Source organism: Anolis sagrei, chromosome 1 (genome assembly GCF_037176765.1).
Source record: "Anolis sagrei isolate rAnoSag1 chromosome 1, rAnoSag1.mat, whole genome shotgun sequence".
Lineage (NCBI taxonomy): Eukaryota > Metazoa > Chordata > Lepidosauria > Squamata > Dactyloidae > Anolis > Anolis sagrei.
This window is the reverse complement of record NC_090021.1, coordinates 180,817,007-181,105,364: the sequence shown is the minus strand read 5'-3', so window position 1 is coordinate 181,105,364 and position 288,358 is coordinate 180,817,007.

The window sequence follows — 288,358 nt, the reverse complement described above, 5'->3', positions numbered from 1 at the left end:
CCAGGAGCTGAACATACTCGAAGTATGTCTTTGAGTGTAACTCTAATGACCAAGTTTTGATAACAAGAGTTTATGAAAGACAGCAAGAACAGTGTCACCAATTAATGAGCTTTCAGAAAGTGAGATATTCCCTGCTGGTTTAGCTTTTCATGTGTGGCACCTTGCAATGATAAAAACAGACAGTTGTATTGGAAAAAGTGCTATCTTAATTATTGCTATTCATTTGTATTGCTGCAAAACACTGGGGCCCCAAGGAAATGTGTTTAGAATTACACTCTAAAATTCTTTTGCTTTGCTGATTTTTTTCCAAGATGAAACCTTTTGAAATAAACAAAGAAAGGAAGAAAACCAAATGAATTTTTGAATCCCAACATGAGGAAGGCAAATCTGTTTCAAATGGGAAGCTGCTATGAATTGTAGAGATATTCTCAAGGTAAGTGGATATGCGTTTGAACTAATTTTGATTCTTAATTAAATCTGTCAGTCCATTCCAAATTAGTTTTAAAATGACATAACATTGTCAGAACCAGTAAATGGTTTATGGAGATATGAAAACCTATAGATACTAGGGCTGGGCGGTTTCATTTCGTTAATTCGTAATTCGTTAATAATTCGTTATTTTTTTCAATTACAAAACGATAACGAACCATTCTGGAGCAATTTTTTTAAAAAACGAATTTTTAAACGCGTTTTGTAAATGCTTCGTATTTCGTTATTGTATTCGTTTTGTTATTGTTCTGAGGTCGTTTCGTTATTATTTCCGCATGTCTGGGGCAAGTTTTTTGTTTAATTAGTGAAAAAAAAATATAATATCACACCAACAGTCAACAACAGAGGGAGAGGGAAGCTTCAGAAGTTTTTGGAGGTTTTTTAGCGTATTTCGCGGTCGCGTCCACCATTAACGAATTGATTCGTTATTGTTTCGGAAATTGATTCGTTAATGTTTTGAAATTTTTTTCACATTTACGAAATTTCGAAAATACCGAACTTTTTTAAGGGAAAATTTTGTAATTATTTTAAATATCGAAACAAAAAAAAAACCCCAAATACAAATCGATTTTAGAAACAAATTTTTCCGTTGTTACCCAGGCCTAATAGATACATAAAGCTGCAACATATATTCCTCATCATAGAAAGAATGAAAATAAATTGGGGTAAAGCATCCATCAGTTTCCTTCGTGTAAGTGCCTTCAAGCTGCCTATTGACTTCTGGTAATCCTATGAATTTTATAGGGTTATCTTAGGCAAGTAATACTCAGAGATTGTCTTTACTTATCAATATATATAAAAATGCTCTGTGCATAATGAGTACCTTAAAAACAAAAGAACCAATGAACGAAATTTGGCAACAAAACATCTCACAACACAAGGAGTGACCTTCACTCAAAATTATGATTTTGTCATTTGGGAGTTGTAGTTGCTGGGATTTATAGTTCTCCCACAATCAAAGAGCATTCTGAACTCCATCGATGATAGAATTGACCAAACATGGCACACAGAACTCAAACAACCAACAGAAAATATTGGAAAGGTTTGGTGGGCATTGACCTTGAGTTTGGGAGTTGTAGTTCACCTATATTCAGAGTGCACTGTGGATTCAAACAATGATGGATTTGGACCAAACTTGGCACAAGCACTCAATATGCCCAAACATGAACACAGATGGAGTTTGGGGAAAATAGACCTTGACATTTGGGAGTTGTAGTCACTGGGATTCACAGTTTCATCTACAATCAAAGAGCATTCTGAACCCCATGAACGACAGAATCAGGGCAAACTTCCCACACAGGACCCCCATGACCATCAGAAAATACTTAAGACCATCCAATCCAACTCCCTTCATCAGGGCAAGAAAACATAATCAAAGTCCTCCTGACAAAGAGCCATCCAGCCATAAATAGCTATAGATAGATAGATACATAGATAGATTGGGAGTTGTAGTTGCTGGGATTTATAGTTCACCTACAATCAAATAGCATGATAGAATTGAACCAACCGGGGCATACAGGACTCTCATGACCAACAGAAAACACTAGAAGGGTTTGGTGAGCATTGACCTTGAGTTTGGGAGTTGTAGTTCACCTACATCCATTGTATGAACTCAAACAATGATGGATCTGGACCAAACTTGGCACGAATATTCCATATGCCCAAATATGAACACAGATGGAGTTTGGGGGAAATATACCTTGATGTTTTGGAAGTTGTAGTTACTGGGATTTATAGTTCACCTACAATCAAAGAGTGTTCAGAACCCATCAACGACAGAATTGGGCCAAACTTCCCACACAGAACCCCCACAACCAACAGAAAATACTCAAGGCCATCCAATCCAACTGCCTTCACCAGGGCAAAAAAACTTAGTCAAAGTCCTCCTGACAAAGAGCCATCCGGCCATAGATATAGATAGATATGATTAACACACACACAGCTATAGTATCATAGATTTGAAAGGGACCCCTGAAAAAGGACAATTATATGTTGCATGTTCCAGAGTAGGCAAACCAGACAATCTCCATATCAACACTGACAAAGTAACAGCAAGAAATACTGTTTACCCACAAGCATAAAGAAATTACATATATTAAAAACTTTCTCATTACTTTATTTTCAAGATCAACAGACTGGGCGGGCCACAGCAATGCGTGGCAGGGGACAGCTAGTTTATAATAATAATAGATTTACTTGTTATTACCTGAATGCTTGTATTATTGCCAGAAAACAATGGTTTGTGTCCTATCATACTCCCTACTGCTATACAGCCATTGGTAGAGTATATGTTTACACATATATAAATCACATCAATTCAGTAGATTTACTTTTGTTGGAAATAATAATAGAATAATTGAATTCACATTTATAAAGCTTTATGTAGAACTAGTATTTTTTTTCAGAGAGGGCAGCACTCTATAAACCCCACTAAGCATATTTATTTCTGTCTAGATTAGCAGTAATACTCTAATAAGCAATCATTTCATTTTTAAAAGTAACCAATTCATTCAAGAGGCAGATAAATCCTCGTTTCTACTGATTGTTAATCAAGAAGCTTGAAACAAGTAGCAATCTGTGTTGCAGAGTGCTGAAACGTGTTTTTCTGCTTCTGATGTAAGCAACAAAAAGGCAGAGGCATGACCTCATCCGTGACAAGTGACATACACTAGCAATATTCAGCTACTTCATAAAGCAAAACAGGGCCAGGGGGACTGTGTCAAGATACATTTTTATTAAACTCAGATACTCCATATTTCCTATACATTCTGAAGAGGCAAGATGAATTGTTAGTGCATTGAAGACAAAAAACTCACCTACAGCAGGAAACCCAATGTAAATCTGGCTTTGGAGCAGTCCCTGATAATTATGAACCCAGGGCAGTTGTCTAGACAGTTTGGGACTGCAAGGGCCTTGCTAGGGTGTCATTTCTGTGTCACCACTAATCCCAGTTTGGTCTCTGACCAGATCTTAGCACCTGGCTGTTATGATCATGTCTAATGAAATGGGTGCCCACTAGGGCTGGGCGGTTTCGTTCGTTAATTTCGTAATTCATTATTAATTCGTTATTTTTTTATAACGAAGCGATATTGAACCATTCAGGAGCAACTAAAAAACAAAACGAATTTTTCCAATTTGTTTCGAAATTGTTTCGAAATTGTTTCGAAATTGTTTCGTTATTATTTCATTATTATTTCCATATGTCTGGTGCAAGTTTTATAGTCGTTGTTTGTTTTATCAGTGATAAAAAAAATTATCACACCAACAGTCAACAACAGAGGGAGAGGGAAGCTTCAGAAGTTCCCCCTGTCCCATTTGGAGGGTTTTTTAGTGTATTGCGCAATCGTGTCCGCCATTAACGAATCGATTCGTTATTGTTTCAAAATTGTTTCATAATTTCCGAAATTTTGTAAATATCGAACTTTTTAAAAGAAAAATTTCGGAATTCTTTTAAATAATGAAACGCAAAACCCCCCCTAAAAATGAATCGAGTTTAGAAACAAATTTTTCCGTGGTTGGACAGCCCTAGTGCCCACACAACCTGCAAGAGTGAGGGAATAAAAAGGGTGATGGAGGAAGTGTCAATCTGTTTAGGGAATCAGGTCAAATTGGACTAAAGGTAGCTCTCCAAACTGCCCTGCAGTCCCTCAGTACTCTCTGACTTTGCCTAAAGCAGAAAGGGGGGGGGGGGTTAAAGCAAAAAAACAAACAAACCTTCGAAAGCCATTGTGTATTACAAAGAGAACCACCATTGCATTTGTAGTGACTACAGAATTTTTTTTAGCCTGTGTGAACATGTTCAAAGTAGTCAATAATCACAGTTGGTGACATTGTGAACATCATTTGTAGTCTTGAAACACCTTTAAAACTTCAGCCTTCATCTTCCATTTCCTAGCTTTGTGGCAAAAATGTTAAAGATATTTGCAGATTCACTCATCGGCGCTCCATTCAGTCATGCTGGCCACATGACCTTGGAGGTGTCTATGGACAACACCGGCTCTTCAGTTTAGAAATGGAGATGAGCACCACACCCCAGAGTTGGACATGACTGGACAATGTCAGGGAAAAACCTTTACCTTGTACCTCATCTGCAAAGACACACAACAAACCAAGACACCCTTTCCTTCCTCCCTCCCTCCCTCCAAAATGTCAGTTAAGATATTATGTCCCTACATGAGGGCAAAAGGACTAGAGCTCTCCTTTAACATTATCAACATAAACTGCTCAAAATCCTTTTTTGTTGAAAAAAAATAGTTTTGCCCAAAATACGTTATTTTAGCAAAAGAAGAAAGAAAGACATTTTATGCACCCTTCTTTCTCTTGAGATAAATGAAATTGCTATTCCTAACTATAGCAGCCCCAGTGAATCAATGAATCTGGCATATATGCATACCTTCTAACTATTATTTCTTTATTTGAATCATTCAGAGCAATTCTGTTATCTTACTTTGTCAGATGAGTTTTCAGTGTCTCAGTTTCTCTTTCTGCCTCCCACTTTTCTCCTTTGCTCTCACCTTACTTTTATTTCTGTGAACTGTGTTCAAGGAGAAAAAAATATTTTCTCTCATTTGCTCAGAGCCCTTCCTCAATGTTTGGGTTGTCCAAATATAATTAGTCACAGTAGAACTCCTGGCAGTGGAACCAGAAGGGAGCTCCATGACCATCACAATTTTGGGAGTTTTGTTGTTGAGTGACTACTTGTTCAATATTGTTGGAATCTGGCTGGGAAAGAGATGGGTGTTGATGGCCTTTGTCAGCCAATGGAAGTATTGATAAAGGATCAAGGAACATCCCCTTTTTTGTTTTGTTTTGTTGTGCCTTTGACATGTGCTAGAACAGTGGTTCTCAACCTTGCTAATGCATGACCCCTTAATGCAGTTCCATATGTTGTGGTGACCCCCAACCATAATATTGTTTTCGTTGCTACTTGATACCTGTCATTTTAGTACTGTTATAAATCGTAATGTAAATATCCGATATGCAGGATATATTTTCATTCACTGGACTAAATTGAGCACAAATACCCAATATGCCCAAATGTGAATGCTAGTGGGGTTGGGGGGGGGGGGTTGATTTTGTAATTTGGGAGTTGTAGTTGCTAGGATTTATAGTTCACCTATAATCAAAAAGCATTTTGAACTCCACCAGTGATGGTTTTAAACCGAACTTGGCACAAAGAACCCCATGACCAACAGAAAACATTGTAAGGGTTTTGTGGGCATTGACCTTGAGTTTGGGAGTTGTAGTTCACCTATATCCAGAGGAGCACTGTGGATTCATGCAATGATGGATCTGGACCAAACTTGGCACGAATACTCAGTATGCGCAAATGTGAACACTGGTAGAGTCTGGGGAAAATAGACTTTGACATTTGGGAGTTGTAGTTGTTGGGATTTATAGTTCACCTACAATCAAAGAGCATTCTGAACTCGACCAACAATAGAATTGGGTCAAACTTCCCACACAGATTCCCAATGACCACCAGAAAATACTATGTTTTCTTATGGTCTTTGGCAACCCCTTTGACACCCCCTCACAACCCTTTCAGGGGTCCTGACCCCCAGGTTGAGAAACACTGTGCTCGAAGTTAGCTTCCAATTCCATTATTCTTTCCTCATTTTGGTGCCCTCCCTTTCAACCACACTTTGGATTGGGACCCGATCACATTAAACAATAGTCTGTTTCTGAGCTTGTTTGCATACAAATCGCAATGGGTCCTATCAAATAATGTTTGTCCACTATCATTATCAACCCAGTTGAAACCATGTGTAAAAGGTGACACAAATGGAGTATTTGGACACGGGTTTCACATTGCGTATTTAAAATAAAAATTGCATGAAATGTGATGCTTTTATGTGTGTTCAGCGAAGCAGTAAGCATTCTGTCCCTGTACTGTGAGGTCTTCTCTCATCATGTAGCTAGAGACAAAGGGAGATGGCTTCATGACAAATCCTGGGTCCACAGGGACTGCCCACAGACACACCCCATCACCATTTGTTTCTAGCTACATAACGAGAGAAGATCTCTATAATAGTTACATTGAAGACTTTTTGAAAATGTGTTATCAAAAGAATTTGACAGGAAATACCTCAGAATATCTTTGTACAGCCCCTTAGTAATTACTATTTGCTAGGTCTCACCAAATGACAGTGATAGTGGCTCTCTTCTGCACAGATGCAATATCTACATGATTTGTAACGTATGCCGAAATTATAATGAATTGGGAGGAGCAAAGCTTCCGTGGTGTGTTGAGTCAAACCAGATTACATTAAACAGTAAGAAATTCATGTGATGGGTGGTGTATGAATTCTGTCAGGATCTTGTATGTATCCAGTTGTAAAGAAATGTGGGATGCATACTGATTAAATGTTTTAAAGTTTAAAAGTGGTGAGGTCCTAGATCTTTGATAGAACTCTAAGTTGCCTTGCATTTCTTAATGTTTGGATGCATGAAGACCTGTACCTTGTGGTGGCTGGACATAGTTAAGTCCCAGGCATTATTCTTACTAGGTCATGTGTAGTCTAGTGTCTTGTATAAACTTTGTTGCTCTTTCTGCCACCATACTGTTTATGGCTTTGTATAGATCCCATTATTTTTTTCATTTTGGGGTCTTGTTGTGCCAGCAGTCCCATTGCCTATATGGCAAATAAAAATAAATGCTATTTGTCTTATAGTTGGTTGATTTGGAGAGTCATGTTCTCTCTAGGGCAACTGAGAGTGCATCTAAACTATAGGATTAATGCAGTCTGATCCCATTTTAACTGCCATGGCTCAATGCTATGGAATCATGATAAGGTCTTTAGCTTTCACTGTCAAAGAGTGCTAATGTCTCACCAAACTGCAACTCCCATGATTCCTTAGAATTGAAGCATGGACGTTGAAGTCATGTAAAACTGATTAATGCCACAGTGTAGATTGCTATGTGAGATAATTGAATCCAGAGCAATTATATATCTTCCAGAGCAGTTGAAACTGAACAATTGGCTATTGTTTCTCCAAAACAAAGCTTGGTACTAATAATAACAATGATAATAATAATAATAATAATCATCATCATCATCATCTTTTTTCATATCCTGCCACCATGTCCCCAAAAGGGACTCGGGGAGGCTAACATGAGGCTAAGCCCAAATACAGCAAAGTAAAATACAAACAAGCAAATAATAACATCAAAATAAAATACATGAAATAACAGAATATTATTTTATGATGATGGCAAATAGAGAGAAGTTGATAGATTTTTTTTTTAAAAAAAAATAAAGCTTCTATAGGGTCTTTTAAAAACCAGAATGTGCTGAATATATGCAAAAAGGTAGGAAACTAGAGTGGAACTAACACATTATAGGAGACTTTCAAGGCAAATGAGAAATTATTAATGCTAAGTGATGTCCATTAAAAATAATTTGGATGGAATACAAGTTGAGAAACAATTCGTTAATTGGCTTTTTAGAATTACTGAAATTGTTGTTTTTTTCTTCTTCATCAAAATGCCATTGGAGCCAAATGTTCAAGCTGTGATTATATTTCTCTTAGTACTAGTAGAAATCAAAGTTTGCATGGGATCCCACCAAGAGAGACATGCACTTCCTGGGGATCCCATGATCTTGACCTCTGTGTTAGAGTCTACAAAACAAACAAGCCTGCATTATAGTTTACTAACTCTCCCTCCTCCCAAAGCCTGCCATGTCTTCTCCCAAAAGGATCTTAACTTCACTTTATAGTTATCAGGTCCTTAGGATAGTTTAACTTTAAAGTATTTCATAGGAGGTAGAATTTTACAGGACCATTCCCCCTTTTTATTTGTTGTTTTCCAAGGTTCACCAGCATTCTGTACATAGAAACATCTCTGCTGTTTTCAGCCTGAAATCTCAATTGATATTTATATATTCACAACCTCTGAGGATGCCTGACATAGATGTAGGCAAAACATCAGGAAAGAATGCTTCTGAAACATGACCATACAGCCCAGAAAACTCACAGAGATTTACATATTTAGGTAAGTTCTTTGGGAAGTTTGTCTCAAACATACTTCTTTTTTGAGAGGGTGGGGAGGAGGAAACAGTATTCCTTGGGGTGGAAAAAGAATCCTTGCATTTCTAGACTAAGGTGCTCACTCAAACTAAGTATACAATTGGAAGAAAAGAAGAGGTGATGAATATGTCAAGCAGAACACAAAATGCGCCAATCTGGTATGGCTGAACAGTGATAGTAGCAGCGAGGGACCCTCTGCTGATGAACAGAAAGGTCACAAATCTCCACAGAATGTCTTGAAAATTGGGAAAATGCAGACAGCAAAGATATAAAAGTGCTTTGGAGATGGGAAGCCAATTCATTGTGTATCTTTTAAATTACTGGTGGCTTATATACTGGTATACTTTAAAAGAAAGAATCACAGAACTACTTTCTGTTTGTTTGTTTCATTCTCATATACCCTAAGTAGTTACCATTTCTTCATTTTCGTGTATTTGTCTTATTACCTAGTCAGGAGAAACATGCCTTGGTTTCCTTGTGTATTTCCCAGACCAGCCTTAATCACTATGTCACATCAGTTCTTTTCCTATTAATTGTTTTATGACATATTGGATGATTTAATCTAAAGCAATGGTTCCCAACTGGTGGGCTGCAGCCCACTGGTGTGCTGCTGTACCTAAAATAAGGTCTATGGGAGAGCAGATGGCAACTAATGGATGGCATATGTTCTATATCAGAAACTATAGCTGATGTGGTCAATCAGCTCTGAATCAGCAATCCAAATTTTCTGAATCAGCAACCCAAATAAGTAAACCTAATCTAAAGTTAACCAAAAACTGATTCGTAACCCTTTTTGGTACTAATGTTGGAGAGTGGTCCCTGGTCAAGTGGTCACTGGTCAAAGTAGTTCCAGGTCAAAATAAAAGGTTGGAAACCACTGATTTAAATAAACCAAAAACATTCACCTTGATCCAGTGAGAAAGAACTACACTACCTTAACTCTCTGTGTAACTCCAAATACAGGTTGAATATCAATTACTCAGAAAACCAGACTGTTCCCAAATTGTTCACATGGGTGACTGAGGGCTCTTCTACACAGACCATATAATGCAGTTCAAAGCCAGTTCCTTGGCGGAGTGCCCACAAAACGTACACCTCCGATGTGTGCTGCATCACACTTCAAAACAGAAACAGTGTGTTTTTAAAAAACTCATCAGAATATGTGGAATAAGCCAGATAATGTTCTGAAGCTGACTATAGTATATCTCCATGCATGGCTCAAAAGTGTGAATACAGAGAGCTTGTCAGGGAACTGTTAATGCTGAATCACTTTGAACAACACCAAAAGACAGATGGCTAGAATGTAAATGCCCTTGGGTAAGGACATAGTGGTAGTGAATGACTCTCCTGGGAGATAAAAACCATATCATTCCCATGGGAACTCATATTTTCCTTTCTCCTCATTTCCTTTCTCTACCATGATGCAGCACTGTTTCTGAATGGGCATAAATACGAGTGTCAGCATATGTCAGAGGACTGTCTTGTTGTGGATAATCAGTTACAACACCTACACAAACACCCCAGGAACTGTTTCAGGGCTAGGATTGTAGCCACAGTATTTGCTGATTACAAATTGAACTAAACCCAGGGACCACAGTATCCATAGCTGGTCAGTTGCTGGAAAGACTTGCTGTCCACTGTCCACAGCACAACCAGTTTATTTTAATTCCCTTCCAAACTGGATTATAATGTCTGTGTAGAAGCGTTCTGAAACAGTTTTTCATGCACAAAGCAATTGAACATATTTCATATCAACTTGCCTTTAGGGTATATGTATAAGGTGTATATGAAACATAAGTGAATTTCATGCTAAATTTGGTCCCCTTTCCAAGATATCTCATTATGCATCTGTACATTTTCAACATCTAGGGGGAGGGGGGGAAGCCCAGAGACCAAAAAATTTTTTTGGTCTCAAACATTTTGGATAAAAGGAAACAGATTTGTCAATGATGGTGGGAGATACCCACCCCTATGGTGAGTTATGGTGCATTGTCAGCTAAAACTGGGCCAAGGCTGGTATCTAGCCTGTTTAGGAACACATATCTTAGAACCAATAAAGGGCATCTCCTTTAGAGAAATAGCTCCCTGCAGTAATGTCCTCTGTTTGGTTTGAAGATGCCCATTCAGATAAGTATAGGAGTTTATGCTACACGAGGCAAGATGTCATCATGGCAGGGTACTAAGAAAGTGTAGGAAGTATGGGGGAAGTTACACAGCAAACACAACTCTGTTCTTTTGACACCTGGCTGCTGATCCCAGCTGCCTATGAGCAGAGGAAGCTCCTTCACTCAGTCTAACAGTAGAACTTGTAATAGATTTATGGCTAACATAAATGCCCTACTCAGGCCCGTAGCCAGGATTTCGATTTGGGGGGGGGGGGGTGAGTTTTTTCAGGGGAGGTTTCAGGGGGGCTGAGTTTCTGGGGGGGGGGGGCTGAGTCTGAGTGAAAAAGGGTCTACCCTAAGCAAACCTTTTGTATCATTCCCCCAATACCCCCATGCATATAGGATATATTGAGTAGGGTGATTAGATCATGATATAAATAAACATAACCGTTTAAATAATGCACCAGTAAGGCCTTTTCACGAACCACCATGAAAATTTCGGGGGGGGGGGGCTGAAGCCCCTCAAGCCCCCCCCCCCCCCCCCCCCAGCTACATGCCTGGCCCTACTGTTATTGGTGTTTGTGCTGCAGATTACAGGGGAGGATATGTAAACCTCTTTCCTTATGCTGGTCTATGACTGTAATAAAGATTTGTTTGTTTGATTACAGGAGAAGATATGCATTATCTTATGATTTTCTATATGAATAAAAAAAGCATATCCCAGCCATAGCTGTGTTCAAAGCTTCAAAAACGTTATTTTTTAAATGACACTTCCCATAAATATACAGCCAGCATGGCTGGCTGGGGGTTTCCAATAGCAACTTTTCCAAGAGCTGGACTTCTTGTATGCAGATGTTAATATTGAGTTATCTTTAATGCTGAACACTGATAATAGTTTAAGAAGCACTAGCTAGGAAGGAGCCTGAAACTTTGCAGTGAAGGTTGATTTTTTTTTGTTGATTTATTGGTTCATTGACCAGAGATTTTATATCTCAGCATATTCTTGAGTAAGCTTTGGTTTTGAGTTACAGCCCCTGACTAAGGGCCATGCAGGGTGAAGCTAACCAGAACTGCAGGCCAAAGCATGTGGAAGCCCCAATGCTCTCAGCTCCTGATCTGGATCACAGTAAGCAGTTCAATTGCTTATGTAACCTGAGGCACTTTCTACATTTCTATTCATGCATACAAGTCTCAGAGGTTCTGATCAGACATTCATATACAAAGAAATAAAGATGGATGTTGGATACAACTATTTCAATATCCCAATACTTGAGTGGCTGGAGTTACATGGGACTGAACCTACAGCCTTCCATATCAACAAGCACACAGAGATGTTAATTATCATGTGGGGTTCAGCAAATGGTAACAAACAGAAAACGAAGAGCAACAAATGACTTCTACTTTCTTGTGTATTATAATGCAGCTCATTTTACATTGGTTAGAAACCTGTAGATTTCCAGATCTGAATTATTTGATTTCTAATGTTTGTCGGGGCTGGAACATTGGATAAATATCCTTAATCCACGCTGATACTTGTAAAATTCTATGCATCTAATTATCTTCAATCACCACTCAGTACCTCTAATCATCCTCTCAGTAAAGGTCTGAATGCCTCCCACCTAGGTTGTGTTAAGCTCTAGGGATTTCATTTCATGATTCAAAAAAATCCCCAGGAAGCCTTTAACTTGCATTCAGCATGCCCATACATAGCTGCATTGCTATTCCGTTCATTTCAGCCCCACTGGCTGAAAAAAGAACATCTCATTTCGTTTCTTTTCCTTTTTAATTTTTAGTCTACAAGTTTTGACAGATGACAAGTAATCTTATCTACTTGCTTTCTGTTATTTCCATTTCTGTGAGTCTCCAAATCCTCAGGGTCTGATTCCATATCAGCTTGACATACAACTCTACCATTAAAATCTTCTACTGGCTGATAAAACGTTATGGGCTAATGATTTCTTTCAGTTTACAATGCACCCATCTGCATACAAGGCAGGACATTGAATACAATGTCACCTCATCTGGGAATAATGCATTTATTTATGTTTTTCCCCAGGCAAATATCTGATGTGTGTATGTGTATATGTGCTTTCAAGTTGCCTGTTGACTCATAAGGAATTCTCAGAGGTGGGTTCAGAGGTGTTCTGAAATATAACCTACAGCACCTGGTATGCAAAAGTGGTCTCCCATCCAGATAATCATAGAATCATAGAATCAAAGAGTTGGAAGAGATCTCATGGGCCATCCAGTCCAACCCCCTGCCAAGAAGCAGGAATATTGCATTCAAATCACACCTGACAGATGGCCATCCAGCCCCTGTTTAAAAGCTTCCAAAGAAGGAGCCTCCACCACACTCCAGGGCATAGAGTTCCACTGCTGAACGGCTCTCACGGTCAGGAAGTTCTTCCTCATGTTCAGATGGAATCTCCTCTCTTGTAGTTTGAAGCCATTGTTCCGCATCCTAGTCTCCAGGGCAGCAGAAAACAAGCTTGCTCTCTCCTCCCTGTGGCTTCCTCTCACATATTTATACATGGCTATCATATCTCCTCTCAGCCTTCTCTTCTTCAGGCTAAACATGCCCAGCTCCTTAAGCCGCTCCTCATTGGGCTTGTTCTCCAGGCTCTTGATCATTTTAGTTGCCTTCCTCTGACCAGAGTTGACCCTGCTTAGCATCCAAGATCAGACAAGATCAGATGTCTATAAGGTATTTGTATTCAAATAAATTCCCACTTCTGAATGCTTGTATTAATGGGTTCCATTTCCAAAAAGCTGTTACTATCCCAACGGTGTAGCACAGGATTTGAGCCTCTATCATAATAATAATAATAATAATAATAATAATAATAATAATAATAATAAACATTGCATGCAGAGAAAAACTATGAAAGATCAATTGTAGCAAAAACAGCTGCCACTGAGGTATGGCACAATGACGCTATAGTAACCAAATGTCATATTGCCTTAGTGGCTGTTGTGGTGTTTTTACAGGTATTGATGAGCTATCCTGGCCTCCTGTCATATGGTCACTACTCTCTGCAAAGCTTTTAAGCCAGATCTTGTTTGCAGCTATTTGAACACCCAGACTTCACCTATCATTCTAACTACATACCACCTTGGCTTTCACATGTTACTATGATGTTCCTGCATTATGCTAATATGATGTAAAGATGTAACGGATCACAGTGTGTGGTTTTGATTCATATGAAATGACAAATGTGATATATTAAGATTCATTTCCCCATCCCTGGCAGTAGTGAACCCTGCTTTTTGTTTTGGTGTTACGTACATTACCCTGAGCTGGCAATTACAGCCTTCAAGAACGTTCCCTGCATTGGCAAATTATCTTAAAGATGGTGATGGATGACAAAGGGAGTAGGGAAAAATGGAAATGTCATACTTCCCCCCATCATTTTCAATGTAACTGCAAATCTGTCATGAGTGATCACAAGAGAAACAGATCAGACTTGCTGTATCAGTAGAAGGCATAGCTAACAGGCCCAGGTGCCATAAATAAAACCAGCTATGACAATGAGCTTTCACCTCTGACAACTGGCACTAAACTTTAAGTGGGACTATAATGAGGCATTCTGTTGGAGGATTTAGAAAGGGAAAGGAAGTGACAGACACAGAGGACTTGTCACTTGCATGGAGTAAGCTACCCAGATAAAAAGAAACGGCACTGTTTGGTTTCCTATAATGCAACATCATTCAGATAATGAAGCACAATACAAAACAAATTAATTTTACAAAATAGTACAAATCAATTTAAAATATCCTCCTTTTTTCTAATGAATTCAGACAAGTCAAGAGAAGGTAGAGCAATCCTTTTGCAAGAGCAGAATACTCCAAAATGACTGCATGTCTTTAACCCTGCCAGGGATCTTCTCTGAACAAAAGTTAAAGAAGAATGATGTCCTTCCCTCTTTTCGTCTTGTTTTCTCCCTCCCCCTTGTTGTTTCATTTAGAAGATGATGAGCATTATCCTCTGTTCTTGTTAAATGTTGGAGGACTAAAAGGCCCCCTCCTCCCAAGTAGATTGTACACAATCTTTCATTACATATCCATGTCATACATGTAGGGTGCATCTATATCAGTGATTTTCAACCTGTGGGTCCCCAGATGTTTTGGCTTACAATTCCCAGAAATCCTAGCCAGTTTACCAGCTGTTAGGATTTCTGGGAGTTGAAGGCCAAAACATTGGGGACCCACAGGTTGAGAATCACTGATCTATATGGACCCCAAAGAGGTTAAGAATTGGCTCACAGGCATCTCACTCCCAGCACTAGGAACAGCCACTTATTGCAGCTCACTTATTGCAGCTCTGTCCAATAGGCTTGGTTGATTAAAAAAAAAAGGTTCAAAACTCATTTTGAATGTAGGAGGCACTGGTGGTTTGATTCAGAATTCAATTCTAAATTTTTCAAAAAAAAAATCGGAACTTACCGAAATTTCAAAAAATTCCAAACTGTTTTGTTAATGGGGGATGCGATTGCACAATATGCAAAAAACAGCATAGGCATGAAAGTATGGGATATCTAGTGTCTTCTTGGGCAACTCATAGCAAAGAAACAAAGAAAATAAAGAACCAGCCCTGAGAGGTTTATAGGGCTTTTGAGCATATTTACCCAGTTAGGGAAGTATAGGCAGCACTAGTCAGGAAAAAACCTATGAAATTTCTAGTGTTTTCTTAGGCAACTCACAGCAAAGAAACAAAGAAAAAAGAAGGCAGGCAGCCAAGCACGGCTGGCAACAGCCCTTCTCCCAGCCCTTCTCCTTTTCTTTTCTTTTCTTTTCTTTTCTTTTCTTTTCTTTTCTTTTCTTTTCCTCTCCTCTCCTCTCCTCTCCTCTCCTCTCCTCTCCTCTCCTCTCCTCTCCTCCCTCCCTTCTTCCTTTCTGCTTGCTTGCTTGCCCACTGTGCTCTTCTTCCAACCTCTCTTCCCTTGGTCTTTTTTTTTTCTTTCTCTTTCCCTTCCCCCCTCCTCCCTTCTCCCTTCTCCCTTCCCGGCTGCAAATGACCCTTTGAGCCATGTGCTCCACTTTATATACAGCCATGGCTGCCAGTGCTGAAACCTCTTCCCTCCCCTCCCCAAAACGTCTCCCCTGATTGGCTGTGAGTGGAGGCAAGGAGCCTCCCAGCCTCTCAGCAGGCTAGAGGGCTGAAAATTCTGACTCACTTCCTGAGTCGGAACAAAAATGGCGGAGAAATCTTCGGATGGGCAAAGGGACTTCTTGGTTTTTTAAATTCTGCAAAATCACTTCAAAAAGGTAACTTTAACGAAATTATTACAAGTAACGAGTAATCCGACGTGGCTCTATCCATGCCTACTGTTCATTGTGTGTGCATGGGCGACACACCTTCTGCCAGCAGATAAAGATGACACATACACCGGAATGGGATATAAACTGGCCACAACTTATTTATTTATTACAGGAACAAGGTTTGGCTGCCATGCATGTGTTCTGAATCAAAGATCAGTCAGCTCACTGCTGGCCAATACCATTTTCCATGCAAGGCTGCTGCTGGCACAATACTGGGCAAATGCTTACATAGCACCTCTAGTATGACCGGACACTCTCATTTTCCAATGGGGGGGGGGGATAAGCAAGCCAGATCCAGAGACCATGCCACCCGCCAATTTGAGAGTTGTGACAAAAATCAAAACATGACAAACTTACAAACAGAAAATTAAACAACACAATATTGCTGAGATCACCAAAACAGTCACAGTGCCTGCACCAGATTGAGGCAGCCTTAAAAGTGCTGCCAGGACAAGATGGCAGCCGGCCCTGGCCAATGAGAAGGTGGGGTGGGGCCTTCCACTGATTGGCCAGCTGGCCTAATGGCAGGAAGCTCTCCTGCCATGCAGGGGCTTCTGGGAAGAAGAAGTCCTTATGGATGCCATGGCCTGGTGGAGAGTGCTCACCGCCGCAATGGCCCTGCCCCGTAAGTAGGGCAGTGCATATAGGGAAAATTCAGGAATGCTACAGAACTTTCCTGAAGCTCCGGAACAGTATGAACAGCTTGGCTGGTTCTGATTTAGAACCAGCCATGCTTTTTACATGGGACAGTCTCATCATCCCTCATTCCCTGTACTCCATGGTGCAGGGAAATTGTGGTGCAATATACCTGTGTTGTTTTTCATCTCTGAAGTACCAGCCGTAGAGCTTCAGAGGATCACCTCATTCTTCCCCCCCCCCTCCTTTCCAAGACATTCAAGTGCCTCTGTTTACATTGGCAAAGGCACAGAGCCAACACCATGAACTTTCTGAAGCTCTATAACTGCTGCTATGACATCTAGATGTTACCTGCTTTTTGTAAATTTACAAGAAGAAATGTGTTAGCCCCCACCTCCTTCCGAAAAAAATCTTTACCACTTTTCTTCTCTAGAAAGTACCTTTAGGAAGAGGATAAGACCCTTACCCATTGGTTATAAATACCAAAGTATTTCTGGTCCAAGGCATTTTGGAGAATGGATATTCAACCTGTATACCTGCTTTAGGAGTTGTGATATATGTATTCTTACATTCATTCATTCTCTCTCTCTCTCTCTCTCTCTCTCTCTCTCTCTCTCTCTATATATATATATATATATATATATGATCTCTCTTGGACCTGGGTGTGTTAAAATGGGTCATCTTTTTTGACTTTCCTTATTGCAGTTCTGAAACAGAATCTCCAATCATCAAGAGCGTTCTCATGGCAGCTAGTTTTTTTAAAAAAAATATTTGCCACACAAATGTCCTTACCACAGGGTTGTTCAGCCACTGCACTCTACACTGCCTCCAAACAGCTTATTGTAGTGGTGTGTTTGTGGTAGCGTGTGGACAGGAAGGATTTGTGAAGTAGACCAATTTTGCATATGGAGATGCTGTTGGGCTGTGTTGGGCTGAATGGCCACTACACCGCAGTTTGCTCCCTACTTGTATATGCTGAATCTCAAAAACTCTGTTGAAAAATCATTAGGCATGCCAGTGCTTGTCTTAACTGCTTACACTTGCAATAGCTTGTTTGTTTCACATTGCCATTTTAAATGTAAACTATCAATTCAACGCAATATTTTTCCCCTCTTTCTCAAGACCTTATCTGTTACAGATCATACCTTTTTGCATATACAATGTACTACAAAGCCAGGGCATGCTTCAACAGTTATTAAGCTGTGCATTTTGATCAGTATAGAAACACCTTTTCAACACCTATTAAAAGCTCTTTATGAGGCAGTTAATGTATTGTTCTAGTAAAGACAAGTATAATTGTGTTATCATTTACAATAATAATAGACTTTAAAATGATGGGCAACTGGGAAAATCCCTTTTCATAACTCCAGTGGTATTTTGCTGCTTTTATAGCCCCTGCTGCTGATATTAAGTTATTATGATGCTGCCAAGTTCATTTTGCAGAGTGATTATGATGAAAATTGATTTTTTTTTACAAAGAAAAGCTCAGCCAATGGGTTTTCTTCCAATCAACTCCTTTACTCATGAAATTCATGCCATCTTTCTGATTAGAAAAGTTATCATGCAATAAAAAAAATACATAATGCTACCTAATACTTGAAACAGCTATGCTTTCTTTCATTTAGGAAAAAAAAGTGATCTGGGACATTACAAAGATTGAAGTCAGATGCTGATTTATGTAAATATACTGTAGGAATGGCCCAATGTCATAATTGTGATTCCATATATAATGGTAATAGTTGGATTAGACCTATATTCTATAGTTGGGTATACCTCTACCAGCCTGCACATTTTTGGCCAAAAAGTCAAGTAAACTGAGGGTTTTTTCCATTTCTGATGCACCCAATGAGGATTATGGGCTGGAAGGGAAGCAGGTGATATAACAGACCAAAATAAATTAAAACTTGTGCACCAACTGCTTCCATTTCTTGAGAAGCCGGATCTGGCCACATTGGTGCATGCCTTAGTTATATCCTGTCTGGATTAGTGTAATGTGCGCTACATGGGGCTGCCTTTGAAGAGTGCTCAGAAACCTCAGCTGATCCAAAGAACTGCAACCAGGTTGCTCACTGGGGCTGGCTATAGAGACCGCACAACCCACTGTTGCAGCAGCTCCACTGGCTGCCATTTGGTTTCTGGATACACTTCAAAGTGCTGGTTATAACCATTCAAGCCCTAGATAGCTCAGGTCGAGGCTGTTTTGATGACCACATCACCTTGTATTTATTTATTTATTTATTATTTAAACTTATATGCCGCCACTCCCCTGGGGCTCGGAGCGGCTTACAAGAATAGCTAAAATCTAACAAAGTTTAAAAGCAATTTAAAACAATTTAAAAACAACAGTATCAAACATTAAAAGCCTGTCGGAACAGGTATGTCTTACATGCCCTGCGGAAAGCTGGTAAGTCCCGCAGGGCACGAACTTCAGGTGGCAGAGCATTCCAGACTGATGGCGCCACTGCTGTGAAGGCTCTGCGTCTGGTTGCCGTTAGATGCAAGGTCTTGACACTGGGGACTTCCAATAGATCTTGGTCCTCAGAGCGGAGGGATCTCTGGGGTTGGTAGGGGGTGAGACGATCCCTTAGATACATTGGCCCCAGACCATGCAAGGCCTTAAAGGTGAGTACCATCACTTTGAAAGTGATCCGGTGCTCAATTGGTAACCAATGCAGCTGTAGTAAGATTGGTGTTATGTGGCATCTCATCGGAATTCCCGCAAGAAGCCGAGCAGCTACGTTTTGTACCAACTTGAGCTTCCGAATCACCGACAGAGGGAGGCCAATGTAGAGGGCGTTACAGTAGTCCAGCCTTGAGATGACCGTGGCCTGGATCACCGTAGCTAGGTCGTCCCTGGACAGGTAGGGGGCCAGCTGTCTAGCCTGCCGCAGGTGAAAGAAGGCAGTTTTGCTCATGGCAGAGACCTGGGCCTCCATTGTCAGCAGAGGGTCCAAAAGGACTCCCAGACTCTTTACCAATGATGACGGGCGTAACGCCTCGCTGGGCGCACGGTACACCAGCAGAAAGGCTATGCTCTCACAGGAATCCCACACCAGGCCAACACTTTCAATGCCAGAGATGCTCAGCACAGGAACTGCCCTAAGAGAAAAGCTTTCTCGGGCGAGCATAGCCACCCCACCCCCCCCCCCCGCCTCCCAGTCCGCATCTGGTGAGTGATTGCATAATCTGGAGGTGTTATTTCCTGGAGTAGGATCTCATCCCCCTCTTGGATCCAAGTTTCTGTAATACACACTAGGTCAGCTCCCTGATCATTAAGAAAGTCCCTGATGGTAGCAGTTTTGTTCCTTATGGACCTAGCATTCACTAACACCAGAGTAGGAGAGGAGGAAACTGGTTGCCTGTCACAGATGTACCTGGGGATAGGCCGCAGGTTAGAGGGGGGCCGAGTCTCCCGCCGACTCAACCTCCCTCTAGTATTCGGCCTGCGCCTACCGTCGTACCTCCCCCTCCCAGAGATCGTAGGAATCCCCATGCATAGACCTACTTCTCTTGGAGGCTCTGCAGCACAGATTAGGTGCCCAGTGTTTGACTGGCCATCTGAAAAGGGGATGGAGCATGGCCAATTAACAAGTGGTCATAGGTGGGGCCCTCAGAGTGGTGAGGAGCAGGTGTAAAGGCCAAAGCACCCGGCCAGCATTGTGGGTGGGGGGATAATCTAGAAGATGTCGGATCCAGATTCCCTTGAGAGTGCTGGAATGGGTTCTTAACTCCCGTAGACTGGGAAGACACTCTCTCTTTTATGCCCACAGTTCTTATATTTGAGTCCCAGGCTCTGGTTTCTTGGGGGTGTACTCTTTCCTCCATATTTACAGATCTGGAGCCACGTGGGGGAGCGTGCGCCAATTTGTGGGAGGGGGCAGTAGCTGTAGATCTTGTCCGGTTGCCAAATCCCACTCCCCAGAAGATTCTGGTTTTAAATTTCTTTTGATGACAGCCACGTCTCTGGGACCTACGTTTCAGAGGTCTGCCAGTTCCTATCGCTGTACATCTGTCCATGTCTGGGGCTTCCGGCCCTCCAGAGGCCACCGTCAGTCTGTCCTGGCCTCAGTCAATCCAACACTCTGCAAAGCGCCAGAAGCTCCCTCCGCCAGCAAAATAGTTTGCTCTGGCCTTTCATCAGAGATCCGGTGCATATCATGGTGGCGTTTCCATCTCTGATCAAGATAACCCGCGTGCCTGCACCGGAACTTCTTGGGAGTTGGAGAGGAAGATAGAAGCTCACCAACAGTGGCCCCAAGATCAGTCGCCATCTTCGAAGCTTGCCTCTTTGATAGAGAGAGGCAGCGACGTCGCGTCTAAGGATCTCTGTCACATCCAATGCCTCCACTTCAGGCCGAGAGGGCCAATCCTTTTCCTGATTGGTGGTCCCCGGAGCTCCCCGCCCAGACCAAGGGCATGGGTAGGACAGTCCGAGATCGAGAGGGCAAAAACCATCGAACAAGCAGCCATGAGAAGCAGACTCCAGAATCTCCCCCTTTGGCATCGAGGACGCATCCTGGCTCATCTTGGGACTCTCAAATGGCTCTCCATTTATCAGGGAAGCTCTTTGCAGGGTTAAGGGAGACTCCTTGGGATGGTCCCGGTTTTGATCCCAAGCTAGGTCTCTGGCATTTTCAGGGTCAAGGTCCAAAGACTTGCAGGTGGTCCTCCCTTGTGTGTAATCTAGGGGCTGAGCTAATGGATGATTCAGTCGGCAAAGCAGCCTCCCAAACTGATTAAGCCGATCAGCTAGGTGGTTGTATTCTGCAAACAGCAGGCTCACCAGTCTTGGGTCCAGTCTTGCACCCTCTTGGCCAGGTCCCTGATCGTCCAAACAATTTAAGCAGTCTGGCCCCTTCGGATTTTCTTCCTGGGGTTTGGATGAAGCTGCCTGGCCACTGAGATCTTCAGGAGAGGCCTATCTCTTGGTCCCACCTCCATGTCAAGCACGATTGGTGGGAACAAGAGAGTGGGCCTTTTCAGTTGCTGCCCTTCCACTCTGAAACTCCTGTCTTCCCAGGGAGGCCAGAATGGCCCCCTCCCTGCTGTCCTTCCATGGCAGGCTAAAACCTTTTTATTCAGGTAGGCTTTTAAAGAAGAGGGTTTTAAAGATCATGTCAGGGACTGCTTTGGCTGCTTATGTTTTTATGGATCTAATCTGATTTTTTTTTTTAATACTGATTATGTTTAATTCTGTTTTAATATTTGTATATTTGTATGTATTAAATTGTATTGTAATGCTTTCAATGTTAGCCACTTTGAGTCTACTTATGAAGAGGAAAGGTGGTATATAAATAAACTCAATAAATAATAATAGTAATAATAATAATAATGAATTGGAGACTGTAAACTTAGAGGAAGCGACATGAGAAAGGGAAGAACCTACTGTAACTGACTGAATAAGATTTTAAAGAATGAAACACTTGCAAGAGTCAAGAAAGTCCTTAAAATACACGAGGCAGGCTTCTCAACTATGAAAAAAGGCACACAGTTTTACACATTTTTAATCTTTTGCATCTGTTTTTCATCCTTGAATAAAAATTTCTTTAACATTTTTTACAACTTCTTAAGCTCATTATTACATTACAAAAATTATTATTTCTGTTTGTATATATTTAACTTATTGTTTTAACATTATTTTTAAGCCACCCCTGAAATTTTTTGATCCAAGGTGGAGTATACATATTTCAAAGAAATAAATACATTTGGAAACTGGAGTGTAAGCATTTTCCCAGGTCGTACATTATTTCTATTTGCTATGTCCAATTTTATTATTTTTTTTAGAATGTTCTTTTTTATCAAATACATAAGGCTGTATCACATAAGCATTATGACTCTTAAAAGAGAGGAGTAGGAGCATTCAGCATTCAATTTAATTATTTTACCTTCATTATGCAAGTACTATCCACAGGATAAAAGGAACTATAACAGGCAAATGAAGATCAGCAGAAAACTTCCATGGCAAAGATTTAGGAAGGCATTTCAAAGTCAGGTTACAATGGCTGAGAAGGCCACCTCCCACTTCTTCACACAATATATTGACTATGCTGATAGGACAAAGAGGGAGATCCCTCCAATAGGCTTCAACCCTTCAGAAAGCACATACATGAAAGATTCTAAGCCATTTGGGACTTTAAATGCTTAAAGACAGATTAGAGGTGTATCAACAGGCAGTTCAAGCCTTTTAGAAATGGCATTATGCTATGCCTGTATGGTATTCCAGGCAAAAATCAAGTCAAAGGATTTTGCATAACGTGCATCTTCAAGGACTATTCCACATAGTTTCTTCTTGTTGTGTGCCTTCAAGTTATTTCCAACCTTAAGGCAAACCCATCACTGTATTTTCTTGATGATCATAGAATCATAGAACTCTTCCAACTCTTTGATTCTATGATTCTATGATTCTATGAATCATAGAATCAAAGAGTTGGAAGAGACCTCATGGGCCATCCAGTCCAACCCCCTGCCAAGAAGCAGGAATATTGCATTCAAACTTTGTTTTTACTTATTTACGGCATTTTTGCACCAAAAACTATTGTTAAATGGGGGGGGGGGGATGACGATTTTAAGTTGGTAAGACTGGGTTGTGGCGCAGGTAATTAGTAGCCAGCTGCATTAAATCACTACTGACTGAGAGGTCATGTGTTCAAAACCAGCCCTGATAAGAGTAAGCTCCTGACATTAATAATCTAGCTTGCTGTCAAAAATGCAGCCTGAAAGACATTTGCCTCTGTCAAGTAGGAAATTTAGGTACCGATTTATGCCGGGAGGCTAATTTAACTAATTTACAACACCATAAAACCTTCCAGCAGTGTGCATAAGAATGCAACATCACCAGGAAACCTCTGCCATGGAGCTGCTTTCTGGCAGTGATGCAAAGTGGTGTCCCACCAGGTGGCTCTGTGAATAGCCACAGAATTCTGGGGATGCTCCAGGACTGCATCTTAGCAGCTACAGAGGTCTTTAACTTGGCTTATTTGGGTGAGGGCATACATTGCCTTAGTTGCTTTTCAGTCAAACAAGTGGTTTTAGAGTGCTTGCCTGTTCATTCAGGCCGCAGTTGCCAAAAAGGTGCAGCTATTAAGGGTCACACATTCAGTGGCCGCATTATTGGGATAATATGGATGTGGAATTATGGTGGTTAGCTGTAGCTTCCTGCTACCTTGGAGCTATACAGTTGTCTATAGTAGAATGGGCGATTACTGCGGAGGGGGCACTTTGAAGGTCTCTTCTGTAGCTAGTATTTAATTATATTAACTGTTGTTGATGTTGTGTTGTTGTTGTTGTTTTTACAACCTTATACAAAACTAAAAAGTTTTCACCAGCCTACCACCTCACCCGCCTCATAGAAAACCTGCTACAAAACAGGAGCTTTTTTGTTGAGCTCCAGGGCCAGAGAAGCAGATGGCGGAAACAGAAGAACGGCCTGCCTCAGGGGAGCGTGCTTCAACATTTACACAAATGACCAGCCACTGCCAGAAGGGACAGAGAGTTTATCTATGCAGATGATCATGCCATTACTGCTCAAGCAGGGAGCTTTGAGATGGTTGAACAGAAGCTCTCCGAAGCTCTAGGTGCTCTTATTGCCTATTACAGGGAAAACCAGCTGATCCCTAACCCATCTAAAACACAGACATGTGCTTTTCACCTCAAGAACAGACAAGCATCCTGAACTCTGACTTAAATCAAGAAATAGTTTTCTAAGATCTACAGAGACACTCGCTGGAACATCCCAGCAAGCGAGAGTCCAAAAGTGGCAGGCTCAAACCCAGAACCTCAATCAGTGGCTGAGACCGGATGAGAGACTCCCTCCTGGGCACACAGAAACTGGACAACTTGGAAGGAGCTGAACAGACTGTGCTCTGGCACCACGAGATGCAGAGCAAACCTTAAGGAATGGGGCTACAAAATGGAATCCATGACATGCGAGTGTGGAGAAGAGCAAACTACAGTCTACCTGCTGCAATGCAACCTGAGCACAATGGAGGACCTTCTTGCGGCAACACCAGAGGCACTCCAAGTGGTCAGCTACTGGTCAAAGGACATTTAATCAACTACCAAGCCTGCAAACTTTGTGTTTTGTTTGTTTGTTTGTTTGTTTAAAAAATGCAATGCAACTGTTTGGTCTGCCTCTGACACGATAAATAAACCAGCCTACAAACGACAGCAAGGAGAGTGCCGTTATAACTTCTCCAGAGTATAGGAGCAGCCAGGAGATACAGGTTTTATATATGTATTGTGGGATATGCAAATGTTGATGTACACCAGGCTTATGAAAATTGCCTAAGACACAGAAAGATGCTATCAAAGGGCTACAAAGAATTGGTATCTAGCTGTTTGAATATGAATGCAAATGCGGCCTCCCAAATGCTGCCCTCTAATCAATTGTGGGAATGGCCTCCGTCTTCTGTTGGCTCTATTTATCTGTTTCATTTGTAAGCTTCTTTTGTTGGGGCTGCTTGGTCCTATCTTATGGCATGATATATATTGATTTACTTTTAAAGCTGAATAGCCTTTTCTATTGTGAATAGTACCCAGAGGCAAACAGAAAATATCCCTTGACTGGTTAGGACAGACATGTAATGAGATTTGGGAGAAAAAAATAAAAATCATATATATTGCTTTTGATTCTTTAAAAAATGCTAATCCATATCCCTTTCTTTTTAAAACTTGAATCCAGCCATTTATTGATATAGCTGGTCATTGATCATAATGATAAAGATTGACTAACAGAGCCATATACTGGATTCTTTCCATTGCCCCATTTGTCTTTCCACCCACATTCTTAAATTCATTTACATCATATTCATTTATAAGTTCATATATAATTTTAGATTGCTGCTATTTTTGTTACTATTACAAATTCAATGGAACTAGTTTTCACTGGTAAACCTGAGTTCATAGCGTGTATCTAAAGCAGGCATGGGTAAACTTCAGACCTCCATAGGTTTTGGACTTCAACTCCCACAATTCCTAGCAGTCAGTAAACTGGCTGGGATTTCTGTGAGTTGAAGTCCAAAACACCTGGAGGGTTGAAGTTTGCCCACACCTAATCTACAGTGTGGAACTATGTGGTTTGACATCACTTTAACAGCCATGACTCGATGCAGAGGAACCATGGAATGGCGAGGCACCAACACTCTTTGGAAGAGAATGGCCAAAGACCTTGTAAAACTACAACTCCCATAATTCCATAGACATGAACCATGACAATTAAAGTGGAGTGAAACTGTGTTAATTCTACAGTATAGATGCACATTAAGTTTCTGCACAAAGGTAGCAAAGAATGATTCCAGCAAGTTTCTTCCCACTCAAAGGCTTTCAGAACCACACTGTATTAATTGTAGGCTGTAGATCACAGCTCTTGACCCCAAATGGGATCCCCTTAGTTCAACATTAGGGCCTTGAAAGATTTTTCTGAATGCCACCTAGTGTCTGTTTTAGGCATTTACATTAACCTGTTATGCTGTGTTTACAGAAAGTAAAGACTTTCTGTATATATTTCAGATTTCAATATTAATGTCAAAAATACGTAGTATGATTTTACATAGGATTTGTGCTACATTAGAGCAGTCAAGACAAATATCACTTAAGTAAAATAAACATTAAATATTAAATAACTGTAAAAATAAAAGAAGGTGTAAACACTAAACTAATCTGGGCATTTACAGGTTAATGTAAATGCATAAAACAGACACTAGGTGGCATTCAGAAAATGTTTCAGTTGTACTTCATAGAAAGGAAAATCAGCCTGCTTAGCAATATGTACAAATGCTGCTTTGTTATCAGTAAATGTCTGATTTTTAAAGACATGTTATATATATCTACCTATATACCTGGGGTAATGAAAAAAAATCTTGGGCAAAAAGTGTCCTGAGTGGAAAAAAAAGATTAAGGCCCCTTCTATACTGTCACTGGGATCTGATCCCTGATTATCCCCTTTAAACTGGATTATATGAGTCCCCACTACCAGAAAATCTGGGATAAGCAGATAATCTAGGATCAGATCCTTGGATATAGGGATAGAGTTGAAGGGGCATAGGTAACCCTGCTATAGATGACACTGCCTGTTCAGATTGCAAGCACAGTTCACAGGTCTGAACACCATTTTCGAAGAAGAATTTCTGCAAGAAATTCCAGGGATTTTTCTCTGTGTTGATTCATCATTGAGCAGTTGATTCAATCAATATACAGCTGGCTGTTCTTATCTATGGATTCTGCTATACACACATCCATCCATCCATAGTTTAAAAATAGTTTTAAAATGTTCCCCCAAAAACTGAAAAGCAAACCTGAATTTTGCCATTTCATGTATGGGATTTTACATTAAAAATTACATACAACTTCACACCATTTTACAATGCCATGGTAGATAATGTGAAAAGAGCGCCCACAGATTTGGTATCTACATATGAGTGGTCCTCATTGTACTCCACTTAGAATTACAGAGTTGGAAGAGACTCCAAAGACCATTCAGTCCAGCCCTTGCCATGTGGGAACATACAACCAAAGCTCTCCCAATAGCTGGTTATTCAGCCTCTGTGTCAAAATCTCCAGAGAAGGATACTCCACCTGGGCAGCATATTCTATTGTTAAACAGGTTACTGTTAGGAAGTTCATAATGTTTCACTGGAATTATCTTGGGGACAAAATACTAAGATTCAGATCTTCTTGTTACATATATTTGGGTCCTGTATAGGATGAAAGTTAGGCAATGAATCAAACAAAACTAGATCAACAACATTCCACTGCAAGCTAATCTGAAACCATAATCTATCTACATGAAAACATGTGATAAAGTTAAAAAAGAAATCATTATTTTAGAAACCACCAGCACAAGCCTGCTTGCCTTTTTATTCTCCTCTGGTGGAGGAATAGTATATGACTTTTCAGATTTTTTTTAATGTGCAATTGCATTGTAGAGCTTTGCAAAGGTTGAATAGCTCAGAAGCACGGGTTTCCCTTTCAAGCAATAAGGAATTCAATACTTTCAAAAGGAAGCTCAGCTGTAACTGGAACGAGCCATTGTGTTTTTCCTTTCCATCATTTTTATGGAAAAATGTATTTTCTACACAATGGGCAATTTATAGATTCAGTGAGCCCATTCGGGATTGTGAGTCTCAAGTCTGTTAAACTCAAAAAAGGACACAAGCAGAAGAGATGCTATAAAAGTGTTGGGGAGAAATGTAAGCCTATGGGATATTTATATGGATTTGAGTGGAAACAAGCATGGGGAACAAACTGGCCTTGAAAGAATAGAAGGAAGAGTATATATAATCTGATGGGCAACACAATGTGGGTAGAAGTCGCAGTATTTTTTTTTAAAAAAAATCTGATATTTTATTTTATTGAGTCAACTTCCATTTTAAGTATACTATTGAGATCTAAATACTTCCTGGAAATACTTCTTTGGATTTTTTTTCATATATCTATGTTAACGTCTTTGTGTGTTTGTGAATGTCTGTATCTGTCTGTGCACATGCACATACAAAGACACATAAATATGTGCACATAAACACGTATTTTTGTTGAAAAAGTAACTAACAGCAATGGTTTTATGATATCACAGATGTATCTCTCCCACACACATATACAACATACACATACACAATTACCTCAAGTGGAGAGCAGGCACACTGCTTTTTCTTAATTTCTGAAGATATGGCTGATATTACAGCAAAACTAGAGAGGGGGGACCCTAATTTGGGGATATATTTATAAGCTATGCTTTGGCAATTGAAACCAAGTTGTCAGTAGTTTGAAATTTCCATCAAATATGCTAATAGTGTTTTCTTCCTCACTTCCAGTAAGGGCATTCAAACCACCTTCACCAAACTGATTCAACGAATCATAGAATCATAGAATCAAAGAGTTGGAAGAGACCTCATGGGGCATCCAGTCCAACCCCCTGCCAAGAAGCAGGAATATTGCATTCAAATCACCCCTGACAGATGGCCATCCAGCCTCTGTTTAAAAGCTTCCAAAGAAGGAGCCTCCACCACACTCCGGGGCAGAGAGTTCCACTGCTGAACAGCTCTCACAGTCAGGAAGTTCTTCCTCGTGTTCAGATGGAATCTCCTATCTTGTAGTTTGAAGCCATTGTTCCATTGCGTCCTAGTCTCCAAGGAAGCAGAAAACAAGCTTGCTCCCTCCTCCCTGTGGCTTCCTCTCACATATTTATACATGGCTATCATATCTCCTCTCAGCCTTCTCTTCTTCAGGCTAAACATGCCCAGCTCCTTAAGCCGCTCCTCATAGGGCTTGTTCTCCAGACCCTTGATCATTTTAGTCGCCCTCCTCTGGACACAGTCCAGCTTGTCAATATCTCTCTTCAGTTGTGGTGCCCAGAATTGGACACAATATTCCAGGTGTTGTCTAACCAAAGTGGAATAGAGGGGTAGCATTACTTCCCTGGATCTAGACACTATGCTCCTGTTGATGCAGGCCAAAATCCCATTGGCTTTTTTTGCTGCCACATCACATTGTTGGCTCATGTTTAACTTGCTGTCCACAAGGACTCCAAGATCTTTTTCACACATAGTGCTCTTGAGCCAGGCATTGTCCTCCATTCATAATATATTTAGTCAGAACTGGCAGCTACAGTTAACAGGAGTCCAAGAAACTAGCACTGGCTAGTTGAAACTATGGTTTGCTAGTTGAGATTTAATAGGGAATGATAATGGTGACTATAAAGCCCAGTAGGTAAGCGGAGAATGAGTGATTTAAGGACATAGTTCTGAATCTTTGGTTTGGCATTCCATTTGAATTGATCCTCTGCAGGCTTTCATGCCACCATTAAATAGCCCTAAAAGAACATAGAGTATGACCTGCCTTCTTTCTCATGGGATATATTCCCAGCCCTCCAGTGGGTACCTGAAACCTCATCACAGACCCTGTACTGCAGGCATGGGTAAACTTTGGCCCTTCAGGTGTTTTGGACTTCAACGGCCACAATTCCTAACAATCGGTAAACTTGCTGGGATTTCTGGGAGTTGAAGTCCAAAACACCTGGAGAATCAGAGAGCGATATATTTGAAAGCCAATGGAAATGCACATGATGCAAGCTTTTGAAGTTCTTGCTTCCCGAGAATGTTCACTAAGATATCATGTGAATGGCATGGCTGGGGAAATTGTCAGTTGAAAGACATGTTTACGTATAAGACCTTATGAGACAGTCAGGGGTAAAGCAGGGAACAGCGGGCAAAATTGTGGGGTAGTGAAGGAGCTCTGTTCTGTCGGGGTCCATGGTCTTTCTTCCCATGTAGTTTCCCCATCTGTCCCTGCTCCCTCTTGGCCTCCTTTTCACTTCTTTAAACACCCAACTCCTCTGGGCTCCACTGCTGCAATGAATACAGAGCCCCATGGGTTCCTACCAGAATGGGCTCTGTGGGACTCCATTTCAGCAGCAGAGAGAAGTAAGGGAAAGATGCTCCTCTCCCTGCATCTGATATGGTCCATAAATAAATCCAACTGACTCTGTAGATCAATTCTTGTTTGAATTAAGAATACGTCTAGTTCACAATTCTTCCCTTTCCTCAGGGATTATCCAGCTACCATTATGCATAGTGGAATGGCCATTGCAGGAAGAAGAGTTTGAATGACATTAAAAAAGGAGAAAGTCAAATAATTATTTAATTGATTCTTAATGCATTTTTATTGCTGGAACATGGAGATGAAGTTTCTGATTGTTGCATATGCAAGCTGCAATACATCTGTGTGGAAATTTCTCCAGATAATTCACAATGATTATATCCAGTTGTTTGCAGTGGAATTGGAGTGACATATGGAGAGCTGTGTACATGTGCTAGTACATGGAAGTACTTAGTGCACAATGGGAATGCACATTGCTTCTGTACATGGTCCATTGCATTTCCTCCATGAGCTGTCAGCAATGTGCACAGAGCATTTCTCTGCCTACATTGTGTTATATTGGTATTCCATTTAGAGGCTACATAATTGCAGAGTATTACACCAACTCAAAGACATAGTGTGGTGTAATGGTTTAAGCAGTGGATTAAGATTCTGGAGGCTAGGGTTCTAATTCCCGCATGATCATGGGAACTCACTAGATGGCCTTGGGCAAGTAATGTCATCTCAACCTCAGAGAAGGCTGGTCAAAACCCTCTTTGTTCAAAATTTGCCAAGAATAAAAACTGATATACTCACCTTAGGGTTGCCATAAGTCAGAAATGATTTGGAGGCACACAGAAATAACACTGTTACTATGCAAATGGATATTTATGAAAGGCTGAAATAGTGCAAGTTCTCAATCAGAGAAATGTGCATACTTTCTGACTCATGTTCCAAAATAATTTAGCTGGTTCTACCTATTTTGTCTTTGGCTTTACCTTTGGCTGCTGTTCCTCTGAAGCTAAGAGAATGTTGTGAGTCCATTGAGTCCTTCCCTGCAATCCCAATTTTATTCCATGAATGTGCATAAGGAAAGAAAATGTATCCTCTACTCAGTTGGGAAAAAAAAATAAGACCATTAATGTCTCATGACTTTCTGTACTTTATTTCCAACTAATGGGCAAGGCTTACGGCTGACACTGTGCATCCCTTCCCCAAATTGAGATTTTTCCTTTTGGGTAAGGGAGAGGAGTTTGGATAAGGGAGAGGAGGGGCAGGCCCGTAGCCAGGATTTCATTTCGGGGGGGGGGGGCTGAATTTTTTTCCAGGGGGGGTTTCGGGGGGGGGGGGGTTGAGTCTGAGTAAAAGAGGGTCTAGCCTAGCAAACCTTTTGTATCATTACCCCAATACCCCCATGCATATGGGATATATTGAGTATGGTGATCAGATCATGATATGAATAAACATAACAGTTTAAATAATTCACCAGTAAGGCCTTTTCGCGAACCACCATGAGAATTTCGGGGGGGGGGGGGCTGAAGCCCCCCAAGCCACCCCCCCCCCTGGCTACATGCCTGAGGAGGGGGGAGGGTTTGGGGGGGGAGAGATTATGATAGCTGTAAGGGATCTGGGAATTATAATCATAGATATAATCCAAAAGATACTGCAAGTGAATTCATATTGTAGTACTGGAAGAACAAATACAAGAATTTAAGCAGTGATAATGGGGGCAGTGATAATGGTGGTAGTGATTGTTAGTGAAGAGGAATAAAATCAATGGAGTTGTATTAAGAGATTGTGGAAGTTGTAAATTTTCTAGGACTAGTTAAGGATAATGGTATTTAGTCTTCGAGGTTTACATAAAACATTTTATACATATTATTAACTCTTTATTTTTTCTTCTACATTATCTAAAGACACATTTAAGCAAAGCAATAAAATATTGTAAAATAAATCCTTTAATGATAGATGACTAAATACAGTTTTCAAATCAAATAACAATTTCCTCAATTCTTCTGTAGATTGAAATGGCTAAAGTATTCCCCATATCTTCCTTTTCTTGTCCATTTAAAGCAAAATGTCTGTATAATTAGTTATCAAACTGCTTAGAAATGGATTAATTTTTGTACCTAAGTGCCACTCTCAGTTGGAAATGTATCTCTTTCCCCCTAAGGCAATTCTACAATAATAACAAAAGTCTGATTGTTAAAAAGGCTTAAAAAACTTCATGAGATAAAAGCAAATGGAGAAAGTATTCTAAGCAAATTGGGGTTTTTTCTTTCAAGACAAAAGGTGGCCAGTGCATGTAAAATTGTAGCCATTAAATTAGCTCATGGTGGGTTATGAAATACATGTAAAATCCACTTTATAGCATTCAATTATTTGCAAATTACACAGACACAACCTGATAATTTATCAGACATCTTGAAAACACCAATAAAATTGGCTGGGAATAGTTTCTGATTCATCCAAGCAACTTACTGAATAGCTGCTCATGCTTACTATGTTAAATTATTGTTTGGCAAATGGTTGTCTGTATTCATAAAACACAGGAAAGGAGGATGTCACCTTCTTAACCTCTCTTGCATCTAGGTATTAATGTTAAGACCTTTAATTGTTCTATGGACTCTAGTACCCAACAAAAAAAGTTTGCTAGCAATTTTAAATAGAAAATCAGCTGAAGAGTAGAGTTAAACACAATGCTTTCTCCCATAATTTCTTTGATAAAATCTGTGTACTAAAGTCAACCCACTCTGTGTCATTTTATATTTTGGCATAAAGCATCCAGGATGATCAGATGATTCCTATCTGGAAAATAACCAGACTACACAAGGGGGGAGGTGAAAATGGGCTGCGTAATGAAATTTATCCTATTTCCTGGTTCCCTCTTGAGAGCTGAAAAAGGGGGAAGCAACTTTGTGGGGGAGCAGCTGAGGTAAGTAATCTATACCCAAATATTATTCACTGCTTTCTCTGGGCAAAATATGTAAGCCACTAGGATAACCAAAAGTTGTCTCTTTAGATCTTGCAAGAAACTTGCCAGAGAGATTAAAAACAATAAAATGGGGGGGGGGGGGTTGGTTATATCAATAGAAAAAGGAAGAAAAGGGAAAAGGAAATGGTAGGGCCCCTACATGGAGAACATGGTGAAATGCTAACAGAGAATAGGGAAAAGGCAAAGCTACTCGACACCTTTTTTGCCTCAGTCTTCTCCCAAAAGGAGATTGATATTCAACCTGAGCAATATGGGGCTGGTGAGGTAATAGGGTAAATGCAACTCAAATTAGGTAAAAAGGTAATCCAGGAATACCTGGCTGTTCTAAATGAATTCTAGTACTTAGGGCCAGATGAACTACATCTAAGAGTATTGAAGGAACTAGAAGAAGTCATTTCAGAACCGCTGGCAGTAATATTTGAGAATTCTTGGAGAACAGAAGTCCCAGCAAACTGGAGGAGGGCAAACGTTGTCCCTATCTTCAAGAAGGGAAAAAAGAGGAGCCAAACAATTACCATCTACTCGGTCTGACATCAATACCAGGAAAGAAACAGCAGATCTTAAAGGAGGCAGTGTGCAATCATTTAGAAAGGAATGCTGCAATTACTAAAAGTCAACATGGATTTCTCAAAAATAAGTCACACCAAACTAATTTTATCTTTTTTTCATTAGAGTTATGCATTTATAGAAGGCAAATTTTCTTTATGACCATCATTGTGCCAAAAGCTGGAAAAAATCCTTTCTATGACTAAAATTCCCAGAATTCCCCAGTTAGCTAGGCCAGTAGCTGCTAGTGGTATTCTGGGGACATTGGTCTACCTATGCTGTTTTCTGCACAATGATTATACCGAGTGCAAAAATGGTAATAGTGTTTCACTTCACAAGAGTCACATTGGGCCTCGGAAAAGTTTCTAGCTGGAGCTAAATAAAGCAGGTGTGCACTTTGTTTGCCTTATGTGTTTTTGTTTACTGTACCCTGCTATCTGGTATTTTCAAAGGGCTAATACAATCAGAGATCAAGAATTCACAATATTAGTAGGAGATCAGCCTTGCTACATTCCATTTCCCTCAGTGGACTTGACAGCTTACACCGATATTCTGTGATAGCCTATCTTTAATAAGAAAACTATATTGACACTGCACATATGAAAGAATAAAATACATTTGTAGGACTCAGATGCTCTAAATGCATCCCATGACTCTGGGCATTTGGTTTTCTGGAAGTCTAATAATGGAACTATGGTATCAGCATAAAGTCTATTGCTTTTTGTCTCCTAAGAGTGACCAAAACTGTGCTGTCACAACCCCTGGGAAGTCAGCTGGAAAGGTAAGACAGAAAAACTATGCCTGTCTGTTTCTCAAGACACAGGCCAACATCCTGTTAGTTATTTACACATGCACACATGCAGCTTAGGCATGTGTAAATATTTTTGTGGATAGAGTGTACACTACGATCCTTACATCCATGTGATATATGTTTCCAAATAGGCCTATTACCTATATGACTAAATGCCTTTATTTATTTATTATTTGAACTTATATGCCACCACTCCCCTGGGGCTCGGAACGGCTTACAAGAATGGCTAAAATCTAAGACAATTTTAAAACAATTTAAAACAATTTAAAAACAGCAGTATTAAAAATCAAAGGCCTGTCGAAACAGGTATGTCTTACATGCCCTGCAGAAATCTGATAAGTCCCGCAAGGCACGGACTTCAGGTGGCAGAGTATTCCAGAGTGATGGTGCCACTGCTGTAAAGGCTCTGCGTCTGGTTGCTGTTAGACGCAAGGTCTTGACACTGGGAATTACCAATAGATCTTGGTCCTGACTTTGGATCTCAGACAACCACTGAATTGCATTGAAGAACATAAAGATCCCTAGAGATATATCCTCTCTAGGAAATTACTAGGTCCTACAGCATGATTCTGTAGTAACTTCTGGGGGAAGAATTGCCTGGAGCAGGAATTCTCAAACAGTGCTCCGCAGAGTCCTTGAGGCTCTGTGAGTGATAGTGAGGAGCTCCATGGCACCATGCTGCTTACCACCTCCTCCTTTCTCCTCCTCCTGAGAAATGCAGAGAAATTAAAGGTTTAAGCTACCAGAAACAGCAGCAGCAGCATCTTCCCGGGGTGTAGACCCTTTCTCTTGTTGCCCAGACCCTCCCCACTTGCTTTGCTTCCCAAACCCTATTTCCTTCCTACCATTTAGGGTGTGCTTTGATTACATTTTTCCTCATATCAGAAGGTGGTTGGATTGGTTGGCCCTGGGAGTCTTCCATTGAAATACTGTTAAGTTTATGGTGGTGAAAATTGTTCTTCATTTTAAATATTGCATTGCTTTTCTTTCTTTCCTTTTTTTGCACTGTGTAAATTAGTTCACACAAATACTCTGCATTCATTTGCCACTGGCCTGGCCTATGCCCAGGCTCTGTGGCTGAAAAAGTGTAAGAACCCCTGCTCTAGAGTACGTAACAAATTCCTAGAGAGGTTATTTCTTCCTGGACACAGAAAAGTGATACTATGGATATGGGTTCCGTGATTGCAGGTGCAGGTAGAGCTTATTCAAACAATGAAAATCAAATTGATCTGGGCTCCTAGAAGGGGAAAATGCGTGGACTCCATTTGAGAGTACACCTTCATTTCTCCAGTTCTCTCACAGCCAAAACAAGGCAGGTTGCTTGGCCATTGTGTGAGCTGAGAACTATTTTGGTAAACACACAAAGGAGAGGAAGAACCCTGGAGGCCTGGGGAGGTTAATGGTGCAGATATTAGAGAGCATTTGTGCAATGCATACAAATCTACTACATTTTCTGTAAGCGAAGTTTAGAGAATGTTGTGCCTTATGATCATGCTAAATAAATATAGTCATTGTTTTATGAAGAATTGAAAAGTGGGTAGGGATATAAGAGTTCTGGAGGGACTTACAAGCTAAGTCCCACAAAAGTTAGCTGTGAAAAGAATATTTTTCATATGTTCTCCACTGTATTTGTTTACAGATGGGTGAGAAACATCCATTTATTTAGAACTTTTCAAAATTTGCACATTTATTTATAAATCTGATAGAAAGAAATTGAGATTCTTAAAAAAACAAATAATGTGGGAGAGAGAAAGGGAATTGCCCATCCAGCTTGAAGATAGCACAGACCTTTTTCTTGAATATTATCAGTAGCTGATTCAAAACTGCTCCACCCATGAAAATGTCTTTCCACAGAAAGGATGCCACCCTGTGGAATACATAATATTTTCAAAAACATACCCAGCTATGTGCACCTGCCCTTCCTTTGGCCCAGCCTATTCACTTGCAGCTAAGAAAGAGACCTGCCTGCGCATTAGCTCTATCTCAGTGCTTGTCAGCACTCTCCAAGTTTGAGGGCAGAAACACAAGGCAGCTGCCAAGGTTTCCCCTTCCTCTCTTCCAGTCATCTGCAGCTGGCTCGGATGTTGCCGTTCTTCTGCACTGAGAAGAGCAGATGGAATGAATTACATATTTCAACAGTCCTTGACATAGTATCAAACACCTTGGCTTTTAGCTCAAAAAGAGACCACTCCTGGGACACCGGGGTATTCCACTGCCCTGCTCACATTTCCATTTTAGCTTCCGCTTCCAAATAAAAGTCATATGCCATTATTTCCCTTCTTTATAGGCCAATATAGCAGAGCCATATGCTTAGATTTGCAAGTCCTGCATAACAAAGAAGTGCAACAGCAGGAAAGGGAAAGAAGGTAACACATTAGCCTTTCAGTTCATCGTAGTGCATTGTGCTCTCTAGGTTATAAACGTGGCTTAGTTGCATTTCTTTCTATTTCTATTTATTTCTCTTTTTCTTTCCTTCTGTCAAATATTAGGTGCTTTCATACCAGTAGGGCTCTAATTTCGACACTATTAATAAGTAGGCTAAGTAAACAGTTCACTTTTGATTCCCCAGCATGTCCTTGAATTTAATTCATTTTTATTTTTAATGGGGGAAAAGGAAAAGGTTGCAGGGAGGTGGCAGGGGGGAACATCAACAGATGCATTGTACCTTGAAGCAAACAGTTCATGCTGGTTAAGATTTCCCCACCTCTGCTACCCAGCCTGTGGCCTTTGCATCCCATTGCCTGATTTCATTTTCTTTCTTTTTTTTGTTTTGTGGCCTTTTCAGGATGCACAGAAATTATAAAAATATAATTACGGATATTACTCAGTGCCTCAAAATCAAATATTCTCCTGACACCCTAGAGCTGAAAGACAAAGGGCTTTTCATAAAAGATTCTCTCAGCTCTTCCTGCCAGCTGCTCATTTCTTCTGTATCCCAAAGGTCTGGAAGAAGGAAGGGTCCTAATGCATCACTAGAGAACCATGGGGAAATCTTGCAGAGTAACAGGAATGGAGGAACAAAGGTTTTCTACCAAAGCAGATCATTTTTTCATCAAATGAGAGCCATCCCTGCATCAGGCAGAGTACAGCAACCACAACCATGTTATAACCCACCCTGATCTGCAAGAAAAAGTGGGTAATAAAATTATTATTATTATTATTATTATTATTATTATTATTACTATTATTACTTCATTCCACCTAGAATCATGGAGTTAGATGAGACCACAAGAAACCCCTCTCCCCCCAGTTCATGCAATGCAATAAAGCACTTCCAACATCTAGCCTCTGGAAAAGGAGACTCCATTACATTTTGAGGCAGGATATTCCACTGTTGAATAACTATTGGGAAATTCTCTAGGTGGAATCTCTTTTCCTGTAGGTTGAATCCATTGCTTTATGTCCTAGGGTGGATCCAGACAGGCCTTTATCCCAGGATAATACACATTTTAAAAATGTGGGGTGGGTGTCCAGTAGGGCTGGGCGATTTCGTTCGTTAATTTTGTAATTTGTTATTAATTCGTTATTTTTTTTATTATAACGAAGCGATATTGAACCATTCAGGAGCAACTAAAAAACAAAATAAATTTTTTCAATTCGTTTCATAATTGTTTCGTAATTGTCTCGAAATCGATTCGTAATTGATTTGAAATCGTTTCGTTATTATTTCCGCATGTCTGGTCCAAGTTTTAGGGTTGCTGTTTGTTTTCTCAGTGAAAAAAAAATAAATTATCACACCAACAGTCAACAACAGAGGGAGAGGGAAGCTTCCTGTCCCATTTGGAGGTTTTTTTAACGTATTGCGCGATCGCGCCCGCCATTAACGAATCGATTCGTAATTGTTTTGAAATCGATTTGTAATTGATTCGTAATTTACGAAATTTTGTAAATAATGAAATTTTTTAAAGGAAAATTTCAGAATTCTTTTAAAAATCGAAACGCATAAACCCCCTAAAAACGAATCGAGTTTAGAAACAAATTTTTCCGTGGTTGCCCAGCCCTAGTGTCCAGACGTTCTCCCAGGAGAGTTTAGATGGTACCTTTCTGCCTGGAAGAAGGGGGTCAATCTAGATGTCCCTTGATGGTCCACCAATTTAAGAAAATTTCTGCTACAAAAGGTTTCTGGAGTAGAATAACTACTTTCAAAGTAAAGAAGACACCACAAAGCAGGAAATAACACTTTCAACCCAGGAACAGATTTTCTTTATTATTAAAAAATATTAAAAATTGAAAATTTGCCAAAAATTCATAGATAAGACAAATGTTATGAAATTTGGTGAGCTAACAGTGGTAAATGTGTTCTACTGCTGTAAAATGTTTCAACAGGATAGCCCAAAAAATTAGGGAGAAAGAAATCCCTGATGTTTCCCCATTGATAAAGATGTTTTCCTTAATGCACATGTGCAATCTCCATTAACAAAATTTTTTTAGCCACCTAAAGCAGGGAAAATATGACCTGATAATGCTACAGGAGACACACATATCGGATAGACACACCAAACATTTAATTGATGACAAATTGGGTAAAATGTTCCAAGCATCCTACAATAAAAAAGAAAGAGGAGTGGCAACTTATGCAAAGGAATGGTTAAATCCTACGCAAATATTTAAGGATACACAGGGAAGATACCTAGGTATACAAGTAGAAATAAAAAATAAAAAAATTCTTATGTGTAATATTTATTGCCCTAATGGTCCGAAATTACAATTTATAAAAGAACTAGTAAAAGAGATAGACAGAGCAGACTATGATGACCTAATTCTCATGGGCGATTTCAATGGGGTGGTAGATGGCACCCTGGACAAATATCAAAGCAAAGGGAAAGCAAGAAATAGCAATAACAAATCTGGTGTACTCCCCAAAATTTTTTTAGCACAACTGGAAAAATTACACTTAAAAGACGCTTGGAGGCATCATAATAATACAAAAAAAGATTATACATATTATTCCGGGAGACACGCATTGTGGTCCCGGATTGACATGACATGGGCAACTAACTCGATAAATTTAAAAATAAAGAAAATTGAGATAAGACCCAGAGTGTTTTCAGACCACTGTGCCCAAGAAATAGTAATAGAAGGGGATGACACTCCATATCGATGGAAACTAAACGAAAGCCTACTAAAGAAGGAGGTGGACATTGAAAGAAATAAAAAGCTCTTAATAGAATATCTAAACTTAAATAAAGGGGGGGAGACCTCAAAAATAACCCAGTGGGAAGCGATGAAGGTCGTTATGAGGGGCTATTTGATACAACAAGAGGCTATTAAAAGAAAGATGAGGAAAAAAGAATTGGAAGATATAAGGGAAAAATTAAATAAAAATGAAGATTTATTAAAGAAAAAACCAAAGGATAAGAAGCTAATTTATACTTCCAAAGTACTTAGAAAGCAAATAGAATTAATGCAAACGGAACATATTGAGAAACAAATGAAATTCACTAGAGTGAACTACTTTCAAAACGCCAACAAAATAGGAAAATGGCTTGCCAACAAAATTAAAAAGCGTAAACAAAAGCAAATAATTACAAAAATAAAAACGAAAGAGAAATTGTATACTGAAGGTCAGGATATAGCAAACCAATTTCTTCAATTTTACAAGGAGCTATACAAGAAAACAGACATCCCTCCAGAAAAGATTTTAAACTATTTAGAAAACCTAAAAATACCTCAGCTAACAGAGGAGCAAAGGGGAACCCTGAATGGCCCAATTACAGCATGTGAAATTGATGGGGCTATCAACAAATTAAAACCGAACAAATCACCGGGACCAGATGGCTACACTGCCATCTTCTATAAAGTGTTCAAAGAGGAACTAGGCCAACTTTTAAAAGATATTTTAAATATTGCTCTGGAGGAAAAATCAATACCAAAGTCATGGGAAAAAACGAACATAGTCTTAATACAGAAAGAAGGATCAGACCCAATAGAAGTCAAAAATTATAGACCTATCTCACTGCTGAACACTGATTATAAAATATTTGCAATAATCATAGCCGAAAGACTCAAAAAATTTCTAAAAAATTGGATTTCCACGGACCAGGTAGGTTTTCTTCCAAACAGACAAATAAAAGACAATATTAGAATTATCATTGACACAATAGAATACTATGAAAAACATAATGAAAAACAATTGGCTCTTATATTTATTGATGCGGAAAAGGCCTTCGACCGAATTAATTGGAACTACCTAAAAATGTTAATAAAGGAACTGGACATGGGATATCATTTTATAAATGCGGTGGAGGCCATATATTCAAATCAGGAGGCTACCTTGATAATAAACGGGGAAGAAACAAAAGAAACTATAAACATTACCCAAGGTACCCGGCAAGGATGCCCCCTATCCCCTTTATTATTTATCTTGACAATGGAGACATTGATAAGGTCTATAAACGAAGACCAAACATTAAAGGGGATGAAAATCGGAAAGCACCAATTTAAATTAAGAGTCTATGCGGATGACGTGGTGTGTATAACGGAGGACCCAATTAACAATATTAAAAATTGGCTACAGAAGATTGAAAATTTCGGCAATGTGGCAGGATTCAAATTAAATAAACAGAAAACAAAATTACTGGTTAAAAATATGGACCAAGAGGCAAAATCTAAATTGCAAGATATTTCAGAAATAAAAATTGAAAATAAAGTCAGATACCTGGGGATAAATATCACAAATAGTAATATTCATCTAGTAAAACATAATTATGAATTACTATGGGACAAAATACGAAAAGACCTAAATAGATGGAAACATATGAACCTTTCACTGTTAGGCAGAATTGCGACAATTAAAATGACGGTACTCCCCCAACTACTATTTTTATTTCAAACCTTGCCGATATTGAGAAACAATTATTTATTCAAAAAATGGAACACCGATATAATCAAATTCATATGGAAGGACCGTAAACCAAGAATAAGTTTAAAAATTCTAACGGACGAAAAAAAAAGGGGAGGCCTAGGGCTACCAGACTTTAGGGCCTACTATGACGCATGTAATATAGTGGCATTGAAGGAATGGGTCACCCTAGAGAACAAACCATTATTAGCGCTGGAGGGACATGAGCTCAGGGCCGGGTGGCACGGATACCTGTGGTATCAAAAGAGAAAGGTAGAAAAAGCCTTCAGCAATCATTATATAAGAGCGGCCCTAATAAAAACGTGGGAAAAATATAAACCCAGAATATACACCAAAACACCATTTTGGGTCTCCCCAACGGAAGCCAAACACAAAAGAGAACTGGAAGAACAGAACTGGCTAACGTATAAGCAATTACTAAAAAAGGATGAAAGGAATGGGAACCTTGTACTAAAACCAATAGAGGAGATTAAACAAATAAACAAGAAAATCACATGGCTAAATTATCACCAAATTCACCAAGAGTATAAGGAAGACATGAAGCGAGGATTTCACCAAGAACAGGGATTATGGGACTTAGTAATGGAAAAGAAAAAAAAATTAATCAAAATGGTCTATCAGCAAATATTAACTTGGGCCACCGAAGAAGAACAGATCAAAAACTGTCAGGTAATGTGGGCAAAAGATTTAGGGCATAATATTCTAATGAAACAATGGGAAGAGATTTGGAGAATAAAAATAAAATACACAGAAGCCAGCGATCTTAGGGAGAACTGGTATAAAATGTTCTTCCGCTGGTACTTTACACCAGAAAAAATTTCTAAATTTAACAAGCACGGTTCAAACCGTTGCTGGAAGTGTGGAAAGGAAATAGGGACATTTTTCCATCAATGGTGGTCCTGTAAGTTAGTCAAAAAATACTGGAAGGAGATACACAAGGCAACACAAAAAATAATAAAATCTAGCTTCCCTAAGACACCAGAAACATACCTATTAGGAATCACAAACATAAAATTAGATAAGAACCAAGAAAAAATGCTCTTTCTGTTAAGCACAGCAGCAAGAATGCTCCTAGCTAAAGTCTGGAAACAAAAAACAATCCCGAATTTGGAAGAATGGTATTTGAAGGTATTAGATATTATACAAATGGATACTCTTTCTCAGAGACTACAAGGAACAAATAAATGTACAAATTGGTCAGGATTTAAAGATTACATAAAAACCAAAGAGCTCCCTTTACACATAGATCTGTCAAAGATTTGAAGAAGAAGATCAAAAATCTCTATTCGGCGGGGAAACATTGAATCGACACGAGATGAAGATTCCCAAATGACTGACGGGAAGTTATTGTGAATCTACACTCCCTTATCCTAACCCTAACCCCCCCTTTTTTTTTCTACCTCTCACACCTGCACCCCCTCTCCCTACCCCCTCCCCATCCCATCCTACGTCACCCGTAATTGTGTGTATCATAAGCATAATCTCAATAAAAAATATTAAAAAAAAAACAAAAACAAAATAATTATAAAATTTCATAAGTTTTGTTCCAAAATTTTCACCACCAAAACTTTAGACACAGTTTATAAATGAAGCACCAGACCCCCTCAGTTTTGTAAGTACTTTTGAACATTTTTTTTATGGATCACACATACTTGCTGAATACCATGATGGACTGCAAGTTACTACTAACTTCCTAGTACCATTCTTTCTGGGTGAATACTGCTTCATCATACCCAGGTCCTCCCAAATGTCTGTTCTTGCATATTTTTGAAAGAGTGGGCTCTGATTCCAGGCTAAGGCCTCTCCTTCTTCCCTGGGAGCATGAGAAGAAAGCAGACTATAGTAAGCCTTTGCTGATCTGATGGCTTAAAACAAAGGTGAGGAAGCTTTTTTCTGCCAAAGCTTTTGTATACTTATAATATCATTCATGGGCCATACAATATTAGAGGGAGAGAAAGACAAATGGAGGAGAGGGGGGGGCTTAGCCATTGTGAGTGTGAGGGGGGGGACTGCACTGGTAGAGGGGAGCATTCAGGTAGGCCTGGCCCATGATTGCAGTCTTGGAAGCCCCAACAACTACTTTGGTAGTGTTGCAACTCAGACAGAGGGGTGGAAGGGAATGGCCGGCAGGTGATGGGGCATTTGATGGGATGGATAGCCTGTCCAGGCTGCAAGTCTTCCTCCAGAAAGGTTGGGTCACCTCCTTCTGGCCCTATTCCAAGAGGAGCAAGGCAATGGGCAACAAAAAGAGGGAGGAAAAAGAAGGAGGGAGGTAGTCAGCCCTCTTCTCCCAGGGCAGATCATGGCCTAAACCAACCACAGAGGGAGAGAGGGAGGTGAGAGAGAGAGACAGAGCACTTGTGAGAGAGATCCATAGACACTAGACATGAGCGATTTCACTCGGAAATCTCGGATATCAGACACTACTAAGTTAGACCAAATGACTTCATAGGTCTTATACGGCCTACAGGCTAGACATCCCCCACCCCTGGGTTACGGACTGGACCACTGTCAAAACGCAATTTGGTTGAAGAGGAACCCAGGATTTTTAGTTGCAAATGAAAGACTAAACACTAGATGATGCCACGTCAATTCGCAGTTTTAAAAAAAACCAACATGCCAAAAAAGGCAACCGTCATTTCATGCTTGAAATAGTGATTTAGGGTTGAAATGCAGGACTGTTAAAAAGTGAAATGTTCAAAACTGAGAAACCTAAAAGCGGGCGGTGTTCTTGTGAGCAGTCTGTCTCCTGTGTGATTCCCCTCACACAGAGCGTTCAACAGGAGACAGACCCTCTTCCACAATTTCAATAAAAAATATGCATGGAAGCCTAGTAGGACATTCCTGCATATGTTACTAACATGTTTTAGATATCATTTGGCAAAGCTCATTTTTATGTTTCATCTGGGAGGTACGTGTCAGTTAAGTCATCAAGACCAGCAAAAACTGAGACACTTAACTCAGATTCAGGAATGTTTAATGGGCAACAATGAGTGTGTGTTGCCCCCCTGATAAGTCAAGTGAGGATATCAACTCTGTCAGATTTGCCATTGATCAGCAAAGAGTCTTCAGCTGTTTGCACAGCATGCCATTAACCTTGAGAGTGCTATTTATTTTATTTCAAAACCCAAACAGAATGCAAAGAATTCATTTATTTATTTAAAGCACTAATGCTAACAATGACTATGTGCCTTTGTGATTAGCACCCCTGGAACTTGCTGAGAGTTCAGTGTGCATTCATTATGCACACGGTTCTCCTGTTCCTGTTGGGAGTCAAGGAGAAATGTTGTCTGCCTAATGACTGAAAGATCAAGCTCTGTGAGTAAAGTGGAGCTTAGCACTAAAATCCTGCTAAATGCTGAAACAAACAATATGTGACTTTGACTTCACTCCTGGTAAGTTTCATAGCTGTGGCCCAGAGGGCAAAAAAGGCTGGAACTAGCAATGCTCCACTGAAATGAATGGAGCTATCCCAACTGTTGAAAGAGAAATCCCAGACAACAAGGTATTTATATGAGAGGCTACCTTATGGAATGACGGTCTCCTTCTCTCAAATGAAATAATCAGTCTTCCACATCCACTGAAGTTAGGTGAAGAGGACCTCCACAAAAGTGACAAAATGTGAAAAATGTTTTTTTTTAACCAAAGAGAACACCTATCTAGGAGGCTCTAGATTTTCTGCCAAAGGTTAGCCATGACATGGCAGTACAAGTCAAGAAGATGTGTTTGTTTCTAGTAATGAATGTCTAGGACATCCATCATGACTCTGTAATAGGACTGCAATTGATGAAAAAATGTTCAAAACTCATTGCAAAATTAGGGGGCGCCAGTGTTTTATTTCTAAATTGTTTCAAAAGTATTGTTAGTAAACGTTTCATTTATGTAATTAAGAGTATTGAAATTTTGTTGCTTTTTCATTATAGTAATTGCACAACACATCATGCAGAACACATCATGCTATGTGCAGGGCTTGACGAATGCAAGGCTGGGGTGAAAATTGCTGGAAGAAACATTAATAACCTTATATATGCAGATAACACCACTTTGATGGCCAAAAGTGAGGAGGAGCTGAGGAACCTTCTAATCAAGGTGAAAGAAGAAAGCGCAAAAGCTGGGTTGTAGTTAAACATCAAAAAAACCAAGATTATGGCAACAAGAATGATAGACAACTGGGAAATAGAGGGAGAAAATGTGGAGGCAGTGACAAACTTTGTATTTCTAGGTGCAAAGATTACTGCAGACGCAGACTGCAGCCAGGAAATCAGGAGACACTTACTACTTGGAAGGAGAGCAATGTCCAATCTTGATAAAATAGTGAAGAATAGAGACATCAGACTGGCAACAAAGATCCGCATAGTTAAAGCAATGGTATTCCCCATAGTCACCTATGGATGTGAGAGCTGGACCATAAGGGAGGCTGAACGAAGGAAGATAGATGCTTTTGAACTGTGTTGTTGGAGGAAAGTTCTGAAAGTGCCTTGGATTGCCAGAAGATCCAACCAGTCCATACTTCAGGAAATAAAGCCCGACTGCTCATTGGAGGGAAGGATATTAGAGGCAAAGATGAAGTACTTTGGCCATATCATAAAAAGACAGGAAAGCTTAGAGAAGACAATGATGCTGGGAGAAATGGAAGGAAAAAAGGAAGAGGGGCCGGCCAAGGGCAAAATGGATGGATGGGATCCTTGAAGTGACTGAATTGACCTTGAAAGAGCTGGGGATGGTGACGGCCGACAGGGAGCTCTGGTGTGCGCTGGTCCATGAGGTTATGAAGAGTCGGAAATGACTGAACAAATTAACAACAACAACAATTGCACAAGTAGGGAAACACATGAGGAAATGATGCACCAGGAGACAGGGGAGGGAGGAAATTCCCTCCCCCCCCCCTCCAATCTCTGGATGTGTCATTTCCTTGTGCCAGGATAGCATGAGGAGGAAGATATTGGTGCTAGGTAAGTTTTTTAAAAACTTTTTGGGGTTAGTTTGGGTTTTTGGGGGAGGAGGTAGGTGCCATCTCTGTTTTTCAGGCTCATGGAGCCTGACAAACCAAGATGGCTGTGTGGATTGTGCCCAGGTATCACGTGGCATGGTCCATACAGGGCCCACACCTGGTAAGGCCTAGATCCTGCCTAAGATCTGGGTCTTACCAGATACCTAATTAATTTGGAACAAAGCAGGGAAACTTACTGTCTGGCCTGTCTGGATGGGCCCCCAGTGTCACCTTACCAAAACATTGAGCTACCTTATATGAGTATATACTGACCATATATTGTAGTTTCAAACTCCATTGATTGGCAGTGTAGATGGAACCAGAATCTTTTCTCAGTTGAAAGGCCTGAATGAATGGGCCCCCAGTGCCATTGAGCTACATTATATCCAGGGGCGGCTCAACCCATTACGCAAAGTAAGCATTTGCAGTATAGTTGATTTTGCCCAGGGGCGCTCTTGGGGGAAAATAGACCTTGACATATGCGAGTTGTAGTTACTGGGATGTATAGTTCACCTACAATCAAAGAGCATTCTGAACTCCACCAATGATGGAATTGAACCAAATATGGCACACAGAACTCCCATGATGAACAGAAAATATATATCATTGATTGGTTGGGGGGGGGGCACCAAAATAGTTTGCGTACCGTTGAAAATTACCTAGGGCCGCCTCTGATTATACCAGTATACACTGGCCGTATAATGTTGTTTCAAACCGCATTGTATGGCAGTGTAGATGGAACCAGGATCCTTTCAAGCAAATAATATGCTTGTTCCTTGTTCTTTCTAAATATTCCAAGAATAAGAAACCACCTAGAAGCAGGTTTGTCATATGCTTCTGGTGTATGTATGTACCAACCATTTGCATCTAAATTTGACATGAAGATTTTTACATTTGTCACACTGCATGAAAATATTGCATAATCCAAATCAACTGAAACTTGTGGATTTTTGACAGTGCTTGGAAAAGTTTTCAACTAAACTTCCACTATCCTCTGGAGTTGTGCAAAAAAGTAACTTTTTAAAGCTCAGATTTTTGAAAGTAGAGCTCAAAGCTCAGCTGAGGAAAACAAGTGTTGTTTAAAGCAGGTTCCTCAAACAATCACTAAGATCTTGGGGGGTTAATGCTGGGGAAAGCCTCCATCTGACACTTTGGAGAGTTAGCGCCCTTCACAGAAGATCAGGTGCCGGACTACTGGGGCCTGAGGGCTGATTCCATATAAAGCAGCTTCATATGTTCATATTTAGTTGTTACACAGTACTGACACAGAACAGCTGGAAGCTGTTAACTGTCAAACAAGCTAATTGGCGATAAGCATCAAATGATTGAAAAAAGCTGTTTAACAATACCTGTCAGGGTTGCTCACAATCACAATTGCAGCCACAGTTTTCCAGAATGCAAGCTTCCTCCTCATCTAGAAATGTGAAGGCCACAGAAAAAAATAGGGAAAATATAGAATTTTGTTATTTTATTTACTTTTCCCTCTATGGACTTTAATGCACAAGACAAGCAAACTAGCATTGAAATTGCAGCTCCTTCTACACTGCCAAATAATCCAGATTATCAAAGGAGAAAATCTACATTATCTGAATTGAACTGGATTATCTTAGTCTACGCTGCCATACAATCCAGTTCAAAGCAGATAATGTAGAGTTTATATGGCAGTGTAGTAGGGGTCTGGGATGTCAGCTTGAAGTGACCCTCTAAGCATCCCACTTCTGATCTGCCTCCCTCCCCCAAATTAACCAGTCTCCCACTATTGAAGAGCAAAACCCAACAATAACCAATAATCCCATAACATTCCTGTCAGCTACCTTATGTCATGGGTCCATTCTGCATGCCAGTATTACAGTGCTATCAGGTGTTGGGATTTTCCTCCTCCCTTCACTATTCCCAAGCTGTATATTTTGTGTATATTTAATTTTTTTTAGTTCTGAATGCCTTTTTTTAGCTTAACCATTGCTGAAACAGCAAAATTTCTGGGGGGAAAATAAAGAAATGTGAAGCAGCAAAAGTATATGGAGATTGTGTTGTGTGAGTATATACATAGATATGACCGCAAGACTACAGACTGACAAACCAACACAATGCATGAATGAAGAGAGGTGTGTTAACAAACGTGCTCATCTTGGTATGTATCCACTATCTATGATAGCAGACTGTCATGGGATAACAGCTTTATTTATTTATTTATTTATGTAAAAGTTTTGTATACTGACCTTCTCACCTCTCTTGAGGGACTCAGACCGGTTTCCAACCATAAAATCACATACAGTCAATAAAACATCATAATTCATATTACAATAAAACATTAAAACAGCAATTACATTCAATAACTACAATAGTCAGTCGTCCTACTAAAAGCATTGTTCATCATTCTCCATCCATATCTCAGGGTGTTGGCTCACTCATTGAATGCCTGTCTCCATAACCACGTCTTCACCTGTTTCCTGAATGTCAGGATAGAAGGGGTGGTTCTGATCTCCAGTGGGAGAGAGTTCCAGAGTCATGGGGCCACCACCGAGAAGGCCCTGTCCCTCGTCCCCACATGCGAGGCCGGTGGGACCGAGAGCAGGGCCTCTCCAGACGATCTTAATAATCTTGATGGTTCCTAGGGGAGAATAGGTTCGGAGAGGTAAACAGGGCCAGAGTCCTTTAGGGCTTTATAGGTTAACACCTATAACAAATAAGAAAAAAATCAATTAACATTAACATTACAAATAAAATTACTTTTCTCTTTTAGTTATCCATAGGGTCAAGCAGTATAATAGTGAAAAGTACAGCTTTGTGTGATAAGTTCTAGACATCAAGGGAACCACTGATCGCATAGGGAAGCTGATGAGGAAACACAACATACAAACAATCTACAAACCCACCAAGAAAATCCAACAAATGCTACGTTCAGCAAAGGACAAGAGGGATCCTCTCACCTCTGCAGGAGTCTACCGTATACCATGCAGCTGTGGACAAGTCTACATAGGGACCACCAAACGCAGCGCCCAGACACGCATCAAGGAACATGAAAGGCACTGCAGACTACTTCAACCAGAGAAGTCAGCCATAGCAGAGCACCTGATGAACCAGCCTGGACACAGCATATTATTTGAGAACACAGAAATGCTGGACCACACCAACAACCACCATGTCAGACTACACAGAGAAGCCATTGAAATCCACAAGCATGTGGACAATTTCAACAGAAAGGAAGAGACCATGAAAATGAACAAAATCTGGCTACCAGTATTAAAAAACTCTAAAATTATAACAGCTAAACAACAGAGAGGAAAAAACCAGGCACAGATTAACACCTCCCAGCAACAGATTTTCCCAGGCTCAGGCAGGCCTTCAAATGCTAATGAAGGTGATCAGCTAAACATTCACACCTAACTGCAGCAGGGAAGAGCTCCTTGCCCCACCCCAGCCATTCCACAGATATATAAACCCATTTTTCCTACTTCCAACAGACCTTCTCCACCTCTGAGGATGCTTGCCATAGATGCAGGTGAAACGTCAGGAGAAATGCCTCTAGAACATGGCTCTATAGCCCGAAAAACCCCGCAAGAACCTAGTTCTAGACCCTCTTCCCCAGAAAAAATGGAAAATTGGAGGGGTGGGAATAAATGATTTTGTTACATTTATTTTTAGTGTGATTAATACCAAGGTTTGACAAGGCACTCACATGCTCTTCCAAAATTATATACAATATAATACATAGCTTTATTATGGTCACTGACCAGCACAAAGTGGGGAACCAAAATTATTTATAAAAACTTGATTGCAGGCTGAATTTTATATAAAACAAACTAATCACTGGCCATGAAAGCCTTCGACAATACAATCTAATCATTACAGTTCCAGCTCTTGGTGTACTTTTCACTATTATACTTTTGGTCTGCTTGACCCTATGGATAACTAAAAGAGAAAAGTAATTTTATTTGTAATGTTAATGTTAATTGATTTTTTTCTTATTTGTTTTGCCTACAAAATTTAGTGGCAAAATCAAGGAGATTCCTTATGTTTCAAGATCTTGTAACTATATTTGTGACAAAAAATACAATACAAAATAATCTATATAAATAAAAATGTAATGTTAGTTTGTGGGATTAACAGAACTAAAAAACCAGTGGGAAAATTGATATCAGATTTGGACAGCATACACCTAACAACCCAGTGTATGTCCTTCACTCATTTTTTTTTTATTTTGTCATTTGGGAGTTGTAGTTCTTGGGATTTATAGTTCAGCTACAATCAAAAAGAGGGTTAAATTCCTTAGCTGAAGCTACTTTTGAAGACATGAAGAAATATATTTGGGTATCATCAGCATACTGATAACGCCCTGTTCCATATCTCCAAAAGATCTCTCCTAGCTGTTTCATGTAACCCTTGATTCAACACTGACAGATTCCACAAAGAGGGATTTGATCCATACTCTTAAGTGCAATTCACTCAAAGTTCCAGCTACAAATCTATTGGCTTCTCTCATATTTGAATAATTTAAATTGCAAATTCTTTCAACTTCTTGCATATGATGATATTTACAAATGTTTACTAGGTTCATATTGGACATATAGAGAAACAAAAAGAGCTCCTCAATGGTGTGAACATCTCCCACTCTGGTTTTTGCTGAATTCCTTGAACTTGATCTGCATTTTCAACTCATCCTTGCTGCAGCCAAGTTGCAAAGCTGAGAGCTTTTTTCTCACTCAAAAAGTTCACATGTCCATATATATTTTTAAATGTGTGCATATATTTGTGGCATCCCCTATTGTCCTATGTATGGTGCTCTATTGGGCACAATTTAGCCACACAGAGTTCAAGTATATGCAAAGTGTGTGTATTTTATGTCTTAGAGACATAGTATATATCATGCAAATGTGAGAATGCCAAGGGAGAGGTGCTCATTTTTTCATAGCCTGAAAAGTTGTGAAAATGCTTCTTTAATTGAGACTGTTGAGTTTACCAGAAAGCCTTGTCATTCCTAATTCTCACCCACAACATATGGAGGGTGACTTGCAGAAGCACAGTGTGGAACTCTCATTTCCAAGATCCAACATTTTTAGTTCCAAATTGCCTGCCATTTCTTCTAAAGAAGAAACTATGCATTAGGGGTCCTCTGAGGTTGGTTTTCTTTCAATTATTTCCCAGTTCTGCAGAGAGAGCACTGTGCAGTTTCCGTTCTTTCATGGCACTTGCTCTTTTCTCCCTTGCTCCATTAAATGTGGATCATTTCTCTCTTTTTTTTTAAACGCCACACAGCAATAAATAAATAAATAAATCAGCATGTTTGTATAAAGTTTCTTGTATAAAGGACTTTGTACAGAAAAAGGAAAAAGAAACCTGATGGTGAGACTGAGACTTGTGGATCAATATTTTTTTTTCTGGACTGTGTCGGTTTTGTGGTCATTATCAACACTGTTGCTCCCTCATCAGTTCATAGCCTGTTTAGATAAAAGGAGCGAATTGTTGTCTATGTTCCATCCACAATTCAGAGTAGCTCAATATATTTCTTACACCCAGCAGAAGATCACAGAATGGTGTACAAGCATTTGAAAACAGGCATTACAAAACAATGTTGTAAAGTACCGGGGGGGGGGGGGGATTGGGAGGAGAAAAAGTTTCACCATAATTTTTTTGGATAAACAAGCCTCTAACGTTTGCCTATCTTCTTGTTTCTTGAAATATAAAATCCATTTATTAATCAGGTTCATCTGCAAACTTAGTTGAAATATGCAGAATCCTTTGGAGGCAAGGCATACAAGTAAAGAAAAACATAGCAATGTTTGTATCAGCAAAGCTGGTAGTGAATTTTGTTTAAGGGGGGGGGAAGTAAGGAGAAGTCAAACTAGAGAGTGTTGCCTAGTGGTTAGGACAAAAACATCTTCAAATATCAAAGCCCCAACTTCTGAGTATAGATCTTTATCTTTTTAATGTGTAGAAACCAGCTTCTTAATAATTTAGATTACATATTTTCCAGCAAGTTATCTCAATTAATATTATGACTTTGCCTTATACATCTAGTGCAAATCTATGAATGTGAATATATCTGTAATGAACACCCCTCTTCACTGAATGCATTTGCTTTCTATACTCCACATGCCAATGACATTGGTGTCATGAACAAGTACTCCATGGGGAAGTACTCCATCTGTGGAGCATATGGGTTCAGCTCAAACAGTAATTGCATAATGTATTGTCGAAGGCTTTCATGGCCAGAATCACTGGGTTATTGTAGGTTTTTTTGGGCTATATGGCCATGGTCTAGAGGCATTCTCTCTTGACGTTTTGCCTGCATCTATGGCAAGCATCCTCAGAGGTAGTGAGATCTGTTGGAACTAGGAAAAAGAGTTTATATATCTGTGGAAAGACCAGGGTGGGACAAAGGGTTCTTGTCTGCTGGAGATACTGGTGAATGTTTCAACTGACCACCTTGATTAGCATTTGATGGTCTGGCAGTGCCTGGGGCAATCTTTTGTTGAGAGGTAATTAGATGTTTCCTCTCTGTTGTTTTGCTGCTATAATTTTAGAGTTTTTAATACTGGTAGCCAGATTTTGTTCATTTTCATGGTTTCCTCCTTTCTGTTGAAATTGTCCACATGCTTGTGGATTTCAATGGCTTCTCTGTGTATTCTGACATGGTGGTTGTTAGAGTGGTCCAGCATTTCTGTGTTTTCAAATAATATGCTGTGTCCAGGTTGGTTCATCAGGTGCTCTGCTATGTCTGACTTCTCAGGTTGAAATAGTCTGCAGTGCCTTTCATGTTCCTTGATTCGTGTTTTGGCAATGCTGCGGTGTAGACTTGTTGACAGCTGCATGGTATACGGTAGACTCCTGCAGAAGTGAGAGGATCCCTCTTGTCCTTTGCTGAACGTAGCATTTGTTGGATTTTCTTAGTGGGTCTGTAGATACATATAAAAGATTTCTCCAGTCACTGCCAGGCCATCAAATGCTAATCAAGGTGGTCAGTTGAAACATTCACACCTAGCTCCAGCAGACAAGAGTCCTTTGTCCCACCCTGATCAATCCACACATATATAAACCCTTTTTCCTAGTTCCAACAGACCTCACTACCTCTGAGGATGCTTGTCATAGATGCAGGCGAAACGTCAGGAGAGAATGCCTCTAGAACATAGCCATATAGCCTGAAAAAACCTAATCTACCCAGTAATTGCATATTTACTAATGGCTCAGGCAGTAGTGAAATGTAGGGTGTAGAGTTGTTTCTCTCCCCTCTCTCATTCAACTGTACATTTTGTTCTGTGAGCATTCTTTATTGGTAAAATTCTTTTCTCATTCAGGAAAGTGGCAAAGTGGGATCAGGCAAAGTTTGTATGGAGATATACAATCTGTGCTCCACATTTCAGCTGGATTTGCTAAGCTGTTAAGCCACTTTGGTGTAAAATCCTATGATTAAACTTCAAAGAGCACAGACCCACAAGTTCCATATATTTTATTCCTATAGATTTCAATGTGGGAGCTCAACAGTTATTTAATCCCACACCATTGAAATAAATAAGAGACACTTCCTTCACAAACAGATTCTACTGAGTTCCATTAGACACACTTATGAGGATGTTTGTTTATGATTGCACATTTAAATGGGATGAAGATGTCATGTTCATGTTCCACATTTTGTGTTAGTTAAATCTTTTATCTTTGATTTTAATTCAGCTGTGTGATTTCATTATGCCACAGGATGAACTGTGCTTCATAAACAGATTATAATCAATGTTTACATGTGAGAACAGTACCTGTATTTGTGAAATGTCTTTTTCTGGAAGCCTTTTTAAAATAGGTCACCAACCCAGTTTAACATCAAAACTATTCATTGCACCCTACATCTTCATTCACAAATACTTGGAATATTTTTACTTTAAAAGTAGCCTTCCAGACACATCAAAGTAGGTCAGACCTGATTTAAGAATACATTTAAATGGGGCTGAGAGCACCATATGTATGGAAAATAGGGTCTACAGTAAAAAAAAAACCAAAACAACAACAACAATAACAACACACACACACATACATGTGCTGTTGTTCATTCGTTCAGTCGTCTCCGACTCTTCATGACCTCATGGACCAGCCCACGCCAGAGCTCCCTGTCGGCCGTCACCACCCCCAGCTCCTTCAAGGTCAGTCCAGTCACTTCAAGGATGCCATCCATCCATCTTGCCCTAGGTCGGCCCCTCTTCCTTTTACCTTCCACTTTCCCCAGCATAATTGTCTTCTCTAGGCTTTTTACACATACATGTAACAAAGCCTAAATAAAGTAGGGTTCAGAGAGCCTAAGTATTATATATATATAGGCCTGTTTGATCAAGAAAAAATTTGTTTCTAAAATCGATTTGTAATTGGGGTGTTTTTTTGTTTCGATATTTAAAATAATTACAAAATTTTCCAAAAAAAAAGTTCGGTATTTACGAAATTTTGTAAATATTAACGAATTTTTAGAATATTTTTTGTATTTTTTAAGAATAATATTAAAATAATATTAAAAAAATATTTTAAAATGGAAATGCCCTCTGGAAATGCTCCCAAGCCTGCTGCCGCTGAGGGCGAGGAGGAGGCTACTGGCGAAGGGGGCCTCAGCGGCGGCAGCTTCCCCCTCACCCCTTTGCTCCTCCGTCCTCCTTCTTCCCCAAGCTGGGCGCCAGGCTTGGGAGCCCAGCCCGGGGAGGAAGGAAACTTTTAGCCACGGAGCAGCAGAAGGGCGAGGGGGAAGCTGCCGCCGCTGAGGCCCTCTTCGCCAGCAGCCTCCTCCTCGCCCTTCTGCTGCTCCGTGGCTAAAAATTCCCTTCCTTCCCGGGGCTGGGCTCCCAAGCCTGGCGCCCAGCCTGGGGAAGAAGGAGCACGGAGCACCAAAGGGGCGAGGGGGAAGCTGCTGCCGCTGAGGGGGAAGCTCCTGCCAAAGAGGGCCTCAGCCTACGGGCGAGTGCGCGCGGGCCATCCAATCGGGAGCCGCGCTCGCGCCCAACAGGCAGGCGCGGGGCTTGGCTCACTGGGTGCGCGCTCGCGCCGCCCCTTCGCCCCTGCCCGCCCCATTTACGAAACGAGCGAAAGCTCGTTAAAACTGTGGGGGTTGCCGTTTCGATATTTAAAAACCCTTCCGGGTTTGGAAATATGTTTTGTTATTGTTTCGTATATGCAAAAATTAACGAATGTTTAACGAATTAACGAATTAACGAACGAAACCGCACAGGCCTAATATATATATCCTACATACTTCATATTATGTCTCTTACATATTGAATGTGTAGCACATGGGTGATACTGGACATATCATTCTGAAACTTGTTGACATGTGTCAACTTAAAACTGTGGAGAAAATGTAGGTGAAGACAACAATTGAGAAATCATTGAAGTTGAGCTCTATTTATTCAGAGTTGGAATTGTAAACTCTGCATGCATGTATTCTTTTCACTCATCTAAAATGTATAGTTTCTAAAGTTTGATTGGATTGGCCCTGCTTGGATCTTCCCAATTCACCTTGAGAATCATCTCCTGCCTTTCCCTTTAGTCCTGATAAGCAGCTTTGGAAGTTTAGCATCTAGGGAGACAATGTAGACCTTCCAACAGCTGTTGAGTGAAAAAAAATACTGCCACATCTTTGACATTTTCATTATTATGGTTGCCGCAGCCAAGGGTTACTATAAATTGATGATTTAGCGGGATTAGTTGCTAATATGCATCTTGATATATATTATTCATGAGAGTGAGTCATGGACCTAATTAGAAACATGACATGAAAAGCTTTGCAGCCCACAATCTGGATTCTCCTCAACATGAAAGATTTGACATGGCAAATAAATTCTCACTTACTGTGAATGACCTTTTACATCCAGTTTCTGGAGTGCTAGGTTAGACATCACATCACTGTGTCTTTCTGAAGGCTGGGTGAAGGAATATTTTAGAAGCTCTAAATTGATGCAACCCAAATAGACGTCCTTCAGAACCATAAAGCCTTTCTCCCCCAAAACACTCTATTAATGCCAGTTCCTGACGACTGAAAGGAAGGGGGTTGAAGGATCTGTCTGAGTCTGAGTGCATGTTCATCACCTTTCCAGCTCTAAAAATATATTAAGTTTCAGTAAGAAGGCATCTGGGATCAGTCAATTGAACTTGCTCTCAAGTGTCTGGTGGATGACCTTGCTCCCAGCAGATGTGAGTGACACCATAATATTATGGGCTTGTAAGAAAAGTGACAGTTGGAACTATTCCTTAGTGGCCAGAACCAATTTAGTCATTATAAGATTAGGAAAGTGGATGAATTATTTAGTGATGTGTATTTACGAACTGGCATGAACACTCTCACACACAAGCAAGAGCAAAACAATCCTCTTCCTATAAGCAAAGGAGCCATATTTTCCTTTCAGTTCTGTAAAGTTTAAATTTGTCCTTGTTCAGTCTGTTTCATATATACAGCCTAGCGGATGCTCTTAATTTTCTCATCTTAATTGATGATTAAACTAATCTTAGTGCCCCATTAGTTAACAGTCATCCAGAAGTACTGTATTAACAGAATGGGTAACACTGAGTTCAAATAGCAGCAGAAGGGAAACACCATTCAATTAATGATAATGGCAAAATAATAGTACTGGTCAATATATTTAACGGTGAAGACATTAGCAAAGTCTCATGTAAGGGGAATGCTTGGTGCAGTAGGTTAATGCATAAGACATTTATTTCTAGGGGAATGGGTTCAAAAGGCAACATAATATGATGTGGTGGGAAAGAGTTAAGAAGGATGGACTGGATATTTGACTACATTTTTAATAATAATCTGCACAGGGAAATGAGGGAAAAACAATAAGAGATCATTTTCTTGACTCGAGTGAGAGAAAAATATAGTTGAATCAGCTCCTCTGAAGTTTTTTGTAGAAGTATGGCAAGTTTAGTGCCAAGCTCATGTTCTTCACAAAAGATGACTGCAAGCTCATTTCAAGTTAGTCCATGTTAGAATAATTATAGTGATAGATCTACCACAAACCCCAAACATTTGGTTATTACATTTTTTAAAAAAATTAAAGCTCTTAGCACATGTGCTAGGAAGAGATCAACCATAGCGTAGAGCAGTGGTTCTCAACCTGTGGGTGTTTTGGCCTCCAATTCCCAGATATCTCAGCCAGATTCCCAACTGTTAGGATTCCTGGAAGTTGAAGGCCACAGGTTGAGAACTACTGGCGTAGAGACTATTGGGTTGCCAAGCAAGTAGAAAAGTCTAATTACAAACTAGAATTCATAAAAACAAAACAAAATGAAACTAAACAAACAGAAACAGAAACAAAAAGTATCAAGTTCCAATCAGCCTTCTCTTTTGTTTGGTTGTCCTCATAACCCTGACAAGAAGAATCCTGAAATGATGAGAATCTTCACAGTTTGAGACTTACTCTATACTACTTGTTTCAAGTAAAATAGAGTAAGTTTTCTGCAGAATACAGTATTTTCTGTGCAGAAAATAATATTCCTGCATGGCAGAATTATTTTATTCACAGAAAATATTGGAAGATTTATGTTGCTCCTTTGGAACCAGGCCTATGAATACAGTCAAATATTGTGACCATGATTACCTTTCTATAGGTTAAAGAAATGCAGTTGACCAGGTTTCTCCTCCTCCTTTGTAACTTATTTATACTTTGTCAATTTGTACCTCGTCTTTCTCCCAATAATGGGCCTCAAGGCAGGTAACAACATATGGTTCTTTTGTTGTTCTTTTCTCATTGATTTTATTTTAATGAATGGCAATTTGGTGTTATTTACAGGTTCAATAATAAATGCTTTAGATACTTACCTTATTAATTTAAAAAACAGTGTCACTCACTTGAATAAAAAGAATGATAGTATCCAGCTTCTCTGCCTTTTTGTCTATTTATTTATTTATTTATGTATTATTTAGAGCTTTTATAACCCGGTCTTCTCGACCTCCGAAGAGGGACTCAGGCCGGCTAACAGCAGAAAATTCATACACACATAGAATAAACATAATAGCATCACAATACATTAATAAAATACATTAAAATACAGATAATACAATTACAAAAGCCAGGTCATCAGAGTAAAATCACAAATTCATCACCATCCGCCAGTGTGGTCACCCGTCATTGACTCAATCAACATTCTGCAAAAACTATATTCCAAAGCCAGGTTTTTACCAGCTTTCTGAAAGTCAGGAGGGAAGGGGCAGACCTAATCTCCAACAGGAGAGAGTTCCAGAGCCAAGGGGCCACCAAGAAGGCCCTGTCCCTCATCCCCACCAGACGTGATTGCGAAGGAGGTGGGACCGAGAGCAGGGCCCCTCCAGAAGATCTTTACAACCTTGATGGTTCATAGGGGAGAATCCGTTCGGACATGTAAACTGGGCCGGAGTCATTTAGGGATTTATAGGTCAACACCAGCACTTTGAATTGTGCTCGGAAGCTAGTTGGCAGCCAGTGGAGTTGACGCAGCAGAGTAGTATGCTCCCTGTACCCCGCTCCTGTTAGTAATCTGGCTGCCGCTTGTTGGACTAGTTGAAGCTTCCGGGCTGTCTTCAGAGGCAATCCCACGTAGAGAGCGTTGCAGTAGTCTATGCGGGATGTAACCAGAGCATGGACCACCATGGCCAATTTAGACTTCCCAAGGTAAGGGTGCAGCTGGTGCACAAGTTTTTATTGTGCAAAAGCTCTCCTGACCACTGCCAAGACCTGGGGTTCCAGGCTCAGCGATGAGTCCAGGATCACTCCCAAGCTACGAACCTGCACCTTCAGGGGGAGTCTAACCCTGTCAAGCACAGGGCTGTAACCCTATGCCCTGTTTGGCCTTTTGACTGTGCATTCTATCATCTAGGCATACAATGTCCGCAATCCAATGCCATTTCATCGTAAAGTAAATATCCTCATGGAGGCCTCTGTTAAACTGAGCCATATATCCTCCCACAACTCAATTTAGAGAACAGGTAGGATCAGAAAAGTGACTTGCTATTTCCCTGTGATTATGGCCTCTTTGACACCTATAGAGGACCCCCTACAGATCTTGTTGTTGATATTATTATTTGGTGCCTGGCTAAATTGTTTATCTGCTGCTTCCTGCTCACCATGAAGCACAGAATAGCAACTGGAGCATTATAATAAACAAGAGGGTCTTTGGCCAGTATGGAGGGAGAAAGAGAACACCAACCCACACAGCACCCCAAAACAGGACACCCTTGTGCATAGGATCAGGGCTCCTTGGCTACAGCCCTGCATAATAGACATTACATACGCACATTCTGTAAGGTGTTTTCCATTTTTATCATATAATTTCATTTTTAAAAGCATTTTTCTCTAAGCACAAAAACATCCCCTTTTAGTATACCCTCATTGCATCTTCTCAACACTTGCTAGCATTCTTAAAAGAATTATAGCAGGATACTATATATTTTCCAAGCATTTATGTGAAGAAATATAAAGAAGGCATCTCAAGAAAGAACAAAAGGTGCCACTGAAGTAATTTGAAAGGAAGAAATGGATATGGCCTCCCACACAGTGAAAACAATGATAAACAGCATACTTTATTCTGTTTACAAAAAGCACAGCCGTGATGTACAGCAAAAGCTGCTAAGCTGGAAAAAGCACTGCATTTTTTTCAGAGCATAAAAAAGGAAATGGGTGAGTGAAGGCTTTACAGACAAGAGTGACAGAAATGTTGTGATTCTGTACAAATGATGTTGAGGTTATTATAGCAAAACACACCATGATACATTCAAGAATAGGGAACAATGCAGAACAATTGGGGGTTGAAATGTCTACAATGTCATGTTATGCACAGTGAGGAATGCAACTCAAGTCTGAATCAAATTAACCATACATCCATTAACAATATACAATATAATAAATGTCGAACATTCCAAAATCCCTCATAGATACAGAGCTTCCAAGACATTAAATAAATATTTAAATACCTGTATCTGTAAATATGTTTCTATGCATTTGTTACTAATAGATCTACACAGAAAATAGAGAGAGAGAGATCTGGGGGAAACCGAAGTTATGAAGTTAACACTAGGGAAAGGATTAAATGGAACATAAATCCAACACTCCCTGCTAGCCTGATGAGTCCACGCAAGCCTATTAGTCACAGAATGCTCAGAGTTTAAGGACCTCATCACACTAGAGCATCTATCCACTTTCAATCCAGTTGTTGCCTCCTGCAGAATTCTGGAGTTTGAAGTTCTGGGCCTTGTAGGGTCCTTTGATCTCTTCAGCAAGAGAGGTCCTGGGCCTCACTAAACTACAAATTCCAGAATTCTGTTTCCATGGTTGCTTCTCCATTTAAAACACAAGCCATTCCCCACTCCTACATAGGAAATAGATGATCGATAGATTGATAAAATTCTAATTATGCTGGTGATTTTTCTCCCGAAAGAAGCTTGACAAAAGCAAAAGAGCTGTTGTTTCTCGACATGTGGCATACTATAATCAAGATGATCATAGGCTCTTTTCTTTTATGGCAGGAGGTCTGAAACTAGCAAATTGAACCTCTCCAAGAAAACAATTGCTCAAGACGACTAAGACAAAACTGAAGGCAAACTGTTATTCTCACTGTTGATGATGAGTCTCTTTCTCATCTTGAGCAGGATCAGCAGCTTGAAAGGAATTATAGAACAAGGGTTGCATAGTGTGAACCCCTCACCGGGGGGGAGGGGGGGGGCTGAAGAATCAAGAATTGTGTCCAAATAGGTGTTTTCTCATGGATATTCAAGCATAACTTGCTATGATCCAACACCTCCCCAAATGGAAAATGTATTGAATAAACAGGATATTATCTTTTCTCCTAACACAATAAAATAGACATACTGGGTGCTTCTAAATCAGGCAAATATTCTTCACTGAAATTATATTATGATTGTTTATTCCTGTATGGCCTGGATGGCTCTTGTGGGCTCTTCCAACTCGATGATTCTATGATTTGTCAAATCTCAAAAATCCAGGTGTTGAGAATGATTTCCAAATATAGAATATTAGTCATGGTCTCAGAAGAAGAGGAAAAAAAACACTACTATATGGGCAATGATCATGTCTTGCAAACTTGAGTCTGTGAGTGCTTCTACATTGGTACTATAATGCACTTTGGAGATGGATTAAAATAAACCAATTTTGCTAACAAATTCCCCAGGACCCAATTCAAGGAGGCCACAGTATCTAATGAATGCCTATTAGAACCGAACCCAGAAATTGTTGTATCAGGGCCTAGACTGCCCTTGGAAAATGCAGGTATTTTCCCTTAACCACTGAAATGCACTGATGCATGTATCCATGTCCATTTGGGATCAGCACTGGACCATAGCAGTGCAAAGGCAATGAGAACAAAGGGGCAGAAAGCAATCATTTCTATGGGCATGTTGAGGTTTCCTCATCCAGGGGGAGTATAACGACGCTGCAAGTAGTAGAGAAGATTTTAAATTAAATTTATATACGAGGAAATATATATATATAATAATCCCAACGCTGCTCAGCCAAATTATAACAATAACACCACCACTACAGACTACCTCACCAAAATATAGAGGGAGTATGGTTGCTGAACCAACTGTATATTTAAAAGTTAGGAACTTGGAACCACTGGAACTGAGAGACTTAAGCACTGTTTCTGGCTTGATCCACTCTATAGCATGCATCGGGGGTGCACGTTTTGTGGCCATCTACTCTTGAGTGGTCTTCAAACAGCATTATAGTGTCTGCATAGAAGGACCCTGAGGTTTCCTCAATTGCACCAATGCATCTGTAGTGTGGTTTCCCATTTTTCCTATTGCCTTTCACTATACTGAGCTCTATAATCTATTCCAATGAATCACATAGTCTCACAATGTGTCCAAAGTAGAGCATCTTCAGTTTAGTCATCTTCATTTCTAGAGAGAGTTCGTGTTTGATTTGCTCTACTACACACATGCACAAACACATAAACGTCAATCTTTCATCTTATCTATTTTTTATCCCAAAGAATTTGGACCATGTCTGATTCTTTATTCTTTTATTCTCACAGCATTGCTGAAAAAGTTCGAGTTCACCAATCAGCAAGGGTTTTGAGTTGCCCTTTCCAATTATAGGCTAATGTCAGGGTGGATAATCTTCAACTGTCCTAGACAATAGTGGGGGATCATAGGAGTCATAGCTCAATAGTATTTACAGAGTATACATAATAACCCCTACACTTCACCTCTTTCTGCATAGATTTTAATTAGTGAGTTTCACTTCAAAATTCAGAATGTGTTTATGAAAGAATAACTATGTATCATTTCATGTATTATTCGGGAGGTATGAATTAGTTAAGTGCTCATCAAAAAAGAAACATAATGTATCTCCCATTCATACTTAAAAGTATAGGTATTTTATTATATGAATTGTCTTTCCTGTTTTTAAACCACTGCCCTAATCCAATTAGATGCCAATTAGAATAGTCTGCTGAACCATGACTTGATATATAACAGTTATATCCTTGATTCAGTGAAATAACCTTTGAATTTATATCAACTCCAAATATTCAGCATGGCAGTTCAAAATGCATAATCTTGAGTTATGCACTCTCAACCGTTACATATGTGGTAGTACATAAGGTTCACGAAAGTCCCCAAATCTCCACTTACTGTATAGCAGTTGCTGCAATCAATGGGACTCTGTTCCTCTGTCACTTATGAAGCAGGTGATTGATGGCCCAATCAATCTCCTTATATGAGTGATTTCTAGCAAAAGAGGGAATTATAATCGGGGTCATGTTTCTATCTATTGCATCAAAGAACACCCATGAGAGCAAGTCTAAAGAGCAGTCAGCTGATTTTTCAATGATAGGGAACATTACAGAGGCTGCTGGCCAGAAAATGGGGTTGGTTGGCTCATGCCAGGACTCATTGCTATCACCATAACTATGGTGCTTATGCATATTTAAATCCCACACTGATATGGCCATTGTTTCTATGCTTTCCTTTAATCAACTTTCCAGGCCAAATTGTAAATTAGCCAATGAAAACCAGTTGTTATCTCTGGTCAAACTTTTCACATTTGCCTACCACATGAGATTGTTCTGAGGATAAATGGAACACACTGAGTTCCTTGGGGGTTCTCTTCTTTTTCCTCCCCGTTTTCATTATGTTGTCTACAGTTACAGATCTCATCAGCCCTCTCTGCCAGATATATAGTTCACTCTTGTCTTCACGAGAGACAGGCTTTGGCTGAGGATTCCAGAAGCCACTTTCCATGTAGATAAATGAAGGATGGTACACATACATGATTAGTAGGTAATTGCTATACACTTCAAAGTACCATCATGTTTTACATAAAATGTGCATTATACTTCCTTGAACTAATATTACAGTGATGCATTCATTAATATTTTCAGTAATGTTTTAAAATGAAATTCAGCACTTGAGGGCCTTAGCGCCTTTTAACAGCAAAGAGAATGGAAAGCTATTTAAATATAAATGAAGTTATGGTATAGTCCATTTTGGCAATATTTAGAATGCATGGCCTTACCATGAAATAATATCAAACATAGTTGAAAGTAAATTGTTTAAACAAGGAAGAGAATACTTATTTTGTCATGCGACCCTTGTGACATATTCACAGGAAAATTCTGTCCATGTCTACTGGGAAAAAAACTCTTGTTGAATTCAAATAGGCCTACAAATAGGTAGGTGTGTGTGTAAGAATGAACCCTCAGCAATACATATGTAGAATCAAGCTGCAGCACTATATATCCATCCATTCATGCATACATTGAAAATATTTCCCACTCTTCTTTCAAAATGAAATTCAAGTGGTTAATCTTTATAAATAGAAATGTAATGTTCATTTGTAGGATTAACATAACTCAAAAACCACTGGGCGGATTGACAACAAATTTGAATACAAGACACCTACTAATCCAAGGAATGACCATCACTCAAAATAATTGATTTTGCAATTTTGGAGTTATAATTGCTGGGATTTATAGTTAACCTACAATCAAAGAGCATTCCGAACCCCACCAAGGAGGGAATTGAACCAAACTTAGCACACAGGACTTCCATGACCAACAGAAAACACTAGAAGGGTTTGGTGGGCATTGACCCTGAGTTTGGAAGTTGTCATTCACCTATATCCAGAGAGCACTGTGGACTCAAACAATGATGGATCTGGACCAAACTTGATACGAATATTCCATATGCCCAAATATGAACACAGATGGAGTTTGAGGGAAATAGACCTTGACCTTTGGGAGTTGTAGTTACTGGGATTTATAGTTCACCTACAATCAAAGAGCATTCTTTTTTAATATAATTATTTTTATTTTATTTAAGTGAACATACATTTGCAAGTGTTTGTTGCATAAAGTGCAATACTTTCTATCTATTAATGTTCTATAATCATTTATCTAATAATATATTTCTATTAAGGGGTCACAGTCTACTATCTAAATAATACATAAAAAGATAACATAGATTCTTACTTTACATCCACTTCTTCCTTGTCTACAGTTTTATAGGATCCTCTATATACATTTTTAATTTAACTTTACATTAAGGTGTTAAATCATTGGCTGCCATTCATTAACGAAGTTGTCTAATATTACTCCTCATAATAATACAGTTATTTTGTCCATTATCAACATATCTATAATATAATCAAAGAACATTCTGAACCCCACCAACAACAAAATTGGGGCAAACTTGGCACACAGAACCCCCATGACTAACAGAAAATAATTAAGGCCATCCAGTCCAACTCCCTTCACCAGGACAAGAAAACATAATCAAAGCTCTTCTGTCAAAGAGCCATCCAGTCATAGATATAGATAGATAGATATGATTCACACATGCAGAGATATAGTATCATAGATTTTGAAGGGGCCCCTAAAAAGGACAATGGTATGTTGCACGTTCCAGAGTAGGCAAACTAAACAATCTCTACATAAACACTAACAAAGAAACAGTAAGAAATACTGTTTACCCACAAGCAGAAAGACTGGGCCACAGCAATGCATGGCAGGGGATGGCTAGTCCTCTATAAATTCCATAATCAAACACTATGCTGGCTAGGCTGATGGTATTCACTGGACCAAAACATCTGGAAAGTTTTAGGATGTATCTCTAACTAAATTATAACTGCCATGACTCAATAATTCTGCAATTTGAAGTTTGTTGAGGTATCAGCACTCTTTGGCACAGAAAACTAAAGACTGTAAAATTACAGCTTCTGTTATTCCATAGTATTAATTCATGAAGGTTAAACTAGTGTCAAACTGCCTTTAAACTATACTGTAGACGTGCCCCCCAGTTGCCCATAACTAGCAAATGCTGTTGCCTTGTGATAAACTTCATGGTAGTTCTAATCACATGCTTCTATGTTGTGCCGTTGATCTTTTTTATGCCCCAGTTATCATGGAGTTCCTCTTTTCTCAACTATTTGAGGTTAGACTCTAAAGAGATCTAATGACAAAGAGCCTATCAGAAATTCTAGCTTAAGAGTTGTGACTCCCGTATTGTTTTTTGAACAGTTGATAAAATAGGCTGCGGTAGTATGTTTGAGAGAGAAGATGGGTCCCACTTTTCTTATTAGAGGCGATAAAAGGTTACAGTTGACTGAGCTGTGCAAATCTAGACACTGATTGTTTTCACAGCTGACAGGCACTTCCTAACGATTAGCTGAATTAGTACTGAGAACTGTATTGATCATTGCTCGGCAGCCCTGGAAGAAGCAGACAGAAAAAGCTTCCAGTATGAAGAATGAACATCCATCAGCGTTACTCTTGGCCATTCCAAGGAAGAGGGGAGGAAAATAAAGGGATGTGCAATCTGAAGAGATTTGGCTATTTTTAAAGGTTAAAATGGGTGATTTTTGCTTTAGTTTTGTGCACTGCCTTCCCTCCTGCCAAATCATGTCTTCATTTTTTTGTGTGCGAATGAAACTGAATGACACCAGATAATTAAAATGAACAGTGAACTGAATGGCATTTGACATTACAACAGGCACCGATGAAGACAAAGTATCTCCACGGTCTCTCTTTTGGAATATTTCTGGTGAATTAGGAATATCACGCTTCACTTATTTGTTCACTCTAAGAAGAAATGAACATTTCAAAGATTTTCATCTTACTGGATGAGATTATGATAATTTTTCTACATTTTTGAATGGTTTCTTATTTTAATGTGGGACTTCGGAGAACAAATAAAGACAAAAATGTGTGAAAACCATAACAGTTATGCAAAGCAAAGTGTGTGTGTGGGTTGTGTGTGTGCAAAATACAGTGTTTTTGTACAAGACATTGAGTTTTTCCTATAAAAAATGGCCCAATTCTTACTTTCTCAGATTTTACTACAGTTCTGGAGCTCTGTTGTAACAGTAATATGGATGTTAACAGTTTTTTGTGGTGGCCAATTAGAATGCAGCTAATGATGGCTGGAATTCACAAATGCATAGTTTGCAACATTTGTGAATGGTTCAAGTTTACAATCCCTTTATGTTCACTATTTTAAGGAAATATCAGGACCATGAAAGTCCTCTAATTCTCTGGGAAGCAGCATTGTAATAGGTGGGGCCATGGTGACTTGTCACCATGTGTTATGTTTTTATTGTATTGTGTTTTGAGGCTTCGGCCCATGTAAGCCGCATCGAGTCCTTCGGGAGATGCTAGCGGGGTACAAATAAAGTTAATAATAATAATAATAATCAGGAAGCAGCTAACTGGTGTTCTCATCCACTCCCCCTTCGCATACATGTGATCTACAGTGCAAGGAGAAATTGGAAAAAAGGAAGTAAAATCTTGTGTACGCTAGTAACAAAAGAGGGGGGGACTCACCACAAATGCACAATTGCCTGTCGCCATGGACTTCATCACATGCAATAAAATCAGTGTTTCTAAACATTTAAGAAATGGCTACCAAGAGGGCCCATCACATGACACAAGCTCGTACAGTGGGTTCCAGATATTTTACCATTTCTAAAGTATATTTTTCCTTACAGTCCCTAATTTATTGAGCTATTGCTTTCTTTTTGAATTTTCCGTGTACAGAAATGTAAAATTGCCCAATTTACTGTGTGATGTGAACTTCATCTTACCCGCTTGTAAACATAATGGTGACATCATCATGGAGGGAGGAGCTGAGATGGGCAGTATTGATTCCTTTCTTTCACCATTATCATTTTCAGACTGAGGAGGAAGGCATTGTAGTTTGTATCTCTTTTTAAATGTAAAATAAATATATGTACCTTTTGAAAAGATAGCTATCTGTACTTACAAATAAAAAGAAAATGGAGGATACAACAGTTGGGAGGAAAACCATGATGAGAGGTCAAATGGATAATTAGAAAAGAAAGCAAAAAGAGGAGGAAAACCATGTGATGGAGGTAGGAAAATCATCAATGTAATTTCAAAATGGGACTTTGCGAAGCTTAAGGGAAAAACAATAACCCTAGATGCCTTGCTTTTCCTGTGGGATGAAGTCCTAAAATGCACAGAAACTTCTAGTAATTATCACATTTTTTTAAGTTCAATCTGACTTTGCCCCTGATTTAGGCAGGAATACTTTGGATCTCGCTGGACTGGCATATCCTGGAGCTTCAAGGCAGTGTGGACAGCTGAACCAGTTCTGTTTCAGACCAACACAATGTCTAAATGGAGAGTGCTGCCATTTCCATGACACCTGAACTGATCATCATAGTTATAGGAGATACCTCATCCCTGTGTGACTACCTCTGTCACTTTGCACCATTCATGGAGCTCCATGTGAGGTCCTGACTGACACTTGTCACATCTATGATCTCTGAATGGGCCACATTCATGGCCAGCAGGAAGGTAGGAAGATCACCCCTTTCCTTTTTGCTGGTTGTGCAGATGCCCTGATATGACATCAGCAGATGTGAACACAATGGCCAGGTAGTCACACAAAGCTCTGTGGTCATCAGGGAGTTGCAGTGGTAACACAGAGGATGAGGTGATATATATGTGCTGGATTCTGGCCTGCTTTAGGCTAAATTTACACCAGAGTGACATGCCCAGTTGATATCCAACCTAAGTGAGGGTTGAGGGACCAGACTTAGTGACAATTCATAGGTATGTAAGTAAGGTGACTATGCATTCATAACTAAGTCAGTTATCCCAACGAGCATTTGATGTGTTTTCCCAGTTGTGAATAGTAATTGTGGGAGGACTCTGAGAAATCTTTAAGTTCTCAGATCAGATAGAGCATTGAAGACATTTCCCATCACCAAAACCTGCACCATCCCAGAAGTCCTTCAATTGGGTCATTAGTTGTTTTTGTAGTCACATTTGCCCATTAAGAACCATAAAAATGAATCCCAAAATCTACAAGAAGCTGTGTTTGGGTTACAACTAGTAACAACTAAACATATTACTAGCACACAAAAAAAATGTGAGAAATCTAATGACAGTAGACCATTTTCTGGCAGGAGGTCTCATAGTATCAGGAAATGCTTTCTCACAGGAGATAAGAAAACTTGTCTTAAAGGATAAGACATTTTTCTCTACATCTCTATGAAGAAGCCAATCCACAGAGAAATGTATTTAAATCTTGATACAGCCCCATCAGATAAATCTCCCACAGACATGTCAAACTATAGTAGCTTTTGGACAGAAATTAAGGAAAGAATTATATGGTTCTTGACAAATCATTAATAGTAGGCCCTGTGTGCATGTCTTGGCAGGCCATATTCCCAGTGCCAGTGAGAGGGGGAAACAATTTGCTATAAGCAAAATGTATAATCCTCCAAAATTGGAAACCTGAGAACAACAGTATGTTGGAATCAACATATTATATTATTAACAACACACAAAAATACTACTGGTACTAAATTAGACAAAAAGAGTCTCGTTTTCAAACAATTTGGCACATGTAGAAATTACATATAGAAAAATGACGTGTAATCACAATATGCCAGCATTACATTATGCAAGTCAATGATTAACTATTTTACTTTTCTTTCTCTCCCTTCATCTTCATCTATTTCTTCATGTTTATCTCCCCTCTCTACTAATCTACTCTTCTCCTTTCCTTTTCATCAAAATTGATTTGTAATATACAATTTGCATTAATTAAAAGCATACAGCTGTAACATATGAACTTTGGACATGATGGATGGTAAGGTGTAATTGTATTTGAAAATTAAATACTTCGTAAATCAATAGTAAATACAAATGATGCAATGATCAGTTGTATAACTGATGTTGTGTAGATGAACTTCATCTGCTAGATTTGTTCAAAGATATGTTCCTATTGAGCAGAAGTAGAAGGAAGAGAGACAAGTATCCATTTTGTTTTGTTTTGGGTGTCCACATGCCCAGGAGGGAAAAAAACCCCCAGCAGAATGGAATTGCAGCAAGAGAAGAATAAGACATAACTTTTCAACCCATATTTGGCATCCTGAATGATGCAAGTCTACCTTTCACCACTTATTTATTTGTCGTGTCAGAGCAGCCAGTCCATTATATTACATTTCTAACAGAACAAAGCAAACAAGCCGGTATTGCACCACCTGACATCCGCCGGGAAGTAGCAGTCAATAGTGAAAGGACCAAGGCAGAAACATCTCCAGCTCATCCCCTGTTTGGGTATCAGCCAGCACGCCAACGACTTAAATCTAGACATAGTTTTCTAAGATCTACAGAGACACTCGCTGGAACACCTCAGCAAGCGAGAGTCCAAAAGTGGCAGACTCAAACCCAGCACCTCAACCAATGGCTGATACCAAATGAGAGACTCCCTCCTGGGCACACAGACGACTGGGCAACTTGGAAGGCATTGAACAGACTGCTCTCTGGCACCACGAGATGCAGAGCCAACCTTCAGAAATGGGCCTACAAAGTAGAATCCTCAACATGCGAGTGTGGCGAAGAGCAAACCACTGACCACCTGCTGCAATGCAACCTGAGCCCTGTCACATGCACAATGGAGGACCTTCTTGCAGCAACACCTTTCACCACTGAAATTACCTTTTTGACTATAGTATCTTCAAAGTGACTTTCAACTTGTGAATTTCATAGGTTTTTCTTAGGCAAGGAATACTCAGAGGAGGTGTTGCCCATCCAAGTACTAACCAGAGTAGAACTTGCTTAGCTTCCAAGATCAAACAGTGTGAAAGAAGCACGGGGGAGACGTGGCGTCAAGGCAGCCAACTGCAGCTCAGGAGACTTTATTAGGGGACTAAAGGGGGGACACAATGGATCAGAAGCTAGAGGCTTGCCTCAAGAAGAAGGCAGTCAGGATGTGGATTTCATACAGACAGAGTATGGATTTCATGCAGTTAGGGTTTGAAGTTGAAACTGAGAAAGTGTTGAACTGACACAGAGCAAGTTTTGGATCTGGGAAAGAAGAGTGAACTACCTATGGTTTCAAGGGAGCTTACCAAATAGAATAATAGAGTATAATATATTTTTCTACTGTGATCAATAAATCTTTTCTTCCTGTTGTTTTAAACCTGTCTCTAGCTATCTATCAAGATTAAATCATGGCATGGCCTAAGCGAGTCAAAAACACAGTCCAAAGTCTGTATTTATAGAGGTTAGCATTTGGTCTAGAAACATTATCCAGTAAGGCAATAACTGGGGAAAGAAGAACAGGGTGAGTGGTAGAATTCCTAGGGGTTGCAGTTTGAGCAGCTGGATAAAAGGATCTATCACATATCTAGTGTTATTTTTCATCTTTTTGGTCACTGAGGAGGTGGGAATTCTGCATGGCTGGTGAAATGACAGGAGAGAAAAGGTTGGTTTGGAGGGCCACTATCTTAGCTCATAAATGTTGCAATGTGCTTCTGCCAAGTGGAGAATTGTGGTTGCCAGGTAGTAAGGATGTGTAATTTGGCAAAAACCCATGCTGTTTTTGATGCCCAGTTTTGTTTTTAGGGAACTTGCTGAATTTCATTGTGGTTTCTGTTTTCATGCTGGAAAGATTTGACCCATTGCTACTACTGGGGAAACTTTAGAGGTTCATTACTTCATCTGTTTTAGGCCAATCAGCTTGAAATTCACCTCATTTGTAGGCCACATTTACTTCTTCAATCCTGCCAAGTTTCAGAAAATTTTACCAATCCACTATTTTTAAAAGATTTTTTTAAATTACCATAACATTTTATAAAGAAAAACACACACACAAGAGGGGGTTCTTGAAACTGAAGTTCCAATCACATGCCACAAGACGGGAGGAGAATGGAAATGGTCAACCAGGCCCCTGGTTGGCTGAGAAAAACCTCAACTCCCATCATGCCCCAGGAGGGAATACAAGTCTCCTTCAGTGCAGCAAAAAGTGCTGCTGGGAAACAAGTTCCCATTTGTCTCAAGCGAGAGTGTGGGGATGGGGAGCTCTTCGGGAAGGGATGGAGGAGGTTGCTGTGGAAGAAAGCAAATGAGGAGGGGCAGCTTTCCTGATTTGCGAGGCTGCCCTGCCCACGCGTCACTACCTCAGTCTCAGATAGAACGCTGCTCAGCCCCATTAGCCCCCATTAGCTGAACAGATATGGCTACTGTGATCTGTACCAGCTAAGGTTTCGGTGCCTTATGCCAGGCTCATTTTCACTTATTTGGCAACCAAATCCACTGAACTATCCAAATCCCGGTACACAAAAACAAAATTGTGCACATCCCTATCAGATAGTTTGCTTTTATCCCAACTCTTTTGTCCCTTGTTTAAACTGTTACATTCTGTCACCCTTGGATATGTTTTCTTTGAGTTTTGTCCAGAATTTTGGAATAAGTACAACTCTTTTTAAGACACATAGCAAAGGATGATCCAGCTCAAAATATGCTCTGCCCCCTCTCTCTATATATATCAAATCACTCGCAGATATTACTTCAGACCTCAAATACTTTGGGATGATTTGAAGACCTGATATGACTGAAATAAAAAATTGTGCTACATGTATAGGCAAACATGTTCCCAATTGCATGGTGGACCCTTGCAATTTTAGTACCAGTAAAGCATTTCAATGATGTACATTGTTTATACTCTCACATCACAATCTCTAGCCGTTACACTCTCACCATTGACACCAGCATAATTTTAACACCCACAAATAGAACATAAAGAGGCATGTGACAAGTGAACATGAGCGTCAATACTTAAATCATGTGACATTACTCTGGCACTGAGTGGTAAGTTTACTTTAATGATAAATGACTTGAGGCTAAATCACCTAAAGTTGCCAGATCCTGGCTGATCTTGGAAAGTAAGCAGGGTCAGTTAGTACTTGGATGGGAAAATGCCAATGAACACCAGGTGCTGTAAGCTATATTTCAGAGGAAGGAAGTGGAAAAATCACCTTAGAGTGTTGCTTGCCTAAGAAAACTCTATAAAATTCATGAGGTCTCAATAAGTCAACAGGCAACTAGAAGGTACATACACAATGATAAATGAAGCTAAAACAGTTACATCACAAAAGAAGTAACATTATCCTTCCTTATATTTCCATAAGCTGAAGAAGTCTAGTCTCTTTTCCATCCCCAAAAGAAAGGAAGAAAATAATGTTTTAGTCTATTCTAATCTGAAGACTCTAGTCTTCTGGGAAGCATCCATTTTCTTTGAATGTCCAACCATATTTCAGTTCATATGGAATGTTACAATTGTCTTAATTTTATGTTGCCATTAGTCTCCCTGATCAGTACTATATATTTATATCCCATATTCTCAGGGAAAATGATCCTGGCAGGAATTTCTGGTAAAGTCATGCAGCTCCCAGCCATCTGTTACTCAAATGGCAGTAGGTAAAAAAAATAAAATAACAGATCATGGGCCAATAGCTAGCAGATTGCCTATTCCTAGCATTTGGAAGAGAGAGAGACAGGCATTCAGGAACAATAAAATTCCATTGTCCCCTCCTTCTTACAAATAAACATGGTTGGTTTTAGGGTTTTCCCCTAAACACCGATAGCAGTGTGGTCCTCAGAGGAATGGCAAAAAATAGGGTATGAAAATAAAACAAAAATCAGATCAGGAAAGTGAGTGGGTAGAAGGAACCGCTTTACAGAATATTTCACCAACATCCTACTGGGGTGAAATTCACATAAACATGCAATCACAGAATCCGACTTGAAAAAGAATAGTCTTAGGTCCTCATCAGATGGAGGGCCTCAAGACAGGGGGAAATGGGGGCATCCATGGGGCAGCGGGGCAAATCAGGCAATCAGTGGAGAAAACTGTCACTCTGTGCCTCACATTGTCCACATCGCCCCCTTCCCCATCCTATGGGGGGAAGCATCACCACCTGGCTACCTCCCGTACTTTCCCTGGTTTGTCCTATGAGAACATGGGAAGCCTCCCGTGTTCTCAGATCTCCGTAGTAGGACGCTGGGAGGACAGAGCCCTACTGGAAGTAGCTGTGTGTTGTCTGATGGGCTCCAGCAGGCTCTGTCCTCCCAGCATTCTGGGAGCAGCCTTGAACTTTGAAAAAGTTTATTGTGATGAGATCCTTAGTTCTACAGTGAGTCCAGACTAGAATGTCTATTTTAATTAGAACCCTCCAATGGGATTCAGGACAATATATACTGTAGTCACCCAAATGAACAAATCAAAAATATCTTAGAGAAGATTCACTCTACACAGTTATAATACTATAAGTCCACTTTAATTTCATGACTTAAAGCTGTCTCAAGTCCCTATATCAGGAGAAAGGTGGGATAAAAACATGCAAATAAATAAATAATGACCACATGCTGTGGATTCCTCAGATTTGTAGTTTGGTCAGAGGCACCAGAGGAGCTCCCTGGTTGAGGAGTCTAAGGGCCCTTTAATCAATTGCCATGCCAGCTAAAGGGGTAGTGTAGTACTATAACTGTATAGTATGAAAATACCTCTAAAAGCACAGAAGGATCTCTTAAGCATAGAAGTAGGAAATGCTAACACATAGAAGAACTGGACTCTTACTTCTCTGCCAGTTGAGCAGTGAAAGTCCATGATGGAAGATGTCTATGGAGCTTGAAGATATAGTATCAACACATTTTCTACTCTATTGCTAATGTCATGGTGAAACAGCTTTCTTTCACCTTTTCACTCATACCATGAACCTTACCTGAACTTATCTGCTCAGTGCTGGCAAAAACAGAATGAATAGAAGAGAATATAGACAGATATACGATATTGCAGAGGGGGGGGGGGGGAGAGGGAGGGAGGGGGGGAGAGAGAGATGATCTGCAATAATTGAAGTCCAACAGAAAATCTAGCTAAACTCCCAATGCAATGAAATGGCTTCTCTCCTCTCCATTGTATGGTGACTTTCATCTTGTGAAGTCAGGTTGAGAGAGTCACCTGTTTATACTTCAACAGATACTAGAATTAAGATTTCCCAGGCTGGCACCACATTGTAGAATTATTGCAGTTTGATGCCATTTATATTGCAATGGCTCTGTGCTATGGAATCCCAGATTTGTAGTTTGGTAAGGCAACAGAATTATTTGGCAGAGAAGACTAAATACCTTGTAAAGCTGAATTTCTCAAGATTTTATAACACCGAACCTTGACAATTAAAGTGGTATCGAACTGCATTGATTCTACAGCGTAGTTGCCCCCCCCCCCCAATTCAACACTCTTGCATGTTAGATGGGACAGTCCAATTCAGCAGGCACCATTAATGGAGGTCAGAAAGGTTATTCCTTCTCATTTGAGAATTGTTCCTCACATTAAGTGGTATGGCTTCATAGTAAAGTAGAGAAGCAAAGGGTTACAGAATTATAACTATGCTCAGCAGCATAAAAACATCTGTTATGGTTCGTACTGTAAACCTATAGTTTAATGTGAGATGAGAATATATTTGAAGTAATTTCTAAGTTCATGGTGTGATTTGTTAAAGTATTTTTAAACAGCAGGATGGAACTTTAACTAAGTACATTATACAATGCATTTCAACTCTTTTTACTTGCTATGTTTTAAATGAAGGATTTCCCCCCATTCAAAACAACATTTAGTGGGTGGTTAATTCCTTGATTTAGTTTCCATTCTTGCTCTCTAATACCAACTGCTGTTATGCTTCCTGTTCCATCTTTAGTAATTATATGGTAACTTGAACTAACTGTGCCATGCTACAGTTTGATAGCTATGCGGATATGATCTGCAGAGAACCTTATATCTAGCAATGTATAGTCAGTCAGGGCAGCTCTTGTTAAATGAAAACAATCATACACACATTTGTGTCTTTTCCTCTTTCCTATTCTTGCTACCATCCCCTGAAGAGCACATGACCCAAGTAGAAGGAAACTAATCATTATTTTCTTCTCTTGTAGATGAACCATTTGAGTCATGTCGCCTTTTAAATTACATCTAGTGAAACCTGTTTTGTTTCTGTTTTCATTAAAATGGTAATGGATACAATGTCAGATTTATGATTAAAAGACTGTGCATTGATACAATTATGTTCACAATTGAAATTATTAATGGTTCAATGTTTCCCAAGCTGATGTCCTATATGCAATATACCTCTTCAAGGTCAGGGAATGAGATTCTCTATATTGAAGGAAATATCATCTTTCGTCCTACCTGCTTATTCCCACAGAAACATGAACGATTCCTATCCATGGTGATGAAGCTCTGTTAACAGAGAAGGAGGAAGTGGAGGAGCTCAAAAGCATGGCGCAAGTAGATCAAGAAAAACATTGGATCCAATGGATCCAAAGTCTTCTCATCTTCCAGTCTCATGGAAATTTGATGACAGGAAAACAATGCAAGGTTTTGTTGTTTTCCAGGAACTATGCTAAACAAAGCTCTTCCATCATTTCCTTCTGGTTATATTCAGCCCTTAATGTTAAAGCTAACATTGCCCTGCCAATGCACCACAATGACATGAAATATGAGCATCCTGACCTATTGGGAATTGTGGGTCATTGTCGACTATTGACTGAGTCTGCAGCTGCTGGCTTCTGTTAACTCCTTTCTGGAACCTGATCACGATGAAAATATTATATTCTTAGGCATGGGAAGAATTATGTTCTCTCTATCTCCCAATGGAGATGTTGATATCTCTTCCCCATCTGAGTAATTTTCAGGGCTGTGTGGAGTCCAGGAGTGATGACAGTGTACTTTTTAGCCATTTATATTGATCTCATCTTTAAGTTACATTTTCCTGTAATTAAATCTCATTTTCTATACGTCCTTGTGGCATTGCTACAGGCCCTTTATGATCCCAGTTGGGTTCCAATCAAGTATCCAAATCTAAGTAGAAGTTGTTATGGTAAAGGATCTGGGCAGTAGTAATATACACCTGATATAGTCATAGGCCACAATTGAGAAAGTGTGCACTGATGAGTAGCACACTTTGTGATGTGGGTGCTGTTAAGAGTTATCCAGCAGAAAAAAGTAAAAAGGACACAAAACATATCTCCAACATTTCTTGTGGTGACTGGGAATTTTTAATTCGTAGTTAAACTCTGAAAAATTGCCCAGTCTTTGGAGTTGCTCCAGAGTTCTGGCCAAATTCCAGAGTACTCTCTGACTTTCCTTAGCAAGGGACTAAACTAATTTAACATAACTTAGTTCACGATGGGGATCAGAAGTTCCCGGACATATAGACACAAGGAATGACTTCTTGGTCAGTGCAGGCTATTGAGTTGGTGTAAACAAGACCAAAAAAGAAAGAAAGAAAAACAAGTTGCATCCTTCCTGATAAATCACTATAGGTAATATTAAAAATCCTACAAAGTTTAGATAGTCCAGATTTTGTATGCCCCTATAACAATACTGCCTGATATTTAAGATCTTTGCAGAATGGTCTTCTCCACCACCATCACAGACATATTTGGTAAGGAAATGCAAGTAAGCCTTTTCAATGCCTGCTTTCAGACAGTGGAACTCACTTCTTCTGAAGATTTGGTTGGCCTTTTCTATGTTCTTTTTTCAATGACCTTTATAGATATGCAAGGTTTTAGTACTTCAAAAATGAAGCAGGAGAATGTTTTGAATATGATGTGCTGTGCTGTACTTTTATTTCTTAATTGCATTTAAAATTGATTTTAAACAGTTTAACGATGAAATTTTAATAGAACTGGCTGTTCAATTGTGTTTTTTTATCTTTTGAAGTCATTTTAGCTAGACATTGTTTTATTTATTTATTTATTTATTTATTTATTTATTATTGTAAGCCAGGAAAAAGGAAGAGTATTAAATAAATAAACAAAACAATTTATCTCACACTATCAAGAAGAAATCTCTTTTTTCCCTCACAAAACTTTGTCATGGTCGTATTTGTTTCTCAGTTTCAGGGTCATCCCAAGACACTTTGCTGCCTAAGACACAGCAGCAAATAATGATATGCTCTTGCAAATCCCAGGGTACAGCTATACTGTAGAATTAATTCAGTTTGATACCACTTTAAATGCTAGGCCACATTGTTAAGGCATTATGTGAGTTGTAGTTTTATAATATCTTTAGCGTTCTCTGCCAAAGAAGTACAGTTGCCTCATCAAACTTCAACTCTCAAGATTCTATGGTATTGATCCATGGCAGTTAATATAGTGCCAAACTGCATTAATTCTATAGCATAGATTCAACCTTAGTCAAGATGAGATCGAAAATCCTACAAGAACCTCACTCTTACTTTATGACAGTAAAAATACCAGAAGTATTTCTGTCTCCTATGCTTTTTAACATCTACATGAAACCGCTGGGAGAGGTCATCCGGAGTTTTGGAGTTAGGTGCCACCTCTATGCAGATGACACACAACTCTATTACTCATTTCCACCCAATTCCAAGGAGGCCTCTCGGGTGCTGGACAAGTGCCTGGCCGCTGTGTCTATCTGGATGAGGAGGAACAAGCTGAAGATCAATCCCAACAAGACAGAGGTCCTCCTGGTCGATCGTAAACCTGACCGGGGTATAGGGTGGCAACCTGTGTTGGACGGGGTTACACTCCCCCTAAAGCCACAGGTCCGCAGTTTGGGAGTCCTCTTGGATTCATCGCTTACGCTTGAGGCTCAGGCGTCGGCGGTGTCTGGGAGGGCTTTCGCACAACTGAGACTTGTGCGCCAACTGCGACCGTACCTCACGAAGGCTGATCTTGCCGGGGTGGTCCATGCCTTGGTCACCTCCAGATTGCACTACTGCAATGCGCTCTACGTGGGGCTGCATTAATTCTATAGTATAGATTCAACCTTAGTCAAGATGCTTAGTCCCCAAAGCCAGCCAAGATGAGATAGAAAATCCTACAAGCACCTCTCTTTTACTGTATGACAGTAAAAATATCAGAAGTATTGTGGCTGGAATCTTGTATCAGCTAAGTTCTCCTGGCCCATTCCATCAAGCACTGGGTGTTCTACACTATTTGTTTCTAAAATACAAAATTTCAACACTGTCCTCAAATTACACAACTGTGGAAAATAGAGCTTGAGAGTTAATTTGAATTCTAAAAAACAATGTTCTCATTACTTGTTATAGTTTTAAAAGCATTATTCTGTCTACTCATTACAGTGCTGGAGAACATAATTTGTGGAACTAGTTGCAATATTCAGTATGTATTCATCGAAAGATTCAATAGATCCAACTCTTTGCCATCCAAGAATATATAACCAAATAATTCCCCAAAACCATTTCCCAAAAATGGGCATCCAACCACTGCTTAAAAACCTCCACAGACAGTGAGTCTATCATCCTTTGAGCAGTGCAAACAGCTTTTACAATCAATAATCCCTTCCTTATCTTCCGGTGAAACATGTTTTCTTGTCCTTTTGAATCCATTGATTTGGTCCTTGTTTCTGAAACAGCAGGAAGCAAGATTGCTCCATCTTCTATACAAGATCCCTTCAGATGTTTAAAAAAATGGATATCACCTCACTGCTCCTGTCCTTTGGATTTTTTTCCAGACCTTTGATAGTTTCAGTTGTTCTTTGCTCACATCCTCATTTTTAAAATATCTTTCTTGAATTGTGGTAACAAGAACTAGGCACACTATTCCAGGTAAAATCTGACCAAATCACAATAGAAGGGCATTGTGTCCCTTGAACATGATACCATAGGAAATTATAATCCTATCATTATACTATTGTTATACTTGCTTCCCTCATTCCCACTGCACTTTTATCGCTATACCTGCTTCTCTCATCCAATAGGATACATTAATGTCTATCATGTCATTTTTTAGTCTTCTTTAAGCTAAACATACCTAGCTTCCTACATTATTATTCTTATGACATTTTCTCCACACTTTTAGTTGTATATGTTTATATTTAGGTTTGATAAGAAAGTTACATTCAACTTCAAAATAAATCCCACCAAAATGCCTGAAAATTCCTTTGAAAACCATAAGCAAAATACTCTGGAATTACAGATAATGCCAGAAGAGAAAAAGGAAGGTTAGGTCTACTTGGTTCAATAGTGGGAATCACATATATGTGGTTTTACTGTAACTCCCAGATGCCATAGACATTTCTGACTTTATCTATTTTTGTTGCATTTTTACAGTGCAATTCATACAAATAAATGAATGAATAACTAGCAAGTGCTGCTGGGAATTGCACTCCTTTAGCATCAGAATGCCACATAATTTCTGCCATTGATTTTTATGGTAAGCTGAGCTCACCAGAGAGAAACAATGTCCTTCACACAAAATGGAGCCACATATATTATTATAGTAAGAATTAATAACAATGATTTCATTGTCTAGTGGCGTGTCAGGTACATTAATAATAATGAAAGCAGAGAAAACATTACCACATGTGCTGATTTTGTCTGCAACGTCTTCCACTCTTGAATATATAGATATAGGTACTGTAGAGCTAGGCAAACATACAGCAGAAAATACATTTGTGATAAATTATTTTGGGAACTATACTCAGACTGCTGGAGATATTTTTCATGGAGCAATTTGGTTAGAGAATACTCAGTGAGTCCAGTTCTACAGTTCTCCCTCTTCAAACGGAGTGGAGAATTTCAAGCACCAAAGTGCATTCCAAGGAAACCATGGACTTAGAAGGTACTGACCATGGTACTGGCATTTCAGTAGTGATGGAATTGTGCCCTCCTTTTTTGGTGGAGCCAGACTAAATATGCTACTGGGCAACAGCAGTAATAGGGTTGACACTGGTGGAAAATCTCTCAGAGGCAACAGTAACAGTGTCATAACTAACACTTGTTAGTACTGTGCAGAAGAAGGCAGTATTAAACAATTTCTGAAGCCTTACACTTCAAAAACCCAATAAGGAGACAATCCAAAATGAAAAGAAAGAAATTTCTAGGCTGAATGGCACTCACTGAACTATTGGTAACAACTGTGACTTGCAACATGATTAATAATGCAACTGGACTTAAGCAGAAAGGATGTCCAGTTGTTGACATGCACAGCGATCAAAGAAAAGCCCAAAGTTATGCCATACATATTATAGGAACATTGAATGTGAGGAGTATGAATTGGGTGATACTAGATTTTGTAAAAGAAGGAATAGGATGTATAAACATGTGATATTTGTCAAGACTTGGGTTGTTGATATGACTTGGAGGTCCCTTATGGAAACATGATGCTGGTTAACAAGAGCACAACAGGAATTAAGTTTTAGTCCCACACAGTTAAGACCAAACAGAAGACAAAGCATACTAGTCATGACAAAAATGCCTGTGATTTTTGTGTTCTCAGACATACAGCAATGATAGCAGATCTGTCATATTCCTAAACCACCATATAAGACTGGTACGCTGTGTTGAACTGGATGAGTCACAAACTGAGTATATTTGCCTAGTGTTTTATGTAACTTGGCTAAAACACACATGCAGTTAATTTAATCTTGGCCATCAGTTCATGAGCATACCTCTTCCTCTAAGACAGTGGTTGTCAACCTGTGGGTCCTCAGGTGCTTTGTCCTAAAAGTCCCAGAAATCCCAGTCAGTTTACCAGCTGTTAGGATTTCTGGGAGTTGAAGGTCAAAACATCTGGTTAAGAACCACTACTCTAAGGATAAAGGGAATGACAGGATTCCATTTCTTTTCTTTCCACTTCTCCATAAACTATAAGTCTTTTCATATTCAAAATATGAATAACGAGAGTGCTATAGAGGAACATCTGTGGTGAAAAATACTTATAGTAAGTATTCAATGTATGAAAAGTGACCAAGGAATGTGCAAAAAGCTTTCTGGTCTTTCACTGCAGGAGTGAAAACTTTGGAAACTATTCATTCATGCTTGGAAGGACAAACATTCTGGCTGTCCTAAAGTATTTTTCCAGCATGAAAATCAGTTCTTTTAAGAGTATTTATTTCTAGAGAATGGCAAATATGTCTATTTTACATTTAATCATGTCCAAATTTTTCACTTTCTTAAAGTTCTTGGAATCTGGAAGGACACGGTTTGAATGGCAAAAAATAGGTGCACCGATGTACGTAGAATGACTAGCATCCTATTAATGAGTTAGGACAGCCTAATACATACTATTGTCATCCTCTTTTTTTGGCCATTAGGAAGATTCACTTTTTTACCAGTTAAGCAACAGCCAGCTCATTCCGTTTACACTTCCTTACAGCTAAGAAGCACACTCCTGCTTTCTGTTTATCCAATAAGCTAAGAAACAAACTTCTTCCTTTTTCTCTCTTTGTACCCTTGAAACTCATGATTCGTCGCAAATATCAACAAAACTGAGTAATTTGAATCCACTTGCCAGATGAATATTGCAGTCTTTGCTCTTTTTTTGATCTAGGACGTGTCTCAAATATATTACAGGGATAGTTGATTTTGGCACCCTGTGATAAAACAGAAGGTATATTCATTGTTTGGTCACACTATTGAGCTTTCTATCTCAGCCTTTATGAACAGGTATGAATTTTGTTGTATAGCCATTTTTAGTTTTATTAACCACAGTCTGCAGTTAGAATCTGGCCTCAGAAAGCACAGTTACTGAATCCATCACCTAAAATATGCAGCCTGTATGCATTTTTTGTACGTTCTATATAGTGTTTCATGGTGTCCTTGCCGTCAATACCTCTTCTTCAGCAGCTATAACCGTTTTGGATACAAGCTGGTTTAAAACCACTGTGGCAGGAAAAATAGGACATGTTTACTCACCCAATTTCATATGGAGAGCATCATCTGCATCTAACTGTCAGAAGATGAATGAAAACTTGGGAGACTGGGTTGTACACAAAGCAGAATGCGGTTGTAGAAGGTGTTGGCCCATATGTCATTAGGCACTGCTTCTTGGATAATTATTTCTGGGAAGAAAGAATTGTAACTAATAGGCACAAATATACTTAAATAGGCAGTCCCTCATTGTTCGAGTATGATGGCCTTTTAAGTGCAGGGTCTTGGTGGTGGATTGTAGAGCCCTATTCTTGACCCACATGTTCTTTCACAGTGAGGACATCAATTTCCAGGTGGAAGGTGGTTCTGGTCAAGGTTGGCTTGACGTGCCTTCCTCTTGGGATGCTTCTCCCTCCATTTGTGTCTCTTCAAATTACACAGCACTGCTGGTCACAGCTGACCTTCAGCTAGAGTACTCGAGGGCCAGGGCTTCCCAATTCTCGGTGTCTATGCCACAGTTTTTAAGGTTAGCTTTAAGCCCATCTTTAAATCTCTTTTCCTGTCCTCCAACATTCTGTTTTCCATTCTTGAGTTGGGCATTGAGTAACTGTTTTGGGAGATGATGATTGGGCATACGGACAACGTGGCCAGTCCACTGGAGTTGATGGCATAGGAGCATCACTTTAGTGGTAGTGGTCTTTGCTTCTTCCAGCACATTGACATTTGTCCACCTACCTTCCCAAGAGATTTGCAGGATTTTCTGGAGGCAATGCCGACATAATTATTCCAGGAGTTGAGTGTGATGTTAGTAGGCAGTTCATGTTTTGCAAGCATATAACAGGATTGAGAGGACAATAGCTTGATAAACAAGCACCTTGGTATCCCTACACAAATACAGTTTCTAGATAATTGGAAAACAAATGTCACATTGAATGATCTGGAGTTTCCTTGATAAGTTCTCTCTTGAAATCACTAGGTCCACCAGAGTGACCTTGTGCCCAGCTTTCAGCTATTTGGAGGACATAAACATTCTTAGTAAGAAAATATTAATCAAATCCTCAAATAATCAAATTTGCAAACAACAAATCCATGCATGGGAAGAGCCCACTGTAATTTGGTTATGCTAATGACTTATAAATAACTATGTATTTATAAAGTAATATCTACCCAAGATCTGGACAGTACACCAAATTCTATCTAATACGTAATATAAAAGGAGCACATGGAGATAGGTGTGCAAAAATACTTATCTGTCATGCTATAGACATTACTGTATATTAATTGTTCATCAGAAAGCATTCACCACTCTTGTTTCTAACAAACAACATTCGGTGCATGCTGTTCCATTGAAAGGCGTGAAGGTGGTTGTTCTTTTTGACAGAAAATCTGAGCGAAATGCATGTTTGTGTGGGTGGCAGGGAGAGAGAAAGCAAAACAAAGCTACGTTTCATGACTGCAAATAAACACGCTGAATTAGCATTTGAATTTGCTACATTTAGGAAAGTGTAACTAAATATTGAAGTCTAATTGACTTTTTGCAAGTCAGTGCAGGCAGGATTTTGCCTTGACAGTCATCGATGTAACATGGTTGAATAGTTTATTGAGTCTGGAGAAAGTAAGTCACTCACATTTTGGGCAGAGATTACATTTTTACGTACTAAGAAACTGCTAAAAAAGGAGAAAAATCCATCAAATGATGCCTGGCAGGGAACAGATTTATATGCATGCCACTATTGTACTCAATGTATTTCTGTTGCTAAAAGAAGACTGTGAAATGGCATGATTAACATGATCGTGATTATTACACATATTATTATTCCCACACATTTATTTTTCCCACTCATCTAGGTATTTTTTAATGATTAATCAATATAGGAACACAAATACAGGGAGCCTTTGGTATCCCCTGGGGTTTGGTTGCAAGACACACAAGGGATACCAGAATGCCTAGTAAAATGGTGCCCTTTATATAAAAGGACAAAATCAACATTTTCTATTTGATTTATTTTAAATATTTTCAAGTTGTTGATAGCTGAATACAGGGGGTTGAGAAGGGTGGGGTAAAAATACCCAAAATAAATAAATATAAATAAATGTGTGTACCAGATTCAGATCTTTTAATTTCCTATCACAATGGGAACAAGGACAAAGGAACAAAGGGCTAAAACCTTTAACATTATGTTTGCACACACAGTGAAACAATTAGATGCATGGCAGTAACTTGATACTTCCTATATAAAGGATCATGGGCAGACCCCAGCTACGAGAAAACCCAGGGTTCCAGGTACTCTAAGAGGTTCCAGGAATGCTGACAGGAACACCGAATAGAAACCATAAAATACCATCTATAAAGGAATTGCACTGACTGTCAATATATGGGCAATCTCCAAGTTTCAAACAAAATACATTCATTAGGTTTGTTCTTAAGCTTAATGTTTTTGGAAGTTGGAACAAATGCATGTTTAATGTGTAACTTCATGTGTGTGTGTGTGTGTGTGTGTGTGTGTAGATAGATAGATAGATAGATAGATAGATAGATAGAGGTGTGATCCATTAAAACTTGGAGGGGTATGTGCTGGCATTTCATTTCTAAAGTGTTTCAAAAGTATGGATAGTGAAAATTTCATTACTATAATGGGAGTGATGACATTTCTTTACTATTTCGTTAGAGTAATTGGACATAATTAATTACTATAATTGGGAAAACTTCAGGGGCTCCTTTCTGCCTCATTTTCACAGCTATTGGGGTGAAACTCATTACAATGCTAGAACACATTTACCACTGTTAGCCCACCAAATTTCAGAATGTTTCACTTATCCATGAATATTTGGGGAATTTCCAAAGTTTTTATAAACAACATTTTTAATAATAAAGTTTGAAAGTATTATTTCCTGTTTAATTATGAAGTCCTTATTTTGAAAACAGTGGTTCTACACTGGGAACTTTGTTTTTGCACCAAAACCTTTGTTAAATGGGTATTTGTTGATGTTAAATTGGTGGACTGGATAGAAAAATGTTCTATAACACAATGTCCCTCACACAAAGATAATGTTTTAGCAGTTTAATAATATTTTGCCATGTTCTTATGATTGAAACAATTAGGAAATGAGATTTATAACCCAGAACCAAAATCATAATTTATTGGAACTCTTGCTGGCTACAGAGGGGTAAATCTCTCTGATGCTGAGCAGTGCACTGCATTCTGGGAAATGTAGTTTAGGGTAGGGCTTTCTGAATTCTCTCGCATAGGGCTTCTCCCTTCCCAAACTACATTTTCTAGAGTTCTGTGCTGTTCCCAGAAAACACTGCTCCCTTTTTTCCTGCTCCTAATGGTAAGAGGCCATTAATTTACAGAGGAAAGGCAAGGTAGGTACTAAGACAGCCCTTTTGACTCTGCTTTTTCAGCTTTGCTTCCTTGCACTGATTATGAAACTGACTTTGGGAGTGTTCCGAGATTTATAAAACTAAAACAAAAAGGTATGGGGTAAGTTTCAATTCTCAAATTGTTGGCGCAGGCCATACCCATGTATTGGATATTGCCTTCTCAGTATGAATTTTATGAATTTGACCCAAATTATGAGAACTAACAAAAATGCACACAATATTAGGGCTGGGCGGTTTCGTTTCGTTAATTCGTAATTCGTTAATTTTTTCAATTACAAAACAATAACGAACCATTCTGGAGCAATTATTAAAAAAAAGAATTTTCAAAAACGTTTTGTAAATGCTTTGTATTTCGATATTGTATTCATTTCATTATTGTTTTGAGGTCGTTTCGTTATTATTTCCGCATGTCTGGGCCAGTTTTATGGTTTAATTGGTGAAAAAAAATTATAATATCACACCAACAGTCAACAACAGAGGGAGAGGGAAGCTTCAGAAGGTTTTGGAGGTTTTTTAGCGTATTTCGCGGTCGCGTCCGCCATTAACGAATCAATTCGTTATTGTTTCGGAAATCGATTCGTTAATTTTTTACCATTTACGAAATTTCGTAAATATCGAACTTTTTAAAAGGAAAATTTTGTAATTATTTTCAATATCGAAACAAAAAAAAACCCCAAATACAAATCGATTTTAGAAACAAATTTTTCCGTTGTTACCCAGGCCTAATATATATATATATATATATATATATATATATATATATATATAATAGGCTTGGTTGATCATGAAAAAATGGTTCTAAACTCGTTTTGTATATAGGGGGCGCTGGCTTTTCGATTTTAAAATTATTTCTCAAATTTTCTTGAAAAAAGTTCGGAAATAGAAAAAATCTGAATAGCTTCGTTTACTTCGTTAATTGAAGGTGCCCCTCCCCCCATTAATTTAAAATCTCGCAGTTTCCCTGGCCTCCCTGGTGACAAGCGGAGATGCGGTTTCCCCCAGTGGCCGTCAAGAAGAGCTGGGCATAACCACACCCACCTCATTCCCCTGTCATCCATCGCCATTCAGTCACCCAGGGAAGTCAAACTGCGAAATTAGTTTTAAAATCTCGCAGTTTGCCTTCCCTGGGTGACTGAATGGCGATGGATGACAGGGGAATGAGGTGGGTGTGGCTACGCCCAGTGTAAGGAAATTCAAAGAATATCTGAGGCAGGGGGGAACAAAAAATCCCACCGCTGCCACCACTGTAAGGAAGATACTGGCTGCCAATGCTATAAAGCTATTAACGACCGATGTTTCTGGTAGATATGACTGCCACCACCTCAGCTTTTATTGGTCTGAGGAACCAAAAGTGTGAATGTGTTGTAGGTAAGGTGTGTTTGCCCTTAGTTCTTCTATTGCTTCTTCGCTGGCTGACTGGACTTTAAAGAGATTTCTATTATTGACTTGACTTAGTTCTGAGGAGATTGACAGACTGAAGCTGACACCAGTTAAAATGAACTAGAAAAGGTTTATTGAACTTTAAGCAAATATCTATTCATAGAATGAACGGTACAGAAACTTGATTCAGTTGTAGAGGCTTAGTATATTTAAATCAGGAGTTTCACTGACAATAAAGCTTTTAAAACTATGAGTTTCCTTAAACACATTGCTCTATTCTTAGAAACAGTATCACTTAGAGGACAGACTCCTATCTGTCTCGCACACAGGGTAATAAGCTCTCTTAAACTTCTTCTAAGTCTAAATAGACAAGTCTTTCTGTTACTGATCCTCTCAATACAGTAACCCTAGCCCTTGTCTGCTACTTATTCCCTATCCTTAAGGCTCACTTTAAAGCTTTCTTTCCCTGTCAGACTCCTATTTAGCTTCCTCTCCTAAAAATCCCTTCCTTCTGTGTCAGATGTCAAGACATTTCTCCCGTTGTCAAAAGCTGACAGCCTCTTTCCCTCTCTCAACCGACTCCTCCCCTAATTGCTCTGACCAATCAGGAGTCAGCTTGACTCCTCCTCCTGCTTCTGCCTGTCTTTCAAGATGACAGCCACTGACTTTCAGGCTTCGGCCTGGACGCCTTAAAGGTAGATTTCACTACACCCAGCTCTTCTTGACGGTCACTGGGGGCATAGCCACGCTCACCTCGCCCTTCTGCATCGCCGCTTGTCGCCGCTTGTCCTACAAACTGCGAGATTGTAAAACTTGCACCAGACATCTGAAAATAATTACGAAAAATAGGGAAATTGTTTCAATTTGTAATTACTCCTCACACTATTCCTGCATGGATCAAAAGTAAATTTAATACGAATTCATTATGAGTTTAGAAATGTACGAATACGATCAACCAAGCCTAATATATAAGTTTGTATAGCATAGGAAAAGAGTAACACCCCTGTGATGTTTGTTTTGCTGCCTGTGCTCCTGTTCAGAAAATTTCACCCCACTTTCTGTCCCTGTGATAAATGGATTTTGGAAAGAAATAGCTTTTTGTGGAAACAAGGATTGGTGATAAAGCTACAGTTGAGACACCCTTTCCCCATGATAATGACTCTTCCAGGAGTGAATTTTCCTTCTTAGGAGTAGATTTCTCTCACTTCTTGTTGACTCGCCCCATTGTTAAATATGAGTTGCCTGTAAGTTGGATGTTTGTAACTTGGGGACTGCCTATATGTCAGTATGCTTCTGGTCCAAGTGAAAGGTACTTGTGATAACATTTATAACCCTAAGAAAAGGAGAAGCACCTTTCCTCATATATACCTCCATAAGACTGACAGCAACCAAAGTTGCCTTCTTCTTTGTCCTACTGCAATGCTCTACACGAGAAGCTCTTTTTTGGTGTTATATTTAAATAGTGAAAGTGATTGCTTTGGTCCCAACATTGGTTTCATTCTGGCACTAAGTAAATCCACGACTTTTCACAAAAGCTTTTGCAGCCTCATTTCATCAAAATTTGATTGTGAACATGGCGTAATTTTTTTCAACTGTTTTCATTAGTTTAAGACTATCTTGCTTGAAGTATCACATTGTGTTATATGTTTTTTGTCTGTTTAAATTGTTCATATGGTTTTAAATTGTTTAAAACTATTTAAATTGATTTTACTGCATGCTGACCACAGATTCTTGGATACAAATATATTTAGTAATAAAAATAGAGACAGGGACAAAATGTTACAAAATATGATTGTACATTAACAAATAAGAACAAACAGGTTGCTGTATTTTCTGATCTGGTTAAGTTCAGTGTGAAGGAAAGAGGTCCACTGACCACATAGAGTAATACATAGAGCAATACAACCTGATTCTGACTCTGAATGCATCTAGTTCTTCAAGCAAGGAACTTGTAACTGCAGCTCTCCTTGCTTCTCAGCCATCCAATGTTTGCCTTTGCCTCCTTCTGAATAACCAGAACAAAGCTTAGCCTTTTTTTTCCCTTTTAGTATCATGCCAAACTGTACAAATTATTTTGATTTAAAGTAGATCCATGGAAATATGTGAGTTTTGTCAAAATGTTGGCAAGTTCATGATAACACAATTAAAACTGATTGCTCTGCATTTTAGGTAGGCAGATAAATTTTACATGTCTTTGAAAATAAGAATATTCTATAATGAGGTGCTGTTCGAAATGAATCGGTTTCGAGGAACTACTGCCCTACGTCATCAGAATATATATTTCTATATGTTTGCTTTCTGTGTTCAATGAATACATTTGTCTGAATCACAAATTAGTGGGCAGGAATTACTTCAGTGCCACTAAAGAACTGAGCCAACACTAACAAAATGGATTTCAACATGCAGAAAAAAAATGAAATTGCACACATATAAGATGGGTGATACTTGGATTTGATAACAGTATCTATGAAAGCAATCTCACAGTCTTAGCAGTGCCATCTTAAAGCATGGGCATACCAGGTAGTTACCTAGGGGACATGCGAATAAAGGGGTCCCATGCTAATCTACACATAGACCAGAATTCAACACTAATTTTCCAATCACATGCCTCAACATTCAAATTTCCTGCTAATTAGGTAGAAGGAGAAACATTTTGACTTGTAGTGGAAAATTGGCATGTCTGCATTTGCGAGTGAGAGTTTGCCAGTTTTATTTCTTGCAGTGTTATGGAAGCAGAATATTGTAATGGATTCACGGTAGGCAATTAACAGCTAGGGACAACAATTGCTGACACCGTGCATTTCCATTATCAGAAGCAGAGCCTCCTCTATTTGTGTGCCAAGTGAAGGCGGTGCCAATAAATGTATAATTTACACTTTTATTCCTGGGAGTGGTTGTATAGGCAGGGCCCAATGCACTGCTTTGCCCAGGGGCATATAATGCTATTAAGACAGACCTGAGTCTTAGCAGACCACATACTGAACATAATTCAACAATGTGTTGAGACAGTAACAAAGCGAGTGGAATTCTAGGTTGCATTGACAAGAGTATCGTATCCAGATCAAGGGAAGTAATTGTTGGATTCTATTCTGCTTTATTCAGAATATTGTGTCCAGTTTTGAAAACCATAACTCAAGTTGGAACATGTACTGAATAGGAGTCTGGTAATGTTTAGTCAGGTTTGGAGAAAGGAGGACTGAGAGGTGGCATGATACCCAACTTTACATTTTTGAAGAGATCTTCTTAAAAGATAGAGTGAGTTTATTTTCTGCTTTCCACAAAGTAAAACATGAACAAATTGATTCAAAGTCGGAGAAAAGAGGTTCCACTTAAATATTAAGAAGACCATACTGGCAGTAAGAGCTGGTCAAGGGTAGAAGAGATTGTCTTGGTGCAATTTGTTGATTTGTGTTGCTGTGGTTGTTGATTATTACTCTATATATTTCATTTATGTTGTAAGTTGCACCGAGTCCCTTTTGGGAGTGTGGGCAAGATACAAATGAAGTATCATCACCATCATCATCATCATCCTCTCGTATACCCTGCTGATGGTGGCACAGAGTTCTATATTTATTATTTATTTATTTATTTATTTACTTTATTTGTATACCGCTGTTCTCAGCCCTTAGGTGACTCACAGCGGTTAACAACAAGAACAGCAAAAATTCAATGCTACCATAACACAGTATAAAAAACAGTTAAACATCATAACATATTATAGAAAAGTATACAATTAACAATAATATACAATTAACACCAATAGCCATTCACTAGCGTCTCATTACTAAAAACATGATCCAGATCCGTCATCCATTGTTCCTATATAATGTCTACACCTGAGTGGCAACAATTTGGGGTGGAAAAAGAATCAGAAAGGAAGTGTTCAAGAAAGGAATGTAGTAGATTAGAAGGAAATAAAAAGAGAGATAGAGAAGAGAAAAAGGGAGGGAAGGATAAGAGAGAGAGAAAGAGTAAGATATCTAGTTTGTTGTATGAGTCCTGTTGCTGCAACATGTTATTTAAGCTGTTCTTGGTTAAACAGAGATGACAGTTGGAGAGCCCTTTCACATTAAACAATCATAACTCTTCATTCCACTTGAACTGCCATGGATGTTGCCTGCAATCCTTGGATTTGCAGTTTATATCTATGTCTACTGTATATGTAATATTCATGTCACATACACATATCCTGTCTTATCTTGAAAGCTAAGCAGGGCTGTCCTTGGTTATTACTTGGATAGGAGACAGCGACTTGAAAATACATTCATAGCGTCCCTCAATCCCTTTGCTATGTAGTGCTAAATCTTCACATGTACTCCTTGTTCCCAGGGTTTTTAAAATTTATAGTCCATTTAAATCAGTGTTGTGTTGGCCAATGTTCACTAAGGAATGCTATTAGTCTATTGCATTTATCTTTGCCTACTCACATGAATTTAGGATTATTATGGCCTTCCAGATTGTATTAGTTCTCCACTCTTTTTTTCCAGAGAACATTCAACTTAGAACTGGAATGGGGAATGTATGAGTCTTATACCTCCTCACATTTACTTAAAGCAGCATCCCAGGACTTTTCCACCCTGTGTTTTGGACAGAACCCCAAACTGGCCATCAAATGACGTTGGGTGACTTCTGGCTCAGCACCTCCCAACTGGGGTGAGAATGTTGTTGGACACTTTACCCACAACATGGAGGCTTCCTGTGTTGTGCTGGGGAAAAGATCCTCTGCAGAAGAGTGATACTTCCCATGTGTAATGTAGGAAGCATTGCCAAGAGGGAGCTGCGTACAGGATGGCAGATTTGCCCCGCTGCCCCTCTCTTTTCTCACCAAAGCCAGAAGAAGCGGGATGCTTTGCCCGGCCTTTGCGATGAGGCTCTTGGAATGTTAAATCATTATCAACATTACCAAGGTCTTTGTCCAGAGTTGTTCATAATTGTTTTTTAGTAGTTTTGTGTTATTTGGTGTTACTGTCACCCCTAGATATTTTATTTTATTTTATTTATTTCAGATTTTGTCTGTAGGAGCTCCTGTGTTTTATTCTCAATGTTTTTTTGCTAATATTTTGGTTTTTTGTTTATTTAATTTAAATCCAGCTATTTTCCCAAAAGATTCTATTTTATTGAGCCATAAATTGATATTCTTTAGGGGATTTTCTATTATGCAGACCACATCATCTGTTGCTATTGTTTTTATTGTTGTATTGTAGGCTCGGCCTCATGTAAGCCACACCGAGTCCCTTGGGGAGATGGTAGTGGGGTACAAATAACGTTGTTAAATTATTATTATTATTATTATTATTATTATTATTATTATTGTTATTATTATTATCATCATCGGCATAAACTCTCAATTTATATTGTTGATTTCTGATTTTTAGTCTTTCTAATTTTTTATCATCATTTATATCTCTGACCAGTGTTTCCATCATTAGAATGGAATGCAAAACTTGCAAAATTTAACAAGCAAACCTCAAAAAAATGTTGGAAATGTGAAAAAGAAATAGGCACTTTTTTCATCAATGATGGACTTGTAAAAAAAAGTAAAAAAAAAATATTGGAAGGAAGTACATTTAATAATTCAAAAAAAAAATTAAAAATCAATTTCCCCCTATTACCGGAGATGTATTTACTAGGTGTAACAAGTGCAAAATTGAATGAAAATCAGGACAAAATGTTCTTCCTCATGAGCACTGCCACAAAACTAACCTTAGCCAAAATATGGAAGCAAAATAAAGTACCAACTACTGATGAATGGACCCTAAAACTGTTCGACCTAATATAAATGGACTGCTTATCACAAAAAATTAAAAGATGCACGAAAGAAAACAGACTGGACAGGATTCAAAGACTTTATTAAAACAAATGAGTAACATTCATCATAGATCTATCCAATGTCTGACAAGCTACAAATGAAGAAAACAAACTGGCAAAAATGACCAAAACATAAAGTTTTTCTTTATCAAAACATTTTTTTTCCTTTGGAGGACTATGGGAAGTCAATTTTAAACCTCTTCTTTTTTTCTTCTTCCTTTTTTTCTTTTTAAAATATTTTTTCTTCTTTCCTTTTCCTTTTTCTTTTTCACCACAATGGTTTTCTTCTCTTTTGTTGTAAATATCACTTATAACACAATAAAAATTATATATATATATTTTAAAAAAAAACATTACCAAGATCTTCTTGGAAGTTGCAGTCAGACAAGCTTTGTCTGTTGCTCATTTATTGAGCAACAAAGAAACCCAACTGTTGTTTCTCTTTTATCCCTTTTGTAGGACAGCAACGGAAGTACTGATTCCTATGGTTTTATTTTCCACAAGTTATGCAAAATGATATACTTTAAGTTTGAATACTCTACCGTCATTTATGCTGCCCTTTTGGAGGTTTATTTGCAGACTTCAGCTTCTTTAGTTAGGACGCTATTTCCACACATTTCATTAATAAAATCATATCTTCACACACAAAGGGGCATACATAATGGCAGGATGGGATATTCACCTTGACTACTTCTGTTTCAAGCAAACATGCCTACACAGTGTGCAAATTCTGCCTTGTTTGCAACAGCTGAATTCCCCCAGCTTGGCAGTCTTGCTGAAGGATATGATACACATCAGAGAGCCCTTTATCTTTTCATGATATACATCTTTGATATGTATTATTAAGGCATATGACAAGCCTAACTGCAGTGTAGCCATGCATATAAAACACATGTCATCAGTCACTGAAAACTGGGCCTGAGGGTATTTAAGGCTGAGTGGGTGGGTAACTTATTTGTAACAGTAATGTGACAACTCCTTTAATCTCAAAGGCAAAAGCCAGTAAATGTTTTCCCACAGCTAATGAAGTATTTCATCCATCCCCAAAAGGAAGAGCTTTTGACACATCACTTCTTTGTCAGAATTATATTCCTTTTTTTTCTATGTCAAAGAAAAGATTTGGAAAAGCATGATGAATTCAAATCAAAAATATATTTCGTTCACTAGGATATCTTTCTTTGGATAGAAATTCTGTTCTTTATTTTATTTTGTTCGCACTGAGTAGGAATCAAAAGTTGAGTGAAACATCTCATCACCTCACTAAATGGATGGAGATTAAATCTAGAAGAAGTAATGACAGATTTTTCAATAGTATCCAGGAGCAGGAACAATCACAGTCCTGTAAAAAGAAAATCAGCCATGACCATAACCTCTGTGCTATCATAAATACGAAAATACAGAGACCTTCTCAGAAGCTAACTTCCAGTATTGTTTCAGTAGTTTCAGTTTGGGAAGAGTTACCAACAAAGAAACAGTAAACTAAACATGAGTTAGAGAATTGGTCTTTCAAACACTTTAGGAAACAAAAGTCAAGATTTCAGCAGGTAAGCATTTCTATTCTACCAGTGTTAACATCTTTCCTCCCCTCTTCTTTTACCTCCTCCTCTTCCACCACTTCCACAAGACTATCTCTCCAGGAAATATCCTAGTAGGGTGAACAGCTTTTGCAGGGAAAAAAACAGTTCTATCAGCAGCCAAGTTAAGATGTAAAATTCATCATACCAATTGTTTTTTTTTTTTTAAAAAAAGAATACAGTAGTACACATCTATACATACACTGAGATCTAGGGCCATTCCAGAGCATCTCTGTTTCAGAGCAGCCTGGTATTCTAGGTCTCTAATCCAGTGGTTCTCAACCTGTGGGTGCCCAGCTGTTTTGGTTTACAACGCCCAGAAATCCCAACCAGTTTACCAGCTGTTAGGATTTCTGGCCAAAACATCTGGGGATCCACAGGTTGAGAACCACTGCAATTCATCTGTTTTTCTCTGCTCTGCAAAACAGAGGGAAAATGAGGCAGCGTTTACTGACCATGTGGACAGTGGACTGATTCAAATTAGAGCTGGTTCATCAGTCTACACTATCCCGGAGTGTGGGGCTGCTCTGGAGTTTTGCTGATGTTTTGGAGCATTCCTTGGCATCTCCTAATGCAGGGCAAAACCAGGGTAACAGGTTTTAACCTGTGTTACCAACTGATAAGGAGCCCCCGGTGGCGCAGTGGGTTAAAGCACTGAGCTGCTGAGCTTGTTGATCGAAAGGTCGCAGGTTCGATTCCGGGGAGCGGCGTGAGCTTCCGCTGTCAGCCCTAGCTTCTGCCAATCTAGCAGTTCGAAAACATGCAAATGTGAGTAGATGCTATGCTAAAGTAATACAGGACATTAGCATTTCAGGAAAGCATCTGGTAAAACACATGCAAAGACAGGAGAATACAACTTGGCTTCATCTTTTTTTCGAAGTGTAACTGCTCTAGGATTATGAATGATTATTCACCCTTCAGTGACAAGGAACGATCAATACAGGAAAGAAAATATGCAGTTTACAGCTTGTAGGCTGATTTTGGTCCCTAGACACTCTCTAAATGGCTTGCAAAGCTTTGGAGTAATCTACCTACCTTCTTCAGGGCCCCCCGGTGGCGCAGTGGGTTAAAGCACTGAGCTGCTGAGCTTGTTGATCGAAAGGTCGCAGGTTCAATTCCGGGGAGCGGCGTGAGCTTCCGCTTTCAGCCCTAGCTTCTGCCAACCTAGCAGTTCGAAAACATGCAAATGTGAGTAGATCAATAGGTACCGCTCCGGCGGGAAGGTAACGGCGCTCCATGCAGTCATGCCGGCCACATGACCTTGGAGGTGTCTACGGACAACGCTGGCTCTTTGGCTTAGAAATGGAGATAAGCACCACACCCCAGAGTCAGACATGACTGGACTTAATGTCAGGGGACTACCTTTACCTTTACCTTACCAACTGATAGTCCCTCGATGCCATCAGGATTTCCAGAAGAAACATGTGATCAAAACTGGAATATAGTGTCAGTGTGTACAAGTCCCGGATCCTTAGCATCTACTGGTGTTTTATTTCAGGGCAGCACCCAGCCCCCATGGATGACAAAATCTGTAGACGCTCAAATCCCGTTATAAACGATGATGTAGTATAATAGCATCCCTTATGGCAAATGGTCAAATTGAAGTTTTCTTACTGGGTTTTAAAAAATATTTTCAAGCCATTGAATCCATGGATACAGCCATGGATACGGAGGGCTGACTATAATTAATGAATAAATAAATGTTGTATTTTCTGTGAAATGTTAAAACTACAGCATTACTTAAATATTGTAACTGTATGCCACAATTTTGGTACTCTCAAAACTAGTGCTGACATTATTTTTTTTTAAAAGATGACATTCACATATCTAACCATTTTAGCTGTGAGCCTTTATCCAGTAATCTAAAAATAATCCCTATGGAACTCAATGAGATTTATTTCTGAGCTAGCCGAGGGGTGTGTGTGAGAAAATCTTCCTCCTATGAATTGTCTTGAATTAATTTGCTGTAGGATCCAAATCATTGATTTTACTGAGTTTAAGCATGCAGAACATAATAATATATTTGATTTTTGGTATCATGCAATAACACTTTTGTCCATCACTTTTTAAAAGATCTGTCACTGAAGTGAGAACAGCTGTAATATCACTGATAGGTTTTTAAAAAATATTCAAGATGCAGCTCATATCCATAAAATGACTTTTTTTTAAAAAAAAAAAGCTAAAGAAAAGTGGATATTTTAAAGTTAAATGATATTATTCATAGACCAGTAAAATGATTTCCTCTAAATCAAAATGAAGTCTCTTAAAAGGCATCTGCATCACAAATGGAGTGAGTACGTTTGAAGAGATTTGAACTCTGGGGAATACTTCTCAATTTTCATTTCTCTCTTTCCTTCTTTGGTATGACTTCTGACATGTCCGTGTGGGAAAAGAGGAACTGAATTATTACTCTCAGTAAGGAAATTGTATTTTTGCAATGCTGCAGAAAATGCCTATATCATTTCTGCATGCACACATGGATGACATACTGACTGTAAGGATTTTTTCTCTCTAGGATTCCAAGGATCTGTCATTAAGAAGGTCCAATTTCCTTCTCAGTTTTAGAAAATGACCACTTCATTCAATTATTTTTTGAGAATACTGATGAAAAACCACAATGGAATGATACTTCTGCATAAAAAGGTCTTTCTGTAACTGTAGCTACAAATATGGAGCCCCCGGTGGCACAGTGGGTTAAACCCTTGTGCCGGCAAGACTGAAGACCAACAGGTCGTAGGTTCGAATCCGGGGAGAGGCAGATGAGCTCCCTCTATCAGCTCCAGCTCTTCATGCGGGGACATGAGAGAAGCCTCCCACAAGGATGATAAAAACATCAAATCATCCGGGCGTCCCTGGGCAATTTCCTTGCAGACGGCCAATTCTCTCACACTAGAAGCGACTTGCAGTTTCTCAAGTTGCTCCTGACATGACAAAAAAAAAAGCTACAAATATGGAAAAGTTGCAGATTGCATGATAGTTTTGATTCCATATAGATATAGATTATAGATATAGAAAAAACAAGTATGGTTTCATTGGATTTGTGCATTCAGAATAATAAATAAATTACATCTTGATTTTTTTAAAAACACCAACAAAGTTCAAGCAGAATTTCACAACTCTTTCACTAAGAAATTTGTATTTTATTTTTTTACAGGAAATTGTGCTTTTTATTATTGGAAGGGTGTTGAGGAAAGAATTAAGCCACATTTACCTTAGCTCTGATTCAGGTGGGGTCCATCGCTATAGTTCGCTCTCTGAAAAGTTGCTATAAATATATATTTTTTAAAAATAATCTATTTGGTTGTAACAAAGACATATTTTATTTACTTGGCACTTATGGGATAATGTGATGCAAGAATTTTCACTTTTACATCCACAGAAAATCATATTACAGAAAAAGTTCTGAACTTAATTTCTTGTGTGATTTGTAGGTCTATATAATTTATGGAAAAATATAATTTTATTTAATTACTTTATTAAAAGTATAAATTAAAAAATCTCAGACATTTCTGCAGAAAACACCATCCATCTGAAAATTTCATTGAAACTTTTAGCTCTTCACCACAGCAGTATTCTTTAGTGTTACCATATACAATCTTTTAACAAGCCAACGATGTTTTAGGTTAATAAGACCTTTGACTTCTTTTTGATCCTTACTGTCACACAGAATTGACATGGTCTGTCTTGTGTGATAATTCTCAGAGGCCTTGGGCCTCTATGACAGTATATTCAGTAATGACAGTTCCAAACTCAGCACTAAAAATGCTGATTTGCCAAGAGTTTTGGAAATCAGTCCTTTTAATGTCTCATCCTGACACATTCTTGTGGAAATGCAGGAACACTATGTCAGGGACAGTAAAAACAGAATGGCTGCATTGAAAAATCAAGCTGCTCCCCTTCATGTGTTATGCATCCGCTAGAGCTTCTGTGGTATTAGCTAAAAGCTGCTTGCCACTGCTGCATTGCTCAGTTCAAGACATGAGAACTGTAAATTTGTCTGCAAAATCCACCAAAGGTGCTTTGAGGGTTCTCTGCTGTTTCAGAGCTTCAGACTGAAAATTGCAGTAATGTGAGCCTGTCTCCATAATTTTGTATAAAATTACCCTGCTGGAGATATTAATACTTTTAAATATATAAATATTTCCCTGCTCAAGTCAATACAAAATGGTGTTAGTTCTCTTAAGGTAACGTTCATAATTAGCGTGTCACAGTAGTTTCGTTTTAGCAATGCTTAGACCATGGTCCATATACATGCAAAATAAATTAGTATGATTTTTTATTTATTGTGTCAAGAGCAAGCCAAACAGTTGTATTGCATTTTTTAACAAGCAAACAAAACACAAAGTTTGCAAGCTTGGTAGTTGATTAAATGTCCTTTGACCAGTAGCTGGCCACTTGGAGTGCCTCTGGTGTTACTATAAGAAGGTCCTCCATTGTAGGTACATGTAGCAAGGCTCAGGTTGCACCGCAGCAGATGGTCTGTAGTTTGCTCTTCTCCACACTCGCATGTTGTGGATTCCACTTTGTAGCCCCATTTCTTAAGGTTGGCTCTGCATCTCGTGGTGCCAGAGCGCAGTCTGTTCAGCACCTTCCAAGTTGCCCAGTTTTCTGTGTGCTCAGGGGGGAATCTCTCACTTGGTATCAGCCATTGATTGAGCCTCTGGGCTTGAGCCCGCCACGTTTGGACTCCCGCTTGCTGAGGTGTTCCAGCGAGTGTCTCTGTAGATCTTAGACAACTATTTCTTGATTTAAGTTGTTGACGTGCTGGCTGATACCCAAACAGGGGATTAGTTGATATAAAAGTACTACATAAAATAATTGGCATATAGATCTTGTATATTTAATAAATTCAATTAAGTGCAATTAAAACATATTCAGTATAAGCATCATTATTAAAATTAAGATTAGACAACATTAGATTAGAAAAGAGCATCTCCAGAGCAATCATCTGCAACATCAATGATAAATTTATCCTGAATTTTCATTGTTGCCAGGGCAAAAGAGAAACCTTGTGAATCATCATAGAATCAGTATCACACTGAAGATACAAATTCTGAAACAATATTGGAATGTAGATAAAATAGACTTGAGTTCAACCATTTGGTTCTTGGCTTAGAATATAATGAGCACAATATAACCATTGGGGGTGGGGTGGGGCATTTCCACTGTTTGATCCATATTTACAACATCTATTATTGAAATTTAGGTTAATCATGGGGGATATTCCTGGAAACATAAACCATCTGATCATGACCTTAAAATAGTTTGTTCTACACTAAGACATAACACAGTCTCCTACACCATTAGACATATATTTCCAGAGATCTCTTAACTGAACATGCCAAGGACTGGGATTACATACTAGAAGAGTGGCATGGGAATGCTATCAATGCAATCAAAATATACAATCAATTCTTCAACTAATTATTCAATCAAATTACCTGGAAAATATATATTTAGAGGAAAAACATGGACTTCTCTTCCATTGTGTCCTATTATTTGAAGTAAACAGGGCAACCAAGCTATGTTGAAGCTTCATTTCTTCTTGGTACACAATGGAGTAAATATTTTAAACTTGGGTGTCAACAGCTGTTGCTTTGTAATTGGGTTTCTCCCTTGTTTTATGTTTTTGGAAACAGTTCTGGAAACAGAGATGTTTAATTTATCTACTGGTTATTTTGTTTTCATAAATATTTTAATAAATCAGTATGATGATTAAAAGTATGTGGCCTCAAATCAAGATAAGTTATTCAGTTGTATAACGACCTTAGTTATATAGCTAAGAAACACCCTGCAGCTTACATCTGCACTTCCTCAAAAAATCTGAATATACTGCTACATTGTTTGGGATGCAGCAAATTGACATTTTCACACACACCCATGAGCGATCTTTGGTCCCTCATCCAGAAGTACAATCCCTGCCATAATTCCTCCTTGCATCAGAGATCTCGCATGAGAATAGAATGGAAACCTAGGTATTTCCTACATGAGGATCATGAATATGAACCAGTCACAGGTGTGATCATGAATTCCAGCCTGAAGTAGGAAATTCATAGATAATAGAACTATGCTTCTATAATAAATAAAATCACACTTCAAGGAAACTTATTAAGTTAGTAGTTTTGCTTCAGATAAGCCCAGTGCCTGGAAGAAGGAATGTGTTGGGAAATCTGGTATAACAATACTGGTAGGAAGTTCTGAGCTGAATAGGATCTTACATGAAAATAAAAATGGTAATTCAGCCAAACTACTTATGTCAGTGAGGCTGGAATCAAGCACTGGAAGTTAACATGGTTTGAATGATTGAAGAATGTTATCTTAGAAAGTTGTATAGAGTATGATGTGTCAGGATTTGAGCTAAAGCAAAATATGTACAGATTGAATGGCAGGAACAGGAGCAAAACCTGGCAAACTAGGGAAGCAATGCTACCCCTCTATTCTGCTTTGGTTAGTCCACACCTGGAATATTGTGTCCAATTCTGGGCACCACAATTCAAGAGAGATATTGACAAGCTGGAATGTGTCCAGAGGAGAGTGACTCAAATGATCAAGGGTCTGGAGAACAAGCCCTATGAGGAGTGGCTTAAGGAGCTGGGCATGTTTAGCCTGAAGAAGAGAAGGCTGAGAGGAGATGTGATAGCCAAGTATAAATATGTGAGAGGAAGCCACAGGGAGGAGGGAGCAAGCTTGTTTTCTACTTCCCTGGAGACTAGGACACGAAACAATGGCTTCAAACTACAAGAAAGGAGATTCCATCTGAACATGAGGAAGAACTTCCTGACTGTGAGAAACGTTCAGCAGTGGAACTCTCTGCCCTGGAGTGTGGTGGAGGCGCCTTCTTTGGAAGCTTTTAAACAGAGGCTGGATGGCCATCTGTCAGAGGTGATTTGAATGCAATATTCCTGCTTCTTGACAGAATGGGGTTGGACTGGATGGCCCATGAGGTCTCTTCCAACTTTTTGATTCTATGATTCTATGAAACTGATGCTAAGATATATTGTTTTGTTAGCTAGACATGGCAAACAAGCATACACACACTCACATTTCCTTGTAAGTTTATTCTCTGTCATGTGAATTTCAGTACAAAGTGTAGTGCAGCATCACAGCAACCATTGACTAATGCAATGTGTGTATCATCAAATCAAATCATTTATTTCTGTCATAGATGTGTGTAAGTCCTGCATCAGCTTCTAGTCCATTTTCTTACGTCATTGCTTAACTTTTCACTAACAAAAGTACTATTTTTTGCCCAACGAATATTTCTTGCCAATGAATATTTTGCAGCCTTGTTGAGACAAGTGCTTCATAATATTAATCATGTCTTCACTGACCTTTTCAGAAGACTCAGGGATTGTTTCCATTCATCACTTCACATGGGTTACTCTCATGCCTCAGAAGTTTTGTTCAACAGGCATTAGTGATGCAAGAGGAACTGGCTTGCTCTCATTGGCAGCTGTAGATACTGAAAACAGTGTAAATGTTTTATCAGAAAGAGCAAGCCAATAGGCCATCCAACGCTAGAGTGATGGCAATAGTTATAATAAATGAGAATGCAGAAGGAGAAATAATAGAATGAAAGAACCTACTCCCATAGAATGTGAAAGAAATCATTGATTTGATGGTAGAGCTTCACAAAACACAGTTAAATAAATGATTACATGTCCCCTTAACTTTTATGGAACATTACTGAAGAGAGGAAACCCAGGAAGCTGGCCTTCCCCAAATCTTACCCTAAAGACTACTTTAAGTGGAGAAATTACATAGGAAAAAATATATGTGTGTGCATGCATGTATGCTTGTGTGTGTGCTTTTTATGATAACATTATTCCATCATTCAAACCATGTTAACTTCCAGTGCTTGATTCCAACCTCACTGACACACACACACGCTATGTCTGTGCAGCAATTTCTGCAAAATACTGTATTGTCTGCAAGGAAAATAATGGTTGGAATCCTGTTGCAGATTCATATATGGTTAGGGTGCTATGCAGTGAATGCTATCCAGATCATCCCTACCTCCACTTATCAGGAACTAACTACCACTAACTACTTATCAGGAACTAACTACCACTAACTGCATGGGCTCCGTTCCCATCATTCAGGAAGCACCTGGCTGATTTTTCCACAGGCTCTCCTAAGTTATCTCCTTTGCAATAGATAGAAGCCTCTTGCCATCAGCTAGAGGATGGGCCGTAGCCAGAAAAAAAAATTCGGGATGGGTTGACATTTTCGGAGGGGGGGGGTGTTGAAAATTTCGCGGGGGGGTTGAAACCTGTCTCCTAGCTCACGCTGAAGCAAAGAGCACAGCAGGGGACAGAGCAGCCTTCAATAGTCTGCAGCTCCGCCCGTCAACCACCTCCACCAAGTCTGGCCTCCTTAATGAGAACATTCAACACACACATCCCACAATGACAGTAATAATAATAATAATAATAATAATAATAATAATAATAATAATCCTTTATTGCTACCATGTCTCGGAGGACTCGGTGCAGCTTACAAGAGGCCGAGCCCAAATACAACAGTAAAAACAACAACAACAATACAGCAAAATAACTCAAAAACAAGGCAATAACATTAACAACACACCATGATGCAATTAAAATCTGTGGCAGGGCCAAATGTAATAATTAAAATTAAAAAATGCTGGGCATGATCAGGTGAAAAGGGTAGGTGTTTGGAGGGGGATGGGCATGCAGTTATCCTGGCTGGGGCTTGCCTGATGTCCTTAGGGAGAGAGTTCCAGAGCCGAGGGGCCACCACCAAGAAAGCCCTATCCCTAGTCCCCGCCAATTGCACTTGCAATGCAGGTGGGATTGTGAGTAGGGCCTCTCCAGATGAACGAAGAGATCATGTGGGTTCGTACACAGAGATGCGGTCACGCAGGTAGGTGGGTCCCAAACAGTGTGAATAAATTGTCAATATTTGCTTGAGATAGTGCTTGCAGTTCTGGAGGGACTCTTAATTTTTTGCATCTCATAGACTTAGCATGGGGATTTGGTTAACCAGTTAAAATTCATGAGTAAACCAGGTTTTTTAAAAAATCTGAAACATTTGGGGGGGGGGCTGAACCCCTAACCCCCCCCCCCTCGCTACAGGCCTGGCTAGAGGCCTTCTAAGTAAAAGAATCACAGTTGTGCAGGTAGGGAACTGCTCACCTTCCTGCTGGCTATCTTGCTGGTGGTGCCAATAAGAAAAGGTTTGCCTTCCCTGCTGCCACCCTGGCCCTGACCTTGCAGCTGCTCTCTCTGTCACCGGACATCCCACCATCACACCACCCAAACTATCCTCTCTCCACCCAGAGCCCTGTTATGTTAAGAACCCTTCTCTGGCTCCTATCCAAGCCAGGGGTGCCCTGGCCTGCAGGAGGCTGGTGGGGTGGAAGAGGAACTAAAGGGTGGCTTGGCCTTGGTTCCTCTTCCTTGCAAATCTGGGGGTTTCCCTTTCCTATCCATGTTTGGGGGGGGGGGTCCCTTTTTATCCATCTTGGGGATCTGAGAGCTTTCCTTCCTATGAATCTTGGGAGTCCGGAGTATTTCCTTCTTATGTCTGGTTGCTCCTGACACGATAAATAAATACCTTCGGGGTCAAGGGGTTTCCTTTCTACAGTGTCTATATCAGGGGTTGGGTTTTTTTTTTCTCATCTTGGGAGTTCAAAAGAAAAAAAGTGTGGAGGTGTTTATAAATCAAGCTAGCACACTGAATTGGGCCCAGTTATACATTAGCAACCAGTGACTATATCAGTGGAATGCAATGTTCTGAATGTAATATTGAAGGACATCTTTATACATAGGACATAACAATAACCTACTCCAGAAATCACTAGAACATGACTGATGGGAAGTAGATCAGAGCTTTCTAAACTGTACGTTGCATTGTGTTGTGTTGGCTCCAGTGTGTAGTGTGTTACATAAACATAATAAGAAACCTTTTGGTCTATGTCAAATAAATAATGCAACGTATTTAAACATATATAAATGAAAGGTGCACATGAGATATGTTGTGTCCCATTTATTTAATTATTTTAATTCCTCTATGGTTGGTTTGATCTCTGGGTTGCTAGTAAAACTGAATTACCATGTAACAAAAGGATGCATGTCTAAAAACCATGTCACCAACATGAAAAATTCAGAAAGTTCTGCTCTAGAGCATAATGGGTCTTACTGAGATGTCTCCAAAATAAAACACCCACAAGGGGGAAGCAGGGTAAACCTGGATTTCTTTTACCATCCTTTGGGATTGTTCCATAGTCATCTTTGAGCTCTAGCAAGAAATAAGTATGTAAGGCTGGTGTGCCGAAGTATGCAACATCTCAATTGTGTAACTTGATTGTGTGGAAATTATGTATGCCCACCAAGAATATCCTCAATGGAGATTCAATTACATATCCTACTCCCCCTTGGGGCCAAGTTAGTAGACACACAGGTCTGGGCTTTCTTGGTGGAACCATTCCTCCAAAGAGATGTAAGGCAGACTTCGTTCCTTTTGTCCCTCTGACAAGCAGTCAGTTTATTAACATCCACATTAGTTTTTGGTACTGTTTTAATTAGGCCTTTTAATCCCAAAGTCACCCAAAACCCACTTTTTTTCTAGCCCTTTGAAAGTTTTGGGGGTACTGTTTGTTTACTATTTCAACTTTTATGTTATGTGTCTTTTAGGTCATTTATAACTTATGGGAATCCTAAAATGAATCTACCATGGAGTTTTCCTGGAAAGAATGGGTTTGCCCTTGCCTTTCTCTGAGGTTGAGATACTATGATTTGGCCAAGGTCATATATGCCATGACTTTCCATGGCTGAGTGGGGATTTGAACCCTTGTCTTCCAGTTTTCTCATCTAACACTTAAACTACATGAATATGCTTTCAAACGTTGGCTACCCCCATGTGGACTTTTCCACAGAACCACTTTCCTCATAGATAGAAGAGAGGACATATTTTCCTCCTGGTTTCACTGATTGATGCTGATCTACAAACAAAAGTTTAGTGTTGATTCCTCCCCAACAGGATCTCACATTATTTACAACCCTCACAATAAGCCAATCAAAGAGAGAAATGCAAAATCATTTATTTTGTTTGTTAGTGCAATTACATGCTGTCTGGATGGGAATGGTAGGCAGTGATAAATGTTAAAGTGTATAACTGTTTGAACCTTTAGGTATTACCATATGGACTTCTTCTGGGGCCACTTTCATGATTTATGAAAGTACTCTTTAAATAATTCTACATGGCAATCATTGCCAGTTTGGCTTCACATTCTCCAAGTGGCTTATATTGAGACAGACAGTAATTCCCCCAACAGAGCCTTCTTCATGCATGTAGAAGAGAAGATAAATAGCTTCTCATTAACCTAAACTGATCTGCTTTTGTCATTCTACTTCTCCCATCAGGGAGTGCCTATCATCTGCCATATTTGCATGTTCACCTTGGGATCACTTTGCATACTTCTGTACTGAACTAAATTCCGAAAGACATTTCCAAAAGGAGCCCTGAACAGCAGAATCAATATAATAAATGGGATTACATGGAGATGACTCACATTAAAGGGAAATAAGCAAAGTTGAGCTTGAGTGCATATTTAGTGACAGTTTTCTATGCAGAACTTTGAAAGCAGGAAACCACATTTGTATAATATTGTTCTTCATCCTGGAATGGAGCAGTACAGAAATCTGAACAGATCAGATATGTGTGTCATTTTACTGTTTTCTACTTGCAAAATCAGTTGACAACTTGGTTAATTATATAAAACACAATAATCATGCATTTGTAATTCAAAGATGTAGGGATTTAGGAATGGGCCTCACCGAGTCTCTTTTAGGTGATGTGGCAGAATATAAATAAAGTTGTTATTATTATCTGTAAGAAAACTAGGGAAAACATTTGGTGTGAATCTCAATGATCTAACAACAGAGAAATCTCATGGCATAACTGCTGTATCAGCGGAAGAGTAAAAAAGAAGTTAGAGACTGGGCAGAGCAATGAAGGACCCAAAATACTCCAAATCTAGCCCTTTGTCAGCCCAGGACCATCAGCCACAAAGTGATTCAAAACTAATATAAAGATGCTGATGCAAAGTTAGAACTGTATGCTGATTCGAACACCCAAGCTAGGGAAAAAATGGGATGTAGCAAAACCTCAGCTGCCTTAGTATGCACTAACCTGATATTAGGCAACCATTCTAGCACAACTAAGGATTTTATTGCACGAATCTGCGGTTCCATTGCAGTTTTGCTGTGATTGAGAATGGATATATATTAGGCTGGACATCTTCAATAATACACTTCTCTTCAATTGTGCAATTGCTCCAATTCAACAATTAATGGTGATGCTATCATACTTCTGCATACTCTTCTGTCTTCACACACTACTGCTGTTCTTATTTTTATTTTAAAACAATTATGCAATTCCAGTTTTGAAAACCAAAGAGCAAATACAATAAAATATAAAATAAATAAAATTAAGAGCTTTATAACACCTAGGTGAAGGGAAAGGAGGAGAAGAATCCTGCCTCTGACATCATTTTATTTCTGGCATACCAGCACAGAAGTGCAATGGACCGATTTTACTAAGGAGGTAGGTATTGGGAACACTATGAGATTGGGAGCTATTAACAGGTCAATACCCATCAATAGTGAGGGGTGAAATAATCATGGGGGAGGGTGACAGACTAGTAGGGGGATGTACATGGTATCAGTTACAATGCTGGTTTGCCTGACTCATGCGATAAAGCTTTAATATCATACTCAAATACAGTAACTCAAATAGCTAAAAATCCAAAGTGAACTTAGTGGAATTGATCTCTATCATAGAGCATTTTATCAAGAAGTAACCTTGAAGGAGCTCATCACATGAGGTCCCTGACCTGGGCAATAGTGGGGGAATTTGCTACAAAAAGGGGTGATTGTGGCAAATCTGTCACAGGGAACCTGTTGCCCTGTATTGCCCGGATCATCCCTCATCCTATCCCACAAGGGTAAATATTGCTGCCAGGCTTCCCCCCATTGCTTTTAATGCAACACGGGAAGCCTACTGTGTTGCCTCATGAAATAATTGCACCTCTCTTCAGGGACGGAGCCCAACTAGAAGTAGATCAACATCATGTGATGGAATCCAGCAGGCTCCATTCTATGACATGCAAGTGTTATAGAATGGACAATTTTGCCTGTCTGATACGGTAGCATATTACTGTTTGTTACATACAGTTCCCAGGTGAGACCACTCAGACAAATCATTCCAGAAATGCTACCAATTTTAGAGAATGACACTTTCCTCTCAAAGGTTTTTGGCATCAGACCTTTACTTTATTTTTCAGGAAACTTCCCAGTTTTAACCAGTTATTTACTTACAAAGGACACACTACATAGATGCAGAGATAGACACAAGGAATTACCACAAAAGCAGATGACATGTCAGCTCACACATCTACTTAGGAAACATCGTCATGGAACATAATCACATCAATATTAGAGGTATTTTACTTGCTCATCCTGTAATGTGATTGTGGTGGAAGGAGAATAGAGGACAAAGTATGTTCAGAGAGAGGACCACATACCAAGTATAGGTGGGATGTGTGTTTACGGTAAATTCCATGCATCATTCATTAAGGTGGTCAGTTGAAACATTCACACCTAGCTCCAGCGGACATGAGTCCTTTGTCCCACCCTGGTCATTCCACAGATATATGAACCCTTTTTCCTAGTTCCAACAGACCTCATTACCTGTGAGGATGCTTGCCATAGATGCAGGCAAAATGTCAGGATAAAATGCCTCTAGAACATGGCCATATAGCCCGGAAAAACCTACAGCAACCCATCATTAATTATTTTATATAAATGAGTTCAAAATCATTACTTTAAAGGAAGAAAGAGAGAGTGAGAAATCCATGATCAAAAATAAAAACCAATGACAAGACCTTTATTCAGTTCACTTGTCATTATTTAAATAGAAAAAAATGGGGAACAATTCAGATACATTAGGATATTATGATAATTCTGGTGCATTAATAATGCAAATGGTATATGAAGGTTAATTACTTCTAAAACGAGCAGCTATTGTTCGGAATCCTTTTCTTTTTTCCATTTAGAAAACCTTTCCTCTCTTTCAGAGACAAAGCAATTCCCTCTTTTGTAACCACAACTCCCCATCAAAAATACCCCAGTGTATTTTTGATCTGCTGGATGTCAAAAAATTATTAGAACACTGTCATGTGCTTGTGCTTTGCACTCATGGCTCTGGAACAAACTGTCAATGAAATACTCTGACCTTTTCCAGAAGCCAGACGTTGGCAGGATTCTCTTTGTGAGAAAGGGCCATGTGACGGATAATAGGCCCCAAGGATTTACACAGCCAAGGTCTCATTCCTTTCGCTAATTTAACTCATCTTCTGTTCAAGTCAACAAGAGTTATGCTACCACAATAAAGCCGGCATGAACTGGTGTTGGCAAGAGACAAATAATAGCTTTAAAGAGAGTTCTGAATGGTACAATAAAAGCATAATTTCCCCTAGTACAATCCTTTCTTCTCCTTTCTGTTCCTTTTCTTTACCACAATTCTGGACTCTCGGCAATATTACCAGAGCATGGGAAGTTATTAGCAATTATTTACAACAGTTAATTACAGAATTATCAATTAGTTTCAATTCTACTACAATCCAAGGGTATAGCCAATTGACTCCGGGTTCAGGCATAAGAATTCTGCCACATCAATTAATTTTTTTTCTTTAGTCTTCAAATTTCTAGTAGAGAATCAGCAATAAAGACCATTAGTATCTAAAATGCTTTCTGCAAAGTTCATGTTCACTCAGTAATTTTGTCTGCCTCTTTCTTTGTATAACTGGTCACATTTCTAAATGTTTACCTCAAATTTTAAGTTATTAAAATATTAGAAATGTAAATATTGAAGTAAAATATAATTTGGGGACTGATTTCTTGCGAGTGGGGTGAGTCAATGCTCTAACCTCTCTAGCTACATACCTGCACCGTTTAACAGGTTAACACAGGCATGTAGCCGGGGGGGGGGGGGAGCTCGAGGGGCTTCACCCCCCCCCGAAATTCTCATAGTGGTTCGCGAAAAGGCTTTACTGGTGCATTATTTAAACTCTTATGTTTATTCATATCATGATCTGATCACCATTTTTAGTATAAGTATATGTTATGTTGTATGTGTCTGGTTTGTATTGTCGTGATTTACTGTACACTGTCTTCTTTGTTGCTGTTCACCGCCCCGAGTCGCCCTCGGGCTGAGAGGGGCGGTCAATAAATGCAAGAAATAAATAAATAAATAAATAAATATATCCCATATGCATGGGGGTATTGGGGTAACAATACAAAAGGGTTGCTAGGGTAGACCCTCTTTCACTCAGACCCACCCCCCCCGAAACAAACTCAACCCCCCCCCCCCCCGAATTGAAATCTGGCTACGAGCCTGGGTTTACAGATATTATGGGGGATGAGAAACAGTTGCAATAGTTCACCTCCTCACTGTGTACAGGTTGAGTATCTCTTAATCAAAATAGTTGGGAATAAAAGTGCTTTAGATATGGGATGCAAGTCTAAACAAGAAATGCATGTATTTTTCTACACACCCAATACACATAGAATGAATGTAATTTTTGCACACAGTATTTTAAATAATGTCTGTGAAACAAAACTTCTGCTCATTGTACCATCAGAAAGTAAAAGTGTCACTATCTCAGCCACTTAGATTTTGGAGACAGTCATTTTGGAGTACAGACAGTCATTTTGGAGTACAGACAGTCACCAAGTTACAAATATCTGACTTACAAACAAAACCTTGATAGCAATTAAATTAAATACCAATTACATTGGTAGCAATAGAAATGTCATTAATGGTAGGTTACTTCTATACAGCAAAGAAAGAAGGAAATATGGGCAACTTCTCAGTTTCAATTCCCAAAACTCTACCTTCTCATCTCCCAAAAGTTTCTCCATCAGGCTCCTTCCTACTCAGGGCCTTGAGATGTTTTCATTCCTTGACCTTGGGTATAAAACTCATGGCATGGAGGTGTTCTGGTGTGCTGAACACACTAGGTACAGACCCATGACAACAAGTAATAGTTATACTATTATGGGACAACAGGAAGTAAGGAGAAATCTAACCTTACGAAGGGAAATTCACTCCTGAAAGAGTTTTCATGGGGAAATAGAGTCTCCACTGAAGCTTTATCACCAATCCTTGTTTCCACAACAAGTCACATTTCCAAAAATCCAATTATCAGAAAGTGGGGTGAATTATTCTGAGCAGGGGCACAGAGAGAAAAACTAACACTACAGGGGTGTTTACCCTTCCCTATATGATCCAAAGCATGCATGTGCATACAAATTCAACTTATTATTGTTTTCATGTTGATATATTTTATTTTGTGTATTTTATGTCTTTGTGTGCTATTTTGAAAGCCACCCTGAGTCCCTATGGGAGATGGTGGTGGGGTATAAATAAATTATTATTATTATTATTATTATTATTATTATTATTATTATTATTATGAACAAAAAAAGATTAGTACACAGCCAACAAGGTCACTCTGCTGGCTATTGTATTGGATCACACGTCTGACACTTCCCAAGTGTCTAGGACTGTGTGATGTACCAGCGAATAATGTGTGCAGATCCCAGTAGAGTGGCCTTTTGCAGCTGACAGATGCACCGATTGTGTTTGAGTACAGGCCAAGGTCTTTAGGCACTGCACCCAGTGTGCCGATCACCACTGGAACCACCTTTAGTTGCTTGTGCCAGAGTGCAGTTCGATCTTTAAATTTTCCAGTTGTTTCTCTTCAATCCTGCTGTCACCTGAGATTGCAACATTGACGATCCAAACTTGGTTTTTTAACATAATTGTGAGGTCAGAAGTATTGTGCTCCAAAAGCTCTGTTATATCGTTATAGTTATGATACGGACACCTTAGAAACAATCCCCGCCCCACAATTTAGTAATGAGTATTGAAACATTTTTTCATTGATCACACAGGCCTCTTGACTACTCTTATTTTGGCTGAAAGGATTTGCAGTTCTTCCCATTTAGAAGGCTGTGTGTCCTCTCGTCTGGCTATTCATTTCAAGCATTCAGATCTTTTAATGAAGGGTGATATCCATAATCTTTTAGGCCATGGGAAATTGAGATCTTCAAGTAGACAATGATAGAAATAAATGCTGTTTAGACTATGCATTTCAAAACAGCATAGCTGTATAGCACTCCAAGGTTCTCCATTGATCTGTTCCTCTCTCTCTCTCTCTCTCTCTCTCTCTCTCTCTCTCTCTCTCTCTCTCACCCATACTCTTTTCTTGGTGGTTGCTTTTCATTTTCCTAATAGTTATCATTATGAACTGATTTTATAATGTATTTCTGTGTGCTGCATCATCCAACTAAACTGAATGCATTCATCGGCTAAACACATTGTTGTTATATGTGAATATTTTGCATGTCCACATTACCATTATTTAAAGAAGATAATACAAAGAAAACAAACTTCTAGGTTATAAATTTACTTTTTAGCTCCGATTGGACTAGACTAGTAGAATTAATAGGATTTACATAAGTGTTCAGAAATCGATTCAGTGTGTTTACTCTAGCTGCAACGAGTAATTACATTTAGGATCAAAAATTGGAGGGAGCCATGAGTTCTACACCAGTATAGTTCAATATTTAAAATAATCTTTAATTTTCATTTCCATTTCCATTACAATACTCTACTAGTACATTTATTTCATCCTTTTTAAAGAGATGCTTTCCCTCCTAGCCTTAGATTAAATATCATTCTACCTGGTGCATTTGAATAGATGTGTATCAGCTTTTCAGATAGAGTTTTTCATTAAGTTCAGGGAATTTGTCTGCTGATCCCAATTTTTTGCTCATAATTTATGGCCTCCTAAAGACAATGTTACATAAAATATATCACTCTGTGTTACAATTTTCATAGAATTTGAGGTGGGGAGAGTTTGCTATATTCTGCTTTTCAGTGTGCGGAAATTGCCAATGAAAATATTTACTTATAGTAAAAAGATTTATTGATGGATATTAAAAATTTGCCAAAGTTAAATGGGATGTAAAAATGACTCTATGAGTTAGATTTGCCTCCTCACTAAAGCTCTACAGACATAACATCTCTGCTAACTGGTAGAAGATCATTCAAAACATCCTTTAAATGGTTAAGTCCCCATTTCATACCTCCCTGAAAATATTCTGAGAAAAATCTCTTGAACAGAAATTGAGTCTTTTGATTTGGTGTTCAAGATATCATATAATGATAGGAAAAATGTGAATACATATCTCTATTTAAAAGGTTGAAAATGTGCTTTTGAGTATCAGAGAATCCTGGAATGATGAGAATCTCCAGTTGGGACTTCTTCAGTGCAAAACGTGTGAATTTTTTTCAAAGTAAGTATCATACCTTCTTGCAGTTGAATAAAATGGTTTAAATGACTATATCCTTAGTACTATAATATACAAATGAGTATTTTTTTCCCTAAAATATTAGCTTGTACCATAAGGTCCTAAAGCTCTGATATGTGAAACATGCTAGTGTCCAGGAAGCCATTAAAAAGATTCTTCAGATGATGCATTGGCACTACTCTGTGCTACTAGGTTTCAGTGGATTCAGTACGCTGTAGTAGACATTGGTGTGCATCTACCTTGCTCAAAAGCTGTTAAGTGTTTATGAGCTCTCTTGAAGTGCAAAATGTGCTACCCAAGGCACAGATTTCCATTCCTCACATTACATGGCAGCCATCTTCAGTGTTCTTTCTCTGCAGTCTGTTTGCTGGAATGGAAGGCAAAGAAAAGCTGGAGAGGGTGCAGATATGGACAACACTCCTACACTGGCCCAGATAGGGGCAGCCAGCACACATTTATGGGCACATAAAGGAGGGGAAAAGGAGAGGAAAGGTTGGCAGTGGAGTGACAGGGGTAACTCTGCATATCACTAATGACCAGCTCTACATAGAACTAGTCATTTCATATATGCCAACATATGCCAAGGTTAAGAAGTTTTCCATGTCAATCTTTCCACAGTGCCTTGATAAAACCACCTCAGAGTACTGTTCAAGAGAGGCTTGAGTAGTTCTCTGGGCAATGTATGGAATTTACAGCTCTTATCATCCCAATGCCTGAGGTTGCCTGTCCTATGCCTCTATGCAGTAAGTACACAGAGAGACAAATTGTTGTAGAGGAAGCAGCTATGGGTAAGTCAAATCATTCCAGACCAAGCACAGGTGATCTGGGAACAGAGGCGGCCCTAGATAATTTTCAACAGTAAGCAAAGAGGAATTTTGCCCTCCCCCCCCCCCCCCAACCAACCAATCAATCACTGATATATATTTTCTGTTCGTCGTGGGAGTCCTGTGTGCCATATTTGGTTCAATTCCATCATTGGTGGAGTTCAGAATGCTCTTTGATTGTAGGTGAACTATACATCCCAGTAACTACAACTCGCATATGTCAAGGTCTATTTTCCCTCAAGAGCGCCTCAAGAGCGCCCCTGGGCAAAATCAAATATACTGCAAATGTTTACTTTGCATAATGGGTTGAGCCACCTCTGTCTGGGAAGTTCATGGATGATGTCAAGAAGCACAGAAGTAATCCATATCACCAAATCTGAAAGACTGAGCCAAGGAAAGGTTAAGTATAGTCAATCCAGATATTAAGAATCCTCATGCCCAATGCAAAGGCACAGAGAAAACCAATTTCATTTCTATGGTTGATGACGCATCACTCAGTGTGGGGAAGGAAGCAGTCCCTGATGGCCAGTCACAGTCCCAACTCCCATCACTGCCCTGGAAGATCAACTCCCATCACTGCCCTGGGAAGCTCAGTCAGTGGCTTGCTGCTTGCTTTTCCCCAGAACAGCCCCATTACAAATTGAGAAGGAGGAAGGTAAAGGTAAAGGTTTCCCCCTGACATTAAGTCCAGTCGTGTCCGACTCTGGGGGTTGGTGCTCATCTCCATTTATAAGCCGAAGAACCAGCATTGTCCATAGACACCTCCAAAGTCATATGGCCAGTACCTATTGATCTACTCACATTTGCATGTTTTCAAACTGCTAGGTTGGCAGAAGCTGGGGTTGACAGCAGAAGTTCATGCCGCTCCCCGGATTTGAACCTGCGACCTTTCAGTCAACAAGTCTAGCAGCTCAGTGGTTTAATCCACTGTGCCACCGGGGCTCCCGAGCAGGAGGAAAGGCAGTCCAAATGGAAGTCCCTTCCTCACCTGCTAGCTTTAGTCTGGCAGTTTTTATTTTATTTTATTTGGTGGCCAGTTCAACACCAGGTGGTGGAAAAGGACAAAAGAAGAAAAGATGGAGAGAACCACTAGTTCTCACTTTTGTCATCTGAAGCAGATGGAGGGTCAGGGAGGGCGCTCCCTCTGAGTGAGAAAGCTATTTTGGTGTCACCCTTTCTGATGGTGTCTCTTGGTGTCTTCTGCATACATACACACACACACACCACACTCCTAACTATGAGGACTGTTTGGTAGATGGAATGGTTGTGTTCAACAGTTTCTGGAATATTGATAAGTAGCCAGATGTGGACATGAGATGATTGATTATTCAGATCTTTCTGTTAAAGGGATGCTGGTTCCTAAGACACCGTCCTTTGTCTTCTCACCCGTCTTTCAAGTACAGAGGTATCTCCTCACACCCATCAAGTCCTGCTGAGCAAAGTGCATCTTCTCTGCTTTGGCTACCAGGTGCTCTGATTCAGGGAGGATTCTGTCATCTACAGCCAGAAACACCTAGGTTCTGTGTTAGGTTTCTCCAAGGGTGAGTTGTGAAATGATTATAAGCAGCAGTGGAAATTATATGGGTGGGGAGGATGATCACAAAACAGATGGGGTTAAATTGTGATTTTATTTATCACCATTAGTTTGCCTGGGATAATATCCATGAAGGCCATTTAAGATTAAAGACAGGATTTTCTAATGAGCATTTAAATTACTGAATTAAGCTAATTAGGGATCAAATACTGACTGAGAATATGTCATAGGTCTGTGTAGTCATATTATATAGCTACCATAATATGTGATATTACTGAGGGCATATAAGCTTAATTAATATGCCTTTGCTCAAATTAAAAAGCAGTATCTTTTTTAAAATTTAGGACAATAGCTTAAAGGGAGCTCATCTTTTCTTCATTACCAAAATGCTTCCTGGAAAAGTATATCATAAGTCATTATTGCCTTGTTCTAATATTTCACATTTAAAATTCCATTGTTGATGACAAATGCTTAACAATATTATAAAATTACAACAGCAAAACAACAACAACAAAATTTCAACAGCAAAACAACAGAGAGTAAACAATCAGGCACATCTAATCACCTCTCAACAAAAGATTCCCGCAGGCACTGCCAAGCCATCAAATGCTAATTAAGGTGGTCAGTTGAAACATTCACACCTAACTCCAGCAGACAAGAGTCCTTTGCTCCACCCTGGTCATTCCACAGATATATAAACCCATTTTCCTACTTCCAACAGACCTCACTACCTCTGAGGATGTTTGCCATAGATATAGGCAAAACGTCAGGAGAAAATGCCTCTAGAACATGGCCATATAGCCCGGGAAAACCTACAACAATCCAGTGATTCCGGCCATGAAAGCCTTCAACAATACAACAATATTATACATTGGAAATACTTTTTTTTTCATCACAGTTATGATTGAAATAATAGCAATACTGAGAAAATGGAAGAAATAGGATTCTTGTGATTGATGAAATTGGTTGGTTTGCTTAACTAAGGTATTTTGTTCCCTTTGGATATTGTATTAATAATACACATAATTTTCTGGCCACAGAAAACATACAACAGGCAAAAGGCATTCAGTGTTGCCCGCAGCTGCCTAGTGATATAATAGTGATATATCTCTTTAACTATTTCTATAATGTGTCTTACCGTAAGCAAGGACAATAGGTTAACATTACTGGAAGTAGGATTAAACACATCTTTCATATTACAGATTAACCTACTTCCATCCTGAAAGCAAGATTTGTTGCACTTCATTGGGAAAAGCAGCAAGAAAAAAAAATCTCAGATAATAGTCAATGTAGAACAGTTAAATTATAATGTAATACTATTCTCATGCTCTTAACTGACTTAGCCATAGGTTCAACTTTTCTATGCCACTTACCTACACTTCATTTTTACAAGGACTGTTCCAAAATCTGTATATTGTCTTATTTTCTATTTCTTGAATGGTGCTTTGTTCCTTGATCATTTCCCTAGCAGAAATGTAAGCTCATATCCAATTGATGACTGTACCAATTGCATTATGTGTATGAGTGAACAAGGAATCCTTGTTTTGTGGTTTGAGGCTATTTAAAAAAGACATGGAAATATTCATACTTATTAATTAGCACCTTGTTTTTAAGCATGGCAACACTTTATTATGAATAATAAAGTCCTGTTCACCAGTAAATTTATGTTTTATGTTAATTGTCAAATCAATTTTATGTAAATATCTCTTGATATTACAAGTTCTCCAAGACTTTATTTCATGGGGCAGGCAAATCAGTGTTAAAGCTAGACCATCCATATTGTACAACATCAAACAACAAAAGATAAGGTGATCTGCATAGGCCACTAACACAGTGTTTCCCAACGTGGGGGTTGGGACCCCTGGGGGTGTACTGTGTAGTTACGGGTGTTCTGTGTGGGAAGTTTGGCCCAATTCTATTGTTGTCTGGGTTCAAAATGTTCTTTGATTGTAGGTGAACTATAAATCCCAGCAACTACAACTCCCCAATGTCGAGGTCTATTTTCCGCAAAATCCACCAGTATTCACATTTGGGTATATTGAGTATTTGTGATAAGTTTGGTCCAGATCCATCATTGTTTGTTTCCACAGTGATCTCTGGATGTAGGTGAACTACAACTCCAAAACTCAAGGTGAATGCCTACCAAACCCTTCCAGTATTTTCTGTTGGTCATGGGAGTTGAGTGTGCCAAGTTTGGTTCAATTACATTATTGGTAGAGTTTGTATTGTAGGTGAACTATAAATCTCAGCAACTAACACTCCCAAATGATAAAATCAATGCCTCCCAATCCCAGTATACAAATATGGGCATACAGAGGCACCCCTAGGTAATTTTCAATGGTAAGCAAGCAGTATTTTGGTGCCCCCCCCCCAAAAAAAAATACCAATCACTGATACATATTTTCTGTTCATCGTGGGAGTTCTGTGTGCCATATTTGGTTCAATTCCATCATTGGTGGAGTTCAGAATGCTCTTTGATCGTAGGTGAACTACACATCCCAGTAACTACAACTCGCATATGTCAAAGTCTATTTTCCCCCAAGAGCGCCTCAAGATCACCCCTGGGCAAAATCAACTATACTGCAAATGCTTACTTTGCATAATACGTTGAGCCGCCCCTGTGGGCATATTGGGTATTTGTGCCAAATTTGGTCCAGTGAATGAAAATACATTCTGCATATCAAGTATTTACATTACGATTCATAATAGTAGCAAAATTACAGTTATGAAGTCACAATAAAAACAATGTAATTGTTGGGGGTCACCACAACATGAGGAACTAAATGAAGGGGTTACGACATTAAGAAGGTTGAGAAACACTCCACTAACAGGATGTCAATGTTGCTATTTTTCTTTGCCTAGAAATTGTTATGGTAGAAGTCCAATATAGTGTATGTGATTAAAAAGTATCAGGGAAAAAAAACAGAAAAATGACTGTACATAGAACAATTTCCCAATGTTTTGTGCATAGTAAGTAGCCCAGGCTGCTATGCTCTTTATTTTCCTTATATTGAAAATCTGTGTCCTACTATATACAGCAGGCATAGTACATATTCAAATAAAAAATGCTATTGTATCTCCCTAAAAGCAGTAAACTGCTGAAATGCCAACAAAGAATTAGCACTAAACTGTCCAACTGTATACATTGCCCAACAGAAGCAGCTTTCATTTTGTGTTTATGTGTCCCATGCATCTGGTGGTGATATACACAGTATTTTTATGCCTTTAGATGTACCCTTTATCTAATTCTCATTCACTTCTGCCAGTTCAAAAGGAGTTAGCTTGTGTCAGCAGAGTGCTCTAAAAATCCAGCTGTTCGTCCATTTTGAAACGAACTTGAATTGCAGCTTGTCTGTAGCTAAAGACCAGCTCATCTATTATGTGTTCTTCTTCTTATGGACTGGCATATGATTTGGCATGGAAAATCTTGGCATGAATCAATGTGAAAATGAAACCTGTGAAAGACAAAACACTTCAGGTTCTCATTTGTTCTTTTGGTGGAATACTGCAAATCCCCTGAAACCCTCACCTTAAATATAAATAAATAGATAAATAAATATAGGAATATGGGGGAGGCAGAGCTAGCTTCCCAATAGACGTCTATACGCAGGAAGTAACAAGATCACATCATTGACCTCCAAAGCTAAAGAAGTATTTCCAGATCTTGCCTTTGCTTGTTGGTGAAACGTAATAAAAACACATTGCCTCGGGAGCCAGTTCACCCAATAAAAAAGCCATTGAGCACAGCAATAGCAAAGATAATCAGGAAAACTACATGGCAGTGGGGGGAATGAAGATTGCAAAGGATTTCTGAGAATGAGGCCCTGGCCAATACAAAAGAAAGTTTGAAGAGTAGCATAGGGCAATGAATATAATTGAATATGTTCCTGGCAGAGGGCACGCCAGGCATTCCCCTAAGATGCAATTATAGGAGATGTCATCTCTCATATGAATCATAGTTTACAGCCTCATTTGTAAAGAGTTTTCTTTTCCTGTGGTTTTTTTTTTTATCCTGTGTGGCAAAAGTCCCAGTTCATAATGGCAGCAAAAGACTGAAAGTCCTGAAAATTCTAAAAGTCTTGAATTAATATTAGAAAAGAAAATAAAGACAGCAATTGAGTCAACTGAACTATCAAAATGATCAAATAATAGATTAAGATTTTAGTACAGGAAGGCAACAGTAAGAACTGACCACAGAACAACAGACTGGTTCAAGATTGGGAAAGGCGTACGGCAAGGTTGCATACTCTCACCCAACCTTGTTAACTTGTATGCAGAACACATCATGCGATGTGCGGGGCTGGATGAATGCAAAGCTGGGGTAAAAATTGCTGGAAGAAACATTAACAACCTCAGATATGCAGATGACACCACTCTGATGGCCGAAAGCGAGGAGGAGCTGAGGAGCCTTCTAATCAAGGTGAAAGAAGAAAGAGCAAAAGCTGGGTTGCAGCTAAACATAAAAAAAAAAAAACCAAGATCATGGCAACAAGAATGATTGACAAATGGAAAATAGAGGGAGAAAACGTGGAGGCCGTGACAGACTTTGTATTTCTAGGTGCAAAGATTACTGCAGATGCAGACTGTGGCCAGGAAATCAGAAGACGCTTACTTCTTGGGAGGAGAGCAATGTCCAATCTCGATAAAAATAGTAAAGAGTAGAGACATCACACTGGCAACAAAGATCCGCCTAGTCAAAGCCATGGTATTCCCTGTAGTAACCTATGGATGTGAGAGCTGGACCATAGGGAAGGCTGAGCGAAGGAAGATAGATACTTTTGAGCTGTGGTGTTGGAGGAAAGTTCTGAGAGTGCCTTGGACTGCGAGAAGATCCAACCAGTCCATCCTCCAGGAAATAAAGCCCGGCTGCTCATTGGAGGGAAGGATACTAAAGTTGAAATACTTTGGCCACATCATGAGGAGACAGCAAAGCCTAGAGAAGACAATTATGCTGGGGAAAGTGGAAGGTAAAAGGAAGAGGGGCTGACCAAGGGCAAGATGGATGGATGGCATCCTTGAAGTGACTGGACTGACCTTGAAGGAGCTGGGGGTGGTGACGGCCGACAGGGAGTTCTGGCGTGGACTGGTCCATGAAGTCACGAAGAGTCGGAGACGACTGAATGAATGAACAACAACAAGGCCTTTTCGCAGACCCCCCCCCCCCCCCCGGCTACATGCCTGACAGGGAAAAGCACATGCATCCAGCCTCTGTTTAAAAAGCTTGAGGTCACGAAGAGTCGGAGACGACTGAATGAATGAACAACAGGAAGGGCAGGGGTGCATCAAGTGTGGCTCACAGGCTGTGAATAACCATCCAGGGACTCTTTTGGAGGCCTCTACTCCTCCTGAGCAACCAATAACCCCCTGCTGGGGGGAACAAAAGAGATGTTTCCTCATTCTTAAAACAGGATATAATAAATCATATAGTTCATTCTGAAATAAGAAAAGGAGAAGTAATTAAAAAATCTCCAAACTCCATAAGAATACAAAAAATATGTGTAATTTTTCATCTTTTTGGACTATTCGATTAACATTTCACCATATTGAAAAGTTCAACTTTTGCACTAATCCTGAGAAACTAGAAAAGCTGAGAAAAGTCTTTTGCATAAAATACAAGGTTTTCTGCATAAAACACCATAATCAATTAATCAACAATCTTTTTAAAGAAGTTAAAATTTCACTAATTTCATAATCACACGACGCAACAGGTAGTTATGGCAATTTTCTTTGCCTTGCTAGAAAATCATTGATAATGGTGATGGGATTTATTTTACACAGAAATTGCACATTCTCCAAAAACAACATTTTCCCCTCAAGAAGCAGCATCTTCTGTGCAGAAATAGGTAACCGATAAGCCTTTTCCAAGTAAATCTATAATCCCCTTGACTAAGGACCTCATCACATTGACGAGGTTCTTTGCAGCTATTCACCAGCCTCCATACCAAATTGACAGGGGCAGCAGGGCAATCCCAATGCCCCACCTTGCCAGCAGCAATGCTTCCCCATCACATGTGGAGAAGCTTCATCACACAGCTTCTCCCTGTACTAGCCCTGTGGCTCCTTTTGGAACACATAAGGCATCCTGTGTTGTGGGCCAAGCATTGCATGGTACTTATTCTTCAGTTGAGCTAGGGAGCACTGCCAGAAGTGATCCTGCATTGTCAGGTGGGTGGCATGGGGCTCCGTGAGGCAAAAAGTGTCCTACAACGCTGTCTAAGACTCATATTGCTTGATTGTGTCAGGAGTGACTCCTGGTGTGAGAGAATTGGCCGTCTGCAAGGACATTGCCCAGGGGACACCCGGATGATTTGCTGTTTTTATCATCCTTGTGGAAGGCTTCTCTCATGTCCCCACATGAGGAGCTGGAGCTGATAGAGGGAGCTCATCTGCCTCTCCCCGGATTCAAACCTGCAACCTGTCAGTCTTCAGTCCTGCCGGCTTCAGTCCTGCCGCCACTGTGCCACCGGGGGCTCCTAAGACTCATATAATGAGATCATATTTTTTTAGAATTAAAATGACAGCTCAAATTTTTGATGACCAACATGAGAAATAAAGAGGGCAGACACCAAAACTGGAGTAAAATTGTGCTGTTTTTAGTGTTTTATTAACCTCAGACTCTTTGTGGAGAGAAAAAGCAGGGTATAAATAAACATAACAACAACAGCAACTGCAGCAACAACAATTTTATTTATTATATCTTCTAGATGGATACTTAACCTGGAGGAGTGAGCTCAATTTGGAATAGCTGGAGACCCTCTGCAACTTTACTTGGGCAAAACCACCTGAGCACTGAGGTGAAATCCAATTTTGGTTGCTGCCTCGGTCAGCCCGCACCTGGAAATCCCACCCACAGTTACCTCCTCTCTGAGTCCGGTCATTTAAGGTTGGAGGTTTAACCTTCAGGTAAACCTTAAAGCAGTTGATTTTCCATGTCTCCCCATTCCTGTGACCTAATGTGACAGATCAAGATGTCTTCCTTTCACCCAAAAGGGAATCCATAGGTGTTCACCGAAAATAAATTGCTCCCCACTTTCTACTGGACTCCTACTTATGACACCACCCTTACTCAATTGTCCAATTCCTCTGCACACAATATTGAGTAAGCAACCCCCCCCCCTTTAATAGGGAAGAAAATTTCTACTCTGCCCTGAAGCAACCAATAAAAAAACCCATACTGCTACAGGGACATGAGGGTGGGTCAATGCCCAGCCAAGAAAGAAGCTGAGGGAGGGGTGTACTAGCATAAGAAGGCTCTCCTGTAGTCCCGTCTGTCAACTTGTTATGGTATGAAGTGCCCAACATAATTCTGGCTTAAGTTCTCATGAGCCCATTAAACAATCTTCCTCATGGCTATGCTGGTGATGGGAATTAAATTTCCCCTAGAATACCTATGTGAATTTTGTCATGCTGTATATCTGTGCAAATGACAGCCCCAAATATGAGTTTAGAATAGACCTGATATTAAAAGACACATGAATACATTAAATTTTGGCCACCTCTGTGCCATGAGTTCTGTTCAATATTATCTAATTCTACTTGTCAAAAAGGGGAATATCCAAACCTATCCCCCAATAGGAAGCAAACAAATTCCCTTCAAATCATTTAGTAACATTAACTTAAGTCACTAGAGAAAGATCTATCAAGAAGAAACATTTACAGCATGTTAGAATGAATGTTAACTGAATGAACCTGTGCATTTTAGCAACTGGGTATGTGTAGACAAATGGGATTTCTTTATTGACATGTGTCCCCTCCACCCTTACACCTGCCAGATAAATCAAGAGTCCTAGAAAAACCTAGCATTCAGCAATATTATGGGGATATGTGTCATACTCTCAGAAGAATTTTGGGTTAGCAAAGCAATGAATAAATTACCAGAAAACATATAGTCAGGGACTTTAAAATTCCATTTTCTTCTTTAGAGGATTTCATGCCCTCTAGGGTAAATTTCTCTGAATAATGGAGAGTTTCCCTTAAGAAAAAACACACAGAGAGTATCAAGATGATGTATAGAGCATTTAAATACACCATTGGTGGGGGAGCAAAAGAAGAGACAGGGAACCACACAGTAGGTACTTTAGGTGCAACTACCTCTAATTTCTACATATCAGACATGGACAAACTTCAGCCCTCCAGGTGTTTTGGACTTCAACTCTCATAATTTCTAACTGCCAGTAAGATGGCTGGGATTTTTGAAAATTGAAGTCCAAAACATCTGGACGTCTGAATTTGCCCATGTCGGCTATATATAGTCATATACGTCAGCCTATAAGTCAAAAGCAGAATATTGATATAGCCCAGGATAAGTCAAGGGTCATTTTCCAGCGATGGGAAAGCACTAGTGCTAACTCAAGGAACCAGCTGCCCCTGGTAACCGTTAAAATTTTTCCACCCAGGGATCCAAAGAGGCCAGAAGTAGCACCATGCTGTGCCTCTGTCCTTGTTTTATGTTCTCCCAAAGCTCTTAAAATTATGAAATCATAGAATTGGAAGAGACCACATGGGCCATCCAGTCGAACTCCCTTCTGCCATGCAGGAAAAGCACAATCAAATTTCCCCCAAACGGATGGCCATCCAGCTTCTGATTATTTGTCGTGTCAGGGCAACCAGTCAATTGTATTACAAGCTTCTGATTAAACCTTCCAAAGAAGAAGTCTCCACCAGACTCTAAAGCTTGAACACCTCTTATGGTCAGGAAATTCTTTCTAATGTTGAATCTCCTTTCCTGCAATTTGTAAGCATTGCTCTGAGTCCTAGTTTCTAGGGCATAAGTCAACAAGCCTTCTTCCCTGCTTTATTCAGAGAAGAGGGTAATTCCTTTTTGGAAAAGAGTTAAGGTATCATATTTATTATTATTATTATTATTATTAATAATAATAATAATAATAATATTCCATTTTATATCTCCCGAAGGACACTCAAAGCGGCTTACAATTAAAAATATGACTACATAATTTAAAGTATACAAATATGTAAACATTAAAACAGAATTAAATATAACTATTAAAATACAGAGTTAACATCCATTAAAACATATTCAAACCTTAAAAACCATAGCCAGGCCCGTAGCCAGGATGTTGTTTTTTTTTTTTGGGGGGGGGGGGGGGCTGAGTTTGTTTCGAAGTGAAAGAGGGTCTACCCTAGAAAACCTTTTGTATCGTTACCCCAATACCCCCATGCATATGGGACATATTGAGCATGGTGATCAGATCAAGATATGAATAAACATAACAGTTTAAATAATGTACCAGTAAGGCCTTCTCGCGGACCACCATGAGAATTTCGGGGGGGGGGTGAAGCCCCCCAAGCTCCCCCCCCCCCCCCCAGCTACATGCCTGATCATAGCACCTCCTGACTTGCTCTTTAGAAGCCTGTATGAGTAGAAATGTTTTAGCCTGCTGCTGGAAGGACAGCAGTGAGGGGGCCATTCTGGCTTCCCTGGGAAGAAGAGAGTTCCAAAGTTGAGGGACAGCCACCAAGAAGGAAGGCTTGCTCTCTCATTCCCACCAACTGAGCTTGAAATGGAGGTGTGATTGGGAGAAGGACCTCCTCAGATTTCAGCGCCTGGGCAGGTTCATACAAGGGGATGCAGTCAGTGAGATAGCCTGGATCTGAACTGTCTAGGGCATTAAAGGTCATAACCAGCACTTTGAAATGTTCCCGGAAACAGACTGGCAGCCAGGGGAGCTGCTGCAACAGGGGGTTGTCCACTCCCTGTAACCAACCCCAGTTAGCAACCAGCTGCAGCCCCACATGGAGCACATTATAGTAATACCGTAGCCACACTGACCCATCAATAAGTTGACCCAGTTTTGAAGGACTGATGTTTTTTACTAAAATGTCTAGACTTATACATGAGTATAGAGGTTATTCATTTATATAAATCTGTAGGCAATTTTGGTCAAAACTAGCTGACAAATGAAAGCATCTCACAAAATAAATTCGTAATTAAATATGATAAATCCAATCAATGCTTTGACATGACAGTAAACTATCTTGTTTAAAATAAATGAGGGTAGCTGGTAGAGATCTAAAGAAGTCTAGCTAAATTGCTCATTCTGAAGAAGGCAGTCTGTCTTAAAACATCAAGAGGGCCCATAGAGACTGTGTGAATTCCCACAGAATTCATCTCTGCTAGCATAAGAATGAGACAGGCAGGAGAGGGAGTTGTGTGTGTGTTTTTCTTCCCCAATTTGTGCAAAATCTCTCCAACCAAACAAAGGCCTTCTCTTTTTATGAAGCAAGGCAAGGATATGCAGCAAGGACAGGAAGACTGCTGGACAACCAGATCAATGCAAATAACCTATCTAATTCTATGTTTTGGAAAAAAAAACAAATAAGGCAATAAGGCAGCAGCTATTATAATTTAACTATGCAATGTGTGCAATTTAAGCAATGTGAAAAATGTGTGCTATTTGCATGATTTATATCATCTCTGTATAATTGTTTTTACAGTTGTGGAAACTCTCTGAGATTGAATATATCTCTCTGCCACATAGGTGAGGAGAAAAAATGTTGTGGCTTTTTATTCTTGTGTGTGGAAATGAGACAAATGAGACAATACAGGCAGCTGACCAGTCAGAAAAGTGTCTAGGCAGTCAAACAGAGTAGGACCATCACATATAAGGAACTTACATGTTCTCAATGTAAATTTTTGGTCTGAGTAATCGCTTGTGACTGCAAGGAGAAATAACTTCACTGATCTTTTATGCTTTACCGAGGACATCCATGGAGGAGAGAAGGAACTTGAAAAGTAAAGCTACCAGGTGAATCGTTAAGAGGTGAATGAATAATTTTGGTGTATTGTTCAAATATGTTATTGCCTGTCTTCAAATATGTTATTGCCTGTCTTATGGTGACCCTAAGAGAAACCTATAACAAGGTTTCCTTGGCAAGATTTAGTCAGTAGAAACTCACCAACACCCTCATCTGAAGCTGGAAGAGTGTGACTTGCCCAAGACTGCCCACTGGATTTCCACAACTGAGTTAGGATTTGGACCTGTTCCTCCAGAGTCCCATTCCTACATAGCCTTATGTACAAACAAACAAAATAATAATATAATGCATATGTCCCTAAATTAAATATAAAATACTACCCAATATTTTGCTCTCTCAAATTGTTATTGAAGTTAATTGGTGGGATTCTACAACCAAATATTTAAACAATGCATAAAGTACAATATGGAGCATTCACATTTGCAGCCGGAATGCATGAAAAATTCCCAGCTTAAGCACAAAGAGTATAGATATAGATACTTGGATGTCCTTTGAGGTAAAAATAGCAAAGGGACCCCTGCAGTGACTGAGTCTGTGCCCTTCTTGGACAGATAGCAATTAAAAAGAAAAGTGGAAACACTTAATGTGCTGTAATGCAAGAGCAAGAAAACCAACACTGGAAGAATTTCCAGAGCCTGAAACATAATTGGCATCACTTTTTGGTGCATTGTCATCTTTCTTTTACAGATCCATTCTTAGCAGCAAACTATATGCAAGACACTCATGAGCAAATTATCATTGTAGGAAAGCAGTCTTTTTTGAGAAGGTCTGAATTTATGTGAGTATTCTGCCAACACAGAATGGCTGTTGTTAAGTTGGGTGGGGTGCATTCCTCAATCACGTCTGAAGCTGATCTATAACAAAGTGTCCCCCTACAACCTGTCCAGGGAACATGTAGCTAAATTACAAGGAGTGTTAGCAAAGCATATGCATCCATCTTCATTTTAAAAAAACAAAACAAATAGACTTTTAATATGAGACTGAGTCCTCTGATTTAAAGGACTATAATGGCTGCCATCTTCTTTCCTCCAACTTTCTCTGGACTCTGACTTGCCCAGCATTTCTTTCCTACCCTGGATATTTTAAGGTTTCTGTACCTACATGTTTGGATAAATGGGAAGTAGCTACCATCTTCTTTCCTTAGCCTACTTCAGTAGCACTGAAGTTTGATACACTGGGGGTGATGCCTAGGGCTAGGTTGGGAATGTGAAAGATTATGTATATTTCAAACTGTGCTTGTCCTCTAAGTGCTGGACCTGTTGTTTTTCATCTTGTTATTCTTATTCTACTGTTATCAGATATGACAGCCACTCTGTGCTCAAAACATGCTCAACCACATACAATACATCCAGTTCTCTCTCTTAAACAATGTTTTAAGAACAACCCATCAGTTTCCATCCAGTAAGTAGCTAACCTTTAGTCCTCAATGAATTTTGATAATGCATTTTTTACCAAGGAAAGTTTTTAACTTCACTTTACATTTCTCAATGATTGGTTAGGATTTCTCAGTTCTTATTTACTCAAAGATATTCCCTTTCCTTGGAGGGAGGACTAACATGCACATCATGCCTGCTTTGTATTTAATATTTGGTTGCCCAGAAGTGTAACTGCTTCTGTTTTATCTAGAATTATGAAGTTATGGAAAATAGGTTTTCCGATCGATTCTGTTTAAATGTAATGGCTGCTACTAACCTGACCTTATATGAACACTCATTGAATTCTTCTCAGAATGAATAGCCCTGCTCTTCTCCACATTCACATTTCGTGGACTCCACTTTGTACCCCTATTTTTTAAGGTTGGCTCTGTACTCTGGTGCCAGAGTACAGTCTGTTCAGCACCTTCCAAGTCACCCAGTCTTTTGTGTGCCTAGGAGGGAGTTTCTCATTTGATATTAACCACTGATTGAGGTTCCAGGTTTTAAGCTGCCACTTTTGGACTCTCACTTACTGAGGTGTTCCTGCAAGTATCTCTGTAGATCTTAGAAAGATATTTCTTGATTTAAGCTGTTGGCATGCATGTGATGAAGTCCATAGAAAGAGTTCAGTTTTTGCTGAGTGATTCAAGTGACTGTAACATATAAAGTGACCTTCTTTGCTTTATCAACAAAAAAGATCAGAAAGAGAGAGCTAGATAAAATTGTCATCACCTGCCATGGAGACTCAAAGGGGTAACTTGACTCTCCCTCTTAATGTATCTGCAACTATCAGTAATTTACATTTTGTTTGCTCTTTGTCTGAACATGACGATGGTCTTTGTTATCACTTGCTTCCTGTTTGCTTTGAGGGTACTATTCCGTGCACCCTATATTTTTTTGCCATGACCTTGGGCTTGCACAATAAACTATTTGAAAAAATACTGGAAAGCACAGAAAGCATTAAATCAGTGGTGGCCTGAAGGCAGCCCTTGGAATGTAGTTGGACTGCAACTTCCAATTAGCGGTAGTCAGAAACACTATAGTTCAATGTCTTCAGAAGGGCTATGCTTCAGTCATTTCTTCAATGAACTATATTTATGAATAAAAAGATTAGACATATTTTTCAAGAGGACAAAATGGAAAAGTTCACATCTTAAATTCTTATTCTATTTTGATTGGGGTTTTTTTTTTTTTTTGTAGCTTCACAATGCCAATTAGGAATTGGAGCAATGGATACGAATTATAGGAAAGGAACTTGAACATTAAGAATGACTTTCTAACTCTAAGAGCTGTTCAGCAGTAGAACTCTACTACCTAGGAGTGTGAAAGCTCCTTCCTTGGAAGTTTTAAACAGAGATTGGATGGCTATCTATTAAGGCTACTTTGAATGTGCTTTTCCTGCATGGCAGGAGGTTGGACTAGATGGCTCATGTGGTCTCTTTCAACTGTATGATTCTACAATTCTATAATTCTAACATATGATAACCCTATGGAGAACATACCATGGGGATGGCAAATTTGTTTAGAAGTGACTTGTAACATACCCAAGGTCACTCAAATGGATTTACATGGCTGAAAAAGAATTCACACCCTGTCAGGCATGTAGCTGGGGGGGGGGGGGGGCTTTGGGGGCTTTAGCCCCCCCCCCCCCCCCGAAATTCTCATGGTGGACTGCGAAAAGATCTTACTGGTACATTATTTAAACTGTTATGTTTATCCATATCATGATCTGATCACCATGCTCAATATATCTCATATGAATGGGGGTATTGGGGTAACGATACAAAAGGTTTGCTAGTGTAGACCCTCTTTCACTCAGTCTCAGCCCCCCACCCCACCCCCCGAATCAAAATCCTGGCTACGGGCCTGCACCCTGTCATCATGGTCCAATACTTAAATGACTCCATTGCTCTTGTAATGAATGTAGTAACATTGATAGAAGCGGTATAAATGTTAGTACACCAGCATAGTAAGTAGAGAAGAGGACTGTCAAGTTACGTCATTTATTCACCACTTGTAAGAATGTCAGACTTCAAAGACACAATTGATTTCATTACCATATTGTCAAATAGTTTGTGTATTCTGCACACACTCCTTTCTAGCACATAATGATTAGTTCAACATTTCGTTTCAAAGCACTGACAAAGAGTACATTTTCAAATGTATTGTATGGAATGGATGGATGTGAACAGTCAGATCACTGTAGCATAATATAAGAACAGAAGCTAATTGTATTCTTTTTGTAAAACAGTGAACTCTGCAGTACCATCCCTAGATCTGCGTTGAATTGCAAGTCTAAGTAGAGATGTATGACATAATTTTGATAGTTTATAGTTCATTCTTTCATTCTTTTGGTATCTTTGCACAAAAATCTTCAGTATATTGAATTTTTAGGTTAGCATACATCATTTCAACAAAAGAACTAAGATAAAATATAAGTATATACAGTAAAAATGTAAAAGAGATCAAATTAAAAACATCAAAACTTTGTTTGGCTGCTTTTCCCTTTCAAGCAGCATAAAAATAAAACCAAATTATCTATTTACTTTACAGTGCTGCTGTATTTTAATTGTATTGTTTTAAATTTCATGGGAAGAGAGTGAATGATAGATAAATAGATTTTAAAATAAAAAATATGGGATCCAGACATAGTCATACTTGAGGCAGATCCATAGAAATCTAGAGGACCTAAATTAATCCCATCACTTTTAACAGATCTTTCCCAGCATGATAAATCTAGATCCAGCACAGTGTCATAAGAACACTTCATAACTAATACAATGGAAAAGTTAAGGAATACATTTCTCAAATGTAAATCTCTTAAATGAATGATAGATACTGTATGAAACTGACATGCACACAAAAAGTATCCTTTCAAATGACTGCACCCAATGGAGTGCACAAGTCGTCATTATGGTACACATATGAGATGGTTTGAAGCATATTTCCCTGGCATGTTCCCATGCATATCATGTAGTGATTTAACTCTAAGACAGGATCCATAAAAAGAATCACTTGATAAATCAAGTACATCTTTTTCGGAATTCTTTATCTTGATACTACAAAGTGAATCATGTGGATTTCAGTCAGCATGGCAGATGTCCTGCTAATCCCCATTACTGTTCTTAACAGAAGCAAAAGGCAAAGAGTATCCAAGCATGGACTTTTGGGGTTAGAGGTAGATTTAATACATGTTCAAATGCAACCAAAATGTCCCACTGATCATGCTACAAGAAAGATTGAAGTCAGCATGTGGGCAGAGAAGCCAGGCAGCAAATAGCTTCTTGGTTTGGTCAACTATTTCAGACCTCCAATACACAGTAATTCAGGAGAGAACAGTTCTCCAGAGCTGCCAGATGCTAAACTATTTTCAGACACCTTCTGGATAACACAGCAGGACATTCGTCATCCTAGCATGGAGTGCCATATTCACTGCATTCAGAATTAGGAACTTTTCTAGTGTTACAAATTTATTCACCCACAGATGTCTAAATCAGGTTTGCAAGATGTCCCTGAATTTAAAGAATGTTCTTTTCAAACATAAATGGAAAAGCAAGACCCTCATTCCAGAACAATGGACAAACAGAAAGAGGGCAAACTGTCCCTGTTTGGAACCCTCTTTCTACAACATCTTTCAGCACATATAAAGAAATAACTGATATGTTACTTTACCATTACTTCTACTTAAAAAAAATCATAACTGCCCTATGGGAGCATATTAAAAAGTAACATAACTATTCAAAATAAAATATAATTGAAGCAAGACCTTAAAAACTTGATAAAATAAATTTCAAAATGTATTTTTGGTTGTTTTGAATTTCATCATAAGGCATCATGTCATCATGTTTTACAGTGGAACAATGCAACTCAGGTACCCATTTGTTTAATTTTTTTTCTTGATCATTTTGTACATTTTAGCCAATGGTTGGACCACTGATCATTTTAACGGTGCTGCAGGAGCATCCTCGAATGGACACCCTTCCAAAATGGATGAAAGGGAGTGATTTCTACACTAGGCTGGGGGTTGTTTGTTTTTTTTTTGATGTGGGGGATTTTGATATAGAAGCATTAACACAGCACTGGTTGAAATGTATGATGGATTTATCAAGTTGCAGGTAAAACTTACAGATATTAAAATAAAAACTTTACATGCTGCAGCTTCCCCAGAGTAACTCACATCTCCAAACACCCATTGGGACCCCAGAGAAGCAACAGTGGAGGTATGCCAGGGCAGTGATGTGCAACATCATGCTGGTCATCCTGTCCTATGCTGAGCTTCTCCAAGACATTTTTGCAGAGATTTTTATAGACGAAAACCCTCCTGGGCTACATGTCCAGTATCTGAGATAGTGACACCATTGCTTTATGATGGTTCAATGAACACAAATGTTGTTTCATGCACAAAAATATTAAAACAATGAAGTTGACATTTAGACTTGGGTTTATCTACAAATATAAGTATTATGCTTGATACAAGTTCTTCCCTACTTTTCATGGCTATACCAAACATGTATAGGTGATAAACATAGACAAATGCTAAAAATTATACAAATTTAACATCAATAATTGACAAAACCTACCTTTAGCTAAAACTCTAGAAAATTTGGGGAGAAACAGGACAGTGCAATATGTGTTATATGCCATCTTGCTCCCTCTTGTGCAAGTTTCTCCTGTTGTGTTGTTGCTATTGTTGTTGTTGTTGTTGCTTACTACAGTGTCATCTTCAACAGTTTCCTCTTCCTTCCTACACTCCAGTACAACCATCTTTACTGTTACAGCTTCTGGACTAAAATAATGTAAAGAACTAGGACAAAGGGAGATCAGTGAGGATCATTTCCTCCTTTGTTCAGCCATTGGGATAAATCTGCTGGAAGTGATGGTTCCCATTGATGGAAGGAACTCTTCTGTCTTATAGAGACATTTGCTTGACCTTTACAAATGACCCAAAGAATGGCATTCTTAACCTGTGAATAAGGATATCCCTGAGAACCAATATGATGTATTGGTTTGACTGTTATACTAGAACCCTGGAGACGAGAATTTGATTCTTCACTCTGCCATGGAAACCTAGTGAGTGACCTTGGGGAAGTCACTCTTTCTTTGGCCCCCAAAACTCCATCATAGGCCCATCTGTGTCTTCAAATCAGAAATTATTTGAAGACACAGAACAACAATGACAACAATGTGTTCCTGGTTACATCCAAAGTATCCCTTAAAAGTTGGGATTAGCTCAATTAGTCAGGTTGTACACTCTTCGTTAGCTATACATCCCACTGAATTCAGGCAGCCTTTAATTGGGTGGACATTGATTGTTCTGTTACTTAAATCATCTGAACATTATAAGACCTTCCTCCAGAATAGTGCCTCCCTTCAGAAAACAAAACCCCCATTATTGGCAGTATATTTCTAATCTCTAAAGAAAAAAAGTAATTACCATTTATACAACAGTGGTCTCCAATGCTTTTTTATTTCCCATTTGTTGATTGTCTTTGTTCAAAGTTGTAAAGTGGTTGACATTCCTCCATTCTTCTCTCGTGATTGCTATTAAATTATTTCTGAAACAAATATATCCAGGAATAGATTTGGGAATAAAAGAAATACCAGAAAATATTAAAGCTGTCAGAAGTGCAACAGCACATAACACTAAAGAATGGCTCTAAACAGGCAGTAATAATGAGGTTAGATAGTTTGAGTGACCCAAAGTGCCCTCCCTTCCCCTGGATAACTATCAGCACTCTGTTTTGTACACTTGCCTCATCACTGCTACTTACCTAGTAAACTCAGAGTGAAAGAGAAGTCACTTGATCCAAGACTATGCATAGGAATGGTTGTCTCCACCAACCTGGCCATTTCCCTACTCCAAACATCAGCCAGGGTTTCAACTGGACCACAGGATAATATTATGGAATTATAAATGCCTTTAATTATCATTATTTAATTGTTAAAGTCTTTTTTTCACTATAATCTCACTACAGGAGCTATAATTCATAAATTTTAAGGCACAGGAGTCCATGAAAACAGTATAATTTTGGTTGCTCATCAGACCCCATTCTCATTTCCTACCGTATCCACAGGCAAAAATAGGATGGAAGAGGAAACACTTCAAAGCAACACTTCAGGTGCTGTTCACGTCCCTTTCTCCCAACCCTAAAGACATTTCTGAAACAATTTTTTGAGTTCATTACTTGCATGAAATTTCACTTTCTCACAAGCGTGATCCTGTCACTTGAGGACAAGCAGAAAAAGCCTCTTCAGGTCTTGTGTGGAGAGGAGCAAAACTAGTTGGATTTTTTTTTGTTTTTGTTTTGCATATAGCATGCCAGATTTTACCCAAAATCTATTTGTAGGGATGAACTTATAAGAAAAGGTTTACCTTATTGTTTTCTTTTAAAAGAAAAGCACTTTTATTATGTCTGCTTTTAGAGCAGATTTTGGCAAAAAAAAAAAAAGGCTGCCTTTAAGGCTTGCAGTTGTACCCTAAAGGAAATGAAGTTATCTTTTTGCAAATTGCAATCAAATTATAATCTAATGTATGCCGTTTCTACAGTTAAAGGAATTAGCTATTTGCAGAATTACTTTTTAAGCTTTGATGATTCAAAAGATTTTGATGCCATTAGAAATGGCATAGTTCTGAATTTGCTGTGTAATGATCTCATCATACGGGGTGAAATTCAGAATGCATTCATGTGACTTCTGCCATAGGCCCCAACCATTAATAGGAGTGAAAGCACTGCTGGACACTTTCACCCCAACATGGGAGGCTTCCCGTGTTGTGCTGGCTCCATGGTTGAGCACGGAGCCTCCCTGTGGGGAGATACTTTCCCCATGTGCTGGGGAAAGGGAGCTGAGTGTGGGCAATAGATTCACCCCACTGCTCCCTCTTTCCTAATCACAAGTCAGGTGAAGTAGGACACTTTGCCTGGCCTTACTGATTAGATTGTTAGGCTTTGTCAACACTGGGCAAGTTACTCTGGCCTGGAGCAGCCCCAGAGTCAACGCATAATTGCTGAACCTGGATCCAGTATTCAAACGGGCTGAGACTGTATTGCCTCCCACTGAGCTATCATTCCATCCCTGCTGGACACAGAACTCCATAGAGCAATAGATTCACCCCACTGCTCCCTCTTTCCTCATCATAAGTCAGGTGAAGTAGGACACTTTGCCTGGCCTTACTGATTAGATTGTTAGGCTTCATCAACACTGGGTTCCAACAAACTACAGAGTACCTACCGGCTTTTCCTTTAAAAAGTCTAAGATGAAACCCAGGATATTAGTGGAAATCACTGTGCATAATAGAGACAAACAGCTGTGTATTTCCGATGTGTCCTGGGATTTTTGGCTGGTGTAGACAAGCCCTGAGTTAGAAGTTTGTGGACAAAGTGTTTCATCCTTATTTAAAGAACTTACATTATGGTGCTGGATGTCTCCTTCTCAAACATGGACGATTCCTCTTCAACCTCTATGTTCTCTTTTGTTTTTCATGTATTTCTAACTGCTTTTTTCATGTTGAGTGTCATCAATATTCAGATCACATTTTGTTGATGGAGTTCCTTTTGTTTAAGGATGAGGCATTCAATAGGTTGTGAAAAGATATTGAGATGCTCGCCTATCTTGTGTTGCTTAAGTACCCTGAGTGATGCAGAACATCTTCAACCAGTTATGACTGGTACATTTAATTTTGACCTGCCCTAGATAAAGCATTGTTATCCTACTATTTCTGAAGTTCCAGCAACCCCAGATTAGACTACTGAAATATGAAATATGCTAGGCTGCCTCTGAAGATATTTTGAATATACATTTCACCAGTACTACTCACGTCCATGCTTTTAAAGCATAATTAAAAATATGGTCCTTATCTTTAGAGTATTACATAACATGAGATCTAGCTAAACTTCCCTCCCTCATCTTGCCCCATGTACTTTTACAAAGGACCTCTTCTGAATTGTTTATTCAACTCTCTCCTGAATAGTTGGAGAACTTCAATGGACCCCTGAAGAATCTTCAACAAAACTGAAGATTCTCCAGAATCTATTTTAGGACTATACACAAAGCTGCTATTCCATGGTAATCATACAATTACTGATAGTGGCTACACACTAGTGTGAGTACCCTCATTGTTGCATCTCTTTCTATTCACACAATTGTGCCAGTTCACCAATCTGTCACTCCGCACTTATATTTCTGTTACCCTTGTAACTCTGCTTTCCCACTCTTCCACTGTACTGTAATTTGTTTTTGAAAACATGTTTCCAGTTGCAACTATGATTGATTTTTTTTTAAAAAAGCCAAATACTACTGAAAACTGAAAAACATACTGGTTTGGAAATCGACAAAGAGGGGGCAAAGTGGGTGAAGAAAGAAGAAGAATCTCACCACTTCAATATAACTTCAAAGTCAGCAGAGAAGCAAATAGACTCATTTCCCAAGTACATTGTGGAATTAGCACTTATTGGTAGGTTTTGCTCATCCTCTGATGCCCATCAATAGTAGGAAGGTGTGTTAATTGTAGGAAGGAGACAGACCAGTACCAAAAGGCATGTCCTGATTCAATGTTGATATATCTTTCTCATGCAATAAAACCTTTAGGGTTTTTTTTTTTTTTTTAGGATTTAAGCATCTACTTTACAATATGTTAGAAGATATCTGAAGATATTTTGTCAGAGTTGCAATCTGAGTTAATACTATTTCAATAGAATTGAACTTGGCTTCTGCTTCTTCACAGCTTCCTTAATTCTGCAGTCTGAACTAACAAGTTATCACCCAGTGTTACGTATAGAAAATATTATTACGAATTATTTTCTAGGCTTGTGCATTTTGACTGAACCTCAATCTGTTTCTGCTGGCCAGATACTGGTAGGCCCCTGTATCCATTTTTGCATGCCTTCTGAAAATGGGCAGGTAGCTGGATAGCTTCAACAAAATGGCTATATTTGGTCCAATGGCAGCAGTGGAGAACTTACAAGGTTCCCCCTTTCTTTCCTGCCTTTTCTTTCTTCCCTTCTAAACAGATGGGGTTTCAGCAATGGGGATAATAATAATAATAATAATAATAATAATAATAATAATAATAATTTATTTTTAACCTGCCCTCTCTCCCCAAAAGGACTCAGGGTGGCTTCCAGACATAAAGCATAACATTGGCAAGCATTCAATGCCAACAAAAACATTATTACATTTATACATATAATTAAAACAAAATAAAAGACATGGGCTAATAAAATGAGTCAAACAGTCAAGCATCAGGGAACATATAGTCTGTTCCCTGTAAAAAACTGTATAAGATGTAAAAAATATAGTTCTTCAATAAATTACACTAAAATAGTCATTGTCAGCTTCATCCATTAAAGGAGTCAGTGATGAGAAGACATGGATTAAAAGTATCAAGAGTTAAGATACCTCTTTCTGTAATCTTTTCCCTTCTCCGGGCAGGTGCATGCACCACACAGCTTTCCAAGGCATTTTTAAGGAGGCCCAGGGAAGAAACTTAAGAGTGATGACCTTGAGTTCAGTGAAACTATCCTATCCCCCCTGGACTACCTTTAAAATCCCCTCTGTTTTTCCTGGTGCCTGCAATTTCTTTTCTGTTTGAGTTTTGCTTAAACCTGTTTCTACGTTTGGCTTCTCTTTTTGTTTGCTGATGTTACTATTATTATTAACAATCATTATCTTTTAGAAGTATTTTCTGAAGGAGAGGAAGAGGAGGAGAAAAAGAAGTTAAAAGGGTGACTCAGTTTCCAAGCCCCCAAACGCACATGCATACCTCAGGTCCCCAACTCCCAGACAGTCCAATTAAATAGGAAAAAAATCAGGAAAATAAAGGAAAATCAAAAAGATTCAACTGTGATGCCTAATAGGAGAGGAGGAGCCATGATTGGCTGCCATGTGGTCCATTTTTGGATGGAATTCCATGAGCAACAGAATGAAACAGATAAGCCAAATGGACAAAGGATTGGCTAAAAATGTATCCATGCACAAGTCTATTATTTTCACCTTTTACTCCTTTTTTTCCAAGATGCTAGAGAATTCCTTTGACATAGAGCACATGGAACAATTTGTTCCACCAATTTCAGTGCCAATCAATGCAGTGTAGTCACTTAAGGGAGGCCATTTTTGCTTGCTCCAAACTTGAACAAAACAGTGAAAGCCTGGAAATATTTCCATTAATAATGCCCATTAATTTGTTTTGGGGAATAAAATTGTTGGAATATAAGTAGTTTGTTGTATGTTTTGTAGTTTGATTTGGACTTGCCACTCTTCACATATTTTCATTTCCCAAATTTTATACTTTCATTGTAGTGTACACAATGTACCATATCCTGTTATCTTATTTATGTTTACCTTTTTGTCTGTGATTCTTTATTGGTGGTTCTTTATCTTGACAGCACTGTAGTGCAATATCATCGCCCACCAATGTTATCATAGATTCTGACATCTACATCTCATATATTCTTATGCTTGTGTATTTCCAGTGCTTTATTCAGCTGCTCCTGAAGAAACACCATTGAAAAGTTTTCATTTCTAGATGTTTGCATAACACAGATCCCACCAGAGACCTGATGGCAACTTTGATCTTGACAGCAAGAAGTTTTCATTTCACAATAAGAACTAAGTGGAACAAAAAGAGAAAAAATACAATGCTGCTGAGTCTGATAACCTTGAAATCAAAGTTGGTGAATAAAGAAAGGATGCAAATAAAGCTCTCACCCTATTGTCCCTGCTGATCAATACTCAGTATCTCTGCAGATCTAATTAGTAGGCACTTGAGCTGGCCATCTTCATTAATCAACTATTTACTGATTTCCTATTAAATTTTTCCAATTGAATTTCTGCATAAAACATGATGTCTTTTTCTTCACCTCTTAAAACTGTTTTTCTTCTCTCTCTCTCTTTTCTTTTTTTCTCTTTGCTTCTTCACACAGATGCCTTCACAACATCATTCTTTGGGAACATAATGCTCAGGAAAAGCTGTATAAAATGGCAAACATTCTGGCTTGTAAAGATTTGTGATCACCATGAATCAAAACCAAGGGATCCTGGTCCAAATGCATAACAAGGTCAGGACAAGGGTGAAGTTATGGGGAGAAGGGGAAGTAAAGGCATCCCCATGTAATTATTCTTCAGGCCCCAACATTTCAACATTCCAGCAACCTAAAACTTCAGTTCAACATTTAGAAATACAATTCAGGTATCCAAAGAGAAATAGCAGGCACTCAAACAATCTCAAATCACAGTATGCAAGAGTCCCCATAAGCAATAGCTCTCCTGTTTTGAACTTGTCACTACCTTGGTCCCCTCCTCCCACTTGCCTTGGAAGGGAAGTATTAACCTCTGAAAATAGAAATCTGAAATACATATGATAGTATTCCAAGGGAGATCAACAAAATTGTTGCTGGACAAAAAAAATGAATTACCAAATTGTATGAAAACATGTGGTCATTTGCACTGATTCTGCAGTCTATTGTTTCTTTTGTTGCTTAAATTTTGTGACATTTTAAAAAGGATTTGGAAAGATCATAATAAGTAATGACCACTACTTGAACTGTTCATTCTACCTCAAATTATCTCCCTAAAATCTGATATTGTTCTTTCTTTAAAATATTACACACACATGCATGGTTTATTAAATTATATACACAGGTACAGGCTGAGCATTTTGGATTTGGATTTTTCTTTTTGGATTTTTGAATACCTATATTTGCATATAAAATCAGATCTTGGAGATGTGGTGCAAATCTACACACACACACACACACAGAGAGAGAGAGAGAATGAAAATACTAATTATAGTCAATTATGTCATCATTTTAAATTTTTATTCAAGACAGAATATTCTACTTTTATCCAAGACAAATGGTCGAAAGAGTCATCATGCAGGACATCCTCATTCCTTTTTTTTCTTCCTTTTTCCCCATGCCTTGCAACCACAATGAGCAAAGCTGGAAGTCCTGTTGCACATTTCACCTAAATGGGGAGTCAAATGCATGTGGGAAAATTTGTACTGCACAATTGAAATTTTGTGGTGCTTGGTTTGCCCCAGACAAATATTTGCCACCTGCATACAGCCAGAATTATGATAATTATTTTCCCCTCCACACATTCACAAACCAACACAAATGTACACATATGGTACATTGCTATGGGCATCTTATTTAGACCACCCATTTCATTACAGCTCATTACATGAAATGAGCCAGACAGAAGGAACAATCTCACTTCTGTCCCCTTAAGAAAGCTGTTTGCGGGGTGATGAGTACTCTCATTAACCTGCAAGCCTTTTAATATCCCTATCTGTTTTAAACATTAATTTTCATTCCTTCAGGTTCCTCTGACATGTATGTAATATTCATGAGAATGAAGTGAATACAGTACTTGAGGCCACTGAAAAATGGTTGTGATGAAACTCTTCATATTGCAAAAATGACTGCACTGATGTCGTTTAGTAATCATGAATACAAATAAATAATCTTTAATGCCTTTCAGCTTTGGAGGTTATTAAAATATACACTGAAAAGTTTACTTACACAAATCCAGCACATTCAGCATGTTATGACAATGGCAGAAACTTGAAAGTGCTCATTTTCTCCTCCTTTCTAGAACACTGTTTACCCTACCATGACAAACAAGACCACTGTTCCCACCACCACTGGTTTCAACCAGCTCTACCATTAGATGGAGAGAGAAAAACTACTAAGATACTGTAAAGTGATGATGGAGCAGCACCCAATAACAGCATAGCATTCTCAACTTTAAAATGCAGGAGGCTTCTTTTGCTTCTAAATTATTAGACTTTCCAGTGATCTCGGAGGAAACAAGGAGACCCTTCCACCTCTTCTGTTCCTAGAAGAATTGCCAAAAGAGAGAGAGAGCACAACACTACACAGCAAGTTAAATGAATACACAAATTTTATTTGTGGCTTTGACTTATTTATTTATTTTATTATTTTATTTACTACGCTTCTGTACCGCCATTCTCAGCCCGAGGGCGACTCATGGTGGTTTACAAAATGGCACAATTCGATGCCCACAACAGTACAAAAATAGTTTAAACATTAAAAACATTTAACATAGATAAAAATAATTACAATTAACTTCAATAAACATAATAAAAAACCATAAGTCCTCCGCATTTCATTAATCAGTCATTGTCCAATCACATTGTCCAACCGTTCCAAGATCAGAGTTTCAAAGCTACACTGCGTTTGGGAAGGCCTGCTCATATAGCCAGGTTTTAACTTTTTTGCGAAATGTTAAGAGGGTGGGGGCTGATCTCATGTCCCTGGGGAGGGCATTCCACAACCGAGGGGCCAGCGCTGAGAAGGCCCTATCCCTCGTCCCTGCCAATCGAGCTTGTGAAGATAACTTAGGGTTTGAAAATTACCTCCAGATCAATCAAAAGTACTGGGCTACTCAATTCTGCTGACGATTACTTAACGTTGGGGCTATTCTTATTTTTCTATTTCCTTCTCAACCTTTTTCCTCCTTTTCCTCCTCCTATGCCCATATTTTCCCCACAACAGGGGCTCAAGGTGGCTTACACAGTAAAAAAATATTACAATGACAAACATAATTGTCTATTAACCATATTTAAATCATACATTTTAAAATGATTCTAAAAGTTACACATACCAACTTAAAACAATACAGCCCTTGAAGTCTTTTGTCAAATACTTTAATTCTGAAAGTCTGATTGAATTGATGTTTTGATCCCAAGAAGTGGCCATAAGCAATTCTGTGAATATAAACTTGGAGGCAATCTCAATCAATTTAATAGAATTTGCAGCATAGAATTAAGCTTTCGGAAAGATTGAAATTTGTAGCTAAATATTCATGGAAATTACATCTATGTAGTATAGGCACAAGATCTTGCTCTCTCTCCATCACTCTCTCTTTCACACACACACACACACACATGAGAAATCAAAGCAGTCAATGGAAAAATAATAAAGTTTCAATAGGAATTAAAATCAAATTATATTTCCATCATTATTGTCAGTTGTATTTGGGCAAAATGGTTATCTAAAATGAAACTCAAGTATACTTGACATTAGTGAGTTATGTTCTCCAATAATTTCAAATACATCTTTCAGAAAAGTCAAGTAGGCATTGATTGCATTTTAGAAAATTGGATACATTTTTCAGACTCTGTGGGGACAAAAACATATTTAAATGGCCAATGGAACAGATACTTGAGTGCTACTTTGCACGCTCTTAATGTTTGTTAATTTTGAAATGCTCCGTCATGATGAAGGGTCAAATGCGAGCTCTATGTTGCTTTGCTCTGAAGAATGAAAATGGTTAGGAAACAGTAATAGTTTGTATGAAAAAATTCTCTGTCTTTCCGTAGAAGTACTAATGCAGCAGGAGGGAATTGAGTGGATTGAGAGAACAAGAGAAAAGCAGAGTTCTAGAAGAGTTAGAAAGAGTAATGATTCAAAGTCCATTTGAATTTTGAGGAGGGAAATGCAATATCCGCTCAAACAGAATTTGTGGATGTAATTTGAGAATTTTATTTCTGAAAAGCTTCCAGGAACATTATTCTCGTTGTTTTCAGGAATATATTTGCAGCAATTGTAGTGATGAGTTAAAAACTGCAAAGAACAAGGAGGCTCTTTTGATAAATTTATTTATTTTTTACTGCATTTATATACTGTCCCTCTCAGCCTGCAGGTGACTCAGGACGGTTTACAGTTGGTACCAAGACCATAAATTACAATTTCAATATAATAAAACAATCAAAAAATAATACCATAACAGAATCAATAAAATCAATAAAAACGTGTATCATTAGGGTCTCCTCGTTAAAAACATCTTCCAATCACATCATCAAACCATTCCATTTTCCTATGTCTGTTACACTGTATTTGCAAATGTCTGCTCAAAAAGGAAAGTTTTAGCTCTCTTCTGAAATGTTAAAAGGGAGGGGGCCGATCTGATGTCCTTAGGGAGGGTGTTCCATAGCCATGCGACCACCACTGAGAAGGCCCTGTCTCTTGTCCCGCCAGCCGTGCTTGTGACGAAGGCGGGACCGAGAGCAGGGCCTCCCCAGATGATCTTAAAGTCCTGGAAGGTTCATAAGGAAAGATGTATTTGGATAGGTAAGTTGGTCCAGAACTCACTTCACAAGATCTTCACCAAACAAGGGATTAATAGCCAGAGCCATAAGCTTGTCACTTATACATGTTTGGACTGTGTAGCCCAGGCATGGGCAAACTTCAGCCCTCCATTTTTTTTGGGCTTCAATTTCCAGAATTCCTAGCCAGCTTACTGACTATTACGAATTATGGGAGTTGAAGTCCAAAAACACCTGGATGGCCAAAGTTTATCCATGCCTGTAGCCCAAAGACCTAAAAGTAACACAAAAAAGTTGCTGTTGCCTTCTCCTTTTCCTTTTTTCATTATTGTGGCTATTTATTTTAATTCTACTAATCCACCTTAAGGCATGCACACACATACACATCCTTCAAAGCAATAAATGTATTTCATTTAAATGAGGGCAAATAGAAGCTAAGGCATCACTGACTCATTTCTAGAAATATAATTATGCATTTAGCCTGGGAGTAATATATTACATATGGCATGTGCAACTTGCCATTGTAGATACATCAACGTATGTAGGGCTGATTAACCTAAAATAATATATTATATCAATTTATTCCTTCATTGGCTAGTAGGCACACTGTAGTGTGAATGACACATAAGGAAAGAGCCACAAATACACTTTACAGCCGAGATATTGAAGAAACCAAGGACAGGAAAGAAGCTTGATCTTCACTCCAGTGATATCCTCACAATTGCCATCCTCACTATACTTTGATGCTGATAGTCAAAGGCTAGCATCTATTACTTCAAAAAATAAATAAGATTGGGGGCCATTGACACTTTGTTGTTGTTGCATGCCTTCAAGTCATTTCTAACTTATGGTGATCTTAGTTAGTTAACCTACTATAGGATTTCTGAGGCTTAGATCATATGACTTGCCCAAGGTCACCGAGTGGGTTCCATGGCTCAGCAGGGAATCAAACCCAGGTCTTCATAGTAGTCATCCAGTGCTCAAACCATTACATCATAGTGGGATGTAGTACATATTGTTTGTCCCATTTACACTACAAAATTGTAACTGTGGGATTCCGCTTGAACTTTATGACTGAATTGTATGGAATTTGGGGATTTGCTCAGAGGCACTAGAGTAGATCTCTGGCTAAAAGTTCCTAATTAAACTGCAAGTCCCAGGATTCCATGGAACATTACTGGCAAATAAATCAGAATATTCAATTACAATTGTCTAGTGTGAATGAAACCCTGTCTACCAACCTTAAAAACATAAGAAAAGTCATGCTGGATTAGGACAAGTCCTACCTAGTCTAGTATCCCGTTACCACAGTGGAATGCCCACAAGCAAGACATGAGTGACAATAGGACCAACCTGTTTATCTTTCCCTGTAACTGGTTCTGAGACACGCATTTATGCTAACACTAGAATCAATAAAGGAGCCCTCATTACTAGTAGCCATTGATATAGCTATTGCTATACACTGATTAAGGAGAGGGTGGGAGTGGAAAGAAGTGTATTTTTCAACTATGAGCCCCCGGTGGCGCAGTGGGTTAAACCCCTGTGCCGGCAGAACTGAAGACCAACAGGTCGCAGGTTTGAATCCAGGGAGAGGCAGATGAGCTCCCTCTATCAGCTCCAGCTCCTCATGCAGGGACATGAGAGAAGCCTCCCACAAGGATGATAAAAACATCCAATCATCCAGGCACCCCCTGGGCAATGTCCTTGCAGACGGCCAATTCTCTCACACAAGAAGCGACTTGCTCAAGTCGCTCCTGACATGACAAAAAAAAAACTATGAAGAAACCCTGAAGAGGAATCCTGCACTCATCAGAATCTTTGCATGCTGAAACTTATTCTATGCAAAATTCACATGTGGTTGACTTGCACAGGAAACATGATTTTCTGTGCATAAAATTCTGCAATTGTGGGCTTTCCATGCACAATTTCCACATGGTTTATTTGAAATCAAAATAACTTTTTATGTATTGTGCTTTTGAAGTATTGGGTAGCACTCTGGTTCTAATGCTGGGGATAAATTAGAAGAACTGGGTTTACAGTGATGTGTGCTGGCCATCTATTCTTTGCCATACACAGAAAAAAGTGATTATAAAGGCCAAAAGGTCATTTTCACAAACAAATGTTGTTATTTTAAAAGTTGCATGGAAATCATGAATATCCTGACCTACCCCAAACTGTTTTATGTGCTGCAAGTAATACGGGAGAGTATGTGTACACGTCCTCACACAAGAGTTGGAGAACAATAACACAGTAAAAAGTATGCAGAGAAAATGTCACTTGGAAAACAATGAAAATAACAACTCCAGAGTTCAGGAAGTCATTTGACTGCCGTTGGTAAGTCTCAAGAAGGAGAGAAATCAATATTTATTTCAGTGGGAGTGCTAGCCACAGCATGGAGTATCGATGTTTTCAACAGGACAGAAAAGCTTTTCACAGCAAGACCTACACTTTTCCCCACCCTTGGAAGTTATCTAGGCATTAGATGATTATTATCTGGTAACACCTTTTCTTGCTTGCATATAGCATACCGTTGACACACATAAGCACACATTCAAACACAGACATTTATGTTAAACCCTCAGTCACTCTGTTCTGATTATGTGATTTTTTTCTCATGTTTTAGAAAATGGATACAGCACTTTTTCTGTGAGAGAATGCTTGCCATAGAAACCTTCAGAGGAAATTACAAGCTGCCAGAATAGCAAGTCTCTGACTTTCTTTGAACCTTAAGAACAAAAGAGGAAGCCTTCTCTCCTGCAAAGGGTCTGAGTCACTCACTGATCATAGTGCAGCCTCCTGACATCTCTTCTTGGTACTAGTGCTTGCTGCTCTTCGAAATGTGTTTATGGAATACGGAGAAGCTGTCGCCTTTGACTTTCCCCCTCATTATTCCATTCTCTTTTATGCCCATGGGAATTCGTCAACAGCGGCTATTTCTCCGACCTTTGGTGCACTAGAAGAAGGGTTTTATTTCCAGATGAACTCTATTCTGACCCTGTGGTTGGTCCAGCCAAACAATGAACTTTGTTGGTTTTTGACCCAAAATTCAGTACATTTTAACCTCTGTGTGTTTATCTGGTTGCTATCCCATCTCATTGCGCTGTACAATGGAGGGAGGGAGGGGAATAGGAAAGCAAGAAGGGGGGGGGGTGGCTCATCTCTGTTCAAAAGAAATGAAGTCATTGGAAAACATTTAAGAGAACAATCAAGAGTGTGAAAGGGGATATCTGTTGCAAAGTGTGCTGTTAATAAAGCTAAAAGCTTCTAACTAGCTAACTTGAAATAACCTTTGGAGACATTTATACCCACCCTGGAGTAAAACAACACTTAGAGCAAGTAGAAGATTGATTAGTCAGCCCTTCTATTCTCTTAGTGACTTTTAGCTTCTCTGGGCAGCTAAGAATTTTGGTTTACTACAACTCATCCTCGCTAGTTTTCTTGCAGTAACTACATGGTCATATAGCCATTTCTTCTCTCATGTCCAGGTCTCCACTCCTGAGTTTAAAAGGGGGGTCATGATCAGCCAATGTTAGCTTGTTGATAACAATAAACATTACTTCTGTGGATTAAGATGATGAAGAAAAGGAGATTCGAGGTCAGGTTTTGCAACCAGCAGGATAACAAAATCCTTGAGTAGTTTGCTGCAGTTTTTCAAGTGGAAAATTACAGGGTTTGGGGGTGTTTGTATTGAATTCAAAAACACATTTTTAAGGTTACAGTGTGATTTCGGTATCCATGGGGGATACACTTCTAGACTTCTCATAGACACATAAGGTCATGGATAAGAGGGAACTATTTTGAAATGAAGGGTGTCTGGGCCCAGGAAGATCTAGAAAATGGCTATAGAAGATATATTTTATTAGAGATGGATAAATGAAACTATTCACTTATAGAACAGCTTCCACAGCAACCTTACATGCTAGGATAGAACTAGCAAAATTTCTGAGGTTCTATGCACTTTGACGAAGCAAGCAGCTTCCCTGCCTTAGTTTGAACTTCCTGGCTAGCTTTCTTAGCAATGAGCTGTCCACGGTCCTGATTGCTTTTGTGTAGTGCAAGCCAATTTGCTGTATGTGTCTTAACCTCTCTTTACTGAATGTAACACCACCTTACTTGCCTTGTCTTGATATGACTGGTGTAACTCTGCCTTATTCTTCGTTAACATTGACCTGACAAAAACTCCCACTTCTCCTTGTGAGCTTGACACACAACCAGTTTTCCATTTCGCTTATGAGCTTGCGACCCAACCAAACCAGAACAAAGGAGTCTGTTTGAAAATGTCCTCAGGTTCCCCCTGATTGGAACTTTGTACAAATGATAAATGACCTTATTATGGGTCCCTTCTCTAATACCTCCAGAGCTAGAGAAAGTGTCATGGCACCAGTACCCTGGTATCTCACTCTCAGAGTATGATACTGGTACTGGTGGTGGTTCATTACAGACTTTAATACATTATAGGTGGACTTTTGGTCAAGTGAATTAATTGAAATCTTTGAGGAGAAGCTCAGGGAATGTATATATGTAAATTAAGAAGTCCTTAGTGTGGTAAGAAACTTGTATTTCCACAAAATTGAAATTATGGTACTATATGTAGCTTTTTAAAGGTGATCATAGTTACTTGCATGTAACTATGATCACCAGATTTTATCAATCTCTTGCTATTTATTGAATGATTTGGAGATTTTGTCATATGTTATGCACATCTTTGCTACTACAACACATTTAAAAGTGACCCCTACCTTTATGCTTGCCATTTGTGCTCTCAGACTCTTGTTGCCTCTTTCAATGCCCTGCACATCACAAAATTGTGTGTTGTATCAGCAACAATCTTTCCTCTGTTATTTATTATTATTTATTATTTATTTAAAACTTTTCTATCCTAATCTTTTCACCTTTGTAAAGGGACTCAGACTGGCTTGCAGCAAAGATTCAATGCTTGTAGTACAAACTAAAACAACAATACAAGATTAAAATCCATATAGAAAAAATACATATAAGCCAAATCGCCAAGATAAAATCATGTTCAACTCAGTCCGCATATGTGATCACTTACTTTGATCTTTAACCAGTCTCAGCCATTATTCTGGGAATGCTTCGTTCCATAGCCAGGACTTCACTAGCCTCCTGAAGGACAAGAGGGAGGGCGGGCAGATCTGATCTCACTTGGGAGAGAGTTCCACAGCCAAGGGGGCACCACAGAGAAGGCCCTGTCTCTCTTCCCCACCAGACGCGCTTGTGAAGGTGGCGGGACCGAGAGCAGGGCCTCTCTGGAAGATTTTAGCGTCTTTTATGGTTCATAGGAGATAATACATTCGGACAGGTAAACTGGACCGGAACTGTTGGAAAGACTTGATGTACTCTGCTTTGATGCTGATGTTTTCCACTTCTTGAATATCATCTAAGCATGCAAACCATAGTCATAACTGGAGCTTGGAACACAAGGATAGCTATGTCATTTTATTTTTCTGATTATACGAACTAGTCCTCATATGGATGATATTACGATGGAAGAGTCATAGAGATTTTTTTGTTTTTTGAAGGTCTTCTTAAGTGGATCCCTGGTTACACCATAAGGTTGTAGAAGTGCTTTTATATTCAGAGGGAAGGCAATTGAGGAAGGCATTGAGATGGAGGTGAAGTGATGGAAACATTTCCTGTTGGTTCACTCTGAACATTTCCTTTAGCTAGATTGCATTACCTTTCATGTTTCATAGCCTGAAAATTATCTCCTTATGTAAAGAGGCTGCATTAAGAGTTAAAGTTTTCTCTTGTAACCTCATGAGATACCATCAATATCAAAGCAATTACCTCGGCAGGCTAAGGCTTCAAATGATGTCTTTGTGGTTTCAAATGAAAATCGAAGCAAAGCAAGTGTTCTAATAGGCTCAAGGTTGTGTGAGTATGAGGCAATGTATCATATTGCATCGAATTATGCTGTTTGTTTTGTTTAAAATAACAAAAAGCAACCCAAAGAGAATACACACTTCCCCATTAAGAGTAGTTTTATTAGAAGTGCTTGATGTTAAACTGTGACAACTCTAAAGGAAGACAAAGAGGAACAGAATAGGAACAGATGAAAATAAAGCAAATGGTATAAAGAGTTATTGTTTGTTTAGTTCATGAATATATACATACATACACACACGTACGTGTGCACACACATAATTTCTCTTAAGCTTTATAGCTTCAAACATCTATTCCTTCTTTTGATTTAAGCTCAATATGTTATTTTGTGCAAGATAAAGTGCAATAAAATAGTACATTTAGAGCAATTTAATCTCAAATAGAGGGCGGTTTCATAAATGTGGCCTAGAGAGTGGAAAACATCAGATTTCACTATTTGAGAAAGTATCACTGAAGTGTTGTAACTAAGGTTTCAAGCTGCTGAACAAATAGTTATGTGACACCCATATCAGCCTATATCTGATGGGCACAGACCACTGCAGACTGTAAGGAATGCTGGGATTAGGTGTAAGACTGCATCCAAAAACATTCTAACCCAATTTCTTTTGATTTTTAAATATTGCTTTTGATATACAAGAAGAATGACAGAAACTAGGAATGTCACACATCCATGGAGTTGAGAGAGAGAGAGAGAAAACCTAAAGACCAACATTACTTTTTTTAAAAAGCATAATCAAAGCATCCCTGACAGATGGCCACCCAGCCTCTGTTTAAAAGCCTCTGAGGAAGGAGCTTCCACCATACTTCCAGGCAGAGAGTTCCACTGCTGAACAGCTCTTATAGTCAGGAAGTTCTTCCTTAATGTTCTTGTGAAATCTTGTTTCCTGTAATTTGAACCCATTACTCTGAGTCCTAGTTTCAGGGGCAGCATAAAACAAGCCTGCTCCCTATTCCTTATGACATCCTTCTGATATTTAAACATCCTATCATGTCTCCACTCAACCTTCTCTTCTGCAGGCTAACGATACCCAGCTCTTTAAGATGCTCCTCTATAGGGCATGGTCTCTAGAGCTGTGATCACTTTAATCACCGTCCTCTGAACACCTTCCAGTTTGTCAATATCTCTCTGGAGATAGGATGCAGAAGAATGAATAAATAATTTCATCTTACACAACAGGTGTTTTATTTTTTATTTTGTCTAAGTTCTTGCAGGCTGGGGATTGTTCCGTCTCCCAGGAGCCTGGTTTGCCTTACCTTAAAGTTGCTTCCCCTTGCATTTTTCCCAGGGATGCTGCAGCTTTGCAAAGACCTGGAAGGCCTGCCTGCAGGCCTCTTTGCAGTTATTGGCCTAGAGAGCAGCTCTTTGAGCCCGCTCTTTCTCCTAGGGAAGGAATCTCCATTTTAGAGTTTCCTCTGTCTCTTCAGTCTAAAGGAAGAATTCAGATGTGCTGGAGGGCCAGAACAGGGAAGCTCTGAGAAAGTACTAAATACATAATATTGAGAGTTATAGAGACAGATAGATAGATATTGAGTAATATTGAGTAATTGAGTTATTTAGATAGAATAGAAATTGAGTCATAGATAGAGAAGCTTATTGAGTTTATAGAGAAATTATAGATAGATAGTATTGAGCACTTGCCTCCAAAGCTAACTCTGAGCCATAGATAGGGAAAAAAGACCTGCTTTTTTCTAACCAAAGGAGCTCAGGGTTAGGGTAGAAGGTTTTCAGAATTCGTTATACCTTTTGGAGGAAGATTACTTCAATATCTAAATGCAAGAAGACTCATCTCTATGCTTTACTAATTGACTGTTTGTAACGTTGATAAGCTGTGCCCAGTCTACAAAGACTTTGGAAATAAATGTTCTGTTTGCTGTTCCATACTTGAAGTGGACTCAGTTACTCAGAAAGTTTGAGCCTTTAAAGAAAGATCCCAGCAGTCCACCCAGACAAAGAGAACAGCACGTCGCAGTTTTATTTTTAAGGCGTTTGGGTGTGACGGCATAAGGGATCAAATAATGAAATGCCAGGAGTGTTATCTAGGGAATGTTTTAAATTGTCTACTGCGGTTTCTATGATGTTGAGGCACCTTTTCTCCGCATATCTACAGAAAAAATAGTGTTTTGATGGGGTGAATCAATGAATCTCAATATTTGATTTTGGACTCCAGTTCCCAGCATGTCAGGAAGTCTTAAACACCTGGAAGGTCAACGTTTGTGCAAAATATCTTGTGAGTTATCTAATGGTGTTTATGGAGGACCCCCTTGTTAGACCATGCAAGGAATCTGTGTGTGTGTGTGTGTGTAAACAATAAAATAAGATGCATGGAGCTGATTAGTCAGGCAATGCACAGGGTGACAGCTGAGCCTGGAACTTCTGGATACTGTTGCATTTTTTTTTGTTCAGGCTCGAGCTATGCAGTGTTCAGAGAGACAAAGGGAGAAGCAGAGAGAGATAGACTGGCTGCTGAAAGAAGATCTCTCATATGGACAAAGAAATACCATATCTCTAAAAGGGCATTATCTGAGTTGGTGCAACTGATCATATTGTACATATGTTATTCTGAACAAAAAAGAGTAAACCGCTTGTTCTTTATTGTTCATCTTCGTAGCATATTTTCTTTCCCTGGCAAGGCAGTGTGTGGGCTGATACAAGGTGAATTACACATGGTTTATTTTACACTATGCCACACCCCCCTCAGGTGAAACAAAAGATATCATATAGCAGCAGCTGAAACCAAGACCAGAGATACCAGAAACATTCCTCCACTTTAAGTAAATTTTGCTAGTTAATGAGACCAGTTTTGCTAATTTACTGCTGGCTATGAATTAGCTAAAAGGAGAGAATTGATGAGCGTGTATGTAAAGTCAATGCAAATCAGGAGACAAAGCTCCAAGTGCTAATAAGTGGTCATTTGCTTTATTTATTTTAAGAAGTCTAATACCACAAACAATGTTTTTCCTTCCTTGGGGGCTACACCAAAATACAAATATAATTCCTGTTAATACATTAACAAGGACAACATAAAATTAATTATATCTCCCCCCCTCTCTCTCTATATATATATATCTCACTATTCTACATTATACAATGCATATACATAGCTTTACACAGATTTTTCTGAAGTTGTACAATACACTTTCCACGAAAACGGGCCATTAAGCAGAAAACTAGAGAGACTAGTCTCCCTAGATATTTATGTACTGACTCAGGTAGTGTCTTGTGTTTTAGCTTTTTAATATACCTTAGCATTTTAGCTTTTAGCCTAGCTGTTAATGTATTATGCTTTTATCAGACTGTACCCCACTCTCCTTATGCTGGTCTAGGCTCGTAATAAAGAAAGATTTGAGATTTGGGTTGTTAGGAGAGAAAAAGAGCAAGTGGCTTCTCTGAAAATTTTCACATGGATATCTGATGTAATCATCTTAAATGTTACCACAGTTTAGTGTCATATTTTCACAAAAATCTTTATATTTGTGATTGTAAATTCAAATCTTTATTTAGATCTGTAGGTTCAAGTGATTTTAGTCTTAAAATTCATTCATTTTTTTTAACAGTATCATCAGAAACATATATTTGAAATATTCTTGTGTTTCTTAAAATATATATTTGCCAGAAGAAGCACCCACCATTTTATTTTTCAAATTGCAAAGGTTCCCTCCAATTCTTCATTGAAGAGGTTTGGAGGTTTGTTATTCATACACACACCCAAACACTGAATCGCATAAATCACATGGCTAGTGTTACAGATACTAAAATGGTTCAATTTGCACTGTTTATTATCTATGTCATTTACAGATATTGTATTTTCTATGGCTTCTCCGTTCTTTGCTTTGGACTTGGCTCATTTGACTTTGGACTACTGGACTATCCAGTGGCTTCCCCTTGGGACACGCAGGCTTTCTTCTGCTCAGCCTCTGTGGATGTGCTCCCTTGACTTCTCACTAGGTTTAAAAGAGGCCTCATGTTTTCTGGGGCATTTGTTATAGTAGGGACAAATAAATGACTGTAAACAAATGTAAACTGAAGTTGCAATCCCTTCCACATGCACACACACATTTGGTTTAGGACCATTGTAGGGAATAATGACTTACGAACTTGTCACATGGCCTCCAGAATCGCCTCATGTCATCAGGGGTATGGGGAACCCAATGCCACACATTCAGCATTGCCTGGCTTTAAAATCTGGTGATCCCATGGAGGGAAGCAAATCTGTCCAGACAACCTATCTGAACATATCTCCTGCCACGAACAATCATGAAGTTTAAGATTTTCAGGAGAGGCCCTGCTCTCAATCCTACCACTATCACAAACACGGTTGATGGGGATGAGAGACAGAGCCTTCTCAGCAGTGGCCCCCATCTGTGGAACTCTCTCCCTAAGGACATCAGGTTGGCCACCTCTTTCTTGTCTTTTAGAAGGAAAATCAAGATCTGGTTATGGGACCAAACGTTTGATCAGTGAGCAGCAAGTGGAAGAAGATCACACAACTTATGGCAATGAATTGACCCAGACTGGTTTTTGGATTTCGATTTTAATGGGTGTGTCTTAATTAATTGTTTTAATTGTTGTTTTAATTTTAAATATTTTGATTGTACTGTGGTTGTTTTTATTATGCTAGCATCGTATGATGCTCTTGTTAGGCCGCCCTGAGTTCCCCTTCGGGGGGAGAAAGGCGGGGTATAAATATAGGAAATAAATAAAAAAATCTGCATAGCTTCCCCCCATTATTAGTAGATTTTGCAAAGCTTAAAAAAAGAGATAGTTTTTACATTGAAAGTGCTGCGGCGGTGTCATCATTTGATGGGAGCCAGCGGGTTCCACGGATGATATAGGGCGGTGTTGGTGCATGCTGCCAAAATCTGCCCTTTGTGATGAGGACGTTCATTAACATTAATGTTAATTAATTAATTAATGTTAATATTTTATTAATAGTTTAAGACAGTTTCTGTATTTAGTTTGAGTAAAGATAGCTACATTTTTCAACGCAGCTTGATCTAAAGAGTGAGATAAATGGAAAGAAAGATTGCATAGAGAAAAATGGAGCCCTTTCACCCTACACAATTATAGCACTATAATTCCACTTTAACTACCATGGCAACCTCCCATGGAATTTTGTTTGGTGTGGGGCATAACAGAGAGGTCCTTTGGTCCCTAGACAACAAGTAACTAAGATACCATAGGAAATAGTTAAAGTAATATCATATTTTGCAGCATGAAACGGACCCAAGATAATGGACCTCAGAAGATTCCCATGAGAACAAACTGAATGAGCTCTCGGATGCTGTTTGGTGCTTCCTAAGCAAATATGAATGTGATTAATAGTCATAACTGATACTTCAAGTCAGAACTTGGCTAATGATTCCTGCATCATTTGGCAGTGTGCTAACAACTTACTGTACATTACCTCACATTTCTACAAATTGAACTTAATGCCATAAATTACAATGCCAGACCATTAGTAAATCCTGTAAATAATTAAATCTCTCTGGAGAAATGTAAATAACCCGAGGCAGTGATACAGATCTGCAGCATATATGACCATTGTACCTCTGTAATTTTTATTTATTTATTGCATTCTGCATTCATAGATGGTTAAGAACTGGCACTTCTAAATCATTTCTTAAAAAATTTACGGCTCGGTAATTCATAACTCAGTAATTCAGATATTCTGATACACTATATATATTGTCTCACTAAAGAATAGTCTGCCAAATTTCTTTTAGTGGGATTTTGGAAATTTCTTTGAAAATAGTGATAGAGATTAAAGTTGAGAAAAAAGTTAGTCTTGGCTGTAAATACTAAGGGCATCAATTCACTGATGGCAGATGGAATGTTATTGGAGTATTTAAATAAATAGGAGGAAGAATAAAATGTAGACCTTTCCATGAAATTAAGCACTGTATATTGCTTTGAATAATGAAGATTTGGTAGCCATACCAAGCTCTCATTCTCTCTGTAATTATCTGGGTCTCATGCTGGGAGAAAGGCAGGGATATAAACAAATAAATAGAAAAAAATAATTATCTCAATTCCTCTTGGCTATGCAGACAAATGCTCAACCCATTGATATTCTGATTTTCATTTATTTGACCCCAAAACCTATTTATGGAAAAGAAATAAAGCACTAATCATGAATATTCTGTTACTACCATATTCTGTGACACTTTGTGTCGTGTATATGCTACTGGGTGGCAGATCAGAGCTGAATATACAGACAGGCAAGCATAATTGCTCTCTATATTAGAATCCCCACCAGTAGCAGGGAAACAACGATCTCACCTACACTAGGGTCATTGGGTGGGTGCCATACCTCCTTTCTCCACCATTTCCAGTGATACCCATTCCTTTCCCAGATGTCCAGTTGACCAGCAGTCTATGAAGAAGGTAGGTAGGTAGCTTACTCCAAAGCTTTGCAAGCCATTTAGAGAGTGGCTAGGGACCACAATCAGCCTACAAGCTGTAAACTGCTTATTTTCTTTCCTGTATTGACTGTTCCTTGTCACTGAGGGGTGAATACTCATTCATAATCCTAGAGCAGTTACACTTCGAAAAACAGATGAAGCCAAGTTGTATTCTCCTGTCTTTGCATGTGTTTTACCAGATGCTTTCCTGAAATGCTGATGTCCTGTATTACTTTAGCATAGCATAAATATCTGCCAGTTGAGTCATATTAAGAGATCCCTATACTGAATATTTATTATTTATTTCCTGTACTTATACCCCACCCTTCTCACCCTTCTCACCTTCTCAACTGAATACCAACATAGCACTATGAATGTGGATCAATGGATAATGTATAACTGATAACTCGTTGTGTAATTGCAATGCACTGTGGCCAAGGCAGTACATGAGTGCAATGTGTGTTCACATCTTGCATTATGTAGGATGTGTCACCACTGCTTTTAGTTCCCAAAGTGGTAGAAAGGCAGTATATCAGTCAAGATAATAATTAGCATTCTATGTCAAAGTTACACATTCATAACCCAGGATTAAATGCTCTCAATATAACAGCCAGCATCCATAGTGTGCTGGTGAGGGGGTAGCTGGCCTAGGGTGATACAGGGTGAGGCAGCATAACTTCCTTTTTTCAAAACTTAATAAAACCCATTGTATGAATCAGAATATTTTTATAATATAGGTACATACCTAAAGTTTTGTTTTACGTAGTTTTGAAGATCAAATTAGGTAGGTGACATACCCCATTCTCCATACACTGAGTAAACCGATTTCTGGCATTTGTCATTACTCTTGCCAGCATAGCAGGCGTTATGTTGGCAATTTCTCCCTGGATGTTGGTCTTCAAATCTTGTAGGGTCCTTGGACGTTTCACATAAATATGGGATTTCAAAAAACACCATAGAAAAAAATCACAAGGGGCCAAATCTGGAGAGTGGGCCAGCCACTCCAAATCCGCTCGAAAAGTAGGTCTCAACGGCAAAAGCAGGCTCGTCACTGTTCCAACGCATGATGGTGACTGAACTGTGTCAGGACAAAACTTTATACTCCCGCCTCTCGAACGAGACTACTAGCACTCTACTACGTCTTCAACTGACTGAATGGTTTGCATTTTAAAAAAGGAAGTTATGCTGCCTCACCCTGTATTAGTTATGAATTTGTAAGTAGCTAATGTGAAATGTCAGACAATCATCAGCACCATTACAATTTGGATATATAGATGTGTGTGTGTGTGTGTTGCACATATGGAATATGGTTTATGCCAGTGTTATGCATTGTTCAAAATCTCCTTCAACTTGCACAGCACAGCTTACATTGTATATGTTGCTAACAAGATGCCAGCCTGAATCTACATGCAACTGGGCAAATCCTAGCAAACGCCTGTTTTCTACTACTTTAGATACTTAAAAAAAAAATCCCAACAGGACTTTTAGCAACTGAGCTTACATATGCCATATCCCTTTTATACTATACTAGGACAAAGATGTAGAAATGTCTTTTTTTGAAATCTGTGTGTGAATGGCAAGTGTTTTTACTGTAAAACAATACTTTTCATTTAAAAAAGGCAATCTTGATGTAAAGTTTCCTTGGTTATGTAAGTATCCTGCTGTGCTACATTCCACTAATAAGCAGATATTTTGGTTTTGCAAGTTAATATTCTAAGGGCTCCTTTTTTGAAAAAAAAAAGGGATAGGAAAGCCTATTGAAGATCATGGCAGTTAAAACATGATTATGATTCTTATGTATAAAAACTAGTGTGTTGTGATATTTGCTCTGTTTACTCTGTTTAAAAATATGCTAACATAAGTGCCTTATATTTTTGAATGGTTAATTTGGATTTTAAATTGCATTGTAAACTGCCCTGAGATAGATGTATATTAAAGCTGGTATATAAATACCTGAAATAAATAATATATAAATGCACCAATAAACACATTATGAGTCCATCTGAGACTATGGGTTCATCTACGGCCCCTTCTACACTACCATATAATCTGGATTATCAAGGCAGATAATCCACATTATCTGCTTTCAATTGGATTATATGAGTCTACACTGCCATATAGTCCAGTTCAAAGCAGATAATCTGGAATTTATATAGCAGTGTAGAAGGGGCCATACTTGTAGAATTAATGTAATTTGACACCACTTTAATACCATAGCTCTTTGCTATGAAATCATGGAGTTGTCATTTGGAAATGTACCAGCACTCTTTGGCATAGAAGACTTGCAAAACTATAGCTTCCATGATTCCATAACATTGAGCCATGGCAGAGAAAGTGCTTTGAATGCAATTTGCCTGCTTCTTGGCAATGGATTGGATTGGCTGGCCCACAAGGTCTCTTCCAACTCTATGATTCTAAGTGGTGTCAAACTAAATGAACCATAGCTTATGTCTTGGCTTTGGAAATGTCCTAATTGTTTATCCTGGGTGAGAAGATCAGTGCTCTCCAGGCATGGCATCACACAAATTGCTGGATTGGATTTCAGTTCCCATCATTCCTGACCATTCGCTGTACTAATGAGGCTAAAGGGAGCCATACATTTCCCTCTTCTGCTGTCATTTGAAAAGTAAAGCATTTTCTGGTCCACCAAACATTTTAAAGAAATACAAGAAAACCTCCCCCAGAATTTATTAATTCTCTACCAGTAAGCAGAACATGTTGTGTTGTTGGTATACTGAATATTGATATTCATGGGCACTTGGCCAAACAAGGTGAAAGCAAAGTCTCCAGAGATGTTTTTGAGATTATCCCTTGAGTGACTAATCCAAGTACTCTGTTCGCCTATCTTTCTCTCTCCAGAGGAAACATGTAACTTAGCATGCCAGCTGTGTGATCACAGCACTGGAGACTACTAAGCGGACCACCCACAGAGCAGCTGTTATTCTGTTGGTATGAATGCTTGAGTTATACCCTAACTTTCAAGTGACAGCACTTCTTAAATTAAAGAGCGTTGACTTATTGTAACAACATTTTGATCAGAACTACCTTTATCCAAAGATGGTAGAGATTTTCATATTGACAGATGGAAGTGAATGCCTATCTTCTAGTATCTACCTATAACATCTCTCTCTCTCTCTCTCTCTCTCTACTATCTATCATCATTTGTCTATATCTACCTATTCATCCTTTTTTTTGGGAAACTGGTTTTGACAGAGAGAAAGATTGAATCTAGTGATAGGCAAATGCCCCTTGGTTTGATTAAAAACTGGATTGAGCAAACCAATCCGTGCTATCCATCAATATCAGAAAATAACTTAAGTTATTAGGAACACACTTTGGACCATCTCAGACTGACTTTGCAGGACAATTTAGGGACTGTTGTATAGTGTAGATGCCATTATGGGAATAGGGAACTATACTTTACATAATGACACACAGCAGCACAATCCTGTTGGATTTTTCAACCATTTATAAACAAAGCTAAAGTTAAAATATTAAAATTAATTTTAAATTGTTTGCAAACCTTAAACACAGCATTGCACAGTATTAATATTAGCTACCAGGGACAGGTTAAGTAAGTGTGCCTTTTTTAAAGTAATGCCACCATAATAAGTCTGAATAACATGTAGTGCGATTGTACTGTCGCTGCTGGGCTTGGAACGAAGTGCTTTTAAAACAGGGCGTGCAACTTTAGCCCAACAGGAAGCCAGGGGGCCCAAAGAGAAGCCCTTAGAGAATTTCCCCCCATTAAACAGTCTTTAGAAGGCTTGAGCTTAAATCCAACAAAGTATTTTATTGATGAACAATTAAACAGAAACTTCTTTTGTCTTCAGCAAAGTTAAGCAAATAATTCCAAGCTTTTAGGGAACTGGTGAATTCCTAAACTTGCCCATGAAGGACAGGCAACTATCGTCAAAAACTCCTTCTTTAAAGCAAAAACCCCTTTCTAGCTCCTCCCAGGCTAACTGTGAACCTAGACCTGACCGATGTGAATCCGCTACCGGGTTCAACTGCGTCTCAAAACCGAGTGGACGTACCAGTAGGCCTGTAGTCACTTAGCTGGAGATCTTGATGTTTAAAGCTGTTATTCCCTCCGAAATTCCTCAGGGCTGTAAGGCTGTTTCCCCGGAACCTTTGGGAATCTTTAGATGCTCTTAAGACTGTTCTCTCCCAGGAAGTCTTAAGGGTTGAAGCCTTTGTACAGGAGAAAGTCTGTACACGTCCTGTACATTGACTTCCTAGCTGAGACTAAGAAATGGCTCCCTTCCCTCCAAAGCCCAAAAGGGGGGGGGGGGCGGAACTAGGGAACCCAATGATAATTGACAGGTGGTTTGCCCTATGATTGCAGCCAAAAGAAGCCACCTATCTGCAGAGTCCCTGAAACTTAGGACCACAAACAAACATTCAATGCAAAGCAAACAAAATTGGAGCTCCTGGTACAGCTGTGCCAGAACAGCGATTGTGTATGTTTGTTCAGTAACAAGTCACTGAGTTCAATTGCAAATGATTTTTATTTGGCTCTAGATGCAACCTGGAATATTGTGTGTATACAGGAATGTGCTGTGACAGAAACTGGGGATTTTACCCAGTTGCTGTCTTGTATTCTGTTGGTTCCAAAAGGATTTTTTTTTTAGTATGCATTGGCCCCAGAGAAAGAGTCACAACAAGTTCATTTTTCTCTTTGTATTTTATTCTCCCCCACATCCCACTTTTTCGCTCTTGTAATATGTTTTACTTTCTCATATTTCTGAACTGCTGGGGAAAAAAAGCCTTCGGCAAAGCTGAAAATGTATTTTCAATAAAACTAGCTAGTTCTTTCTCCCTCCCTCCCTCCCTCTGGTTGTATGGATCCAATGATTATGCTTTTGTACCAGTATAGTCAAGGCCAGACTTTTAAAACTGTAGAAAATGCAACCACTTTTTCATAAGTGACAGAGCCAAGTGGTTCCTTTACAGAATTATTTCTTTAGCTTTCAGGAGAATTAAAGAAATGAAAGCTTTGGTGAACTTTTCACCATGGGCTAACTGAGCTGAACAATTGCCTGTAAAGTCAGGAGGCTGTGACGTTGCTTGGATGGCTCAAAGGCTTTATGCAGTGGATTATGGGCCTCTTTCATCCTAGGTCACTGGTTCACCTCTTGACCAATGGTATTTGTTCTATGAGAAATCTCTGGCATATAATCCTTGCAACCTGGATTTCCCCTGGCTGGATGAATGGTTGTAATTTCAAGGATTGGCTTGCCAGAGCAGCAAAGAACAGCGTATTTGTACCATGTTGTGACAAATATTTTGGGACAGTTTCTGTGACAGAGCACCTGCTTTCATTTGGAAATTTCCCATTTCAGTCCCTCGTGTCTCTACTAGACCATGTGCTAGGAATAATCTATGCCTGCCATCTGCCTTGTCCTAAATGACAGTGGCTAGGGATGTACTTCTTCACTACATTTCTTCTCTAAGAATGCAATGACTATATTTTAACAATTTTCTTTCATTAGCAGGAAAGTCTTGAAAACACAGTTTTTGAATGCTTTTGGACTTATTTTGAGCAAAATTTGAATGCGCTTGATAAAAACACTTAAAAAATAAAATTCAGCCATTTGCAAAGTTTACATAGAATAAGCTTCCAATTATGGTTCTCTGTGCAGAGAAAAAGTATTTCTACATGGGCATATTTTTTGTGTGCAAAAAAGTTTGTCCACTGGCCCCATTTTGAAGCTTGAAATGCATTATATTGTCAGTGCAGACTCATGTTGCTGTTTATCTGTTCAGTCACTTCCGACTCTTTGTGACCTCATGGACCAGCCCACACCAGAGCTCCCTGTCAGTTGCTGCCACCTCCAACTCCTTCAAGGTCAAGCCAGTCATTCAAGGATACCATCTATTCATATTGCCCTTGGTTGGCCCATCTTCCTTTTTCCTTCCATTTCCCCCAGCATCATTATCTCCTCCAAGCTTTCCTGTCCTCTCATGATGTGGTCAAAGTACATAGACTCATATGATGCAATTTAATTGGACTGAACTACGGGCACCTCTACACATGCACATAATGAAGCTTGAAATGGCATTAAAAATGCCTGTCCCAAGTCACATTGTGGCCACATAAGACTGACCTATGCCTTCTCAGCAGTAGGGGGCATTTCATACTATCTAGTTATGTTGATAGTTAAGCATGACTGGGCATGGGCACAACCTCCTTACCTTTCCTGCACCCAATTTCTCCCACAAAATGACAGGAATAACTCCTTATCTTCACAGTAGGCTCTGTAACTCCTGGATCTTTGTTAGCAAGACATAGTGAAGCTTTGGAGCAGGAAGTGCTCTCCCACAAAACTCTGTCATATCCTCAGAAATGCAAATATAGGAGCTACAGATCCTGCTGTGAAGGTAAGAAATTATTCCAGTCATTTTGCTGGCCAAACAGAATGCATGGAGGGTAGTGAGGCTGTGCTATCCCACCTCCCTTGGTTGCCTGAGCCTGGGAATAGCAAGATGGCTGTGAGGATGACATCTGTGATTGCACATGGTGATCCCAGACACCACCGCCAGAGCACCTGCAAAGGTTCAGATCTTCCTGGTAATTTTTAAACCTGGGATACTCCTGGATTAAAAGGCTTATCCTGGGTAAAAATGGGGAAATTTTAGTATCCTAAGATGCTTTCTCCCTTCCTCCAATTGGGGATGGGGTCCCCACTGGAAGTATCAAGTGATGGCCAGCATAGGGCTCCATCCCCAAGACATTGTGGAAGCGTCCTAGAATGCTAAAATGGACCTGTCTGATGCGGTCCTTAGACTACAACTCTGGAAAGCATAGTTTGATTGGGGTGAACTTGGATCAGTAACACACTCTCAGAAAGCCCTGGGATAAGTTTCCTTAGTGTTATTATAAGTCAGAAATGACTTGAAGCCACATAACAACAGAAAGCCCAAACCCAGTGTAGATTCTCTTTAATACAGGCTCTTCAGATCAGAGTTTCCTGATTCTTGGGAAACATTCTCCTCAACATTTTTTGATATCATATGAGGAAAAATAACCAGTTCAGATTCTGCTGATTCCACATCTGTGATCCCACATCTATGATCACCAATACTTCCTGTGAAAGCAAATGCTATCATTCAATGATATATAAGGCCATGCTTTCTCCTGTTTTTCCTGAATGCCCCAGCAGTCATTAACATTAGATATCTGATATTATGGAAAAGAAATAAAAACTTCTACAATAATTTATACGTGTTTTTCTCTATCCTGCTCTCAACTTGCTTTTTTTCCTAAGGTAAAAGATCTCTTAAAAGCCCAAACATTGTAACTTTTCCTTATAAAAAGATGCTCTAGTATGTAGACCATTCTTATTGCCCTTTTTGTTAATTTTTCCAGCTCTGCAATACCTTTCAAGCAGAGCCACAAACGTAGGCCTTAGGAAAATAACACTTCTTTTGGACTAGAGAATTCAGCCAGCATGAATAGATTGCCAACACTCCATAGATTTGTGCAAAATTGACAGTTCTATTTCAGTTCCTTTTTTAATGATCCCAACATGCAATTTCCTAGTTTCACAGCAGCTACACATAAAGTCAATATTTGCACCCCAAGATCCCTTTCCTGGAAATACCACATCTCTCTGTGAACAAGGTTTAAGTGCTTAGTTATAGATTTAGCCTGTGCTTCCAGGAACATCATTATAACAACTTGAAGTCTGATGGAACTGGGAGTGTGAGGTAACTCCAATGAATCTGTGGTATCATAAAGAGCATATTTAACACTACACAAGTGGCCCACAGACTGACTTGATACATAGCAGACCTAATCCAGCAGAGCTTGGTAAAGCTGGGAGGGTTTTTTAAAGATTTGTTGTTGTGTTATAGCAGTGGTTCTCAACCCGTGGGTCCCCAGGTGTTTTGGCCTACAACTCCCAAAAATCCCAGCCAGTTTACCCGATGTTAGGATTTCTGTCAGTTGAAGGCCAAAACATATCGGGACCTACAGATTGAGAACCAATGTGTTATAGTCATTTCCAGGTTATGGAGACCCTAAAGCAAACCTATCATGAGTTTTTCTAGGTCTAAGATTATGTGACTAACTACTCCCCCATTGAATAGTTCAGCAGGAAATTGAATTTTGTTCTTCAGAGTTGTAGTCTAACACTTATATCATGCTAGTTCTAATTTGAGATTACACTTTCCTGAATCTTCAATATGGCCAATGGACAAATTTTCTGGGACATTTACTCCAAAAAAGTAACTTTATCAAGCTCTTTATTCAAGCAGTCATAAATTGTATCAGTGGAAAACATATGAAGAGGAATTATAATTCACATTTTGGTGAGCACAGTTATATTCCTTCCTATAGTGATCCCTTACAATTCCTCTTCTTCAGAATTTCATCCATGGTTGGGCTGAAGAAGGAACTGCCTATGCTTTCAGTCCACTTGATGCCTTTATAGGCAGCATTTTTGAGAAGGAAATATGCATTGAATTTTCTAATTATCTGACATATCCAGGTGAAGCTGTGCTGACTTAGTGGTTGTTCAGACAACACAAAGTATATGCAGTGTGTTACTTTCCTTTATAATTTCAGTCTCAACTCTTGAAGAACTAAATAGATCTTCAAAGCTAACCTTCTCTTCATCACTTTATAAAAATTCAAAATATCGTATGGAAAAGAAAGCATTTGAGTACATGAAGGTTAACAAATGGAAAGTTAATCCCAGTGTACCCTAGTGTACCTGTCTGTAGAAAGATGATCTCAAAACTGTGATAAGTGCGAAATAATAATGGTGTTACAGAAATCACAATGTGTTGCACAAAAGCCCTTTATGATTTTTTTTTTTTGCAAAACTTGTGTGCAATGCAGAAACAAAAAAAAAATCTGATAACAGTTGACCTTTTATTTGATGGGATATCTCAATGGGGTTAAGACACCCTTCCATAGAAGAGAAAATCTGATAAAATATCCTTTCTCTTTTCTCGAGATACAAAACCACTACAAACAGTATTACACCAATCATAGTAGTAATTGGTTTTTTTTTACAACTTATATGCTACAATAATGAACATATATACAAAGAACATAAAACTGTTGTAAACACATAGTCTTGTCACAATGATTCCCTTCTGAAGAGCAGTGTAAAAATCATTCTTAAAAAGTCACAAGTTTATAACCATAAATACTTTAGAGAAGACTTCTCCATATAACAGTTTCATTCGATAATTATCTCTTCATTGATTTTTGAATTTATAAACTTCTACTTATAAGAGAGTAAGGAATCTAGGTCCTCAAGGAGAAGTCTTCTCTAAAATAATTATGGTTATTTTATTTATTTATTTGACTTGTATACCGCCACTCCCAATTTGGCTCAGAGCGGTTTACAACAGTAGATTAAAACAATACAACCAACTTTAAAATACAATAAAAACGAGAACAGACATAGTCCCGAGTTATTCACCCACCGAAAGCTTGTCGGAAAAGAAAGGTTTACAGGCTTTCTGAAAAGCAAGTAGCTCTCGGATGGTTCGGGTTTTAACTGGCAAGGCATTCCATAAATAAGGGGCCACAATCGAGAAGGCTCTCTGCTTAGTAGAGGACAGATGGTAAGTCCGGATGTTGGGGACTTCAAGCAAATTTTGGTCTTCGGACCGAAGTAATCTCTGGGGTTGGTAGGGTGACTTTTTAAAATGATTTTTACACAGAAGGAATCGTTATGACAAGACTGTGTTTACAACAGTTTTGTGTTCTTTGTATATATGTCCATTATTGTAGCATATAAGTTGTAAAAAACCATTAGTACTGTGATTGGTGTACTACTGTTTGTAGTGGTTTTGTGTCTTTGTGATTCAGGGAATCCATTTTCTGTTTAGTTATTCCTTTCTTGAGATATCTGTGGATGTGAGGATCAAAAGAACTAATATGGGTAGTCTGTGTGCTTCCTGAAGGGTATATTTCTCCTTCTCTTTCAGCAACTCTTCTGCCAAAACCACAAATGAGTGTTTAACTCTGAGTGATTTGAGAATGCAATTTGCAGGTGTGAGCAGGCAGGAGGAGATGTTTCAAAGAAATCGTATTGCATTTCCTCAATAGTGCTTCTGGGTGAACTTCTGGATGGTGGCCATCCCAGTTCAGAACTCTTCAATGTGAACTGACTTTTAAAACACTTCCCAGGACATATCAACTTGGACCTGGGCACTGAGCCGGGATAGGAAAGGATTTCACTTGAAAATGAACTGTGATCTTTTAATGTGATAGTTTAGTTCATTAACCCACCAATACCACCTACACAAATCTTTTGAGCTTGAAGGGCAAAGCACTGAATCACTTTACACTACACATTACCATGAGTTACTGTCAAGCACCAGGGACTTTTTCCTAAACTCTAATAGCACCGGCAGAATTGTGTACGTGTGAGGAGGGTGGGGAGGAGAGGTTTGCAGGGACTTCTCCCATCTGAAATAAACATGAGGACTCCTCCCATTAAAGTAAAGATCAATAGTGTTATACAAGGGCATCAGTCATGCTATTGTCAGAGGTGGTGCATTGCAGCATGTAAGCTGAGACCCTGCTGCTGGGCACTTAAGGCTTTCTGTGCTACAATATCGGGGAAAAAAACTCATGAATATCAGAGTGTTTTTGTTTTCAGGTTAAAAGAGGCAGAGAAAAGAGAGGGTGTGTGTTTTTCATATTGGCCAGATTCACAGTTGAGCATGAAATGTTATTTACTATCAGTCCAAAATGTCAATATGTTGACAGTAATTAACTTGGCATAATTTCTAAAGGCTTTGTGGAGAAGGATGGGTGACAATCTATTTGTTTTGGGGGTTTTGTGTTAAAAAATGGACACATCTTATTAAATAAAAATTAGTATTCTAAGTAACAGAGAAACAAAAATTGAAAGATTCATCCATCAAGGCCCAGCCCTTTGGATACTTCATTTTTAAGTCTCATTGAGAATTACTGTAGATTCAATCACAGTTGTATTGACTTAAGGTCAACTCTTCCTTCATTACACAGTGATTCTATTTTAATTGCCATGCCTAATATCCAATGGGATCCTGCAGTTTGTAGTCTGGTGTTGTATTTAGAGATGTCTGGCTGAGAATTCAAAAAGTTCCTCCTTAAATTGCAAATCCTACGGCAGTAGGGTTGGAGTCATAATATTATATGCCCATACAGTCGGCCTGCCACATTTGTGGGTTTGATTTTCATGGATTTGATTAAAATATTATCTCTAAAATATGAAAATATTATCTCTGGTCATCTAGTGCCATTCTATAGTCAGTTTCTACTGGGAGTTGTCCAATGTCCATAGAGTCACACTTGAGGAAACAGAGATTCCTAAAGAGAACACCACTTTAGGAAGCTGTAGGTTCACCCACTGAAGTTGGCCATAGTTGTGCAAGAAAGCTTAGAGATTCCTAGAAAGTTGTTTTCACCACTTTTTAAAAATAATTTCATTGTGTTTCCACATTCACAGGGATCATGTGCTCCTAATCCCTGTGAATATGGATGACTATAATGAGCAAAGGTTTTTGGATTCTGTAAGAGGTTGTCTTGGTTGTTAAAGTGTAATATAGTGTCATGTTGGGAGCCCCCAGTGGCACAGTGGGTTAAAACACTGAGCTGCTGAACTTGTTGCCCGAAAGGTCGCAGGTTTGAATCCGAGGAGCGGCATGAGCTCCCGCTGTTAGCCCCAGCTTCTGCCAACCTAGCAGTTCGAAAGCATGCAAATGTGAGTAGATGACTAAGTACTGCTCCAGCAGGAAGGTAACAGTGTTCCACGCAATCATGCCGGCCACATGCCCATGGAGGTGTCTATGGACAACGTCGGCTCGTCAGTTTAGAAATGGAGATGAGCACCAACCCCCAGAGTTGGACACAACTGGACTAAATGTCAGGGGGAACCCTTTACCTTTATCTATAGTGTCATGTGAAAAGTCCCTTGGTCTTGCAATATGAATGGGTGATAGCTGATTGAAAACAGTGTTGAGTAGAGGAAGTCGTTCATACGTTTTTAAATCAATGTAAATATTTAAGTCTGTCCATCTCTCTTGTACTGGAAAGATTCACAGTAGTCTTTCCCCGAAGAGGATGTAAGTAGATTAACAGTAAATAAAAGGGACCAGGGCTATGTGAATCTGCAGTGTCCTTCAAACTGCTCACAGACAAAACCATGCCAAGATTGGATGGCCCTTGAAGTCCCTTTCCAACTTAATGTTTCTAGGATTCAATGAATTGATTTGACCTCCATAAAGCTCAGATACAATGATGAGGCTATGAAATGTGCATGAAAGCTAGTCTCCCAGTTCACCTCAGTAATAAAATATACTGTGAAAAAATAGCCAAAGTCAATTCAAGGATTCATTACACCATTATCATCATATAATTTATCTTCTGGACTGTTTTTTTTTTTTAAATAGTTCAGGATCTCAATTTTGTCTCCATCTATGCCCATAGAGCACATAAGCTAATACCTATGTAGTTTAGGTCTGGATATGGAAGAACAGTTATGTCTTGTAATTCTCCCTAAATATTATTTCGCTGTAAAAGGAGAGAAAGGCATCTTTTCTTTTCTCATGATAACTGACTAATTTATGCCCTACATTTTTCATTGTCTTTGAATAATGCACACAATGAAGTGAGAAAATTATGCTTGATTAAATTAGATCCCTTGAGAGCAAAATAGAAGATCAGCTCTGGAGCAAGGCAGATGGCTCTAGTCTTATTCTTGACATTCCTAATACTTTGTTCCAGACCCTGCTTGGTTACCTATTATGTACCATAGAGTTATACACTACAGTTTCTAAATATCTGGTTGGTATGATTACAGCTGCAATGCGTTGCACATTTACTTGAGATTGAATAAGTCCTGTTGAAGTCAGTGGGGTTTACTTGTCCAAAAATGCATGTGACATCATACTGCCTAACAGATGTGAAACAAGGGATCAAACAATTAAAGCAACTTCTCAGGGAGAAAAGAAAATCAATGTCAGTGGCTGCTGACCTTCAGAAAAAGAAAGGAAAAACAGAGGGGGTGCAATCTATATAAATAAAAATGTAATGTTTGTTTGTGGGATTAACATAACTCAAAAACCACTAGGAGAATTGACACCAAATTTAGACACAATACACCTATCAGGCCAACTAGTGACCATCACTCATCAAAACATGGAAAAACACAGCAGAAGATACTTTAAAGGCCAAAAAAAAAAATACATTGCAATGCATGCGCTAAACCATGTATATACACATATATACACACAAAACACATATACACAGACTGGGCCACAGCAACACATAGCAGGGGACAGCTAGTCTATATAAATAAAAATATAATGTTTTTTTGTGGGATTAACATAATTCAAAAAGCACTGGATGAATTGACACCAAATTTGGACACACTACACCTATCAGGCCAACAAGTGACCATCAATCATAAAAACACTGAAAAACACAGCAGAAGAGACTTAAAAAGCCAAAAAACAAAAATGATGTTACAACACATGCACAAAACCACATATATATACACAAACACACATATACACATATATACAAATAATATACATACACACATATAAACACACAAAACACATATACACAGACTGGATCACAGCAACGCATGGCAGGAGATGGCTAGTATAATGATATAGACAATTATTTAGGTATGGTGTGGAGAAACGGGGGAGGGGGATGATGCCTCCCCAACCTATAAAATAAAACTTGAGACAGACAGCATTCTGCAGTGAGGTCATCTTAGAGCTGTATCTACACTGAAATTAAGGCAGTTTGACATCACTTCAACTACCACAGCTCGATGCTGTGGCATCATGGGTGCTTTAATTTGTGCAAGGCACCCACTCTATTTCACCCACAAGGCTAAAGATTGCATAAAACAATCTTTCATATGATTCCATAGCATGGCAGTTAAAATAGGGTCAACTTTCATTAATTCTCCAGTGTAAACACACCCTAAGACATCAGGGTTGAAATGTGTGCATGGTCATGGAAGCCCACTGGATGCCCTTGGGCAAATACTCTCTTTCAACCTCAGAGGAAGGCAATGGCACATCTCCTCTGAATTAATTACACCAAGAAATCCCATTATAGGTTCACCATATGCCAGAAATGCATGCAGCAGCAGCAAAAGCAACATCAACAAGCTGAATAAGTAAAAGATTTAAAATACATAAAACAAAACAACCCTTCAAGAACTTATGGTGAAGAATGAAGTGATGGTCACCAATGTGGACAACTTTTCGAGCCATTATATCCTTTTAGTTGAAAGACCACCTATTCAAATTCTTTCGCACATTAAAACTAAGCAAATCAAAGCACCTAGCATGTTGAAAAAGCCTATGCTAGAACTATCTTTTCTTGCAAACAACATTTCACAGGTAGGGAATATTAATTCTTGGGGGAGTGTTCAAGATACATAAATCTTTCACTTGTAATCTGAAATGGTACCTTCCAAGAAGGGCTCTGTCCAGGCACGTAGCCAGGATTTTGATTCGGGGGGAGGTGTGTTTGATTCGGGGGGAAGGCCTGAGTCTCAGTGAAAGAGGGTCTACCCTAGCAAACCTTTTGTATCGTTACCCCAATACTCCCATGCATATGGGATATATTGAGCATGGTGATCAGATCATGATATGAATAAACATAACAGTTTAAATAATGTACCAGTAAGGCCTTCTCGCAGACCACCATGAGAATTTTGAAGGGATGGGGCTGAAGCCCCTCAAGCCCCCCCCCCCCCCCGGGCTACATGCCTGGCTCGGTCACAGGCTATTTTTGTAGGTATAGCCAAAGAGCCAACCCAGGACTGATCTAGACAGCCCCTTCATTGTGGATACTTCTGCAATAAAAGGGTGCTGTCCAGGCAATGTTTTGGTCAAACTGGAATTAACTTGCCACAAACCAGGAAAAACCTGGTTTGCACTGAATTAATTAACTTTCAGGGTTTATTCCGCATCTTCTTGGATGGTGCAAGATAAACCCACTACTTACGGTGTCTAGACTGCAAAATACTGCAGTCCAGATAGTATTCCCACAGTTTTCTGGGCTAAATTTTCCAGGCTAAATTAGCCCGGAAAACTATGAGAATACCAACCTCCTCCCCAAAAGCCCTAGAAAAGTCTTTTTAAAAAGAAAAGTAATTACCTGACTTCTATTAGAGAGCTGTTGGAGAGCTGCAACTTTTTTTAGGGCTTTTGGGGAGGGGGGTAGAGTGTCCTGGTGTCCTCCTGGGCCAGTCCCAGAAGGACATCTGGACACCCACTCCAGAAAGCACATGCTTTCTGGAGTCTGTGTGGACAGGGGCCCAGGAACATTCACGTTTTTTAAATGCGAAAGCTCCTGGGATAAAGCCCTGTCTGGAAAGGGCCTCAGAACCAGTGTGCAGTAATAGTTTGAGTGTCAGGGTGTGACTTTGGAGACCAGGGTTTGTAGCCCCATTTAACCATGCAAACCCCACTGGGTGACCTTGAATAAGACAGGCACTCTTAGCTTCTGAGGAAAGAAAGGGTAACCTGCTTCCGAACAAATTCTGAAAACCATGTGCTGACGTTTAATAAAAATATATACAAATGAAAAATAGACTTAAGGAGGGGATCAGCTGTTGTTGGTCTGTCATGGGGTTGCGGAGATCCCGCAGAAAGGGAAAAGAAAAAAAAAAACATTTCATCTCTTTTGGCTTTGGTGTCCTTAGTAGACTATGAATCATAGGGGTGCCTTGTTTGATAACAGCTTAACCTTAGGATCACCATAAATCAGAAGCAACTTCAAGATGCACGGCAACAGTATACTCCAAGATGTTAGGAAGGGGTAATCCCCTTGGGGAGATAGGGCAGAATACAAATAAAGTTTTATTATATTATTTATAATAATCCACTCAGAGTAGAATCCTTAGAGTTAAGTTGGTTTCAAATGTGCCTAGAAAACAGTTATCACAGCAAAACAGCCAGATCTTCTTTACAACATACTCAGATCAACACTGCAAATTAGCTACATTATAGATAGCACTATTCTTTTGAAAGCAGGGATTTAAGACTCATTGATTCCACATGCAGTTGCTTTATTTAAACACTCTCAAGAAAGGCTCATTCATTGCAAAGAAAAATCTGATCGGTGTCAGAAGATGAGAGTGTATTTTAGCTGCATGCTAATAGTGGTCTTTAGTCACAACTCGCAGCAAATATGGCTGATTGAACTGTTTGCTACAATTAATTTAACCAATTAATTTAAACCCACCAAGAGAAAATAACTTTCAGGAATGTATTTATTTGCAGTTGGCTGTATAAACATGCGGCTGACTGGGGATATGCCATGGAGCACTTGCTGTTTAATGGTCATTCATTATTTACTGTCTCTTGTTTGGGCTTAGTGATGTACCACTGCAGCCATATGCTTAGCACGGGATGCCTTTCCCCTCTCTTGTAGCCTCTGACATTTTATCAGCTGTGAGGCAGTTGGAAATATCCACTCTGTTGCCCTGTTTCAGTCCCTTCTGTTAAAGCGATACTGGGAAGAAAAAAATACATCAAACATTAAAGGTAAATGCAGCTGAAGTATTGTGTCACTTGTATTTCCTGGGTATGGCTCATTTAAGAGATGAGGAGAGCTGCAGCAAAAAGTAAGGCAAAAAAAGTAGGAGAAAAACAGTCATGTTTTGTGAAACAGCCAGGTTTTCATAGCACTGAGTGATGGCAATTAAAGGGGTGTCAAACTGCATTGATTCTACAATGTAGAGCTAGCCTCAGTCTCTGAAAAGAGCTTAGATAGTGTATACATTTGTGGAGGTCAGTGTACAGTTGACAAGGAGAGAACCCTAACAAGAGCAAGCAATTCTTCTGTCTACCCCTTTTCCCTTGTGTTTAACATCAGTAGAAAAGGGTTGGGCTAAGGCTGGGAGTCAAGTGCTGGGAGTCAAGAGGCTGGTAATTTGCAGAAGCATTACTAATATAAGTATCAGTTATTTATATCTATCTTCTTTCTTTAACACATGATTGTTATGCTAACATCACAAGGTCTAAACGATTTCGGCCCAGCTTACCTGTCCGAACATATCTCCTACTATGAACCATCTAGGACAGGAGTCCTCAAACATTTTAAACAGAGGGCTAGGTCACAGTCCTTCAAACTGTTGGAGGGCCGGATTATAATTTGGAAAAAAAATGAATTAATTCCTGTGCATAATGCACGTTTCTTTTTTGTAGTGCAAAAAACACATAAAACAATACAAAAATTAAAATGAAGAACAATTTTAACAAATATAAAATTATTAGTATTTTAATGGGAAGTGTGGGGCTGCTTTTGGCTGATGAGATAGGATTGTTCTTGTTGTTGTGTGCTTTCAAGTCGTTTCAGACTTATGTTGACCCTGAGCGAGGGCCGGGTAAATGACCTTGGAGGGCCGCATCCAGCCCCCGGGGCTTAGTTTGAGGACCCCTGATCTAGGAGCTTAAGATCATCTGGGGAGGCCCTGCTCTTGATCCCGCCTGCCATGCAAGTGCAATTGGCAGAGATGAAGGACAGGGCCTTCTCAGTGGTGGTCCCCCGTCTATGGAACTCCCTCCCCAGAGATATTAAATCGGCCCCCTCCCTCCTGACTTTCCAAAAAAAAGTAAAGACCAGGCTCTTTGAGCAAGCTTTTGAGAATGCAGAGGAATAGATAACACGGAACTATGAATAATGAACATGGAATGGGCAGACAATGTTACTGGATAACATTTTTAACAGGATAACACCAATGATTATATGCTTTAATTGTTTTTATATATGTTTTATATTGTTTTATATTTGATTGTTTTCAATGGCACTTTTATGAATGCCTGACATCAAATTGTGCCGATCTGTAACCTGCTTTGAGTCACTGTATGGCTGAGAAAGGCAGGCTGTAAATATTTTTTTTTGTCGTGTCAGGAGTGACTCCTGGTGTGAGAGAGTTGGCCGTCTGCAAGGACGTTGCCCAGAGGACGCCTGGATGATTTGATGTTTTTATCATCCTTGTGGGAGGCTTCTCTCATGTCCCCGCATGAGGAGCTGGAGCTGATAGAGGGAGCTCATCCGCCTCTCCCCGGACTCGAACCTGCGACCTGTCGGTCTTCAGTCCTGCCGGCACAGGGCTTTAACCCACTGCGCCACCGGGGGCTCCATGGCTATAAATATTGTAAATAAATAAATAAATCTCCTTGTTACTCTCACTGCAGTTTGTTGATGTTTTCAACATTTGGTGGTCTAAGGGCTGTCTGGGGACAGTATGTGATTCAACTAAAGTCACGCAGTAGGCTTTTGTGGCTGTAGCAAGAAAATAAACCCCGACTCTGGAGTCATAGTCCAATAGTAGTATGCTAACCACTATACTACTAGAATAGACACATTGAATCAATTGAACTTATCTATGTATTAAGACACAATTCACCTAGTGATTGAATGGATCTGTTTAAGTTGAGACAAACTAACAGGATTCTAGACAATGCATGAAAATGCATAATGCGTTCCCTAGACCCTTGCATGCAGCTGCAGTTTTTGCGGACTAAGCACATAACTGGTTTTCCCATAAGGCATGCTGAATTCTCTACCTCAATAGGGGAATAGGAGAAGTGACAAATTGATCTTTGCCCCACTCCTCTCTATATACATTTGCCTCAGTGAAGCAGATGCTTGAGCAGTTTCACACTTCCATTAGAGTTGGGATGTCCCATGTTCTACCACCTTAGGTGAAAGAACATCTTGTACTTCCACTGATATGATTATAAGATTTTCTTTCCTTCAACTAAAGAATAGGAAAAAACACAGATAGATCTTCCATTAGAGGTAATAGGTTAATTAATGAACCATGTGTATATGTGCCATCCAAGGGCAGTCAAAATAGGGAGAATGAACGAGGAAAGAGAGCTCTAATGAAACCATATACTGATCACTTTAGGGCCTCATCACAAAGGCCAGATGAAGCATCCCACTTAACCTGGCTTCAGTAAGGCAGTGGGGCAAATCTGTCACCCTGCATGCAGCTCCCCCTCAGCTATGCTTTCCCCATCACATGTGGAGAGCATCCAACTTGGTTGGGACTTGGGCCTCAGTCAGAAGTTACAAAACACCTTGTGATGGTCGGTGTGGTGCTCTGTCCCCAAGACGAGGTGGAAGCATCATAGAATGGTGATTTTGGTAAGTGTGATGTGGTTGTAAATCAAAGGTGGGTACAATGTGCTGACGGTTGTAGTCCCTACCTCCAAATTTACTGTATTTTCACTTAAGGAATGATTCACATTTAAAACAGGTCTCACAATTGTGCTATTTAATATAAAAAAAGGATGCTTATCTATTTGTGATTTTAGCTCTCTGCCGATTTGACTTTTTGTTGTGGGGGGAGGGATCTTAGTTGTTCCCAAAGGATTCTAGGGACTGAAAATTGACAATTGGGTGGTTTGAGGTTGCCCAGTTCCTAAACTGACAATTGGGTGGTTTGAGGTTGCCCAATTCCTAAATGTAATATGACAGGTGACGTAGGTTATATCCACAAGGAAAATACATGGAGAACTCGGAATACTTTCCAGTAGGCTGAACAAGATTTATAAACCATAGCTGAAGATAATAGATATCCACTGACAAGATGTTCAACCACAAATGCTAAGTTGATCATGCAGCTCAATACAATGAGACCATGATCTCATATGCTTGTTTAGCAGTTAAGTGGCAGGGGACACTGCTTCACCAATTTCTCTCTTGTAGATGCCAACAGTGTCACCAGATATAATTGTGGATGAACAATTGCTATGAACTTCTGTTTAGTTTAATGGGGCAAAAAGAAAAGTCATCTGATATGACTACAAATGCCATTTTTCCTGTTGAAACAGAAGCTCTATCCAAGGTCCCTTCCACACAGCCCTATATCCCAGAATATCAAGACAGAAAATCACACAATATCGGCTTTGAACTAGGTAGGATTTTCTGCCTTGATATTATGGTATATAGGGCTGTGTGGAAGGGCCCCAAGGCAACTAAGCCACAATTAGGACTTTAAAAGCACATACTTGTCTTGAGTAAAAGGAAAGAAGAATGTAATGGGATCTATAGGTAGATCTCTGGATGATATAAGTCAACCAAATAATATCAAGATTTCTAACTTCCAGTTTATTTTTAAAAAAGGAAGGAAAAATACTGCTAAACTAGAACAATGAAATGCTGAAAACTAACTTTTAAGAACAACTTAAGGATTGATTTGTAGAAAAGCACGGTTACAGGAATCATCATGTTGAGTTGCAGAGACTGATGGCTAGATTTTAGTCTGAATTTGAAAAGGGTTACAAAAGGTAACAAACCCTGCTCCACAAATAGGTTCAGAACATCTGATTGATCTTTTAAAGTTTGGACTAAAACCTAGAGCAATTGTCTTATTCAATGAGATGGGTGCTTCCAGCCTCTAATTCAAAACCTGTACTTCAGAACTGACAACACAAACAGTGTTTAGTCTGCATACAATAAATGCAATGTGGGAGGAGAGAGAAAGAGTTCTCAGAGTAGTTGGTTTTCCTCAAAAGCTCTCTAAGAAAACACATCATTACCAAGCCAATTCCAAACTAAGCCCAGGGATGCTTCCCCATCACTAATCTGTGTTTAACTTTATGCATTTCTGGTTAGTAAAATAAGATATTTCATATAAGAAGAATGTTGTCGTTTCTGAATATCCAAGTCATTGTTTTCTTAGCAATTTAATCTGTCATAAGCATAAATCCCACTGTGGCAAATGTATTATAAGCAAGAATTCTGTGACATTTTTATCACAGCTTCTATAAAACATTTTATCATAATATGCTCCAGGTATTATCCAAATTAAATATGCGTTCATCTCACATGTCCGTTGTGTATTTGTAATTGCCCCGTTCTGTATATTTAAAAGGTAACCTTTTCTTCATAAATTCAGTAAAATAACTTTTTTCTCAACCAAAGGAAAGAAATATTTAACCCCAGAGTGGAAAAGCTTTCTCACAGTGTATTTTCTCCCTCTTGTGGAACACATTATTTTTCTTCTGGAGTGTTGAAAAATAGGCAAACATTGAAACAAATTGATTAAAACCCTTCAAATGTCACAGCATAATTCACAGCACCTTCCTTTAACAATACTGAAAGCAAGGAGATTAAACACCTAATATATATTAAGGACTTTATCACATGGGACAGGCAAACTAACATTGCAGCTGGACTATACCTTTGGTGAAAATCCCTGTCACACTACATTGTGTGCATCGTACTGATTGTCTGCCTCATTTACATGACTCCCTTGTTCCCAACTATTGATGAGTAAAACCCACAATGTTCCCATCACCTATCTTGGTGTGCTTCTGTGCTTGTATGTTGACAGTAAAGTATTGTTGGGGGGCGGGCGTGCTCCCCCTTTCCCCTCACTATTCTTGACCTGGCTGTTTACCTTTTATTTTATATTTATATTTGCCTTTTAAAAAATATTCTGGAATTGCACATTTGCACTTTAAAAAAAGAACATCAGTAGTGCAGGAAGGTGGGGTCATGGTGATGTGTGGACCACGGGACCATGAATTGGCAAATTGTTGCAGTTGCATTAATAAAAAGAGATGAGACTTAGAAGGTACTCAGTGCAGTAAATATCAGCTACCAATGATAATTCAACTGTAATGGAATAGCAATTTTGTGAAATAAAGTCTATAGTAAATATAGTAAGACAGAACTGAATGTTTTTTGTTTGTTTGTTTTTTTTTTTAAAAAAACACTATTTACCATACTTTAAAAGAGTAGATCTCAACCTATGTCTTATAATTTCTCACCCAGTTTCCTTCCCCTGCCACCAATACACTGAAAAAAGTGACATGCACATAGCAAACTCGTACATTTGTGTAAATCACTGGAAGAATCCCTGTCATAATTTTAGCCAAATCTTGCTTTTCTTATTCGTTTTTTTTTTTATCCTGTGGTGGTGGTTTATATTTTGCATAACAGTTTTAAAAATATAATTTTATTATTAAAACAGATCCTGCAAAAACAATTATTTAGTTCAGTAATAATTCATTTACATTTTTCCTTGTGCAATTCTCCATAAGTACCATATTCCATCTTCATGTATGCCAGGGATCTAATGAAAGCCCATTAATTTTTTTTACTGTATTGAGATAACGTTTAAACTTGTATAATAATTAGTCCATCATCTTACTTAATTTGTATTAGGTGACAGAAGTTTCCCTAAAAGTCTCCTGATTTACTGAGCTTTGGTGCAACTGAAAGTACAACCTGTCACTCAGAAGAAGCAGGTCAACAAAAGTATTATCTTGAGAGCCTCCTTTCTTTACACTTTTTTTTTTTTGGGGGGGGGGGGAGTGGGAATAATCTGGTATACCAGATTTCAATTTCCAAGCATCTTTGGACCCTTCCAGGCAGTCCCTATATCCCAGGATCTGATTCCAGATTTTCTGCTTTAAACGGGATTATATGAGTCTGCACTGCCAGATAATCTGGGATAAACAGAAAATCTGGAATCCAATCCTGGGATATAGGGCCTGTCTGGAAGGGCTTTTTGATAGTATCCAAAAAAAGGAGCCAACATCCTTTAAAAAACCATATGCTCTACTTCTACAGCAGGGAAAGCCATAGCACATCCTATGGACTAAATACAGCCATTGAACCCCAAGTGTGGCCTCAGAAATACCTAAAAATAGTAGAGTCCTGACTTTTTTTAAAGAAAAAACAAAAACAGACTTCCCAAACAGCTAAACATTGGTGTATATTAGTATTCCATAACAATTTTCCCAACTCTCTTGAAATTCCATAGAAGAAGAAAAATTAAACTAGATGGCTTTGGGCCATTTGGGTGTTCCCAGGAACTGCAAAAGTAGACTTGGGGATCACTGCGTTTTGCTGCAGTTTTGAGCTATTTGAGGGTGTTGAGAGACAAATAATCCATGAAAATAATGGATGTTTTCCCCATATGCTCCATGTACTTTGGTATGCATATCATGGCACCCTTTCCACAGTTGCCCATTTCTACCGTATGGCAAAGGTATAGTCCTCCAACATTCCTTACCATTGCTTATGTTGTCCACAACGGATGGAATTTGCAGCCCTACGCATTTGCCATATGCACAACTTACACATCTCTTTATAGGGGAAGAAATCCCCAGCTCTATCAATTGCTAAAGAACTGAGAAAATGATAAAGTACTTCTTGTACTTCTTTCTCTCCAAAAATAGATACGTTTCTTATTTTTTCGGCCATCAAATAAGATTTAAAGCCACACTATGACCAGTAGCCATTCTCTTTCTGTACCTGGTTAAACTCTTCAGCTGAGTCAGAAGGAAGCATCTAACAATAGGTAGCTATGCCCCAAGGTGACCAGAAGAATGATCATCACATGTTCCTTCAATTTGTTATTTTATTGATAACGGTGTCAGTCAACAGCAGCATAAGGACAGGCATCGGCCTTGACTGGAGCATTTGTAGGAAGCAGCTGATGCAGTGACATTTCAATCTTTATTCATTGCCCTACCAAATAAGGGACTGCCTGCTGCTCTAAAATATTCTATTTGTCCAGCTGCCTCAGAGAAATATGGATGCAGAAAAATCGTAACTTGGAAATCAACATGCCACTGTGATTTGAAGTTGCCTTCAATGTCACCACATGCAAAATAAAAGAATATATTTTATTTTAATATACAGCGTGACCCTATATCTGTGGAATCAGTATCTGGAGTTTAAATTACCCAAATATATCCTCTCTGGACATTTTAATTCCTCCAGTATTCTTGGGCCAGAGGTCCTTCACCTCAACAGGGTTTGTTTTTATCCACAGATTGGCATATACAGGACTCGAATTCTCCCTCTTTTTGCATGCACAAATGCACATATATCTCCAGGGATAGCACTATTAGACAGCCAGCAAAATTCAATGACTCCAAAAAAATCTACAAAACAGCAGTTTCTTTAAAGTGAGGGTGGTGAAAAAAGTGGCAGTTATGCCCTTCTAGAATGAGGACTTCAAAGGAATCCTGCAGGATGTTCCGTTGTCATGGGGATTCTCTATACCAAGTTTAATCCTGGTCCATTGTTGGTGGGGGTTACAGCATCTCTGGACGCAAGTAAACTACAACTCCCAAAAATCCAGGTGAATTCCCCCAAACCCCTGCAGTATGTTCAGTTGGTCATGGAAGTTCTCTGTGCCAAGTTTGGTCCCAATCCATTGTTGGTGGGACTCACAGTATCTCTGGATGCAAAGTCTTGCTATGAAAACTTGCATTTCTTTTTATCTGCACTCCAGATTAATTTTTGGATAGTATCCTAACAACAAACTAGGGACAGAAATCACGAGTCATTTTATTTTCGCATGTGAAGATTGGCTATCTGTGAAATTTCACCCCTTTCTCCACCTCTGGATGAGCATGCAAGAGTATATTGCTTTGGGGGACTTTTTGGTGAAAATTTCTTAAAGTTTCACATATTCATGATTTTGTGAAAGCATTGTTTTCGCATGATATGCATTTCTTGGAAAGTGAGTTTTTTAGGACCCCCCTCCCCAACTGCAAATGCAGTAGTCTCATTGAGAGCTATGAAAGTGTGTGCAGTTTGAAATAACTCATTGGAATTTAGTTGATGGGATTATGCTGCATAAAATTTGCATATTGTAATTCAGAAAACAGCAATTTTCATTTGCTGCTTTGTGTAAAATATACAAAAATGAGGCAAATATATTTTACTATTATTATGTGCAGAAAGTACTTGTTTTCTGCAGATTTGTACACATGCACATAGAAAACATATGACTTAAATGCTGAATAAGTTCTGCACTCTCTAAATGCTCGTAAAGCATACATTATAACATAACTTCCTTTGAGAACTAGTTTAGCAAACAATTACAATCCTAGTTTTGGCATAAAACAGTTCCATATTCTTGGATTCTATGCAAACTTTTTGTACAAATGTATGTAGGAAATAGCCCTTTGCAACCCTGAATACAACAAATATATAAATAAATATTATCAAATTTGCAAAAAGATGTCTCATTCAGATAGAGGAAGCTACAATTTCAAGACGAGGGTGGAAATGGGTATTTGAGGCACTGATTAGGACAAGGAACAATGGCTTCAAACTACAAGAAAGGAGATTCCATCTGAACATGAGGAAGAACTTCCTGACTGTGAGAGCTGTTCAGCAGTGGAACTCTCTGCCCCGGAGTGTGGTGGAGGCTCCTTCTTTGGAAGCTTTTAAACAGAGGCTTGATGGCCATCTGTCAGGGGTGATTTGAATGCAATATTCCTGCTTCTTGGCAGAGGGTTGGACTGGATGGCCCATGAGGTTTCTTCCAACTCTTTGATTCTATGATTCTATGATATAATTGTGATGTGAAGTTTCAGTTAACTTTAAAAACAATCCTTCAAAACTACTATTCAGAAATAAAGATCTGCCCTTCATACAGTACTGGGAAACCGTGATGTAGTAAACCACAGCATCAAGGTAAAGTCACTTTGACAAATTCACTGTTGACGTAATTCCATTAAAGCTCAGTAGAGGTAAACTGTGCATGAATTTGCCCCATTAGTTCTTAAAAAGTGCATTAAGGATGACATTAGGTTGCTAAATTACTTGTGCATCTCAGCTTGTATAAATCTGCAGAGATGTACACCCTGATCAAAAGGGTAATTAGACAAGGAGGGATATCATGAGTGATGTCTCTGCATTTATCCTTGAGGAAAGGGAAATGTATCCATTATTACATGGGTTAAAACTTGTTCAAGGAGTAATTGCATTACCGTTAAAAGAGTTACGCCAAGGTTCACTGTAATCCTCCGTGTTCGGAGTGTAAATAACATAATCACTAATACATTCAAACCTCTCTGCTCTTAATGAACTGATCAGGTTCTATTCCACTCATAAGCTTCACAATGATGAGGATCATTATGTATTGTCAAAAGAATCGGCACATAGCATTCATAATCCCAATACTTAACTGAAGTAACGATGTTAAAAGGCGGATAAATTAAGCAGCTTTAGAGTGCTCATTAAGAATGTCAAGCTGCACCACTGTATGTTTTGCCATAGTTAATGGATTGGGTGACTAAAAGCAATTTACAATAGACCTGAGCCTGTAAATATTAAGAAAGTGCTCACCAGCGAGCCAGAAAGTACTGCTAGCAAGAGGGGGAGGAAGCAAGAATAGAAGGTAGACACTTCATGGTGTTTTTCCTTCTAAAAAGAACGTCTTCTAAGACAGGTGTTGTTATTTAAAACATAGCAAGCTGGCACACTGACTATGAGACCATTCATTCTTTCTGCTTTATTTTTTGTGCTCAGATATGATCTTGATAGCTAAGAGGGTCAGGCTTGGTTAGTATTCAGATGAAGAGCTTCAAAAAAACCAAACAAACAAACAAACCAGGTGCTATAGACTGCATTTCAGAAGAAAGAAGTGGCAAACCAACTGAGTATTCCTTGGCTGAGAAAATACTATGAAATTCATGGGGTCTTCATAAGTCCACAGATGACTTGAAGGTTCACATACATATATGCATATATTTGGTCCAAATAGAAATATATCCAGAATGATTTCCAAGGGATAGTTTGTTGTTGTTGTTCATTCGTTCAGTCGTTTCTGATTCTTTGTGACATCGTGGACCAGTCCCCGCCAGAGCTCCCTGTCGGCCATCACCACCCCCTGCTCCTTCAAGGTCAAGCCAGTCACTTCAATGACAACATCCATCCATCTTGCCCTTGGTCGACCCCTCTTCTTTTTTCCTTCCATTTTCCCCAGCATAATTGTCTTCTCTACGCTTTCCTGTCTTCTCATGATGTGGCCAAAGTACTTCATCTTGGCCTCTACTATCCTTCCCTCCAATGAGCAGTTGAGCTTTATTTCCTGAAGTATAGACTGGTTGGATCTTCTGGCAGTCCAAGGCACTCTCAGAAGGGATAGTTTAATCAATGCCAATTTTTCCCATCTATATCATTCAGGCTGCAATGAGTCGGATATCCCTTGTGTTCCAAAATTCACATTTTGGAAGGTGGCTATGGGCATGTATGATAAAATTATGTATTTTCAAATGGTCAAATAGAAAAATGGACCAATTTCAAATACATCCAAAATTTGCTTCCAAAAAGAAAGAATGAACGAACAAATGAATGAAAGTTAATAAATGGGGTGCAAACCTGTTTAACCAATTCAATCTAATGGGTGTTATTTCTCCTAAAGAGTTGTGTGTCTTCCTCTTCCCTTCAAAATAAAGGGTGAGTATTTGACTTTTATACTATGACTAATTTCACAAGTTTTAATAAGTTCATCACATTCACAAATACTAGAAATAGATGAAAAAATATGTACGTTTTATTTTCAACGTACTCTCTTATCCTGTTTTGGATGAAATTTGAAAATATTGATATATTCTTCTGAGAATGGATAGACTAAAATACTGTGCATTGGCCATAGTCAATAGATAACAGCTATTTATAGGATGGAGAAAATCATGCCATGCCTGTCAAGTAATTGGTAAACATTAAGACCTTGTAAAAAAAATAGAAATCTTAAAAATATTCTTCAGTGCATAGGAATGTAAACACATATTTTTTAGAGTGAGGTGTTCTAAATCCTCTAATTGGATGTGAAAATCTGCCAGCACAAATTTGTTATTTCACATTAAATAAAGAAGAAAACAAGTTCATCACATTCACAAAGACATTTATAAACTTGGGAAATTCTTTAAAAATGAACTAAACAACAGTCTCAACTTTACTGTAGAATTCTTGTTATTCTCAAGTATAAGTCTTGAACTGTAACCATATGCCTTCTGTAAAAAAATAAAAATAGTGTGAATCTGGGGGAAATGTCCCTTATAATAATAATAATAATGCCTAATCTCTCTGGGGAAGGAGTTCCAGAGCCATGAGGGAGGCACAACGAGAAAGCCCTTTCTCTTGTCTCCACCAACCGCGCTTGTCCCAGAGGCAGGATCGAGAGAAGGGCCTCTTAAAGCCCACACTGGTTCATAGGGGAAGATACAATCGCAAAGATAGGCAGAACCCAAACCACATAGGACTTTGTATGTGATAACCTGAACCTTGAATTGAGATCAGAAGCTTATCTGCAGCCAGTGGAGCTGCTTTAATAGGGGGGGTTGTTTGCTCCCTTTGATTAGCTCCAGTTAGTAACCTGGCTGCCAACATTTGTACCAGTGGCAGCTTCCGAGCCATCTTCAAAGGCAGCCCCACATAGAGTGCATCACAGTAATCCAATCTAAATGAAACAAAGACATGGACCACCATGGTCAAGTCAGACTTCTTGAGGTACAGTTGCAGCTGGAGCACAAGTTTTAACTGTGCAAAAGACCCCCCACCCGCCCACTGCCAACACCTGAGCATCAAGTGACAATGCTAAATCCAGCAGGACCCCCAGACTGTGGACCTGTGGCCTCAGGGGGAGTGTAACCCTGTCAAGCACTGGTTGCCACACTATACCCCAATCAGCCCCATGACTGACCAGGAGGGACCTTGGTCTTGTCTGGATTTAGCTTCAGCTTGTTAACCCTCATCCAGTTCATCACAGCAGCCAGGCAATGGTCCAGGATCCAGGATCCTTGGAACTCGGTGGAAAAGAGTAGTAGAGTTGAGTGTCATCTGCGTTGTGATGGCATTGAACTCTAAAACTCCAGATTACCTCTCCCAGTGGTTTTATGTAGATGTTTAAAAGCATGGGAGATAGAATGGAGCCTTGCAGGACCCCACAGGTAAATGGCCAGGGGTTTGAGAAGGGGTCTCCCAACTTCACCATCTGAGAACAATCCTCCAGGAAGGAGCGGAGCCACTGCAAGACAGTCACCAAGACCCATTCTGGATAGCTGCCCCAGAAGGATACCATGGTCGATGGTATTGAAAGCTACTGAAATGTCCAAGAGAACCAACAGGGATGCACTTCCCCTGTTGATCTCTTTGTGGCGACCAAAGCCATCTCCATGACCAGGTCTGAAACCAGACTGTGATGGGTCAAGTTACATCCAAGAATCCCTGGAGCTGAGAAGCCACCAATTACTCTAGAACCTTGCCCAAAAAAGGGAGATTAGAAATTGGCTGGTAGTTGTTCAATACCGAGGAATCAAGGGATGCTTTCTTCAGATTATATTCTAGAATGTATGGCCAAACATAATGTGAAGGGGGATCCAGAAAAGGATTTTGTGTAATGAAACTTCCATCATCACATGCAACATTACTATTGTTGTTTGCCTTCAAGTCATTTCCAAATCAAAGAGACCTTAACGTGAACCTCAAGGTTTTCCGGGGCTGCAAGTATATGCCTCGACTTAGGTTGCTCAGTGGGTTTCCATGGCCAAAACTGATCTCCAGAATCGAACACTTAAGCCACTACTGTGTACCAACTGTAAATTCACCATACCTGCCCCCCCCCACCTTGCTTTTATTGATCTGACAAGAGTTGATTGATCTCAGAGTAGAAACAAAGATGGACAATGATGTAAGGCAAAACTTAGTATTTGTCCAATAATGCTGAGCAATGCTCAAAATGTAAGAGCAGTACCCTCAATCACACATTTTGTTCAAAGTGCATCCGTAAAAGAGAAAGAGGGATTATTCCATATCAAATGAAGGTAGATTCAATTATATATACTGGGGAAAAACATGGTACTTTAAGCAGTAATGCCCTCTTTATTGGATGGTGTCATGAAGCAATGGTGACAATGAAAGGCATGGCCTTGTTGGTATTCTCAAGTCACATTCCCTGCATTAACATGGGTTGTATTTACCACTGGTCCACTCTGAAAGTTGTGTGCCAGTCGGCAGCCCCAAATATGTATACTGCTCATGATCTTTGTACAAAAAAAAAGGTATGAAGATCTTTTGACTGTCTCTTTTTGGCTCTGCACACTACACACCACTCTTTCACAAACACTATTGAGCTTCTCAGCATGGCCTGATATAATAATTGATCTTACTGGCAGTTCTAATGCAGGCATTTCTTTCACAAAGCATGGTTTGTAAGAATAATTCTGTTCATCTAATGTTTCCAAATGATTCATTTTCATGTACCTCCTCATATTTCAATACCTAGTAATTTGTACCGATGCCCATGGCACCTTTTAAAAATCAGGATTCATTAGGTTGAGCACACCTAAAGGATTTTGATGAGATTGTATTGACAAGGCCATCAAATTTCATGTTTCTCTCTAATTCAGTATCCCGTCCTGATTATGCATGTGTGGACTTTTTTATTACCTTCTCCTCCTTTGGCAAAGACTAAACCTAATCAAGGAGGCAAATTTCTGGTTCCTTTAACCTGACAAATAGAAGATTTAAACAAGGGACTATTGGCATTTTCTTAGCCATTTTCCTATACCAATTCTTTATCAGCATATAATGAAGATAAACATATCAAACTACAAGTGGATCCTAACATTTTTTTAAAAAAATGTTTTTCAGGGGAAAACTGTCCCGTACAATCCTCCCTGCACACTGAGATTCTCTGGGGAATGTTTACTGCAACTGGAAGGAACCCGATTGGTGAACGTCACCCAGAGAAGCTTTTCCTCGGTTGCTTCAGGACTGTGAAATGACCTGCCGGAACTGCTCTGACAGCCAATTCAGCTGTCAGAATTTAAGATGCAACTGAAGATCCACCTCTTCCAGCAGACCTACCCAGACAATTTTAACTTGTATTGCTTTGTTTTACTTCAGTGTTTTAAGTATGCTATACCCATCCTCAAGCCTCAAGGAGAGACAGGTAAAATTACTACTACTACTACTACTACTACTACTACTACTATTGACTGGTGTAATCTGAAACCTGCACATTTTCCACCACTCATTCAATTTGCAATCTCACCCTTGATGTTTCCCGAATTAATCAAAGGTGAAGCATCCAGAACTGCTCCAATGCAGCCCTGGAGTCTCCTTGGAGGCTTTGGCCATCTACATAGCCTGCCAGCAATGGGTCAACCAGTGCTGTTACTACATCACTCTCAAGAAGTGGCTCCCTGCCAGAGGCTTGCTGGTGATGTCGCATTTCTGGTCACATTGTTGTGCATCCTGTGTGATGTCATCTGAAGCAATATCACCAGCAAGCCTCCCAAAGTCATCTGCTTGTTGGAAGCAACACAGTGATGGGTTCATTAAAGGTGTGGATCATGGATTGGAACACAACCACCTCGATCTGGTTGTCTACACCTCCAAAACCCCAGATTCACTGTGTCCTGCATCCTACTAGTCTACCAAAATGGCTGAATACAGTGCCCCTATTGCAAATCTTGCTTTGTGCCATCTAGGCAGCCTGTGGCAACTGAATGGTGAGTCCAGTATAATTTTTGCGTGTGAAGGTGTCCTGGCTTCCCCACCTTTTTCTGAGCATAGCATATGGTACTTCAGGTAGACAATATTTATTTATTTATTTATTTATTTTAAATGGTTTAAAATTAAATTAATGTTTTACCTGCTGTTTTATCTGTTTGTATATGTGGGATATATGTCCAGTAATCTTCTCTGAATCTAAAATGTAGTGATGGATCTGAGCATTGTAGGTTTTTACCCTGTTTCCCCTTCCCTTCTGCTCCTTCACCCATATTGTGCTTTAGTAGTTATATTTAAATTTTTAATGTACCAAACATACCAAGTTTGTATGAAAATGTGACTATTTCCTGTGCTGGTCAAGGACCGAAATAAATGATTTGATTTGGTATATGGGGGGCATCAAATTGATGCTGGCGGTAAGCCACCCTGAGTCCCCCTTCAGGGGTAGAGAAGGGCGGGATACAAATATTTGAAATAAATAAATAAATAAATATCCTTATTTATATCCCACCTTTCTTTCCCCCGAGGGAAATTCAAGGTGGCTTACAATCGCACAGTGGCAGTCCTGGATCTAAAACTATTTCTTGGTATAATGGATAATAATAAAATAAATCAGCTGAGAGCAAGCAATGGATGATTGCATGCTATTATTTGGCTTACTAGAGCTGAGAGCACCCTGCAAAATCTTATTTTATATGGCTGAAAAATATAAACATGTCTTGGGTTCACTTGCAGGTGTGGATAAACATACCTCTACATTGCACTGAGATTATATTCATGTACAAAGAAGAAAGAAATATGTCAGGGGAAAGAATAGTGATTTGGTAAAAAACAACATTTTGCAGAGTGTAATCATGATCACAGCTGAAATAGCTCTTACCTCAATGAAGCCAACAATGGCTAAAGTAGTGGTATGGAGGCAGTCCTGGATCTAAAACTACATAGGACATTAAATGTGTATTTTCAATTAATATGGAGGGCTACAAAAGAAAGAAGCATGGGGAGAAAGGGAAATGAATGTAGCAACAGCTTTGAGACAAACTGGGTATTTTAAAATTTTGCATGAACTTTCATGGAAACAGATACATTGACTTTTGCTGTCATCTTGTTAGGGGGCAGAAAGCAGAATTTAGCATTGTCGAAGGCTTTCATGGCTGGAATCACTAGGTTCTTGTAGGTTTTTTTCAGGCTATAGGGCCATGTTCTAAATGCCTCTAGAACATGGCCCTATAGCCCGAAAAAACCTACAAGAACCTACAGAATTTAGCAGTTAAACATTAGCTTCAGTCATCTATAGTAGATGTAGAAGGTGATAATTTTGGGAATGGTAATGCTATAATGTTGGAGATTGGGATTTATTACATTTCTTTGGTAACAAACCATCTATTTGGTCTCCTACTTTTGATTTTGTGGTGTTGTCCAAAAGTAAGAACCTGCAGCTATGCAGATATGGTTCTAGTGAGAAGCAAATTCTGAATTTCTGAATTTTAAGGGTACTCTTGCACAATGAGTTCCTGCAAAATCTTTAGTTCCTTTGACTGATAATGGACAGGTACTTGGATCCTGCTTGGATATATGAATATTTTTATTTATTTACTTACCCCACCCCTCTTTCTCTGAATATACACATTGGCACATTGTAGTGTTGAACTGGGAAATTAGACTATCACTTCACAGAAGTTCTCCAAACTGTACAACATTATTTTACTTTTTGAAGACCGAGAATAATAATTGTTTTTTAAAAAATCACCATCACCACACAAAAATGAATCAGAATGGAGTGAGTGAAATGCCTTGCAATGAACATAATCACAGCAGAAAGAAAGTGCAGCCTGCTAGGCAAGGGCAGCATCCACTGCAAAGCTAAGATTCCAGAAACCAAATGTGAGAGAACAGCAGTGTTTATGGGATGTGACTAATTATTCACAATTCTGAAGTTGCCTTTCTCTGGCAAGCAGTAGGAAAATGAGTGCTGAACCCTGGAAACCTCCGCCAGTCATAAAAGGGGTGCATTTTTGTCATTATATAGTAGGTGAATGAGGTCAAGAACAAAACCTCGACAAGAGCGAGATTTCTGTTGTCATTGCTAAAAGCCTGTTCACAGGCTGTCTCTTGCAACCAGCTTTTTCCCATTTTAATGCAGATGTGATTTCTGCCACCCTGCCCCCTTCATGTGATTTTTAAGACACTCTTTATAGACTTTAAAAATGTTATATAAATTGCTACTGTGTTATATGCAGTTTTATTGGCATCTTAGTGAGGTTTGTTAGCAGCAAGAATGTATAAAAAAATCTATATTGAAATAGGAATGAGTTATATATAGATAATCATGGGAAATTTTATTTATTTAATTATCACACTTGTACTCTACCCTTCTCAGCTCTGAAGGGGACTCAAAGCAGCTACAGTTTGATGACACACACACACACACATATCAATAAATAAACGAATGCATTAAAATCCAGAACATTAAAACACCAAACATTAAAACATCAATTAAAATCACACAATCCAAATCATACTCCAGGGCCTGTCCAAGTCATCATTTTGCTCTCTTGTAATCTCTTATTGCATTGCTCCATTTTATTGACCAAAAGCTTGGTCCCAAAGCCATGTTTTTAGTTTTCCTGAAGATCAGGAGGAAGGAGCCGATCTGATCTAATTTCACTAGGCAGGGAGTTCCATACGCAAGGGGCAACAACTGTGAAGGTCCTGTCTCTCGTACCCATCAGTTCAGCATGTGAGGGAAGTGAGACCAACAGCAGTGTGATCTTTGCCTCATCTTCACCCATGTCAAGATCTAATTATTCCCTGAACAAGGGAAGTCAAATCAGATTATTGGATCATTTAGCCCCTGTTACTGACATCAGGGGTAAACAAGTAGGTGTTTACCAAAACTGTGTACTTTATTATTCCCAGTCAACATGGCAAGTGGTTAGCATAGTTCAAGATATCACAAGAGCTTCATATTGTCTTGCCCTGAAAAATTAACACATCTATGCTATAAGAGCTTATTTTCTTCATCATGTGGGCCTTCATGAAGAATTATTTGCCTGCACACCAAAAGAATGGCATCAAACAACAATTAGATATTAAATGAGACTCATGTTTATTAGATACAATCATCTGCAATGATTCACCAATTATATTATTATTAGTAGTAGTAGCAGTTGTAGTAGTACTTTTCCAACTTTTTCCCCATAACAGGGCTCAAGGAGACTAGCAACATATTTTAAACAGTACAGATTAAAAACTCTACAAAAATGTGGATACAAGTATAAATATGGAGGTTATTTCAAAAACTATTAAATAATGTATAAAGTTAAAACATTAAACATTAAAATTCATAAAGAGACTATATAAACCATAAAAAGCACAGCACATTATTGAAAGTCCATCCCATGAATGTTTTCAGTTACTGAGAGAAGGAGAGTAAACAGGGAGCTACCTTGTCCTTCCTAGGGAGAGAGTCCAAATATATCAATCAACTCTTGACAAGCGGGGGCTGAAGTTATCCTCATTGGGCCTATATCAATTCTGGTATCGATGTCACAGCAAAACTGGACCATTTGATCCTCAAAGTGGTGAGCAAATTCTCCTCAGCAGGCTTTTGAATATCTTACATTTACTTGCTTGGCTTTGTGAGGTCTGGGTTCAGGTTTCCTTCACCTCATGCCTCAAGAAGATCGCCAGGACAGTATGTAGCTAACCTGGGTAATTGACAATATCAACCATGGGAATTTCAGGTCACATTTGCATAGTATGTGTGCTCTATATAAATAAAGAACCAAAAAACATAGCGGCTTTGATCTCTGAGTTGGTTTATTTTTTTAATGACAAATTTTAAACTTCCACTCTATGTCTAACTTTTGTGTATTTAATATGTTTTAATATATGCATTCGATCGAGTGTTTTTAAATGGTTATGTGTTTTAGCAATGTTATAACCCATCTTACAAGACAAACAATAAAGGAAATAAATAATAAATAAAGAAACGAATGAAGGGAGTTAAGAAAATTAAATTGGAGAAGTACTAAGAATTACTTGTATAGAATACCAGCCCAATTATCAAATATGAGAATGAGAATAAGCATGCCGGCAATGTTATTATTATTATTATTATTAACTTTATTTGTACCCCGCTAGCATCTCCCGAAGGACTCGATGCGGCTTACACAGGCCGAAGCCTCAAAACACAATACAATAGAGAACATAACACAACAATAGCAAAGCAAATCAAAACAATAAGCAAAATAACGACAATGGCAGTACATCAAGACATTATTAAAAACTGGTTCGGCCGGCGCACTGGGGTACAAGGGTTAAAAGTGCTGAAATGGCTGGAGGCACGTAGGATTAAAAGTGCGGTGTGCAGCGACGATTAGTTATGCTAAGGTGCTACTAGGACTTGGGGTGGGGATTCCTAGTCTGAGAAGGCACAACGGAACAGCCAAGTTTTTAAATTCCTTCTGAAAACGGCTAGAGTAGGGGCCTGTCTGAGATCTTTTGGGAGGGCGTTCCAAAGTCGGGGGGCCGCCACAGAAAAGGCCCTGTCCCGTGTCCCCACCAAGCGCGCTTGCGACGTGGGTGGGATCACGAGCAGGGCCTCTCCAGATGACCGGAGCGAGCGTGTGGGTTCGTAGATGGTGATGCGGTCACGCAGGTAGGGTGGTCCCAAACCGTTTATTTTAGCCCAATTTGACAAGGTTATAAGTGTACTTTAGTAGAAGAGCCCTACATCTGGCTTCCATATGCGAATATAAACTATCCTGAGGCAAAAGACACATGGATATTCCCTTCCCAAACAAAAGGACATAAAAGACCAAGGTAACTTTTGGGAGAAGGAGGAAGTGACTTCTTAAGGAGATAAGGAAGCAAAAAAAAGTTTGCATACATATTTCAAAGAAACAGATCAGTGAAATGAAAAAGCAGGCACACACTCTTAGAACAACCACTGTCACTATTTTCTATATACAAGCATTGATGCTTCTTCACTTCAAATGATTGGAAGCTCATCAGGAGGGCATAGGGACAACTACAGTACTCAGGTGCAAATCTGGGCCCTTCTACACAACCATACAACTCAGAATATCAAGGCAGAAAATCCCACAATATCTACTTTGAACTGGGGTCCTTCCACACAGCCCTATATCCCAGAATATCTAGGCAGAAAATGTCACAATCTCTGCTTTGCATTGGGTTATCTGAGCCTTGTTATTCTGGGATATAAGGCTGTGTGGAAGGCCCCTGGGTAATCTGAGTCCACACCGCCATATATTCCATTTCAAAGCAGAAATTGTGGGATTTTATTCTCTGTGTGGAAGGGGCATCGGTCTCTGATACTGGAGGTGCTATTGTGTTACCCAAAGAGGCAGGTATCCTATTATGTTTCTTAATATTTTTGGTTTTATTACTTTTTATTAAATGCATAGCGTCAATGCTTACACAATGAGTAGGTTCCAGAAATATTTCCATTGTAAATTTGTTAATTTGAAATTTATAGCTAGAATCTCAAATGTCACTTTGTGCTCTATGCATAGGGAAAGTTGGGCTCAGGACAAAACTACCTAGTAATGAATGTATTCCCAAAAGTTAAACATCCTAGATTAGCAAAAAACAAACAAACAAACAAACAAATAAACTGTCAATACTTACTTAGGCGATCTCTCATTGGACGAGTAAGATGGTCTTCCTTGATGACTATTTCTGTGGTTTTGTAGGTGGCTGTGGAGCCCTATTCTTGACCTGCATCTTCTCCCACAGTGAAGGCATTGGTTTCCAGGTGGAAGGCGGTCCCGGTCAGAGTTGGCTTGACGCACCTTCCTCCTGGCACGTTTCTCTCTTTCACCCTCCACTCGTGCCTCCTCGAATTCTGCAGCACTGCTAGTCACAGCTGCCCTCCAGCTGGAGCGGTCAAGGGCCAGGGCTTCCCAGTTCTCAGTGTCTATGCCAGAGTTTTTAAGGTTGGCTTTGAGGCCATCTTTAAATCTCTTTTCCTGTCCACCAATGTTCTGTTTTCCATTCTTAAGTTCAGAGTAGAGCAACTGCTTTGGTAGACGGTGGTCAGGCATCCGGACAATGTGGCTGGTCCAGCAGAGTTGATGGCAGAGGACCATCGCTTCAATGCTGGTGGTCTTTGCTTCTTCCAGCACGCTGACGTTTGTCCGCTTGTCTTCCCAAGATATTTGCAGGATTTTCCAGAGGCAGCGCTGATGGAATCGTTCCAGGAGTTGCATGTGACGTCTGTAGACAATCCACGTTTCTCAGACATAGAGCAGGGTTGGGAGGACAATAGCTTTATAGACAAGCACCTTGGTATCCCTATGGATGTCCTGGTCCTCAAACACTCTCTGCTTCATTCAGGAAAATGCTGCACTCGCAGAGCTCAGGCGATGTTGTATTTCGGTGTCGATGTTGCCTTTGGTGGAGAGGTGGCTGCCAAGGTAGCGGAAATGGTCAACATTGTCTAATGTTACACCATTAAGTTGTATCTCTGGCATTGGGGAGGGGATGGCTAGTGACTGCTGGAACAGCACTTTGGTTTTCTTGATGTTCAGTGACAGGCCAAGCTGTCTGCGAAGGTGTTTAGAGTGGCTTGTAGATCTTCTTCTGAATGTGCATAGACAACATTGTCATCAGCATACTGGAGTTCTATAACAGATGTTGTTGTAACCTTGGTTTTGGCTTTCAGTCTGCTGAGGTTAAACAGCTTGCCATCTGTCCGATAGATGATTTTCACTCCAGTGGGAAGCTTCCCGTCAACAAGGTGACAATACCACCTTGGAAATGGGTGGTATTCAAAGAGGCATATTATCCATCCCTGCTGCTGGTGGCCTGATGCAAACTTTTATATGTAAAAATTGGAACAGATTTGTGCAATGTTTAGAACATGTCCTCCTATAGTTTCCTATTTCCATTTGAAATGCCATTAAATAGAGGCTTATCAATTTTGAAACAAGTAGAAACTAAGATTAATATGATTTTCCTACAAATCTTATTCATAACCAAAAGATGTCTTTTTAAAAACTGGTACACAAATTTCAACAAAGATATTGCAGTGGTTCTCAAACTGTGGGTCCCCAGATGTTTTGGTCTTCAACTCCCAGAATTCCTAACAGCTGGTAAACTGCCTGAGATTTCTGGGAGTTGTAGGCCAAAACATCTGGGGACTCACAGGTTGAGAACCACTGCTCTACAGATTCATTCTTTTCTACACATGTAGAAGCCAAACTGGTTACTGCTAGTAATTGGGGTGGGGGACAAGGGAATCTATAATGTTTTTATATCATTGGCATAATAAAATATAGTGCTTTTCTGTAATAGAGAATTTACTCTATTAGATTAGACAAGTAAGGGAAGAATAAAATAGTTTCACATTTAAAGCAGTTTGGTTTCTTTGTATTCAACACATAGATAGTATGGAGAATAGTCAAAAAAGGATTACACAGATACAACAAACAATAGACAGGATTATGACACAATTTTCATTGAGAACTGGTAATAATGATCTCACAAATAGCATAAGTCATTCAGAATTCCCCACCTATAAAACTACTTTTAGTGCTTTACAAATGTATTTGCTTGCTTTTAAAAAAATACGAAGGATGTCCTTTGCTACTGAGCTATGTGTCCTAGCATGTCTTTGATTAATTTTGATTGTAATGATCAAATTTCTGGCTACACTGTTCATGTGGGTATTGACATAGATGTAGATATAACTTTCCAATGCTGCATGCTTAATTTCAAGAGGAATCGTAACATCAAAAGTGACTCCTGAGAACATTAGCATTCTCATTGTGTACCACAGTTTTTGATATTCAAATTAGATTCATTGACTTGTTCAAAAGCTGGCGAGTGCAGAGTATTCCCCATGTATTTCTTGTTTAGTGGCTCTACTCAGCAGATGGAATTTTATGCCATGCAGCATTAGGCTACTGTTAAATTTTAATTTCAATTAATGGTCTTTACACCCTTTCTTTACACACCAGGGATATTTCACGCATTCATTTCCCTTCTAATTAGCTTTTATTGCTGAATTCATTTCCGAATCTCCGGAAGTCATTAGATTCTTAAACATTCACAGCTGAATTTACTGACTTTAATAACATTAATTAGTCCTTTTACAGAAGAAAAAATAGCTGAAATTTAATTCACCTTGTACTGTTAGTTGTATTGCTGTGTTTCAGTATTTTACTATTAATTTCAGCCTTTCTCTGTTTTAAGAACAAGGTATACGCTCTGGCTGCTTTGAAAATACAGTTCATTTTAAATCCTTTTACCTCCCATCCCAGGGCACAATGTTTAGACTTTTGTTGAGCATCATTTTGTTCTAGAGGTTTCCTTGGGAATAGATTGCACAGTCATCCAGTGAAAGGGTCAAATGTGTCATCTGAGAAAGCATGTCACTCTTGTTGTTGTTTTGTACTGTTTTAAAATAATAGCAGCTGCAAGTGATAGGCAGCATTAAAATAGGAAAAAGTGCAAAGGAGAACTTTCCCTATAGAAGGAGTAGCAGCTTGTAGAGACAAGAGATGGAATTTTCCCTTTAATTTTCATTGGCAGGGGTAAAGGGCTAACTCTCTTCTTTCCTAGGAACTGAGGGTGTAATAAAAATATGGCAGACCCTTGGCCAGGTATTGGTTTTTATTTGGAGTCCTGTGTGAGATTCAGATTCATAAGGTCATTGCTAAATTTTGATAAAGGCTGCCATGAAAGATATAACGATGATGATCACAAACCTGGATGTTTTTTGTTAGGCACCAGATCACATCTCAACTTGAAAGCTAACTATCAGCTCTGGTTAGTTATTTGAACTGGAGATTCAAATAACTTTGGATCCCAGAATTTCATAGGATATAGCCATGGAGGTTTAACTGAAATCATAATCCTTTAACTGTGAGTGTGAAAGAGTCATGGAGCTCTTCCACACAGACCTATATTCCAGAATACCAAAGCAGACTGTTCTGCCTCTGTGCCACGTATTGGGTTGGATTGGAGGGTATCTTGCAGAAAGGACAGATCGGAGGCTGTGTGTATGAAGTAAAATAATATTTATTTGAACAGACTGAGTATTGAATAGATATCAGATGTGACTTTTAAACTTATTATCTAATCCTATGCCACTAAGTCACTATCTATATCTAAACTAACTATTACTATGACTACTATCTCTACTTACGATGTAACTACTATTTATCTCTGACGTAACTGTTCTCTATTTCTCCGATGTAACATGAATTCTGATTTCTGATTATGGCAACAAGAATGATTGACAACTGGGAAATAGAGGGAGAAAACGTGGAGGCAGTGACAGACTTTGTATTTCTTGGTGCAAAGATTACTGCAGATGCAGACTGCAGCCAGGAAATCAGGAGATGCTTACTTCTTGAGAGAAGAGCAATGTCCAATCTCGATAAAATATTGAAGAGTAGAGAGACATCACACTGGCAATGAAGATCCCCATAGTTAAAGCAATGGTGTTCCCCGTAGTCACCTAAGGATGTGAGAGCTGGACCGTAGGGAAGGCTGAGTGAAGGAAGATAGACGCTTTTGAACTGTGGTGTTGGAGGAGAGTGCTGAGAGTGCCTTGGACCACGAGAAGATTCAACCAGTCCATACTTCAAGAAATAAAGCCCGACTGCTCACTGGAGGGAAGGATATTCGAGGCAAAGATGAAGTATTTTGGCCACATCATGAGAGGACAGGAAAGCCTAGAGAAGACAATGATGCTGGAGAAAAATGAAGAGAGGCCAACCAAAGTCAAGATGGATGGTTGGCATCCTTGAAGTGACTGGATTGACCTTGAAGGAGCTGGGGTGGTGACAGCCATCAGAAAGCTCTGGCATGGGCTGGTCCATGAGGTCACAAAGAGTCGGAAATGACTGAATGAATGAACAATGTGAATATTTGTGCTCTTTCTTATCCCTTCTACTGCCTTCCAATGCTAAGATCCAACTGAAATAAACTCTCATTTTGCATTTGAAACTTGAGTTCCTCTTCCACCCTCCCTTATCCTTAAAAGGTGTTTTGTTTTGTTTTTGTTTTTTTGTTGTGTCAGGAGCGACTTGAGAAACTGCAAGTCACTTTTGGTGTGAGAGAATTGGCCATCTGCAAGGACATTGCCCAGGGGACGCCCAGATGAATTGATGTTTTTATCATCCTTGTTGGAGGCTTCTCTCATGTCCCCGCATGAGGAGCTGGAGTTGATAGAGAGAGCTCATCCGCCTCATCAGATGGGGCTATTTTTAGTGGAATAATAACAACAACATCATCAACAACATCACGTTATTTATATTCCGCCCTTTTCATCCCAAAGGGGACTCAGGGCAGATCACAGTACATATGCACGGCAAACATTCAATGCCACTTTGTATAGACAATACATAGACAGACAGAACAGGAGATGGTTTGTTTCAGCTGTTTTTGGTGTCATGGAAGGTTGGGCTTGAGTCCAGGGGGTGCTGTTGCTCTATCCTCTATGATGAAGAGCCGTCAGGAATTCCTCCTTCCTTTTGGTCACGCAGCATTTTCTGATCTTTTTTCTTTATGGCGTCATAAAACACCTTCCCCGCTTTTTAGTGGTACCTAATTTTTCTATTTACAGCTAAAGCTATTTTCGAATTGCTTAGGTAAACAATGAGGTAGAGTGACAGTTGGTAGCTCACACTAACCCGGGGTTTTGAACTTGCAACCTTTTAGTTGATAGATCTTATAATTGCTGATGATTTACCAGCTGTGCTAAACAACTGATCCAGCCCTCATTGACCCACAGAGCTCACTGGCTCCCATCTCATGATGCATGTGTATTTCTAGCTTGGCTCCGTGGGTCATCTAGTGAGAGCCAGTCTATGCCTCAACCATGGCAACAGTCTTGAACATTACTTCAAGACTGCCAATGAGACATCACCATTTCTACATTCAAGCACTTGCTACACAAATCAGCTGTGTAGCTGAACCTAATGGTATCGCTGGCCTTGGTCTATTTTCTTTAAAGCACACTTCTCCTTTATCTTAATTTTTAATCCCAGACAGTGTTGTATCATCACATAAAAACAAGTGTGTATATTTATAGAAAATGTTTAAATATACATGTCCTTGAAGCATGCTGCAATCTCAGTTTTATATTCTTGAGACTCATGAAATGTGAAATGAAATAATATGCCTCCACTCCCCATACGCATATTGTTCAACCTTTTTTCAAAAAAGTGCTGACAAAAACAAAAGTCTCTTTCTCCAAACAGATGAACAGGAGAAAAGAAAGATTGATGTTAATTGAAAAGCTTTAATTTCCCCTCTTCAAAAGCTGTTATGCACTTTTGTTGAGCTTTTTTGTTAGGGTTCTGCATAAATATTCTTTGAACAATGTTTCCTCCAGATTTATGAATTCTTCAGGCTGGAATTCAAATAAACTCAGAAATCATGCCACTTAAATGTAATAATAATAATAGTAATAATAATAAGCCACCTGCAGTAATTATCATAGTCATTTTCTTCTTTGACAGATTTTCTATAGCATTTTCCATTTCTAGATAATAAAGCCAATTCTCTTGTCCTTCTGTTTTATTGGGGACAATGTAAAATCTGAACTCAGCTTCTTATTTCTTATTTAGATTTAGGAGGCGGGGAAAAAATCTTGCATTGAAATAAAGACACCCAAAAATGTGCACTGCTTCTCTTTGCACAAACCTGAAAGTTTTCCATGTTTTAAAGTGCTGAATGAAGCATTCTGTGAAATTTGAATGTACTGTGGGGGATTTAAAGAGGGAAATGTGTTTCACAGCAGTTTCTGCTTAGAATACACAGCACTCTTTGTATTTCCAGTCCAGCCATAAGTACAAGCAGATCTGTTGCCCCTGTGCATTGCCAAGATTGCAAAACAGCCTTCTGGGAGGCTGTCCAAAAGAAGGCACTCACTTTACTTACTTACTTACTTACTTACTTACTTACTTAGGTGATACCTCATTGTCCGAGTAGGATAGTCTTCCAAGATCAGTGTACTGGTAGGTTCGTAGGTGACTGTGGAGCCCTATTCTTGATCTGCATCTTCTCCCGCAGTGAGGGAATTGGTTTCCAGGTGGAAGGCAATCTTGGTCAGGGTTGGCTTGACACGCCTTCCTCTTGGCTCATTTCTCTCTTTTGCCCTCCATTCATGCCTGTTCAAATTCTACAGCACTGCTGGCCACAGCTGACCTATAGCTGGAGTGCTCAAGGGCCAGGGCTTCCCTGTTCTCAGTGTCTATGCCAGAGTTTTTAAGGTTGGCTTTGAGCCCATCTTTAAATCCCTTTTCCTGCCCACAAACATTCCATTTTTGAGTTCAGAGTAGAGCAACTGCTTTGGGAGATGGTGGTCGGGCATCTGGACAATGTGGCCGGTCCAGTGGAGTTGATGGCGGAGGACCATCACTTCAGTGCTGGTGATCTTTGCTTCTTCCAGCATGCTGACATTTATCCGCTTGTCTTCCCAAGAGATTTGCAGGATTTTCTGGAGGCAGCGCTGATGGAATAATTCCAGGAGTTGCATGTGACGTTTGTAGACAGTCCACGTCTCGCAGGCATATAGCAGGGTTGGGAGGAGGATAGCTTTATAAACAAAGAAGAAGAAGAGATAAACAAAATAATAATAATAAGGCACATACATACATACATAGTTTTCCATCAGATCATATGCATCTGACAAATGAAGTTATTTGGAAATAATGACTATCCTCATTATATGACGATGATGGGAAATGCAGTCTTGATATTGCCCTATCATTTACATGAAATTTTTATGTATAAAATGGACCTTACTTTCCATTAAATGCAAGCCCAGCATGATATTTAAATTAACAGATTATTGATAAAGCCTGGAAGACTACCATATATACTTCTGCTTCTTGGCAGGGGGTTGGACTGGATGGCCCACGAGGTCTCTTCTAACTCTATGATTCTATGATTCATGTATAAATCAGCCTTATACATGCAGGTTTTGGGATAAACATTATGGCTTTTGATATGATCCATGGATAAGAGGGGAAAGTGACACCCATTCAAGGCATTCAACAATGAGAGAAGCAGCAATATGGCAGAGAGAGTAAAAGCCCCTGGTGGAGCAGTGCATTGAACCACTGAGCTGCTGAACTTGCTGATCGAAAGGTCACAGGTTCGAATCCAGGGAACGGCATGAGCTCCCACTGTTAGCCCCAGCTTCTGCCAACCTAGTAATTCAAAAACATGCAAATGTGAGTAGATAAATAAGTACCGCTCTGGCGGGAAGGTAACAGCCCTCCATGAAGCCATGCAGACCACATGACCTTGGAGGTGTCTATGGACAACACCAGCTCTTCAGCTTGAAAATGGAGATGAGCACCAACCCCCGGAGTCGGATGCAAGTGGACTTAATGTCAGCCGAAAACTTTTACTTTTACCTATGCTTCTTTTAGATTCTCCAGTGACCAACCAAATTCTCACCTTTCATCTATTCAGAGATGGTTCCTTTTTAGAAAGGATGAAGGTACATACTTGAATTGACCCATGTCAGCCCAGGCTTTTGGGTTAATTATTTGACTTAACATTTCTAGCATTATATACAAGTACTAGCTGTCCCCTGCCACGTGTTGCTGTGGCCCAGTCTGTTGATATGGAAAACAAAGTAATGAGAAAGTGTTGGTTTCTAATCTATGTAATTTCTTTATGCTTGTGGGTAAACAGTATTCCTTGCTGTTTCTTTGTCAGTGTTGATGTGGAGAGTGTCTGGTTTGCCTACTCTGGAACATGCAACATATAATTGTCCTTCTTCAGGGGTCCCTTTCAAACCTATGATACTATATTTGTGTGTGTGTGAATTGTATCTCTCTGTATCTATGGCTGGATGGCTCTTTTTCAGGAGGGCTTTGATTATGTTTTCTTGCCCTGGTGAAGGGAGTTGGACTGGATGGCCTTGAGTATTTTCTGTTGGTCATGGGGGTTCTGTGTGGGAAGTTTGTCCCGATTCTGTCGTTGGTGGGGGTTCAGAACACTCTTTGATTGTAGGTGAACTATAAATCCCAGTAATTACAACTCCCAAATGTCAAGGTCTATTTTCCCAAAACTCCATCTGTGTTCATATTTGGACGTATTGAGTGCTTGTGCCAAGTTTGGTCCAGATCCATCATTGTTTGAGTCCAAAGTGCTCTCTGGATGTAGGTGAACTACAACTCCCAAACTCAAGGTCAATGCCCACCAAACCCTTCCAGTATTTTCTGTTGATCATGGGAGTTCTGTGTGCCAAGTTTGGTTCAATTCCATCGTTGATGGAGTTCAGAATGCTCTTTGATTGTAGGTGAACTATAAATCCCAGCAACTATAACTCCCAAATGACAAAATCATAATTTTTTGACTGATGGTCACTCCTTGGGTGGGTGGGGGGGGGGGGATTATTGCCAAATTTGGTGTAATTTCGTTCATTGGTTCTTTTGTTTTTAAGGCACTCATTATACACAGAGCATTTTTATATAGATAGATATACAGTATTTTTTTTTTACCAAATTGATGGAATTATGCAGGCAGATTTTATTTCAAACTTTTTCTCTAAATATAGAATTGGTTTGTTTTTTTCCTGTTCTTAATGTATCTTATATGTAGTGTTTTGTGTTGTCAGTGTGAATTTACTGGGTTTGTGGACTATAATAAAGAACTGCTTACCAGATTGAACAAGTTTAATTGCAATGAAATCAGTTCCAGATATATCTGTATCTATATATAGTTATATAAATATGGATATAGATGGTATGTTTAATGTAATTTATAGCCTGGTCACTTTGCTCAAAAACACAAGGATAATATTACGTGGTCTTCAGCTGTGCTTAACAACACGAGATGAAATCTTTGTTCTGCATGACTTAACCTTTATCCTCGACTCAGAGATGCTGAATAACAGATATTATAATAATGACAGAGATTAAAATGTAAGCCTGAAGTCAAATACCTGATACAATAGATTAATCTTTAATTCAGTTTTTTAAGATTGCTAAAATAATGTTAAATTCAATTTTTTCTGCGCCAGTGAGCAATAAGTCGTCTCGAAAACAAACGGTGCATGTTTAATTCAACACTTGAATTTGTTAGTGATTCAAAAAGATTTTAATTTCCCTTTCCTCTTTGGTAATTGGCTGCTTATCTAATAAAATGTTGAACCAACAGGCATGAAGGAGAAAGTGCAATGAAACATACATTATTCAATAACAAGTTTGGTGGTGGGCAAGGAAGTTACAAGCAAAATGAAAGAGAGCTAGGCCATCAATCCGCTAGACCAGGCATGGGCAAACTTCAGCCCTCTGGGCATTTTGGACTTCAGCTCCCAGAACTCCCAGCCACCTTACTGGCTGTTAGGAGTTGCAGTCTATGGGCCTAATTTAGGACTTGCTGAAAAACAGTAGCAGACCATTTATTCAAGCTTTAAGCGTTTGCTCCAATATACTTGGAAGCCTCCATTTGGTTTCAGGCCTCATGATCAAGCTTTAAGCCCTTGTCAGTATTTTTGAGAGTATCCATTTGATTTTGGTCAACATGTTCAGGATTTAAGCCTTACCAGGATGGCAGCCATATTGTCTTCTCCTACACTCAGTCTCAAGCGGCCAATAACACTTGCTGTGAGGCAGCCATGTTGTATGCTTCACTCTTGTTCTTAGGTGGCCGTTTTAGGTTCTCTGTAACATTTGCTGAGGAGCAGCCATATTGTCTCCCTCTTCCCACTTAGGCTCTCTCTGCCATTAGGTTATCTTTAGCACTTGCTGAGGAGCAGCCATATTCTCTCCCTCTTCACACTTAAGCTCAGACTTCCATTTTAAGTTATCTTTAACACTTGCTGAGGAGCACCAATATGGTCTCCCTCTTCACACTTAGGCTCAGACTGCCATTTTAGGTTTTCTTTAACACTTGCTGAGGAGCACCAATATGGTCTCCCTCTTCACACATAGGCTCAGGCGGCCATTTTAGGTTTTCTTTAACACTTGCTGAGGAGCACCAATATGGTCTCCCTCTTCACACATAGGCTCAGGCGGCCATTTTAGGTTATCTTTAACCCTTGCTGAGGAGCAGACATATTGTCTCTCTCTCCACACTTAGGCTCAGGCTGCCATTAGGTTTTCTTTAACCCTTGCTGAGGAGCAGTCATATTGTCTCCCTCTTCACACTTAGGCTCAGGCGGCTATTATAGGTTATCTTTAACACTTGCTGAGGAGCAGCCATATAGGTTATCTTTAACATTTGCTTAGGAACAGCCATATTGTCTCCCTCGTCACACTTATGCTCAGGCAGCTCAGGCGGTGTGTAGACAGTATCTTCACACTTAGGCTCAGGCAGCAATTTTAGGTTATCTTTAACACTTGCTGAGGAGCAGCCATATTGTCTCCCTCTTCCCACTTAGGCTCAGGTGGCCATTTCAGGTTATCTTTAACACTTGCTGAGGAGCAGCCATATTGTCTCCCTTTTCACACTTAGGCTCACGTGGCCATTTCAGGTTATCTTTAACACTTGCTGAGGAGCAGCCATATTGTCTCCCTTTTCACACTTAGGCTCACGTGGCCATTTCAGGTTATCTTTAACACTTGCTGAGGAGCAGCCATATTGTCTCCCTCTTCCCACTTAGGCTCAGGTGGCCATTTCAGGTTATCTTTAACACTTGCTGAGGAGCAGCCATATTGTCTCCCTTTTCACACTTAGGCTCACGTGGCCATTTCAGGTTATCTTTAACACTTGCTGAGGAGCAGCCATATTGTCTCCCTTTTCACACTTAGGCTCACGTGGCCATTTCAGGTTATCTTTAACACTTGTTGAGGAGCAGCCATATTGTCTCCCTCTTCACACTTAGGCCCAGGTGGCCATTTTAGGTCATCTTTAACACTTGCTGAGGAGCAGCCATATTGTTTTCTTCTTCACAGGCTCAGGCGGCCATTTTAGGTTATCTTTAACACTTTTTGTGGAGCAGCCATATTGTCTCCCTCTTCACACTTAGGCTCAGGCAGCCATTTTAGGTTATCTTTAACACTTGCTTAGGAGCAGCCATATTGTCTCCCTCTTCACACTTAGGCTCAGATGGCCATTTTAGGTTATCTTTAACATTTGCTTAGGAACAGCCATATTGTCTCCCTCATCACACTTATGCTCAGGCAGCTCAGGCGGTGTGTAGACAGTATCTCAATCACTTTGATTTCAGTGATGCCACATGTGGGTGGTTACTCTATGAGCATCCTGTCAATCATAGAATCATACAGTTGGAAGAGACCTCATGGGCCATCCAGTCCAACCCCCTGCCAAGAAGCAGGAAAATCACATTCAAAGCACCTTTTGTATGGCAAGAATATTGCAAGGCTGATGCTTTTACCTCACCTTCAGTGGTGTCTCCTTGGAATTCTACTCAAATTGATCTCACTGATGTAAGGAGAACAGTGATTAAAGAATCAGTTTACTTTCATTGGTGGTTGCTGAAGTTCTTCCATTTATGACCAAATTTGATTGGGCAGATGGCATGTATTAAAACTCTACCTCTCAGTTGAGAGGAATGTTGCAGAGGCCTGGCTTGAGCAGAGCAGATTTAGTTCAACTCTTTCTGCCAGAAGTCCAGCAATGTTTTGTGATGGGCAGCGTGTTCATCTGTCACTGGACTGGCAGGGAAGCATCTGAGGATGCTAAAAAAAACCCCGTTTTATATTCTTGAATCGTATCAGAAGTCAACCAATGTATTTGAGAAAACACAAAATTTAAAAACTTGGCCTTCCATTAAATGTCCTTTGAGCAGTAGTTGACCACTTGGAGTGCCTCTTATGTTGCTTTAAGAAGGTCTTCCATTGTGCATGTGGCAGGGCTCAGGATGTATTGTAATAGGTGGTCTGTGGTTTGCTCTTCTCGACACTCACACGTCGTGGATTCCACTCTATAGCTCCATTTCTTAAGGTTGGCTCTGCATCTCGTGGTGCCAGAGCACAGTCTGTTCAGCATCTTCCAAGTTTCTCAGTCTTCTGTGTGCCCAGGAGGGAGACTCTCATTTGGAATCTGCCATGGAATGAGGTGCTGGGTTTTAGCCTGCCACTTTTGGACTCTTGCTTGCTGAGTATCTCTGCAGATTTTAGAAAACAATTTCTTGATTTAAGGTGTTGGTAAGCTGGTTGATATCTGAACAGGGAATGGGCCAGAGATGTCACTGCCTTGGTCCTTACATTATTAGCTGCTACTACCTGGCGGATGTCAGGTGGTGCAATACCGGCTAGACAGTGTAATTTCTCCAGTTTTGTAGGGTGCAGACAGCCTGTGATAATGAGGAATGTCTCATTAAGAACCACATCCACTGTTTTAGCGTGGAGAGATGTGTTCCACACTGGTTATGCATACTCAGCAGCAGAGTAGCCCTGTTTAATGAGGTCATAAGAGAATGAAGTTGGTAGCATAAGCTTTTATAGACCTAAGTCTACTTCCTCAGATGCAATAAAATAGACATAAGTCTATGAACATCTATGCTATCAACTTTGTTCTTTCAGTATTGCCAGAGTTCCCTCCTTTCAGAAAAGGGAACTTGTGTGATGAGCTCAGTGCCTCTCCATGTTTGAATAGAGGCTGAAGTGTCCTACATTTGGGAAATTTCTCAATGTGATGAAGTGGTTACCTCTATGGTGCTCCAAGATCCCTTTACATACTAATATTCTGGATTACGTTGCTATGTATACCTCCGGTAAGCAATAAGGCACTGAACATAATACATGAGAGAATGAATGTTTATTACACCAGTCCTAGAGGGCATATGTGATGAAATCCAGAAGGCAGTAGATAGTCACTTCAGGGAAAAGGTAAGCAATGAAACCATATAAGTGAACTGGAAACATAGTTTCTTTGGATCACTTTGTCCTGGAACCTGAAAAACAGAAATATTTCTTGAAGGAATTGCACCTGATGAATCTATCTGTTTGAGCCAACCTTCTTTCCTTGCTCATTCAGAGCAGGAACCAATTAAAATCAACAATTGCATAACAATAATGTTTTGTTATTTTGCTTTTGCTTGAGTTTCCTTTTCTATCAGACAGTTAGTAACATACTAAACCTTAACTTGAATCCCCTTAAGAAAATAAATTATATTACACTTCAAGTGTAGGTGACACTGAAAGCTTCCTAAATATGTTCATTTTTCATAAGAGCTGGAGTGCTAGGAGCATGATGTGGTAGTGCAGAGAGACAATGATATATAGCAGAGACTTGGAAGGCTTAATTTAATCAATAAACCATTTGTGGCTAGATTGTTATGGTTATTATTGTTGTTCTTAGGTTGTTTTGGAATTCACCACCAAATTATCTCTAAGCATACTCTTGCTCTAGATAGCAGTGCTGTACGCCTGAATCTCATTTATGCTCATAGAGCTGAAATGTACATAATGGCAAGAAGGTGTGTCGCTTTTTGCCTTGTATATAGCAGTAGTTAAGCTATTCATCTAGAAATGGAAAAGAAGAGCACAGGATCATATATTATGACAAATGGTAGATTTGCACGAAGCCCAAAGGAGTGGATCAATGACAAATCGGATAGATAGAATAGGATAGCAGTAGTAGAAACCTTTCACATGCTTTCAATTCCAGTTCCCATGATCCCTTAACATTGCTAGTCTTACAGGCAAATAGGCACAATGATGGCTATTTGCAGCTTGTTTTTCTTTGTCTGCTTCATTAATTAAACATAATTAATCAAAATGATACATACACAGGAATCACTGGGAATCAGGAATCACAGAAATCAGCTGTTAGTAGAATTCTATCTCTACAGAACATCTACCAATAGAAGGGAGTAGGGACATTGCCTCATAAAGCCAGTATCCCACTGTATTCCCACAACCCACAATAGTGGCTACTTTCAGGCACTATCATCACCACCCACATTGCTGCTGGCATACTGTAATTGCAATTTCTTGGCAGTCCAAGATTGCATTTCTGTGAGGGCAGTGTAACTCCACTCTCCTGTTGTGCTGTTTCCTCCTTTAAAAAATTATTATGCAAAGTGTAATGTTATTTTTTTTGAAAAGTTCTAGTTTTTTCAATCAGGGGAGAGGATGCCATGCTGCAACTGAAGCACTCAGACCTCATTGCACCAAAAAAGTTTAGAGGGCATGGTGCAATTCAGAGCTTTTGCTGGGCTTTCCTCTTGATCACCAGGAATAGCTTCATAGTGGAAAGGTGGCAAACTACCAGCAGGTGTCTGCTTCTGTGTCAGTTTCCACCTCCATCAGGCATGTAGCTGGGGGGGGGGGGGGGAGGGCTTGAGGGGCTTCAGCCCCCCCCCCCCGAAATTCTCATGGTGGTTCGCGAAAAGGCCTTACTGGTACATCATTTAAACTGTTATGTTTATTCATATCATGATCTGATCACCATACTCAATATATCCCATATGCATGGGGGTATTGGGGTAATGATACAAAAGGTTTGCTAGGCTAGACCCTCTTTCACTCAGACTCAGCCCCCCCGAAACCTGCCTGAAAAAAACTCACCCCCCCCCCCCCCCCGAATCGAAATCCTGGCTACGGGCCTGACCTCCATGCAATAAAGTTCTACATTAACCAGTTTAGCCATGATCAAAAGCACTCTGGGGGCATGAGGATGCTCTTGTGAAGAATTATTTATCATGATGAAGTTGCTGCTTTATCCTTGTTAATTTGGGGACTCAGTGCCAGATGCTTGAAATGACATACTTGGATCTGAATACAGGCATATCCCAAGTTAGAAAAATTCAACTTACAAGTGACTTATAGTTAAGATTGGGGGTAAGACAACAGGGAGTGAGAGAAATCTACCCCATGGAAGAGAAATTAACTCCTGAAAGAGTTACCATGGAGAACAGGTGTCTCCCTGGAAGCTTTCCACAAACCAAATTTTTCAAAATCCAATTCTCACAGGGACAGAAACTCATAAAATGAAATGAAATCTTCTGGACAGGAGCACAGATAGCAAAACAAACTACAGGGGTGTTAACTCTTCCCCATGCTATCCAAAGATAGATGGATAAATAGATATATTTGGCTTACAAAATGTACCTGTTCTGACCCACAAACAAATTCAACTTAAGAACAAATCTACAGAACTTACCTTGTTTGTAACTTGGGGGCTGCCTGTACTTGTATTAAACCTGTCTGGGGGGGGGGGGGGGAGGCTTGGGAATGTAGAGAGCTGACTAATGCTGATTCAGCCCACTCATCCACCTAGACTTTAATTAGAAATACTTCTGTTGGGTTTTAGGCAGGATTCTTTACCAACTTGGAAATCCCTGGGACACCTTAGGAGGCTCTCAACCAAGTACTAATCCTAGGTTCTTGTGGGTTTTTTCAGGCTATAGAGCCATGTTCTAGAGGCATTTCTCCTGACGTTTCGCCTGCATCTATGGCAAGCATCCTCAGAGGTAGAGGTCTGTTGGAATTCCAACAGACCTCTACCTCTGAGGATGCTTGCCATAGATGCAGGCGAAACGTCAGGAGAAATGCCTCTAGAACATGGCTCTATAGCCCGAAAAAAACCACAAGAACCTAGTGATTCCAGCCATGAAAGCCTTCGACAATACAAGTACTAATCCAATCCAACCAGGCTTGACTTGAGAAATCAGATGAAACCGAGTATATTCAAGGTAGGTTTGTTAAAAACTATACTTAAATATCCATGCAAATGTGTATAGAGAGGATCTTCCCAGGTGTGACACCCCAATTGTAGTGTTGTTGTTGTTGCTGCTGCTGCTACAGCTGTTGTTATATCCCACCTTTCTTTGAAAATTGGGTTTGAATTTGGTTTACAATTTTTAAAAAACAATAGTTAATATCATAGAAAAAGTGAACATTTATTCATTTCGTGTCAAAAGCATTGCACAGATAAAACAAGTATAAAACTGATAAAATAGAGGGAGCACAAGCAGCTATATACAACTCCAGACATGGGGGACACAGAAAGAGACTTCTTGAAGACTGAGTAAATACAGTCAGGCACCCTATGGGCAACTATGGCCTAACTCAAGCCATATATATATATATATATATATATATATATATATATATATTCCTTAGTTTTGGATAGCATAAGGAAGGGTTAACACCCCTGTGGTGTTTGTTTTGCTGTCTAAGCCCCTGTTCAGAATGGCTAATCTTTCCAACCCAAAAGTATTGCTTTACAAGTGAACATTAAAAGTAGATTAAACTACTAACTTATCATGATTTAAAGCTACACTTAAAAGATAAAATATCATGAATCTTTTTTTAAAAAATTCAACCAGTTCTGTTTAAAACAGAATAATATTGTCAGTACATTTTCTAAAAACTTTCAATTTTAAAAGCCTTTGGGAACAAAAGGGTTTCTGCCTGTTGATTGAAGGATAGCAGGAAGGAGACCATTCTGTCCCTCCTGGGAATGGAGTTCCAGGAACTAAAGGCATCCATCAAGAAGGCCTTCTCTTGCATCTTCACCAGCTGTGCTTGTGACAGTGTGGGAATGAGAAAGGTTGGCCAATTGCAATTGAAGCCTACAGAGAACATTTCTCTCAGGATCACTAGGTCCCTCTGCATGATTCTATCGTAATCAAAGGTCTGCATTCAACAAGCTTACATAGTACCTGGGCTGGTTTATATAATTATATACAAAAATCACATGAACATCCACCTAAATCCAATTACTAGTTCCAAATAAAATAAACCCATTAGATGAATTACTGGATGACGACTCATCAATAATGTAAATTCCATCCATTTGATTTTAACTGGGTGCTATCCGATTTAGGCCATCATTTCCTCCAAATACTGCTTTTCCTTCTTTTTGAATTAGTCACAAGGAAGGTGCAAGTAGTGGCTGCTGGGTGGAACTATTCAAAGATACTGATCCGTCTTCCCCAAATAGATTCAGCACCTTGAATAGTTCTTTAATAACTCAGAAAAATACCTTAAGCAGATGTGTTTTGTTGTTGACATGGGAAACAGCAAATGCCACTGGATTATGCTGCAGAATGTAGAAGGCAGAGAGTGAATTAAATAATACCATGCTGTCGAAGCTGATGAAGCATGATTACCAAGACATCAGTAACTTTTTTAAAAGGCAGTTTAACTGAAACATTAAAGAATTCGGGGTCAGTAAAGCAAGAAAGAATGAAAGCAAGCGAGGACAATTTAAAAAGACATTGTTTCAAGAAATAGCAGAACCTCACCACCTACTCCCAGCAGGCTGTCTGTGCTTTTAGCATGTCTGACAAAAATATAAGGGGCAAAGGTTTGTCCCCTATCGAGTTAGCCTGCTTCCTTTGTGGAAATTCTGTCTTTCTTCCTGTCAGCCAGAACTATGTCAGAGAAATGGGAGACTAACTTGATTCCCCATTGTCCTGGTAATTTCAATACCTGTCCTGTGGAAAACATATCTCAATCACATTAGAGTTACTTAAGATGATAATCTGAATTTGCCCATATCATTTGGATACCTACGGACAAGGTGGGCACTTTCAATTTATGTGGTTTCAATTAGAAGGACAAAGAATCAATATTTTTGAATTGACAACTTGCCCCTTTGGACCTTATGGAAAGATATGGTGTGGGGGGGGGGGGGGGGCTACATGGCCACACAATGGCTCTTACCTGCTCTACGTAAACCTGCATTTACTATCCAAAGAGACTGCTGTCTCTGCCTAATGGTAGGGTCAACCATGATAATAATTCAAACCATGACGTTCCAATATCAGCACACTTAAAAGAATAAAGAAATAAGCAACCAAATGCACATAACAAGCAGTGTAATAATAATAATAATAATAATAATAATAATAATAATAATCCTTTATTTATACCCCGATAACATCTCCCAAAGGACTCGGTGCAGCTTACAAGAGGCCAAGGCCCAACACATCAATAAAACAACAGCATAACAAATACAACAATAAATACAACAAGAGTCATGGCTGTATGAAAGTTTTTTAAATTTACTCCGGTTTTCTTAGAAATTTCATCCATAATTTGCAAAAATTTAGTCAGAAAAGTGTTTGAAATCTGAGCAAAATCACATTGAATGTCCAACCACAATGATATGTTATGAGTCGCCTGTTAAGGGCTGAAAAATGCGGTATAAAAATGAAGCAAATAAATAAATAAATAAATTTTCCTTTAAGAATACTAAATGTATTGCACTCATTGAATCTGTACGTCAGCTATGTTTCTTTCAGCCGTATTGTTTTTATATTGCTTCAATTGTGTTGTAATTTGTTTCATCTGATGTTTTAATTGGTTAAAGTGTTTTACTTGTGTGTTTTAACTGTAATCTTGGGTGTGTCCCTTGTAAGCTGCCCCGAGTTCCCTAGGGGAGATGGTTGGCGGGGTATAAAAATAAAGTTATTATTATTATTATTATTATTATTATTATTATTATTATTATTAGGAAGTGGGGCCATAGGCACACTCTAACTAGCACACTTAGAGTTGCCACACATAAAAGATGTTACCTCTTGTTATCATGATGTAACTAAGCTTAGTAAAAAAAGGAACTTGTTCTGATTATTGTTATTTGAAATGAGATACTTCTGACATCTGCAAAATATGCATGTAAATAGATCATCATCACTTGCTGTGCATATGTTCAAGTGCAATAATTAATGAAAGGCCCCTACAATCAATTGTACATAAAAAGGTAGTGAGTGTGACCTTTATGTAGTAAGCCAGAATGCTAATGGAATCGAACCATTCATAGCCATCACTTCCCAGTTAGACATTGGCACTGGGTCTATATGGAAAGTTATTCTACTGTTGAATTTCTGACTTTTTAACAGAAATCCTACTTTAATTTTCTGTTTTGTTTTTTATTGATTTTAATAGCACTTCTTTGGAAATATTTACAGTTGAAAATGCAAATGACATATGTGGCTATAAAATGAAGGACATGCATAGAAACAGATGTGATCAAATTCATTGGCAGCAGCTATGATTAACCTTCCTTTCTTAAAGAACTTGCAGAAAATAATTATTACAAAGGTTTTAGGGAGCAAATGAAGAAGAAGGGATTTATCATATAACAGCTGTCAAAACTTAACATTTGATGGCCACATGTCGGATACTCTCAAATGCTTCATGTCTATGACACAGCTAGGGGATGTGAGTGGTATACTCTGCCAAATGATGATAGCTCTAATGCCATATTTAGTCAAATGTTCCACACATTCTACAAAACAGCTTTTGTGGCATGCGTCAATTGTCAGGTGCTAGTGGAAAATTAATGGAAAATACTGCATTTCAAGTATGGGACGATGTCAAACATCGTTGGCTATCAAATACGGGCCAGACATTCGCATAACAAACATCTGCAGTGCTATCCTCATTGAGCTATAAATAAGCCCCACTAACTTCAGTGGCATTCACTGCTTAATAAGCAAGTTAAAGATGGATGGCAACATCAGATATAACTTTTTGAAGCATATTGGGGAAACGATGGGAAAAGTGTTGATTTCAGTGCCCAAACTGAATACATTTCTGCCCAACATAATTTCCTAGGAGAATTCACAAAATGTAAATGCTTCTCTAGAACGGTGAAGAAATCTCTCCCCGCCCCCAATATAATAAGCAAGGGTGAAGAATATGAAGATATCAGTTTTCCTCTCCCCAAGAAATGGGGAGAGAAAAAACATTTGTCTGCCTCACACGAGGCAGGGAGGAGTTCTGGAGGAACCCTCCAGAACATCCGGGGGCGTGGCCTGCTAGCACAGGCCAGGCCCTCCCAGGCTCATTCCGCGCCTGGAAGTTGGAGAGAGAGGTTGCAGAGAAGAGCGAAGACAAGAAGTCTGAAGAGGTTCAGCAAAGAAGAGAAGAAAAGAGGTTAAGGGGATAAGAAGAGCATCTACAGGTCTGTACAGGGGTCCTGGGGGAGGGAGGCTTCACCCACCCACCCCCCTCCCGGACGAAGGCTGGGTGCTTCAGGGCCCTTCACAGAGGCCTTGGTTATGGCAAACAAGGGCACACGTGGCCAGGGGCCTGGAGCTGGGCGGCTTGGCATGCGGCTAGCCAGCCATCGACATTCCCTGGCGCATGGTCACCGTGGCCTAGGATTGGGCCCGGCCTCGAGCTACCTGAGGGTTCTGGCAATAGGGTTCGTGTTGAATTGCCGTCCGTCGCTGCCGGGGCTCGCAGCGTCAATTTTGGGCGCCGTCCGGGCATTGATGGAGGCCATTGTGGGAGATGGGGCGGCCGCCATTTTAGGATAGGCCCAATTTCGTTTGCCACATGGGGCAAAATGAAAGTGAAAGGTATTTCAATTTTTTATTTTTTATTTTTGGGCCGGATGCGTGTTATATGTAGTAGGTATGATGTTAAATATACAAAGTTACATAGGTAATAGGGGAGTTATACCCTTGGCTACAGAGGTTGCTGACCTAAGGTCGATAGTTCTTAGTCGGGAGCGGAGTGAGCTCCCAATGTTAGCCACAGCTCCCAAAAAAAAATGGATCAGGGAGAGAGCTCCTGCTGTTAGATCCAGCTTCTGATACCAAAAAAAATGGATCAGGGAGAGAGCTCCTGCTGTTAGATCCAGCTTCTGATACCAAAATAAATAAATAAAATAAAAATTATTATTTTAAATAGGATCAGAGGAGGAGCTCCTGCTGTTTGATCCAGCTTCTGATACCAAAAAAAAAATGGAACAGGGAGAGAGCTCCTGCTGTTAGATCCAGCTTCTGATACCAAAAAAAATGGATCAGGGAGAGAGCTCCTGCTGTTAGATCCAGCTTCTGATACCAAAATAAATAAATAAATAAAATAAAAATTATTATTTTAAATAGGATCAGAGGGGGAGTTCCTGCTGTTTGATCCAGCTTCTGATAGCTAAATAAATAAATAAATAAATAAATAAATAAATTTTAAAAAAAATTAAATAGGATCAGAGGGGGAGTTCCTGCTGTTTGATCCAGCTTCTGATACCAAAAAAAAGGGGGTTAAAAGGGAGAGAGATAAGAAAGAATTATGCCTGAAAGAGAGCTCCTGCGGTTAGTTCCAGCTTCTGATACCAAAAAAAATGGAGCAGGGAGAGAGCTCCTGCTGTTAGATCCAGCTTCTGATACCAAAAAATAATAAATAAATAAATAAATAAATAATATTATTTTAAATAGGATCAGAGGGGGAGCTCCTGCTGTTTGATCCAGCTTCTGATACCTAAAAAAGGGTTAAAATGGAGAGAGATAAGAAAGAATTATGCCTGAAAGAGAGCTCCTGCGGTTAGTTCCAGCTTCTGATACCAAAAAAAATGGAGTGGGGAGAGAGCTCCTGCTGTTAGATCCAGCTTCTGATACCAAAAAAATTAATAATAAATAAATAAATAAATATTATTATTTTAAATAGGATCAGAGGGGGAGCTCCTGCTGTTTGATCCAGCTTCTGATACCAAAAAAGGGGGTTAAAGAGGGAGAGAGATAAGAAAGAATTATGCCTGAAAGAGAGCTCCTGCGGTTAGTTCCAGCTTCTGATCTTAATCTCATTAATAGGGGATGAGCACCACACCCCAGAATCAGACATGACTGGTCTTAATGTTAGAGGCAATCTTTAACACGTTTAATAGGGAGCAAGCTCACAGAGCTGCCAGGGTTTTACCTATATGGTTTATAGTAATTCGTTATGGCTATTTTTAAATTATATTATTGTACCCCAGCCTCTACCGGTTATTGCCGAGGTGCAGCCTGCAAAGACAGCGTCATCATCGGCCTCCACACCAGCTGATCCAGTCATGACAACTCCCTCAGCGACACCGGCTGTGCCAGAGCCGGCGGCATCGGGGCAGCCTTCCATGCATGCCATCGTCGTAGATGGGCCTTCGACATCTGCAGAGGCTGGCCGAGCAGCGGCGACACAAGAAGTTGATCAGAACAGACAACCGGAGCCAATCAGAGGGAACAAGAGCCCCCTGCCCCAACACCGCAGGCGGTCGTGGGTCAAGTGTCGACTGACAACCTAGCAACCACAACGCTGACCAGCGCGGCCTCGGCTCTATCACGGTCTCAACCAGTTAGCGCTGAGGTACAGCCTGCGAAGAAAGCATCACCATCGGCCACCAACAAGCCAGCGTAGTGGACAGGCCTTCGACACCCGCAGGTAATAGCACCACACTGGTCTGGCCCTGGGGCCTGCGCCAGGCGCATAACACTACACCTACTCTCCCGAGGGCGGCCCTGGTTTCAACAGAAACTTCAGTTGCTAAGGCTAGTCTTCAAGTTCCTTCGGTTGCCCCTATAACCTTGGAAATGGCCAGGACGGGGGATGACAACCAGTATTGGGGAACTGATAGATGGGTTTTGCCAATAGTTCCCACTGCAGCCTCATCATCGTTGGGGGCTCATTTATCTCAAGGAACCATAGACAAGATACTCAGAAACGAGTATATAGATATATTTTCATTATATTTTAGAGAGTTAAGTAAGAAGGAAAAAGAGGATTTGGATGAAGAACGTAAAGAGAAGCTAAAGAAAAGGTGGGTGGAGCAGAATTGGAAAAACTGGATAGCTTGTTATACCATATATGCATCCCTGCTAGTGGAAGCTCATCCTTACAGGGCCAAGGCCTTGTTTAAATATCAAAATATAATATATGGGGCATATGTCAATTACACGGGTCAGGCGTGGCTTGCTTACGATAGTCGCTTTCGTTTGAGGCGGCCACGATGCCCAACAAGCGATGGGACCTCATCAACAGTCAATTGTGGATGGAGGTAATGAATACAACCAGAGCAGTTTCTGGTGAGAAGGCCGATAGCGGCCATACTATACAGAACACTAAAGGGAGTCAGCCCTTTAGGCAGGGAAGCACAACACAACAGCCGCAGAGACAAGAGAGTATGTGCTGGGAATACGCGGCCCAAGGCTCTTGCGCACGCGAGGACTGTAAATACCAGCACGCCTGTACAATATGCCAGGATAATCATGCAACCAAGAGTTGTTACAGGGGAAAACCTACTGGAATTGGGCCAAGAGGCGCCCAGTTCAATAGAAAGATCCCAGGACAGGTTAATGTTTCTAAAGGGCCCCAGCCCAATCAAGGGGGGTCCGCTTAATTGCTGGCTTAAAAGATACCCTGACAGAGCTGCAGCAAATTACTTGCTTCACGGCTTTACTACACATCAGTTTATGAGCAGGTTTATAGCATGCAGCGGCGTTGGCTGCATTCCTGCAGCTCTACGGGTGAGTGAAGGGGTGACTTTACCCAAGAACGATACCTCACAGAGGCCTGCATTGGGACGGTTTGTGCTCCCTTTGTTATTTGTTGCCAGGAGTGGTTTTTCCTCCTGATGCGTTGGTTATCCACCTCGGTGGTAACAATTTAGACCTGCTATGCAGGTAGAGCCCTCTTTCTGCAAGTACGGGCGGACATTTGAAGGATTTGTTGGTCATGGCCCAGGGTGCACGTCGTTTGGTCTGCTATCATACCTCGTCGCAAGTGCAGAGGCGACGTGGGAAGGCTTGAAGAAGCCAGAAAACGAGTGACTCTGGCCATGTGATTGTTCTGACCCACGGGCAGACATTCGAAGGATTGTGGGTCACGGCCCAGGGTGCACGTCGTTTGTTCCGCTATCATACCTTGTCGCAAATACAGAGGCGACATGGGAAGGCTTGAGAGAGCCAGAAACGAGTGACTCGGGCCAGGTGATTGTTCTGATCCATCAGAGTGGTCGTTACATTGAGCACCCAAACATCACTCGGGACGACCTGAGGTTATATCGGAGTGTTGGTGTACATCCTTCGGAATTGGGCAACCAACGATTTCGGTTAGATTTACAGGAAGATATCTTAGGGGTGTTAGAGGAATTGGTGGGGGATGGGGGCGAAATGGACATTTGCCCCCAATCCGTGGCGTAAATAGATAGGGAAATTCCTTTAGTCGGTGTGCACCTAGGGCACCCCTTTAAGGGGTGAAAGGCACTTAAGTAAAACACTCACCTACAGTTTAAAGGGGTGAGGTGTAGTTAATGGCCTTTAATGGAAAGGAGTCTCGATACAAGAGCTCTGGAAGAGACTCCTCATTCCTTTCCCTTGATGGGGATACGGTTTGATTACCGAAACCCAGGTGCTTCGCCCGGAAATTGTTATTATCGGGTAGTGATACTACCTGGGTTAGGTTACACCAGTTCCCTACACCCTTGAGTTAAGTTAAGAACTTAAATAGGTAACGTTAAATAAAAGTTGCCCAATTTGAATCCAAAGCATTGGTGTTGTGTCTTTTATTCTCGTGTGTTTCTTCGTGGGTTGGCAGACAAATGTCACTAGCATGGATTAGCTCAGTTCCCTGCTTTTGTTGCAGGTATGAATCACGCCATCTGGTGAAATGGATTTATCATATGCTGGTATATGTATGTTCCCTGTCATATCAACAAGACAGAACTCTGATTAAAACACAATTGGCCCCAGAATGGAAATAAATGTTGATGGATTCAAGATCTTTTGCAGGAAAATGCACATCTTGGTTTGAGCATTCACACATTTACAAAGATTACGTTATATTTCTAGGAAAGAATGGAAAATGCCTCTCACACTCATTTTTTCAATCATTTAAGAAAAATAGTACAGAACTGTGTTTTAGTCAATGACAAGAAAAGTTGATCAGTTAGGTAAATTGGGGAAATAAATTTGCAAATTAGGAAAAAGACTCTTTACAATAATGCCATTTTCATGGCAGTAGGAAGACATGGAGTCTTGCAACTAATGCAAACAAGAACAAAAACAAGGAGAAAATGCAAGTGGGATGGGAACAGTTTCAACAAAATAAAAGATGGAGAGATTTTGGAAATGTTGCCATGCTAATTGAGACATGATTAAAGGTATATTATAGGTTTGTCATGTGCAGGCCAGATATGTGGATGATGATGATGATGATGATGATGATGATGATAAAAACTTTATATCCTGCCCTCTCTCCCCAAAGGGACTCACAGCAGTTTCCAAAGTATAACAAAAATGGGAAACATTCAATGCCAGTAGCAAATAAAAAACTGTCATAATGAAACATGAAATACAATCAACTATATATAACTTATAAACAACAGAACTTAAACCAAGGATAAGCTAAATACCAATTAAAACACAAAACATAAATTTATTTATTTATTTACTTTATTTCTATGCCGCTTTTCTCAGCCCTCAGGCAACTCAAAGCAGTGAACAACATCAGTACAAAATATCACAAAACAAGTATAGGGCAATTAAAAACAATTATCACATAAATCATTAACATCAGTATAACAATCATTAGCGCCTCAACAGTAAAATCAGAATCCAGTCTCGTCATCCATTATTCCGTATTCCTATGTTCAATTACACTGTTTAATCAAATGCTTGTTCGAACAGCCAGGTCTTCACTTTCCTCCAAAACGCCAGCAGGGAGGGGGCCAATCTGATATCTGCAGGCAGGGTGTTCCACAGCCGAGAGGCCACCACTGAGAAGGCTCTGTCTCTCGTCCCCGCCAAGCGCGCCTGTGATGCAGGCAGGACCGAGAGCAGGATCTCCCCAGATGATCTTAGTGTCCTAGTCGGTTCATAGGAGGAGATGCGTTCGGAGAGGTAAGTAGGGCCAGAACCGTTTAGGGCTTTATAGGCTAAAGCCAGCACTTTGAATTGTGCCCGGTAGCAAACTGGTAGCCAGTGGAGCTGGCGCAACAGAGGAATAGTATGCTCCCTGAGTGCCGCTCCTGTTAGCAACCTGGCTGCCGAGCGCTGGACCATTTGAAGCTTCCGAGCAGTCTTCAAAGGCAACCCCACATATTAAAAACCTAATAAATTATATCACAACAGCAGGCTGAACTAGATATCAGATGTCAAGGCGAGGATGTGTGTAAAGAATACTAATCCCCTTCACCCATACTAATGATGTGTGGAGGGAGCATAGAATCATGTATCAGGATTGATAGGTGGGATCCCCTTACAACCGCCAATCTGGAGGCATGATCTGGATACCCATTCTCTGTTGTCTGTTGATTCATTGAAAAACTGGACTTACCTGTGAATATCTTGTATGATAAGATTGAAGAAGAGAGTTGAAGGCGGTAATCCTATACACATTTACCTTGGAGTGAACCCTGCCTCTGCATGGAGAGTGATCAAACTACAAAAAGGTAGGTAAGAAGGTAGATATCAGTCCCATTTCACAACATATTTGACCAAAAGCTTAAAAAATAAAATAAATGGAAGAGTTCTGAAAGCCTCCTGAAACTTCAAAGACAGAAAACTTTCTTTATAAATGAGTAGTTCCTTTATCTAATCCTTAAAGTCTTGCCTTTGAATTCTTCCTTCCTTATTTAAGTTGGCTAGACTGAACTGGAAGAAGCAGCCACTGAGTGAGTCTTTTAACAGATCAGCACATGAAAGGCAGCTTCAAGTGCTGAAGAAGAAGGAGAGAGAGTTGTTTCTGAAGTAGTTTTTTAAAAACTCAGGAAGAAAAACTTGGGTGCCTTTAGAAATGTAAATATGCTGCAAGCTTTTTAAAATTCCACCTGCTTTGCCAAAGAGGTGGCTGACATTTTTATTAACTGTTTTTTTCCAACTAATAAGAAGGGGGGGGGCATTTCCTCCATCTGTTCAGCTGGATATCTGGATCTCATGGCGAATGGGAGATTAATCTATTGCAATATAGGGGTGACTACTAAATGAATAAATAAATGAATTTTAAATAAACTCTTACAAGAAGAGCTGAAGTATAGATTGTATGGCTTTATCTAAAATGCTTGAGATGAGGACGTAATCAAGGAAAGGAAGAACTGGGATAGAGTGAACTTCCAGGTCATCAGAACTTGGAAATGCACATTAAAAAAAACTCTCAATATTCCCTAGCCAGCATGGTCAGCATTGGTCACAGTGGCTATGGCTTTCTGGATGTCACAGTCTAAAGATTCTGAAAGTTTCCCCAGTTCAGAAAGTATCACAGAATGGAAATAGATGATTGCTCCATCCCATAACATGACACATTTTATGAGGCCTCATAACGATTACAGCGGCATTATGGAAATAATTATATCCTATAACTCATTGAGAGTACATCTATACTATGAATGCTTTTGCCATCACTTTAACTTTCATGGCTCAGTGCAAATGAAATTATAGGAGCTGCAATTTTAAAGGTCTTTTGCCCTCTCAGCAAAAGAGTGCTGGTGCCTCACTAAACTACAAGTTCCAGGGTGCATAACATTGAGCCGTTTCAATGTTATGGTATCAAACTGCATTAGTTCTACAGTGTAGCTGCACTCTTAGTTTGGCATCAGATGCTGCTACTCAACATAATAGAGAATATACTAGAGAAGGAGGCAAGGGAAGTATTATGTGCCATAGATTCAGAATGAAGCATGTGTTATAGCAATAACCCTGTAAAAGCTTTGTAATGATTGTATCATCATCATCAGTAATCTATATAAATAAAAATGTAATGTTCATTTGTGGGATTAACATAACTCAAAAAGCACTGGACGAATTGACGTCAAATTTGGAACTACAAGTGTTTATATCACTTATAAAAACACTGAAAAACACAGAGGAAGACACTAAAAAGCCAAAAAAATAAAAAATACATTACAACGCATGCACAAACACACACACATATATATACACATATACACAAATATATACACACACAAAGCACGTGTACACAGCATAGTGTCTAGATCTAGGGAAGTAATGCTACCCCTCTATTCTGCCTTGGTTAGACCACACCTGGAATATTGTGTCCAATTCTGGGCACCACAATTCAAGAGAGATATTGACAAGCTGGAATGTGTCCAGAGGAGGGCGACTAAAATGATCAAGGGTCTGGAGAACAAGCCCTATGAGGAGCGGCTTAAGGAGCTGGGCATGTTTAGCCTGAAGAAGAGAAGGCTGAGAGGAGATATGATAGCCAGGTATAAATATGTGAGATGAAGCCACAGGGAGGAGGGAGCAAGCTTGTTTTCTGCTTCACTGCAGACTAGGACGCGGAACAATGGCTTCAAACTACAAGAGAGGAGATTCCATCTGAAAATAAGGAAGAACTTCCTGACCGTGAGAGCTGTTCAGCAGTGGAACTCTCTGCCTCGGAGTGTGGTGGAGGCTCCTTTTTTGGAAGCTTTTAAACAGAGGCTGGATGGCCATCTGTCAGGGGTGATTTAAATGCAATATTCCTGCTTCTTGGCAGGGGGTTGGACTGGATGGCCCATGAGGTGTCTTCCAACTCTTTGATTCTATGATTCTATGATTCAATGCGTGGCAGGGGGTGGCAAGTAATTAATAATTGTATAATTGTACTATTGGTAGTTAGTACACTTCACATTCCTGTTAGGATTGATTGGGACATTACACCTGTCATATTTCATTGCTTTGTCACTTAAAAAAGGAACCCAACAATCTTTACTGCATTTTTGTCAATGAGCAGAGCACATCATGAGAAAATATTCTAGTCTAGTCCTTTCTCTGATGTGTTATTGTCAGAGGCTTCTGTGAACCTATGTCCCCCAAAGTTGTAATCTGGAAAGACATTCTAGAGTCTACACTGTGTAGACATAACATAATTAGAACACCTAGCATGCTTTCCCACTGTACTACCATTTCAGCAACCTGCAGAAGACAGTATCCTTGGAGCTCACCCCCATGTTAATTTAATGTTTGCGAGATAGGGTAGGTGCCCAGATAGCATCCAACTGAAGTTCACAGGTAGGGGGGGAACACATATCACCCTCCTGGCTCTCCATTACATAGTAAATCCAGGAGGGCAACGCATGTTCTGTTCTCCTCTCTTGCTGCTATGCAGATAGATGCTACTTAAGTGTCTATGCCCTCCTACAGCCACTACTACTCTGGTCAGGCATGTAGCCGGGGGGGGGGGGGGGGGGCTTGAGGGGCTTCACCCCCCCCCCCTCCGAAATTCTCGTGGTTTGCGAAAAGGCCTTACTGGTGCATTATTTAAACTGTTATGTTTATTCATATCATGATCTGATCACCATACTCAATATATCCCATATGCATGGGGGTATTGGGGTAATGATACAAAAGGTTTGCTAGGCTAAACCCTCTTTCACTCAGACTCAGCCCCCCCCCCGAAACTCATCCCCCCCAAAATCCCCCTGAAAATGTTTTAGCCCCCCCCCCTTCCCCGAAACGAAATCCTGGCTACGGGCCTGACTCTGGTAGTAGGAAGTGGGCCTCTGAAAGACATGTTTGTGTTGTGCCACAAAGTACTGAATACCTACTATCACTCAAACCATCAGAAAAAATCTGTGCCATATGAGTTTGCCAAATATATTCATGTTCTAAGAAGGTGCTACAGTTACAAGTATGCAGGTCAGCTTCTATAGAAAAGCTAGTAGGAAAGAGCTGCCTTCATTCTCAGCTAAGAAATCACTAGCAAAGCCAAAAGAAGTCTGATGTATAATGTTGTTGATTATGTGCAAGGCATTCCAATCCCATTCTACATTCAGTTGTGACAATGGCTCTGATGAATAGGAAGTGGAACATTATGAATTCATTCTTGTGATGATAATTATAACGAGAATAGTGATTGGTACTGCAAATCGAATCCATCCTTATGACAATTTGAAGACTGTAATTTGGTAGCTGTGTTGTGATTCTTCCAAAGGAGGCACTGAAATAGAAGAAAGGAATGTGACTCTATGCACTCGGTGGGAGAAAATAAAACCTTAATTGTACTGAAATATGACTGGTTCTGCTCTTTGTCCCGGTACATTCAGATTTCCAAGAGCTATCTACACAACTCATGCATACAAAGGAGGAGGAGGGGAAATTGCAAAAATAATAATTCATTTTCCTAAATCGTATAGCAAAATGACATGTAGAATGTAATATAAGAAATAATTTTTATGTGAAAAGCACAACCAATGTTTTCTGAATTTATTTGTGAACTATACAAATATATAATATGGATGGCATGTATATGTGTGTTTGCAGATGCTTCCAAATGCTCCTGTTTGTTTTGACATGGACTACTTCTATGGAAATGCTGAGCTAGAAAGCTCTCCTAGTCCTTTTACCCAGGTCATGTGGATAACTGTTCTGTTTGTTTTATCTAAAAATATGAATAAAATACCTTCCTCCTTCACCCTCACTTTTCTTGGTCAATTGAGACCATGTGATCTTTCTACATTATCCAATACATTGCTAAGTTGCCTCTCCATTCAACAGAAGACTGAGGCCAATTCCCTACCAACTCATTATTCTAGAATTCTACATGAAACAATAATTTCTTTCATGTAGAACAAAAAAATATATATGAGAATGGTTTTCAAGATAAAATATCTGAAATGCAAAAAAAAAAAAATCTCTATCTGATTGTTCCAGTTATTCTGATGGTACCTGTGTCAGATAAGTCCAGGAGAGCCCTGGCTGAGAGTGTCCTGTGGGTTCACAATACTAATAATAGTTTTTTGAAGAAGTAATGATCTCGATAAGGAAACAGAAGCTCTTCATAATTCATATCATTACTTCTTCAAAAGACTATTATTAGTATTGTGAACACAACATGCCTATGTTTATTGTAGATTTTTGCTTATTGTATTTTGTACAAGCTGTGAAATATATCCTTGACATTGTTCTACTTTGGTAATAGTGGACCTGTTGTCTTGTTGGTTTTAGGGAATCCATTTCTTTTCAGTGTCCTGTGGGTGCCATTCCACAGACTGAGGGAGTGCCAATCTCATCATCGTGAGCCATTTCAGACATCCTGGGAGTGCAGATATAAAACATTTGGATGACCAAAGACTGAGAAACATTGCTTCAGTGCTAGCAGGAAATCCCCACTGCTCAGCCACAGAGAACATGGTTAGCTACACACTATAGGGGAGGGACTCTAGCTGCCACCCCTTTACCCTGCCAGCTTTCTTTGCAAGTCAAGAGATCTATCACAAGGTTGCTGCTAGTCACCCAAGGATAAGATAGGTGATCTTGTTGTGTCTGTTTGTCAGCCTTGATATGGGAGGAAGGGTGGGATGGAGCAGCTATCCCTCATCCCCGGATCGCCTGAGCCCAGGGAGTTTGGGATAGTCAACACAGTTGCCACTTGTTCCATTTGAAACTGGCCCAGCTATCTCAACAGGCCCTAACTCAGGGGAGACGCTTGTTCTGGCTTCAGAAATCAGGCCTAGTTTTCTTAACTCGGGATGAAAGTCATGTTGAGCAGCTTTCCACACGTTAGTCTAAATAAGCCCCCAAGTGGCATGTAGTCACCGTAGGGTGATTGAATCCCATACAAAATAGTAAGTATAGAACAAGCCTTGCTGTTGCTGGAGTCAGGGGGACAGCTTTAAACTGGCTATCCTCCTTTCTTCACAACTGTGGACAGCGAGTGGAGAGGGGAGGCCTGGTCTCTGAGAGGACTCCTCTATCTTTGGGGTTCCTCAGGGGGCCATTCTCTCCCCTCTGTTTTTTAACATCTATATGCAACCACTTGCTCAGCTGGTTCGAGGTTTTGGGCTTGAGTGTTATCAGTACGCCGATGACACCCAGCTGGTGCTGAAGATGGAAGGCCGACCAGACTCTGTACCCTGAACCATATTTTCCTCATTTAAAGGAGCTATCCTGGGGCCAGCATGAATCCTAGAAAGAAAGAGGAACTACATTAGTGACTATGAATTGCTCAAAATCCATATTCAGTGGGCCCTTGAAGCATCGCCTAGAGCTCATTTAAAGCTATCCAAACCTGGAATGGATTAACTGTCCCTCTGATGTGGAAGCCAATAGCCCTCTCTCTGTGTGTGTGTGTGTGTGTGTAAACAGCTAAAGAAAGAGAGATATTTGGTATTTGCTGGGATTTGTTTCCAGAACCCCCTGTGAATTTCAAAATAGTTGCACAAACCCCATTTATACAGTGATGTCCCTTCTATAAAATGGGAAAAAATAATTTTGAGATTTCAGATTTTGTTTCAAGCTGTGAATGGTTTGAATCCATGGATACAGAATTGATGTGTCCATGGATTCAACTATTTCAGGAGCCCAAGCCATATCACAAAGAATTGTGTGACTGGGTTTACTGACCTTATAATGGTTGAATCTGGATTTTCAAAAAACCAAATATTATGAAGTTGTATACAAACTCGATAATATCTACTGGAATACAAGCTCAATAATATCAAGTAAATATCATCTCAATACTAACAACTGAAATAAAGGTGGCAAGACTTCACTGCTCTAAGAGTTGCACGGGGAGTTGCTCCACTCAAGAGATGACTAGAAACAACTGTTGGAGTTCTAGTCAGTTGAGGCTTGGAGCACAGTGATGTCATCAATGAATATTCTAGGAAGGAAGTGGGAGCAAGCCAGGGACAGCATGGAAACATGGGTGGGATCCCACAATCACCGATAGTAAGGGACAAAGCCTTACGCTGCCCCATGGTTTCCCTCGCTGTCCCTCCCCATGTGATGAGATCTTTAATATTCCCATGATGTCCCTCCCTATTGCTATTTTATAAACTATTTTATTTTAGTTGCATAGACATTTGGTTATTCCAACCCTCCTTTGCTAAGCCCAGGAGAAATTTTCCCCATTATGAACAGGCTTTTGTTTAGGCCTAAGGGGAGATATGTTGGCTATTTTCACTGCCTTTATCACTTCTATCTAGGCAGAATGAATATCTTCAGGAAAACCAGGAGATTCTGCCAATCTCCAAACTTGAAAAATCTGCTGAGCTTGAGACATCTGTCAGTAAAAATCTGGAGGTAGAAATTGTAAGACTATAAAATTGATGATGTGCCTTATATTCTTTCTCTCTTTTCAGTGTACATCCATCAAGAAGAAATATATCAGTGTCCATAGCTACACACAGTGTTAAAGCTATAATATTGACAATCTGGGGCTTTCCCATTGCACAATGATAATGCTATGATCCCTCTTTGACTGCCATGACAGCCACCTGTGGGGTTCTGGGATTGAGACTTTGGTCAGAGGAACCATGAGGGCTCCTTGATTGAGGATTGCAGGTGTCCCTCTTTGAGCTGCAAATCCCAGGATACTAAAGACGTTACCATGGCAGTTAAAGTGGAATCATAGTACTATAATAGGGTGAGAGATCTCCTAATGAAATTGGGTGAAGCAATATATTTAGGCTTCCCAATAATATGTATTTACTCATTTTCAAAAACTGCCAATCTTTCAGCTAATACTTGAGAATTTTTTAAAAATAAAAATGACTAATGAACTACTCCTTGAAAATACAAGCATAAGTCCAAATGACCAAAGTATAGTTTTACTAGGTTCTTGTGGGTTTTTTCGGGCTATAGAGCCATGTTCTAGAGGCATTTCTCCTGACGTTTCGCCTGCATCTATGGCAAGCATCCTCAGAGGTTGTGAGGTCTGTTGGAAGTAGGAAAAATGGGTTTATATATCTGTGGAATGGCTGGGGTGGGGCAAGGAGCTCTTCCCTGCTGCAGTTAGGTGTGAATGTTTAGCTGATCACCTTCATTAGCATTTGAAGGCCTGCCTGAGTCTGGGAAAATCTGTTGCTGGGAGGTGTTAATCTGTGCCTGGTTTTTTCCTCTCTGTTGTTTAGCTGTTATAATTTTAGAGTTTTTTAATACTGGTAGCCAAATTTTGTTCATTTTCATTGTCTCTTCCTTTCTGTTGAAATTGTCCACATGCTTGTGGATTTCAATGGCTTCTCTGTGTAGTCTGACATGGTGGTTGTTGGTGTGGTCCAGCATTTCTGTGTTTTCAAATAATATGCTGTGTCCAGGCTGGTTCATCAGGTGCTCTGCTATGGCTGACTTCTCTGGTTGAAGTAGTCTGCAGTGCCTTTCATGTTCCTTGATGCGTGTCTGGGCGCTGCGTTTGGTGGTCCCTATGTAGACTTGTCCACAGCTGCATGGTATACGGTAGACTCCTGCAGAGGTGAGAGGGTCCCTCTTGTCCTTTGCTGAATGTAGCATTTGTTGGATTTTCTTGGTGGGTTTGTAGATTGTTTGTATGTTGTGTTTCCTCATCAGCTTCCCTATGCGATCAGTGGTTCCCTTGATGTATGGCAGGAACACTTTTCCTCTGGGTGGATCTTCATCTTTACTCTCATGGCTTGTTCTTGGTCTTGCAGCTCTTCTGATGTCTGAGGTGGAGTATCCATTGGCCTGGAGAGCCCAGTTTTACTGAGAGATATTTCCCCAGTTCAGAAAAGTTTATGAAAACATTAATCTTGCCTTGGAATTCATAAGAAACCAGTGTATTTCGGTTACACAAATTACATTGATGTTCCAGGAACCATAAACAATCAGGGATCACAAAACAAACATTTTGGAATGTAGTTTTGTTACTTATCTTTTTGCATCCATTTTATTGCAGGTTCTATCTACCTGGAGCATGGGAGGATATATTGGAATAATTTTCTGTAGTCTTTTTCACAATGATCTCTGAGAAATTGTTCAGAAAAGATTCTCACGAAATATTGCTGCAATATTTCAGCCAAAACCATGTTCCAATGGACTGTCACTTCACCTTGTTATACCATCATCACTCCCAGCCAGCGTCTGGCAATCATTGGTGCCCAGTTCTGACATTAGCAGCAGCTGCCCCCTCCCCCCTCTTTCTGATTACACGACCCCTCTATTGATGCCAGATTCATCCCCTTCACCTGTGCTCATCAGCACATTGACTAAAGCAGGTTTAAAACAAATTAATGTGGTTTACTCTGCAATGCTCACTAGAAGTGGAGACATGTCATGAAGAATTCCCCTGCCAACCTAAACGGTTCTGGCCCTACTTACCTCTCTGAACGCATCTCCTCCTATGAACCGGCTAGGACACTAAGATCATCTGGGGAGGCCCTGCTCTCTGTCCCGCCTGCATCACAGGCATGCTTGGTGGGGACGAGAGACAGGGCCTTCTCTGTGGTGGCTCCTCAGCTGCAGATATCAGATCGGCCCCCTCCCTGCTGGCATTTCGGAGGAAAGTGAAGACCTGGCTGTTCGAACAAGCTTTTGATTAAACAGTGTAATTGAACATAGGAATACGGAATAATGGATGATGAGACTGGATTCTGATTTTACTGTTGAGGTGCTAATGATTGTTTTACGGATGTTTAATGATTTATGTTCCAGTTCTTTTTAATTGCCCTATACTTGTCTTGTGTTGTTTTGTATTGATGTTGATCACTGCTTTGAGTCACCTGAGGGCTGAGAAAAGTGATATATAAATAAAGTAAACAAACAAACAAACAAACAAACAAATAAATAAACCAAGATAAATGAGGGTGCATGTTGTAAGAAGAGTGAGTGAATTGATAGCATTTAGGAAGAAGCAGTGACAGACTTTGTATTTCTAGATGCAAAGATTACTGCAGATGCAGATTGCAGCCAGGAAATCAGGAGATGCTTACTTCTTGGGAGGAGAGCAATCTCAATAAAATACTGAAGAGTAGAGACACTGGCAATGAAGATCTGCATAGATAAAGCAATGGTATTCCCCATAGTCACCTACGGATGTGAGAGCTGGACCATAGGGAAGGCTGAGCGAAGGAAGATAGATGCTTTTGAACTGTGGTGTTGGAGGAAAGTTCTGACAGTGCCTTGGACAGCGAGAAGATCCAACAAGTCCATACTTCTGATAATAAAGCCCGACTGCTCATTGGAGGGAAGAATAGTAGAGACAAAGTTGAAGTACTTTGGCTACATCATGAGAAGAAAGGAAAGCTTAGAGAAGACAATTACGCTGGGGAAAATGAAGAAAAAAAGGAAGAGGGGCTGACCAAGAGCAAGATGGATGGATGGCATCCTTGAAGTGACTGGATTGACCTTGAAGGACCTTGAAGGAGCTGGGGTGGTGATGGCCAACAGGGAGCTCTGGTGTGGGCCGGTCCATGAGGTCACAAAGAGTCAGAAACAACTCAATGAATGAACAACAAGGAAGAGAAGCATCTTTTCTTTTCCTCTCCCTGTACCTGTCTGTTTAGGTTCGAAGTTGAGTGCAGCATGGAGGAAAGAGTTATCATTCATATTATCCCTATGCACAGTATTTACTGGTATACACTCACATAGCAGTGTCTAGGGGCCTTTCCAGGCAGGGCTTTATCCCAGGAGCATTTGCATTTTAAAAATGTGAATGTTTCTGGGGCTCTGTCCACACACACTCCAGAAAGCGCACACTTTCTGGAGTGGGTGTCCAGATGTTCAACTGGGATTTCCCAGTAGAACACTGGGACATCATAATCCCCTCCCCAAAATCCCCCTAAACAGAGTTTAAAAAGAAAAGAACTCACCCAGCCTTCATGGGACGGCTGCCAGAGTTCTCCTAGCATGTACAAATGATGCACCAGGAGAATTCTGGCAGCTGTCCCATGGAGGCCAGGTGAGTTCTTTTCTTTTAAAACTCTGTTTAAGGGGATTTTGGGGAGGGGGTGTTATTCCCACAGTTTTCCAGGCTAATTTAGCCCAGAAATCTGTAGGAATACTGTCTAGACTGCAGTGTTCTACAGTCCAGACACTGGAAGTAGTGGGTTTATCCTGCACCTTCCAAGAAAGCATGGAATAAACACACTATCAAATTAATTTGCCACAAAGAAGGGTTTTCCTGGTTTGTGGCAGATTAATATGGGTTTGTCCAGGACTTTATCTAGACAGTCCCCTTTTTGTTGAGGTTACTCCCACAATAAAGGGGCTGTCTAGATCTGCTGTGGGACTTGCCTAGCAGCACCTTTGTATTTTGGCAATAGTGTTACATCTAGCAAAAAAAGAGACTACAATGAAGGAAGCAATTACACTGTAAAGGAAATATTTGTCTTGAAATGTGCAGGTAAGTTGAGGAAGAAGCATTTCACAACCTCACAACCTCCGAGGATGCTTGCCACAGATGCAGGTGAAATGCCAGGAGAGAATACTTCTAGAACATGACCATACCGCCCAAAAAAACCTACAACAACCCAGTGATTCCAGGCATGAAAGCCTTTGACAATACAAAGAAGCATTTCATTTGAAATGAATTACATCTTGTTTTCTTTTCTTTGTCCTGGTGGAGATCCATGCGTTATTGCAGCAGTATCATTCCCTTTTAATTGCCATGGCCCCATCTTATGGAATTTCAGCATTTGTAATTTGGGTAGGCACTTAGAACTCTAGTCTGTTCCTTTAGCAGGCAATTCAAGCCCTTTGTGAGACTCCAATTCCCAGGATTACACAGGATGGAGGCCATGACATTTAAGGTGATTGCCACAGGCTATAATTCTGCAGTGTAGAAAGATTCCTGGTTTGCTTTGAGACATTCAAGGATTTATTGGTAGCATGGCAGTATAGAAGGGGCGTGTGGGTGTATCAGTGGAAGAATTCAATGAGACTTCTTTACAAATCAGTATTTCTGAATGGACACGTGCAAAATTACGTAGGTAATATGCTCACATTGCCAAATTTGTCAAAAGTAATTTGTTATGTCTTAAATTTTATATCTGAACTAAAACATTAAGGTCTGCCTAGCATCTTAAAGGAGAAATTTACAGCTACCTAGTGCTCACTCCATTAAAAAGTAAAAGCATTACTCTGAAAGCATGAAATAAAATATTAGTTTTTAAAAAGAAGAGAAGAAAATAAACACAACGATAGCTTGAAGTTATTATGTTCTGCTGCTGCTTTTTAAAAAAATCTGAAACAAACCTGAAGGTTGAAAGTGCTTCTCGAAGTACTGACTTGTATTGGAGTAGTCACCTTCATAAGTCATGGGTGCTGCTTATTGACTTTTTAAAAAGAGCGTTATTGATTTGCTTAGCAGAAAATGTATTTAGGAAGTGCCCCAGTGGTGTAATTCTACTCATTATGAGAACACTAAATAGCTAAGGGGCATTAAAATAGTATTTTGAGCAAAAAGGAATCTATTTTTAACAAATTAGCTTTGAACTGTTCATCCAGAGAATCCATGTTTTCAATCTTTGGCAGCATTTGGAATGTAATTGAAAACCAGTTCTTCAGCTGACATGCCAGTCATTCCTAAATTGCCCCTGATGTGGAATGATTTGCCATTGGCACAGAGGTATTGGGGAACATGTACGACATGTCAAATGGAATGTTATTAAGTCAAACCACGGGGGTTAAGGCACGACTGTTAAGTGTGAAGCGGCCCCATTTAAACATTGGCTGAAGTCTGCATCCTAAGTAGACTTGGAAGAAATCAATGAGACTTCTTTACAAATCAGTATATGGAGAGCAGAGTTAATATTCAAACTGAAACATTACTCCAATCACTAGATGGAGGAGTGGGGAGCCAAGGCAGAGAGTGAAGAGCAAAAGATTAAAAATTAAATCCATCTACTGAAAATAGATTTCCAATTTCTGTAAATTGTGTACAGAGCTTCTGTTACTGGAACATGTTGCATTATTTTCACCATACCATGATCAATAAGCAGGAATCGATTATTTCAGGCACACATCCATAAGAACATAAAAAAATAATGGGGACCTCGCAGCAGAAACATGCGGTTGCATTAAATTGTGTCTGGGCAGAAAATGTGCTGCACTAGGAGCACATGCGGATTCATTAGAAGGAAAATAAATGGGGCAAAGCTAGATACAGAAGCAATTGTAAGAAGGTCCCAAAGGGATGCTAATAGAAATATTTCATGAAGAAAAGGCAAGCATCAAGGAGACCATCACAGTGAAATGGCCAATTAAATTCAGGCTAAACCTGACCAAATAAAAAGGTCTTACAGCATTCCTGAAGAAACATTGATCAGTTTTCTTCCACAGGAATGGAATTCTCTTACAGGCAACCAAAGTTCCTTCTCTCTGGTCCCTGCTACATTGCCATATAATCCAGATTGTCAAGGCAGATAATCTATATTATCTGCTTTGAAATGGATTATCTGAGTCTACACTGCCATATATTCAAGTTCAAAGCAGATATTCTGAATTTTTATATGGCAGTGTAGAAGTAGCCCTCTGTCTCCTTATCTGAATTGGATGAGTCAGTTGATATAAATAATGTTTGGCCAATCAAGATACAAGGATGCAAGGAAGAAAAGGAAATCTCTGTGTTGAATCAGGGCCCTTTCTTCCACTGCGTGGGGACATGTCCCCACCATGTAATGGGGAAGCGGGGAGGCACCCCATGTACCTTCCCTTTCGCCGGCAACTGCCAGTGCAACAGCACCGACTGTGTGGGCCATGTGAATAGGTCCTTAGAGTGTTGTCAGTCAAAAGCGGTTTTATGGACAGTATACTGAAAAGAAATTCAAAGAGTTTGACGTTCCTTAGCTCCAGTATAGCATGTTCCTGATGCTCCACCTATGTAAGGGTGGATGTTATTTACACTTTACACTCTAAAGTAATATAACAGAGCTTTCAAAAGTTTTTTTTTTACACTATCATTTCACATAGGATAACATACCTAACTTCTTCTAAGAAGTGAACAATCTTGGGAGCTGGTGAACGGACAGAAATCATATGTACAACATATGCTCTGGCAGGACAAAGGAAGGCCCTTCTACACTGTTCTTACATCCCAGTATCCGATCCCATATTGTTTGCTTATTCCAGATTATATGGCTGTGGAGACCCATATAATTCAGTTCAAAGCAGATAACCTGGGATCAGGTTCTGGGATATAAGGTCGAAGGGGCTGGAGTACAAAGTTTCAATCAAAAAATCTTTATAGCAACCTACCTCAAAGCAGAAGTCTTGGGCCCCTTCCACATTACCCCTATATCCCAGAATCCTGATCCCTGATTATTTGCTTATTCCAGATTATCTGACAGTGGAGACCCAGATAAGAAGCCTTGGTCAGGAGGTCTGTAAAGATCTCAAACTGAGTTTTGGATCCCTCATTGGAAGACCTTTGTAGGTCCAGCAGACTTTAGAAAGCTCAGAACATTCTTACAGATCCATCTCACAAAGCACATTCTTTTTTGGAATTGTTACCATCTGGCAGATGGTAAAGGATGAATAAAAACAAGGACAAATGGAGAGATAGCTCTTATCCTAGAGCTGTAACTATATTGAACTCCATGATTTTGCATTGATGTGGCTGTGCGGTGGTGATTGGGGTGTGAAGGGATGGGTTTGTTGTTTTGTTATGTGTGCTGGGGAAAGCATTTAATTTCATTGTGCAATAGTGCAATGACAATACAGCCATTCTATTCAAAGCAAAGCACTCATTTGGGACATACCATTATCTTTTATACTGCCCACTACTGAGGAAAATATGGCATTTCCAGAATATGGTGATGGGAAAACATTCTTCACCTCATATAGCAATGGTCCTACTATAAGGAATATAGTGTTTGCCCTCCATCAGAAGGAAAGAAACATGAGGCTCTGTCTAAAGGAGAAGCTGGCCCTGGTTGTTGTTCCAAGTGACTCCTGAATGATTCTATGATACATGTCTCAAGAAGGGAAAGTAACAAATAGTAATGGAAAATGTAGGCCTGTGGCTTGGCAGTACCTCTAGACAATACTCTAAATTCGAGCCAAAGTTTCTTTAGCAAGAAGTTTGAATCCCTGTTTGCCCCATGTTCACAGCACAACTTCACCCCACCATTTTGGGATGAGTTGATCTCTTGCTTGGGACCCATAAACTACCATATAAAATCCAGATTATCTGCTTTGAACTGGCCCTGAAGATAGCCAGACACAATGGCCCTAACTGCAGTAATGCAGGAACAAGTACACAGTGAGTACTAGTTATATACTTTGGGGGCATGTAGATGAGCCCAATGTTTTGCCAGTGAGTCAAAACATTTGGATGACATAAAAAAACACCATTGTGAATGAAATTATTTCAGGATCACAATTACAGCCACTCACTACTATAATGTTCCAGCAGCCCAGAAAAGCCACTGTGAGGAGTGACCATAAAAATTGTATTAAGATTGAACTATCAATGGAAGATGAGCTGATTATCTGAGTTTTCTCTTAAAACTTCCTCTGCTTCCCTGCTATTTCTGTCTTTTAAGTTATTTGAAAGGGGATAGCACCCAAAGGTCTAGAGAACACTCCAATTGCTCTCAGAGGAGCTCAGAATACATTGGATACACATTTCCTGTGCATTCAGATTGTCTTCTTTTTTTGTCCAATGGAGAAGAGAAGCCAACTTGAGAAAACCCATTATCTTGTTTCCACCACTAAGTGCCACTACAGTAGTTCAGTTTCATGAATTCTCTTGTGTTTCTGTGTTTTTATTATTATTTGGGGGTTTGTCATTAGCTTCTTTTGAACACTCTAAATTTCCCACTCTTGATCTCCTAAGATGATAGAAGAATGAGTCTGTTTCTTCAGAATGAGTCAGAGAACATTGCCAACAGTTTCTAATGGTATTAACTAGACAGACACACCAGAGGAATAGAGGCAAGAAAATGACAGCAGGACACACACAATACAAGGCTAAGTTGGTTAAATCATCTGCAGTCATGCTTTAATTTTCCTCCTTATTAATTTCCTGCCAGGCAATTGCCAGTCACAAACTTTGCTTTAATTCAGTCATAAGTCAATCCAAATTCTTGCACCGCTACCTGAAAGAACCCAAGGCTTTTGTCTGATTACTGAAACCTCAGCTATGTCATGAATTTACTACTTGGTTGGGGAGGGAATAGAACCTTATATAATTGAAAGTGAAATGTACTGTTGCTTACTGAACTAGATTTATCCACTGGAGAGTCTGCCTTTCCCATAGAAATCAGGCATTCATGTTCAACAAATGCTACAAGGTCAGTGCATTGTTGCTTGCAATACAATTGAGTTCCTACTGTGTCACAAAATGAATATTGTAAAACATATTATCTGGAGGCAAATGATGCTGAAAGAAAGAATCCTGTCTCACCGGCTTTCTTTGGTAAAATAAAAACATTGGTCTATGAATCTTGGTCCATAATACTTGTCACTATTTATCTTGGTTTCCTTTCATGCATATGTTTGGTCAGCATTGTACATTCGAGGAGAAATGAGAGAAAGCAAGAGAAGGAAATATGACATTATCACCAAGACTTTAAAAGTTCCAGGAAAAGGTTTTTAAAGTACTCAAGGAAGTTAGATGCATACAGTCTGCATTCCACATTTGCTGTGTTTAGGAGCATAGGCCCCCCATGAAAATGAAACACTGAATACGAATGGGCTATTTTTTTCTCTGGGAATCTCTTGGTCCTCCAATGGAAATGGACCATAGAAGTGCACTAGTTGACCTAAAGATCTCTAGGGAGAACATTTTAATCAAATCAGTGAATAATCAAATCTGCAAAAGTCCAATCTGCAAATATGGGGAGATAACTGGATATAAGTGAAATTAATGTTTGTATATATTTATGGTTTTATGTTTCGGCATTGAATATTTGCCGCCTATATGTTGTGCTCCACCCTGAGTCCCCTGAGGGTTGAGAAGGGCAGAATATAAATGTTTTAAATAAATAAAAATAAATAAATAGCTGTTATAAAAAGTGATACAGTCTTGACAATAGTGTTATGGGCAATGTATAAACAGAACAACAACAACTCATTTATACATAATGTATTGGCTTATTCACCATAAAGGATAGTAGCTATCAAAATAAAGTCCACAGGCCAGTGCCAAGGGCTTAAAAAAAGTCCCCCAGCAATATCTTCTTAGTATACCCATCCGGGAAGAAATGGACTCAAAGTAACTCAAAGTCCCATCTTAGCAAGGTGGCCCAGAGGGGTTCTGTGGTAGATGGTATTGAAAGCCACTGAGATGTCCAGTTCTGTGCATAGGTCATCCACCAAGGTGACCAAAGCTGTTTCTATCTCATAACAAGACCTAGAGTTAGACTGGAATGGATCTAGATAATTAATTTCATGAGAAACCACTGGAGTTGAGAGGCCAGTACATACATACTGCAATACTTTGCTCAAATATGGATGGTTGGACATTGGCAATAGAATCCTGGATTTTGTAATTTAGTGAGGAATTCTGGCAGATTAGGTTAAAGCTTCCATAAACATGGCATCCATGAAAGTGGAAAAAAGAACAAAAGGAAAGTTGAAGTACTGAGAAAAATAATCACTTAGACATTATAATAATAATAATAATAATAATAATAATAATAATAATATCACCATCATCATCATTGTCATCGTCATTGTCATCATCATCATCATCTAGCAATTTGATGGCACATTTGATATTCCTTTGTCATAAAGAGACAGGCATTGATGCCAGGTCCAAAACTTGTGGGTTTTGTGACATTAATTGTGGGTTTACTGACATTACAGTCAACATGATTTGTTAATGGTTAATGATGTGTCAGTGTATGTTCTTTCTACATTCCTTACCTATTCAAAAGATTCCCCCCCCCCCCCCCCCCCACCAAATGCAAGTATTTTAACTAGCCAACAAAGTATCAGGAAAAATCTGCGGGAATGGAGAATGCATTATTTCTATGCTCAAACCTGACAAATACTGGTTTTTACTAATGAAAACACTTTGTGCTTGATAATGTTAAGTCATGAAATAGAACAACTATCACGTGGGTAGTAGTAATACCTGAGGCACAATTGCAGTAATTTGCATCAAATTTAGGGTACCTTAAGTGTCCAACTTCATTGTGTATGTTGGCTGAGAATATGCTAGAATGTCCTATCATCTGATGTTAATTTTCTTGTGGCTGATAATCGTTTTTTAATCTTTCTCTGTAACTAAACATCATTGGTTTCTTGTCTGTTCCCTATTGTGCTAATAACATCCACCTGGATGTCTGGTGAGGGTATTCTTTGAGCAGAAAGTTAAAATGCCTACTCTTTTTGAAAGTTATACAGATCTTTCCTGTGAATCAATTGCCTTTGCTACTAATATCAGTCTTCAGGTATTCTTGGATGTTAAGTTCTGTCCTATAAATAGCTTTACCATCTTTGTCTGTCTTCTGCTGAAATAATGATTTGAGAAATTGGCAGTGCATTTCAGTTATATTATTCATGGTCATAGTTTATTGGGGTGGAGGGGGGCAGTCCATTTGAAACAATAAATAGCTATGTCAGGGTTACATTAGGCATAAACATTCTAGTTTTAGAAGCCCAAACCTTTAATCATCCTGCAAATGCTGAAGTGGAAATTGGGAATGACTGTCATTCCGAATTTATTCACATCAGCAACTCCGACACACTCTCAGAAAGGATTGTCACAGCTTTACCTTCCATCAAAAGGAATTACTCCTCCTCCTAAAAGGGGTTGGAAGTGCTTGCTATTGAAATAAATGCCAGATATAACAAAGAATCAGCTTTATTGGTGCCATTGCTTAATTACAATCTATTGATAAGACAGCTGGCTCATAAGAAGTCAGTTGAAACATAAGCCAATGGAAACTGGCTCTGACTTTTCCCTTTAAACATTGACTCAAATGCTCTGACAACTGGTAGAACAGAATGACAAACTGCTCTTAATAATATGTCTATGATAAATGCTAATGACTGATAGAGTAATTGCAAATGGTTGCAGCTGTGCTCATATTACACCAAAGCTTCAGCACTGAGATAAGATAATATTATTTGAAGTTTCTTGTGTAATATTGCAGTTACAATCCTTGATTGTTTTTTATTTTATTTTAGGGCCCATCCAGACAGGGCACGAAATGCGTGCCCTCCCACATATTTCTCTGGGGCATCCAGATGATGCCACTGGTAATCGTGACTGCATTTGGCATTACCTGCTATTACAAAATGCATGCACTTCCATCCTGTCCTCTGGAGTATTAGCTGTCCTTCCTAATTTGGTGTAATCTGCAAACCTAATAAGTATGCCCTCTAAACCTTCATCTAAGTCATTAATAAAGATGTTGAACAGCACCTGGCCCAGGACTGAAGCCTGTGGCACTCCGCTAGTCAATTCTTTGGTGAGCACTCTTTGGGTTCAGTCATTTAACCAATTATACTAACAAAATCCAACTATAATCAACAATGTGGTCCCCAACTGTGTCATCTTGTGTTAGGAGAAGGAGGACTCCACCCCATTCTGGATTCTAATACTTAAAATAAGGATGTCAACAAGCTCAAATGTATCCAGAGGAAGGTCAAAGATGCCTGATGCATGGAAATCAAGTTCTGTGGGGAAAGGTTGAATGAGTAGGATATATTTTACATGGCAAGGCATGTTTTCTCTTGCTCCAGAGGCTCAAATAAACAAGAAAGATACATGTAAAGTAAATAATAATAGTCATCATCACCCTCTTTATTTTTAGACTGCCTTATCTCCCTCAGGGGACTCAGGGTGGATTACACATACAAAGGCAAATATTCAATGCTCGGCATATATCAGTAAAGCACAAGAACCACACAACACCCTAATCCTGAATATGCATAGCCTGTTTAGGAATGCCTGGGTCTCTATATTTATTTAGTGGGGAGTAGAGAAGCCATTCCTGTGAGCTAGAGTCAGGCCCAGCCTATATTATTTGGCAGGGTAAGGCAACTGCCATCATGTTTAAATTACACAGTGATAAAAGGGATCTACATGTGATTATTATTTTTTACTTTTGATTTCTTTGCAAACTTTGAGTGTGTTTCTACAAACATGGAGCACCGTTGCTATTTTGCTATTTTTATGTTGTTATAGTATACATTCATTATTCCAGAAACATCATTGTAGAACCAGAGAAGCAGAGCCATTGTAATACTGATATTGTACTATGCTAATAATATAATTTATGTAATATAATATATCTTGTTCTGTTCTGAGTCCCCTTTGGGGTGAGAAGGGCGGCATATAAATGTCGCAAATAAATAAATAAATAAATTGTCGCTGACTTCAGCAGAATTCAGTATCTCAAATTCTGAGTTAATTCAGATTGGTTCTCTCTTATCTGGAATTCCAAAATTCAAAAGATCCACAAGTCTATAATTCTGAATATAAGTGGCTGAGATTGTGACACCTTTGCTTTCTGATGGCTCAGTGTACACAAACTTTGCTTTATGCACAACATTATTTAAAATTTTATATAAAATTACATTTAGGCTATGTGCCTAAGGTATATAGGGAAAAACCAATCAATTATGTATGGGGACTTGAGTTCCAGCTCCAACTTGGGAAGTGTACACAGTTTTACTCATTTCTCCAGCATTTTCATGATGGACAATTCATTCATTCTCTTGCAGTGAATCCATCCCAAGCCTGGAAATGTGCATCTTTACAGTCATATCCATCTCCAGGCCAGAAGGAATGAGTTAAATGGATCCATAAAACAGAGTAAAGGAAGTGTGTGGAGCAAATTACTCACACATTCGTAAAATTAGTATTTAAGAATGAAAATATGGCATGATTTCTCCAGTAGCTATATAGCTGTTATGATTATATAGCATAGCAAATATTTCAGAATTTCTAGCACACTTAATATCATATAAAGCACTGAACTAATTTGGATAAGGATAATGGGTTTTCTGAAAGAGACATCTTCCAAAAGGTCTTTCATTATGCTTTGCAAATTCCAGTTTGGACTCCGTAATCTATGTGTTACAGCATATTTCTTCTTTCTAGCTCTACTTTATTTCCACATATTACTACCTGAAAAGACCAAGATATGAAAGCAGTAGGTAAACCACAAGAAAATCTGAGGAGGCAGGCATGATGAAGTGATTGAGCCCTTTTGGGGTACACCATGCTGGGAATTGTTAGTTTGAGCTGGTTTGAAAGCAGAATAGAAGTGACAGAATTTGTGTCCAGTCCTATGTCTAAGATGGGAAAACATTTTGAGATAATTAATTTTTAAAAAATTTGGTGTTAACCCCATTATTTAGGTATTAAAACCCAGATCACAGCATCCTCATATGAATAAATGGCCCCAATCCCTGGCAAAGTCTACTGCTTTTTACATTAAAATTTCCAGTGGCCAATCCTCTGATCAACACCAGAGTGCAGTGTTATATTTACCACAATGCTTATGACATAGCTATATTTAGGTCACTGTAGGAATTCAAGATGGGAGCCTCTGGAGGAAGATGGCATTTATATATTTTATTTTTATATATTTTCCCTCCATCTTTTTTGGTCTCATTGGTGCTCTTGTTGATGTCAGCATACCAATAACCAAGAGCTCTCATAGAGCTCTGCAGTCATTTGATAGTGGCAACTGCAGTGATATAGTCCTAATTCCAGTACTGGTGAGAGCAGGGAGGAAAGGATGGCAGCAATGGCCTGTGTGGAGAGCTGACCAGTCCTCATGAACCCACTCCTACTGTCCACATGGCACCAGACAAGGGTTGCTCTGGAATTTCTGCTGAACACAGGAGTATTCCCCAACTTTTCTTAATGTGAGGTAGGCCTGTAGCCAGGATTTTGATTCTGGAGGGGTTGAGTTTGATTCGGGGGGGGGGGGGGCTGAGTCTGAGTGAAAGAGGGTCTGCCCTAGCAAACCTTTTGTATCGTTACTCCAATACCCCCATGCATATGGGATATATTGAGCATGGTGATCAGATCATGATATGAATAAACATAACAGTTTAAATAATGTACCAGTAAGGCCTTATCGCGGACCACCATGAGAATTTGGGGGGGGGGGGTGAAGCCCCTCAACCTCCCCCCCCCCCCCCCCGGCTACATGCCTGATGAGGCTAAACCAGGTTAACCTGATTCCAGTTTTAGCATAGAGTTATCCCAGTTTACCTGACAATAAGAACTGAAAGTTGCAGAATGTTGTGGGAACCATGAAACGTTGCATAGTGAGTATGTATTATTGTTTGTTTCTTTGTTTATTTAAAACATTTATATTCTGCCCTTCTCACCACACAGGGGACTCAGGGTGGAGCACAACATATATACTGCAAACCTTCAATGCCTGGACATAAAACTATAAATATATACGGACATTATATAAATCATATTAAAAACAGTGTGTCCCGCCTATGGAACACACTCCCAAAGGAGGTAAGATCTGCTCCCTCGCTCCTGACCTTTAGAAAAAATTAAAATCATGGTTCTGGGACCAGGTCTTCGGACAATAGATGTATGCAGCTTTTAGTGGGACAAGGACTTGGAACAGTGACTCGATTGATGGGATTATTTTATGGTTTCAATAACTGTTTTGATATTTGATGATGTACTGTTTTTAATATGATTTATGTTTAAAGTGTGGTTTTACTGTTGTAGTTGTAATGCATTGAATTTTTGCCATTATCTATGTGTAAACCGCTTTGAGTCACCCTCGGGATGAGAAAAGCGGTATATAAATGCTGTAAATAAATAAATAAATTAAAATCACTTATATCCATATTAAAAGTTGCTTAAAAACCATCTCAGGACACCATTTTTCAGAAGACCTTGTAAAACCACAACTCCCAGGATTCCATTGCATTAAACCATAGCATTAAACCATGACAGTGAGAGTGGTGTCATCTGCATTAATTCTAAGGAAGAGATATGTCCTGAGGGTGTTATTCCATTGCAGTTTCACAGTTTCACACTGCCATGAACTATCATCCTCTGATTGTGTGTTCCTGTATGGCAGGATTGGATGACCCTTGAGGTCTCTATAAAGTCTATGATCTTATGATCCTATGATTCTATGAATGTAGTATTTACAAGTTTGAATCCTTTAAGGATGCCTCTGCATGATGGTCAGTCATTCTATATTATCCCTCCACAGGAGACTAAAAATACTATCCTTAGAATTCCCTGTGGATGAACTCCCACAATAGAGCTATGACAGTAAACTGACATGAGTACAGTGAAGGTATACCTGAAGCCATAGTTGTATACCAGAAAGCAAGACCTTTGTTGTACTCCCATAGATATATGTCAAGTGAGGTGGTTTTCAAAGAAAGAAAAACTGGGACTGCGGAAGAAATGAATTGAATCACATAGTTGCAGCTAACAATTTTCTTTGTAACCTTTATGCTTTTGGTTTTTGTGCTGAGTGCACTACTGTGCAACTGAGTGTTAACAGTATGCAATTCTCATTTGTCAATTCTCAATTATCCTCTCGGCCATCCTTTTCAGGAACTGATGCAAGGCTCATGCACAGTTTATGTTTGATGTCTGCATTCAGGGATGTTCAGAATCATGAATTATATAGCATGATTTCTGAATAGTTCTCAGATTCTAAGATTCCCAAATTCCAAAAAAGGAACAAGCTGAACTATGGGGAAAAGAGATTACTTGATCAACACAGCAGTGAAATGCCAGCACTTGTGGTTTGATTAATTGTCAATTCAAATATAAGTGTGAGGTGAGTATAAAAATGTCTTCTTTTCTATATATATATGTTTTCTTGTGTGTGTGTGTGTGTGTGTGTGTGTGTGTGTGTTGCAATGTTAAAATGATGCAATAGAATTGTCAGATATGGAGAACTGGTTCAATAGAATTAATAATACATGTGTGTTCAATTTTCTTATGCAGTATTGATTTTACTTAAGCCCAGATGTCCAGAAGTTGCAGTTGTAGTAAAGGTAATGATCAAAAGGCATAACAGGTTCAAAGTATAACCACTAACTGTGAAATTATACATATTGGCAGAATTTCTAGAATTTGGTTGAATCGGCCTGACTAGTGATCAAGAAGTGCTGACTTCTCCTTTACACTGGTGACATCTATAGGGCAAACCCATTTCCATCTGTATGATGCTGTGTCTCCTGCAACTCTTTTCCTTTTGGGCTGAAAATAACGTGGTCAAAATCATTTCTGCTCAAACTTAAGATATACTGGAATACTCCATCCATTGCAATGCATTGAAAGATTTAGGTTCAGTATGACTTGAAGGCACACAACTACCAAGACTACTTATTTTTAACTCTAAGATCATCATTACTCCTTGTAGTACTCCTGTACTGCAAGGCCTGTAGCAAGTTTCCAGAAAGAAAAAAAGAAAGAAGGAAAGAAAGAAAGAAAATAATCACAAATATGGTTGATGATCAAAAATGAGTATACGTACATACAGCTACATTAAATAAAGACCATGTTATTTAACTTACATAAAAAAGATTAATGAATCTGGAGATAAGTAAAAATTTCGTATTAACTGAGGTAAGCTTTACAATCTGATTCCTTCCTCTGCTTTCCCATAGGTGAAATGCCTTAGCCAGAAGTATATGCCATTAAATGAGGCAAGGAATGTTGGCTTCCCCTTGTGCCCCACTTCTTCTCCCCTGAAAGCCAAAGCTAGCTTTCTGAACAATGTGCCCACTGTGTACTCTCTTACCTAGAATCAGCTGGGCAGGCATCATCAAGTGCATCCATAATTCTGAATGGGGTTTGTCCTTTCATGCAGAATACCTGTAAGCGAGCCAAGTAGGGCCACAAAATCCACATAGACTCTTTGAATTATGTCCAGATATTTAACAAGGTTATAAGCCTTCCAGGGCTGCATCTACACAATGACTCCCAGATTAATCATATAGCCATGCAGCCAATTCTTCCATGTCTGGCTAGCTCCTCAGGCATTCTCCCCCTCCCAAACCATGCTCCAAATTGCCAGGAGGAAAACATACACTCAACTGCTTCTATGTCAAAAAGACCCTTCCACACAGCTGAATAAAACCCCACATTATCTGCTTTGAACTGGAATATATGGCAGTGTTGACACAGATATCACAGTTCAAAGCAGATATTGTGGGATTTTCTGCCTTAATGTTGTTGTTGTTGTTCATTCATTCAGTCGTTTCCAACTCTTCATGACCTCATGGACCAGCCCACGCCAGAGCTCCCTGTCAGCTGTCACTTCCCCCAGCTCCAGAGTCAAGCCAGTCACTTCAAGGATGCCATCCATTCATCTTGCCCTTGGTTGGCCCCTCTTCCTTTTTCCTTCCATTTTCCCTAGCATCATTGTCTTCTCTAAGCTTTCCTGTCTCCTCAGGAAAAGTACTTCAACTTTGTCTCCACTATCCTTCCCTCCAATGAGCAGCCGGGCTTTATTTCCTGAAGTATGGACTGGTTGGGTCTTCTCGCTGTCCAAGGCACTCTCAGAACTTTCCTCCAGCACCACAGTTCAAAAGCATCTATCTTCCTTCGATCAGCCTTCCCTATGGTCCAGCTCTCACATCCATAGGTGACTACGGGGAATACAATTGCTTTAACTATGCGGATCTTTGTTGCCTTAATATTCTGGGTTATAATATTCTGCCTTAATATTCTGGGATATATGGCTGTGTGGAAGGACCCTGAGAAGAGAAGAGGGCTTAATGTATACCTCTCATCTGCACTTCTACACATAACAAAAGTAAGGCCAATGAAGTCAGCCAGTTCCCCATGTGCTCCAAGTGGATTCATTGTTTGGAGGATTTCAAATTCCTCCCTGAGTCACAGGTTTTGCCTCATGGTTTTGGATTTATGAACTGTAGCTTATGGACTTCCTAAAGATTCTGGCATAGTTATTGGCTCAAAAAGGTTTAAAGTATTAGAAATATAGAAAGAATTATATTTAAACATTAATATTTAAATGTAGATTGAAAGACATAGTTGAATGTCCTGAAGCGAATGCAGATAGTACCATTATATTTTGAAGGCTAAGTGTTGATTTCACTGTTTGGTGTGGGAATACATGTGGATTTCTGAAGACAACTGCTGTTTTAGCAAACACCTTTTCCACTCTCTCCACAGTGTTCCACTGTGTGAGAAATAAGCACAATATAGATTTTCTGTATAATGTGTATATATGCATTGTTCCGTAATAGAGCCTGAACATGTCAATGTCAATTCAGCTGAACTGTGGTAATTTAGACTGAGTAGCATTTTTCAAATACTGGTATACAGAGTAGATGTGAATCTGTCCTTTATTATATTATTGTCCCTCCTGGAGGATGTATTCACTTAGGGATATCCAAGTAACACAAACATTGTCCTTAAAGCCAAAATGCTGGATGTACTGCATGATTTATCACTTTGCACTTGAGTGCTCTGATTCCCATTCATGTAAAAAAGAAAAAAAAAACTTTGATCCATCACAGAAAAGACCAAATATGTTTGGCATCATTCTATTGCTTACTGGCATGATTCTCATGTTATTCCAAATACCTATTTATTCTCTCATTGTCAGTAAGAGTCAATAAATAATATTTTTATGGCATGCGGACAGAACATGTTAAAAGACTATGAAAAATATAAGCAAAAAACTAGCTTCATTCAGGGATAGAAAGAGATGTGTTTCGCAATGTTATTACTCTTTCTGAAAACTTTGGAATGTTTTTTGGAATGTATTTTGTATTTCTTGTGTGGGAAAGAAGGATATTTCATGTCTTCACTACTCTCTGTTTTATAGGTACATTGAGACCTGCAGGACCAGAGTCATAATGAAAAGGTCAGTCCAAGTTAACACCACTGCTTTTCTCCCTTACTACAAATGTCCAGTTCAGGAAGAAGCCTGGACATAGTTCTGGTGAGCCTTCAGTTGTTCTTATAATTTAAAAATCCCACTTGCAGGCACCTATTTTGCCCTTAACTTGATAGAACATTTCTCTTGTCGACTGTATCAGCTTTTGTTGTGAGAAGACATTGCAGGCTCCTTTTGAGGTGAGCAATGTCTTATTTTATTATATCAGTGTTTCTCAAATATTGGTTCTCCAGATGTTCTGGACTATCTCCCAGAACCCTTGATTGTTGGCTAAGTTGGCTTGGGGGTTTTGTAAATTGAAGTCTTTGGGAACTAGTGTATTCTATATTTAATATGGTTTGGATAGGTTCATTCAGAAGAGCCTCAAAGTCATAAAAAAGTCCAACTTTTGACTTTCAAAGAAGTTTAGAACCATGCAGGAAAGGGGGGGGATCTGAATTTGAACTACTTACCTCCCCCCCCCCCCCGGAAATATTCCATAATGTTTGGATATATCCCCAAGGTTATTTTAATTTTCATAACCATTAAGCAACTTTGCCATTAACAAAGCAATTTGGAAGTTTCAGAAGTTTTGATTTTTTAAAAAAAATCAGAGTGACTTTAGAATCAAACTATCAGATCCCCCTACAACCGAAATGAGTTTTGAACCATTTTTTTTATCAACCAAGCCTAATATTTAACCATTTCCATAGTTTTCATGTCCGGCATTGTATACAGCCACATGTTCTTCTCAGAATCTTAACACTGACCTGTAAATTCTCATTTTGACTTCGATGGTCATCCTTTTTCCAGAGGTTTTTATCTTCTCCACAGACACAGACACACCTTTCCTAATAGGTTTTTAAGAGTGGGGAATGATTCTCCTTGCACATGGCAAACACCTGCCTGTTGCAGTTTCAAGCAGCAGCTTATCACAACCTCAGTGATTTTCTATAAGCACAAGAGCTCTGACAGATAAGGGGCACAGGCTTGTGTGCCTTTTCTCAGTTGCAAAACTCATTTCTCCTAAAGTAAAAATAGACACAGGAGAGGCAACATTGTCCAGTTGCTTGCAAGAAAGACCATCAAAGTGCTCCCAGTTCAATGTGTGAGACCATTAGCAGCAATGTCGCCTCTATAGTCTAAGTATATAAGTCAGCTTTAGAATAATAGACAGTATGCGTTTCGTGCAGACAGTTATTAATGACTCATATGGAATCCAAAGATCAATATCAACAAACATAGTAAAAACCATGCAAAAAAAAAGTTATATGCCCCAGAGATGGAAATAGGCTGGTAAATTCAATACCATGCCACCTTTAACTGCTTGCTAACTCTATGATGGATAGAAATTGTGTGTTACCACCTCATCAGATGGCCAAACATGTCCATCTTATGTCGATTTCACCCTTCATCAGACACGGAATCTGCTGGCTCTCATAACATGATGTTTCTCTACTTCCGGTGGCACTCCATGCCTGAAGAGGGGTGAAATTAGCATAGGAGGCAGTGGCAGCAACATGACAGGCTTTCCCATGTTGCATTGAAAAGAATGGGGGGAAATTGAGTAGCAAAATGGAATGAGGTGAGGGGAAAGTGGGCGACATGGGGGCACTGGGTTCCCCACACCCGCTACCGCATTTGCAAATCCTAGCATTAATGTGATGAAATCCTTACTGCTCTTGTGTGATTGACAGATTGACCAAGCATCCAAAAAAGGAACCAGCATCCACACCAAATCACAACTGAAGGACAGGTTTGAGAGATGCAACAAACTATGGATTGTTTGTAATGAAGAGAGATTGCAAAACTGTATAGCAAGCTATGATCAAATGCAGCATTTACATAGTGTTTGGCTTCCAAACTTCTCTATAAATTGGGATGACCATCTGTGGAAGGTTTGATGAGGGACATTTTTCTACATTTGGTAAATGTTCAGTGTTTGCATGGTGTTCCAAAACTGTTCTGTTTTGAAAAATCTTTTACAAAAATGTTGAACAGAGCAAAGCAGGTGTGCAACCTAGTTAAAATGCAAAGGTCTCTTCTGGAGGTTTCTAGAGTTCTCATTAGTTATTTCTCTCTTTAGTTTCTCTGTTTAGTCATTGGTTAGCCTGTGTAAGGAATCTGGATGTGCCAGGGCCACACAAAATAGCATTTTGGGCCGCAAATAGTCCCAGGACATCATTTTGTCTCCGCTTGCTCAAGTCAAAGATAAGATAGTTGCAAACAAAATGCAAAATAGCTTACTTTAGCCACAATGTTTTTAAATAAGGAATCCTTGAATATTTTCTGAAGCCCTCCATTAACCCTTTACAATTGCTTATGTCCTTCATTCTGTAAAAGGAAGCCTATTCGCTTTCTTCATCCAAATGTCTACCCTCCAGATGGTTCTATTGTCCATTCTGCTGCTTGTCAGGATTTCTGAACACCCCCTTACCTGTTTCAGGTCCACAAGCAGCAATTCCAAAATATACAGAGAAATGACAACAATAATCTCAAGAAACCATTTTGAGAAGCAAAAATATTTTTGTTTCCTCTCCGACAAATCTTGATGGACTTCAGATGGTCCAGAGCAGAAATGGGAAACTGGAGGGGGGATTTTCGCTCTGATACTCACACATATCGTTGCAGGCTGTACCCATTGCATCGATAAGCCATGCAACGTGGAAGAAAGAACTCTTATCTATTTGAGGCAAGGGCGAATGTTGCAATTGGCCACCTTAGTTAGCCTTGAATGGCCTTGCAGCTTCAAAGACTGGCTGCCTCCTGCCAAGAGTTCTTTCTCACATCCTGGGCATTCCACAGATATATAAACCGCACTTGCCTAGTTTTCAAAAGACCTCAGAACCTCTGAGGGTGCCTACCATAGATGTGGGGGAATCATCAGGAACATGGTCATACAGCCCGGAAAACTAAAAGCAACCCAGTGATTTTGGACATGAAAGCCTTTGACAATATGGTACTTGCATGCTCTCAGATAGTGACAACATTCTGGGACAATCACCAGTTGCAATCACACCTGTCTGCAGTTGTGCAACTGCAATGTTTTGCTGATCTGTGGTTGTTTGGCAGTACTTCCACTTAGCCTCATAACTTCAGTCTCCTACAGTTCCATCCATTCCCTCTCACTAGAAGGGAATAGGTTTATTTTTGAGAGGTGGTAGACTGCCATGAATTGTGCCAAGTTGACAGTCCTGCTTCAGTGCCAGTTTGTTACCTTCATGCAATAAAGTCCATTGTTTTTGACATTCCACAGACTTTCTTTTAAACTATCAGTGTTATGAATGCTTACACTGAGTCCCTTTTACACGAAATAAGACTTAAGTGAACAGTCTTGCAATGACCTTCTTTTATTGACGCATTTGCTTATCTTTTACCTCTCTTAAACCTACATAAATCAGGAATGACTCATGTCAGAAATCAATTAGCATTCAATCCTACATGGTTAAATCACATTTCCCCCTCTCTACTAACTAGATAGTGGATCAATGTTGTGGTCAAGATTTTTTAAATCAAATTTTATACATTTGCAATACATTTGGGAGGCTGCAGTACTTTCTAAATATACAGGTCACACAAAGGGTAACCCATGAATTGCTCAAATGTGAAAAAGAGGTGTTAGGTCATCTCTGCTCTAGTACTAATAGGCAATGGATTACACTCAGGTTCAGAGTGACAATGTGGCAGAGCCCTGCACATGACCCATTGGTTGAGTATCTCTAAAACAGAGCCTCAAGCATCTGATTAATAGCCTTTATTTAAGGTCTTCCAACTTCATTTCTGTGACAAAATCAAAGGAAAGGGGAGGATAAAACTCCATTTCCCTGCAAAAATGGATTAAATGAACAGAGGTCTGAACTGATTTTCCCCTTAGTGTTCAACTATTTCAATACCACACATTTACACAAAGGTTATCTGAATGTTTCAAGGAATGATAGGAATGAATATGCCCAACAATATTTGAAGAGAAGAAATCCATCACCACCAGCACGCTCTGGAGAAGAGAGAGAACTTTTGGTCAGCTTATGCCTTTGCTAACCTGCTTGCTAGTGCCAGTGGTTGCCCCCTTTTTCTCCTGTCACCTGATGCCAAACTGCAAGACCACCATGGCCCAGGTATTGAGGTAGCTGCCTCCTTCTTGCCAAGGAATAGAGGCTGCCTGCCAGGGTTAGCAGTCTCACCTCCGAGAGAGCCATTTCGGAGGTAGAACAACAACAAGGGCCATGTATTGTCGAAGGCCAGAATCACTGGGTTGTTGTAGGTTTTTCCGAGTTATATGGCCATGATCTAGAGGCATTTTCTCCTGATGTTTTGCCTGCATCTATGGCAAGCATCCTCAGAGGTAGTGAGGTTTGTTGGAAGTAGGAAAATGGGTTTATTTATCTGTGGAATAACCAGGAAGAGACAAAGGACTCTTGTCTGCTGGAGCTAGGTGTGAATGTTTCAACTGACCACTTTAATTAGCATTTGATGGCTTGGCAGTGCCTGGGGGGATCTTTTGTTGAGAGGTGATTAGATGTGCCTGATTGTTTACTCTCTGTTGTTTTGCTGTTGTAATTTTGGAGTTTTTTTAATACTGGTAGCCAGATTTTGTTCATTTTCATAGTTTCCTCCTTTCTGTTGAAATTGTCCACATGCTTGTGGATTTCAATGGCTTCTCTGTGTAGTTTGACATGGTGGTTGTTAGAGTGGTCCAATATGCTGTGTCCATCAGCATATTGGTTGGTTCATCAGGTGCTCTGCTATGGCTGACTTCTCTGGTTGAAGTAGTCTGCAGTTCCTTTCATGTTCCTTGATTCGTGTTTGAGCAATGCTGCATTTGGTGGTCCCTATGTAGACTTGTCCACAGCTGCATGGTATACGATAAACTCCTGCAGAGATGAGGGGATCCCTCTTGTCCTTTGTTGAACGTAGCATTTGTTGGATTTTCTTGGTGGGTCTGTAGATGATTTGTATGTTGGGTTTCCTCATCAGCTTCCCTATGCAGTCAGTGGTTCCCTTGATGTATGGCAGGAACACTTTTCCTCTGGGTGGATCTTCATCTTGACTCTCGTGGCTTGTTCTTGGTCTTGCAGCTCTTCTGATGTCTGAGGTGGAGTATCCATTGGCCTGCAGAGCCCAGTTGAAATGGTTCAGTTCATCTTGGAGGAGGTGGGGTTCGCAGATTCTTTTTGCACGGTCTGCCAAGGCTTTAATGATGCTTCTTTTTTGACTTGGGTGATGGTTGGAGTTTTTATGTAGATACTCCATAGCACAAGGATAGAATTATAGTGGTCAGTCTCTCTCACCAGGTGTCCCATCCCACAGTCTTCTGGTTTTGAGTGTTTGATGTTGGGTGGTGGGGATGGAATAGAGATTCTGTTGGTGTCCTGCTCATCCTGCTGCTCAACAGTCTCCCTTGCCAACTAGATTAGAGTCCAATTCTCTAATAACAACACCACATTGCCTCTCCATAGACATTTACTGGTGTATAATTCAAAAACAAAAAGAACCTGCTGTCTATTGCTTTAGTGAAAGAAAGCTGGAAAAATGTACATACCATTGTCACAGAGTTTGAACTGGATACATTTTTAAAAAATCAAGATTAATGTCTGCTTCTGTCCCATTCCTGAATAGCACCTGGAGGGGAAAATACTCAGAGCACCTATCTTTCTCACTAGCAGTCAAACTACTATAAGAATAAATTAAATCACTGGCAATTTGCTGCCTTTCATGACACCAGAATTCTGCTGCTTCAGGCAACCACGTCAATTTTACCTAATAGTAGGTCACAATGTTGGGAAGGGAAAGAGAGGGAAGGAGAGGTTTGCAAAAAATAGAATGTAAGACAATGGATGTGAATATCAATGGCAGAACATTTGTGGGGATATCGGCCCAACATGATGACTCCATTCAACAGCACAATTTTAGTGAAGGATAGTGTTAATGCAACATTCTCGTCTGAAAACAGCAAAGATCCTAGATAAGGCAAAGGGTCATTTGAAGTCCTAATTGTGCAGAATACTTATCTCCCAAAATATGGAAAGCTGAAGACATTCGTGGTTATCAATCAAGTTTCCTTGAAAGTCTAAGTGTTCATTTGGTATCCGAAATATATGAAATAGTGGATATCGCTGGAATGTATCACAAAATTACTCTAGATCTCTTTCCCATTTTATTGATAGTGAACAGTTCCTTCCTAAGCCAAAAGCGGGACGACTATGACCTTTAGATAAATTTCATGTCGTTGTCAGATTCGTTTTGAAAGATCTTTGAAAGCATTCAGTTAGAGCAACTAGCAGATGTAATTTTCTCCAAAAAAAATGAGAGAGAGAGAGAGAGAGAGAGAGAGAGAGAGAGAACAAAGGAGAAAGGTCTTGGGTCTGTTTTGGTTAACATAAGATTTCAGAGGCAGTGGGAAAAAGTAACTCATTTTTACTCATATTTGAAGGTTACATTGCAGTTCTTCAAAAACATTAGCATTAGGCGTTGTTAACTGACAACTTTCTCCCCTTATTTTTTAAAAAAGCTCCTTGACAATTCCTTTAAAGTTACTTGGCTTGTCATACAGCCCATCCCTTTCATTGGCAATTTGGAGATTTGTGGCTGTCAGAGTTTTAAGAAGAGCCTATATTACAGAACTTGATTACCTCTGACAGGCGAAGACTGACTCCCTGCAAGAAGACGTCAATAGGAACTTTGAACACTCGTCAATAGAAATTTGAACACTTCCCAACTATTTTATGGCAGGTTTTTTTTGTTTTTGTTTTAAAAAGAACATTCTTGGGAGCTTTGCCATCCTCTTCAGATGTCATCACAAAATGGAGGGTGTTTTACAGATGAAGTGTTTATGTGATTTAACAAGTTTATGGGATCACCAATAGAAATGAAACTTTTTTTCAATCACTGCCATTAGAATTTACTCCATTCCTTTATCCCTCCATCCTATGGAGATGAATACTTTTTCCTTGATAATGCCCTTGAGCAATTTAATATCTGAAGCATTGCAGGGGAAATATTACGGTAGGAGAAACATAACAATAGGAGAAACATTAAGATCTCGGTAGTAACAAACTCTCTGTTCCCATATTTACTTACTTAGAAATAAATTGCATTGAAAAAGGACTTTTCTTTTCATGTCAGGGGCGACTTGAGAAACTTCAAGTTGCTTCTGGTGTGAGATAATTGTACATTTGCAAGGATGCTGCCCAGGAGACACCTGGATGTTTTACCATCCTGTGGGAGGCTTCTCTCATGCCCCTGCATGAGAATCTGGAGCTGACAAATGGGAGCTCACCCCGCTCCTCATATTGGAACTGCCAACCTTTTGGTCAGCAGTCCTGCCAGCACAAGAGTTGCACCCATTGCACACTAGGGGCTCCAAGGACTTGGTTCTCAACATAGAAATACAGAATTTCAGAATTAGGAGACAATGGTCAGCCGTACTCAGAAGCCTATGAAACCTACTAAAGGACAGAGATGTGTGTTATCTGTAATATGTTACTCTTCCTTTATTCTACTTTGATGCCATTCTCTTATGTATCTTAATTTCTTTTAAATAATGGGAATAATGGAAACATTTCAAGTAATGCCATGGATTTCTAAATACTGCAATAAAAAACAGGACTGAACTATGTATTGTCGAAGGCTTTCATGGCTGGAATCACTAGGTTCTTGTGGGTTTTTTCGGGCTATATGGCCATGTTCTACAGGCATTTCTCCTGACGTTTCGCCTGCATCTATGGCAAGCATCTTCAGAGGTAGTGAGGTCTGTTGGAATTAGGACAATGGGTTTATATATCTGTGGAATTACCAGGGTGAGACAAAGGACTTTTGTCAGTTGGGCTAGGTGTGAATATTTCAACTGACCACCTTCTTTCTACTTACTACTTCTTTCAAAGGTGTGTTGGAGAACCACTGCAACATAGAGAAATCAGAAAAGAAATATCAACTTATCTCTAAATAGCTAATGATATTTTTCAAGGGGCTTCTTTACTTAGCTGTGCCCTGTGTTGTGACGCCTGCCCATTGTGAGATAGTAGTGTCAGAATTGAGTTTATACTCAAATAAAAATTGAGTTTATTCTTATTCTAGACACCCCCCACCTTTGGCTCTTGAATGATAACACCAAAAAATCATAAATAAGTAAGAATGCTAATTTTCTTTTTAAAATGTGGTAGTAGCATTAAAATCTAGTTTTTGAGATACAGAATATATTGACCATTAAGAATCATGATAACCATATCTAAGAAATGAGAGGTGATGCCGTCTATCCACTATAATTTTCGGAAACAGCACCCCAATTAACCCCAGGAAAAGGTCTAAAAATAACAATTTTGTGGGGGAGGAATGGCATCCTGACTGAGTTCACTCCAGGCAGGAAATGATGGACATTATTATTATTATTATTATTATTATTATTATTATTATTATTATCTTTATTTATACCCCGCTAACATCTCCCGAAGGACTCGATGTGGGTTACAAAGGCCAAGGCCCTCAATAAAACAACAACATAATAAATACAACAATAAAACTCATAAAGCAAACCAATAAACATTAAAGCAATAACAATAAAACATTAAAACAATAACATCATGACACACTTAAAACTAAAGGCCGGGCCAAATGTAATGAATAAAATTAAAAGTGCTGGACGTGACAGGTGAAATGTAAGGGTTATTGTTGGTGGCCCCTGATATCAAGGACCTCATCAGATGGGCAGGGGAAAAGCGAAAGATAGCAGAAGGAACCATCCTCTTTCATTTCCTACCATCTTTCTCCATCTTCTGGGATGGTCAAACATCCAATATCATTCCTCTTCATTTTTCGTGCTTTCCCAGCTTCCTCCCTGTTCTCTTGTTAGGAGGCGGCTAGCACCGAAATCCCAAAAACGGAGTATTTACTGACAACATGGATTCCCATGGGCAGGTACCAGAAGTGGCCAAGTGGGATATCCTCCATGGGACTCCATTTTGCCAGCAACTGAAATTGGGGAGAAGCCACAGAGAAAAGTGCATCTGATCAGGTCTGAAGAGAATAGGAGGGAAATGTTTATTATTATTATTATTATTATTATTATTATTATTATTATTATTATTTAAAAGGTAATATAATCTTTGAACAGATTTTTTTTGTCCTGTCAGGAGTATCCTGTTGTGATTTGATGTTTTTATCATCCTTGTGGGAGGCTTCTCTCAAGTCCCTGCATGAGAAGCTGGAGCTGATAGAGGGAGCTCATCCACCTCTCCCCGGATTCGAACCTGCGACCTGTCGGTCTTCAGTCCTGCCGGCACAGGGCTTTAACCCACTGCGCCACCTTTTGAACAGATAATAAATGTCTATTGTGGGCTTACATTGTGGTAAAGTATTTCTACATTATCTATCTATTCACCTTCTTTAGAAGTTCATTCTCATTACATTTTTTATTTCTTTTTCTCCCACCTCCTCCCCACCCCACCCGTCACATTTTCCACTATATCTTTATCTTTAACCATGAATACAACCTTCTTAATATTTGTACAATATCTATACAGGCTTTACCTACTTCCACCAATTTCATACAAATTGTCCACTGAACTTTCTTGGGTTATGCCTGTAATAACGTCCGATTGGACTTGCTCAAATAAATAGTTTTCTAAATAACAGGAGGGGAATGGTGAGTGCCATCCCATGTCCCCAAGATATCCAAGCCCACAGAAATACAGAATGGCCATGTAAATACTTGCATCCATTTCCTTATTAGAACTGAATCAACTGCTTACACGGGTACAAAGCTCCAGTTTGCTCCAAATTTGCAAGAAGGATTCAACACAACCCATGACTTTTGCTGACACCATGTTCCATGTTAACCTGAAAATGCCCCATGCATGGTGCAAATGCCATGGAGCTGATTCCCTCACCCACCCCCTCACCTTCCCTTTGGGATAAGTCATTACAGGTGTATCCTAGGACACATAGTAATGAGATTCTTCCTAAACCATAGGAATAACTTCCTGGTGGTAAGATATTTTTGATAGTGTAATGTGCTGGCTTGGAGTGTGGTGGACTCACTTTTTCTGGGGGTTTTAAAGCAGAGGCTAGATGGCCATCTGTCAGAAATGTTTTAACTGTGTATTTTTTCATGGCAGGGTGCTTAACTGTATGATTCTGGGCCTCTTCCAATTCTATGATTCAATAATGGTATGCTGTTTTGATTTTTTAATATATTCTTTCTAAAATAATCATAAAATCAAAGAGTTGGAAGAGCGCTCATGGGCCATCCAGTCCAACCCCCTGCCAAGAAGCAGGAAAATTGCATTCAAAGCACCCTGACAGATGACCATCCAGCCTCTGTTTAAATGCTTCCAAAGAAGGAGGCTCTACCACACTCCAGGGCAGAGAGTTCCACTGCTGAACAGCTCTCACAATCAGGAAGTTCTTCCTCATGTTCAGATGGAATCTCCTTTCTCTTGTAGTTTGAAGCCATTGTTCTGTGTCCTAACCTCCAGAAAACAAGCTTGCTCCCTCCTCCCTATGACTTCCTCTCACGTATTTATACATGGCTATCATGTCTCCTCTCAACCTTCTCTTCTTCAGGCTAAACATGTCCAGCTCTTTAAGCCACTCCTCATAGGGCTTGTTCTCCAGACCCTTGATCATTTTAGCCGCCCTCCTCTGGACACATTCCAGCTTGTCAATATCTCTCTTGAATTGTGGTGCCCAGAATTGGACACAATATTCCAGGTGTGGTTTAACCAAGGAAGAATAGAGCATGGGTAGCATGACTTCCCTGGACCTAGACACTAGACTCCTATTGATGCAGGCCAAAATCCCATTGCCTTTCTTTGCCGCCACATCACATTGTTGGCTCATGCTAAAAAGTTTTAATTCTGTAAACAGTTTAATTGCTCTTTGAAATAGCTTTTATAGATTTTACTCATCATGTTATATATTTCAAAAATCTGTTTTGGTTTTAGAGTTATGTGAGAGGCTTTGAACCCCAATTTTGGGAAAAGCTGAGGCATAAGTGAATAAAGAAAGACTAAATATGTAAATAAAGAATTTTAGGGGCTCATTTTGTCAGCTTGGCTAAAATTCTTATAGGAATGTAATATGGCCAAACAACTTAGAAAGCTGTCAAAAGTCCTTGAGCTGCAAGAATTGATAGAGTCCAAAGTCGTCGTATTGAAAGGAGTTTGTCATCAAGTTGTCTCCAAAGATTTGACATCAGCCTTTACCCAACTCTTAGCATCAGCTAAATTGTAGGACTTTAATCATGCCTGTGAAATATTTTGGCAGGATGCTATACTTTGGATGAAAGATAAATCTTGACAGCTTAATCCCTACCTCCAAGAAATTTGCACTTAACTCAGAGCCCAAATTAGCAAAGCAGGGTCTTTGTATGCTACTACATTAGGAAATTTCGCGCCAATTAAGTCATGGAAGCCAATATATTGTGGATAATTGGAGATAAATGTTAATGGATTGGGCTTGTGTGTTAAGAGAGTGCTTGTTTATTTAGAAGGCAATGGTAGTCGGGCCTATTATAGCAATGCAAAAGGAAAGCAATTGTTCTGATTTAATAATATTTATTTAAGGTATTTAATAATAAAATGTAATTTAAACTTTATAGCTGAAGGTCATGCTACCATTTTTCCTGTCACACTAAAACACATGTATGGAAGATTTTGTAATATGAAAATATATTTAAATTTAATTTATTGCTTCAATAACAATGCAGAGAGTTTGCCAATTAAAGTCATTCTCACCAATCAAAAATAAACAATATTCACAAATTAAACATTTATCCTGAACTCTATACATCAAGTCATACAGAGTCAAAATAACGTTATTAATTCCTTGACTCTATTATTATTATTATTATTATTATTTTGGTGATGATTATTACTAAACAAGGTTTTTCTTTTTCTCCTTTATGCAGGTCACCTTTTCTCGCCATCAGTTGCCTTCTTCACTCTTTTTCTCTTTTGGCCCCTTGTCATTATTCAGTTCAGCTTGAGAAGCCAAATGTATCTGAGGTGTGACATATTGGCAGATCTTTTTGTTTGTCTTTCAACACAGCCATCACAAAGCAAGGCAAGAAAAATCACACTCACAGAAAGCCTGTGAATATGCATTTTACTTCCATCTTAGAGCAATATCTAATATCAATGAGACATGGCTGAAAAGCTTCCCATTTGAAATATAAATTAAAAATGCTAATAGCATTCTCCAAGATTTATTTATTTATTGTATTTGTATACCACCTTCTCAGCCCACAAGCAACTCAAGGCAGTTTACAGAGGCACTATTCAATGCCCAACACCATAAATACATTTAAAACATTAACATCTATATAAATAAAAATGTACTGTTCATTTGTGGGATTAACAGAACACAAAAACCACTGAATGAATTGACACCAAATTTGGACACAAGACTCCTAACAACCCAATGTATGTCCTTCACTAAAAAAAAATATGATTTTGTCATTTGGGAGTTGTAGTTGATGGGATTTATAGTTCACCAACAATCATAGAACATTCTGAAGGCCACCAATGATGGAATTGAACCAAACGTGGCACACAGTTCTCCCATGACCAACAGAAAATACTGGAAGGGTTTGGTGGGCAGTGTCCTTTGGTTTTGGAGTTGTAGTTCATGTAATCCAGAGATCACTGTGGACTCAAACAATGATGGATCTGGACCAAACTCTATAAGAATACTCAATATGCCCAAATGTGAACACTGGTGGAGTTTGGTGAAAATAGAATCTTGACATTTGGGAGTTGTAGTTGCTGGGATTTATACTTCACCTACAATCACAGAGCATTCTGAACCCCACCAAAGATAGAATTGGGCCAAACCTCTCACACAGAACCCCCATGTGGGCCACAGCAATGGGTGGTAGGGGACGGCTAGGATAATATAAAATCATAACGAGGTTAATAAAAGCACCAATCATTAGCGTCTCCTAGCACCTACCTCCTTCCAAAAAACTCCAGTCAGTTTTAAAAGAGAACCATGTCAATCACATGTTGTTCATTGTTGTTGTTGTTGTTGTTGATTGCCTTCAAGTCAACTCCAGCTAATGACAGCCCTCCACTTAGGACCTATTCACAGGAAGATTGTTATGTCATTTTTCTAAGGACGAGAAAGTGTCATTTCTTCAATGTCACCAAGGACCTCTTCACATGGGCTTCCAGAATCACCACGCAAGATGGCACATTTGGTGACCGTCATCAGGAGGTGTGGGGAACCCATCACCCTAAGCTCCACATCACCCAGTTTACTTTTAAGTAGATCCCACGAGGGAAATCATCGACTGCACAGCTTTCCCCATTCCTTCTGGTGCAATATAGGAAGCCTCCTACATTGCACGCATGGTGGCATATTCCAGTTTCATGCTAATTGACCCACCGAGCCCCACCGGAAGTTCCTTTGCATCATGAGATGGGAGGCGGCAGGCTCTGTGGGTCAACTCGGCTGAACTAGCATTTGCTGACAAAATTAGCCCCATCTGATGAGAGTGTGAGTAGATTTCTATGGTTAAGTGGGATTTGAACCCTAGTCTCCCAGAAGCCAAGCCTAACATGCACATTCTAGTTCCCAGCAGTTAGACTATCCCATATAATTCCTACACACTTTCCTCATTTATGCTAACGACTAAGTATTGTCACTTCATTCTGAGTATTGTCTATTCAGCTATCAAGGAATTTATTTTTGTCTTCTCTTTTTCATTATAATCTTTTGCAAATTTTAATACATCCTCGTCTACCCTGTTCTGCAGCTGCAAAGTCAATAGTCAAAGGACACTATGACATGTATAGGCCAATATAGACATTAACACCCTTGCATCTCATTATCTTCCCGGATGCTTGAGTGTACATATACAGATTAATTATGATTCCAGTTCGGATGTAATTAAACATGACTTGAAAGCCCTTTATTTATTCTTCAAATCAACCTTCCACACCTTTTTAACCTTCCAAAACAAATACTTCTATCTGATTCTGCTGATCGGCAAACATTTATACACGTGCGGCACTGTGATTTCTTCTGATTCCTCTCAATGCGCATACTGCAGAACACTGGGTATAAAACTAGGATACTTGCAATCAACATATTGATTGGGTTGTGTTTTCAAGGACTTACAAATCAGACTTCACTGATTAGAAAGCGGGCCTGAAAATCACCCCCTGTTGCTCATGAGGGCAGGGAACAAGGAAAGCATTTTAAAAATGGAAAAAAAATTAATTCTTGAAGATAATTATACCACTTTTGTTTGTTATATAATACAACTCCTATATCACAAAGACATACCCAACCCTATTGATAATAGCAGACTCTACATTTTAATGACACCTGGATCAGAAGCATACCATGGGCTTACACTGGAGGAAGATGCCAACAAACACCTTTGAGAAGCATAGAGGTGGGGGATATTCTTTGAAGTATAGGTAATGAAGTCATGGATAATGAATCTGTAGATAAGGGGGTTGCACTGTACATGAGAAAATAACAAACTCCCTAATCCATTAGGAAAAAGTCATAAAATCACGAGAAATATCTACACTGGGCAGTTTCACTTGAGTCTTGCATCCTTAGATATAGCCCTCACTCAGAACTGTCTTGGAACAAAACATAGATTTTCCACTGTGGTCCACACTCTTGGTACATCCAGGATAGACTACTGCAAATTGCTGTACATGGGGTTGCCTTTGAAGACAGTTCTGAAGCTTCAAATTGTCCAACCAGAGGCAGCCAAGTTAATAACTGGGGCGGCATACAGGGAGCACACAACTCCCATGTTACGTCAGCTCCACTGGCTGCCTGTTTGCTATCAGGAACCATTCAAAGTGCAGGCTTTGGCCTATAAAGCCCTAAATGGCCCCAGCCCAGTTTTCCTGTCTGAATGTATCTCCCTTTATAAACCAGCATGAAGACTCAAATCTTCTGGGGAGACCCTGTTCTCGGTCCTGCCACCATCACAGGTGAGTTTGGCGGGGATGAGAGACAGGGCCTTCTCAATGATTGCCCCTCGTCTATGTAACTCCCTTCCTGGCAATATTAGATCAGCCTTCTCCCTCCTGTCTTTCAGAAAAATGGTAAAGACTAGACTTGGAAAAAATTGGTTCTAAACTCGTTTCGTTTTTAGGGAGGCCCTTGCGTTTCGTTTTTTTAAAAAATTCCGAAATTTTCCTTTAATTTTTTTTTGAAATATACGAAATTTCGTATAATTACGAATCGATTCGTTAATGGCGGACGCGATTGCGCAATATGCTAAAAAACCCTCCAAATGGGACAGGGGGAACTTCTGAAGCTTCCCTCTCCCTCTGTTGTTGACTGTTGGTGTGATAATTTATTTTTTATCATTGATAAAACAAACAACAACTATAAAACTTGCACCAGACATACGGAAATAATTACGAAACAATTACGAAACAATTTCGAAACAATTTTGAACCAATTACGAAACAATGCGAAATAAATTGGAAAAATTGTTTCAATTTTTAATTACTCCTCATAGTAGTCCTGCATGGCTCAATATTGGATTGCAAGCTAATTTAAATACGAATTAATAACGAATTACGAAATTAACGAATGAAACCGCCCAAGCCTAGTAAAGACCTGGCTGTGGGACCAAGCTTTTGGGAAAGTGCAATGAGGCAATAATAAGAAATCTACTCTGCTGACTGGAACCAGCATTGTATCCTGAGATGGTTTTAAACAGCTGATTTTAAAGTATTTTAATATTTGTGTATATTTATAGTTTTATGTCCCAAAATTGAATGCTTGCCATATATATGTTGTGCTCTGCCCTGAGTCCCCTTCGGGATTATTATTATTTTTTTGTCGTGTCAGGAGCAACCGCTTCTGTTGTGAGAGAATTGGCCGTCTGCAGGGACGTTGCCCAGGGGACTCCTGGATGATTTTTGATGTTTTATCATCCTTGTGGGAGGCTTCTCTCATGTCCCCGCATGAGGAGCTGGAGCTAATAGAGGGAGCTCATCCACCTCTCCTCGGATTCGAACCTGCAACCTGTCAGTCTTCAGTCCTGCCGGCACAGTGCTTTAACCTATTGCACCTTTCCTGTCTCCTAACCTTTCCTGTCTCCTAACCTTTCCTGTCTCCTTATGATGTGGCCAAAGTACTTTAACTTTGTCTCTACTATTCTTCCCTCCAATGAACAGTCGGGCTTTATTTCCTGAAGTATGGACTGGTTGGATCTTCCCGCGGTCCAAGGTACTCTCAGAACTTTCCTCCAGCACCACAGTTCAAAAGCATCTATCTTCCTTCAATCAGCCTTCCCTATGGTCCAGCTCTCACATCCATAGGGTTTTTTTTTTTTTGTCGTGTCAGGAGTGACTCCTGGTGTGAGAGAATTGGCCGTCTGCAAGGACATTGCCCAGGGGACGCCTGGATGATTTGATCTTTTTATCATCCTTGTGGGAGGCTTCTCTCATGTCCCCGCATGAGGAGCTGGAGCTAATAGAGGGAGCTCATCCACCTCTCCTCGGATTCGAACCTGCAACCTGTCAGTCTTCAGTCCTGCCGGCACAGTGCTTTAACCTATTGCACCACTGGGATGAGAAGGGCGGAATATAAATGTTTTAAATAAATAAATAGATAGATAAGCAAGTATTTTCAAAATGTTGCCATGAACAGATTTGGAAATCTCTCCCAATTCCACCCCGTATCTATTCTTCCTTGTGAAAAAAAATATATTGGATTTTTGATACCAGATGTTCGTCTGATGCACGGGGCTAAAGTGTTTAAAATTCCATTTGACAGGTCTTTATCATTATTATGCATTATGCTCTGTCAAAGCTGTTTAATCATATGTAGGGCCTACAAAGGATTTCTTCCCTTTTTCTCTTTTTAACAGACATGCTTTTGAAGGTAAGCTTGCATAACAAATAATTTATCTGATAGAAATAATTACAGACAGAAAAGCGAGGGGGGGGGGGAATCTAATCTAATCTATTGGGAATTAGCTTTTGCTTTCATTGTCCTGCAGCACCATTTTATCAGAAAGAGCTCTGAATAATTAAAGGTCGGCTAATATGATTGCAGTGCCTTCGGATGCTCTCTTCAATAGCTCGAGGTTGCCTGGATAGGCAAGGCTCAGAGGAGAGAAATATAATGAACCCAGACACCGATGGAAAGACTATGCAATAGTTCGTAATTAATTGGCAGTCATCTTCTGATCAACCATTATTGCAGAAGAGAAAAGATATTGGGCATCTAAAAATGAAAGTGATAATAGCTTGCTGCCTTTATGAAATAAGGCAATCGTGAAAACTAGGGGTGGATGCTCTCTGAAATAGCTGCCATTATACATGAAACAACCATATATAAACATATAGCCATGGCAGTAAAAGAAATGTACAAGATACAGTCAAAGGGCCCTTGGCATGCAGGACTAGATTGTAGCTCATATTTAAATACAGGTTGAGGATTCCTTATTTGAAATGCTTGGATTTCAGATTTTTTTTTTCAGATTTTGGCATACCTGACATTGCAGAGAGATAGATGATAGACAGATAGAAAGATAGATATTTGGAATACCCGTAATTGGGTTGCTGTGAGTTTTCTGGGCTGCAAAGCCATGTTCCAGAAGCATTCTCTCCTGACATTTTGCCCACATCTATGACAGGCATCCTCAGGGGTTGTGAGGTCTGTTGGAAACTAGGCAAGTGGGGTTTTTTATACCTGTGGACTGTCAAGGGTGGGAGAAAACTCTTGTCTGTTTGAAGCAAGTACGAATGTTACAATTGGCCAGCTTGATTAGCATTGAATAACCTTGTACCTTGGCTGCTTCTTGCCTGGGGAAATCCTTTGTTGGGAGGTGTTAGCTGGCCCTGATTGTTTCATGTCTTGAACTCCCCTGTTTTCTGAGTGTTCTTTATTTGCTGTCCTGATTTTAGAATTTTTTATTACTGGTAGCCAGATTTTGTTCATTTTCATGGTTTCCTCCTTTCTGTTGAAATTGTCCACATGCTTGTGGATTTTAGTGGCTTCTCTGTGTAGTCTAACATGGTGGTTGTGAGAGTGTTCCAGCATTTCCGTGTTCTCAAACAATATGCTGTGCCTAGGTTGGTTCATCATGTGCTCTGCTATGGCTGACTATGGTTGAGTTGGTCTGCAGTGCCTTTTGAGGTCCTTGATTCGTGTTTGGGCGATGCTGCTGCGTTTGGTGTTCCCTAAATAGACTTGCCCACAGCTGCACGGTATAAAGTAGACTCCTGCAGAGGTGAGGGGATCCCTCTTGTCTTTGCTGAACATAGCATTTGTTGGATTTTCTTAGTGGGTCTTTAGATAGTTTGTTGCTTGTGTTTCTTCTTCAGCTTCCCTATACGGTTCATGGTTCCCTTGACGCATGGCAAGAACACTTTTCCTCTGGGTGGATCTTTGTCTTGACTCTCGTGGCTTGTTCTTCGTCTTGCAGCTCTTCTGATGTCTATGGTGAAGTATCCATTGGCCTGAGGTGGTTCAGTTCACCTTGGAGATAGGCTTCATCGATTCTTTTTGCATGGTCTGCCAGGGATCTAATTATGACTTGGGTGATGTGGAAAATGTCAGATGACAGGGAATTAATTGCTGGGGAAAGAGCATTTTTTCCTCATAGAAACATGATGATCAAGGAAGAAATTCACATAAAAATCTGCTGAACAAAGTGTTTAAGTGTTTAAGATGGAATTTAATGGAAAATTATCACTCTGAATATGTCTCCATAGGTAAAGGTTTCCCCTTGACATTAAGTCTAGTTTTTTTTGTATTTGTGGTGAAAGGGTTTTTTTTTTAAAAAAAAGTTCAAATTTGGGAGCTGTAGTCTAGTAAGGCACGAGCACTATTTGGCAGAAAAGCCTAAAGACCTTGTAAAACTGCAATGTTCCATAGCATTGAGCCAAGAGAGTTAAAGTGGTGTCAAAACTGTATTAATTTTACAGTGTAGATGCACCTACCATGCTAAAAATAGATACACCTATTTAAATTAGTTTGTTTTTTAATCTTTACACTACAGGAAGTTGAACTGGCAGACCTGTGAAAATGTCAATTCCAAATATTGTGAGAGGGAAGCAAGTGTTATTTGATTCATTTTTATTTTTTTAATTGATTTTGAACAAAATAAAGAAATAACAAGTGTTATAGTAAACAGAGAAGGAAATGCACAAAGGCCTAGTATTATTGAGCAACACCTATGATATAATCTATTAATAAAATAAAATTCATAAGCACATAATACAGTTCATTAGATCTTAAGCAATAGAGAGTGGCATTTCACAATTTATTAAGTGCTTTCCTTCATCTCAGAAACTGATATCTCCTAAATGGCACGTTTGGTATTCAGGGCTGAATTTTGTTTTCAGATAAGATATAAGTTGGAATTTTTTCCACTGTTAATTTTCATAGTCTTCAGGCACATTTGTTCAGAGAGAGTATTTTCACACATTCTCAAACTAGATTTTTGTGATGTTTTATAATAGAATTAATATACACGCTCACCATAATGTTGTGGAAAATTAGCAGCATGCATACACTTTTTTCTGTTGTGATTGGTGATTACACTATTCTCTTAAATTAGCTATGGGAAATCCAGCCCTCTCAATTTTAAATGCAATTTCTATCCTGCAAAGAGTCTATGTCCAGAATTTTGGCATTATTCATCAATGTCCACGGACTCCAATTAAAATATGTAAAGAATGACAGCACATGTAAACCGTGAAGGTGAATTCTGCATATATCCCTCTGTCAGATTATATACTCACTTTTTACCAATGGACTTTTCTGGGGGAAATTCAGGGCATAAATTCAATAAACAAACAAACTTATAAAAAAAGAATCTACATCATTTTCCTTCCTATTCTCCTGCAAGTCATACTTAGCTCTTACCACTTCCCACTTCCAGAATATTTCAATATCTCTTGACACTATGAAATGGCAGAAATGTCATTTGTTGCAGCATTCCCTCCATCATTGATTTTTTTATTAAATTAATTTATATCCCACCTTTTTCTAAACATGAGATTCAAAACAGCATAAAGTGTTTTATAAACAGAATAAAATTCTTAAAAACTCTTAGTTAAAATAAAAAATACATTTCTAATGGCTCAGTTATCACAAGCCATGAACTCAGTGGCCACCATGTAATCATAGAATAATAGAGTTGGAAGAGACCACATGTGCAATCTAGTCCAAGCCACTGCCATATAGGAAAAGCACTATAAAAATCACTACCAAAATCACGACCTTTAAAAGTGATTTTATCATAACTGATTGTTATATAAAATGAGTCCTTTAAATTAATCCAAGAAAGGCCAAGGAAAGGTGTTTAGCCCCAAGTACTAACAACATGAGTAATATATATTCAGCTTGTCGCCAGATTTTTTTTCTGCTAATGAAAAGGAGAAGCATGAAGATAGCATGTAGACCATAATATATCAATAATAATATATCTGTGTTATGTGTGCCATGAAACAGAATCAAGGACGATCAAACATGTCTGATGATCCACAATGGAGCAAGGAACCCATGGACTTTCAAATCCTATTGGGCTGTAGCTCCCCTAATCCTCCAGGATAGTCTATGCTGGCAAGTGGTGAGGAGAGTTGCAGTACTACAGTATTGGAGGCCATACTCTATTCCACAGTTTTGTTTTCAATCAACTCCTTTTTAAAAAAGCAGTCCAAATTCATATAGGCTACTATATTTGCCATGTCTAGTGCTCTGTTCCGTGAAATGAGTTCTGACTAGACAAGTTGCTTTACCTAACCCTTTTCTATTCCCTAGGCAAGACTCTCAAAAGGACATGCAAAACAGACATGAAAGGAAACAACCAGTGCATGTCGCCAAGGTCAGACTTCCAATTCTGTGGTGGAATGCTCTGGAAATATAGAAGAAAATAAATCCCAGTGAAGAATAATAGAAGTGAAACTGCAGAGAAAGAAAGGAGTGAGAGAATCTGAGGTCATAAGGAGAGAATGGAAAACATGTTCAGCAAATGCCTCTGGTTCCCCATGGGATGAAGCAGAGAAAGCTGGAAAATTCTGAGAACTACCTTCACAACATCTAAAATATCCAAGCTGTACATGGTATGGTTGATTTAGAACTCAAGTTGGTCTAAATCCAGTGTCAGTGGTGGATTTCTTAGTGTTGCCCTTTCTCCCTTAGAATGCTATTTACATAATTGTAAAGGCTGATTTCAAGATTTTCTATACCTTGGCTGGATCATTAATCAATATGGAGACTTCAGTCAAGAAGAGCACTAGGACTTTGAAGGCTGCTATGAAGAATCTGGAGAAGATCTCTCACGACTCAATACTAACAAGCTTCTTCATGTCATCATATTTCCCATTTCTATGTATGGTTCTGAAAACTGAATAGTGAAGAAAGCTGATAGGAAGAAAATCAATTCATTTGAAATGTAGTGAAATGTAGGGTTCTAAAAATACACTGTATTGCTAAAAAAGACCAATAATGGGTTCTAGAAAAAATCAATCCTGAAGTCTCCTTAAAAGCCAAGATGATGAAACTGAGACTGTCCATCTTTGGACATATCACAAGGAGATATGACTCACTAGAAAGAACAATAATGCATGGTGAGATAAAAGGAAGAAGGAAAAGAGGAAAATTGCATTAAATGTTTATTTATTTATTTATTTATTTATTTAGAGCTTTTATAACCTGGTCTTCTCGACCTCCGAAGAGGGACTCAGGCCGGCTAACAGCAGAAAATTCATACACACATAGAATAAAACATAATAGCATCATAATACATTAATACAAAAATACTTTAAAATACAGATCATACAATTACAAAAGCCAATGGATAGATTTACGACCTCATCAGATGGGGCATACATCAGTTCAGCAATAGTTTACCCATGGAGTCCACTGGCTCTCATCCCACAATGTAGAGGAACTTCTGGCAGGGCTCTGTGGGTAAAGTATTGTGGAACCGGCATAGGCCATTGCAGCAGCAATACAGGACGCTTCCCGTGTTGCACCAGTAACAATGTGGGGAGGTCAGGCGACCAATGCTTCCCCCCATTGGGATGGTGACTTGGATGAGTTGGGCATTGTGGGATGTGAGGCAACAGTTTCCCCATGCTCTCAGATGGGCACTGCAACATTTGCCATGATAACAACAACATAAGCTGAGCTAATCAGAAAGAACTTATCTCTTTGATACCGTTTTCCTTTGTGAGAGGTGAGAAAGCTTAGACCAGACTCTGGCAAGTTGCACTTCCTAACATATCTGTGTCCTAAAAATAACCTTCAGAAGTGATCCTGCCATTCATCAATAAGAAACACAAGCAATAGATGAAGGTAACTTTAGAAGCAGATTGCTTCCTAATGTATCTCTAGAACTTGGTGCTCTTAGAATGAACTGGCATTAACACACACATACAAACATTTCCTGACACAAACAATCCTCAAATACAGCTAACATTATGCTCCAGGCAACCCTGACGTGAGCTGCTTAGTGTTTTACTGTAGGTAAGAAATCAAATCAACCCACTTACTCTGCTATATATTTGGAGCTTTGGGGGGCTTGGTTACAAATCCTTGGCTTATACATTACACGAAGCCCATGAGAAACTCATTTAATTGTCTCTGTCCATCTTTGTCCTTGTCATATATTTGCTGAAACAACAGCAACTCTCAAGAGGAAGAATGCAGAAGCAGCTTGCAGCCCGAGACAGATAATTTTCTAGTGCAGTGGGTTACTTAAGTTCATATGTCTCCATCAGTATGCCGTCACAGCGGAAGGAAATACTTGCTTTGATAGCTTTGGAAACGATTTGGTTAACTGTGTGGATGTCCTGGGATTAAATGCCTCCCTTGAAAATCATCCGATTTCCCAAATTCAGTGTCCAGATAGCATTCAATGTTTGCAGTGTTCCTTCCTTGTCATACCAGTGTTAAAAAAAACTACATCATGTCCTTGTAAATTGTTCTATCTTGATTTAGACAAAGATGAAGGCTGCTGCCTTAGAAATGATTTTATACAAACAAACAAAATTCATTTGTCTCAATAAAATTATTAGCCTAAAATTGGAAAGTCAAAGTTACATATTCAGGGCCTTCAATTCATAGAATCATAGAATCATAGAATCTAAGAGTTGGAAGAGACCTCATGGGCCATCCAGTCCAACCCCCTGCTATAATCCTTTGTTTTCAGAGTATAGACTTCCATAATGCTGAACAGTTCATTCATACTTTTCAGTGCCAAAGGGTTCACAATTTGGGTAATTTAAATGAAGATCTGAAATTTATTTAGAACCACAATATTTATTTTAATTATATAAAAATATTTTCCAGTGCCAGAAATACCCTGACTCATATTGTAGTTGACAGTTAACTTACTCCAGTGCTAGTTATTAGTGTCTTGCTAAACATTTTAATGTTGGAAGCCTTCGGGCTTGAGAGTGGCGGTTAACAAGTGCAAATAATAAATAAATAAATAAATAATAATAAATAATAAATGGGACCTCATGGGCCATCCAGTCTAATTGTTAGCCTTCCTCACCCTAGCAGGTGAATATGTGTCATCTGAAAGGAAGGGGCTTGCAAAGCCACTCAGACAGTGGGGCAAAGAATCCTGGGATCTGATATCAAGTCCACACACAGACTTGTCAGTCCAGGGAAATGCTCCCCTGTCATCCTCACATTTTCTTTTGAAGTAGATTTTACAAGATAGAGGAGAGACAATGAACATCTGGTGGAATATATATATATATATATATATATATATATATATATATATATGTAGAGAGAGAGAGAGAGCATCCCCTGCTACGCATTGCTGTGGTCCAGGCTGGTGATCTGGAAAAATGAAGTAATGAGAAAGTGTTGATTTCTCATATATATGTAATTCCTTTATGCTTGTGAGTAAACAGTATTTCTTGTTGTTCCTTTGTCAGTATTGATGTAGAGATTGTCTGGTTTGCCTACTCTGGAACATGCAACATATAATTGTCCTTCTTTAGGGGTTCCTTTCAAATCTATGATATTATTTTTTCATATACATGTGTGTGTGTGTGAATCATATATATCTATCTATATCTATGGCTGGATGACTTTGTCAGGAGGGCTTTGATTACATTTTCTTGCCCTGGTGAAGGAAGTTGGACTCAATGACCTTGAAGCAGCATTTCGCAACCTGGGGATTGGGACCCCGGGGGGGGGGGGGGGTTGTGAGGGGGTGACAGAAGGATTGGCAAAGACCACCAGAAAAAACAGTATTCTCTGTAGGTCATGGGGGTTCTGTGTGGGAAGTTTGGCCCAATTCCATCATTGGTGGGGTTCAGAATGTTCTTTGATTGTAGATGAACTATAAATCCCAGCAACTACAACTCCCAAATGTCAAGGTCTATTTCCCCCATACTTCATCTGTGTTCATATTTGGACATATGGAGTATTTGTGCCAAGTTTGGTCTAGATCTTTCATTGTTTGTTTTGAGACAGGATTTTTTTTTAAAAAAAGTGTTCAAATAGTCTTTCTAATTACAGATAAGAAACTTGTATATATTTTTCAGATCTTTATGGCTGTGAGTTTTTTGGGCTATATGGCCATGTGTATGAATGCTGCTGGAATATAGCCATACAGCCCGAAAAACTCATAAGAAGCCAGTGAATCTGGCTGTGAAAGCCTTCAACACTACATCATCATCGATTACTATTACACCTCATTTCTTTGAGGACTGAGATGCAAAGCAGCTGAGCCTGTTTGGTTAGTGTTGCTATTGTTGAGACTTTCAGTTGACAATTTGAAAATGGCCCAATGGAGAAGCTGCCTTCTTTTGATGAATCAAAGGCATCTAAAAATGTCTTTGGTTCTTCAAAGTTTTAAAAGAAAGATGGTTGGCCAGAGGGTTTGAACACATGCTGAGAAGGGAAATAAAGCCAGTTGGCAACTGGTGATACCCATTTAATCACTGTTGGCTTATGGGAGAGGATATGGAACAAGCAAGTCCACTCTGTGGGAACTGAACTGGAAAGGACGGATGTTACAGCTGATTGATAAAGAGAACTGGAATCTGTGCTGTGGAGTTGTGTGATGCTTTCTAGTAAGTTCCAGAGCTAAGCACATAGTGTTTTTGTAGAGATCTGGCCAAAGAGTCCTTTATCAAATAGTTCCTGAAACAGAAGTATGCTAGAAGCCAAAAGTAACATGAAGAGCTGGAGGCGCTCCTGTTCACCATCTGTTCCTCATTTTGGAATTGGCTGGGAAAGCTGCGGAAAATGATTCTGGAAGGCCTGTTTAGTAGAGGAAAGTTTCCTTGTTAGGAATAGAAAGGGTGTTTAATCAAAGTACATTTTACTATTCTCAACCTATTGAATGAGTGTGGGCTTATTTTCTTTTGCAATTCAATTCCACTGAAAATGTGTTAGGAGGCATCTATATTGTAGAACAGGAATATTTGGCTCTTTCCTAGTGTTTCAGCAGTGCAGACTACCCTCTCGGATCACCATGCATGTTCCAAGATTGCATACCCACAGCCATCTTGTACTTCCCAGGCTCAGGTAGCCTGGGGGTTAGGATAGCAATGTCGTCCTGACACTCCTTGCACACCGATTCCTGCAAAAAATGACAAAAACAGCCTTTGCCATCCTTGTAGGCTATATGCTTCCTGCATCTGCTTCAGTCGGGAAATGATGCAAAACTGACTGCTCCCAGGCACCGTTGCTTCCTCATGATGCTGATTCAGGAAGTATAAACCCTACAGTGATTGTAAGTGATGCTTTTCTGTATTTTTTTTCAGGAATCGGTATGCAAGGAGTGTAGGAAAGTCAGTTGATGCTAGCCCTGCCAATCCAGCTTCATCATAGCTGGGCAGAAGTGGTTTAGGGCCACTGTATTTGGCCTCCATGCTGCTTAGAATCAGAATTTTTTAATACTGGTTACAGTCACATATTTCATTTGTATGAAAGCTCCCGCAGTGTGCATGTGTGCTTAGTTCCACAAAGGAGTCACTTGTTCTGAACAGAGGCATTTTTGGACAAAATGGGAAGAAAAACCTACTGGTGTATTTCCATCATGCTGGAAGTGGGCATAGATACTGGAGAGTCTTATGAACTTATCACACAGGGAAGCCCTGCCCCCAATTGCCATTTCACCAGCAAGTGTGGCAAAATGGAAGGTGTGATGACGTTTTCCCCATCATACGTGGGAAGCTTAACCCAAACATGAACCAACGCAACATAGGAAGGGGGTGGGGCCTCCGATGGAAGTCACACAATGTTGTGTGATGGTTGCCATTGGGCTCAGTTCCCAAAGAAGGCTTGAAGCATTCTAAGATGCTTTTTTGGTAAGTGATGAGGTCCTTGGAGGCAATCCACAATGCAGAATGATTTATCATAGCTTCATTCTATGGAATCCTGGAATTTTTAGTGTGTTCTAACACCAGAGATCTCTGACAGAAAAGGGGAAATATTTCATAAAAAAACTAAATCAAGGACTCTAAATCATGTAGTGTTAGTTACATTTGAAGGAGGGGCAGCAAATAGCCCCAGTTATCAGCTGCCCTTCTCAAATTCTGAAAACCGAGGGCTGTAACTGCCTTCATTGAATCTTTCCACCTGTATTGCAATCTCCTTCTTTTCCTACAGCTTTTCCCATTTAACAAGCATTTTTGTCTTTTACAAATAATCATATTATTCCATGATATGTCCAAATATGATAGCCTCAGTTTAGTCAGAGTTCAGGCCTTATTTCCTCTGAAATCCATTCATTTTTATTTCTTAACAGTCTATGGGCATTGTGGAACACCCCATTTGTCAGCACTACATTTCAAATTAGTTTTTGTTTCTGACAGCTTTCTGCACTATCCAGTTTCCACAACTGTATTTAGAAATAGGAAATACTGTGGTCTGGATGGTTCATTCTGTACATTCCAATAAATCAACTGACATGAAGCAAGATAGCATTTTTGATCCTAATGGTGCCATTTAAGATGTTGGTGCTTTTGGTCAGATAGGAACACCTTTTTCTCCATGGAGCAAACTTCCCAGCCTAGATCAAAGGACAATTTGAGATGAAATGACCAAAAAGCAATATAATTTCAAAAGATTTTAATTGTGGCCTCCTTTTCTAAGCCCGTCATTGGTACAACCCAGGAACGAGTCGAAGAAGGGGAAATGGAGGCCTGGTGAGTTATTTTGCATTTTTAAAATACTTTTAAAAGAGGACATCTGGACACCCATCCCAGAAACACATGCTTTCTAGGGTGTATATAGATGGGGCCCCAGGAACATACTTGTTTTTAAAATGCGGATGCTCTTGGGAAAATTTTATTTATTTATTTATTTGCTATACTTGTATACCGCCTTTCTCAGCCTTATCGGTGACTCAAGGCGGTTTACAACAAGTCTGTACACATTACAACAAAATACAAATTAAACATTAAAACAGTATAAAACCACAATAGCAGCAATAAAAACAATAAAAACCAACATCATTGTCACGAGCGTCTCATAGTTAAATAACATTGACCAAGTTCCATTGTCGAGTGATTCCATTTCCTATGTTAGTTACTCTGCATTTGTAAATGCTTGCTCATATAACCATGTCTTAACTTGTCTCCAAAATGTTAAGAGTGAGGGAGCCGATCTAATCTCCTTAGGGCAGTGGTTCTCAACCTGGGGTCCCCAGATGGTAAACTGGCTGGGATTTCTGGGAGTTGTAGGCCAAAAACATCTGGGGACCCCAGATTGAGAACCACTGCCTTAGGGAGATTTCATAGCCGAGGGGCCACCACAGAGAAGGCCTTGTCTCTCGTCCCCCACAAATGTACTTGTGATGAGGGCAGGATCGAGAGCAGGGCCTCCCTGGACTATCTTAAAGTCCTAGATGGTTCATAAGGGGAGATGGTAAATTGGGCCAGAACTGTTTAGGGCTTTATAGGAAAAGGTCTGTCTGTAACTGCCCTACCTTGAGTCCTGAACTTGGTTGGGGGGGGGGAGGTTAATTGGTGGTGGTGATAGAAAGGAGGAGGACAAGAAAGAGAGAAAGATCCTATTACTTCTATAGGTCCTGATAAGGGAAAAATAACTATTCACCTACTGGCATTTTGATCCTGAGGATCACAAATTCTGGGTGTCTTTAAAGCCCATACATTTGGAAGCAACTCTAGTCAGCATGTGACAGAAAAATGGATGGCTATATTTTTCAGCCCCCACTACTCGTATTTTCATGACACACACTTTCTCTCTCTGCACTTCCACTTCTGTAGTGTATAAATTACACTGCTGTCTCTCTACTCCCATTGAATGCTAAGTTCTTCTCCACTGTCATGTTTATGAATATCAGGTGTTTGGAAAGTATAATAGCAGCTTTCATAGACTAAAATGGCAACATTTAGAGGTCTTTGTCTCTTTGCAGATTTCTGACAGATCCATTACCAGTTCATTAGCCTTCAGCGGCAAGAGACAATCAGTAAACAAACGGAAATAACTCTATTTTAAAAGCTAGTGAGCTAAATACAGTTCTTCTTTAGCTCCGCTTGCTAATTACCTGGGGTGTCGTTCATGGTTATGCACTGGAATTGGTGCTGACTCTGAAAAAAAGGTTTGTCTTCAAAAGTGCTTGAAGCTGGTTCCTTCCTTCCAATTTTAAATTCAGCCCTGTGCCTGAAATCTTTAAAAGACCACAGCCTGTTAGACAACTCTTTTTAGTGCATCCCATGGTTAATGAATTCCCAGCAAGACTTTTGGCTCCCCCCACTTCGAACAGCAGTACCTCCATGCTGTCTAATATAAAGTGCTTCAATTTCCCTGAAGTTTCCAATCCAGTTTGGCATGCTGTGCAAAGGGATGCTGCTAAAATAGACACTGCCAAGGCATCTCTGGGAGTGAGTCAAACGATTTGCTGGATTACAGCCCTGGGATGAATTTATATGTGTGTCGTTGTTGTTATTTTGGTGAACTGAGACAACATCGCCCCTAACAATGATGTTAAATTTGTAAGTATTTTTGGAGATATCTCCACATGACATTGCAACTTCACCTCACTAAAACCATTAAAACTGTTTAATCTATGAAAGAAGAAAAACAAGAAGCCTGTGAAGGTGATGTGCCATCATTAATTGCTCCATCAGTGATTGCTGCTTTGCTAAATTACTGCTGGACCCTCCAGTTTTCTTAGAGAACATCAAAATAATGGTCCAGTAGACAAGAAAGGGCCAGAGGTGTCAGACCCATTTTCATTGACTGCCACATCAGCCTTATGGTTGCCTTCAAAGGGCCATTGAACCCATTGATGAAAAAGAGGACAAACTATTTGTTTTTTAGATAATGGTTGGTGCATTTTTGTTTTTACCCAGTTTGGGTCCCCAAATGTTATTCAATGACAACTCCCATCACATTTGACAAGCCACCATGTGGACTAGGGATAATGGAAATTGCAACTGAGCAACACTTGTGGCTCTGAAGTTGGGGAAAGGTTTAAGGACATTTTAAAGTCAGACATCATATCTACAAGCTTTGCCTCTACATTCAAACCACACTATCTTGACTAAACAGAACAAACTGCAGCTTTCCAGATATTACTGTATCACAACTCCCATCAGCTCTAATAATGATGTCTAATGTCTAACTACAGGAGTTGTAGTCCAGCATCTGGAGAGCCACATAAAATGGCAATACAGGCCAGAGCTGACCCGTGGCCCTTAAGTTTGACACATATGGTTTAAGTACTCAAATAATTTAATGGCATATAGTACATGCTCCATGCCTATGAAAGGGCAATCTGACAACTAGATAAAGACAATTGGATGACTAGGACTGACAGGACTGACAAAGTGGAATTGGAATTTGGACTATGAGATGGCGAAACAGATTTCTGGAAAATATGGGGAAAATTTATTGAGTATATTTTTAATGAGGGAAAGGGGTACAAGCCAGCAACAGAAACAATAACATTTTGGAATTGTGAAATAACATGAGTAGGTTGGTCCTGGTGAAGGGGGCACAAACTAAGGGTAAAGGGAAGAGGGGGAAAATGATATAATACTAATTATAAAGAAATAAAACATGTATAAGTAGACAAAAGGTGTGTGGTAGAGATATACATAGTATAAATTGTAACGGAATGATAAGAAATATGTTTAAAGATGTATTTGATTATTTTTACTGTTAGATTGGATATAATATGACAAATTCTTCTATCTAAGATGTTGTAAAAAGAGGAAAGAATGTATGCTTATACATTTTGTTTGATAAATGTATAATAAAAATTATTTAAAAAATGAGATGGCGAACGCTGAGCGTTAATTAGGTGAAATCGGTTTTATTGTTGCAGTGCAGAAACTGATTGTTAATTGTTTAATTGCTGCTATATTGTTTTTATTCTACTGTTATGTTGATGCCGGCATCGAATTGTACCTTTGTAAGCCGCCCTGAGTCCCCCTCTGGGGTGAGAAGGACGGGGTAGAAGTAACCGAAATAATAAATAAATAAATAAATAAAGCTGTACCCACAGTTTCATATATCCACATCTAATAAAATATATACTCTTAACGACTTTTCTAGATCATCCAGGTAGTGCTATGGTATGCTGCCACCAGAAATTACCATAGAGTTATCCTGAGAGATTAAGTAAATTCCAAGAGAAGTAATTTTCTAAGCTTTCCCTGGAAAATTTATGGTAGCTTCCAGCAAAAGTTGTTCATTGCAATAATATTCATTATTGTGCACAGTTTCCTATTTCCATGGTAAGTTCAGGAATATATTCCCCCATAGATATAGAGATTGTTCTGCATTGCTTTTAATTTGGTCCTCATATAGATGCCAGGAAAAAGTCTCTTATTTAAAATTTTCAAGATCAGTGTTCCTGGCAAACCAGGAGTCTTTATGCAGTGTTGACTCTAAAGCACATGTGGACAACCTGGATGGATAGAAGATCAACCACTTCTAATGTCTCTTATAACTTATCCCCTTAACCTTATGATTTCACAACACCGAGAGACTTAAATATGTGGAAAATAGCTGTGCAAAAAAGCCCACAAATAAATAAAATAAATTAAACAAAGAAAATTGAAGCTTTGGTTATAGAACCAGTTGAGTAATGGGAACTTTGTTGGTTTCCTAGCATTGGGTTTTATTTAGTCTTCTGTATACACATGGAATTTGTAATGCATGGCTTGAAAATAGTTTGTAATAAAACCAAAAAGCAAATCTTGATTTTGCCATTTTTAGTAAGGGGGATCATTTCACAATGCCCTTGTACATGGTGATATTTATGTATCCATGATTTTGGTGTCCATGTGAATCCTAGAACCAAATCCCAGCAGATACCAGCAAGCAATTGTGTATTTGGGTTGTTGTAGGTTTTTCGAGCTATATGGCCATGTTCTAGAAGCATTATCTCCTGATGTTTCGCCTGCATCTATGGGAAGCATCCTCAGAGGTTGTGAGGTTTGTGACCTCATAACCTCTGAGGATACTCATTTATTTATTTATTTACTTCGCTTGTATACCGCTCTTCTCAGCCCTTAGGCGACTCAGAGTGGTTAACAACAATTCCAATATACACAGTACAAAATCATTGGACATTTAAAAGGAAAGCGATTAAACATCAAACATCAATACACCAATACATCAATTTAACAAATCCATCACGTCTCATCAATAAAATCAGAATCCAGTCTCCATATCCATTTTCCGTGTTCCAATAATCAATTGCACTGCCTAGTTGAATGCCTGTTCAAACAGCCAGGTCTTCACTCTCCTCTGGAATGCCAGTATGGAGAGGGCTGATCTAATGTCCTAGGAAGGGCGTTCCACAGCTGAGGGGCCACCACCGAGAAGGCCCTGTCTCTCGTCCCCGCCAGGCGTGCTTGTGAAGTTGGCGGGATCGAGAGCAGGGCCTCCCCAGATGATCTTAGTGTCCTAAACGGTTCATAGGAGGAAATGCGTTCGGACAGGTAAGTCGGGCCAGAACCGTTTAGGGCTTTAAAGGCTAAAGCCAGCACTTTGAATTGTGCCTGTTAGCATCCTGGCTGCCGATCATTGGACCATTTGAAGCTTCCGAGCAGTCTTCAGTGGCAACCCCACTTAGAGAGCGTTGCAGTAGTCTATACGGGATGTAACCAGAGCGTGAACTACCGTGGCCAAGTCAGATTTCCCGAGGTATGGGCGCAGCCATAGATGCAGGTGAAACATCAGGAGAGAATGCTTCTAGAACATGGCCATATAGCCCGAAAAACCTACAACCTAGTTATTCCAGCCATGAAAGCCTTCGACAATAACTGTAACTTTATTCTGAAAAAATGGAAAAAAAAACACATTTCCAGCCAAAGTCATTCTATTTTGTTTAAGTTGCCCCTTTTCATTGCCAAATTTCCAACTGATTTCATAACTGAGTCAATCAAAATATGTGAGTTCCTATCAATGGAAATAGATGAGCAAAAGACATTACGAAGAGTCACTGCTTTTGTCCAAGAGTGTTAGCTATTGCTTCTTGTTCAAGAATAATTTCCTTGAAACCTATTTTTTTAAGCTTTTGCTTTTTCTTTCTAAGATTAAAAGAGATAGTTGAAGACTTTTGCAGGCAAATGTAGGGCCTCGGTTGAAAAGGATGTATCTGATTATACACCATATTTAAGCACAGACATGATGATTTTTAAGACTCACTCTAAATAGAGAAAAGTGGAAATTGGGTGGTTTTTAAAAATCCATTTCATTTCATTTCAAGTTTTCAGTTCCACAAGACTATTCTTTTGTTGCATTTCAACCAGTTATATTCCGAGTATATATGATTAAGAACATTTGTACTTTCACAGCAAACTATAATGAATCCATTGTGACTGCAACTCCTGCTGTATCAATAGGTTCACAGACTATTTTAAAACAGTTCCGTTATTGGTGAACCTTTCAAAAAATAATGTATTTAATCAATACGCAGTAAAAACTCGGGTTCCCAGTTTCAGTTAAGTCTTATAGACAAAAACTGGAACAAAACTCCTCTCTATGCAAAAGATGTCAGGTCAAGACTAGATGTAGTCTATAGTTGACAATTGGCCCCCTAAATACACGCTCCCTTCTGTTGCTTTGTTATTTTTACATGCACTTGTATATAAACTTGTATCTTTGAATGTGATTTTATTTTCCCCTCTGCTCAAGTAATGAGTGGAAGTTATATGGAGCTTTTAGTGCATTGTAAAACTCTGTCCCCATAACAATATGTTTGTGTTTGAAGTCAGTTCTACATTTTATGAATGACATCTTTCTCCATGAGAAGGTAAAAGCAATGCTACACTGCAGAGTCATTTTGCAAATGCTAAGTCCAAACAAAATGACTTAGGGCCTGTCTACACAGGCACATAGTGCAGGCCAGAACCAGCATGAAAAATGAAAATTGCTGGTTCTTATATGCATCGTGGTCAGACTAGGGAGTGCTGAGCCACCTTGGAGTTGAAACACTGCCTCCACAGCCTTGCCAAGCTGAAACTGGTTTTTAGCACAGCTGGAAATGGAGCAGGATCCAACCCATCCCATCCCAGCACCTCATCCCTCAACCCCCATATGTGGTGACATATTCATCCCTATCATCCCTTGAAACACTTAGATAACCTTTGTGTGTGTGGTATTAGAATATTTGATCACTAAAGCACCACTGGGAAGCCACTGTAGAGGTCCCCATAATTTCCATGTTGTGTCTGTCCCCAGCCATGACACACCACCTACCTGGTCTTGGGTGTTCTGGCTGACATCAGTCAGAACACTGCCTTGCTAAAGAAGTACATGACCCCCCCCCCCCAAAAAAAAAAATTAGGCGTAATTTATAAAAATACACAAAACAAATGTTGGAAATGTGGAGAACAAGAAGGCACCCTATTTCATATGTACTGGACCTACAAAAAATACTGGAATAAAGTCCAAGAGATCTGTCAGAAGATATTATGTATTAATATTCAGATTAAACCGGAATACTTCCTACTAGGACTAACAGACTCTGATTTAGCTCTGGTTCGAATAAAGATATTCTCTTTACATACTTTACAACAGCTGCAAGGATTGCATTTGCCAAAAATTGGAAAAAAAAGGACCACCCACAAAAGATCAGTGGCTGGACAAGGTATGGGACACTATGGACATGGATAGACTCACCTTTTTATGAAAAAAACACAACAGAAGGCCTATTAAGACAACTGATTGGCAGTTATTTAGAGACTAGGGCTGGGCGGTTTCGTTTCGTTAATTCGTAATTCGTTAATAATTCGTTAATTTTTTCAATTACAAAACGATAACGAACCATTCTGGAGCAATTATTAAAAAAACGAATTTTCAAAAACGTTTTGTAAATGCTTCGTATTTCAATATTGTATTTGTTTCGTTATTGTTTTGAGGTCGTTTCGTTATTATTTCCGCATGTCTGAGCCAGTTTTATGGTTTAATTAGTGAAAAAAAATTATAATATCACACCAACAGACAACAACAGAGGGAGAGGGAAGCTTCAGAAGGTTTTGGAGGTTTTTTAGCATATTTCGCGGTCGCGTCCGCCATTAACGAATCGATTCGTTATTGTTTCGGAAATCGATTCATTAATTTTTTACCATTTACGAAATTTCGTAAATATCGAACTTTTTAAAAGGAAAATTTTGTAATTATTTTAAATATTGAAACAAAAAAAAACCCCAAATACAAATCGATTTTAGAAACAAATTTTTCCGTTGTTACCCAGGCCTATTAGAGACTATATGAACAAGGAGAACTCAGAAGATAATATTTGAGATTATTAGAAGACAACTAGAGAATTGCAATCTAATTCAGTAGATTGCCTCTGATATGGGGGACCAGACATGTCTTTCTCTAATGTTGCAAGAACAGTACCATATTTCTTCCTGTTGGCTACAACTATTCCTTTCTTTCTTGGAAGGTCTCAGCAGACCAGCAGGCTCATGGATTGGCACTGGTCCAGGGACTACCACTGTGAATTTCACTGCTCTACTTAAATAGGAAAGAAAAAGGAATAGTAATTTGGGATGATATATTTTTGTTGCTACTAGGTGTTGACAACAGGCTTTTCCTAAGTAAGAGGGAGGATCAGAACCTTTTTTGTTACGGCTGCCACAAGTTAATTGGCTGTGTTATCAGTTCCCGTATATAACAAGACACTAAGTTTACATACTTTGAGCTTTGCATTTTGGCTTAGCTTGATGGCTCATTTTGAGCTGAAGAAATCTATGGCTGTTGTTGGGAGTGGTTAGGCAGCATTCTGAAGCTGAAGACTGAAACAGTTTGAAATGCCAGAGAAAATGCTTGTTTATGGCAAGACAAGGACATTCTATTGATAACTAAGTAGAGAGACTGTATTATTTTACTATATGTTTGCATATAGTCATGTAAAGATGAAGAATCACCAGATATATTGTTTGTTGCATACTGGTGAGAACAATTTTTCTGTTTTGTGTATTGTCGAAGGCTTTCATGGCCGGAATCACTGGGTTGTTGTAGGTTTTTCCGGGCTATATGGCCATGTTCTGGAGGCAATTTTTCTCCTGACGTTTCGCCTGCATCTATGGCAAGCATCCTCAGAGGTAGTGAGGTCTGTTGGAAGTAGGAAAAATGAGTTTATATATCTGTGGAATGACCAGGGTGAGACAAAGGACTTTTGTCTGCTGGGGCTAGATGTGAATGTTTCAGCTTGATCACCTTGATTAGCATTCAATGGCTTGGAAGTGTCCGGGGGGAATCCCTTGTTGAGAGTGATTTTATGTGCCTGTTTGTTTCCCCTCTGTTGTTTTGCTGTTGTGATTTTTGAGTCCTTTAATACTGGTAGCCAGATTTTGTTCATTTTCATGGTTTCTTCCTTTCTGTTGAAATTGTCCACATGCTTGTGGATTTCAATGGCTTCTCTGTGTAGTCTGACACGGTGGTTGTGAGAGTGGTCCAGCACTTCTGTGTTCTCAAATAATATGCTGTGTCTAGGTTGGTTCATCAGGTGCTCTGCTATGGCTGATTTCTCTGGTTGGAGTAGTCTGCAGTGCCTTTCATGTTCCTTGATGCGTGTCTTGGCGCTGCATTTGGTGGTCCCTATGTAGACTTGTCCACAGCTGCATGGTACACGGTAGACTCCTGCAGAGGTGAGAGGATCCCTCTTGTCCTTTGCTGAACATAGCATTTGTTGGATTTTCTTGGTGGGTCTGTAAGTGGTTTGTATGTTGTGTTTCCTCATCAGTTTTCCTATGCGGTCAGTGGTTCCCTTGATGTATGGCAAGAACACTTTTCCTCTGGGTGGATCTTCATCTTTACTCTCGTGGTTTGTTCTCGGTTTTGCAGCTCTTCTGATGTCTGAGGTGGAATATCCATTGGCCTGTAGAGCCCAGTTTAGGTGGTTCAGTTCATCTTGGAGAAGATGGGGTTCGCAGATTCTTTTTGTACGGTCTGCCAAGGCTTTAATGGTGCTTCTTTTTTGACTTGGGTGATGGTTGGAGTTTTTATGTAGATATCTATCCATGTGTGTGGGTTTTCTGTAAACGGTGTGACCCAATTGTTGATCTGGTTTGCGGATGACTAAGACATCTAGAAAAGGCAGTCTTCCTTCATTTTCTTTTTCCATGGTGAATTGGATGTTTGGGTGGATGCTGTTAAGATGTTCCAGGAACCTGTTAAGTTCTTCTTCTCCATGGCTCCAAATAGTGAAGGTGTCATCCACATATCTGAACCATATAGTGGGCTTTTTGGTTGGTGGAACATCTTAACAGCATCACCCAAACATCCAATTCACCATGGAAAAAGAAAATGAAGGAAGACTGCCTTTTCTAGATGTCCTAGTCATCCGCAAACCAGATCAACAATTGGGTCACACCGTTTACAGAAAACCCACACACATGGATAGATATCTACATAAAAACTCCAACCATCACCCAAGGGCTACTAACACTACTCTGACAATTTTTACTAGTCTCACTGAGTTATTGGGACTCAAAGGCAGACCCCTGTACTAAGAAAACAGACTGTATTTAGAATAGCACTTGAAAAGTCCCCTTTAAGACGCATAAATATAGTGTCTTGCTGAAGACACCCAGTAGTTGGATGTTAGCAGCATCACATGCACTGGCCATAGGAATCAGCCTGAATGATGATCCGATTGAATACACAGCCTCCTTAGCAGAGCAGAACGTTATGCTCCTTCTCTCAAAATATTGTGATCCCAATCTGTTCCTGTCATAATAGGCAAATATGGAGTCATTTTGATCAAACTGCTTTTACATGAGGAAACTGCTCATACACAACCCAAATCTGTTAATGGCATGACATTAGTTAATAATGAAAACATGTCACCAGCTTGTCTTAGTCAGCAGCTAATTTATTTTCAGGGGGAAAAGGCATGGAGATGGGGGGAGAGAGAGGGGATGCCTGTCTCTTTCAGAAATAACACTGATCTTTATGCATTCCTAATACCCTGGCTGCCATATTTTGTAATTCAATTACTACACATTGTCACAATTACCAGCAATGACTTTGCCTTTTTGAGAGCCTGCCTGCTTGAAAGTAGCTTTCTGCCAGGGATTCGGGAGGGGCTTTAAATACTATACTTTTCATAGGTCTTTCCTGAGATGAGTCTTTAATTTTCTCTCCTAAATATTTTAATTGAAGTCCCGAGGGAGAAAAAGTCATTCCCCACATTAAACACGAATCCCATTATGTTAAAATGTTCCTCCAAACCTATTTATAGATATTTCAGTTAGAGCTGTAGAAACGTAAGATACCACTAATGAGTAAGCGTCCCTAGGCTCTCTTTAGCATTTTTATGTCCATGCTGTGTTTTTTAACAAATTTAATTATCAGCTGGGTAGGTATTTTTGTTGTCTGGATGTTCTTTGCAGGTGATGACCTCCATGAGTGGTTTATTTTGCAAACTGACTCATAGCCATTACGTCTTAAAATATTATAGAAATCCAGCCCTTTGTGGCACTATGGAGGAGATTTTGAACTTCCTACACAAACTTGCCACTGGTCTAAAGGTTTTCCCCCATTCCCCCTTTTTAGTATAGTTAAGAACAGGTTACAAACACATATGACTTCTAGTAACAAAAGGAGGTGAAACAACAGAAAAGGGGAGGAAATCCATCCTTAGGAAGGGAAATTCACTCCTGAAAGAATTTTCTCATGGGGAAAGGGGGGTCCACTGAAGCTTTACCATCAATCCTTGTTTCCATGACAATTTTTCAAAATCCAATTGCTACAAGGACAGAAAATGAGGTGAAATCTTCTGAACAGACAATGAAACAAACATTAGAGGGATATTAACTTTCCCCTTTGTTTTCCAAGTGTGTGTGCGTGTATGTGCACTATATATGTGTGGGTATAAATATCACTTTAAATTGTAGGAGCCCCCGGTGGTGCAGTGGGTTAAAGCCCTGTGCTGGCAGGACTGAAGACTGACAGGTCGCAGGTTCAAATCCGGGGAGAGGCGGTTGAGCTCCCTCTATCAGCTCCAGCTCCTCATGCGGGGACATGAGAGAAGCCTCCCACAAGGATGATAAAACATCAAAAATCATCCGGGCGTCCCCTGGGCAACGTCCTTGCAGATGGCCAATTCTCTCACAACAGCATGCTCCTGACATGACAAAAAAAAATTAAATTGTACCGGTTCTGACTTACATACAAATTCAACTTAAGAACAAACCTACAGAACCTAGTTTGTTCATAACACAGAGACTGCCTGTAGTGCTGTCATATACCCTTGGTATTTTTAGCCAATATGGTACCCAATATCTATTATGAGTATGTGACTCAGCACCATCTGTGCAATGCACTGTGGATTGCCTTTTCCTTTTTGAAGACCAACATTTTTAAGGCATACAGTAAACACACAACTTGCACAGTAGTGAGGCATTTATGCAAATCGACTCTTTCAGTAAGTCTGTAGATAGTACAAGATAGTAAATGGAAATTTTCAGCATAGTTTTTAATTATATTGAAGCTGCTTGTTACAGAGTCAAATCACTAGTACTTTTAGCTCAGCAGTGTCTCTCCAGAATTTAAGATAGGAGTCTTCCTCCTGCTTTACCTGGTCATGTCAGTGATTGACTTGAGAACCTTATGTACATGAAAGATGTTCTGGTAATGAGCTAAACCCTTTACCAAATCTTATACTTCATTTTCTCGATATTTTTCCTTAGCATACAGACAATTTCTTGTGTTCACTGCAGAATGTTTAGTTTTATTTATCTGAACCAGATCTAATAACAGGACAACATCTTCTCTGCTTTCAGACTAGTTGTATATTTTGTGCATGGGGAATGGGAAATGCTCCCAGGGCTCCAGGCATTAGTGCTCAGCTGAGGTTGCAGGAGGAAGAAGCTGTTTCACAATCACTTCTTGGCAAGCTTTGATGCACCTGACTTTAAACTACAGATGCAGGGAAACTTACTCTCTGGGTTTGCAGAGAGACATGCCAGCTGTGCAAAGCAGCCAACTACAAAGCTGCCAGTGGCCAAATACTTATTGATGAAAGCTCTGTCCTTCTGGTCAAACACTATGGATGGAAATTGCCTATGCTAGTAAACCTCTCCAGACCAGACTTGGAGAGATGCCTCTGGGTAGAGCAATGCATTTTGCCACTCCTCCACTACCTAAGGTGGCCTTTGTACTATACCTGTTGGATGAGTTAGACTCTCAATGGCAGAATGGAAGGCACCAATTGCCATAAACTTTTGAATTGTCCCTCACATTCAACAACAACAACAACTATAGGTTGCAAGTAGGAAACAAGCAAAGCAAGAGCCTTCACTAGCACCTTGGTGTTGTAAAGGCACCTCTTATGTCGTTATTGAGAGCTATAATGTTGATGTCAGAGTAAATACAAGTACAGAATTTGTATCTCAATTTGTAGCAAATTCTGTTCCTGTATGCCCACCAGTGTTATATTAAGTGTTGCAGGCTGGTAGTTTAAAGTTATGGGGTTGTCTGTAAGCTGGTATGCTATCCTGATTCTGTGAGAGGGGAGCTTTACTTTTGCAGAATTAATGGTAAGTAATGAATTCCGGTGGAACATTCCAAGTGATTCCTTTTCATGACTCCTGATATTAAACATGTAATCAGTGTATTTTGGGTAGAGGAGAAGTGTCTGGGTGAAGTAGCTGAGCTTTTCCAGATAAGCCAGAAATATGTTTGTGTACTGTATTGTGATATAAGTACCCAGAAAAGTGCCCTTTAAATCAAACTTGTAATTTTCAAAGGTGGTGTTCTTACAAATGATTACAGAGTTTTATAGCAAGGTGTGAATAGTCCCATGTGGAACAGTATTCTACAGGATTTAGAGTTCATAATGGCTAGGATGGCATTTTCTGTAATGTGTTGGATAAACTATTTTCTTTAGAAGTCAGTTTTACTCCTCACATAGTTTTAGTAGTTGGTGATATACGGTTTGATAACTGATTCCCTAAAAGTGAGGGTCTCAAAACTTCAGATAATATAATTGTTTGGTTTGTGAATTTTGGGTAATAGACAGAAAATGTCTGTTTTTTTTAAAAGAAAAAAATTAAAATTAATAAGGCAAACAGACTATGCATCAAGACTTATGCATGTAAGATCAATACAAAGAACTGTAAACATATCGATATTTAATATATTATGTTGTCTTCTCTGTTTGTCTTGTTTCCTTTTATTTCTTTATGTTTTTGCTGCAGGAATGGCATTTGATATATTTTGTTTGGCTCCAAAATCAGTTTTATTTACAGTTGCATATTCATGAAAATAAAATTCTCTCAAATGTCACCTGGTTTTACTGCAGACATGAGGGGATAATTCTTCATGGGCAAACACAATAAATGTATACTGTTCTGAAACACAGTTCCTGTGTTTTTTTCATTCTACAAAGATCTTAATATAAATGTCAACTTATCAAGAGGGCATGCTTATCAAATTTGCAGATGACACCAAAATAGGAAGAATAGCAAATATCCCAGTAGACATGATCAAAATTCAAAATGACCTTAACAGATTAGAAAACTGGACCAAAATTAACAAAATAAATGTCAGCAGGGAAAAATGTAATGTGCTAATGCTACACTTAGGCAGAAAAAACTGAGTATGATAGGTGACACATAGCTTGAAAATAGCACGTGTGAAAAGGATCTAGGAGACCTACAACCTTGTCACATAAGTCAAGAAACTCACCTATGAGTTTTTTAGAACTGACCTCTATGGAAATGATTTTCTTCTCTCATATGGTTCTCAGATGCATAAAACCGTTCCCCACACATTTATTGATGATTCCTGGGTAGTAAATAGGAATTCCACAGTTGGACCAGTCTCTTACAATAAACCCCACCAGACCCAAAATAATCTTATGGCCCTTCAAGAGCTATCTAATTTTAGAAGGACATAAGAGTTTTGTGGACTGCAGTTCACAAAATAACTCAACAGAAAGGAAGAGACCATGAAAATGAACAAAATCTGGCTACCAGTATTAAAAAAACTCTAAAATTACATCAGCAAAACAGCAGAGAGGAAACAACCAGGCACATCTTAACACTTCTCAACAAAAGATTTTCCCAGGCTCAGCCAGGCATTCAAATGCTAATGAAGGTGGTCAGTTGAAACATTCACACCTAGCTCCAGCAGAGAAGAGCTCTTTGCCCCACCCCAGCCATTCCACAGATATATAAACCCATTGTCCTAATTCCAACAGACCTCACTACCTCTGAGGATGCTTGCCATAGATGCAGGCGAAATGTCAGGAGAAAATGCCTCTAGAACATGGCCCTATAGCCCGAAAAAACCCACAAAAAACCCACAAGAACCTAGTGATTCCAGCCATGAAAGCCTTCGACAATACAGTTTACAAAATAGCCCATACTGCAATAAAAAGTGTGGATTTCTTAATCATAGGATTCTCTGCTCTACATAAATAAGTGCACTACTTCTGAATTATAGGCAGCACAGGAAAGTTGCTATTTCAAGCTTAGAAAATGCATTAGATTATTTGATTTTACATTGGGAACAGCCTACGCATTTAGCTGGCTACAAGTGAATATCAAGTTGCTTTCCTATTAATGAAATAATGAAACCAAGTAACCATATGGGATTAACTATGGACAACTTTATTAAGGTTACCTATTTAACTCTTCTTCATGAACTGCAATAAACTCATGAAAGGGGAATGACTTTGAAGTGGGATAAACTGAGGCAGTGGCCCCCCAAACCTCCTCCTCAGCTAGTTTGAGTGAGACACCTGAGTTTGAGTTGTTTCCAGGGTGACCTCTTTGTAAAGCTGCATAGAGTATTCTAACCCCAAGTTACAAGGCTTCAGTGGGGCTAGAATTCCCACACAGCTCCAAAGCTATTCCCATTTACCCCACCTTGGTTGTCTGAAAACATAAGTGGGGTTCCTGTTCCTGGCTTTCATCAAAACAGGGAGCCTTAGGTGCACACCAAGATGTAACTACATCCCGGTCTCCTGCAGGACAACCTATTTATGGATCCACCTGAGCCAATTGCCCATGTAGGGTTGATGAGGAAAAAACCCATAAGAGGGGGGGAAATTTCTTCCCAGCCCCTTCCCAACAGATACACTGTTTTAGGGTGAGTAGATGGGCCAGCATTCAGAACAAATGTGAGAGTTACAGGGGCTGTGTGCCATCCTTCCTCCCTTAAGGTACTCTTGGCCAGGACTATTTTTTAACGGGCCTCCTTCACTACGGGTCAGTAAACAGTCCTCCCCTCCTAGCTGGCAGGAGAGGAAACTTAACTGTAGTCCTCTTCATACTTCACCTATAGATACTAAAATCAGCATTGGTGATAAAATACCACATTTCATCAGATGCAGCCTGGGGGCCTCCAGCCAAGGATTTATGGCAAACATTACAATGTCCTCCAACAGAAGGGATATTGGAAAGCACACAAGGAAGCTATTATTGTTGCCTCTTAACATTTGCAACACAATGTAGTTTCATGATTATGCCTAGCATTGAAGCCAACTGTATTTGATGATACTTCCAAAACTCAGATCTGTAACAATGTTCAAGTACTATTCAAGACTGCTGGTGAATTTATTGCATTGGGCAAAGTGCAGATCATCCTAGAATTGTATTATTCTCAGATTTATTTCTGAAGTGTTCCTTTATATCATTGATTAAACAGGTTAGTGTATGTTGACATAGAGATGAAAAGGAGTGGAAAAGAAAGAAGACCTAGGCTTTTCTATCAAACATTTGCTACGGCAGCACAGGTCATGTTCCTCGGTTATATTTCAATTTTTATTACAACCAATAACTAAGATTGTATGATTTCCTACAACTGTAAAATAGCTCCCACCAAAGAGTTTAGAGTGTAATAGATTCTGTAATTCAATACCATCTGTACTGAACTGACCTTTTATTTTTTCACATTAGGCTTGGTTAGCACTTTCTTCTTTATCCAATTAAGCCAGCTACAGGAAAAGGTGAAAGTGAGGTGCCGGGCCATCACAATTCACCAGTTACAAAAGAGAATATTTAAATGCTCTGAATAATGGTTTGCTTTGCTTTGTATGACTTAAGGTTGGCCCACAGACACTGCTTTTAATTGGGGTAACATATTTCAGAAGGATAGCAGAAGTCAGATAATATATTTTCACTGGATGTGAATCTAACACAATGAGAAGGATGTAGAATAGTCTCTGATCTTTGCTTAGAAATATAGTTAGCTATTCTGATAAAGTACAAGTTCCTTTTCAAAAAGGACTTTATCACATGATGCCACCACCCTTCAGCATTTGCATGATTACACAGGTCTGTCATCATACTGACAATCACTCCCGGTATCATGTCATCGGTCACACAGTAGCAATGCCTTGGTAATCCACGGTCCTGTGGCTAGATTTTGTGTTCAGAGGGTACCTCAGCACTCTCGCAGTTCTGCTCCTTTTAAAGTTTTTATTTTAATCATTTTTATAAACATCTTTGCTTTTGCAGCATTATTTTTTTGTGAAATATAAAACATGTATTCTTTAATTACCAGATTTGAGAATAATGTCACTTCTGTGATGACGTACGAGCAGAGAAGCAACCGAGGATCATTTCACCAAGAAAGTTGGGGCACTATGGCAAAATAACGGGCTATTGATGGGTTCTTTTCATCAATAGCAAGGGTCAAGTTTGTCACAGGGAGGTAACAGACCTTTAATGGATTTCACATGACATCATGCAATAGGAACTCTAATCATAGATGATGGATCTGGTTCTATGCCAGTTTGCTATAATCACGTGTTAAAATCCCAATGATTATAAACACACACGCACACAACTGGCCATTATTGTTGCCCATGGTCACCACTGTTTTAACAATAGCTTTCTCTTTGACAAGAAAAGTATTATGATCAGTGAAGGCAACCTATCAAAAATTGTATAGCTCTGGGAATATTTTCATCCTTTTTACAAAAATGAAAACTGCCTTTTCCCCCATTTTATCTTGGTTCTGGTGGTTTGGAGCATAAAAATGTATACAAATTTTGTCTCTAGAAATGTTGGTTTTAATAA